Here is a 206,062-nt window from a genome sequence, read left to right on the forward strand (position 1 = left end):
ATCAGTCTCGTCAATTTCACATTCTAAATATCTGCCAAAGTATTTTCTCTTCTCCATTCTCAGCACCAATGACTGCACTGAGCCCTCAGTATTTCTATCTTGACTAACTGATCTTTCCATCTTTCATCTCAATTCTTGCTTACCATTCTTCTCACTGCTGTCAAGTTTATTTTCCTAATATGCAAGTCTGATCATGCCTCACCCAGCTTTAAACCCTTCACTGCTTCCCCATTGTCTACTATATGAAGTCTTAGTTCTTCAGCTGGTCATGCAAGGCCCTTTATTTACCCTGGCTCTCTAACATATTTTCCTACCACTCCCCACCTTGCCTTACAAAAAATGAAGTGCTGATAGTTCAGCTGTGCTATTCCCTCGTGCTATGATTTTTGCACATAGCCTCTTTGTTTGGATTGCTCTGGCAAAGTTGTTCACTTTCAAACCCAGCTCACATGTCACTTCTTTCAGGAACTATGGATAAAGAGCTCAACAATAAATATTGAGCACTACCTATATGCCAGGTGCTTTGCTAGATGCCGGCATAGAAAATGAACAAGATGTGTTCCAAATGTTGCAGCATCAGTTAGCTACTTTCATTTTTTTGTCTCCCTTTAGGTTTAACTGCCTGGAGCAGTATTTTTACTTACATGTTTATTTTCTTTCTTTCATTCTTTTTAAAAAAATATTTTCTTTATTTGACAGAGAGAGAATATAAGTAGAGGGAGCGGTAGGAAGAGGGAGAGGGAGAAGTAGACTCCCTGCTTAGCAGGGAGCCTGATGTGGGGCTCTATCCCAGGACCCTGGGATCATAACCTGAGCTGAAGGCATACGCTTAACAAACTGAGCCATCCAGGTGCCCCTCTTTCTTTCATTCTAGATAAATACACAGTTAGATGTACAAATATCACACTATGCTTAAGAAGAGATGCACCTGCATATATAGACCCAGTATTCAGTAACATTTATGGACAGTTTTAACTAGAAAGTATGATTATAAATGATGAAATCATAAGTTCTGTACTTTGTGGTTAGACTCTGGACCATGAACACAAAGAAACACAGTATGGCTAGGGTAGTAATTAAGGGTGTGCTCTCTGAAGGCAGATTGCCTAAATTTGCATCTCAGCTTTGCTACTTACCAGCTGGGTGACCCTGGATAAGTAACTGGACCTTTGTGCCTCAAGTTCCTCAGCTGTAAAATGGGGACAAAAATAATCCCTGCCTCAATGTTGTTGGGAGAATTATTGAAGTTAATACAATAGTACTGAGAATAGTGCCCTGTACAATATAATTGTTTAATAAATGGTATTTATTGTTACTTTGGGGAAACTTTTGTCTCAGTCACCCTCAGTAGGTCAAGTGACTTTTACTTCTATATTGAGCAATTAAAGAACTTTTTGTTGTTCTGAACCAAATGTATATTCTTATCAAATTTTTACTGAACCAACGGCACATGCTGGCAGAATAACTGGCCCAGGAAAGCTCACAGTAGTGGAATGGAGTTTTACTTCATGGAGAGCTAAATGATCTATGTGGAAACAAACAGCAGTAGCAGATAGAGTCAAATAGCTGCAAATTCAGGTGAAGGCACAGCTAGGTGAGACTGTAGGGTGTAAGAATTGACAGCTGAAGGTCTGGAGTCAGACTGCCTCACTTAGATTCGTGACTCCACCATTTACTCGCTTTGTTCCCTTGGGCAAGTCACTTCTTTATACCTCAGATGCCACATTATTATTAATGGAATTGATAATAGCAGAAAAACAGTCCCTATTAAATGTAGTTATTTTAGAAATGTAATGAGATAATGCATATAAGGTGCTTAGAACATTGCTTGGTACAGAATAAAAGTGGTGAAGAAAAAAGATGCATGCAGTAGGCAGAGAAATATCTGTGTGTTCACTCCAAGAAAAGCAAGAGAGGTAGATGAGCAATGGAATGAGTGATCCTAAGAAAAAATAAGGACATTTAATTCTACTGCACTTGGGATAACTTTTGTAAATGTTATATTTTGTTTCTATAGAAGCCTTCAATATGTCCCCAGTTATGTTGGGTTTAGACCTCCAGAACTTCCCAAAATATGTTCCATGAAGCATCTGCCCAAAGATATGTGTAAGAAAAAGGCTTTGGGGTTGAATAATGCTAAAAAATGCTATATGACTGATTTCCTTAGAAATTTCAAATGTAGGGGCGTCTGGGTAGCTCTGTTGGTTAAGGCTAACTTTGGCTCAGGTCATGATCTCTGGGTCCTGGGATGACGTCCTGCACTGGGCTCCTTGCTCAGCGGGGTGCCAGCTTCTCCCTCTGCCCTTCCCCCCTGCTTGTGCGCCCTTTGCCTGCTTGTGCTCTCTCTCTCTGTTAAATAAATACATAATATCTTAAAAAAAAAGAAACTTCAAATGTATAGTAGCACTCTAAGGGGTTGAGAGATGCTGCAAAAATGTTTCATTGAGTTTAATCCAGCATTTTTTGAATTTGATCACAGAGCTTTTTCTCTATATGGTATTTATTAACATGCCATGGAATAAAAATAGAGAAATGCTGGCTTCCGATGAGTATTAAAAATAACCTTACATCAAAACAAGGGCTGAGAGGCATGGGAGGTAGGTTTTGGAAAGAGAGGACTCATACTTTTTAAGGCTGGGATTGAAAATCTGTCTAGAGTAATTTACAAATCCAGGGGCTATACAATTCCCTCAGGGTCACAAACACTCAGATACATACAGTGTTCCTGGGAACAATGTGCACAGTCTCTGGAGGGCATTGGGTGAACACCCCTCACATTATAACCTGCTTCAGCCGCTTTGCTGAGATCCCACTGTGGAAGGTGTAAAGGCCCCTGAACATGCTGTACCACCTGCCTTTGGCCATGTACTGTCTGAATTTACTTCCTACTTGTTTGAAGAGAAGAGGCTACAAGAAAAACATTAAAAGTGGAGAGGCCCGATTGGGAAACTAGAGGCCAGACTCAGGGGGAAGAGGGGAAATTGGGAGAAGGGACTGGGTTGACCTACAATCAGTTTCCGGACAAGGATGTTCCCCTGGGCGGAAGTGAGATGGGGGACACCAGTAGCTCTAACAAAGAGAACCCTTCACAGCAGAGCAGGTTAGGAGATAATACTTAAGAGAAATAATATTGCCTTCCAAGGGCAGTGATGAGAATGGGAGCTTCCTGAGGGGCAGAAACCCTGTTTAATTCATCTTTATAATTCTTTTCTTGAGGAAAAAGGTGGTGGCTAGGAGGGAAAGCGCAATGAATAACCCCTAATAAGAGAGAGTTAGATAAAATAGCTTGCAATTTACATTGACCAGTGTTTAGATGACTTTCCAAGTAAATGTTGTTGGCTGGTTTCTGAAGGTAGGTGTATTTTGCCCCTTCCCATGGGTTGCTACCAAGAAAAGAGACACTGGATTATATCCTAGTTGGCCTGTTGCAAGGAGACCTAGAATCTCTGACTTGGGAGGGCTGACTCAGGGAGGGGCTGATGAGCCGTCTTCATGCAGGATGGAAATTAAGAACAAGGAATACATCAACACTAACAATGCCTAACTATGAGAGGGGAAAGCAGGACTTTTTTCTTATCTCCAATAATTCATATTTTTCTGACTTTTCTATAATAAGCACCTATGACTTTTATATTTGTGGAAAATTAAATCTATTTCTCTAGTTTATATGTACATCTTTAGTTTCTAGAAAACCCGAGCAGACATGATGGGCAAACTTCATATCGGAGTGTTTTTAGTGGGGAAAAAGTGTTCCAAACATGTTTGAGGGTATGGAAATATAACGTAGGAAACACACCTCAGAAAGTTATATCCACATAATTCTACAAAGAGGGGAAGAAGTTTGCTAGGGATAAGATTTCCCAAGAACCTCTGGGGAAAAATGTTAACGCTGTCTATGTCTATAGGTGGGAGGGTGTGGCGAGAGACGGGGTTCCAGAGGGACGGATTACCTGGCAGCCCGGGGAGCCGGCCGGGGGGGGGAGGTAAGAAAGGTGGCCACGGTCCTCCGGGAAGGGGGGAGGGGGGCGGAGCAGGAAAAGGCGGTGCGCGGGACGGAAGGCGGAGCCGTCGGCGCGCCCAGGTGGGGATGAGCCCGGGCCGTACCTGCTCCAGGACCGCAGCCGGTCTTCCCACCGCCCCGCGCGGAGAGAGGGGAAAGCGGAGGGATTCCTTGGAGAAGTGGTCCGTCCTGGAGCGGCTGCTGTTGCAGAGAGACGCGGTGTCCCCCCGGAGCTCCTGAGCAGGCAGGGGCCAGAGAGCGGCCCGCATGGGCCCGGAGCTGCCTGCGCCTTGGCTCCTGCTCTTCACCTGGCTCCCAGCAGGTGAGCCTTGGGAAAAAGTGGGTCTCACCCTGGGCCCGGGGAGACTGGAAGCCATTGTTGCTAGGCCTTGCACAACTGGTCACAGGCAGGCCAGTGGAGGCCTGGGCCGCGCTCTGGTAGCTCTTGGCACAGGCTCCAGGAGGTGCGGGAACTGGCTCGAGTTTCTGCCTGTGAGAACCTGTTGTTTTCCTCTTTCATTAGCCCGGCCCTTCTGAGACAGGTGCAACTAAGGAAGAAACCCAGAGCCTCTGGGCTTCCCTGCCGCAGTCTTTAGGCACTTCTTGGTCTTGAAAGCTGAGTTGATAAATGTGGAAGCACCACTCTTTTGATCCCTCATTACTTTGCCCTTTCATCTGATATGGTGACAAAAGTGCATTGATGTCCCTCCTGGGGGGTTATAATGTGTCCTTAGAATCATGGGATGTTCGAGATGATTCAGAATCTATTTTACAGGGCTGAACCATGTGTCTCTTTGCTCATTATGTTCAGTGTCATTTTTCTACTTTCTTTGTACCCACCCACTTTCCTAACTTTAACCCTTGCTGAGTTCTCTCCCCATCAGGTGCCCAACCATCCACCCTCTCCTCCCTTCTCTTAACCTTCCCACCCTGTCTGCTTTGGAAAGTATGGTTTTTGTGTCTCAGTATATCTCTTGGGAATGTGACAGGCGTGTGTATCTGCAGGAGTAAAATCAGGTAGGAAAGGACAGCTGAGTGACTGCCTGTGCAGGACTTCCAGCCCTTTTCAATTAGGATGTAGGTGTGACCTTAAAAACAGACCGGTAGGAGTTCCCTTGGAAATAATGCCCTGCTGTATTTCATTTTACCATTCCCCACCCCTTCTTTAGGACTAACTGCCCTCTTACCTCTAAGTCTTCAGTGGGAAGTCTGCTCAGTTTGCTCACAGACTAATGTAAGCCTTGTATTTTTCTGAGGGAAAAGATGTGATATGAAGGTATGGGCAGAATTTCATTTTTACCAGCTTAGGTATACTTAGCTTATAGGACATGAAAACCACTCGGATGTAACTAAATCTCATTAAGACAAGATTCTACAATAGCTTAAGCTTAATGCTGAGAATAAAAAGGATGGAGAATTGCAAAAGGGTGAAAAAATCGGAAAATCAATATTCCCAATATCTTCTGGCTCACACCAGTTTCTGCAGGATATGTGTCCTATCAGTTGTCTGAAGCTGACAAGGATAGATGCTGGACACATGATACACAAGGAAATGGACTAAACCTCACCTAAACTGGAGTGCCGAAATTCTACCAGAACAGTTACCTACTTAGACTGTGACAGCAAAATCCTAAACATCCCAGCTTCTTAGTCCTTTCTCCTTTGCCTTATGTGTTTAGCTCAAATTCCACAGCAGCTAGGGATTCCTGAAGTTGCTTGAGCTGCCTTTTCAAGAAAATGGAGGTCTACTCCCACCTCTATCCTTAGCACCCCATCCCCAGATTAGGACTTTGTAGCCAGCAGTCATCAAGGTCAAAAGAATAAGAAAAGAAGCCTTACAGACAAAAATTTTATTAGGATATAAACCGCAATCCTTAAATCATCAGCATAATGTTCTAAAAGCTTTTATTTTTATGAAGAATATTGAACACTGAACATTTTTCAAATACAGTGATTATGACCAAAGGGTATATTCTTATAGTAAGCAGATTGCTAAATGGACAGGGACTTTTTTTTTTTTAGAAGAAGATTTTATTTATTTATTTGTCAGAGAGAACACAAACAGGGACAGCAGTGTGCAGAGGGAGAAGCAGGCTCCTTGCTGAGCAGGGAGGCAGATGTGGGACTTCACCTAAGGATCCTGGGGTCATGACCTGAGCAGAAGGCGGATACCTAACCGACTGCGCCACCCAGGCATCCCTGGACAGGGACTTGAGAAAGTGGAATTCCAACTGTTCAGGAACCAGCCATGTAGTGTTAATACCAGGATGCTGAAGTGTTGAAACTATACAGACTGCCCTGTTTCCTGCCATTCTTTAACTGGAAACCTACCTGCATGACCCACTTTAGAACCAGAGAATGCCGAATTCAAAAAAAGTCCGAAGTAAACACTTAATCTTACCTTTATATCATAGGTGCAAAATTGACAGACTCCAGCACTTTGAGAGGAAATAACTATTTTAGCAGATATTTTCCCCGAATGTGTGTAGGGCATGCTAAAAAAAAAAAACAAAAAACAAACAAACAAACAAAAACCCTGCATTCAGCTATTTAATGTGCATTTGGATTTTACATCCAGAATGTATGTGTGACTCTGGTCAAGTTACTGAACTGCTGAAAGTCTGCAGTAAACAGGGATGATTATAGTACCTATCTCAAAGTTTTTGTGAGGGTTAAGTGAAATGAAGATTTTAAGGCACTGAAGATAGTGACTGAAACAAAATGAGGTCTTAATGAATGTTAGTCATGGTGATAATAATACTCATGATTTAGACTCAAGGAGGATTTTTTTAGAGCTAACTTTAAAGAAACAATTGAAGTGTCCCCTCGTCCTTCCCCTACAGCTAAGAAACTGTAGTCAAGTCAGACCGACTGTCGGGTTGGAATTCAGATTCTGCCTCTTACTAGCTGTGACTCTGGAGAAATTACTTCAGTTCTCTTCATCTAGAAAACAGGTAGAATTCCCGATGAGCCCCTCACACCTCCCGCCTCTCACCCCCATAAGGCCAACTTATGTTGGGTGGGTTAAGATCAGGCACAGTGTCTACAACATGATCATCACTCAGAAAATACTGGGTCCTGCCTCCCCCACCTCTATTTTTAAACCAAACTTCCTAAAATTATCTAAGATCAAACTGAAAATCAAGTTCTTCTCTCACTTCCAGTATCTGCCAGAGCAATGCTTCTCAAACTTGTTTTCTTTTTATAGTTCTTACCAAGAAAGACAGTTTATGTTGTGACATGTGCACATATATAAGATTTATAAAACAGAAACAAAACTACATGCACACACAAACCCATTACTATGCTGGATGAAAGAATAACAAACTGACAAATAAAATAAAATGTTATTTTAATAACATTTAAATTAGTAGAAAACAGTCCCCAAATTAACATTCAGTAGAAAAGTCCATTAAGTTGATTTTCCCAAGATCTGCTGCAAATTGCATTATGAACTTTGAAAAACCTGAGAGTATGCTCATTTTGGTCCATTGCCCTGTTCTCTCCTGTTTCTAAAGAAGATTGAACCCAAGTTTCTGGTTGGAGTCCAAGTTTCTACAGTTGTAAAGTATGGGCCATTAGAGAAATTATGTCAGATTTGGGTACTGGCTACCTGTTCAGTGTGGCCAGAGGCCCTGACGAAGCTTCTCAGGTCAGGGAGTCCTGGGAAGTTACCACAGTCCCTGTGCTCTGAGCTGTGGACTGATTACTTGTCAGAGTTTTAGTTTGTTGGTTTTTGTACTTCTTCAAAGTTTTTTTTTCCTTTAAAAAGAAACTTCTAGGGGCACCTGGGTGACTCAGTGGGTTAAAGCCTCTGCCTTCAGCTCAGGTCATGATCCCAGGGTCCTGGGATTGAGCCCCGCATCGGGCTCTCTGCTCAGCGGGGAGCTTGCTTCTCCCTCTCTCTCTCTCTGCCTGCCTCTCTGCCTACTTGTGATCTCTCTGTCAAATAAATAAATAAAATCTTTTTTAAAAAAAGAAAGAAACTTCTAGCCCACAAGTGATACTTGCTCCTTGAAACAAAACACTAATATAATTCAAAGTAAGTACCTGCAGCGTTTTGCACTATTGGTCAATGGTTCTGGTTACCTCCATCCAGCCTCAAAGTTTATTCCTGGAATAAAAATTTACTTTTCCGGGGCACCTGGGTGGCTCAGTGGGTTAAAGCCTCTGCCTTCGGCTCAGGTCATGATCCCAGGGTCCTGGGATCGAGCCCCGCATCGGGCTCTCTGCTTAGTGGGGAGCCTGCTTCCTCCTCTCTCTCTGCCTGCCTGCCTCTCTGCCTACTTGTGATGTGTCAAATAAATAAATAAATAAATCTTTAAAAAAAAATTTACTTTTCTGCCCAAATTCTAAAAGGGTGTGTCTCATTGGGACTTCTGTGAATTTCTTTTTTTTTTAAATTACAGAGAGGTGTTAACTTACAGATTCACGCAGCTCTCAACTTATGTTATCATTTTTCAGGCAATCAGCCCACTGACTCCTTAGGGACACATTCTTAGAAAGCATCTTGGCTAGTAATTTTCCCTCGATGGTGGGGGAAAGGTGTGGGATCACACTGAGGACTGAATGACATCTCAGTCGGCAGTATAGTGGGTAGGAAAGTGGAGCTTCTCAGGCTGAGGGGGGTGTGGGTGGTGGATGGGAGCTGCCCACGTGGCTCCTTCCTTGGCTCCATGGAGCCTCTGATGGACCTCCCCAGAGTTCTGGGCTCTGCTGAACTCAAGTACAAATCATGGCCAGTCCCTGTCTGTCTTCCTCTCTGGGCCAGTTTGACAGATAAGGAAATCTGTATCCAGTAAGATCATAAGCCTTAGGTTGACACAGTGCAGTTACTTTGAGAGCTGAGACCAGAACCCTGGCATCCTTGATTGTTTCATACCATGGAGCAAGTTTGTTTTGTCTAATTGCATCCTGGTATGCAGAAATAGAAATAGATTGCCTCCTGGATGTCTAACTAAATGGCATTTATTAAACATCTTGCCCCAACAAAGATGCTCTGGAAATGAGATGCTGGATAATTAATGTACTGTCTACCTGGGTTTCTTTCAGCCCTGTGCTGTATTACATTATGTCCCTAGGGGAGAAATAAAACGGTGTGTTTTAAGAAGTAGGAAGACTTAGATTATGTGTCATCTTTCTCTCATCTATTTTTTTTTTTTTGTACTAAGATTTTTTTATTTATTTGAGAGACAGAGATAACTACAGGGATAGCAAGAGAGGGCAGTAACAGGGAGAAGAGGGAGAAGCAGGGTCCCTGTTGAGCGGGGACCCCGATGTGAGGCTCGATCCCAGGACCATGGGATCAGGACCTGAACGGAAGGCAGATGCTCAACCGACTAAGCCACCCAGGTGCCCCTCATCTTTATTTCTATAGTTTTCAATCTTTAAGTCTTAGGGTAAGGTGGGGTCAGAGGAAAGCAGTTTTGACACTTTCCTCATTTCCCAAACGCTGTTAATCACCATGTGTTGTTTCTTAATCCCAGGATCTGCCGCCTCTTTTCTATTTCAGGTGATAAACCTAACACTAGCCTATTTTAAGGATCTTAAGCATCTGCTTGCCTTGAGGCCTGCTACTGTCTCTGTCTCATTCCAGCCAGCCCTGCCCCAAATGATGGGTTACCTACCTGGGTTCCCCTTTCCCACCTTTACTCTAATCCTCTAAGCACCTCTACTGATCTCCATAGCTTATAAGAGTGGGTTAAACCTCTTTGTTTAGATTTCAAGGCTCACTCATTCTGGCCAAAGGGCAGGCTTCTCCCCAGTGATGTGGGCGCGCTCTGGTACTCCCTCTCCCTTGCAACACAGTTTGTTTGTTTTTTGGTCTGGCCATGCTACCAATGGCTAACTTTATTATTTTCTGTACTTTTAGGGCACTTAACATTTGTTCCAGGCAGTTTAACCTGTTTTGTATGAATTCATTTGTTTTTCCGGTCAGCAAATGTTTAATGCATACCACGTACAAGGCATGCTGGCCAACACTAGCTGTGTGGCCTAAGACCAGTTACTTATACTCCTTGAGGATTTTTCTCATCTATGAGAGGGTAATAAAATAAGGCTATCTCATGGGTGTTTTACAAGGGTTAAATGAGATGCTATGTAAGAAAGCACCCGATACCATGGTTAACAACGTAGCAAGTGCTCAGACTGTCGGTTTCCTTCCCAGGGTAACACCTCATATGCTTAGCACCACCCTGAGCTCACACTATTGAGTAGCACACTGCAGACCTTTGTTCAACATGGAATACATAGACATAATTCCTCCCCTGCCCCAGGCCACTTCTCTTTTTTCCCTTTCCTCCTCTCCTGATTCTCTGGATCCCTTCCTTCTGGTTCACTCTCATGGCCACTCCCTCCTCTGCTTGATTCCTTTCATATTTGCACTGTTATCTAAGGAAATGTAACAAGTACAGATGGCAAATATACTTGGGGAGATAGCTTGCTCAGACATAAACTCTGATAGGATTAAACCTGTGTACTTTTTGTTAACCTGCTTAGTGGAGCATAGGAGCCTGCATCCGTGAAAAACACTCAAGAATGGGATTCCTGGGTGGCTCAGTTGGTTAAGCAGCTGCCTTCAGCTCAGGTCATGATCCCAGCGTCCTGGGATCGAGTCCCACATCGGGCTCCTTGCTTGGCGGGGAGCCTGCTTCTCCCTCTGCCTCTGCCTGCCTCTTTGTCTGCCTGTGCTCGCTTGCTCTCTCTCCCTCTGTCTCTTACAAATAAATAAATAAAATCTTAAAAAAAAAAAAAAACACTCAAGAATGAGACCTTCTCTTAGGAGTTAGCACAAGGCCACCGCCCCTTGCCCGGGAAGACCGAACTCCCCTGCTGCCTGCCACGCCACCCCTCTCCAGGCGGGACCCTTCATATGTAAAGGAGGGGAAATGCCATTCAGTCCCCTGAAAACAGTTCTTAGTTTAAAAAAAAATAAAAATAAAAAGCTCTGTACCTACATTCCTGTGTTGTATGGACAAAATATTCGAGAAACTATAAAACATCCTGCCCAATCTGATATGACAGGGAAGACAGACTGAAAGAAATATACAAAGATATGTATGTGTTTGAAACACATAGCATTTCGTTGTAAAGCATTTAACTCTGTTGTTCGTGTGTTCTCCTTTGACAAGTTATGGAACACATAGCATTTCATTGTAAAGCATTTAACTCTGTTTTTCGTGTGTTCTCCTTTGACAAGTTATTTTCCCACCCTTAAATGACAGGTTTCCCTTCCTCTTTCAGAGCAGACAAACTGAATGGGTTTGCCAGGGGACCAAGTGACACAGCTTTAAAAGTTTTTATGCCAGTTTGCATTTGTATCATTTTAATTCTTTCAAAATCCTTTTTTTTTTTTTTTTTTTCAAAATCCATTTACATGCTGTTCTCAGTTGATGTCAGTGTCTAAAGGTGGGCAAGATAAGTACTAATGATACAAATGATAGCTAATGTTTGTTCAGCGGCTATTGTGTCCCAGGCTAAATGCTAAATGCTAAATGCTGGACATGTATTACCTCATTTAATCCTTTCTACAATGCTGTCAGGGGAGTTTTGTGGGGTTTTTCAGATTTATTTATTTTTCTTTTATCTCTTTCCTATTTATTTATTTATAAATGCTTTGTTTAAATCAATATAATTAACATATACTGTATTACTAGTTTCAGGGGCTGAATTTAGTGTTTCATCAGTTGCATGTAACACCCAGGTCTCATTACATCAAGTGCCCTCTTTAATGCCCATCAGTTACCCCCAGCCCTCCAGCAACCCTCAGTTTGTTCCTTATATTTAAGTGTCTCTTATGGTTTGCCTCCCTTTCTGTTTTCATCTTATTTTATTTTTCCTTTCCTTCCCTTATATTCATCTCTTTTGTTTCTTCAATTCCACATGTGAGTGAAATCATATGGTATTTGTCATTCTCTGATTGACTCATTTCATTTAGCACAATATCCTCTAGTTCTATCCACGTCATTTCAAATGGAAGATTTCCATCTTTTGATGGTTGAGTAATATTCCACTATATATATAGGTCTATATGTATATGGTGTATATATACCACATCTTCTTTATCCATTCATCTGTCAATGGACATCTGGACTCTTTCCACATTTTGGGTATTATGGACATTGCTGCTATAAACATTGAAAGATTTATTTGTTTATTTTAGAGAGAGAGAAAGAAAGAGCACATGCACTTGTGTATGTGAGTGGGAGAAGGGGCAGAGTGAGACAAGTAGACTCCCTGCTGAATGGGGAGCCCAATGCAGGGCTGGATCCCAGGACCCTGAGATCATGACCTGAGCCAAAATCAAGAGTTAGATGCTTAACTGACTGAGCCACCCAGACACCCCTGTCAGGGAAGTACTTTGCATGTAAAGAGGCAACTATAGTTTGGAAATAACTTGTCAGGTCTTTTAGCTGGTGGGGAAGTGGAGGCAGAATGTGAACTTAGGAAGTCAGTCTCTAGAATTAAAGTTTTGAAAAGAAAATGATAGAGCTATTTAGGAAATCGGATGGCAGTTAGCTGAGGGGAAGGAGATGCCACAATATGAAGGAAATTTAAGAATAGAAAGAGGGCACCTGGTTGGCTCAGTCAAGCATCCGACTCTTGATTTCAGTTCAGGTCATGATATCACAGTTGTGAGATCGAGCCCTGAGCTTATGATTCTCTCTTTCTTTTTCCCTCTGCTCTTCCCCCCACCTCAAGAAAAAACAGAAAGAAAATATAAGAATTTGAGAACAGTTTAAAGAGCACAGATCCAAAAAAGGCATCTACCTTTCTGAATCTGTTTCTCTTTTCAGCTCAGATTCTGCTGTTCTTAGTCTCTTCTTGAAAATGTTACCTGCCTAGTAGTGTGCATGCCCGGTGTGGTTAGTTTTACCGAGAAGTCCAAGGCTAAAGGACAAGGATCATAGAGATTTTTTGCCTTTGAGATGGACTGTCCTCCTCCCAATCTGGAAAACCCTCCTGCTTTCTGAGTCTAGCACCAAACTTCCACTTTGAAAGTCAAGCTTGCCTGCGTGGGAGAGAGTAGGTTTACCCAAACCTGCAAAACTCCAGCAAAACCAGATCCTGAAGCTGAGAGGCCTTGGCTTATTATAGTGTCTGAACCTTTGCTCATGTATATCAGCAGGTCTGTTCCCACCCCTTGGGGGCTTGTGAGAATTAGGAACTATGTGTATATGTCACCGGGCACACCGTAGGTGCTGAGATCCAGAGCAACAGCTGAGACAAAGGGAGGGAGGGTTGCTGGTTGCTCCGTACCTTTGTCCTGGGACTCTACCCCACTCTTCTTGTACAAGGCCAGGGGCAGAGGTCTAAGAGCTGAACTGGTTTCTGTGGGGCTGGCAGACCCCAGGAGAACATGTGAATAAGCTCAGTATGGCCCAAATCATGGGAACCTGATATATATCAAGGCTTGAAATTCACATAGGGATGAAATCAAAGAGAGGATGAAAACAGTACCCAGGTGGCAAAGCCTGTGCTGACGTTGGGAAAGGTGAGGGTGTCCCCGCAGGTATGTACTGGCCATAATAAAGGCATTCATGGAAGGGGAGCTGGGGGAGGGCTTAGTGATGAAGGTGATCACCCTTGTCCCCATTCTCCTCCCTCAGAGTGTCAGATTCAGGGATCTTCAAAGCTGCCCCAGAGCAACTCCTTTCTCTGACTCCCCGCAAACTTGCTCTCCCTCCACATGCTCCACCTCTACACACATACTGTTCACAAGCACTCTTTGAATACATTGCTATTTATGTTGAATTACTATTCAGCAAGATAAAGAACATGTCGGTTGTTAGTCCCAGTATCAGAGTGACTGCTGCCAATTGTCGCCTGGCCCATCATTCCGGTTATTTGCAGGCCGATGAGTACCGAACATTTTCCTTTATCCTTTATTTAGAGAATAACCAGGCTGAGTGGAGAGACCACCCATTCCAGGGGTGGAATCTGGACTCTGACCTCCTTAGAAAATGAATGACCACAGACAAGCTATTCATCTTTTCCAGTCTCAGATTTGTGATGGGTGAAATGGCCCTGATTGTCTCCTTCCGGGGGTCAGATTTAGTGTGTAAAAGACAGTATTTGAAAGTACGGTGTGAACATAGGATTTTGTTTAGTGTTTTTATCTCTATTCTAATCTTATTATTTACCGAGCAAAATAAACTAGTGTCAGCAATGCCGTCTTCGTCATTTTCGAAAGCTTACCTATAGTGACTTCTCATCCGTTAAAGCTGTGTTGGGTGAAAACTCCAAGGTCTATTTCAGGCCAGTTCTGGGAAAAAACCAAGGCGGATGGTGAGAGTGGAGAAGCAAAAATAATAAGGCAGATTACAAAACAACCCACGTTAGGCTTGAGATGCTAGTCACTGGCTCTTCCATTCTGATTGGACTAATTTCCAGGAACCTTACAGCTGGTAGAGACAGCAGCTGTTTTCCCCCCAAACTACTGAAGGCTCATTTTCAAAATGATGATCTTTATAACTGGATGAGGAAGTCAACAGTTTTCCTTAAAAACCACCTTTGCCCTATTACTCTACAGAGAAGTCTTCAGTGATTACCCATTAACTAGAAATAGATGCTTCAGTGAGATCTAGACTCCCCACCCCCAGCCACTACCACCAGCCCTGCCTTATTTATCCCTCTGTTTCCCATCAAGCCAGGGGTTGGTTCCCTCCAGGCTCCCCAAGTTACTGCTCCTTCCTGATAAGGGCTTCTGCTCTCTCTTTTCTTCTGTCTTGAAACCATAAGTTTCTCTGCCTTCTTCCCATTTTTCACGTGTAATCTTAATCCTACCTGAGTGGCAGGGCCCAGCTTATATTTCTTTCTTCTGCGAAATCTTCCCCACCCACAGGTCTCCCCAGTATTTCTGCAGACCCTCTCTCCAGCATGCCTGTTACAGGACTTCCTCATTTCAGCCCAGCCCCGGAGACAGTTTGCGTCATTCCTGGGGGTGAGGACCTGTCCTGTTCTTTCTCTGTGGATGTGAGAAAAGTGGGTGCACTTGCGCATCCTAAGTCACAGCTTACTATCTTACGAGGGCTGTGTCCCAAAGGTGAGGCAGGATCCAGAGCCGTGTGGCTCTGGCCTTTGAGCCAGGCCCATCCAGCTGCTTTTTAAGGGGTGAAGATAGGGAATAAATTTTTGTGTTTGTCAGAATAGCTCAGTCAACATGAGGCTTTTCCACCTGAGGGCTCCCTTGGAGAGAACCCCCACTTGAACCCTTTTCTGTTTGGCCTTCATAATAAGAGAAAGGAGGGAAAGAGACTCAGACTCAGATGCTAACACTAATACAGCAGTGTATGGGCCAGGCACCATGCCAAATGCCAGAAGTGAATTATCTCATCGCATTCTTTCACAGACCTGATGAGGTTAGTACTATTATAATCTGCAGTCATAGCTGGGGGAAAAAAACAAACTCAGAGTAAATAGCTTATACCATGTCCAAATAAATAGTGAAGTTTTATTTGAATCCAATTGTATCGGAGTCCAAATCCTGTTTGTTTTTAATTTAGTCCACACTAGTGGTTCCCAAAGCTTGGTACCCAGAGCAGTTAATATCAGCATCTCCTGGAAACTTGTTAGAATTATAAGTTCTGGGGCCCTACCCAACTGCTCCTCAATCAGAAACTCCTCCTGAAAGTGATCTGGGCCGTTACAAGTCCTCTTGGTGGCGCATGCTCAAGTTTGAGTACTGTTATTCTGCACTAAGCCTCCCATGAGGAGATCCCCACTAACTTGGCCTAGAGACCATCTTGACATAGGAACATTCTAAGGTGTTCTATGTGGACCTGCGACCGTGCCAAAGTCCCACCTGACTTTCTGTGCCTCCAGGTTCCTCATCAAGGCAGACCTGGAGCTGTGTGTTTGTAGCCTTGGAGGCTGGGGAGAGGGAGTCTTAAAAAAGAGAAAAGAAAAATCTTAATTACTTCAAGTCTTTCTTAGTAAAATTTGTCCCAGTCTGATCATTTGTATTTATTTTATATTCATGTTGATCACCTGTACTGCCAGTGTCTACCGTTAATGTATTCTTGTCATTCGTTCCGTTATTTATTCAACAAATGTTTGTTGGGTGCCACGGAGGTGACAGGTACAGTGTGAGGTTGTGCTGTAACAGCACGTCAGAGGCAGAACCAGCCGGCCTTCTCAGAGCCTGCAGTTAACTGGCCCTCACCAAGGCATGTGCAACGTGCTGCCTGGAGGGGAGGAGGCACCTTGGGAAAGCACAGGAGACCCTTCTCCCAGATTTGCAGTTAGGGAAGGTTTCTGGAGGAGGTGAGGGTGCTGCTGAAGACCTGAGGAATACATAGGAATTAGCCTCCTGAAGGGAAGGGAGCGGTGGCTGGTGCTCTGGGAAGGTGCTCCAACCAAGAAGTCCACATGTGGGAAGACTTGGGGAAGACTGTGATCCTGGCATGGCGAGGAATGAAGCCAGTTCAGCGTGGCTGACACCGTGAGTGTAAAGTGGGCTTGGAAGGGAGATGAGGCAGCAGGAAACGCTGAAGGCAGATACCTGACAGGCTTTGGAGGATTGTTGAACTTCCCTGGGGAAGTGGGGAAACATTTTAAAAGAAAGTAACATGAGCAAATACGTACATGTACTGGTGAGCTCACCCTAGTACTATGTGACCTTCCTTTTATGTAGTTTCTTTCTTGTTGGATGTGTTGACACTATCAATGGATCAGAGATCCGTTGTCATTCATGCCCACTCTTCATCTTCCCCATCTACCCCAGGTGTCTGCGTGGTCTCTGCCTCCCTCCCACTCTGTCTGCCATCTCCCAGCTAGGCAGCCAGTGTGTTTGCTTATTTGCATTGCTTTTATTACCCCATGAACAGAAGTAGGTCACCTCCCAAAGACATAGAGTACCTTCAGCATTGTCTCCTGCTCTTGGCTGCAGGGTGCCTGTCCTTGCTGGTGACGGTCCAGCACACAGAGCGCTATGTCACCCTGTTTGCCTCCATCGTCCTCAAGTGTGACTACACTACTTCTGCCCAGCTCCAGGATGTCGTGGTCACGTGGCGCTTCAAGTCCTTCTGCAAGGACCCCATCTTTGACTACTATTCTGCATGTGAGTCCCTCACCCTTCTACCCATGTACCTCTGTGAAGCATGGCCATTAGGGCATAGGAATTATTTAGGATGGCAAATCCTTGTGAGAGGGAGCCACAAAGGCCACTTAATGCAGTCCCCTCCTTTTATAGATAAATAAACAGCCCAGGTGAAGTAACTTATTTAAGGTCACATACTATTTTATTTTAAGATTTATGCCCTACCTTGTTCTAAAAAAGATATGGGCAGCTCAGACATTAAGTTTTTAAAAGGCAGTGCCAGTCCTACGTCTTGTTTTGTTCCTGGTTGCTTGCGAGCACACTGAGATGAGTACACAGTCTGCCTCCATTCCCCTTACCACCTGAGAATGTGGACAAGAAGCCTCCTACATCCCCTGGGACCCTAAGGAGTGGCCCTCTGTGAACCTCCCTCCCACTGCCACACTCACTTTTGTGGCCAGCCTTCCTAGTGGCCGAGGAAACTCCCCTAGTGAGTGAGAGCATACTGCCTCTAGGGAACACATTCTCAGCGCTACCCTCCCCCACCCCTCCCACCACACTTAGCCAATCCTACCTCTCAATAGTAGCCACCCCACTCATGTCAGCTCTCCTCCCTGGAACCAAAGCTCTTTCTAGCTGTCTACCTCTGCCTCTCTCAAGGAACAAAGGAACCCAGATCATGACCATCAGCCCTGGACATTTAACCTTGTAGAAATTTTGAGAGTACAAGTAGACACTGTCTTTGTAGGAAGGAAGTGAGCTTCCTGAAGTGAGAAAAAAGGGGAGAGCCATCAGCTTTTCCTCTTTTAGCCCTGACTAATGTCTTAAAGTATGAATCTTGATACCTGAATGTTCTGCGAGTTACCAACAAGTCACCCATAGAATCTGGCAGTTGTCCCCAAAACATACATCTCTGAATCAAGGCATAATTTCTAGGGGGTTACTCTTCAAATAAAGTCGGAAGGGAGGAGAGACCAGGACAGCAGGCATTTGCCACCAGCAGATGTATTAAAAGGGCAGGTAGATGAACCCCATTGAAACAGAATCTGGGGTGACCAAAAATGAAGCAAAGGTAGATGGAATAGGAGACAGGGGCATGGAGCCAGGATTTGGAAATGATGGCCTTTTAGGGGGTCTGGATCTTGCTTCTCAAAGGTTCATTTTGGGGCGCCTGGGTGGCTCAGTGGGTTAAGCCGCTGCCTTCGGCTCGGGTCATGATCTCAGGGTCCTGGGATCGAGTCCCGCATCGGGCTCTCTGCTCGGCAGGGAGCCTGCTTCCTTCTCTCTCTCTCTCTCTGCCTGCCTCTCCATCTACTTGTGATTTCTCTCTGTCAAATGAATAAATAAAATCTTTAAAAAAAAAAAAAAAGGTTCATTTTGTCACCTGAGAGTTCATAAGAAATGCAGACTCTCAGAGCTCCACTCCAGACCCTCAGTACCAGAATCTTCATGTTTAGGAGGAGTAGACAAATGAGCTCAGTATAAAAATGAGAAGCTTCGCTGCTCTAGGGAACAGTAAGGGCTCCTTTCCTCCTGGGAATTCCCCAGTACTGTGTGACTTGACTGTCCTCTTTCCTCAGCATACCAGGCAGCTTTATCCCTGGGCCAGGACCCATCCAATGACTGCAATGACAGCCAGCGTGAGGTGCGCATCGTGGCTCAGCGGAGGGGGCAGAATGAGCCCGTGCTGGGGGTGGATTACCGGCAGCGCAAGATCACCATTCAGAACCGTGAGTGCAGGGGAGGCGGTGGCATCTAGGGCTGCCTGGAGGTGCAGATACTGGGCCTGGCTGGCTGAGTCATTGTGGGGATTTCCCTCTTTTCTTTCTCTTTCTTTCTTTCTTTCTTTCTTTTGTTTGTTTGCTTTGTTTCTTTGTTTGTTTGTTTGAGGAAAGTGCCAGATATATAGAAGGCTGTTACCACCATCTGAAGTCACTCCCCTGAAAAACTGGTCTCTGGATGATATATCCTACAGCTTTGGCTAAGAGTCTGGGAGTGGGTGGTTTCTTTTGCTTTTTCATGGCTGAGGTGTGGCTCAGGCTTGTTTGCTCCCTCCCATAAACTGCTCTCAGGGCCTGCATGAACGCCGGGCCCCCTGAGTTTCCCTCTGGCCACTCCTCTTGTACATGTCTAAGGGGCTTCCAAGCAGATGGCCGCCTGGAAACCATCATGGCCCATTGGTAGAGGAAAGAACATTAGCCTTCGAATCCAAAGACCTGGCCACGTCTCTGCCTGCTTCCACCTGCTAAGTTCATGGACCTGTAACAGACATTTTCTCTGGCCCCTGTTACCTCAACTGAAAGCAGGTCTCTGTACACTGAAGTAAATATCAAATGTGATATCTAAGAGCTATGTGTAAAGCATATTTATTCTTTGTGCTTAGTACAGGGACTGGTAGTTAGAGCCCTCAGTCTGTAGTCAGACTGGGTGTGGGTCCCCATCTGCACTAACAGGGTATGTGAACTTGGGCAAGTCCCTTCAATTTTCTTTTAACCTCAGCGTCTACAAAATTGGACATGCTTTAGTACTATCCATCTCCAGGAGAGTTGTCAGGATTAAGTGAGATGATATGCATAAAACACTTAGCAAATATTAACTGTGCAGTGAACTTTAGTTATGATCACGGAGAATACTTTTGGATGGATGGGCTAGTGCCCCACATTCCTGTCTTGAAATCTAGGATTGCCAAATTGGGTTATTGGCAGAATTCAGAGCCTGTTTCAATGAGCTTCACAGGCAGTGTAAAATAAATATTTGCTGGTTAAAAGGGAAAAAAGAAGGGAGAATACATGAAGCAAGTCACTCAGGGTACCTGTAACAACAATGTGAAGAAATCAGTGAACGCTCTATGACCATTTAAATGAAGATCATTTAAAGGGAGCCAATTTAACATTTTCTTCCAAAATTGTGTATAATACTTTGGCTGTAATATTTAAGTCTGATTCTTTTACTTGCAATCCCTGATTTCCCCAAGCCAGCCCTTAAACTCTTGGCCTTAGGTACATCTGTCCTTTTCTGGTCTCTAGGTTCTTCCTTAAAGATTCAGGATGGTTCTCTTTTTCCTAGAGCCTGCAGAATTAGCCCTCATCTGACTCCAAAACTTAAAGTCTCTTTAATTGGCAAGTCTCCTTTATAGTTTTTGAAGGATGAAAGTTCCCACAGGTGACAGTCCCCACTAATTTTTTTTCTGATTTTGAGTAATACTATCCACTATCTCTAATCCCAGTCACCTTTGGATCAAACTCTGCTTCTCCCTTATACCAGTGGGAAAGCAGTATTTCCCCTTGGTTTTTATTTCTGCCTCCATAGTTGTCATGATTTCCTGGAGCCCTTGTTTTCTGTCACTTTATGCCTGTGTGTACATCATTTGAGATGACCATGTCAAGTCAGTTCTTGGATTATTTAAAATATTAACATATCTGAATGTCTCCATTATTGTGACATCCCTAGAAAAATCTTTATGTCTCTAATAAAAATTGGAGCAGATTTTTAATGCTGAGTAACACTGAGAGGGAATTTCCTCTGAAGCATTTTTACCATTCTTCCAAGTCTGGAGTAAGCTTATTTCTGGGAAAGGTAGTTTGTCTGGAAAATCATGGGTAGGAAAAAAAATCGTAGATATTGACGTAGAAAGAGGAGGAAACAGAAGTTGAAGTTAGCTCCAGTGGTGCATGACCTTGCATTTTTGTTTCATTTCCTCAATCAATATTTTTTGATGAACAGATAATGAAGAATTACAGATGGGACTGCCAAGTAAGCAGGAGCAAGTCTATAATGCTAAGGGTTTTTAAAAAGGAATTCGAAGATGTCCCCTGGCACTTTACCATGGAGGATGCCCTGATGCATGACTGGACTTTAAGCCCTTTTAGGATGGAAATGAGTCTTGTTCCTCTGCAGATCTGTCATAGAGCTGGACCCACACAAGGTCTTCAATGACGATTTGTAGCGTTTACTAAACTTGAACATACCATTCGTCTATCATAATGAGGTAGCCCAACGCATGGTGCTCATGAAAACTGAAAATCCTTTGTTGAACATTGAGTCACCTACCCCTAAAATATTGGCATTTTATCCTTCCTTATTCAACTTCATCTCATAACCTGTCCCTCCAAGATCCAGAGGGATCTGTTCACAGCCGGTGAGGGACCCAGGCTGTGGAGTTCTCCACACACTTTGGAAAGGACATTAGAACTTCGTAGTTAAGAGCACCAGGGTTGCAGCAGAGATATGGATTGGAACCTACCTCTGCTACTCGTTAATTCTCTGTTGTTAGGCCAGTTTCTTAGCCTCCTGAAGTCTTGGTTTCCTCATCTGAAATGAAGCTAATAAGCATACTTACTGTGTCAGGATGGTATCGAGTTTGATTGTGAGTAAGCCAAAGCCCAAAGTATTAGTGACTTAAACAGTAGAGAAGTTTATTTCTTCTCATGTATAAATTTGGAAGTAGATAGTCCAAAATTAGTGTGGTGGCTCTGTTCCGTTAAGACCTCAGGGATAGGCCCAAGCTGCAGCTCCCCAAGAAAGTCTTTTTCTTCCTCATGGTCCAAAATTGCAAGCCATCACATTTGCTTTCCAGATAACAGAGTAAAAGAAAAGAAGAGAAAGAAGAAAATGTTCCCAAACTGTTTTAGGAGAGTTGCTGGAAGCCATCATGTGACACTTCTGCTTGCATTCTGTCCACCACAATGGAGTTGCGTGTCCATGTCCACCTCTAAGAGAAGGTAGAAAATAGTAACTTTATCCTGGATGGTCACATCCATGAACAAAAGTTACATGACTGTGAGAGAAAGTTATAATGTGTACCTCACTCACTCAAAGAGCTGTGGTGGAAATGAAATGAGGTGATGTCCAAAATCCATTCATGGTACCTGGTAGGACTCACTGAATTGTCAGTTGTACCATCATTTTACTGTGTGGAGAAAGAGGAGGGTCTCAATAAAAGGACTTGAGGCCTACCCCTGCACTACGAGGGGCCCTCTTAGAGTGTGGAAGGACGGTGCTGGGTCTTTAAAAGCTATAGTTCAGAAACCCAGGCCCTCTCCTTTAACCCCTGGCACTTTCTCCCTCCCTTCCTGCAGGAGCAGATCTGGTGATTAATGAAGTGATGTGGTGGGACCATGGAGTGTATTATTGCGCCATTGAGGCTCCCGGGGACACATCAGGAGACCCAGATAAGGAGGTGAAGCTCATTGTCCTGCGTAAGTGCTGCTGGAGCTTTCTCTTAGCCACCCCATCACTGTGACACTTTCACATGCAGAAAAAAGAACAGAAGCAAGCAAGCCCAGGTTATTGTTGGATTGCAGCCTCCAAAGTTCCCTTACAGCAGCTAAACCTTTTTTTTTTTTTTTTTTTTGCCAGTATTTTGATTGAATGTAATCTGTAGGTCAAGAGCTGTATTTATTAGACCTCTAGAACATTAGACCTGGAAGCTCTCACCGGCATGTTTACTTAGCTTGCTGTTGGTGTCTCCCCTGCAGACTGGCTGACAGTGATCTTCATCATTCTGGGAGCCCTCCTTCTGCTCCTGCTAGTCGGGGTGTGCTGGTGCCAGTGCTGTCCTCAGTATTGCTGCTGCTACATCCGCTGCCCCTGCTGCCCTGCCCGCTGCTGCTGCCCTGAGGAAGGTGAGAGGGGATGGACGAGCCATGGGAGGGGTGATGCTGCAGACTGCTTTCTCAAATACATCAGCCTCACACACCAGGCCAACACCTTGGGTCCTTCCAGGTTCTCCTCCATGCCCTTCTCCCATCACAGGTGCAGAGGTCTTTGATCTCAGCCCAGAAAATGATGCTCCAGGAAGTTGTAGATCCAAGGGGGAAGATTTCTGCCTGTCTGCATCCTAGCCTGTCTAAGGTCTCCTTCCAGTTGTTCTGCCTACTGATGGCATTTTCTCAGTGGCCCTGATAAACCTGTGCTTCAGTATTTGCTCCTAGTACTCACCTTGCTTTGAAAGGGAGTGGCTGGAGTGGGTGGTTTGAATGTCGTAGGGAGAGAGGAGGCCACCCCTTAGAGTTGGCTTGAAGAGAACAGATAGAGGAGAGAAGTACTAAAGCAGTGGTTCTTAAACTTAAGAATCACCTAGGGCTTGGTAAAACTTTGTTCCTGGCTCTACCTCCAGAGTTTCTCATTTAACTGGTTTTGGATAGGCCTGAGAATTTGTATTCTCAAAAAGTTCTCAAGTGATGTGATGCTGCTGATCTGTGGGCCACACTTTGAGAACCTGTTTTTAGATGAAGGAAGGAGGTTTAGAGGAAGAAGAGACAGAGCAGAAAGTCTTGCTTTTAATGTGCTCTTTCTTTTGGTTGGCTGAAATTTGAAATTTTAGAACAGAATTATGTCATGTCCTAAAATATGTGGCTGTGGAATGCCAATCTTTTTTGTAAAAACTTATTCTATAAAATTCTTTTCTTAGTAAATAGGTGGCATGGGATCAACTGCTTTAAATGGAGGGAGTTTTATGTCCTTAAAACCTTTTTCCCTAATATAAGTATTACATTGTAGAAAACTTGAGAATTTCAGGAAAATGTAAAGACTAATCTGAGCACTCAGAGATAATCGCTTTTATCTCTCTTATCAGTCTGGTTCATTTGAACAGGAATTTTTTAAAAGAAGAGATAAGGAATTGCTTCTTAAGAAAGAAACAAAACTTAATCCACAATGTCAAGAAGGTCAGTAGCCTGCATCTGGTTTTAGGCTTGTGTTCCAGGCTGTCTTACAGGAAAAGAGAACTAAATTATTGGATGTCTGCCATGTATTGGCCCTTCGCATATATTTCCCTAGATGAATCCTCGCAACCCTAGAAGGCTATATCATCTCTACTGAACAGATGAGGGGACTGAAGGTCCAGAGTGGTCACAGCTAAATGGTAGCAGTGGCAGTATGGTGTTGAATCCAGGTTCACCTGACTTATGAGTGCCTGAATCTCACACAGTAGAGGCTGCCACAGCCTCTACATGGAGACTACAATTGGCTTGGCAGTGATACCAATGGCTTCCTTAAAGAGAGGGAAAATAGCAGAGAACTCAATATTGGGCCGTGGAACCCCTTACCTTTCAGGAGCCTGTGGGAGAGATGCCATGGAGAAGTCACTGTCACTGGAGTAGTAATACACAAAAAGAGATGGGAAAATCACTCCCAAGATGCCTTCTTAGAATCCCTAGGTCTGTGGGCACTAAAAACAGGCAGGGCTAAGAACAAGGCCAACACAAATGATAAATGTATCCACTGTTTCAGTAAGCTGATAACAGGTTCTGGTGGGAGAGTGGTTTCTTCTAAGTTTTTAGAGTTCATTTAGAAGAACTGATAACAAAGAAATGCAGGCCACAAGTAAAGATCCCTGGACTTGAGCAAATGAGGTCACTTTCAGAGTGAGTCATTACGGCAGACTGTCCTGAGAATTTTGATGACAAGAGGAGAGTACATGGAGGAGGCAGAAGTTGTTAAGGAGAGGTCTTGGATGAGGAAAGAGGTGTGTATGATTGTTGGTTGTTATAAGATAACCCCAAGCATATTTGTAGGCAGAGAACCAAGGACAGTAGGAAATGACTAAACTGAAGCTTTATGAAGTGAGACAATCACTGAGCAGGTGGAACAGGTGGGAGTGACATCAGGCATATGGAGAAAGGACTACATTTAGAAAGGATAGGTAGGGCAGTCTGACCTCTGGAGAGAGAGAGAGAGAGAGTCATTAAAATGTGAGGGATGGTCCAAGTATAAGGGAAGCTGAGGGATCTCATACCAGCCTGTCTCGATTTCAGCAACTCAGAATTCTAGAGGCAGAAGGGAGCTTGAGAATGGCACTGGTGCTTCTTAACCTTCTCTGACCACAGTCCACCTCCCTAACTTGGTCCCACTTTCCAGTGAGTTAATAGAGGACCAGCGAGGAGAAAAATGAGAATGACAACAAATTTTAGTAACCCTTGGTAATTCACTTAGTGCTGGTAAATGACCCACAGTAGATCTTAAAGATGAAAGTTATTGAAACTGAATCCTAGATCAGTTGCTGGCCATCCTTCCCACAGAACCTCAAGACATACCCTGTGGTAGGCCACAGGGCACTCTGGGAATCTCTGATCTGTGCCACCCACCTTCCCATCCCCCTCACAACTGAGGGAAGTAAGGCCTAGAGAGACTTCAGCACAATCACACACAGCTTATTGGTGGCAGATCCTGGACTCTCAATTCCATGCCCAGGGCTGGTTCCTCTTTCTCAAATAAGATGATGTCATCAACTGAGAGTTCATGGGGAGGGGAAGACATGAGAAGAGGGGAATGTTTAAACTGCTCTCACGGAGGGAAGTGGACTTGATAGATCAGTCAAAGGAAGCCATGTTGGGGAGTGCTGTTTGAGTGAGGTCAGTTGCCTGGCTGTGCTGTCAGCACTGGCAGCACGGGGCCGGAAGTGAAAGCTGAAATGGTAAGAGTTCAAGCACATGGGATTCTAGGAAGCTCCTAATGGTGTCGCTGAAATGACTAGCCAGTCAAGTTAGAGGGGGCTGGTAGTATGGGAAAAAGTGAAAGGACTGTGTGATCATGGGTTGAAAGAGGGTAAAGAGTGAGTTCTGTAAGAGTGAAGAGGGGCTGGGAAGGGCTAGGAAGTCCAGAAGGAAAGCTTCAGACACCATGGGTGATGCTGGCTGCAGGGAAGGAGAGGTGCTGGTCTCTGGAGGAGGGGGATGTGCTGTGCCATTTCTCTCACAAAAGAGATGTCTTAAAAGAATATTCCCTGGGTTTTCCTCAGAAATGAAGATAAATAGGCCTTTGGTGGTCTGGTCTCCAAATGTGTACTTTTATTTCCTGTGGGGTCTAAGGCAAAATAAGGGACCTGTTGTAACTATTTATTATGACAGTGAGAGCCACCGTCTCTTGGTTGTCTGTCATCTATTAGGCACGTCACGTGTTTTGCTTCATTTAACATCTGCAACTTTATGAACTAGGTGTTTCTTTCCTTAGCTCACAGAGGAGGAGCCTGGGACCAGAGACTCTAGAAATTTACTCAAAACCACACAGCTGGTACATGCTGGGATTCATGCTAAAGTCCATCTGACCCTCAAAGCTTGTATTTAAGGAAACTTAACCCTGAGGACCACAGTTCTCAAAAGGATGTTAAGAACTCTCAATACTCAACTCCAGTTGGGCTTCCTGCAGTAGCATTAAGGAGCTTTTTAACAACTTGCACTTGCTTTGCACTAGACTGAAGGAGAGTATCTGGGAGTGGGATCTAAGAATCTGTATTTTTAACTAATGCCTTAGCATGATCAAGGCAGACTTTACTCCACTGAGGTTCATAGATAACTAATTAGGAGTCTTTTGAGGCTTAGCTACTTTCTCCATGTCTCTTCTTTTATTGCCTGATTCCCCATTAGGTGAACAGCAGAAAATCCTGACATCCCCATGGAACAAGAGGGCCAGGGAGAAGCTCAGAGACTATGTTTTCCACTCAAAAGTTCTATTACAACAGGGAAAGGTGGGGCCCTGGGAAAAAGGGTGTGGCAGCTAAGAAGAGAGCAGGTGGGTTAATCTTTGGAGTATGGAAAATTTTACAGGAAAGCTTATGGAGGATCTGCAAGGGTCTTTATGGAGCTGTCTGTCTGTGCAGAGGATCCTGTTAGTTAAAAAGCGTCATTCAGGGAACAACGTATAAGCCCAACTTTCTCTTTGTGAACTGTGGAATTGGGGGAGTAGGAGAAGGAAGTGGCCAGGATTCAGTTAGAGGGCTAGGGAGTAGGTAGGGTTGTTCCCAACAGAGTCAGATGCCCCAGGCCTTAGAGGCAGAAACTAGTCTGGAGTGGGTTTTGAAGTGTGCAGCTGATTTGGAGAGAAATAAAGCAAGGAGGTGCCACTGTGGAAATTGTGTTTTGTTTCATCACAGAAATAAAGGAGAGTGGGGACTCAGTGATTTGGCAGAAAGAAGACAGGCTTGGGCATCGGAGAGGCACCTCTATCATCACCAACTATGGGACTTTGAACTGGGAAGTCAACCTCTATGCATCCAGCTTCTTCATCTAATTCCCACATAAGACATTGCTCTGAGGATTAGTTAGCTTATTTAAAATGACTGGCACATGTGTAGTAAGCCAGGCATTATGTGTGCAGAGGGTGGCCCAGGAAGGGAGCTGGGGGAGGCACTGGTTAGCAAGAGGGAGAGGAAAGTGCTGTGCACGTGGAATGTCTGGAGTGCTGCCACCTGAAGGTGTGGCCGCTGGGGGAGCTGCTCCAAGTCTGCATCTGCTTTTCTCCAGCCAAGGCTGTGATGCACTGTCCCAGCTGCAGCTCTGGACATTTTTGAGGGCTCAGCAGCAACCACGTTTTGTGCTGGAAGTGTGTTTCACACTGGAGCCACCGGGTCCAGATGGCCACTCAGCTGTTGGCCTCAGAAAATCCCTGACCCTGTGCAGCAGGGGCCAGAATGCCTGTCTTCTGCCCCTCTTACTGTGCCAAGAGGAAGCCCCAGGCAGAGCCCTACTGCTTTAGAGGTGGCCATGAGGCTTGAGGAACACAAGAAGAGGTGAAAGTGTCAAGCCGGGGGCCCGAGGCAGGCACTTCCTGCCCTGAAACACACAAGTACATTTCCTGCATGCATGGATAGACAGAGACCTTGGGAGACAGTTACCTCAGAACAGAAATTCATGAACAAAACCAACTAAATGCTTTTGTTTTTAATTTGCACTCACGGGGTGGAGGGGAGGGAACTGTGGGCTTCACACTAGCTGCACCTGGGGTACTGGAGTGACGTCTATGGGTTCTTTGTACTGCTTTTTTATATGATTTTTTTTGCCCTGAAATGCTCCCTTCTTTACCTTCACTGCATCCCTTAGAGGTATCTCCCACTTAGGGAAAACCCAACACTTTCTGAGATAAGGAGAAGAGTAGTAGATCCACTGGGATCTACTTCAGCTTTTTGCATCTCTTGCCTCCTTCCTACTAGTTCTTCCCTGCAAGGTCTAGAACACCAGCTAGAAGGTTCTTCAGAGTCCTTCCCTCTACCAGTAATTCTGCCCATTGACCTCAACACCTACATCCTTTTTTGGTTTTTTGTTTTCCTTTTTCCACCTTGAGCAGGCAGACCTGAGGTTCCCTGGCAGCCCTGGCCTCACAGCCCCCTCGAAGTCCTTTGTGTCTGCATCTTCTGTATTTGGTCTGTGGCTGAAGGCCTTGTTGGCCCAGGACCTGGGATTTCACATATTGCTCATATCCATGTATCTCCCTACATCTTAGGGGAACCTGGGAATGGCAGGATGATGCAATGTTTTCAAGACTGGGAAGTCAGATATTATATGTATACTTTCCTGGAGTACATTTCCAGCCCCTTGCCAGATAACCAATGGGTTACTGCTCCTTTAACTCTGACTCCTATACAAGATAGGTTAGAAACTGGCCTCTTAGCAAGGCTGCTGGGTAGAAAGAAGTGAAGTGGGAGCTGTGGGACTTGTCCTGGCTGAGGGTCTGCATTTCTCCTTTTTCCCCTGCAGCCCTGGCCCGCCACCGCTACCTGAAGCAGGCTCAGGCCCTAGGCCCTCAGATGATGGAAAAACCCCCATACTGGGGGGCGGACAGGAGCTCCCAGGTTTCATCTTATCCAATGAACCCGCTGCTGCAGCGAGGTAAACCTTGCCCAAGATTTGGGATGGAAGGGGGCAGAGGGCAAGGGTAGGCACTGGGTCTACATTGGGACCCTCATGACCAATATGGCGGGTGTCTGGGATTGAGGATGGGGTCGGGATAGATGCAAGCTGATTAATGTGGCATTCTGGTGCCCTGGTTCTGAGGAGTATGTTTTGGGCCAGCAGTTCTGCATGTTCTTATCCTTGTTTCTATTCAGATTTGTCCCTGCGATCCAGCCTCCCACCGATGCCAATGACCCAGACCACCGCTCACACTCCCATTGCAAATGGTGTCTTAGAGTATTTGGAGAAAGAGCTGCGGAACTTCAACCCAGCCCAGCCTCTGCCCCATGACCTCAAAGCCATATCTGGCCAAGCCTGCAGCATGCTGTCCTCTCTGGGCTCTGAGGTTGTGGAGCGCAGAATCATCCACCTGCCCCCACTGATCAGAGACCTGCCGTCCTCAAGGAGGACCAGCAACTCCTCCCACCAGCAATGGCTTACCCCAATTCCCCCTGGACCCTGGGATCCAAAGGAGGGGAGAAGGCAGCCCCACTATTCTGATTTCCACCAGGAGCTTCAGGACCAGGAGCCTAAGCGCTGGGCATTGGAGGCACGGGAGCTGAACCGACTTCGGAGGGGAAGACACCACCGCTCTGGGGTGCATGGGTCCCCTTTGCCCTGGTCAGACAGGGACAGCCTCAGCGACGGCCCCTCATCAAGGGAGGCCCATTGGCGGCCCGACCACCCACCTCTCCGGAGCCGGTACCCAGACGGACCCCGCAGGCCCAGACCCCGGGAGAATGCACAGAGGCACCGGAGGCGCAGACACCGTAGCTACTCCCCTCCCTTGCCTTCTGGCCTCAGTTCCTGGAGCTCTGAGGAGGATGAGCAGGAGAGGCACCCCCAGAGCTGGGGAACCCACCGCCACCACAGCTCACACTCCTCTAACTGGCCTGAGGAGAAGCCACCCAGCTACCGCTCACTGGATGTTATGCCAGGCAAGAATGGCAGGAAAAAAGGGAGTGTGGAGAGGCGCTCGGTGAGCCTGGGGCATCTTGCTGCGGGTGGGGTGTGGGCAGAGCGGGGCTTGGCCACAGCTGACACAGGCCACCCCGCCTGCCCCTGATGAGGGTACCTCGTCCTTGAGCTTGCCCTGTAGGCATGGTGAGACCTCTTGTCAGAGCTAGAAGGGATCTGTGCCATCCAGTGGGCAGAGGAGGGCTCCATGCTTGATGCTTAAAAAGGGCCTTCTCATCCTCAGACCAGCCCTCCTCACAGTCTCGTGAGGCAGGGTTCCCCCATTTCACAGATGAAGAAACAAGGCCCAGAATAATTCAGCGCCCCTGAGTAGTGGAGCTAAGACTTAAATGCAGGTTTCGTGGCTAAGACTTTACTTCCTGTCATAGCTGCCTGTCTTTACTTAGCAACCCTATTTCCATACCCCAAATTAGACCACGCAGCCTGACAGAGGACGTTTGTGCCACTTCTGGGGATAGCAAGTCAGTGTGCAAGGCCTTGTATTCGAGGATGAGGTCCGGTGAGACCCCCTGGAAAGAATCCTTAAACTGATTAAACAAACAAGCAAATAAAAAACAACTTATATCCCAAATACGAGTTAAAACTTTAGGGTTCTGGAATAGGCAAGGTGCCAGTGAGTGCCAGTCATAGCTTACTAACCTAAAAGGGGTGCAAAGAGGGATCATAGGCATTTTAAGCCTTCATTTTTTTTGAAAGATGTGACCTAAAACATTTATTTTATAATTGATATACTAAAACAATGTGTTCCCTTATGTCACTTTGCAAAATTATGCTTCCATGGCTCAAAAATATTCATGAACTGCCTTCAGAGTTAACTTAAATGAAAACCTATTTCTCTATCTGACCAAAATCCTTTTCTACTTTGCTTCCTTTGAGATAAAAGGATATGTAGTAGGTTCTGAAGGAAGTTCTCAGAGTAGAGAATACTATAGGAAGAATTTTAGTCTCCCACACACTTCCAAGGATGTCTGGAAATGCAAGATTTAAACCAATCCCAGGCATGGAGTGTGCAAAGAAACAGGCACCTTATAGGAGCTATAGTGCTAGCCTTTCTAGATAAGAGCCATGGTGAAAGAGTAATTCATGAGGAAGGTAGCAAAGTTCTGTAGGTAGTTCTAAAATAATGACAGTTCTCATAGATGTCCCAGGAAAGAGGCAAAGGCCAGTAACAATGAAATTTAGTAGTATCCTTACTAAGTGGTACCTAACTATGGCCATTGATGCCATATTCCATTTAACCCTCACAGCATCCTGTGAGGTTTATACTCTTGTCTTCATTTTTATAGTGGATACAATTCTTTCTTCCATGTTATCAATAAGAAAATTACATCCTGGAAGAACACCTTGAACCAGTTAAAGCCAGGACAACTGCTGCTACTTTATTCAGAGAGTGACTAGACTGTCTCTTATCTTCATTTTAACAGAAAAAAATGTAATTTCAAAGGCAGTTTTTGGCCCCAAATCCAAACCCTATCTTTGAAGTTTTTCTTAACTTTCTTCTCTTTAAGTGAAATTATGTGGTTTCTTATAAGTGAGAGTAGGGTGAAAGGAACACTTGCTATGTTCCAGATATTGGGGTAAGCCTTTTCCAAAATTATTTATTTAATCTTTGCAACAATGTGTGAAGCTCAGTGACATTGGAGATCATGCTCGACGTCACATAGCAAATAGGCAGTGAAGCCAGAATGTGAACATGGGTGGCCTGCTGACTCTCAAGCCTGTACCTTTTCAGTAACTTTATGCAACCTCATTTGAAAGAAACAAGAACATTTCGGGCAGTGGTGTTTTCCTGTTATATTTCTTCCTGGTAACTTTATTTCTTCTTCATTTTCTAAAAGTCTCACAGCTTCCTTTATCATTAAGATGTACACACCACTAATTCTACCACAAGCAAACCAAATTTTCTGTTGTAAAGTTGCTCACAAGATGCAAAGATTTTGCTCAGGATCATTTTGAAGGCCTTCATTGTTTTGGATTTCTCTGAGCTTGTCTCCCAAAGAGTTATCACTTTATCACATTGAACTGTTTACTCATATTCTGAATGAGTACAGGCCAAGGGCTATGGCTGGCTTTAGAAGATTGGTTGGTTTGAAGAGCACAGTGTTTTGTTTATAGTCTGAATTTTGAATGCCTTCAGTGAAGCAAAAGCCTCCAGGGCCAAAGTCTTACTCTTTGCTGCTCTCCTTGGTGGGGCTGGATGCTTCCCATACACTTTTCTCCCTCCCCCTCCCCCCATACACTTTTCTAACCACTGAAGCCTTCAGGAGCTTGCTGCTAACTTCAGAACTTATAATACAATTGGGCCACTAGATGGCAATCTTTGATTATGTATAAATAACGAAGCTTGCGGTTGCTCCCTGAGTTAATAAATGTATCACTATTTTTTAAAATCAATTTTTCAGCAGTTACAGCTTCACCATAACTTTTAACAAAATGCTTATTAAAAATACTTTATTAAATATCCAGAGCAGTATGCATTAATCAAAAAACCTCTTGGCTTACATGGAACCTTCTCTCTGAAGGATAATGTTTAGCAAGTAGATACTGAGGAACAAGGGCTTCCATCCAAAAAGGTAAGAGAACTATTCTCTGCACAGTGCACATGAGAAAATGGGAGTTATGTCGAGGAATCTCCCATTTGACTACAGAATCAGGATTCCAGCAGAGATCTGACCTCAGGTCTGGTGTTTTTTTCACTTCATCAAAGGCTACATCCTCAGAAATACAGGAAACTGTAATGTCAAGTTTTAAACTCCTGTGGTTTCAGACTGGGTTGCTCCTGTGTTCCTGGCCTCCTTCAAATGGATTATCTTTCTTTCTAATCTTGCCCTACGAGAAAGGGCTTCCCAAGGCATTTCTGGTTTGTTACAAAATTGCCCTATACTCTCCTCTTCTAATACAAAAGAAAACTCCTGCATTCCTTCTTCTCCAAGTTAAACTCAAACTTTCAAAAGAGAATCCAAGATTCTTTTTTTTTTTTTTTTTCATTTTTCTTGACTTGATTTAATAAAAAATTTTTTTACTCAGTATACTTAATCCTCTCCTTTTAATACAATATCTATTCCTTGATCATGTCTAGGTTTCTCTTCAGCAAGGCCTGCCCAAGTTTCTTTTGTCCCATTTCATTGCTTTTCTTTGTATCAGAGAATATTCATCCCATTGCATTTTGATTAGAAGCCACGCTCCCTAAAACTCATTTTCCTGATAAAATGGAAACAATTTTTTTATAGTAACATGAATGTATATACATATACAATGCATTTAACGATAGGTTTTGGGACAGATACCTTGTTTTGCCATTTCAAATAGGATAAGAAAGGTCACATTCATGGACTATAGCTATAGATATTCAAAACTTAGGAATGATCCCCAATAATACATAGTTAGAGAAATATGAGAAACATAGAAACATAGACATTGTCCTTGCCCTGATAGAAAAGTTGAAAAAGCCAAAGGATCAAGCTGAAGAAAAGTCACTGAGTTTGGTCAGAAAGAGATAATGATATTTTAAAAATAACTTGAGAGAAATACTAAGGTATAAAGCTCAACTTTTTAGAAAAGGGCCAAAAAGGAATGGTTCAAGAGAATATGAATAGGAAAAGAAGAACTGGGCCATGTCTTCATGAACAAATGGTAGGGAGATGGGCTGACGAATGGACAGGGTCCTTTTTTCAGTCTAAGGGAGATCTGAAGGTGTTAAAGTCATCAGGAGGCAAAGTGAATGAGACTGTAAGAAATTTTTAAACATTAAAGGTATTTGAGGAACGCTCCAGGAAGTTATGAAAGAAAAGAAACCTAAGCCTGGGGAAGAGACTGGCTTCATGAGGAGTCAAGAAGTATTTTTTAGGTTCAGTTATGTTATCCCACAACTCACCTAGGATTTGCACCAGGATCAAGTGAACCTTGTATGTTGTATGCACAGACAATAGATTCCCCAGCTGACTGGATTCTTTTGTGTTCTATTCCCCAGGAGAGAGACAGCTCCCATAGTGGAAGGAGTGTGGTCATTTAGTCACCTGGCACAGCGCTACATCTTTGGCTACTCCTCAGCTCTCACATGTCATCAACATCACCCAGATTTCCAGCTGACTTGGGAGGGACACTGCAAGTCTCTATCTTGCAGATTCTGAGAACAAAATAGAAAAATATTAAAAACTAGAGTTTGAGGAATTAATGACTGTAGTGTTAGCCTTGGCTCACACTCTGCACATTTAGAGTATCTGACTTGTAATGGACTCTAACTGGTTTGTGATCTTTCAGGAAATTAGTAGCCCAAGGCTTCAACTAGGTTACAGAGCTCAGAACTATGGCCATTCTCAAAGTGAGAACTCAGGAATCTTTAAGAGGAAATCAAACATGTTTCAGGTATAGGAAATTTATTGAATATGGAAATTTCCACAGAAACTTGTCTGTATCTCTATAACATACCTCCATTTTAGGAGTCCACCTTTCTACACCCCATGCCCAGTCCTGAGTGTTCCTGAGGGTCAAGTCAGAGATGGAACAGGAAATACTCTCATGGGTTATTTAGGCAAGTATGGAAGATCACTAAGAAGCAGTTATACACCAAACTTATCTCTATCCCTTATTTTCTCCTCCCCCTCCTCCTTTTTTTTTTTTTTTTTTTTTTTGGCCTCCATCATCTAATTTATATATCCTTACATATTATGTATCCACTAAAATCACTATACATTCTTCTTGGGAACAACATAATATACAAGTAAATTAGAAAGAAAATATACTGACCTAAGGATTCTGTCCCAAATTAATACTTACTTTGATACACTTGACTGAACTGAGTTTTCTTCCCTACTAAAGCTCAGAGAAGAGCCAGCTTGGCTTTTCTTGGATAGTTTGGAGTTACCTTGGACTTGGATAGTTTGGAGTCACCTTTCTCCTGGCACCGCCCAGCCTTGTAGAGTTGAGATTTTCCAAGCAGAAGCATCGAGGTAGGTCTGGCCACTGAGAGAACCCCAGGAGGAGAGGACTATGCCCTCTCTATAGTAAGCTCTACTACTCCCTCCCATTTTCCCCAATCCCTTCGTTGGTTTCATGAATCCATCTGTGCTTTATGTAGAGATGCTCCTTGAGAAGATTGGAAGGAGATGGTCTGAAAGGAGGGGTGTGTGTGTGTGTGTGTGTGTGTGCGTGCGCGCATGCTCCTCAACAGTATCTTTATGTATATGGCCTTATTCTCAATTTAGATTCTATTGTGTTGACACATTCGTTTTTTCCCCCCAGCCTCATTAATTATATCCAGAGAAAATAGATTAAATGCGTGCATGAGGCAAAGATTACTTTCAGATTTTTGATGTCTATAATGTAACTGGGTCTAAAATAGCAAAACAGAAACAAAAATAAAAAATTTTAACAGATAAAGAAGACATAAAATTCAGTAGGCAAGGGTCTTCTGGTCCGGACAAGATGGTATAGACTTTTTCCTTGCTCCTTCCCACTAAGCATAAACCCTGGAAATGGCATGAGAAACAGGCAAAGGAGAACTCTAAAGGATGCTAAGAAAGCGGCAAGGTGGTTTGGGAACTCAGGGTGTGAGGCATAACACAGAGGCAGGGTATCTTGAATCTCCCATCCAAAAAAGAGAGACACCCAGAGCTGGCATTTCCCAACTTCCCACCTAACAAAAGAAGGTAATAGCTCATTCCTCCCCCCTGGATTTAGTGGGAGTCGCTCTGACAACCTCGGGCAATGGGGACCATCTAGGAACCCTGCCAAAAATAAGTGACCAGGGGAAGTACGCTCCTTCCCTGTTAGGCCAGAGACTCTTCCATGGAGAAGTACTATGGTGAGTAGGAAGAACCAGTAAGAGGCTCAGATAAAGTGAGTAACCCAGCTGAGAAAGCTCTTTGTTCCCATGGACCAGAGACTTTCTTCCACTGCCCAGAGATAGTAGTGCTGACTACAAAACCAGGAAAAAGGAATGACACAGCTAACAGCCTGAGCCTGGAAGCCACTTTGTTTCCATGAAACTGATACTCTCCTCCCTGGCCCAGATTAACTAGGGTAGCAGGGGAACACCAAGAGAAAGATTTCTACATACTCCTCACCAAGAGATATCTAGCAACCTAGCCAGGGAAAATTCTGTCTGTAACCTCAGGCAGCACTGACAGAGACCAGAGTGATCCTTAGCAGCACCATGTACATCAAATAGACCAACATAACATCACAAATGTTCTGAATCATTAAACTGCCATTGGAATCATGGCCTGCAAAAGTAGGTGACAACTTGTATGTTGAACCTAATAGGTTCAACATAAATAAAATAAAATAAAAAATAAATAAAATAAAATATTAAAATAGGACCCAGAGTATCCTAACATAATAGACAAAATGACCAAGATACAAACCAAGAACCAAGAAAATCACAACTTGAATGAAAAATGAAATCACCTGATGCCAACCTGATTTGAATCAGATGTTGGAATCATCTGATAAGAATTTGAAGGCAGGGGCGCCTGGGTGGCTCAGTGGGTTAAGCCGCTGCCTTCGGCTCGGGTCATGATCCCAGGGTCCTGGGATCGAGTCCCGCATCGGGCTCTCTGCTCAGCAGGGAGCCTGCTTCCCTCTCTCTCTCTCTGCCTGCCTCTCTGTCTACTTGTAATCTCTGTCTGTCAAATAAACAAATAAAATCTTAAAAAAAAAAAAGAATTTGAGGCAGATATTATAAAAATGCTACAACAATCAATTACAATTCTCTTAAGAAAAAGAAAATCTCAAAAAAGAAATAATAATTGTGCAAAAAAGAAAAGGGAATTATAAAACTGAAAAATACAAAGCTCAGAAATTAAAAACTCACAAGATGAGCTCAACAGAAGAGTGGAAATGGGAGGCTACAATCAGTGAACATGAGGACAGAACAACAGAATTCACTCAATTTGAACAACAGAAAAGAAACTGGAAAAAATGAACAGAGTCTCAGAGACCTGTAAAACTACAACAGAATATCTAATATCATTGGAGTCCCAGAAAGTAGAGGAGAAAAGTAGGGATGAATGAGTATTTGAAGAAATAATGGCTGGGAACTTCCTGTATTTGATGAAAGACACCAACTTAGAGATTGAATGAACCTAAAAGCTAAATGAACCCAAACAGGATAAACCTAAAGGATCCATGACAAGATACATCATAATTAAACTTTTTTTTAAAGATTTTATTTATTTATTTGACAGAGAGAGATCACAAGTAGGCAGAGAGGCAGGCAGACAGAGAGAGGAGGAAGCAGGCTCCCTGCTGAGCAGAGAGCCCAACACGAGACTCGATCCCAGGACCCTGAGATCATGACCTGAACCGAAGGCAGCAGCTTAACCCACTGAGCCACCCAGGCACCCCCATAATTAAACTTTTAAAAAAGGACAAAAACTCTTGAAAGGAGCCAGAGAGAAACAAGGCTTTCGCTGTAGGAAACACCAATTTAAGTGGATTTGTTATGTAAAACCATGAATAAGGAAAGGGCAGAATGTGTTTTGTTTTTTAATTTAATTCAATTTTATTTTATTTTATTTTGGGGGGATCGTAAGTCAACATTTTAATTTTTTTTATTTTTTTTTAATTAATTTATTTTCAGCATAACAGTATTCATTATTTTTTCACCATACCCAGTGCTGGGTTAACCACAGTTCTCTATCTGGAAAAGCTATTTTTCAGGAATGAAGGGAAAATAAAGACATTCATAGATGAGTGAAAGTTAAGATTCTGTGACTAGCAGACCTACTGTGAAAAGACTGAATTTCTCCAAGCAGAAAGGAAATGATAAAAGAAGGAAATCAAGAAGAAACAATAGAAAGAACAGAAATATGAGTCCATACAATAGTACATTTCCTTATGAGTTTTATAAACAGATTGAAATAAAAATTATAATACGAATACTCAAAACAATGATATTTAAAGGTGGGAAAGGTAAAGAGACCTAAATGGAAGTGAAGTTTCTATACTTCATCTGAAGTCGTAAATGTTGATACCAGGACATCATTATAATTAGCACCCACAGCAACCACCATAAACATTATACAGAAAGAAAAACTCAAAAATATTACTCAGCCATCAGAAAGGATGAATACCTACCATTTATATCAACATGATGGAACTGGAAGGATTATGCTAAGTGAAATAAGTCAAGCAAAGACAATTATTATATGGTTTCAATCATATGAGGAACAGAAGGACTAGCTTGGAGCACCATAGGGGAAGGGAAGGAAAACTGAATGGGAAGAAATGAGAGGGAGACAAACCATGGGACAAACCAGGAAACAAACTAAGTGTTATAGAAGAGAAACAAATGTAGAAGAATTGAAATCATACAAAATGTGTGCTCTGACTATAATAGAATCAAACTGGAAATCTATAACAAAGACAACAGGAAACTCTTGAAACACTTGGAAACTAAGCAAACACACTTCTAAATTATGGACAAAAAGGAAGTCTCAAAGAGAATTTTAAAAGTACATAGAACTAAATAAAAATGAAAACACAACATATCAAAATATGTAGTATCTAGCTAAATCAGTACTCAGAGGGAAATTTATAACACTAAATGTTTACATTTAAAATGGGGAAAGATGTCAATTTCTGTAATCTAAGTTCTTAATTCAATAAACTAGAGAAAGGAGCAAAACAAACCCAGAGTAAACAAAGATATGAACTAATATAAGAACAGAAAATAAAACTGCAAATAGAAAACATTACCAAATAACTCAAGAAACAAGAAGCTTGTTCTTCAAAAATATCAATAAAATTGATAAACCTCCATTAAGACTGACAAAAACAAAATCCTTACTATCAATAATCAGGATGAAATAGGAAATCTCATTCCAGATACTGCAGCCAGTATAAAGTAAATACAAAAGTATAAAATAAATAATGAACATAAATAATTATCATATAGTTATTAAGCAATAATTATAAATAAAATGACAGTACTACCTATAACTTTATGCTCATAAGTATGGTGGCTTAGAAGAAATGAAATAATTCCCTGAGAACCACAAACAGCCAAAATTCAACTAAGATGTAATTAATCATTTCCAAAGTTCTATAGCCATTAAGGAAATTGAATTTTTTTGGCTTTAAGATTCTTTTATATTCAATTTGTTCTACTTTCACATCATGTCCGGTTTACTGATACAGGTAAGTGACAGCTGTAGAAGCCTGGATATCTCTCAACACAAATGAAGGAATAATGTTTGTTTTCAAAACATTATATGCTCCGATGGAGGAACCTGGGTTAATGTAAAAATTTTTTAATGCTCATATGCTTCAAATTTGTGCATATGAGATAAGAGTGTCACATCAAACTACCTCTGTAACAGGGCTTAAGCTGGCTATATCTCCCATGGAATAACCTGATGCCCATATTTTCCCGTAGAAAATATGCCCATGAAGCAAACCGATTTTTGAACTGCCCAGCAGTTACAACTTTCTGTTCTAGATAATTCAGATTCTCATCAAAGTCTCTTCTTACAATCTGAGTATCACGGGCCAAAGTCTTGAGATAGTCGTAGCTGGTTTTGGTCCAAAGTTTCCAGCACAGAGAATGTTGAATCTTTCCTGGCATCAGCAGTTTTTTTAGCTGGCAAACTAATATGGGGTAGGCAGGTCTCTTTTTACCAACACCAACATCCTGTCACTGGGCTCCACTCAGTCACCACAAGTGCTGCCACCTCAGGAAACTGGATTTTTAATTAAAAGCTCTCTGAAATGAAATCTCCAGACCAAGTCAGTCTTACTAGAGAAGTCTAGCACAACTTTACAAGTATAATTAACACTAACTTTATACAATTTCTTCCAGAAGAGGAGGACATACTCCCTGCTCATTTAAGGAAGACAGCACAAAGTCATTGCAAGTCATTACAAAAAAACAGAAAACTATGAACAAACATCCTTCCTGAACTTAGATGTAAAAATCCTTAACAGAATATTACCAAATATTTAAACATACAAAAATAATTATACACCATGAACAAGTGGGAGTCGGTCCTTATACATAAGCCTGTTCCCAGCATAGTAAAAACATTCTTGAAAGATGAAATTGGAGGACTAACTTATTCTTTCCAATTTTAAAAATGTACTATAAAGCTATAATAGTTAAGAGAGTGTGGTACTGACATAGTATAGACATATTGATCAGTGGAACAGAATTAAGAGTCCAGAAATAAATCTTTACATTTATGGTAAATTGATATTTTACAAAGCTTTTAAGGCAATTCTGTGAGGGAAGGATTATCTTTTCTACATATGATGCTAGGTCATTTAGATAGCCACATGTAAAAAGATGGATTTAGAACCATCATACACATGTAAATAATTAATTCAAAATGGGACGCCTGGGTGGCTCAGTTGGTTAAGCGGCTGCCTTCGGCTCAGGTCATGATCCCGGCGTCCTGGGATCGAGTCCCGCATCGGGCTCCTTGCTCGGCAGGGAGCCTGCTTCTTCCTCTGCCTCTTCCTTGCCATTCTGTCTGCCTGTGCTTGCTCGCTCTCCCTCTCTCTCTCTCTCTGACAAATAAATAAATAAAATCTTTTAAAAAAAATAATTAATTCAAAATGGATAACAGTCTAAATGTAAGAGTTAAAACTGTAAAACATTTAGAGAAAAAGAGAGAAGAAAACCTTTATGTCCTTGGATTAAGTGAAGAGTTCTTAGTATGACACCAATAGCATAATCCTTAAAAGAAAATAATTATAAGTTGGACTTCATCAAAATTTAAGTTTTGTACTTCAAAAGACACCATTAAGGAAACAGAAATACAAACCACAAACTTAGAGAATGTATTCACAAATCCTTGATAAAAATACTTCTAACCATAATCTATAAAGAAATCTTACAGCTAATAAGACAAATGACAAAATTTTTAAAAATAGACAACGTTTGAATAGAGATTTCACAAAGGAAAACATAAAAATGGTTAATGAGCACATGAAAAGATGTTCTAAATAATATTACTATCATTACTATCATAATAATACTATCACTACAAATTAAAACCACAGTGAGACACCACTTCATACCCACTAGAATGAGAATAAGGAAAGAGACAATAGTAAGTGGTAGCATAAATGTGGAAAAATGGAAACCTTCATAGTTGCTGATGGAAATGTGAAATGATGGGGCTGCTTTGAAAGACTTTTGGCAATTAAAAATGCATATGAGACATAAATTTACCACATAACCCAGAAATTCCACTCTGTTATTACCCAAGAGAATTGGGGCTGCTTTGAAAGACTTTTGGCAATTAAAAATGCATATTAGACATAAATTTACCACATAACCCAGAAATTCCACTCTGTTATTACCCAAGAGAATTTATCTACATAAAAATATATATAAATGTTCATAGAAGCCTTATTTATAATAACAAAAAAAAGTAGAAAAAATCCAGATTTCCATCAACTGGTGAACAGATGAACAAATTGTGATATAGCTATACAATGGAATTCTATTCAGTAATAAAGAAAAACAAAATACTGATGAATACTACAACATGGATGAACTTCAAAAATGTTAAGTGAGGGGCACCTGGGTGGCTCAGTGGGTTAAGCCACTGCCTTCGGCTCAGGTCATGATCTCAGGGTCCTGGGATCGAGTCCCACATCGGGCTCTCTGCTCAGCAGGGAGCCTGCTTCCTCCTCTCTCTCTCTGCCTGCCTCTCTGCCTACTTGTGATCTCTCTCTGTCAAATAAATAAATAAAATCTAAAAAAAAAAAAAATGTTAAGTGAAAGAAGCCAGATACAAAAGACCACATATTATATGATTCCTATTTATATGAAATGCCAGAAAAGGCAAATCTGTACAGATAGTAAGTTAGTGGTTGCCTAGGCCTGGGCTTGGAACAGGCATTGACTGCAAATGGACAGGAGGTTTCTTTCTGGGGTGACAGAAATGTTCTAAAATTGGATTGTGGTGATGGTTGTTGCACAATTTTGTAAACTTACTAAAAATCATGAAATTGTATGCTTATAATGTGTGAATTCTATGATATATACTATATCTTAATAAAAATCTTAACTATAGTAGGTCAAACATCATTACAAAATGTGTTTTCTGATATACAATGAGTGATAGAGACCCTTATAAAATGTGTTCATATAAATGATAATATTAATTTAAAAATTTTTTCTTTTCTAACAGAAAAAGGGAAATTGAAACAAAACTGGAAGAATTGTTAAACTTCAAATATTTCATTTGAAGAGATTTTATTTTTGAAAAGAGCCCTCCTGGATTTTGAAAAAAGACAAAGGAAAATGTCGAGCAGTTGGAAATCATTGTGCTTTAAAACCCCAGGTTTTGAAAGCCCTATCAGATTATGAAAAAAGACAAAGGAAAATGTTGAGTAGTTGGAGTCATTGTGCTTTAAAACCCCAGGTTTCAAATGCTAGCCACTATCACATTCCCTGTAATCTCTGCTCACCTCTTGATTTAGTTTTGTTGTCAAAGTAAACAAAGTTCCCACTTATATTTATTTTTAAAAACCTAAAGAAGATATAATTTTTATTCAGTTATTTTTCAACTCCTACTAAAAGGATACAAAGAAACAGGCATCTTAAAAATCAAAACCAGTTCTCGTCTCAATTCTGTTGAGTAAAATGTTATGCTTCTTGGGAGTAATTTCATGGAGGGCAAAGTTCATTTTAAGTTCAGCTACATCAAGATATGAAATAGCCATAAGAGACTCTTAATCACAGGAAACAAACCGAGGTCTGCTGAGGGGAAGGATAGGGTGACTGGGTTATGGACATTGGGGAGGGTATGTGCTATGGTGAGTGCTGTGAATTGTGCAAGACTGATGAATCACAGACCTGTAAGCCTGAAGCAAATAATATATTATATGTTAATTTAAAAAAAAAAAGATATGGGGGCGCCTGGGTGGCTCAGTGGGTTGAGCCTCTGCCTTAGGCTCAGGTCATGATCCCAGGGGCCTGGGATCGAGTTCCGCATGGGGCTCTCTGCTCAGCAGGGAGCCTGCTTCTCCTCATCTCTCTCTCTGTCTGTCTCTCTGTCTATTTGTGATCTCTCTCTCTGTCAAATAAATAAATAAAATCTTAAAAAAAAAAAAAGATATGAACGAGCCAGTCTTTCCCTCCTCACCATCTCTACCTACTGCTCAAGCTCTCCTTCTAATAAATAAATAAAATCTTTTAAAAAAAGGAACCTCAAATTTACATATTTTATTTCTTATAGATGAAATACATTAGTTTGTTTAGATAAATGTATGTTTTATCATTTTAATATTTATTTTACAATCATAATTCTCTTAGTTAGTATTGGTTTTTTATTTAATGCAGGTTCTCCATTCCCAAGTTATTTTTATTCATCTTTTCTTAACAGGACTTCATCATTGCATAGCTTTTGCAAGAGATTCTCATAAAGGCAATTTTACTTGAGTTTGTTCATGTTTTTTTTTTTTTTAAAGATTTTATTTGTTTATTTGACAGACCGAGATTACAAGTAGACAGAGAGGCAGGCAGAGAGAGAGAGAGGGAAGCAGGCTCCCTGCTGAGCAGAGAGCCCGATGCGGGACTCGATCCCAGGACCCTGGGATCATGACCTGAGCCGAAGGCAGCGGCTTAACCCACTGAGCCACCCAGGCGCCCCGAGTTTGTTCATGTTTATAAAAGCTGTCAGGCCCCTACAATTTCAAACACATCTTGATATAATTTTTTCTTTAGAATACTGTAGCAGTTGCCCCATTATCATTTGGTATTGAATTCTGATGTGGAAAAGACTGAAGATGGTCTGTGGGAAAATTTTTTCTCTCCTCTGTAGATCAGTGACTCTTAACATATATATAAATATATATTTATATATATAAATACCCATATCATGTTGATTAGCATCAACATGATATGGGTATTTGTTAAAATGCAAATTACCCAACCCCATTTTATGGCTACTGAATAAGGAACTTTGGTATAGAGTCCAGAAATGTTTTAAAAAACCATCCAGCTGTTTCTCATGCCTACTAATGTTTGAGAACTATTTCTTTTTTTCTGCCTGGATACTTGAAGATATCTTACCTTGAAATCAATGACCTACTCCACTAATCCAGGATATTTTAGAATTGAGAGTTCTCTGTCAAAATTTCCTGAATTCCTTTCAGTGTGCACTCTGACTGATCAAGGATACAAAGCAAACAAATTAATCACTTGGCTGCTATGACTGAATGACTATACATCTCAGGTTAGTTTTAATTTATGCCTATTGTCCCAGTGTAGGGCCTCCTTTCATTTTCAAGACTGTCCTAGTTTGGATGATAGATTATATGGTCATCCTCTTTATGACCAGTGAACCCAGTGGCTTGCAACATATCTATGATCAAATGCGTTATGATCTCTGGGGAAGCTCTGAGAAGAGATTCAGCATAAAGGCCCATAGTTTTGGAGTAAAAAGCTCTTGGCTTGCTACAGTGGAGACTGAATCCATTTGACTATGGATCACTGTTGCCACACATGAATTGAGTGTTTTATCTACCAACCCATAGAATCAGCCATTTCCAGCAATACTCCTTTATCATGTGGTACATTTGGGACTGGGCTTGAGAAATTGTAAATTGGATGAGCTGGTAGCTCTTAATCCTGGTGTGTCTATTCCCATTACGCTGCTATCCTGCTCTCATTCTTGACTTTAGCCACATGCAATGCTCTTGATGGCCACAAAAAAATCTGAGTCTATTTTGCAGAGGGTTTTGCATGACAGTTGGTGATGACTTCTGCAATGCAGCAGAAGTCAATACAGTCCCACCAAGTTTGTGACCCTGCAAAAAAAGAAAGGTAACTCCATCCAGTGGGCAGAACCCTAAACATGACATCTCATTGCTCATTTAGTCCACAGGAAATCTGGCCTAAAGAGAAGCTCTATAGTAATACATGTCTAGAAAGCTAATGATTTGGCAGCACAGTCAGGGACATGAAAGGAACAATATGAGAATTGAGGGTGCCTGGGTGGCTCAGTTGGTTAAGTGTCTGCCTTCTGCTCATGTCATGATCCCAGGGTCCTCCTGGACTTTTCAAGGCATCTGCTTCTCCCTCTGATCCTCCCCCAATGTGTTCTCTCAACCTCTCACTCACTCTCTCTCAAATAAATAAATAAAATCTTTAGAGAATTGATACCAAGTTGGTCTGGAGAAAAAGGTATGCAAAGGGATCTCTCAGAATGAATTCAGAGGATTAGAATGTTTGTGTCCTATATAAATGCCCACCAAAGGGCCTTTACTCCATAGATTTTCTTTGCCTAGGTAAACATGATGAACTCCCTATTTCAGCACTAGGGACCCTATAATCAATTATTTAATTCCAAATATTCCTGTGAATCGAACCATTATGACTGTCCCACCAGCACTTCTGTCTACTAAAGTAACCAGTCCAAGTTGTTCTTCTGATAATTTGGCGCTGCTTACTAGTCTCTGCCACCCTGAGATATCATATTCCTTATTGAAATCATAGAACCCATTTCAATATCAGTATTTGCCACCTTTGTCTCTGACCTACAGAAGCCAGCCACTATGGTGCTTTTCAGATATCTTGGTACTCTCTTCATTAATGCATTTCTTAATGTTATTGTGACTGGCATGTCCTTAGGACTGGGATGGCTGAGTTGGTAGTACATGAGAGATCCACTCTAACATACTTATCTCCCTAAATCTCTCTTTTTTTTTTTCTTTTAAAGATTCATTCATTTACCTCAGAGAGGGAGAGAGAGAGAGAGAGAACATGTGAGTGAGAAGGGGAGAAGGGGCCGATGAAGGAGAGAATCTCCAGCAGACTCCTCACTGCCAGGGAGCCTGAGGCTGAGCTCCATCCCATGACTCTGAGACCATGACCTAAGCTGAAACCAACTGACAGAGCCACCCAGGAACCCCACTCTCTAAATCTTTTTATTCCTTCTTCTATAGAGGATTTCTGGCATTTCAACTGAGCATAAGCCAGGAATGAATCCAATTTTCTGCCTACCAAAAACAAAAAGAGAAAATAAAACTAATATTACACTTTAAGTTAACTAACTGGAAGTAAAATAAAAACTTGGAAAAAGAAATTAAATTTATGGTAAAAGTAAAACAGAAAAACTTATCAAAAACAGACCAACTACTTTGAGGCTAAAGAGGATAATAATTAAAAAAGGAAGTTGGATTCATAAAAATATTGTTATTAAACATGTTATAATAAACAAGAAATGATATAATAATAAGAAAAAGCTGCCCCCAAAACACTGAAAATGCATGGTTGGAGAATTATAATTAGTACCCATATAACTGTCCTTAGAAAGGCATAATCCAGCTGAAACATTGTAGTCCCTATGAAAAATGTACACTAAAGAAGACTCAACAGAATTTCTACAATTTATACATATTCTTGTTTTCCAGAACTATGCTTACCACATTTAATTTGGTTTCCAAAGATCTATTAGTATGAAGAAAGGGGGTTTTGGGTTAGTAGATAAAATACTGTAATTATCAGAAAGATGTATTTCTTCTCTGTATTAATAAAATGTCATTTGTTTCCTACCACCTGGACTGAAAAATTTACTATGGTCTTATCAAACCTGGATAGCAGAGAGGTCAGGCCCTATACCAGATTGCACCATAAATACCAATTCTTGAGGTCCTAGTGGATAGTACAATTATGTTGCTCTTGAAGAAACCTGAAATACCATTTCTGTTATTCTGCAATTTTACCCCTGAATCAATCCCTAAAAATGTGGAGTCATTGGTTCTAAATGGCAAGTAAAGTGATTCCCATATAACTCTACATAATCCCAGAAACTAATTCAGTTACACATTTATGCTTTTAATGGCCATTTAGAGATGCCAGGCCTTCTTCAGGAATACTACACAATGTTTACAGAGTTTAGTAACTGATGGGAAGATATAGAGTCTCGGGGGACTTGCTCTTTAATGTACTGGAATATCCAGTCCTAAAACTGCCTCTATCATGAGAGAAAAGTGGAGGACCTCTGCTCAGATAGGATGCTCCTTCCCTTCCCTAACAAGTAGGAGAAAAAAATGCCTTAGGATGGGTGATAACCAAGACCAAATCCCAGAAATGGGGTCTGGGAAGAGTCCAGGGAGCCATTAGAGCTTTGTCTTCTTGGTCTCCAGGTTGATCATATTCCCTTGGGTATAGGGAATCTGCTTATCTGCTGGCTCCTGTAAATCCTCTGGCTTTATAGGAACATAATTGTAGCCCATGATGGAGAAGATCAGGCAGACCACCAGCAGGAGACAGGAAAACAAAATGAATTCAGCCCACTGCAGGAAGAAATAAATATAAGAGAAGAATATGAAGAAACTTTAAACGGATCTTCATAGGATGAGGACTATGGAACAAACTGACTCAGGGTCACCAATGTAGGCAGAGGTTTGTTAAAAGAAGAATGGATTCACTGGCCTCTCCTCATATGGTCTATGGCAGCCATTATTGCCACTCTTACATGTCCATTCTCCTGGCAAAGTCTGTTTATATCTTAACCATCTTACACGCAGCACTGAGTGAAGAATGTGGGCGGCAAAGGGATGGAGGAAGAGGGAGGAAAGAAACTTGGAGGGAAAATCTTGGGTAAACACAAACTCCTGCTTCATCAGATCCATACCTGTACCAGGCCACTGAACTGTGCCACAACAAGCACGATGATATTCCCAACTGCGACTGTCAACAACCAGGCTGCCTGGAGTACAGATTTCATACTAGTGGGAGCCTAAAGAGGACACAGGTTTGTGAGTAAACAAACTCCCCAAAACCACCCTATGACTCAAGCATCTATCTAGAAAACTTTTCCCACTAAAGTTTCTAAATTTGAACTCCTCCTCCTCCAACTTTAGCTATCATGTTGATTTAAGGGGTGATAATAATGTGAACGGTAATAAAAAGATGGAGCTCTTAATTGAATACTTCAATTCATTATTTCATATAATCTTCATTATACGCTAAGAGATAAATTCTATCAGTATTCTTACTTTACACATAAAGAAAAATAGCATTAGAGAGATAATTAACTTGCTCAAGCTTTACACAATAATTTATACAATCAAAATTTGAACATGGGCAATTTGACTCCTTATTCTTTTTTTCTTTTACATTTTTTAAAAATTTTATTTATTTTTTTAAAATTTCTTTTCAGCGTAACAGTATTCATTGTTTTTGCACCACACCCAGTGCTCCATGCAATACATGCCCTCCCCAATACCCATCACCTGGTTCCTCCAACCTCCCACCCCCGGCCCCTTCAAAACCCTCAGATTGTTTTTCAGAATCCATAGTCTCTCATGGTTCACCTCCCCTTCCAATTTCCCTCAACTCCCTTCTCCTCTCCATCTCCCCTTGTCCTCCATGCTATTTGTTATGCTCCACAAATAAGTGAAACCATATGATAATTGATAATTGACTCTCTCTGCAGCCCTTATTCTTAAAGTACCCTTTCCTAGATTCCAAACAGCATCAGTTACTATGCTGCACTGCTATGATCCTGGGAGTCTAAGGCCAAAAAAATATAGAGGTCTTGGCCAGGATCACATACTTTTTAAAGCAGTATTATGATTAAAATTCATCCTTCTCCAAGCAATATATCTGCCTCCACTTTTTACTTGCAAAAACCAACCTGAGAATAGGAAAACTCAAGTCCTGTGACAGAGAACATGACCTCCCCAGCTGTAACCAGGGCATACTGTGGTAGCTGCCATGCAATGGAGAGTTTGGTGGTAGGCATGTCTTCCATCTTCCAGGCCTGAGGATCCTGACTGGTGCGCTTAGTGAGGAAAAGAAGAAAAGGGTTCATCAGCAGTCTCAAGTAAATATTTCTGATCTACAGCATTCTATGATCTTATACCCATCCCTTTGTATTTTCATCCTTTAAGAGACTCAGCAAATCCTATAAATTTCAGTTTTTTTAAATTCCTTTTGGTAACACAGCGCTCACTTATCTGGGTTTAGTCAGTCAGATACCATTATTGACAGGGTCCCTAAATGGCAGAATATTTTGATATTGGTGTTTGGATTTCCACCTTTTGACCTATAGGTACTCTGATCCTGGCCAACATTTTAAATATAAAATGGCATCTGAATTATACAAACACAATGAATTTTCAGAAAGCACATTCCTTTTTTTTTTTTTTTTTTAAGATTTCTTTTATTTATTTGACCGAAAGGAACACAGTGAGAGAGGGAGTACAAGCAGGGGGAGTGGGAGAGGGAGAAGCAGGCTTCCTGCTGAGCAGGGAGCCCAATGTGGGGCTGGATTCCAGGATCTGAGCTGAAGGCAGATGCTTCACAACTGAGCTACCCAGGCACCCCCAGAAAGATTTTTCTTGAGAAAAGTTTAATTCCTTGTCTAGTTTTCTATGTTAAGTAGAAAGTGTTTTTAACATTTTCCATTATTTTATTAAAATTACTTTTATCAAAATGAATTATTTTTTTGGTAAACATTACATTAAAGATTTGTTGATCAATTTTGAGAAATCTGTATCAAATACTGTCTGCTATTTTAAATTCTATTTACTGGCCATCATTTCTGAACTCAAATCTTACACATTTAAATTATGTCAAAAAGGCAATTTTTTTAATTTTTTATTTTTTATAAACATATATTTTTATCCCCAGGGATACAGGTCTGTGAATCACCAGGTTTACACACTTCACAGCACTCACCAAAGCACATACCCTCCCCAATGTCCATAATCCCACCCCCTTCTCCCAAACCCCCTCCCCCCAGCAACCCTCAGTTTGTTTTGTGAGATTAAGAGTCACTTATGGTTTGTCTCCCTCCCAATCCCATCTTGTTTCATTTATTCTTCTCCTACCCACTTAAGCCTCCATGTTGCATCACCACTTCCTCATATCAGGGAGATCATATGATAATTGTCTTTCTCTGCTTGACTTATTTCGCTAAGCATGATACGCTCTAGTTCCATCCATGTTGTCGCAAATGGCAAGATTTCATTTCTTTTGATGGCTGCATAGTATTCCATTGTGTATATATACCACACCTTCTTGATCCATTCATCTGTTGATGGACATCTAGGTTCTTTCCATAGTTTGGCTATTGTGGACATTGCTGCTATAAACATTCGGGTGCATGTGCCCCTTTGGATCACTACATTTGTATCTTTAGGGTAAATACCCAATAGTGCAATTGCTGGGTCATAGGGCAGTTTTTTGGTAGAATTTTAGTCAAAAAGAACTCTTTCAGGGTCAATATTTTTGTTACTAATCTTACCAAATATACATGACTATTTAATCTTTATTTCTTTGTCTAGAAGTACTTTTACTATGCAGGTTTCTAGTTATGGTTAGTTTTATTTTATATAGGTTATGTCTACTAATATGTGTTATGAACTGGATAAAAATTCTAAAATTGTATGTATTTCTTAAAGTGAAACCATTATTAGTTAATGGGTGTAATATCTAAAATATAATATGATTAAAACGGCAGTTAAAACATCAAGATCAAAAGTCTTGAAATCAAACGTCTATAGTATCCAAATGTCCTTGATTCTCTGTGTCATAGGGCCATTGGGTTCAAAATAGTTGATTTATCAGTTGATATTGTGAACAATACACGGGCATATGTTTGCATTTTCTTAGGCTAAGGGAAGACCATGACCCGAGCTTCTAAATCAAGATCACATACTCAAATAGCCATAGACATATAATTAAGTAAATGAAGCAGGCTGAGTGGGAATGATGGGAGCTGTGGTGAAGTGGATAGCACAGGCCCCATCTAAAGTGTAAAGTCAGTACAGCCCCAGCCAACTCACATGGTAATACTTGTTATTAAATCTTCTGGTTTTGTTTTTAAGAAATGTTAAGAATCTAGATTCTTAGGTGATATCTCCTGAATTTTAAGTATTGTCAATTACTAATGATTATCATTACTTTTGTCAGTAGTGTGCAGGCCGAACAAAACAGGACTATGGAAAAAACTGGGCCCCCGGGATCCAAGTTATGATCTCTACTCCAAATGATTATTAGATCCACGCATTCAGAAACAATATATAAGACTTCAATCTTGAGTAGCACACAAAAGACAGAACAAATGATTAGTGGGATAACACCAGAAATTCAAGTGTTATGGGTTGCATTGTGTCCCCTTAAAACTCATATGTTGAGACAAGATGGCGGGGAAGTAGGAGGAGGAGCCCTTTCAATCTGTACCCTAAAGTGAGCTGATTACCTTCCAAAGAACTCTGATCACCCAAGAAATCAGCCTGAGATCAGAATTATACACGTCTGGATCTCTACCGGAACAGAAGACGCCAGTGAGCAGGTAAAGTGGAGTGGGAAAGTCGGACTGATATCGGAAGATAAACAAAAAGGGGAGGGAGCCACCAGAGGTGACCCATTGGAAAGTAATATCCCAATACGAGAGTGCCCTGTATCTGGGGACCAGCATTAACTTGGGAGTCCGGTAGGAAGCACTCAAAAAGAGCAAAGGATTACCAGGGGGGAAATTGTGGGAATCGGGGTGTTAGGGACAGGGGCTTAAGTCCCCAGACCCAGGACAGCCACCCCTGGCACAGAGCCAGAGAGAGTGCAGCAGAGAAACCAGGTATTGGTCCCTGAGCCACCAGCACGCCTGAGAGCTTGTGGGGCCCGGCTCCCATGAGGGGCTGGGAGCCTCACCAGTCAACGGCAGCACAGCCTTTCTGCAGTCCCCATGCGAGTGCCCTGCCCTGCCATCAGAGTCCGAATCGTGCCCCACGCCCTCCCCTGAGAGAGGTGTGCACAGGTGCCACTCCGGTGCTCTCAGACCCGGAAAGACCAGGCACTCCCAGCCCAGGCCAGCAGGAAAATCTCAGTGTGCGATCACTGCTTGGAACCTCTCTGGCAGTCTGGAGCTGCCCAGACCTCTGCCATGGTTTTGGGTACAAGCAAAAAATCCTGAGTCCTGCTCCGCCAGCGGCCAAGGGGAGATTAATTTGGACTCTGCAGCCAGACTGAGACTTCTCTCTGAGAAAGAGGTCAGGGTGCAGTTAGATTTCCTCTAAACCTACAAAAACCATCAAAAGCGGTCAAGGCGAGAGAGAAAAACAAAAGTGAACAAACATAAAAACCTCCAGAGAACAAAAGCCTGACAAAACCGGTTTCCTCAGAGCCCACCCCCTTGAGGGGGGTGGGAGGACTTAACTAAGAGAACATCATTGACTGAAAACCCACGTGGCAGTCCCCTCCCCCAGAAAACCAACCAGGAAAGGGAGAAAAAAAAAAAAAAAAAAGACCACAAGAGAGCAACCACGACTACTTCATAGGACAACTTTTATTTTTAATTCATTCCCACTATTCTGGCTCATTTTTTTCTATATAGATAATTTTTTAATTATCACAGTGAGATGTCCAGTACATCAAATTCCATAATAACCTTCTAACCTGAACTTTTTGATACATACACCTGTGTTTTCCTTTTGCATTTCTATTTTTTAAATTTCTTTTTTTTTTTAAATTTTAGTTTAGTTTAGTCTAGTTTATTCCTTTTTTTATTTTTACTTTCTAATATTCATATAGAGTTAAACTTCAAGGTAATCCCCTTTCCCCAATCAATGCTACCCCTATAGGTAAACCAGTTTTAATCCCTCTTTATCTTAGGAAAGTTGAGTCCTTTAACAAACATATCAAGATACATCCAGGATGAATCAAAACAACCTTCCTCACCCACACTGAGAATTTATAACCACCCTCCCATCTTTTTCTTCCACCAGCATTTCTGTGTTTTTGTGTTTGTCCTGATAGTATATAAATCTTACACTTGGGGTTCTTTTTGACGAGGTTCTTCCTTTATTTGCTTATATATATATATTTTTTTCTCTTGTCATATACTTTTATCAGTCTTTTTGTTTGTCTGTTTTTGTTTACATACTTCATAAATCTTACCTTGGGGCCCATTTGGGCTGAACCTTCTCTTTTATCTTCCCTTTCTTTCCTGTCTCTCTCTCTTTTTTTCTTTTCCTTTTCTTTTTTCTCTCATTTGGGTGGGGAATCCTGATTGCTCAGAAGCATTCCAGGGTGCACCTTGACTGCACCACGGTCAATACATCCAGCTACATCCGTTCAACCATCTCTCACCAAAATGACTAGGAGGAGGAATGTCCAACAGAAGAAAAATACAGAGGAAAGCCCACTTTCTGCAACAGAGCTAATGGCTATCAACATTGACAATATGTCAGAAAGAGAATTCAGGCTAACAATTATCCAGGCAATAGCTAGTTGGAGAAAGCCATGGATGACCAAACGGAATTGATTAGGGTCGAACTGAAATTGACAAGAGATCATGTTTTCAATGTTAGGGAAGAGCTGAAAGCTACCAGGTATGAGCTTCACAATGATCTCAATGAGTTCCAATCTAATCTAAACTCTCTCAAAGCTAGGGTAACTGAGACAGAAGATAGAATTAGTGATCTGGAGGACAAACAGATAGAAAGAAAGGATCAGGAGGAAGCTTGGAACAAACAGCTTAGAAGCCACGAAAACAGAATCAGGGAAATAAATGATGCCATGAAACGTTCCAATGTCAGAATTATTGGAATCCCTGAGGGGGAGGAGAAAGAAAGAAGTCTAGAAGATATGGTGGAACAAGTTCTTCATGAAAATTTTCCCAATTTTGCAAATGGAAACAGTGTTCATGTATTAGAGGCCGAACGGCCTCCACCCAAGATTATAGATTCCAGAAAAATATCAAAGCACCGGATAGTCAAATTGAGGAATCATAATTGTAGATATAATCTCTTGAAAGCCGCTAGGACAAAAAGGATCCTTACTTACAGAGGAAAGCCCATCAGAATAATGTCAGACCTGTCCACAGAGACCTGGCAAGCCAGAAAGGGCTGGCAAGATATATTCAGGGCACTAAATGAGAAGAACATGCAGCCAAGAATACTTTATCCAGCAAGGCTGACATTCAAAATGGATGGAGAGATAAAGAGTTTCCAAGACCGACAAGGCTTAAAAGACTATGCAACCACCAAGCTGACACTGCAGGAAATATTAAGGGGGGTTCTATAAAAGAGGAAAAATCCTAAGAATAGCATTGAACAGAAATATAGAGACAATCTACAGAAAGAAAGAGTTCAAAGGTAACACGATGTCAATAAAAACGTATCTATCAATAATCACTCTCAAAGTGAATGGCCTAAATGTGCCCATAAAATGGCACAGGGTTGCAGATTGGATAAAACAACAGGACCTATCCATATGTTGTCTACAAGAAACCCATTTTGAACCTAAAGATACACCCAGACTGAAAGTGAAAGGATGGAGAAGCATCTTTCATGCCAATGCACCTCAAAAGAAGGCCAGGGTAATGATTCTCATATCAGATAAATTAGATTTTAAACTAAAGACTGTAGTCAGAGATACAGAAGGACACTACATCATTCTTAAAGAGACTATCCACCAAGATGATCTAACAATTGTAAATATCTATGTCCCTAATATGGGAGCAGTCAATTACATAAGAAAACTGTTAATCAAGATAAAGAGTCATATTGATATGAATACACTAATAGTAGGAGATCTTAACGCGCCTCTCTCAGAAATAGACAGATCATCGAAGCAGAAAATCAATAAAGAAACAAGAGCATTGAATGACACATTGGACCAGATAGACCTCACAAATATATACAGAACATTCCACCCTAAAACAACAGAATACTCATTCTTCTCAAGTGCACATGGAACCTTCTCAAGAATAGACCACATACTGGGTCATAAATCAGGACTCAACCGATACCAAAAGACTGAGATTATTCCCTGCACACTCTCAGATCACAATGCTTTGAAACTGGAGCTCAATCACAAGGAAAAGTTTGGAAGGAACTCAAACACCTGGAAGCTAAAGACCACCTTAATTAAGAATGCTTGGATCAACCAGTAGATCAAAGAAGAACTGAACAATTCATGGAAACCAATGAGAAGAAGACACTTCGGTCCAAAACCTATGGGATACAGCAAAGGCGGTCCTAAGGAGGAAATGCATAGCCATCCAAGCCTCCCTCAAAAAAATTGAAAAATCCAGAATACACCAGCTGACTCTACATCTTAAAGAACTGGAGAATCAACAACAAATCAAACCAACTCCATACATAAGAAGAGAAATAATCAAGATTAGAGCTGAGATCAATGAGGTAGAAACCAGAGATACAGTAGAATGTATCAATGAAACTAGAAGCTGGTTTTTTGAAAGAATCGATAAGATCGATAAACCATTGGCCACACTAATCCAAAAGAAAAGAGAGAAAGCCCAAATTCATAGAATTATAAATGAAAAGGGAGAGATCAAAACTAACACCGAGGAAGTAGAAACAATCATCAGAAGTTATTATCAACAGTTATATGCCAATAAGCTAAGCAACCAAATGAAATGGATACATTCCTGGAAAACTATAAACTCCCAAAATTGAACCAGGAAGAAACTGACAACCTGTTCAAGCAGTGATCAAAAACCTCCCAAAAAACAAGAGCCCAGGACCTGATGGATTCCCTGGGGAATTCTACCAAACTTTCAAAGAAGAAATAACACCTATTCTCCTGAAGCCGTTTCAAAAACTTGAAGCAGAAGGAAAATTTCCAGACTCTTTCTATGAAGCCAGCATTACCTTGATCCCCTAACCAGGCAAAGACCCTACCAAAAAGGAGAATTGCAGACCAATATCCCTGATGAATATGGATGCTAAGATTCTCAACAAGATCCTAGCAAACAGGATCCAACAGCACATTAAAAAGATTATCCACCATGACCAGGTGGGATTCATTCCTGGGCTACAAGGATGGTTTAACATTCGCAAATCAATCAATGTGATAGAACAAATCAATAAGAAAATAGAGAAGAGCCACATGGTCCCTCAACTGAAGCAGAAAAAGCATTTGACAAAATCCAGCATCCATTCCTGATTAAAATGCTTCAAAGTATAGGAATAGAGGGAACATTCCTGAACTTCATAAAATCTATCTATGAAAGACCCACAGCAAATATCATCCTCAATGGGAAAAAGCTTGCAGCCTTCCTGTTGAGATCAGGAACACGACAAGGATGCCCACTCTCACCACTCTTGTTCAACATAGTATTAGAAGTCCTAGCAACAGCAATCAGACAACAAAGAGAAATAAAATGTATCCAAATTGGCAATGAAGAAGTCAAACTCTCTCTCTTCACAGATGACATGATTCTTTATATGGAAAACCCAAAAGACTCCACCCCCAAACTACTATAACTCATACAACAATTCAGCAACGTGGCAGGATACAAAGTCAATGTACAGAAATCAGTGGCTTTCTTATACACTAATAATGAAAATACAGAAAGGGAAATTAGAGAATCGATTCCATTTACTATAGCACGAAGAACCATAAGATATTTGGGAATAAACCTAACCAAAGAGGTAAAGGATCTGTACTCAAACTACAGAACACTCATCAAAGAAACTGAAGAAGACACAAAAAGATGGAAGACCATTCCATGCTCTTGGATCGGAAGAATAAACATTGTTAAAATGTCTATACTGCCTAGAACAATCTATACTTTTAATGCCATTCCGATCAAAATTCCACCCGTATTCTTCAAAGAGCTGGAGCAAATAATCCCCAAAATCTCTATGGTATCAAAAGAGACCCCAAATCGCTAAGGAAATGTTGAAAAACAAAAATAAAACTGGGGGCATCACGTTACCTGATTTCAAGCTTTACTAGAAAGCTGTGATCACTAAGACAGCATGGTACTGGCATAAAAACAGACACTTAGACCAGTGGAACAGAGTAGAGAGCCCAGACATGGACCCTCAACTCTATGGTCAAATAATCTTCGACAAAACAGGAAAAAATATGTAGTGGAAAAAAGACAGTCTCTTCATTAAATGATGCTGGGAAAACTGGACAGCTATATGTAGAAGAATGAAACTCGACCATTCTCTTACACTGTACACAAAGATAAACTTGAAATGGATAAAAGACCTCAACGTGAGACAGGAATCCATCAGTACCCTAGAGGAGAACACAGGTGGTAACCTCTTTGATATCAGCCACAGCAACTTCTTTCAAGATAAGTCTCCGAAGGCAAAGGAAACAAAAGCAAAGATGAACTTTTGGGACTTCATCAAGATCAAAAGCTTCTGCACAGCAAAGGAAACAGTCAACAAAACAAAGAGGCAACCCACGGAATGGGAGAAGATATTTGCAAATGACAGTACAGACAAAAGATTGATATCCAGGATCTATAAAGAACTCCTCAAACTCAACACACACAAAACAGACAATCATATAAAAAAAATGGGCAGAAGATAAGAACAGACACTTCTACAACGAAGACATACAAATGACTATCAGACACATGAAAAAATGGTCATCATCATTAGCTATCAGGGAGATTCAAATTAAAACCACATTGAGATACCACCTTACACCAGTTAGAATGGCCAAAATTAACAGGAGAGGAAACAACATGTGTTGGAGAGGATGTGGAGAAAGGGGAATCCTCCTACACTGTTGGCAGGAATGCAGGTTGGTGCAGCCACTTTGGAGAACAATGTGGAGATTCCTTAAGAAATTAAAAATAGAGCTTCCCTATGACCTTCAATTGCACTACTGGGTATTTACCCCAAAGATACAGATGCAGTGAAAAGAAGGGCCATCTGTACCCCAATGTTTATAGCAGCAATGGCCACGGTCACCAAACTGGAAAAAACCAAGATGCCCTTCAACGGACGAATGGATAAGGAAGATGTGGTCCATATACACTATGGAGTATTATGCCTCCATCTTTTGTAGCAACATGGACGGGACTGGAAGAGATCATGCTGAGTGAAATAAGTCAAGCAGAGAGAGTCAATTATCATATGGTTTCACTTATTTGTGGAGCATAACAAATAGGATGGAGGACAAGGGGAGATGGAGAGGAGAAGGGAGTTGAGGGAAATTGGAAGGGGAGGTGAACCATGAGAGACTATGGATTCTGAAAATCAATCTGAGGGTTTTGAAGGGGGAGGGGGTGGGAGGTTGGGGGAACCAGGTGGTGGGTATTAGAGAGGGCACATATTGCATGGAGCACTGGGTGTGGTGCAAAAACAATGAATACTGTTACACTGAAAAAAATAAATTAATTTAAAAAAAAAAGAAACTCATATGTTGAAGTCCTAACCCTAATTGAGTCCTAACCGAGAATGTGACCTTAGTTGGATATAGAGCTGTTGCAAATATAATTAGTTGTATTAAAATGGGGGCATAAGGGTGGGCTCTAACCCAATATAACCAGTATCTTGGTGAAAAAAGAAGAAAATTGGACTCAGACAAGCATATAAGAAGAATTCTATATGAAGATGAACGCAGAGATTGGGGTGATTCTTCTACATAACAAGGAATACCAAATGTTACCAGAAAACTAGAAAACTAGAAGTAAGGGAAAAGCATGGAAAATATTCTTCACAGCCCTCAGAAGGACCAACACATTGGTCTTGGACTCCTTGCTTTCATGACTGTAAAACAATAAACTCCTATATTTAAGCCACTCTACTTCTGGAACCTGGTTACAGCAGCCCTGGAAAACTATCACTAGGTTGTTTTATCATCTGGACATTAATTAAGGTAACATACCATATCAGTAGGATAAAGGACAAAAACCACATAAGTCTCTCAATAGACATAGACAAGCACTTAACAAAACTCAACCCCTTTTCATGGTAAAAAACAAACAAACAAAAACCTCAACAAGCTAAGAATAGAAGGAAACAACCTACTAACTGACTATGGGCATTAAGGAGGGCATGTGATATAACGAGCACTGGGTGTTATATGCAATTGATAAATAATTGAACTCTACATCTGAAATTAATGATATACTACATGTTAATTAATTGAATTTAAATAAAGTAAGAAAAACAATAAATGGTATCTATGAAAAACCTATAGCTAACATACATAATGATAAAAAACTGATTACTTTTCCCCCAGGAGAGTGTCTGTTCTCACTACTTCTAGTCCACATTATTCTAGAGCTTCAAATCCTGGCAATGAGTCAAGAAAAAGAGATAAAAGGCATCCATATTGAAAAGGAAGAAGTAAAGCTATCTCTACATAGATGACATAGTCTTGTATAAAAAGCCCTAAGGGATCCACTAGAAAAACTATTAAAACTAATAAATGAATTCAGTAAGGTTGCAGGATAAAAGATCAACATACAAAATCAATTGGTTTTTCTACACGCTTGCAGTGAACAATCTGAAATTGAAATTAGAAGAATAACTCCATTAACAACAGTATCGTGGGGCGCCTGGGTGGCTCAGTTGGTTAAGTGTTCAACTCTCAATTTCGGCTCAGGTCATGATCTCAGGGTTGTGAGATCCAGCCCCAATACGACTCTGCATTGGGCTGGGCATGGAGCCTGTTTAAGATTCTTTCTCTCTCTCTTTCTTTCCCTGCCCCTCCCAACTGCTCTCTCTCTCTAAAACCAAAACAACCAAAACCCCCAATAGCGTCACAAAGAATAAATACTTACAAATATCCTTATGCCCCTCCCACTGCTCTCTCTCTCTAAAACAAAAACAACCAAAAAAATCCCAATAGCATCATAAAGAGTAAAATGCTTATGAACAAATTTAACAAAGTAAATGTAAAGCCTATACTCTAGAAACTACACTGTTGAAAATGTTAGATGTTAAGGAAGATCTAAAAAAATGGAAAGAGATCTCATGTTCACTGATCAGAAGACTTAATATTGTTAAGATAGCAATATTCCTCAAAATCACCTACAGATTAAATGCAATCCCTATCCAAATCCCAGCTAGCTTCTGAATCTAAACTGATCCAAAAATTTATATGGAAATCCCTGGGGGGCGGACCAGAATAGCCAAACCAATTTTATAAAGTTGGATGACCTATACTTTATGATTTTAAAATTTTCTACAAAGTAACAACAATCAAAACAGTGTGGTACTGGCACAAGTACAAACGTATAGATCAATGGAATAGAACTGAGAATATAGAAATAAGCCCTCACATCTATGGTCAACTGATTTTTTTTTTAAGATTTTATTTATTTATTTGACAGAGAGAAAGATCACAAGTAGGCAGAGAGGCAGGCAGAGAGAGGGGGAAGCAGGCTCCCCGCCAAGCAGAGAGCCACACGCCGGACTCGATCCCAGGACCCTGAGACCATGACCCCAGCCGAAGGCAGCGGCCCAACCCACCAAGCCACCCAGGTGCCCCTGGTCAACTGATTTTTGACAAGAGTACCGAGGCCATTTAATGGGAGAAGAACAGACTTTTCAACAAATTGTGCTGGGACAACTGAATATTCACAAAGAACGAATAAAGTTAACCTCCTAATTCTTGCCACATGCAAAAATTAACTCAAAATGGATTAAAGATCTAAATATAAGAGCTAAAACTATAAAACTCTTAGAAGAAAACATAGGCAGGGGTGCCTGGATGGCTCAGTGGGTTGGGCCTCTGCCTTCAGCTCAGATCATGATCTCAGGGTCCTGGGATCAAGCGCATCGGGCTCTCTGCTCAGCACGGAGCCTGCTTCCTCCTCTCTCTCTGCCTGCCTCTCTGTCTACTTGTGATCTCTCTGTCAAATAAATGAATAAAATCTTTAAAAAAAAGAAAGAAGAAGAAAACATAGGCATAAATCCTCATGACTTTGGATTATGCAATGGTTTCTTTGATATGACTTCAAAAGCATAAAGAAACCAAAGAAAAAGAGTAAACTGAACATCATAAAAATTAAAAATTCTTGTTCTTCAATGGACAACATCAAGAAAGTTAAAAAACATACTCAACAGGGAAATATTTTTAAATCGTATATTTGATAACAGACATATCTAAAATATATAAAGAATGCTTACAACTCAATAATAAAGACCCCAATTAGAAATTTGACAAAGGATCTGAATAGACATTTCTCCAAAGCAGGTATGCAAATCTCCAATAAGCTCATGAAAAGATGCTCAACAACAGTAGCCATTAATAAAATACATATCAATACTACAATGAGATACCATTTCATACCTATGATAGCCTACTAGGATGGCTATAAAAAAAAACAAACAGAAAGACAAGTATTGGTAAAGATGTGGAAAAATTGCAACCCTCATATACTATTGGTGAAAATGTAAAATGGAATTCATTTTGGAAAAGTTCCCAGTGGTTCCTCAAATGTTTAAACATAGAACTACTATGTGACCCAGCAATTCCACTCCCAGATATATACCCAAGAGATGTGAAAATATATGGCCACACAAAAAGTTGTATATGATGTTCCTAACAACATTATTTATAATAGTGAAAAGGTAGGAAAAACCCAAATGTCCATTAACTGATGAATTGACAAATTGAAATGTGTTACATCTATACAGTGGAATATTATTTGGTAATAACAAGAAATGAAGCACTGATACATGTCTCAATATGAATGAACCCTGAAAAACATGCCAAATGAAAGAATCCAGACACAAAGGGCCACATATTATATCATTCTATATTTCTATTAGATGCATGCTACCAATGTTATCTCTTGTAACATCCCTTCTAGAGACCTTAGTAGGTTTTCTAAAGTCATGATAGAACCTATCACTTTACACTAGAAATAAGTATGTGATCGCAGGATAAATGCAGATCCAGACATAGACATATAGATACAAATATAAATACAGTTATATGGAAGGAGAGAGTGGCGGTGGCCATGAGCTACTTACATTAATAATAACAAACAGATAACCTGCACCAGGGTCTAGTAGACCCATATTCAGTGAAAAGTTCTTATCTTCTGTTCTACAATGCACCGCAGGGTATCTGAAACAGGATAGTTTTAGTTAGAACAAACACCACAGCCTAGAAAAGCACTCCCATTTCCAGGGGAAAGACTGATCTCATCTCTCGGGCTGAGTCGAGCAGAAAAGCCACCATTTCTTTTGAAGGCAAGTCTCTAGGAGTGAAATATTTCTGTACCAGGTTTTTCAGCCACTGATCTGAGCTCTTCATTCCTACCAGGTATTTTTTTTTTTTTTTAACTTTACAGCTAAATAAAGAAAGCACAAACATCTCCTTTTGTGGATTTCAGGGCCTAAGTTTTCTCACTGAATTCTTGTGAATTTTTCTCCTCCAAATCTTATGAATTAGTGGAATAGTGTAAAACAGTGAACCTGAGTATACTCAAAATTAGCTGAGATATACCCAATCCCCTCACCTATATGCAAAGAAATCATTAAAAAAACAGCTGTTGATAAGAATAAAATGTTCACAAGGGTAATGCTCTTACTCTCCACTTTGTAGAGTTGTGTAAGCAGACACACCGTAGTCTTCACCAACAGTGAGGGAGATATCTGTACCCAGGGAGATGTTGACCTCTTTACGTAAAGTATTAATAAACCTAAGGGTAGAGACATTGTTACACATCAGACAAACCCTCACAAACAGGGACACCTGTTTACCACTATGTTTCCAGTGCCTAGAACAGTTTTTGGCAGACAAAGGTCCATGTTATATATTATTATTATATATATTATTATATATTATTAGATGGATAAATAAATGAACTCACATGTAAGAAATAATCAATAGTCTTAGTTATCCTTAACTTTATCGTTCCTGAGGTATTAGTTTTCCATCTGTCACACTCTTACATCATCTCTAGCTGGGATGGACACAATCATGATCACCTATGGCAGTCTGAGTTGCCTCATTAATCCAGTTTAGGCACATCCAATTTCTTTCCCTCTTATAATGGTGGGATTCATCAGTTGAGACTCCACTAAGAAAAATTAGTGGATATATGTACACTAGAATATATATATATATATATTCTAGTGTACATATATCCACTAATATATATACATATATATATGTATGTGTGTGTATATATATATATATATATATGTATGTATATATATACACATATATATGGCAGTCTGAGTTGCCTCATTAATCCAGTTTAGGCACATCCAATTTCTTTCCCTCTTATAATGGTGGGATTCATCAGTTGAGACTCCACTAAGAAAAATTAGTGGATATATGTACACTAGAATATATATATATATATACATACATATATGTATGTATGTATATATATACACATATATATTTTTTTCCGGTATTTATGTAAAACTGATACTGTATCTTCTTATAAATGAAGTCTGATTTGACTATACAAAACTCGGACTCCCAGGCATTAGTAGGTTGAGTTTTCATTTTGGAATCTGCAGACAATCCTGAACCCTTCCAGAATGATCTTTTTAGTGTCCTGAACCTGGATTCCTAAACTGTTTCCTCAGTATGGGTTTTGGTATTTTGATGGCTTTTGTACTAATCTCTGGCCCACCAGGTAAGAAGGGCAGTTTCCTCTAGAGCATCTATGGTGATTCCTGCACTGATCTAGAAATTTCCTTTTACCCCTTCTGGAGGTTCCTATGGTTCTCTCACCCAGGGAAGTCCTAGCCTCACTATCATCTTACTTATTTTGAGTTGTTTACTTTTTATAAAACATATTCAAAAGGAAATTATTATGACAGTTCCACCCTTCAGCAAAGTTCAGACATTTCATTACAAGTTCTCCTCTAAAGTGCTAGTCTCAACAGCAGCCACCTAATCTTGATGGACATAGGCATGTGCATCTGTCTATTTCATGCCTGATTTCCTGCTGCAGAGAGCAGGTGACCTCTTGGATACTCCATTTCTGTAACTTTCATTGGCTGTCTGACATGACTTTGGGGCTTATCTGGATTCAAAAACAAGTCTTTTGACTCCAAAGGTATTACCTTTACTCCACCATGGTGCCTCTACAGGCTTATAATAAAACTATACTTTGCTTTAAAAATACAATAACAATAAGAGATATTCAACTACCAACCATGAAAAGAGGATTATTTGCTCACTCCTGAATTTTTTCCCAGTGATCACAGAGATGAAAGTACTTAATTATTTTCCTGAGAGCAAAATAAGTGGATAAAATTCAACAGAAAGGGATGTATGCACCAGAGTACAGGGGGCACATACAGATACAGGGTCATTTTTTAAATACCATATGGGAAAGCAAGCTTATCTGCCTCTTATTGTTCTAGAAGATGCCTTTGAGACCAATGCCCTTGATATTATAGGAGAGAGAATCCATGTACAAGACAAGTAAAATGTGAGGCTGCTTTATCTGAAGCCCCACAGATCAGAAGAGATCAAGAATCAACACAGAGGGGCTTTGGGTCTCCTTGACAACCAAACCTTACAGCTGTCATCCCATTGGTTGTTTTGTTTTCTTCAACCTTCACCTATAATAGAGGAAAGTAAAAATCAGTTACAGCTGACAACAAGAAACTGATAATCAGAAAATCTAATCATAAGACTTATCTTCGGTAATACTTATCTTTTTTTTTTTTAATATAATTTTTTATTTTTTCTAAACATATATTTTTATCCCCAGGGGTACAGGTCTGCGAATCACCAGGTTTACACACTTCACAGCACTCACCAAAACACATACCCTCCCCAATGTCCATAATACCACCCCCTTCTCCCAAACCCCCTCCCCCCAGCAACCCTCAGTTTGTTTTGTGAGATTAAGAGTCACTTATGGTTTGTCTCCCTCCCAATCCCATCTTCTTTCATTTATTCTTCTCGTACCCACTTAAGCCTCCATGTTGCATCACCACTTCCTCATATCAGGGAGATCATATGATAGTTGTCTTTCTCCGCTTGACTTATTTCGCTAAGCATGATACGCTCTAGTTCCATCCATGTTGTCGCAAATGGCAAGATTTCATTTCTTTTGATGGCTGCATAGTATTCCATTGTGTATTCCATTCCACATCTTCTTGATCCATTCATCTGTTGATGGACATCTAGGTTCTTTCCATAGTTTGGCTATTGTGGACATTGCTGCTATAAACATTCGGGTGCACGTGCCCCTTTGGATCACTACGTTTGTATCTTTAGGGTAAATACCCAATAGTGCAATTGCTGGGTCATAGGGCAGTTCTATTTTCAACATTTTGAGGAACCTCCATGCTGTTTTCCAGAGAGGTTGCACCAGCTTGCATTCCCACCAACAGTGTAGGAGGGTTCCCCTTTCTCCGCATCCTCGCCAGCATCTGTCATTTCCTGACTTGTTGATTTTAGCCATTCTGACTGGTGTGAGGTGATATCGCATTGTGGTTTTGATTTGTATTTCCCTGATGCTGAGTGATATGGAGCACTTTTTCATGTGTCTGTTGGCCATCTGGATGTCTTCTTTGCAGAAATGTCTGTTCATGTCCTCTGCCCATTTCTTGATTGGATTATTTGTTCTTTGGGTGTTGAGTTTGCTAAGTTCTTTATAGATTCTGGACACTAGTCCTTTATCTGATATGTCATTTGCAAATATCTTCTCCCATTCTGTCAGTTGTCTTTTGATTTTGTTAACTGTTTCCTTTGCTGTGCAAAAGCTTTTGATCTTGATGAAATCCCAATAGTTCATTTTTGCCCTTGCTTCCCTTGCCTTTTGTGTTGTTCCTAGGAAGATGTTGCTGCGGCTGAGGTCGAAGAGGTTGCTGCCTGTGTTCTCCTCAAGGATTTTGATGGATTCCTTTCGCACATTGAGGTCCTTCATCCATTTTGAGTCTATTTTTGTGTGTGGTGTAAGGAAATGGTCCAATTTCATTTTTCTGCATGTGGCTGTCCAATTTTCCCAGCACCATTTATTGAAGAGGCTGTCTTTTTTCCATTGGACATTCTTTCCTGCTTTGTCGAAGATGAGTTGACCATAGAGTTGAGAGTCTATTTCTGGGCTCTCTATTCTGTTCCATTGATCTATGGGTCTGTTTTTGTGCCAGTACCATGCTGTCTTGATGATGACAGCTTTGTAATAGAGCTTGAAGTCCGGGATTGTGATGCCACCAACGTTGGCTTTCTTTTTCAATATCCCTTTAGCTATTCGAGGTCTTTTCTGGTTCCATATAAATTTTAGAATTATTTGTTCCATTTCTTTGAAAAAGATGGATGGTACTTTGATAGGAATTGCATTAAATGTGTAGATTGCTTTAGGTAACATAGACATTTTCACAATATTTATTCTTCCAATCCAGGAGCATGGAACATTTTTCCATTTCTTTGTGTCTTCCTCAATTTCTTTCATGAGTACTTTATAGTTTTCTGAGTATAGATTCTGTGTCTCTTTGGTTAGGTTTATTCCTAGGTATCTTATGGTTTTGGGTGCAATTGTAAATGGGATTGACTCCTTAATTTCCCTTTCTTCTGTCTTGCTGTTGGTGTAGAGAAATGCAACTGATTTCTGTGCATTGATTTTATATCCTGACACTTTACTGAATTCCTGTATAAGTTCTAGCAGTTTTGGAGTGGAGTCTTTTGGGTTTTCCACATATAGTATCATATCATCTGCGAAGAGTGATAATTTGACTTCTTCTTTGCCGATTTGGATGCCTTTAATTTCCTTTTGTTGTCTGATTGCTGAGGCTAGGACCTCTAGTACTATGTTGAATAGCAGTGGTGATAATGGACATCCCTGCCGTGTTCCTGACCTTAGCGGAAAAGCTTTCAGTTTTTCTCCATTGAGAATGATATTTGCGGTGGGTTTTTCATAGATAGCTTTGATGATATTGAGGTATGTGCCCTCTATCCCTACACTTTGAAGAGTTTTGATCAGGAAGGGATGCTGTACTTTGTCAAATGCTTTTTCAGCATCTATTGAGAGTATCATATGGTTCTTGTTCTTACTTTTATTGATGTGTTGTATCACATTGACTGATTTGCGGATGTTGAACCAACCTTGCAGCCCTGGAATAAATCCCACTTGGTCGTGGTGAATAATCTTTTTAATGTACTATTGAATCCTATTGGCTAGTATTTTGTTGAGTATTTTCGCATCTGTGTTCATCAAGGATATTGGTCTATAGCTCTCTTTTTTGGTGGGATCCTTGCCTGGTTTTGGGATCAAGGTGATGCTGGTAATACTTATCTTTGATGAGCTGGTTAAAATACACTCTGATAACAATTTGGAACCTAAGCTACTCCTCAACTTACCATCATGCTGGAAATGTTTTTTCCATCTTCTAGAATGATCAGACTGTACCAGTTCTTCTCCTCCATAGAATGCTTAGTGTAGACAGACAGATTGTGATATTTTAGGTAGAAGTGGAAATCCTGGCTTTTTGTCTTCAGGTGGAGCTGGGCATAGTGTGGCATCTTCTATAGAATGAAGAAACTGTCATATTCACTTTCTACCCTATCATAGGCATCAATATCTCACAACATCCCAGGGTGGGTGAGCTCATCAAATACTTTCAACTTTGCCCTTTAACCTAGTAATTCTATCTTTAGGAATATGCCATATTAGAGTAATTAGAGACATGCATAAGGATTTACGAATAAGGATGTTCTTTGTAGAATTATGTATATTATTTTTTTTAAAGATTTTATTTATTTATTTGACAGAGAGAGATCACAAGTAGGCAGAGAAGCAAGCAGAGAGAGAGAGAGGAGGAAGCAGGCTCCCCGCCGAGCAGAGAGCCCAATGCAGGACTCTATCCCAGGACCCTGAGATCATGACAGAGGCTTAACCCACTGAGTCACCCAGGCACCCCAGAATTATGTATATTAATAATAAAAACTTAAACGCCTATAAGGAAATACTTCAATAAACTATGATATATCTATAAAATGGAATATCATGTGTCCATTAAAATAATATTCTCAAATTATCTAAGGATACAGAAGGATGCTTATGAGATGATTAATGTTAATAAAAAAATCAAAGTTCAGTACTATAGAGTTTGACTACCTTTTAGAAATTAGTTTATCTGTGTATACCAATATGCTGATTGCTATAATTGTGATGCAATTATAGGTGGTTTTTATGTCTTTCTATATACCCTCCAGTTTTCAATAATAGATGTATATTAATTTCATTATTAAAAAGTAATATTTTAAAATAAATATTTCAGAGGCACCTGGGTGGTGCAATCGGTTAAGCAACTGATTCTTGCTTTCAGCTCAGGTTGTGACCTCAGGGTTGTGAGATTGAGCCCCACATCAGGGTCTGCACTCAGCATGGAGTCTGTTTGAGATTCTCTCTCTCTCTTCCTCTGCCCCTCCCACTCATGCTCTTGCTCTCTAAAATAAATAAATAAATCTTTAAAAACTATAAATATTTCACAACGTGTACAGTACTAATGGTGAAAATAAGCGAGCCAAATCCTTCCAGAGGATGTGATGTTAGGAGACAGTTTGAAATAACAGTACAAATTACAACCTACTGAGACCGTACAGTGTCCCTGACACTATGCTAAGTGCTTCACATATAATACTTATCCTTACAACAGCTCATGGCATAAAAATTATTGCCATTTTATAGGTACTGAAACTGAGGTTTAGAGATAAAATAACTTGTTCAGGGTCTTATAGCTAGGGAATGGTAGAACCAGGAATTGGACTGGGGATAGTTTGCCTCTACAAGTGCATGCTTCTAACTACAATATTATGCTGTCACCTTGTTGCATAATCTGAATGTGTTTCTAATTTATTCAAGTCCATATCTTACCTGAAAGGATTTAATGGACTCTTCCAACAGAGTATTGTTTTCATCTCCCAGTACTGTCACCTTCACCTCATCATCCGCCAGATTCAAGGCTTGCAGGAAAATCTTTTGGGAACCGGGCTGCGGTGGGGTCATTCTCTTAGGACAGAGAACACAGGTCAGAATTACCAACAACCCTCGGAGGGAGTTCTCAGTCCTACCTCTGACGTCCTAGTCCGTCCAGTCAGGAGGATGCAGTTTTCTCCCTCTGGAGGGCATTTGGCTTAGAGAACTCTGAAGGCAGTCTGGAGGGGAGAAACACCAGCTCAGTGCAGAGAGCACTGATGCTACATGACAGACTCCATGCTTTTTGACTCAGTTGTGACCTCATAAGTCATCCCCCAATAATGACTATTTGATCTGCCAACTATTCAAAAGCCTGTCTTTCCAAACAGACAAGAAGATAGCTTGGATATTAGTGTTTGGGAATTCCTTGACAGTATACTCTGGATCACTCAGGTGGGAGGTGGTCCTTGTTTTGCATTGCTCTTCTACCCGTATCTACTCATTTACCACAGATAGTTATGATGCATCTTGTCTAAAACAGGTTCTGTGCTAGGTCCCAGGCACAGAACTGAACAAGTCAGAAGAGTGAACAATGATATGTTTGACTCAGTTTGACTCCTCATGGAGCTTAAGATTTATTGAACTCACATCAATTTTTATCTCCACAGCTGCTGCAACTGCAAATGCCAGGCTTGCTAGGATCATACCAACAGCCATTTTCCTAAGCGATCTGCAGAAGGAAGGGATAGACAATTACATGGAAACTTTAGACTCAAAAGGCTAAAATTGAAACCCTCTCAGCCTACCATTAAAGACCTTTCCTGATTTGGTCTCAGCTACTTCTCCCCTTCACACAGCTTTCTTCCTCTACTCATCACACTGAATAGTTTTCTATTCAACCCATTTCCTCACCTCAACTTTTGTTTATGATGATCTTTCTATCCATTATGTCATCATACCAAAAAATAGTAGTAACACATCCAAATTTATTGGACATTTACCATATGCCAAGCACGATACATTATTATCCCATTTTCTTTTCCTCCACAAGTCTTTCTTGACTCTAGCAGTAAGAAGGACTCTCTTTTTTCTCCATAACTCCCTGGCATTTTGCTTCCCTTCTTACTGAACTTAATATATTTCACGTTGGGTAATAATTATCCTTGCATGTGTTCTACCTCCCTTACTAAACAGGGAACTCTTTCAGCATTCATTTGTGCTGTTATATTTGCATGGCATTCGTGCTAAACTCAGTAATATCTGCTCAACTAATGAGTAAATGACAAAAGGCCATTTGAATATTATAATGTCATCATCAAAAAGAAAATGCCATTAAATCAGGAATAGAGGAGACTTGAAATCCTCCTCTGTCAAATTTACAAAAAATAACACTTCTTTTTAAGTTTTTATTTATATTCCCATTAATTAACATAGTGTAATATTAGTTTCAGGTGTATACTGAATCACATTATAGTGATTCAACAGTTCCATACGACATCTGGTGCTTCTATTTAGAATGGGAGAAAAGCAGTAATTAGGGACAACCTATTTCTGCTCTTACCAGGTCCCTGCTTTGTTTCATATGGACAATAAAAGATTTAAAGGGATTAATTATCATCACAGGATTTAGACTTCTTTGAAGAGGCAACATTCAAGAACAAAGCAACAAGTTGCTTTAGGAGCCTATTCTCACACAATTTTGACTTTCTGTGAAGCTTAGATCTACCCCTTCAACATCATGCAGTTAAGTGTGCAGGAATGGCTTAGACTCTCTATAATGAAAATTAGCTAGATCTAATTCCCATCCTCCAGTACCAATAGGCATTTAGTTTAACTTGGGTACACAGAAACAGAAAAATAATATGCCAAAACAAATCATACTAAGTATAAAGTACTGACATTGAATCTTTTTTTAAGCTGAGCAAATATTAAGTCAGTCTGAGCAATAAAGGCATGGTGAGCACTTACGAGAAATTAATTCCACATTTGGAAACCAGACGATAAATGACAAGGTCAAACAATGGGATGAAGATAAGAACCAGGAGGGGATTTAGTACCTGTAATACCATGGTAAAAAGAATAGTTAAAAGTGTTCTTCTGTCTTGAGTGTAAGTGTTCTCATTTGCTTGTGTGCACTCTCCCTAACATCCAAACATATTTTCGTCATACTAAGTACAGAATGATTCCACATCTCTCAGTCCCGTTACACCAAGGACTCTGATTTCTCCTGCATAGCACCTCAGCTTCTGAACATCCTACAGAATCAGTTTCACTCTGAAACTGTTTTTCTGTCAATCAGTTAGGATTTCTTCCCTATCATTTTCACTTATTTTCGCCTGTTCAGCTGAAGGGAAAATGTCATGGAGAAAAGAAGAGAAGGAAGTCTTGGGGATTAAACAAGGGTTAAAAAAAGAAATGGGAGTCACCGATAAACTGAGATTCTGACTTTGTTACTCACACAACAATGCCTTATACTTTCTTGAACAATATTTCCAAGGTACTACCTTAACAGGGAAAAATATCTTATGCTTATACATCTCCTGTGAGCTCAAAATTCACCCTCCTTGGAGCTGGGCAGGAGCTGCTTACTTAAAAGAGGATGTGAAAGAGAAGTGTGAGGCTTAAGGAGAGTATTTTCATCCTTATCCTTAACCCTCCTCAACATATAAGGAAACAAATGTCCAGTTACAGTTGGTAATCCCATTACTTCAGATAGAAGTATGGATGAGGAAAGCCATAAATCCCTAGGAGTATACAGAAATCTCTTACCTGCATCTGGTCTGGCTGAAGCACAAAAAAACCCTGAAACATAATAACAAATTACATTTATACAGTGACAAAAGACAAGAAAAGTTTATATCAAAAATACTGTTAATTATCTGCCATGAGGGTGCAGCCTGCTTGAGATTCTCTTTCTCCTTTTCCCTCTGCCCCCCCCCCCACTGTGTTCTCTCAAAACAGAAAATATTTTAATTAGCAGGTGAGACACAAAAGATAAAATCTACCAGTCATTGGTTCAGGGCCACAGGGTGCTTTTACGGGTAATTTGGGGAAACAGACTGGGAATGGCTTCAGGCTATGTTTACTGAAGGCAGGTAGGCCTAAAGGAGAATATTCTTTTTCTTGAGAGAATAGGGTCAATGTGTTTTTGTTAATTTCAGTCACTGCCATTGTAGGAGGTAATGTGCAGCATAAGACATCATGGTTAGGGTGAAGACTTCCACTTACACATAGTGTTTCCAGAGTTGTTCTAGAGGGGTCAATAACAGAACAACCACAGTGAATCCTGGGCAATAAGAGAAGGGAGGGGCACCTGGGTGGCTCAGTGGGTCAAAGCCTCTGCCTTCTGTTCAGGCCATGGTCCCAGGGTCCTAGGATCCAGCCCTGCATTGGGCTCTCTGCTCAGCATGGAGCCTGCTTCCTCCTCTCTCTCTGCCTGCCTCTCCTGCCTACTTGTGATCTCTGTCTGTCAAGTAAATAGATAAAATCTTTTTAAAAAGAGAGAGAGAGAGAGAGAGAAAGGGAAAAAGTAACTTGAGTTTGACAGGCTCCAAACAGATTGGTTAATGAAATCCTAGCATCATTCTCTCCTGCCTCCTTTACCACGGAGATGGTAGAAAAACATTATAATTAAGTAGAACAATTGAGAACACAGATGAAACTTTGAGCTGGCCAAAGAATGGAGAATAGAAAAACAGAAAATAATGTTTACAACTTTCTTATTCCTTATCTATGTACAAAATACTGCACTTCCAAGTCCTCCACATGATCTCAGCCCAGATGCCGGGCTACATGTGCAGTAGCACCAGTCAAACCTGAGCCTGCTGTGCCCCAGGAAGGCTGATAGGGGAGCAAACAACCTCTATCCCACAACTGGATCACTTCATTGACTATCTTCTCAGTACTACCCTGTACACACTGAAACCTTTCCATCCTTATATTCCTGATATCTAAAAATAATATTCTGGGTTTTTTTTTAAAGATTTTATTTATTTGTCAGAGAGAGAGCGAGAGCACGCGAGCACAAGCACAAGCAGGCAGAGTGGCAGGCAGTGGAGAGAGAAGCAGGCTCCCTGCTGAGCAAGGAGCCTGATGCGGGACTCGATCCCTAGACTCTGGGATCATGACCTGAGCAAAGGCAGCGGCTTAACCAACTGAGCTACCCAGGCACTCCCCAATAATATTCTGTTTTTTATTTCTAGAGTAGCTTTTTAAAATTTTGCGTACTCAGTACCTTCATGTTAAAGACAACTCTCTTCTGATCTTAAGTCTGTTTTCAGGCAAAAAACCCAAAGAAATCATTTTCCTTAAAAAAGGAAATTTATGTATTATGAAGAAAAGAATAGATTTCTCTGGAAAATCTTTTTCTCACCAAATTCCCATTCATCCTGGTGGCTTGCAAGGTCCATCGTGAGCCCTAGGGCAGACAGAAGTGATTATGAGAAATCTCTTTCTTGTGGGAGGAAAGGGGCTGGAAGAAGGGGTAGCTTTCAAAAGAACTATTCTTACCTGCTGATCCAAAAGAGCCCAGAACATGGGCAATGGGATATAAAGGAATAGTACCCTGGTCAGTGCCTTCACATCCATAATGAGCTGCTTCTGCAAGAAAGGGGAAGAAGGAACAGTCTGCATTGCTAAATTTGGTTGTCTTGCTTACAGTAAAAATGTGCCAGAACGGTAAGAGGAGAGGCCAAATGCAGCAAGAGGGAATCAGTCTGGACTTAGGAAGATCTCCATGGAGGCATATTTCCTCAGTTCCAACTTACAGGGTATTTCTCAGCTGCCCAGTCCAGCCAGTGTTGTCGCTTTGGAATGTCCCCAGAGCGGTTGTTGAAACGGTTAGAAATAGCAAACTAGGGCAGAGCATAGATATCACGTGAGAGACAAAAAGAAACCATTCCAATTCATTATCCCTTCCTCAGACATACATACTTTAAGTGACTTACTTCCACCCTTTGCTTTCATCAGACATTGAATTTCAGAATATTTCCAATATAATTTTATCTATCCCTATATCCTGTTGGCAACATATATAATGTATACACATTTCAGATGATTTTTGCCAATTTAAAAAATGGCAACATCATCATCATTATTATTATTATTATTATTATTTTACTTAATGGTTGAGTAGAGGTACAGAGGAAAATGGATTAATCTCAGCCTGCCAAAGGCACAGAGGTAAAACAGCAGTCATTGGGGAAAATAAATACCTGTGTTTAAAGGCCTTTAAGCTCAGCATATAATTTTTTTCCATTGATTGAAAAAGGCAGGTAAACAAGTCAGACTTACCCAGATACATTTGGCAACTTGAGTTACTATGTTTCCTTCAGGAGGTGGTTTTCTGTATATTTTGCTTCCCATTGAAAACACAACTGCAGTTAATACACAAACAAGGTTCTTAGCTTCTCATTCAGCACATTCAGTATGTCAATGCTAAGGATAGGCTGCTGACGTGTAGGAGTGTCTGGCAAATCTTTTAAAGGGAGGGTTCTGACTTAAACTTCCCAACTTTCAGAATTATATAAATTATGGGACCCAAGAGAAGAATAAAGTTGTCAGTTGTTAAGAGAAGGAATCTGTTGAGACTTCCCTGTATCACAGAAAGGGAAGTCATCTCTGGATTCTCTCTTCTTTCGCCATCTCTACATCTGATATTTTATCAAGTTTTCATTTAGACTCTTTCTTCAATGTATTTCCCATCTGCCCTTCTTTTACTTTACTATTGCTACAATTCTTGTTTAGGGCCTCACAACCTCTGCCCTGGATTATTAAAATGTCTAGCAAGTACTTTTTCAATCCCTAGTATCTTCCTTCTCTTATCTGATGCCAAATTAAAACCTTCTTACCAGGACCTACCTAAAAAGTCCAAACTCCTGGCAGGAAAGGCCTTCCCAAATTCATATTATCCTGATGATGATTATTATTATCATTAACCATCTTTAAAGGTTTATTATTATATGTAAAGCATTAAGTCTTTTATATATATTAACTGATTTCATCTGAAAAAATAGGTACTACTCTCTACATTTTATTGAGGAAATTGAAGATAAAAGAAATTAAGCAATTTGTGTAGATCACATAGCTAGAAAATGCCAGAAATTGCATTTTTGACCTGAGGTCTGTTTGGCTCAGAAATCTACCCATTTAAACACCATAAAAAATCTCATTCACTCATTCTTGCACTAAACACTGTGCTAGACACTATTGAGACTGATGATATAAGAAAGATGTGGCCCCGTGGAGCTCACCTAAAGCTACTCCTTCCCATTTTATGTTTCATTATTTTCCACTAGGTCTCTACATTCTAACCACTGATCATCATTCCTACAAAAAATTCTATTCTGTACCATTAATATACTTGAGCTCATTCTCTTTTCCTTACCCCATATTCTTTAATCACATCCCAACAACTAATTATAAGTAGATTTTATTTTCATATTTTTCTTTCTATTTTCTAAATTACCAGCATTAGTTGATATTATTTTTATAATTATGGAATAGTAAATATTATTTTTTTCAAATTTATTAACTAACATCAGCAGGAAGACTATCGTAGTATGATTCCAGATGTACTTCCCTCCTTAATGGATTTCCCAACTCCAGCAAGATGTCCCTCGAGTAGATCTTCTACCAAAGATGTCTTGTCAGTGACAAGTAAGACCTTCCAGCATCTTTGCACACCAGAATGCCTGAATCCTCTTACTTTTCCTTACCTTAACTTTCTAAATTCTCTATTCCACTCATATTCACATCACCACGTTTTCTTTATTCATCCTCTCAGTGTCTCCAAAACTTCTCCAAATAGCACCTTTTACCTACCACAGTCTTCTTATTGCTGACAGAAAAGAAATTGTTGGATGCCAATCTTGGGAGACAAGTGGGCAGATAAAGAGGTATCTAGACAAGAGGAAGATTTTGGAGAGGAAATAGGTTGGCCCTAAAACTAAGAATGACCTAGAAATCTCAATAGTGGAGGGGACAGTGGAAGTGGTAAAAGGAAGGCCAGGTGATGAACTGGATAAGACCACACTTAAATGTCAAGGCCACTCAACTAAAAAAGAGGAATGGGAACCTTAGGTTTCCCTACTAGTTCTTCCTTGCTGTAGAGGATATTGCTTCCTACTTCACAAAGAAAACAGAAGCTGTCAAATAGAAATTGTCTCAACTTCCTGCCACCAAATCTATTAAATCCCGTATCCACACCTATCCTCTCCTCCCTCCAGTTAGCTGAAGGCAATGTTCTTCCTCTGCACAAAGGTAATTCTGCCATTTGTGCTTTCATACTGATTATACTGTCTCTTCCTTGCATCTTCAACCTCTTTCTCTACTAGAGCCTTCCCAATAATATTCAAGCATGTCTGCCATCCTCTCTTGACTCCATGTCACATTCAGCTATACATACCATTTTCCCTTTTTCTCACCTCTTAGTCATTTCCTATTCTACTCTAATCAGTCTTGAATCTTCGCCAATCTACCATAACTGACATTCTCCGAATCAATGACCTTCTTATTGCTCTATTCAATGGGCATTTTTCTCCCTGATCTTACTTTCTGACTCAGTAACATTTGTTACTCTGAACAATGCCCTTAGAACTACCAATTTGGCCATTCCTTCTTTGTCTGGTTTGTGGGCTTTTCCCCTTTGCCTATCTTTTCTTTTTAGTAGGCTCAGTGCCCAGCGTGGAGCCCAACATGGGGCCTGACCTCATGACCCTGAGATAAAGACCTGAGCTGAGATCAAGGGTTGGATGCTTACCTGACTAAGCCACCCAGGCACCCCCTTCTTTACATATCTTTTTAATGCTGGTATTCCTCAGGGTTCTATTCTAGCCCTCTTTTTACTCTCATTATATTTTAGTTATTTCATCTATTTTCATGACTTAATTGCTTTCCATATACTAATAGCTATTTCATCTATTTTCATGACTTAATTGCTTTCCATATACTAATAGCTCCAGATCTTTATCTACAGCCCAAATACTTACTCTGAGCTTGAAGCCTGTATTTCCAAATAACTGTTTGATAACTCCAATTAGATGTTTTAAAGACATCTAATATGTAACATGTCCAAAACTAAATTCATTAGGATGATGAGCCCACTATTTACCTAGTTGTTCAAGTCAGAATGCTACATTCAATGTTGACTTATTTTCTCAATCACATCACTTATCCAATCATATCAAGTTTTTTCAACTCTACCAGGGCTGAGACTAGTCTGAGCTGAGTGAGGCACTCATCCTGAGCACAAAATTTTAAAGAATGCTAAAAATTCGGTAATCAGGATAAATAATACCCTTGCCTCACCCTTAACCCATTCTTTCTCTACATTAGAGAGACAACAATGAAAAGTAAAAATCTAACAATCAGCCCTCTGTTCAGAATCCTTTTGTATCTCCCTACTCCAGCTAAAGTTCTAATTCGTTTATGACTTAAAAGTCCCTTGATTATCTGATTTCTGTCATTTTCTGCTTTTTATCTTTCTCATTTATACCTGGGGCAACCTGAATTCCTTTAAGGCCTTCAGATATGTCATAATTATTGTCTCATCTCCTTGATTTACAGATATCTGTCGTCTTTGATTAATTGCTGCTAATACTTTAGATCTCACCTCAGATACCACTTCTCTCTCTCTTTTTAAAAGATTTACTTATTTATTTGACAGAGAGATGGAGAGAGAGCACAAGTAAGCAGAGTGGCAGGCAGAGGAAGAGGAAGAAGCAGTTTCCCCACTGAGCAGGGAGCCTGAGCTGGGCTCCATTCTAGGACCCCAGGATCATGACCCAAGCTGAAGGCAGCCACTTAACTGACTGAGCCATCCAGGTGTACCTAGGCAAAACTTTTCTGATCTTCACTGTTTTAGTCAGACATCTCCTCTATGTACTCCCATAGCTTTCTCTGTACTTCCCCAGTTGTGACATTGATCATACGATATTGTAAATTCCTTTTTACTATGTCTCTTTTTTCCTGCTGGACGATGTAAGTTTTTTGACTATGTGGCTCTCTAATTCACCAATGTGACCCAATAGCTAGCACAGGATTTGACACATGAATGTTCATTAAATAAATGTGTGTTGATCAATGAATGAAAAACATAGATAAATAAGATAAATTATTGTGAAATGCCAGAGTATTATTATTTATTGGTACCCAGAAAACTGAAGCAACTAATAATGACATCTAACACTTATTTAACATTTCATAATTTATAAAACATTTCACTTACAGCACCTCTTTTGATCTTCATAATTACTCCAATATGTTAATATTATTGTTGTGCCACGATCCAGAGGAAACATAGCACTAATAAGTACAAAACCAGAACAATATTTGGAAAAGTGTTCATCTTCAATGGAAGGAGACATGGAATGTATTAACACAGCTCTCCTGGAATAACACATAAACTAACTTGGAATTGGAATTAGAATCTGACTGTTACTATTAACCACCTTCTGATAGAAAATAGTCAGGACTGAGCATTGAATCTCTGGCTTCTTTCTTCCTCTATTGAGTTCTTTATGTGTTTGGACTGGATACGTTCCAGGGGGGTGTCACCCAAAGTTTCAGAGTGAGAACAGGTTTCCAGGTCAATGATTAAGAACAATCACATCCAAGTTTCCCCTTAAACTACGAAAACTAAACAACACACACATCCTCTTTCCTCTTCCATTACTGTGTTGTCACTGGTAAACAGAACATACTTGACCTAAGCTGCATTGGTTTCCACTTACTTATCCAACTCCCCTTATTCTCTTTGATTGAGAGAAAACTCCTTGGGAGCACTGAAGAGCAGGGCAACAAAACAGCTAAACCTAGATGCTACTTTAGAAGAATTAAAAATGTCTTCCAATTACCAGATAAATAACTGTCAAATGAAGTAAGCTAGTTTGAGAGAAAGGATTAATTATCTTCCTTACTTCCTTACATATTTTAGTGTAGAGCAGTGGATCTCAGCCTTGACTACACATTAGAATCACTTAGATATTTTTAAAAAATTATAGATACCTAGGCCCCATCCTGCCGAGATACTGACTTAATTGCTTCCATATGGAGCCGAGGGATCAGTCTAGGAAAGGTCTTAGTTGTGTAACGTTGAGTATGCTTTTCTTTGCTTGTCTCTTTTTTCTCTTTTCTTTCCCATTCTTTTCCTTCCCCTTCCTTCTTTCCTTCCTTCCTTCCTTTGGTTTCTGATTTCATTCAGTTAATTTATCTCCAATGTCTAGAGAAAATTTCTACAATAACACTTACCTAATAGGGTTATGGTGAGGATTGAAATAAATGGCTTAGATGATGTTTTTAATGTAACAGGCATCAGTGGTTATTCATCTCCCCTGTCCCAGTGCACTTACCAAGAGCTATCACCATAAGTAATCCTGGAACTCCAAAAGCCAATGCATAGCAGTCTTCCCCAAAACACTGCACATCTCCTAAAAACAAAATCAAAAACAACAACCAAAAAACCAGGAGCCCTGAATCTTGGGTCTTTAATGTTTGATATTCTATTCTGCAAGCTCAGGTTTGTAAAATCATAGATATAGCTATCTTCTTTCCTCCCAACACCTAATTCATAATCCTCCTTTTGGGCCAGACAAATCAAGATATTAAAAAATTGTCTCGGTTTTTAAGTCCTTGTAAAAGGAGAGGATGGTCATCAGGAAACCTTGAAAAGGTTTTTGACTGGACAAAGGAAACCCTTAGACAAGGGCCCTCAGAAAAGATCCTAACCTCTCAGCATGGGTGTGATAAATGTAGAAATCAGGCTTCCTGCATTGATGGAGAGGTAGAAGACAGAGAAGTATCTAGTCCGTTCCTCTGCCTGAAAACAAAACACAGGACAAATCATCAGTGCAATGTACCTCCTAGCTTCAGATCCACCCTATGTTCAGACTAAGCTGGAGGTACATACAAAGAAACAGATTCAGACATTGCCTCCATATCTGAAAATAATATTAGATACTTTAACAAATAACCCAAACATTTACCCATCTTTCAAACTCCAGTACCAACATCTTTAACATTCTTATATCCCTACTAGGCAAAATGGTCATCTTATACACTAAGCCACTTGTGTACTATACGTGTTTATTCTAATATTAATTTCTTTGCATTAAATATCTATTTCTTTCCAGCAGGCTAAGAGTTCCTTTAGAGCAGAAATCATATCTTACTCATTTCTGAAATCCCTACTCCTCAGCACAGCACCTGACATATATTATACTCAACATGTTTATTGACTGAATTAATTAAGTGAATGACTGACTGAGTTAAATAGTAAACATTGTAGAATGTGTAGTAGAAATGGCACTAGAACAGTGGATTAAACTGTTGATTAAATAAGGTAGCTCACTTACGTGAATTCTACCAGAAAGTATAAAAGGAAACCCTGGGTTTAAAAGTGGTTAGTGGAAACTTGGAGGGGGGTTTGTCTTATTATTGAGATATCTTTGTGGAGCAGTTACCAAATGAAGCAACTTTAAGATAAAGTTGCTGATGCTTTAATTCATTTGTCTCATTCTGGCACCACAGGTCTTTTCCTGACACAACAGCATAATCTGTCCTTCCTTATTTACTATTCACAGGGTCTTTGCTTCCTCCTCTTGTCCCCTTTTCAACCTATTCCACTCACCTATTTGTACAGTTCATTGTGCATAGAATCCCAAAGGCTGCCAAAGGTTGGTATTTCTCCAAAGTCAGCAAGCAATTATGATCTATGGTACCCCAGACAGATAAAGAATATAAAATAATAACTCAGATGGCCTGAAGGGTAGGAGAAACACAAGAAGCAGGGCACAGAGAAAGAACAGAGAGAGAAAAACCAGAAACATGAGAAATAGCTATAGATGAGGAAATAATACATGAAGATAGGCAAAAAAGAAAACTGAGAGCAAAAGACAGAAAGCCAGAAATGTCACCTACTCAAGAACAGACTCTTTTCCTTGCTTACTTGTCACAGCTTCCTCATATGGGCCCATTTTTAGCTTATTCATACTGCCCCTCACCCCCAATTAATAGGGGGAGAGTATGTAGGAAAGATGGAATGATATCCAGACAAGTTCATCTATAAAATCTCATTCTGTTTTATTCTGAACGATCATTTTCCCCTTTCACAGGATCTCAGCCAGAGATGCTTAAATCATCTCTACACTGCTCATCACCCCTTATTCTCGAAGCACCTACCAAGTTTCTTTTGAAACACCTCAAGTGAGGATAAGCTCACTACTTCAAACTCTATTTGAAGTTTTTCCTTCCATTGAGCAAAAAACTTCTTTTAGCTTTCACCTACTAGTTCTGGTTTAATTACTGACAGCTTTCCAATATCTAGACAGCTATAATATTCTCTTTAATTTGTATCTTATACAGGCTGAATTCTCCAATTCCTTCAACCTTTTTTCATAAGATGTGTTTTAGTCCATTCACCACCTTTGTTACTTTCCTTTGCATGTTTCTCTTTATTAATGACCAGTACCCAGCACTGAACAGAACTCCTGACCTGTGGATTACTTTAATCTTAGCAAATAGCTACCTGCCAGGTACATTTTTAATGTCTGCTCTACATTCTTGAAATTACAGAAATAACAGGATTCTTACATGCTTTTCTTCAAACTGGTCTCCACCAAAAGCTGCCACACAGGGTTTAATACCTCCTGTCCCCAAAGCTATGAGACTCAGGCCAACCAATGATAGGACTCTGTAATGGAGAGGGAAGGATACTAACCATACTGATGCTAAACACAACTGCAGAAATTAGATATAGATATCAGGAGAAAAAAATGTGCATAATGTCAAAGAAACCCCCTTCATATTTCTTCACATTTCTGTGGGCACTTTCCATCTTCCTTCACTCCTCAAAGAAACCCAGGGACACTTACCAATCCTTATGACTGTTGAGCCTCTGCCAGAAAGTATACATTGCATGGAAAAGTTTTGTACCTGATAGTCCATTTACCTTTTGTGTGTAATAGGGAGAAGCAGATAATGAAGGAACTTCAAAGTTAAATCACTGGTTCTCAATCTTGTCTTAATTTAAGGGATAAACCAATAGAAGGACCTTACAACCACCTATCACACATACCCTTACTAACCAGAAAGCAAAATGGCAAAATTCATTATAATTAATAGAAAATTTGTCATTCATTTTTGACGGGCACTGACAAGGAGGCATCTAATATTTATTAAAATTGAAAATTCTTAACTCATTGGATAAATACTGTGTAGCCCCATTATAAACATGAATATATATGATCTACATCTTGAACAACTGTAATCCTCTCTATTTAGCAAATTAACTATCAGAATGTATCAAATGCCTCTGGCAAAATAAACATCAATAACTTAAGAGGGACAGAGCAACTGGAATATATGGAACCACACATAAATGGAAATAATCCAAGCTTTGAATAGGACTTTTACAATGTGTTACAGGGAAATATTATGTACCTTTTTAAATCCTAGCAAAGTACAGATGCATGGGTAGGTGAATAGATGAGAAAATATGGGGGACATGAGGTTTTAATAATTGTCTTCAAGCATACGATGAATTTTTATGAAAAGGATACTAGCCAGGCATTCTATAAGTCTCCAAGTGTTTAAAAAAAGCAAATGAGGACAGATAAAGTAGGAAAGAGTTCAACTGGTGATAAAATACTTTTTTTTTTCAACCACTTTGGTAATAAAACAACAGGTTGGAAAATAAAGGGACGTCTCTGGTAAGGAAATAGAAAATCACCTGTAATGAATGTGTGAGACATTTACCTGTCTAAAAGAAGGACAGTGGTTCAGTTTATTTCATGATTCTACTCACGTGTGTACCATTTGTCCCCCTATTATTGGTAAGGCACCCAAGGACTTGACCACATGACCAAGCACATACACCAAGGAGAGATAGATGATTGTCCTGTTGAGAGAGTTAAATCAGTCAGTCTATAAACAGTTAAGAAATGGGCAGAAGACATGAGTAGACACTTTTGCAAAGAAGACATCCAGACATATGAAAAGATGGTCAACATCACTTATCATCAGGGAAATACAAATCAAAACCACAATGATATACCATTTCACACCTGTCAGAATGGCTAAAATTATCAACACAAGCAACAACAGGTGCTGGTGAGGATGTGGGAACCCTCTTACACTGTTAGTGGGAATGAAAACTGGTGTAGCTACTCTGGAGAACAGTATGGAGGTTCCTCAAAAAGTTAAAAATAGAATGATCCTATGATCCAGCAATTGTACCACTAGGTATTTACCCAAAGGATAAAAAAAATACAGATTCAAAGGGGTTAGAAATATCAACAATAGCCAAACTATGGAGAGAACCCAAATGTCCATCAACTGATGTACAGAAAAAGAAGATGTGGTATGTGTTATATAATAGAATATTACTCAACCATCAAAAAGAATGAAATCTTGTAATTTGCAGTGAGTTGGATGGGGTGAGAGTGTATTATGCTAAGCGAAATAAGTCAGTCAAAGAGAGACAAATACCGTATGATTTCACTCCTGTGTGGAATTTAAGAAACAAAACAGATGAACATATGGGAGGGGGGTAAAAGGAGAGAGGGAAATAAACCACAAGAGACTCTTTTATTTTTTTTTTAATTTTTTAAAAATTTTTTTATAAACATATATTTTTATCCCCAGGGGTACAGGTCTGTGAATCACCAGGTTTACACACTTCACAGCACTCACCAAAGCACATACCCTCCCCAATGTCCATAACCCCACCCCCCTTCTCCCAACCCCCCTCCCCCCAGCAACCCTCAGTTTGCTTCCACAAGAGACTCTTAATGATAGAAAACAAACTGAGGGTTGATGGAGGGATGTGGGTGGGGAATAGGTTAGAGGGGTCATGAGTATTGAAGAAGGTACTTGTGATGAGCACTGGATGTTGTATGTAATTGATGAATCACTGAATTCTACTCCTGAACCCAATACTACATTTTATGTCAACTAACTAAAATTTAAATAAAAATTTAAAAAAGAAGAATTGAGAAGCTTGAGTAACAGTCTCAGAGTTCATACTGTTCTCAGTGCTAGGATAAATGGTACAGGAGGAGGAAGGAGTGGAGCAGGAAAGAACTGCCTGAGAAATGTACATAGAAATAGTAATGGTGAATGAACTCTTTACCTTTGTGGTGTTAGAGGTAATAGACTTTCCATTCAAGCTCCTTTCTCATATGTGACCTGTCCTTTCCCCTCACTCACCGTATATACAAACAGAGCACCCACAGGATGGATCTGCAGCAAGTGATTTTTTTGTTTTTTAAACTAGGAGAACCAGGACAACAGGATACTTTGACCCGGGGTGTTTTTATCAAAGAATGTCTTTGACTCTAGAAATCAATAGGAGTCAAGAAAAACTCCAGGTAAACAGGAAGAAGGGACGGCTAACACAAAGAACGTTCTTTAAACCCAACCACTGGCATATACAGAAAGATAAAGGGCTCTCAGTTTTCAGCTTGGCCACTTGAACACTTGGGTTAATTGTAATCCCCACCACAGGTACCTCAGGTTCAAGTTACCAAGGGGAACAAGGACTCAGGGACTATGAATAGACTGCCCAGTGATAAAGATCATGCAGTTGGTAGGGACTTCTTGTTGTGTTATTTTTTCCAAGAAATCTGAATGACAATAGGAAGTGGAACAGTGAGGAATTCCAGAAAGAAGGTATGTAGAGATTTACACACTGAAATATGGTACACCATGCAATATATTTCTTATATGCATTACTATACCAGCATTCTCTTTGTACATAAGTAGAATATTAGTACTAGAAGGAACCTTGGAAATTATAGGGTTTACATCTGTGATTTTAAAGCGTTATATGCTGGAATATAAAGAATGAAATGAAGGTATCAGAAAGAGGCTAGAGATGCCAGCAGTCTCAGGTTGTGGATTTCTCATTCTAAATGCCTAATCTCTCTAGGATGGCTTTCCAGGGAAGGGACCTTAGGGGGTTCATAAGGGCAAGTAAGGTATAAGAGATTGGGTGACTAATCCATAGCATTAATTGCCGTGGGCAGAGGGGGCAGGCTTTCTCAAAAGGCCTTGTAGCATCTTCTAGAGGAAGTTTTCTTTGTTGGAATAAAAAGAATAGGTAGAAAGGGAATAAAAAGGGACTAAAAAGACCCACTATTATGAACCCAAAAGAGATGATCTCTGCTGGATAGTTAAAGAGAAAAAAACAAAAGGAGTGTGAGCTGATGTAATATAATAGAGTCTGTGCAGGGAGATTAGAACAATATCAGACTGTTGGACTAAATGGATGAAGAAAGTACAAATGGTTTAGAAAGAAAATAAGCAACCGTTTAGGCAGAAGGCTCAGGGAATTAGTCTAGGATATGAAGACTATACGAGAGGAAGCTCATGGCAGGAAACTTTAACAAAGAGAAAGAAGTCAAAATAGATTTGGGCATTCTGCATTTGGAAGGGGGTCACTGAAATCCTAGCCATAGGAAACAGAACTTTTCTGGAGAGACTTGATCTGGAGAGACTGATCTTCCATCTATAAATGAGGAAGGTAAAATTCAGAGAGGTCAAAGGACATTCCTAAAGTGACATTCTTGGAGTGCCTGGATGTCCAGGTCGGTTGAATGTCTGACTCTTGATTTTGGCTCAGGTCATAATATTGAAGTTGAGAGACTGATCTCTTTGAAGGTCCATGCTGAATGTGGAGTCTGCTTAGGGATTCTTTCTCTCTTCTCCCTCTGCCTCTCCTTGCTCTCATGCTCACTTTTGCTCTCTCTTTCTCTTTCTTAAAAAGGGAAAAAAATAAATAAATAAGTGACATTCTAATCAATTAATATTAGGGTTAGGTCTAGAATTTCTATGTCTTACTTATAGCCCAGTGTTTCTTTAGTTTTACCATATACAGGTTAATGTGGAAAAGAGGAAGAAGTTTTAGGTTTTATTTCACCACCAAAGCCATTGTTAATTAGAGCTTAGGAACTGAGAAGGAATATGTGTAGTGACGGCAGAGAAAGAGACCTAGCATTAAGAAGTTCAGCTCTGATGAAACAAAAAAGATAGGAGACAGAAAGGACATGATCTAGACCTACTCAGAGAAAGAGTAAGGAGAAGTGTAGAGATGATATCCAAAGCATATTTGGCAATAAACAAATTTAAGAGAGTGATTGTAAGCCTGAACTGATAGGCATGGGTCACAGGGTATAAAAACCACACTAGGGACCATGACTAAAAATGTTTGGTTCTCTTTAAAAGCAACTTGACATAAAAAATAGTGTTCTAACATGCAATTAAGCCTCTCAGTAGATGTTTATAGACATCATGAAAAGCCATATCTGTGCTTTAAATTTAGAGGAAGTAATTTTAAAAATAGCCCAGTGAGGGGTATTAAAGAGGGCATGTATGCGGAGAAAGGGGAACCCTCCTCCACTGTTGGTGGGAATGCAAGCTGGTGCAGCCACTCTGGAAAACAGCATGGAGGTTCCTCAAAATGTTGAAAATAGAACTGCCCTATGACCCAGCAATTGCACTATTGGGTATTTACCCTAAAGATACAAACGTAGTGATCCAAAGGGGCACGTGCACCGAATGTTTATAGCAGCAACGTCCACAATAGCCAAACTATGGAAAGAACCTAGATGTCCATCAACAGATGAATGGATCAAGAAGATGTGGTATATATACACAATGGAATACTATGCAGCCATCAAAAGAAATGAAATCTTGCCATTTGCGACAACATGGATGGAACTAGAGCGTATCATGCTTAGCGAAATAAGTCAAGCAGAGAAAGACAACTATCATATGATCTCCCTGATATGAGGAAGTGGTGATGCAACATGGAGGCTTAAGTGGGTAGGAGAAGAATAAATGAAACAAGATGGGATTGGGAGGGAGACAAACCATAAGTGACTCTTAATCTCACAAAACAAACTGAGGGTTGCTGGGGGGAGGGGGTTTGGGAGAAGGGGGTGGGATTATGGACATTGGGGAGGGTATGTGCTTTGGTGAGTGCTGTGAAGTGTGTAAACCTGGTGATTCACAGACCTGTATCCCTGGGGATAAAAATATATGTTTATAAAAAATAAAAAATTAATAAAGACTAAAAAAAAAAGAGGACATGTATTGCATGGAGCACTGGGTGTTAGAAACAAACAATGAATCATGGAACAGTAATTCAAATCTAATGATGTACTGTATGGTGACTAACATAACATAATAAAAAATAAATGAAAGTACTATGTCATGTTTGAGAGTCTTTTATTCTGTAAGTATTTATTTATTGAATAAAGACCATGGTTTATACTTTTTATTTTGCATATAGTGTCAACCTCCTATCTGGAGGGACTTGGTGACCAATACTACATAAGCAGCAAAAATAAATCTTAAACATCTTCCTACCATCCTTCTCTTAAGTCAAGAAACTGTGTTTACTACCATGCTATGGTTGTAGCTATCTATTAGATGCTGATTAAACACTGTAGGACAATGAATATATACAGGCCAAGTGAGGTATAAACCAATGTTTACTAAATATGATTCCCTAGAACACCACATCCACAAATTATTCTGAAAAAATATTCCATGGTCAAATAAGTTTGGGAATCACTACATACCATAACCTTCTCTTGGAGGCTGTACAGTATTTATTACCATGTTAAAGGCTATAAGAAGTCTTGCAGTAAAAAAATAAAATAAAATAAAATAAAAACAAAAAACTTTTTAACTTAGTTTAACCTAGGCATTTTCCAAACTTATTGGACCATGAGAACTTTATCTTTCTTTATTACACTCATTGTATCCTATCAACCAATTTCCAAAAAATGCACTCTGAGAAATATTAATTAAAACAAATCCATAGATGATAAGACTATGGAAAATAACTTGGTGATGGATAGCCAAGATCCATCTCTAACCTATGAGGATAATGTTATAGGAGACAACAAAAACATTATCCTATGAATGTCTCTTACTGCTATTTTCAGAGGCTTAAAAGATATGGAACTGAATAGACCATTAGTCTAACTCGTGAAAATATTTATTATATTCTTTTTTTTTTTTTAAAGATTTTATTTATTTATTTGTCAGAGAGAGAGAGAGAGGAGCGAGAGGGAGCACAAGCAGACAGAGTGGTAGGCAGAGGGAGAAGCAGGCTCCCGGCCGAGCAAGGAGCCCGATGCGGGACTCGATCCCAGGACGCTGGGATCATGACCTGAGCCGAAGGCAGCCGCTCAACCAGCTGAGCCACCCAGGCGTCCCAATATTTATTATATTCTTAAGAAGGAAACCACAGAGATAAGGGAAAAGAAACAGTAAAACAGTTGAGAAGAGGGACTCATAAGAATATACTAAAGATGATTCAGCCAGAGAAGAGATGGACAGTATATGAAATAACTACATTGAGGTCTCTAAAATTATAAATTTTCGGCTGGGTAGCAATCCTTATTGTCCCTAAGATCAGAACAAGAATTGGTCTTAAAATACAGAATGGAAGATTAAAATTAGATTGAGGGAAAAAAAAATTCCTGACTAGAAAGGATGTAAACAATTAGAAAAACTGACAATGAAGAGAAATAGTCTTTCTGTGTTGTCAGTCTTAGAGAGATGCTTATTTGTCATGAATGACCTAACTATCTTCTTGGCTTGGAACCAAGAGGCTAGAAGTGACAAAATCTCAGCACAATTAGGCTGTGACGTGGTGATGTGATCTCCCATTTTCCTTACTTGAATTTTCCCAGCCATGAGTCAGCAATGGCTGCTCCCAGGATGGGAGTGAAATAACAGAGGCTGCTGAAGGCATGGTATATAGATGTGGAGGTGTCCTCGCTCCAGTGCAGGAAATACAGGAAATACAGGGTCAGCACAGCTGAGGTTGAAAAGGGAAAACAAAACAAGATAAATGCATTAAAGTGATTTATGGAGAAGTACATTTTATCTCTGGTCTCTGAAGGTGATCTTGACCTTCAACTCTCTTATTGGTGAAGTGACTGAGGGGTGACTGCCAGGTAGTAGAAGCAAGAGCCATGGCAACTGTGGGTGTGGGGCTATGCTTAGTGTACAATTGCAATATTCCTCCCTTCAGTCCATGCGCTTACATAGCAGCAAAGATCATATGGTGCTTCCAATGTCTCTACCTTCTCCCTCCCAACAATTTAGTTCATATCTGAGAAACAGATATGAAAATGGAAGTTGTCATACTTTTATTCTTACAGACTGTGTTCTGGTTTCTTGGCTTGTATGAGTTGCTAGATGAAATCCCATGAGGTATTTATTGGCAGTGTTGGCTAAAGGGAAAGACCAATTTGGATAAAGGCAGAAAGTGTGGAAAAGAGAAATAAGGGCATAAAGAAGACCAGGTTGTTCCAAATATGAGGATGAGTGGGGAAAAAGAAAGACCTTAGGACACAAAATTACCTTTCATGCCATAATAGGAAAAGCGCTCACAGAATTCATTCACCACAATGAAGGCAATGCTCAGTGGATAGTTGGAGCCACAGATTTTCTATGAAACAAAAAGACAATGGTTCAAGCATGAACTTCCCCCCTCCACCATTTAAATCAGTAGATTGTTCTATAACAGAAAAATATGTTTATTTTAAATCACTGTGATAGGTAAAGTGAAGCAATGGCTCCTACTCTTCATGAAACAGCTATTATCACAGTGAAAGACCTGCAGTGCTGATAGAAGTTATTTGGAATATTACTTCACTTCTCATTACTCAGACATTCCTTGATCTCAGGCACCAGGACCTCCTTATCTTCCTACAACTCTTTACTGAAAAGCCTGGGGTTCTGAGCAGGAGAATAATCATACTTATTTCTAAGAACAGAACAAAGAATTAGACGGTGGAGCACTTGATGCCCAAGCAGTTACATTTAGAGGTCAATAATTTCCTTAGCTGCACTGTTCAAACTAACCTCTTTTGTCCCCACCTGCCATATTCATCATGCCAGGAGGAATCCTGACAATATGATGGCTTCCCATTCAGAGCCTGCAGGAGCCAGGCTCAGAGCCCAACCGAAAGGAATCTGATTGATCACCTTAAACTTGGGCAGAGAGCTCTTAAATCTTCTAACATTAAATGTTCATTCTTCCTGTAAAAGACATTCTATAACATTTTCTTGTTAATCCTATTAGACATTAAAAGAACTATGCTATTACATGTACCATATCAGTCAGTATAAAGGGACTGCCATGTTTATTTCAAATCCCTACCTATTATGATAGCCCAACTAACATGAGAGGGGATGGAGATAACTGTACTTGGGACAGTCAAATCTCATCGTGAAATTTTATCACCTCTTATTTCCTAAGAAATACGTGCATCTTTTTAAACAGACTGAAATTGTTTAGGACCAGAAGATATATAATTAACTAAATAAATAAAGTCATAAGTTAATGATTTTATTTTTTACCCATATGGATAGATATGAAGAACCCTCCTAAATATTAATATATGTTAATATATTAACTTACTTGAAAGACACAATAAACTGGCTTCTTACCTTCCCAGCTCACATCTTGAGAATTATGCAACCTGGAGTTTAGTTAACACACTTTACCAGCTATGTACTATTGGTTTTGGTTGTGTTAATCTACTGACCCTGGGCATGCCACTGCACCTGTCTTTATGTTCAATCCTCTTATTCCAAAGAAATGAGAAAACTACCACCTCTTGGCCCATAGAGAAAACTCCATAAATATTGGCTATTATTCCTATACCCTTTCCACTTTTAAGATTTTGATATAAAGATTTAATGAGATGATAGATTTGGAAGTGTTTAACAAGTATGTAATACAAACATCATTATTCTTTGATTCTCTGTCCTGTCTTCCAATGTAAACTGGCACACATCATAAAAGAGACTGGATCTATTCCAAAACTTTCCTTGGTGTCTGGCATAAGATTCTGAATACAGGGGGGAGCTAAGGGCTGAGTTTTTATATTGGTTTAGAAAGAACAATCACACACAGTTCTCCAGGCAAGAATGCTTGCCAAGTTTCCCTGGATATTCAAATTGCTTCTTTTTTCACCCCAGAGAAACTCAGAATATGCAATGAGATACAGCAAAGTCCTGGAACCCAGCTGAAGAACTCCTAACTACCTCTTCCTGATGCTTCTTCTCCTAAGTAAAGGAAACTTCTGTTTAAATTTGGTTTTCAGGTTAATTCTAAGTCCAAGTGAGAATAGTTTTTAATACCCTAATACAGCTCAGCCTGTCACTCCAGAGGCCAAGTAGAACCAAAAGAGCAATTCTGTTCCTGTCAGAAGGAGACTGGAATTTGGGGACTCACCGGAGTTGGCTTCTTTGGAAGGCTGAGAAGTCGAGGTGGTACCTCTTCAGTGGAGACAGGTGAAAAAAGAGTTTCCTTGGACTCATTTTTCTGGAAAGGATTCATAGCTGGTTTCTTACTCTCACTCTCCTCAAGCATTTGGCTTCGGTAGGCAGTTGGGACAGCTGCCAGCCTACTGTAAAAACGGGCACTGGGAGTGGACTAGGTTTAACCCTCTGTGTGTCAGCTTTTAGCAGCTGCCTGACCCAAAGCAAAGCACAAAGCTATGGGAAAAGAAAGGGTTAGGTCTCAAAGACTAGTCAGAATAATGATTAAGTAAAAGGTTAAGCATGAGGAAGTAAGAGTAACATATCACAAGATGGGGCAAGACAGTGCTGGAGAATTACAGAAGAGTACAAAATAGCTGAGAATACAACGCCTCAAGTATAGATTTAAAAACTGATTTCAGGAAAAAAACCTGATTTCAGAGTCACAGGAGCAGCCATTTATTGAACATCTATTATGACCAACAAAAATGTATATATAATACATACATATTATATATATTTATATACACACACACACACACACACACACATACACATATATATAATACCTACCTATCTACATTCTAATTCTTAGCACAATCCCCATTTTGTGTAGGAACTAATATCTTAAGAGGCTGAGCAATTTGTCTAAAGTTACGTGGACAGCAAGTGGCAAGTCTGGAATTTTAACTGCCGTGATTGATGGAAGATTTGTATCAGTAATGCCTATGGTCATTATTCAGGAATGGAGGGTATGCAAATGGGAATGTAGGAATATAGAGGAATTGAAATGCATTGAAGAGGGAAAGTTATCACAAAATTGAATGTGCAAAGATAGAATAGATGTTGATTTTGGTTTTCAACATAATAAAGTTCAATTAGAAATAGCCTATAAACAGTTAAAGAGGTGGAGCTAAAGAAAATGAGAAAAAAGGTTTGAAGATGTACATTTGAGAATCATTCTTCTTTGCTAAATTCATTCCTTGTGTTTTCATCACTTCAAGATGAATCCGTAATTTAATTGATAAATAAAATTCAATTTGAGCAAAAATTATGAACTACTTTCTTTTTTAGAAAAATATTTTATTTATTGAGAGAGAGAGAGAGTATGCATGCACATGAGTGGGGCAGGGAGGGGCCGAGGGAGAGGAAATCTCAAGATTTCCTGCTGAGCACGGAGCCCTATGCAGGGCTCCATCCCATGACCCTGAGATCATGACCTGAGCCAAAATCAAGAGTTGAATGCTTAACCAGTGGAGCCATCCATGAACTAGTTACTTTCTAGATACTATCACAAACATATTTTCATTAATACTTAGTAAATGAACTCCCAAATTACTCCAGAATATAATATTTAGCCTTTATCAGAGGAGGAATAAAAACGGGTATTATGATGATAGATGCATTTAATACAGTAAGTTGATAGAAAAGAACAAGAGTATGATGCCTTTCCGGTTGTCAGTGAATAGAAAAATGAAAACAAATGCCAGAGAGCTATAAGAAAAATGAGGGTTAAACTAACAAGGGGATCATAAAACAGGAGAATTATTTTATTTGAGAATATGAGAGAGAACCTATAAATTTATGCCTTGAAAAATTCTTAAACTACTTATTTAACTTGTTGATGAATAAGGCCAGAACAAACTTTACCTCAGACTTTGACCTTGTCTTCTCACTCCTCATTGCCCCTCTCTTCTGCCAAGCTTTAACCAAAGAAGAGTCCAGCTTCATTTTTGACTGTGGCATTAATGATTAAGCTGTAGTTATTCTTTCCAAAGGTATTATTCCTTCTGACTTAGTGTGGTTATAACTTTAAATGCAAAAACAAATAAATAGTCATGATTTACTAATCAAATTAACCTCAAGATGCCTTGAAGATCTAATTATATCAATGGTTCCCCCTGCTCTGGCCTATACTTCTAGAATAGCATTTGACCTGGCAAAGCACCTGTAGATACAGTGCACCTGTAGAGGCATTGCACCAATTCCTTTGCACTCAAAGGTACCCCTAATACCAAACTTCAGAGTATTGGCATGGGTTCATTGGTACTCTTTTAGATGAAATTCTTGTTTTGATTATGGCAGTATAATGCTAGCATTCATAGAATCAAATAATATCAGAGATGGAGGGAATCTTAATCTTGTCCTATGTAAACTAAACTTCCCTGATGGTGAGAGTGACATAGGGTAATTCATTCACATATATATATCTATTAATTTATATATATGTTTTTATATATTCCAGAACAATTCATATATATATATATACACACACACACACACACATATGTATGAATGTAGGCATATGTACATACACACGTGTACATACACATATTCACACACAGATTTGCAGGCCTTTTTCTTGAAAATAACTTATTCAATAGATTTAAGTAGTGATCCAAGAACCTCTGTTTTTAAGAAGCACCTCTAGTGATTCTTATGACAGGAATTTAGGGAGCACTGGTTTGAAATCCCTCTGCTAGTCTAGCTTACAGAATACTACAGGAGAGCTCAAAGTTCAGAAGGGGCAGAGCAAGGACTAGAACTCTAACCTGCCATGGCCTATTCTAGAGCTCTATCATACACCAAGATGTCTCTTACATGCTATCATTTTTGCTAAGTTGAAATCAGATAGAAGAATAAAAGGGAAGAAATCAAAGAGAAAAGCAACTCCTGGACAGAAATGAGTACAAACTCTTCAGAGACAAAAGGGGTAATAAAAGTGGAAGAATCTAAAATATCAATAATAAGAGTAAGAAATATTTATGGCCTCAGTGAGTGTATCAGCAGATTGATACTTTACACTCATATTCAGAAAGGAGACTAAGGCTCTAAAATGATAGATACTAATATAGTCAGAGAGAAGAGAAAAAAGAAATTAAAAGAAAACATGTTTAATAAGGTATATGAATATAGAATAAGCACACAAGGGGCACCTGAATAGCTCAGTCAGTTAAGCATCTGCCTTTGGCTCAGGTCATGATCCCAGAGTCCTGGAATCAAGCCCTGTATCACGCTCCCTGCTCAGTGGGGAGTCTATTTCTCCTTCTCCCTCTGCCCCTCCACCCGCTTGTGCTCTCTCTCCGAAATAAATATATACAATCTTAAAAAAAAAAAAAAAAAAAAGAATCAGCATGCAAAAATAAGTTGTACTTAAATATGACCAAAAACAGAAAAGAAAAGGGAATTTTAAAAGTGATACCAGCTATAATTGCATAAAAATACCTAGGAATAAATCTAATAAAAGATAGCCAAGACCTCAACATTAAAACTATAAAATATTATTGAAAGTAATTAAAGATCTAAATAAATGAAGAGACATACCATGCTCATGATTTAGAAATTTTTTATTATAAAGTTGTAAATCTTCCAAATCAACCTGTTGTTTTAATACAAACTCCTAGTAGGTTTTGTGAGTGTAGAAAATGACAAGATGATTTTTAAAATTCATATGGGGATGCATAAGCCAAGAATAGCAAAGGCAATCTTGAAGAACAATAGTGAATGACTACTCAGTATAAGACTTATTATAAAATATTGTAATTAGGGGCGCCTAGGTGGCTCAGTGGGTTAAGCCTCTGCCTTCGGCTCAGGTCATGATCTCAGGATCCTGGGATCGAGTCCCACATCAGGCTCTCTGCTCAGCAGGGAGCTTGCTTCCTCCTCTCTCTCTCTCTGCCTGCCTCTCTGCCTACTTGTGATCTCTGTCAAATAAATAAATAAAATCTTAAAAAAAAACTATTGTAATTATAACAGTGGAATCAACACAACACTAGGCAACAAATGGAATAAAAAGGACTTTAGAGATATACACACTGCCAAGGTATCATTAATGGCAAAGTTGACTCTGTAGTGCAGCGGGGGAAATAATGGTGCTTTCAATAAACACCATCTGTATATCCACATGGAAAAAATAATTTTGACCCTTATCTTATACCATATGTAAAAAATAATTCTATATAGATTGTGATATGTTTTTTTAAAGCAATTTTTTTTTAAGATTTTAGTTACTTATTTGACAGACAGAGGTCACAAGTAGGCAGAGAGGCAGGCAGAGAGAGAGAGGAGGAAGCAGGTTCCCTGCTGAGCAGAGAGCCCGATGTAGGACTCGATCCCAGGATCCTGAGATCATGACCTGAGCCAAAGGCAGAGGCTTTAACCCACTGAGCCACCCAGGGACCCCTGTGATCTGTTTTTTTAAAAATAAAGCTTTTAGAGAAAAACATCTTTATGTTCCCTGTACAGATATATTCTAAGATTTTTCAAATAAGACATAAAATATGACTACCATAAAAGAAAAACAATTGATATTTTGGACTATATTGGATATTGGATTTTGGATTATAAAATTATTATAAATTTATAGTATTACAAAATTAAGAACTTTTGTTCACCAAAATACATGTTAAGAGTGAAAAGACAACTTACAGAATGGGAGAAAATATTCATATATCTGTCAAAGGCTTTGTGTCCAGACTACATAAACAACTCCAAAAAATCAGTACCAAAAAGATGCATGTCCAGGTTGTTTAGTTTCCTATTATAAATGACACTATCATAATAACTTTGTATATAAGTCAAATATATCTGATGGATAAATACCTAGAAGTGAGATTGCTAAGACAAAGTATGTCTTTATAATTTGTAGAACTGCTTATTTATTTCCTTTCCTCATTTTCTTAGTGAGTTGTTTCTTCCCTTCCTGTAAGTTTATAAAATCTATATTATTGATATTAATGCTGTCATTGTCTGCATTGCAAATATTGTTTTCTATTGACCTTGTATTTGGACTTTTAAAATTAAATATAACTTAATATGCACAAATCTTAAGTGTAAAACTCCATTTTTTTTGTATTTGTGTAACATATAACCATCACCCAGATAAAATTTTTTAAAAAAATGTATTTCTAGTACCGCTGTGCTGAAAGTTCTTCAGAGAATAATCCTTGCTGCTTCCCTCTGTCTCCCAAACTGTCCTCCCCCAAGTTAATCACTTTTCTGACTTCTATCACCACAGATTTGTTTTGTTTTGAATTTCATATAAATGGAACAATACTGTTTATATTCCTTGTGTTTGATTTTTTTTGCTCAACACCATGTCTGTAAGACTCAACCATTTTGTTGTCTGTAACAAGATTTCTTTTTCCCGTTGTTCAGTAGCATTCACTTTTCTAATATGACACAATTTATTTCCCCATTCTTTTGCTGATGGACATTTGGGTTGTTTCCAGTTTTAGGGTTTTTTATTGTCAACTTGGTTTAAGCTAGGAACTGTTTCTAAGAATCATCTTCTCTGGTTGGGTCTAGGCCAGAAAAACTTGAGTGAGATTTAAAAGTGGAAGTGAAGCAGTATGTATTACTTGGAGCAGTCAAAGACTGGGCAGAGGTAATGGTTAAACACCTTGAACCATATGATAATTATCATATGGTTTCACTTATTTGTGGAACATAACAAATATCATGGAAGACAAGGGGTGTTAGAGAGGAAAAGGGAGTTGGGGTAAATTGGAAGGGGAGGTGAATCATGAGAGACTATGGACTCTGAAAAACAATCTGAGGGGTTTGAAGTGGCGGGAGGGTGGAAGGTTGGGGTACCAAGTGGTGGGTATTATAGAGGGCACGGACTGCATGGAGCACTGGGTGTGGTGAAAAAATAATGAATACTGTTTTTCTGAAAATAAATAAATTAATAAAAAAATAAAAATAAAATAAAAAAACAAAAACAAACCAAAAAAACCTTGAACCACAAAGGCTTTGTCTTTTGCTGATGGAACTGTGTGTGTAGGGGAGTGAGTTCAAAGTTCAGGCTATTTCCAAGTCTTCCCAGATTTTACTTTTTATCAGGCTTTTTCCCTGCGCACAAGCACATAGCTCCAGGGTTAGTTAGTTAGGAATGTATGAATAAACTTGGGGCATCTCTGATTCCTGCTGTGCATATGCACAGCCTTAGTTAGAATGTCATCTCCCCAGTAAGGATTGCAACCTCAGGCTGCTAGGGCTAAGCTCTTGCCTCTTCTCCACTGGCCAGCATCTGAGAGGTCACTTCCATGTAAAATGTTGCAGGGCATGAATGTCACCTACTCTTACAAACTGAGTGAGACTCCTTCATGAAGGTAGGGTAGGAGAGCTATCAACCTTTCTAGAACACACTTTTTATGATATTTTTTCCATTTCTGAGTTCTTAATTTTGACTCATCTCTTACTAAACTGGAAATTACTGAAGTAATTATTACAGGAATGGAATGTGAAAGATATAATTCCTGAATTCTGACATGTCTAAGAATGTCTTCTTACCAAACTATGGATGACTATTAACGTATACACAATAGGTCACACTCATATCCTTGTGCAAATGCAGCTTTCCTAACTTTAGTGCTTTAGTACAGTCTTATGCAATGATTCAAACCCATTGATTTTTGTTCCTTTGTAGCCAACTTACTTTTCCCACTTGCAAGCATATATCATTTTCATTTTCATCAAACCATTCAGAACAGGCAAAATAAAATGATATTGTGCTTATGTCAACTAACCTTATTATAGTAATCGTTTCATAATAATTATGTGGATCAAATCATCACACTGTACATCTTAAATTTATACATACAAATTTAAATTTGACATATGACTATGTCAATTACATTTCAATAAAGTTGGGGAAAAAGATAATAGCTTGTCATCATGTCAGGATCATCAGATGATTCTGGCAGAGAACCTCATATCTGGTAATCTGTCTCATCCATAGCTCCCTGCATTTCAGTGTCTGAAAAAACATCAAATGAGGAGGTACAGAGGCATGGAAAATATTATTTCATTCCTCTCTAAACCACTTATATTTATCCTTAAAGGGCATAGAGAATGATACTCTAGGTATTCAGACCATAAAAAAGAACATGTCTTTAAGAACATGTTTCATTTATGGGGTAAATAATAAGGAGGAGAAAGGAGGAGGTGTTTTGACTGCAAAAGGTATAGTTTGAGAATATAATGTTATATAGCTGGCATTATCAACTCAGACCACCATGTACTCATTCCTGGTACAGTAATCACTAATCAAAGAAATCTCAGCATAATAAGTTTCAGTAAAAACCATTATAATTTGTATTACTATGTTAAAATGATAAGCATGTTTTATTAGCTACATTAAATATTTGAGCTTGTTTTAGTTAAGTAATAAATGACATAGCTGTGGTTCTCAGATAATGGTTGATGAATAAAATAGATATAAAAATGAAGTTAAAAATAGATTAGCTAAGGGTAGGCCAAAGAGAGGAAGGGAGAGAGAATAAAGAGAGATTAAAACCAAAACTTAAAGATTAAAAAAAAAACACAGAAATTCCTATGGTAAAAGGCAATTATGACAAAATTTTTTATTGATCTTCAACTGCCGAAACTTGGAAACAGCCAAAATTCTTTCAGCAGGTTAGAGAATAAGTAAACTTTGGTACATTCAGACAATGTAATGCTATTCAGTGACAAAATGGAATGAGCTATGAAGCCATGTAAAGACATGGAGGAAGCTTAAATGCATATTTAAGTAAAAGAATTCAGTCTGAAAAGGCAGCGTACAGTATGATTCTAACTATATGACATGCTATAAAAGGCAAAACCAAGGAGACAGTAAAACATCAGTGGCTGCCAGTGGTTGGGGTGGGGAAGGAGGAATAAATGAATAGACAGAGCAAAGGATTTTCAGGGCTGTGAAACTATTCTGTATGATATTACAGAGGTGGATACACATCACTATATATATGTCAAAACCCACAAATTGTATAATACAAAGAGCGAACTCTAATGCAAATATGGACTTTAGGTGATGACGTGTCAATGTAAGATTCATCGGTTGTAAAAATGTACCACTCTGGTGCAGATGTTTATAGCGGGTGAGGTTGTGAGAGGAGGGGAACAGGGAGTATATGAGAATTTTCTGTAATTTCTGCTCAATTTCGCTATGAACCAAAAACTGCTTTAGAAAATGCAGTTTATTAAAAAGAAAAAGGGAACTTAAAGAAGGAAAAAAGAACTTGCTGCTGGTCAGTGGCTGTCAACTATAATCTAATATTTATCATTTTCTCCATATTCAAAAATACTGTAGATATAAATATTAATTATCTACTTAACACAATTAATTGCTTATTTTTTCTCAGAAGCAAAATATTAAAATGACAAAAATATTATAAGATATACAAGAACAGTTTTTTCATTAAAATGATTATCTAGCTTTACTTTTACCCTAAATTATAGCTTAATTTTATCAAGAATTAAAGTATTCTTAACCAAAATTTAAGGACTATCAGATATAAAAGGCTCAGAGATATAATTAAAACCATGGGAATTTATTATAAATCAATTGTTTTGACATTTCACAATTGTAAGACATCAGTATTTTAAAACAGAGTATTAAACTTGTACTCTAGAACACTTGATCTGCCACTTGTTAACTAACAACCTGTGGGCAAGTTACCTAATGTCTGTTTTCTCATCTGTACAGCCTAATAAAGAGGAAGCACATGAAAATGCTAGTATTTAAAAAAGGTCAAAAATATAACATCAGCCAAATTAAATTTCTCTAATCATCAAATGTTAAGATACATTTTCTTCAGTATTAGGAATCTTTATTCTTAATATAAAATAAATATCACATCTTACAAATTTTATATTTATAGCTGAATGTTTCTTCAGTCATCACTGTCACTTCCTGATTCACTCAGCTGCAAATCATTTCCTAAAATTAAAAAAAAAATCAAAACTGTAGTAATTAAATATTTTACATTTTCATATTCAATGTATTTACTTCTGGATAACATAAATATCTTGCAAAATATAACACCATGGGTGAACCATTTAGCCACCATTTTGTCACTAATAACTAGATTGCTTATCCTATAATTTAGTCATATCATTAGTAATTCCAAAAATTAATACTGCGTGTAAAGAAAACATACACCATCAATCTTCAGCATAGTTTTATCACCTGGCATCTTTTTTAGTCTTCTTTCACACACCAACACCACCTTCCTTTGTTACTCCCACTGATTTAATTACATCAGGTAATGAAAATAAAATGTAGTTTAGATGATCAGCCTAAATCATTTTGAAGAGTGTAAAAATGTTATACAATTTTGTACTTAAAATTCAGTCAAAATATTAAATAGTATATGTTATGAATAACTCATCATTGGTTCTGTTTATTTATTTATTTATTTATTTAAAATTTATTTTCAGCGTAACAGTATTCATTGTTTTTGTACCACACCCAGTGCTCCATGCAATCTGTGCCCTCTCCAATACCCACTACCTGGTTCCCCCAACCTCCCATCTCCCGCCCCTTCAAAACCCTCAGATTGTTTTTCAGAGTCCATAGTCTCTCATGGTTCACCTCCCCTTCCAATTTCCCTCAATTCCCTTCTCCTCTCTAACTGGTCCATATACACTATGGAGTATTATGCCTCCATCAGAAAGGAAGAATACCCACCTTTTGTAGCAACATGGATGGGACTGGAAGAGACTATGCTGAGTGAAATAAGTCAAGCGGAGAGAGTCAATTATCATATGGTTTCACTTATTTGTGGAGCATCATTGGTTCTGTTTATAATTCAATGATGTGCTTATAGCAATGGAATTTAATTCCAGTGGGGAGAGAGAGAATAAACAAAGAAATATATAATATGATGCCAAGTAGGGATAAATACTATGAAAAATGAAGATAGGTATGAGAAAAGTGGTGAGAAGTGGTATTTTAGACAGGATAGTTGATAAAGCCTCCTTGAAGGGTGGCATTTGAATAGAGATCCAACCGTAGAGAGAAAGTCCTATTAATGTGGATGGAGGGCAGATACTTTCCAGGCTCAGGGAACAGCACATACAAATGCCCTAAGGCAGAAGCATGCTTGCTGTGTTCTCTGACATCAAGAAGGCCCTGCAGCCAGAGTGGAATGAATGAGGAAGAGATGATAGGAAATGAGGTCAGAAAGATATCCAGATATCAGAAGACTGGTTTATAGGTTATGATAAAAACTTTGGATTTTGTTTGAAATGTAATGGGAATTCATCAGAAAATTTTAAGTAAGCAACGGACTTGAAATGTTGTTTAACAAATGGCATGGAGGACAAGGGGAGTTAGAGAGGAGAAGGGAGTTGGGGGAAATTGGAAGGGGAGGTGAACCACGAGAGACTATGGACTCTGAAAAACAATCTGAGGGTTTTGAAGGGGTGGGGGGCGGGAGGTTGGGGGAACCATGTGGTGGGTATGAGAGAGGGCACGGATTGCATGGAGTACTGGGTGTGGTGCAAAAGCAATGAATACTGTTATGCTGAAAATAAATAAATAAAATAAATTTTTTTTTTTTAAAAAAGAATATCTTATTTAAAAAAAAGAAAGAAAGAAATGTTTCACAGTGAATATGGGGGCGCCTGGGTGGCTCAGTCATTAAGCGTCTGTCTTGGGCTCAGTTCATGATCCCTGGGTCCTGGGATCCAGCCCCACATCAGGGTCCGTGCTCCATGGGAAGCCTGTTCTCCCTCTCCTACTCCCCCTGCTTGTGTTCCTTCTCTTGCTGTCTCTCATTGTCAAATAAATAAAATATAAAAAAAAAAAACAGTGAGCACGCTATAATGGTATATATATACTATAATAAACTATAATCGTATTGCAGCTTCTCACATAAATAATACAGGCTTTGACTCAGGTGGCTCAGGTGGTGCTAAGCAGTTAGGTTTATAGTATAAGGCAGAACTCACAGGACTATCAAAAGTACTGGATATAGGCATGAGAGAAAAAGAAAAGTGAAGAAAGACCCCAAGCATTTCTGATCTAAACAACTAGATGGTGGTATCATTTACTGTGATAAGAAATGCCAGGGGAACAAGAGTTGTGAGAAAAATCAAGAAAAAAAAAGTTCGATTTTCAACATGACACATTTGAGATACACTGTAAATATTCAAATAAATATGTTGTAGGCAATTGGATATACAAGCCTGGAGCTCTAGGTAGAGGTTACTCCTGGAAATAAAGATTTGGGGGTCACTAACTGCAGGGGTTTCTTTGAACACATGGAACTGGATAATACCATTTGAGTACTAAATTAAAATGGTAAAAACATTCTCATATTTTTAAACTACTCCAAAATCAACAAAAAGCTGGCATAATTTGAAGCTCATACCCAATTTAAGAGGAGTGGTTTCTAGGCCATAAATAAGCTGTTGTAAGAGAGCTCAGTCCACTGCATGAACTCCAGAACTATTACATTATTCAATAAAGAAATTTGTTAAAGCTTCTTTTGTGTATCTGGTTCCCAAGACCATTTTATACTTTTCAAGGATTAAGTTTCCATTTATTACACAACTATTCTATGGCATAAGAATGTTCAACTTGATACAATGTCATAATAAGTTTCTTAGGTCAAACCCAAATGTTCCAAGTTCCACTTCTGTTAATAGACTTCATGTTGTACAGATCATATGCATATATTACCATGCTGTTGAAATGTTTGGTTGATTTTGAAGGTATCAGATTAGCCTGTGAACACGACATGCTGGTAAAGGAAACACATTTCCAATCGAAATGGTAATTGTGACTTGGAAAAAAGAGTTTACCCATAGCAAATGCACACAGACTCCTAAGCCAATGGTTTTCAATGAGAAAAATACTGTTCCATTAGAGATGTTACAGAAATTTATATGAAGTGTTGCTTGTCCAGATGATTTGCAGATTGCTAGTGGCATTTCGTGGGAGGGAATTTAGGAATGGCAAATGTCTTACAATGAATGGACCAGTCTTGCACAATAACGAAGTCTATTACATTCTGCAGAACTTTTGAAAGTCCAGTATTATATTCATGTACGTGGAAGACTTGTTTGTAATCGTAAGGTGGAATCTAATTTCAGTTTTATAAACTAAAGAATTCTTTTACACAGATTTAAAATTCGCTGAAATTTACAAGGATGGAACTATCATGTAAACTGAAAGAATACTTTGTTTTTTCCAGAACTTTTACAAAGATTTTCTTTATTAAATTGTTTTGGAAAACATATTAGTGATATCAATGCTTCTCTAATCCCTATTTCAACAAATTAAATAGAAAAATTGTTGACATTATGAATGGTATGTTGTCTTGCTTTTCTTCTAAATTGATTCATTAAAGATTTCAAGCTATACTACAAAGCTGGTAGTAATCAAAACGGTATGGTACAGGCACAAAAATAGACATACAGATCAACTGGACAGAACAGATGGCCCAGAAATAAACCACATTTATATGGTCAATTAATCTATAACAAAAGAGTCAAGAATGTATAATAAATGGTGCTGAGAAAATTGGGAAAATATATGCAAGAGAATGAAACTGGACCACTGTCTAACATCATACAAAAAAATAAACTCAAAATGGATTAAGACCTAAATGGGAGACTTAAAACCATACAAATCCTAGGAAAGAGCATAGGCAATAATTTCACTGACATCAGCTATTGCGACATTTTTCTAGATACGTCTCCTAAAGCAAGAGAAACAAAAACAAAACTAAACTATTGGGACTACATCAAAATAAAAAGCTTTTGCCCAATAAAGGACCCATCAACGAAACAAAAAGATAACCTACTGAATGGGGGAAGATACTTGCAAATGATATATTCAATAAGGAGTAAACATCTAAAATATATAAAGAATTTTTATGACTCATTACCAAAAACCAAACCATTACATTAAAAAATGGGCAGAGCCAGTAGAGGCAGGAGCTGCTTACACCAAATCCTGCTTCCCTCTACGTGCCAAGTGCATATTTACTGGGGCAGGACTGACTCTGAGCTGGCAGAGTGGGCCTCTCCCCCAGAAGACCAGCACAGGCAGCACTCTGCATGCACAAGTCTACTGATTATACAGGGCTTCAAAGCATCATCTTTAGTTCTGATGGGAATAGGACCAAGCTGTAATTTTTTTTTTCTTCCTTCTCCCTCCCTCCCCCCACCCCCCACCTTTGGAATCAGGCTTATAGTTTTTGTCTGTTAGTTTGTCTTTTTATTTCCTTTTCTCTTTTTCTGGATCAGGCTCCCTTTTTTATGTTTCTTATTCTTTTTTCCCCCCTTTCTTTTTCTTTGGAATCAGGCTTATAGTCTTCTGTTTGTCTCTTTGGGGTTTTTTGTTGTCATTGCTGCTTTTCCTTTTCTCTCTCTCTCTTTCTTTGTTTTTGAATCAGGATTTATTTTTAATTTTTTTTCCTCTTTTTTTTCCAGACTTATTTTAACAAACAAAGCACACCTGGTTAAAGGTCCAAAGACTACCTACTGCAAGCAAGGAGGAACCCTGCAGAGGACTGATCTGTGGGAAAGAGCAGCCAAAATGCAACAGCAGAGTGCACACAGCATACACTAGAAACACTTCCTGAAGTGCCAGCCCTTGGACAGTGTATGACTCTTTTTTAATATAGCATTACTCTCAGGTACAGGAAACATAACAAGCTTTCATAACTCACAAAAGACAGAAACTGAGCCAAAATAACAAGACAGAGAAATTTTCCCCAAAAGAAAGGTCAGGAAGATACGACAACCAGGGACTTGCTCAAGGCAGATATAAGCGATATATCTAAACAAGAATTTAAATCAACAGTTATAAGATTACCAGCTAGACTTGAAAAAAGCATAGAAGACACCAAAGAGACCCTTGCTGCACAGATAAAAGGACCTAAGGCTAGCTGGGCTGAAATTAAAAATGCTATAACTGAGATACAAAACAGGCTAAATATAATCACAGTGAAGATGGCAGAAACAGGAATGAATAGGTGATACAGAAGATAAAGTTAAAGAAAATAATGAAGCGGGGAAAAAGAGGAAAATAAACTATTAGATTATGAAGGAAGACTTAGGGAACCCAGTGATTCCATAAATTGAAAAAATATCTGCATCATAGGAGTCCCAGAAAAAGAAAAGTGGGAAAAGGGGGCAGAAGTTTATTTGAACAAATTACAGCTGGGAACTTAACTAATCTAGGGGAAGGAAACAGGCATTCTAGTCCAAGTGGCACAGAGAACTTCCCTCAAAAATCAACAAAAACAGGTCAACACCAAAACATATTATAGTGAAACCTGCAAAATACAAAGATAAAGAGAGAATTCTGAAAACAGCTCAGGAGAGAAGGTCCTTAGCCTATAAGGGTAGACACATAAGGTTAGCAGCAGACTTGTCCACAGACACCCGGCAGGCTACAAAGGATGGCATGATATATTCAACTTACTAAATGGTAAAAATAGGAGGCTGGAAATACTTTGTCTAGCAAGACTGTCATTCAGAATAGAAGGAGAGATAAAAAGTTTCTAAAACAAGCAAAAAATAAAGGAGTTTGTGAAAACTAAACCAGCTCTGCAAGAAATTAAAGGGGACTCTTTGAACAGGAAAGTGACACAGAAAGCAATAAACACTAGAAAGAAACAGAAACAACCTATGGGAACAGCAACTTTATAGTTAATATAATGACATTAAATTCATCTTTCAATAGTTATTCTGAATGTAAATGGACTAAATGCTCCAATCAAAAGATACAGGGAAGCAGAATTGATTTAAAAAAAAAAAAGTCCCATTGATAATGCTGCTTACAAGAAATTCATTTTAAACCCAAAGACACCTCTAGACTGAAAGTGAGGGGATGGAGAACCATTTATCATGCTAAAGGACATCAAAAGAAAGCAGGAGTAGCCATACTTATTTCAGACAAACTAGATTTTAAACCAAAGACTGTAGTAAGAGATGAAAAAGGACACTATATCATAATAAAGGGGTCTAGCCAACAAGAAGCTCTAATAATTGTAAATATTTATGCCCCTAACTTGGAAGCAGCCAAAAATATAAACCAATTAAAACAAACTTAAAGAAAATCATTGATAATAACACAATAATGGTACAGGACTTTAACTTCCCACTCACAGCAATGGACAGATCATGTAAGCTGGGCTTTGAATGACACACTGGACCAGAGTGACTTAAGTTATATTCAGAGCTTCTCATTCTAAAGCAGCAGAATATACATTCAAGTATATATGGTATATTCTCCAGAATAGATTACATAGTGGGTCATAAATCAGGCCTCAAGTAGTACAAAAAGATTAAGATCATACCATTCAAATTTTCAGACCATAATTCTACGAAATTTGAAGTCAACCACAAGAAAAAATTTGGAAAGAACACAAATACATGGAGGTTAAAGAACACCCTACTAAAAAATGAATGGGTTAACCAGGAAATTAAAGAAGAATTGAAAAAAAATACATGGAAGCAAATGAAAATGAAAAGACAAGAGTATAAAATCTTTGGGATGAAGCAAAGGCAGTCATAAAAGGGAAGTACATAACAATACAAGCCTTCCTCAAGAACCTAATCTTACACCTAAAGGAGTTAGAAAAAGAACAGCAAATAAAGCTTAATCCAGCAGGAGAAGGGAAATAATGAAGATCAGAGCAGAAATAAATGATACAGAAACCAAAAATATAGAACAGGTCAATGAGACTAGGATCTGGTTCTTTGAAAGAATGAACAAAATTGATATCCCCCTAGCCAGACTTATCAAAAAGAGAAAGGACCCAAATAAATAAAATCACTAATGAAGGCAAAGAGATCACAACCAACACTGAAGAAATACAAAAAACTATAAAGAGAATATTATGAGCAATTATATGTCAACAAATTAGGCAATCTGGAAAAAATGGATAAATTCCTAGAAACATATAAACTACCAAAACTGAAGCAAGAAGAAATAGAAAATTTGAACAGACCCATAACCAGCTAAGAAATTGAATCAGTAATCAAAATCTCCCAACAAATAAGAGTCCAGGGCAGATAGCTTCCCAGGGGAATTCTGCCAAACATTTGAAGAATCAATACTTATTCTTAAACTGTTCCAAAAAATAGAAATGGAAACAAAACTTCCAAACTCATTCTATGAGGCCAACATTATCTTGATTCCAAAACCAAACAAAGACCCCACTACAAAGGAGAATTACAGACCAATATCTCTGATAAACATGGATGTAAATATTCTCAAGTTACTAGCTAATCAGATCCAATAGAACATTATAAGAACTATTCACCATGACCAAGTGGGATTTATTCCTGGGCTGCAGGGGTGGTTCAATATCTGTAAATGAATCATCATGATACACCACATTAATAAAAGAAAGCATAAGAACCATATGGCCCTCTCAAATAGATACAGAAACAGCATTTGACAAAATACATCATCCTCTCTTGATAAAAACCCTGAAGAAGGGATGCCCGGGTGGCTTAGCCGGTTAAGCATTTGCCTTCAGCTCAGATCATGATCCCAGTGTCCTGGGATTGAGTCCCACATCAGGCCTCTTGCTCAGCAAGGAGTCTGCTTCTCCCTCTGCCTGCCTCTCCCCCTGCTTGTGCTATATCACTCTCTCTTTCTGGCAAGTAAATAAATACAATCTTTTAAAAAAAAACCCTGAAGAAAGTAGGGATAGAAGGAACATACCTCAACACTGTAAAGGCCATATAAGAAAGAGCCACAGCTATTATTGTGCTCAGTGAAGAAAAACTGAGAGCTTTCCCCCTAAGGTCAGGACTTAGGGGAAACAAAAAGAAATAAAAGGCATCTGAATCAGCAAGGAAGAATTTAAACTTTCATTCTTCATAGACCACATGATACTCTATGTAGAAAACCCAAAAGACTCCACCAAAAATTGCTAGAACTGATACAGGAATTCAGCAAAGTCACAGGGTATAAAATCAACACACAGAAGCCTAGTGCATTTCTATACATCAATAATGAAGCAGCAGAAACAGAAATCAAGGACTCAATACCATTTACAATTGCACCTAAAACCGTAAGATACCTAGGAATGAACCTAACCTAAGAGGTAAAAGATCTGTACTCTGAAAACTACAGAACACCTACAAAAGAAACTGAGGAAGACACAAAGAAGCGTAAAAACATTCCACACGCATGGATTGGAAGAACAAATATTGTTAAAATATCTCTACTTCCCCAAACAATCTACACATTCAATACAATCCCTATCAAAATAACATGAGCATTTTTCTTCTCAGAACTAGAACAGACAATTCTAAAATTTGTACAGAACCAAAAAAGACCCTGAATAGCTAAAGTAAGTTGAAAAATAATAGCTTGTTTCCCTCTCTCCTTTTTTTCTTTTCCCCCTTCCTGTATGTTTATCTGTTTTCTTTCTTAAATTCCACATATGACTGAGATTGTACAGTATTTTTCTTTAAACAAGCCACAAGTGACTCTTAATGACAGAGAACAAACAGGGTTGATGAAGAGAAGTGGGTGGGGGATGGGCTAGATGGGTGATAGGTATTAAAGAGGGCACTTGATGTGATGAGCACAGAGTGTTGCATGTAAGTGATGAATCACTGATTCTACTCCTGAGATCAATATTATGCCATATGTTAACTAACAAAATTTAAATTAAAAAAAAAAAAAGGAAGAAAAAGAAGAGCAAAGTGGTAGACATCACATTTCTGACTTGAAACTGTATTACAAAGCTATAATCATCAAAACAGTATGGCACTGGGTGTGGTGCAAAAACAACGAATACTGTTATGCTGGAAAAAAAAAAAAAAGAAAAGAAAAGAAAAACCAGTATGGCACTGGCACAAAAACAGACACATAGATCAATGGAACAGAGTAGAGGATCCAAAAATGGACCCACAACTATATGGTCAATGAATCTTTGACAAAGCAGGAAAGAATATGCAATGGAAAAAAAGACATTCTCTTTAAATAGTGTTAGGAAAATGGACAGCCACACACAGAAGAATGAAACTGGACCACTTTCTTACACCATACACAAAAATAAATTCTAAAGGGATTAAGGACCTAAATGTGAGACAGGAATCCATCAAAATCCTAGAGAAGAACATAGGCAGCAACCTCTTTCATCCCAGCTGCAACAACTTTTTACTAGACACATGTCTGGAGGCAAGGGAAACAAAATAAAAAATTAACTACTGGGACTTCATCAAGATAAAAAAAACTTCTGCACAGCAAACGGAACAATCAACAAAACTGAAAGACAGTGTATGGAATGGGAGAAGATATTTGCAAATGACATCTTTTTTTTTTTTTTTTAAAGATTTATTTATTTATTTATTTGACAGAGAGAAATCACAAGTAGGCAGAGAGGCAGGCAGAGAGAGAGAGGAGGAAGCAGGCTCCCTGCTGAGCAGAGAGCCCGACGCGGGACTCAATCCCAGGACCCTGAGATCATGACCTGAGCCAAAGGCAGTGGCTTAACCACTGAGCCACCCAGGCGCCCCTGCAAATGACATCTTGTATAAAGAACTTATAAAACTCAATATCCCAAAAATAAAAAAAAATTCAGTTAAGAAATGGGCAGAAGACATGAACAGATATTTCTCCAAAGAAGATACACAAATGGCTAAAAAACTGATGAAAAAACGCTCAACACTCATCAGGGAAATACAGATTAAAAACACAATGAGATACAACCTCACACCTGTCAGAATGGCTGAAGTTAACAACACAAGAAACAACAGATGTGGAGAAAAGAGAAGCCTCTTACATTGTTGGTGGGAGTACAAACTGATGCAGCCACTCTGGAAAACAGTATGGAGGTTCTTCAAAAAGTTAAAAATATAACCCAGCAATTGCACTAGTAGGTATTTACCCAAAGGATACAAAAATAGTGGTTTGAAGGGGCACATGAACCCCAATGTGTACAGCATAACTATCCACATAGCCAAAATATGGAAAGAGCCCCAATGTCCATACACAGCATATTGCATATGATGAGTGGATGAAGAAGATGTGGTATCCAGACACAATAAAATATTACCCACCAAAAAGAATAAAATCTTGCCATTTGCAATGAGTTGGATGGAGCTAGAGAATATTATGCTAAGCAAAATAAGTCAGTCAGAAAAAGACAAACACCATATGGTTTAATTCATATGTGGAATTTAAGAAACAAAACAAGGAAAAATAAAGTAAGATAAAGACAGGGAGGCAAACCATAAGAGACCTTTATATATAGACAACAAACTGAAGTTTGCTGTAGGGAAAGTGGGTTGGGGAATGGGGTAAGTGGGTGATGGGCATTAAGTAGGTCACTTGATGTAATGAGCACTGGGTGTCATATGCAACTGATGAATCACTAAATTATACCCTTGAAGCTAATACTACACTATATGTGAACTGACTTGAATTTAAGTAAAATCTTGAAAGAAAAAAAAACAAATGGGTAGAAGATCCAAACAGACATTTTTCCAAATAAGTCATACAGATGGTCAAAAGACACATGAAAAGATGCTCAAAATCACTCATCATCAGGGAAATGCAAATCAAAACCAAAATGAGATATTACCTTACACCTGTCAGAATGGCTAAAATCAGAAAGACAATAAATAACAAGTGTTGGTGGGGATGAGAAGGAAAAGTAACCCTTATACACTGTTGGTAGGAATGTAAATTGGAGCATCGAGTGGAAAACAGTATGTAGGTTCCTCAAAAAAATTAAAAATAGAAATATTATATGATCCAATAATTCCATCCCTGGGTATTCACTCAAAGAAAATGTAAACCCTATTTCAAAGAGATATACATACCCCTATGTTTATCATAGCATTATTTACAACATCCCAGATATGGAAGCAACCTGAGACTCAGAAGGATAAAGAATATGTGTTATGCATCTACAATGAAATATTATACAGTCATAAAAAAGGATGAGATCATTCCATTTGTGATGACACGGATGAACCTAGAAGGTATTATGCTAAGTGAAAGAAGACTGAGAAAGACAATAACCATACAATTTCACTTATATGTGGAATGTAAAAAAAATGAACAAAAAGCAGAACCAGACCTATAAGTCCAGAGAACTGATCATTGTCAGAGAGGAGGAGAAACAAGGACAGGCAAAATGGGTGCAGGTGAGTGGGAGATACAGGCTTGCAGTTGAGGAATGAACAAGTCACAGGAATAAATTAGGTACAGCATAAGGAATATAGCCAATGATATTATAATTGCATAGTAACAGACAGTAGCTAAACTTGAGGTGAACACAGCATATTGCATAAACTTGTGGAATCACTATGTTGAAATGTAACATTTTTGTGTCAACTACACTCGAATAAAACAATTTTTAATAAACAAATTTATTATTTAAAGTACATAAACATATGGCTGCTTCATTGTGTTCTGGTATAACCATGCTTGAATATTTATAAGGTGGAATACATATTACTTTACTATAAGTTATTTTAATTTTGTCTTAATATTAAGTTATTTTCAAAGATGTATGTACCTAGGTGATACTAAGTTATGAAATTCACTTCAAGATAGTTAAAGGGGACTTTAAAATATCTTTTATAAAAGATGGTATTGGGTCTGATAAGGTTAAAAAATGAGATCATTATTATAACAGTAAGAGGATTTATTTCCCTTTTTAGGAATATTTAATTTAGATAGAATATATCAGAAAAAGAAATTCACCGCTTTTTAAGAGAAATCCCTAATGGTTACTACTAGTATAACAAATCACTACTGGCTTTTGCATATAATTCTTGCATCTACAATTATTTTATTATTCCTATAGTTTGTTGATTCTCCTGAATTTTTTTTGTAGACAATTACATTTTCTTTCTTGTTTTCAATTCTTATATCTTATCTCTTGTTTTATTGCTTTTGTTAGAACATTCAGTACAATGTATGAATGAATAGAATAGAATGTATTAGTGAATAGAAATCATGGTATCAGTCTTCGTTGTCTTCTTCCTAACTTGGGAATGTATGTAGAATCTAAATTACCATGTCAGCAATAGTTTTGTTTTTTGTAATTAACTTTTATGAAGTTAAAGAAATTTTCCTATATTAGGCCTTTGGTAAAAGTTTTAAAACTAATAAATACTAAGTTTTGTTAAAATCAAATTTGCTAAAATGATCATATGACTTCATTCCTATAATCTCTTAATGTGGTGAATTATATTGCTAACAATTCAGATATTGAACATTTCTTACATTTCTGTGATAACCCTTATTTGGTCATGACTTAGCTATCTTGTTTGAAGTGCATGGGTTATTCAATTTTCTAATGTCTTCTTTAGCAATTTTGTAACTGTGTTCTTTTTTTTTTAAGATTTTATTAATTTATTTGAAAGGGGGGGCACATGAACAAGGGTGAGGGAAAGGCAGAAGAAAAGAGAGGGGGAGAAGCCGACTCCCTGCTAAGCAAGGAGCCCAACACAGGGCTCGATTCCAGGACTCTGGCATCATGACCTGAGCCGACGGCAGCCACTTAACTGACTGAGCCACCTATGTGTCACTCAATTTTTTTTTTAAAGAACATTTTTGAGACTATAAATTTCCCTGTAAATATCATTTTGGTTGCATCCTCAAATTACTGAGGTGTTATTTTTGATATTACTTAATTGTGAATATTTTATAATTTCCTTATAGTTTCCTTTTAACGTGTAAATTATTAGGCATGTGTTTTGAAGTTTGCAAGCATGTATTTTAAAATAATTTTTGTTGTTTATGTTAGCATTGTATTATAATCCTATAATATGATCAATAAAATGTGAATTCTTAGAAATAATTTTATTTCCTTTTTTCTCAATAGGAAGAAATTTCTAAAATGTTTTACATATGCCTTAAAAGAATGTCTGCTTCACACTTTGGATTGTAGAATTCTATTTACTATTAGAATAGGTATGTTAATTATGTAGTTCAAGGCTTTTATACCCTTATTAAATTTTGTCTACTTGGTTACAGATGGATTAAATATTCCATTATGACAGAGACTTGTAAATAACTCCTTCATCTATCAATTTTTATCTCATATATATATATATATATACACACACACACATACATATAGCTACACATTTTAATATATATGCACATAAATGGTGAAGATATATAATTATGGGCATATAAATTTGTAATTCTTTATCCTCCTGGTGAATGGGAACTTTTGTCATTATTGGGCCATTCAAGAAATCAGACTCTCCAATTTTACCTCTTAGGGTAGGAAGATTAGCACTAACAACATTAGTAACTAGAAGTTCAAAAGACCTTTCCTGGTCCCTATTTAATTCATAGTTTTACTTCCTCTGCCACGCAGACTTGGCTCCTTCCTTCTTTAGTTCTGTTATTTGGCTAGAGCTAGAGTCAATCCTTCCTAGCTGCTTTCTCTGTTATTATTAACATAGTGAGATCAGCTTTAAATAAACAGAAAGTCCCATTCTCCCCCAAAGAGTATTAACCTGTCTGCTTTTATTTAAAAGCATTTATTGAGCATCTACTATGTATCAGGGACTGTGCTAAACATATTTGGTGTCTTCCTGGAGCTTATACTTTAGAAAAAAGTAAATCACACTAAAGATAAACCTTTATAATGATGACATTTGATATAAACAAGATATTGCTCTGAAGTTCTACAAAAGGGGGGATTTGATTTTGTCAGGAAGGTGTCCTTGATAAAGTATGCCTTGAATTGTAATTTAAAGGAGAAAAAGCTAACTACATGAAAGGAAGGAAGTGTTTCTTCCTGAATAAATAGCAGTGTATAAGGGCTCTGAGGTGGGTGAAAGTGTTTGAGTACCATGGTAAAAATTAGGTAAACATTGCTAGAACAGAAAGAGCAAGATCATTATAGTAAGATGTTTTGTCTCTGTCATAAAAAAAATTACACATGACCCTTGAACAATGTGAGGGGGATTTAGGGGAGCAGACCTTCTGTGGTAAAAGATTTGTCTAAAACTTTGACCCCACAAAAACTTAACTACTAATAACCTACTGTTGACGAGAGGCCTTACTGATAAGAGAAACAGTCAATTAACACATATTTTACATGTTATATGTATTACATATACATGTTCTTAATAACATTAAGAAAATAGTAAGGAAAAGAAAATACACTTGTAGTACTAAAAAGTCTATTGAAAAAAAAATCCATGTATAAGTGGATATGTACCATTTAAACATGTATTGCTTGAGGGCCAACTGTACTAGCTATTGAAAAGTTTAAAGCAGGAGGGGTGAAAATTTATATTTTAATTATGAAAAGATCAAAATGGCAGCAATGTACATAGTGGAGCAAAAAAGGGCTTGATTAGATAAGGGGTAAACCAGTTAGAAAGTTACTGCAGAGTTAAAAGCAAGGAATAAAAGCAAGTGGAGCTAGATTGATAGTGGAGATGCAGAGAAGTAGATGAATTTGAGAAACAGTAAGGAGGTAAAATAAACAGGACTTGATGAAGGACTGACTACACTATAAAAAGGGATTGGAAGTAAATCCTTGCATATAATTAGGCTTCTAGATTATATCATTAGATGCATCCTGCCTTTCACTAAGAGGAAACACAGTAAGCTAATGATTATGAGCTGGTTTTGGATAAGGCGAATTTGGGATGCCCTTACTAAAAGATGGTGCTGGACCTACCGGCTTCCAGAGCTCAAAGTCTGGGTCAGAGATGCAAATTTACAAGTACTAATTACATCAGAAAGATGGAGGCGATTATCAAGGGAAAGAATGTAGAGTAAAAAGAAAAAAGACCTAGAATTAAGGCTTGAGAACTCCAGCTTCTAATGACTAAGTAAGATTCTAAATTGGCAAAGGAGAAAGAGAAATGTATCTAGAGAGATGGGAGAAAAACCAGTAAGACATTACGTCACAGAGTGAAAAGAAGAGGAATGACTCAATAAAAAGTTAATGGTTAATCATAGTATCAAATGAATAAAATAAGAGTTTTTTTCTCTTAACCAAAATTTTAGATCATAATCACTATGGCTCCACTGTAAATTCTTACTTTTTCAATTACTCATGTTTATATATACTTACTTAAAGTATTCATCAGAAGGCCACTATTGTCATGAAGTCTATTCTGGCCAGCATTCATATCAGAAATCCTGCCATGTGGAATGGCAGACATGGCAGGATGTCCTGAGATATAATTCCCTGACTCAGAAGGAGAGGATGTACACTGTTCATCATCTGAGTCACTGGAACTATCCTCACTACTCGAAGATGATGAATTTTTGGAATCCGATGAACTATCACAACTACTCATTTGGTCCATTAGACTAGCTTCTGCCTTCAGTTCTGAAAATAAAACAGAAATTAATAGATAGGTTAAGTAAATAATATTAAACATAAATATTAAATAAGTAACATAAAATTTGAGTGTGTTAGCTTCTAAGAAACTGTTGATGAGGAATAGATGAAGTTAAATAAACATTTACAGCATTTTAAGCATTTTATTTAGAAAGCTCCTCTACCATTAAAAACACAGGCATTTCACTCAGCAAAAGAAACCAAGCAGACAGAGTCAATTGTCATATGTTCTAACTCACTTGTGGAGTATAAGGAATAACACAGAGGATACTGGGAGATGGAGAGGAGAAGTGAGTTGGGGGAAATAGGAGGGGGAGACAATCCATGAGAGACTGTGGACTCTGAGAAACAAACTGAGGGTTTTGGAGGAGGAAAGGGTGAGGGGTGGGGTAAGCCTGGTGGTGGGTATTACGGAGGGCACGTATTACATGGAGCACTGGGTGTGATGCATAAAGAATGAATTTTAGAACACTGAAAAAAAGTTAAATTAAAAAAAAGACATAGACAATGCCAAATCTAAATGCTACACTTATACCATTATACTTAATTAAATATATTTGTAATTTAAGTAAAGAATGTGAAAAATTAAAACTATAAAAATTAAAATCTATTTTGGCAGAAACTACCCTCCAAATCCTCTTACTCTCCCAATGTGTATAAGGGAACAGTACATACAGATGGATTTCTTTTTTTTTCCTAGCTGCTCTGACCTATAGTTGACAAAACTGTATATTCAAAGTGTATGACAGGCTCCCCAGCCCCAGTGTAAAAAGCAGTTTGGCCTGAGAAAACACTTTGCCTTGAACTAAGAATCTGGATGTTCAGTGTGAGCAATTGGGTGATGCTGAGTGGAGAGAGCTCCTGCCTCTGATCCAACAGTTCAAGGTGGTCAGGCTGGATGACAGGGGTCTCACAAAGCTGTGTTGCAAGGATGTCAGCTGTGCTCTCTGGGCCAATCCCTCCCTGACTGAGCTTAGGCTGTGCACCAAAAGAGCTGGGTGATGCTGGTATGCACCTCGTGCTCCAGGGTCCGTAGAGCCCCACCTGCAAGATGCAGAATTGCTGCCTGATGGAGGCTGCCTGTGGGGTCCTGTCCTGCGTGCAGCACTTGGTGCCCATCCTTCACAAACTGCACTTCACTGATAATTTGTTGGCGGATGCAGGCCTGTAGCTGTTCCGCAAAGGTCTCTTGGACTCCCAGTGTTGCTGTGAGATCCTTCAGCTAGAGTACTACAGCCTGATAGCTGCTAGTTTTGAGCCCCTAGCTGTGGTGTTCAAAGGCCAAGCAGCATTCTAAGGAGTTCATGGTGAGCAACGATGACATCTGTGAGGCTGTCGTCTGAGCGCTATACAACGGCCCAGTGGACTCTACCTGCCACCAGTTTGAGATGCTCGAGCTGGAGAACTGTGGCCTCATATGGGCCAATGGGAAGAACCTGTGTGGTATTGTGACCTCCAAGGACTCACTGCAGGCGCTGGACCTGGGTGACAAGCAGGGTGACCTAGGCATTGCTGAGCTATGCCCCAGAATGCTACACCATAGATCCTGACTCAGGGCCCAGTGGCTCTGGGACTGTGAGCTCACCATCAGGGGTTGTAGAGACCTGTGCCATGTCCTTAGGGCCAAGGATAGCCTGAAGAGTTGAGCCTGGTGGGCAAAGTCCTGCAGCTTACAGCCGCCTGCTGCCACCACTTCAGCATGACTTTGACCCAAAACAGTTCTGGTGATGCTGCCAATGAGCAACAACCTGGGGGATTCTGGAGTTCAGGAACTCTGCAATGGTCTGGGCCATTTCCGCACCACACTGTGAGTCCCCTGGCTCAGGGAATGCGACACGATAGACAGTGGCTGTCAAAGCCTGGCCTTGCTCCTGCTGGCCATCCACAGCCTGCACAAGCAGCACTTCAGGCAATAATGACATGCTCTGGAATAATACGACATCTACTGGATGGAGACAGGATTGCCTGCAGGTCGGGGAAGGGCTCAAGCTGAGCCTGAGGCCCATCTCCTGAGTAGCCTCCAGCCCCAGCTTCTGAAACCTGCTCTTCTGACAGGCCCTACCTGGGACCCCACAGGGGACTGGCTTCTCCCAGGGGCTTTTACTCTGGTGTCCTAGCTTTGACTGAAGAAAAACACTAAAATCAACTGATTTCTATGAGAAAATTTTAGACATAATTATTAAAGCACTTTTTTGGGGCAAGAGGAAAAAAACCAAATGTACAACTTAATGCTTTGATGGACATTATTCATCACCTCATAGCTTCCATTTGTGTGTGTGTGTGAGAGAGAGAGAGAGAGAGAGTGTGTGTGTGTGTGTGTGTGTGTGTGTGATGGGAACTCGTAAGATCTGCTCTCTTAGAAAATTTAGACACTTGGGACGCCTGGGTGGCTCAGTTGATTAAGCGGCTGCCTTCGGCTCAGGTCATGATCCTAGCATCCTGGGATTGAGTCCCACATCAGGCTCCTTGCTTGGCGGGGAGCCTGCTTCTCCCTCTGCCTCTGCCTGCCACTCTGTCTGCCTGTGCTTGCTCGCTCTCTCTCCCTGACAAATAAATAAATAAAATCTTTAAAAAAAAAAAAGAAAAAAAAAGAAAATTTAGACACCATACTACTGGCATAAAAATAGACACATAGATCAATAGAACAGAATAGAAAACCCAGAAATAAACTCACAACTTTGACAAGGCAGGAGAGAATATCCAGTGGGAAAAAGTCTCTTCAACAAATAGCGGTGGGGAAATTGGGCAGCAACATGCAAAAGGATGAAACTGGACCACTCTCTTACACCATACACAAAAATAAATGTAAAATGGATTAAAGACCTAACTGTGAGACATGAAACCATTAAAATCCAAGAGGAAAACACGGGTAGTAACCTCTTTGACATCAGCCACAGTAACTGCTTACTAGATATGTCTCATGAGGCAAGGAAACAAAAGCAAAATTAAACTATTAGGACTTCATCAAAATAAAGAGCTTCCGTACAGCAAAGAGAAGAACAAAACTAAAAGGCAACCTTCAGAATGGGAGAAGATATTTGCAAATGGCATATTTGACAAGGGGTAGGTATAAAAAATATATATTAAAAAACTTATCAAACTTGACACAAAAAACCACAAATAATCTGATTAAATAATGGGCAGAAGACATGAATAGACATTTTTCCAATGAAGACAGATGGCTAATAGTCACATGTTATGGAAACAGCCCAAATGTCCATCGGCTGATGAATGGATAAAGAATATGTGAGATTTGTATATATATACATTATATACATAAACTTTATATATAAATATATATTTTATATATACACACATAAATACCTCCAATGGAATATTACTCAGCCATAAAAAAGAATGAAATCTTGTCATTTGTAACAACATAGATAGAGCTAGAGAGTATTATGCTAAGTGAAATAAGTCAGTCAGAGAGACAAATACCACAGGATTTCACTCATGTGGAATTTAAGAAACGAACAAATGAACATAGGGGGAAAAAAGAGAGGCAAACCAAGAAACCTACACTTAACTGTACAAAACAAACTGAGGGTTGCTGGATGGGAGACTGCAGGAGATGGGGTAAATAGGTGATGGGGACTAAGGAATGCACATGTTGTGATGAACAATGGGTGTTGTAGGTGAGTGTTGAATCACTAAATTGTATATCTGAAACTAATATTACACTGTTAACTAACTAGAATTTAAATAAAATCATTAAAAAATTTAGAGGTGGTGGGTATTAAGGAGGGCACATATTATATAGAGCACTGGGTGTTATATACAAACAATGCATAATGAAACACTACATCAAAAACTAATGATGTATGTGGAGAATGGGGAACCCTCCTACACTGCTGGTGGGAATGCAAGCTGGTGCAACCACTCTGGAAAACAGCATGGAGGTTCCTCAAAAAGATGAAAATAGAGCGACCCTATGACCCAGCAATCGCACTACTGGGTATTTACCCTAAAGATACAAACGTAGTGATCTGAAGGGGCACGTGCACCGAATGTTTATAGCGGCAATGTCCACAATAGCCAAACTATGGAAAGAACCTAGATGTCCATCAACAGGTGAATGGATAAAGAAGAGATGGTATATATATACATAATGGAATACTATGCAGCCATCAAAAGAAATGAAATCTTGCCTTTTGTGACCACATGGATGGAACTAGAGTGTATTATGCTTAGCGAAATAAGCCAATTAGAGAAAGACAGTTATGATATGATCTCCCTGATATGAGGAAGTTGAGAGGCAACATGGGGGGTTGGGGGGTAGGAAAAGAATAAATGAAACAAGATGGGATTGGGAGGAAGACAAACCATAAGAGACTCTTAATCTCACAAAACAAACTGAGGGTTGTGGGGGGAGAGGGGCAGGGAGATGGTTATGGACATTGGGGAGGGTATGTGCTATGAAGTGTGTAAACCTGGCGATTCACAGACTAGTACCCTGGGGCTAATAATGCGTTATATGTTAATAAAAAAAAAAAAAAGAAAGAAAAATATAAAGATTTCTAAACAGGGGGAAAAAAACTAATGACGTATTGTATGGTGACTAATATAACACAATAAAAAAAATTTAGACACCATAGCGTATATTAGATCCCCAGAACTTATTCATCTTATTACTCAAAGTTTTTACCCTTTGACCAATATCTCCTCTTTTCCCTACCCCTACAGTCCCTGGCAACCACTCTCCTATATGGTATCTATGAGTGTAACTTTTTTAGATTGCTTCCACATGTGATCAAATAATATTTACCTTTCTCTGTGTAGGTTATTTCACTTATTTCTCTTTCCGATAGTTTGTTAGTATATGGAAATGTAACTGGTTTTTGTATATTGATTTTGTATCCTGCAACTTTACTGAATTCACTTATTCTAACAGTTTTTTGGTGGAGTCTTTAGGGTTTTTTAGGCATAAGCTCATGTCATCTGTAGAAACAAATTTATTTCCTCTTTCCAATTTAGATCAATTTCTTTCTTTTTCTTGCCCAATTGCTCTGGCTAGGATTTTAGTACTATGCAGTGTCTTGTCTTTTTTTTTTTTTTTTTTGCTTTTTGATTTCTTTTTTTTAAATTATGTTAGTCATCATATAGTACATCATTAGTTTTTGACGTAGTGTTTCATGGTTCACTGTTTACATATAACACCCAGTGCTCTATGCAATACATGCCCTCCTTAATATGCATCACTGGACTCAACCTATCACCCACCCCAGAACCCTGAGTTTGATTCCCGGAGTCCATAGTCTCTCATGGTTTGTCTCCCCCTGTGATTTTCCCCACTCACTGCAAGTTGGTACAGCCACTTTGGAAAACAATGTGGAGGTTCCTTATAAAGTTAAAAATAAAGCTACCCTATGACCAAGCAATTGTACACTGGGTATTTACCCCAAAGATTAAAAAAAAAGGGGGTCATATATACCCCAATGTTCATAGCAGCAATGTCCACAATAGCCAAACTGTGGAAGGAGCCAAAATACCTTTCTCTAGGTGAATGAATGAAGATGAGAGTGTCTTGTCTTATTCCTGATCTTAGAAGAAAACTTTCAGCTTTTCGCTGTTGAGTATGATAGCTGCGGGCTTCTCATATATGGCCTTTATTATGTAGATCTATATTTATTCTGTATCTAATTCATTGAGAGTTTTTAAGGTGAAAGTGTTGAATTTTGTCAAGTGCTTTTTCTGTATCTACTGAGATATGATTTTCAGAGAAAATCATTCTGTTAACATGATATATCACATCTATTGATTTGCATATGTTGCAATATCCTTGCATCCCCAGCATAAATCCCATTTGATGATGGTGTATGAACCATTTAACATACTATTGAACCTGGTTTGCTAGTATTTTGTTGAGGACTTTTCCACCTACGTTCATCTGGGATATTGGTCTATAATTTTTTTAGTGTCCTCTGGCTTTTGGTATCAGAGTAATACTGGATTTGTAAAATTAATTTGAAAGTGTTTCCTCCTCTTCATTTTGCTGGAATAGCTTGAGAAGATCTGGCATTAATTCTTCTTTAAACATTTGGTAGATTTCACCAGTAAAGCCATCTATATGGACGTGGGCTTTTCTTTGCTAGGAGATTTTTTGATTACTGATTTAATCTCCTTATTTATTGTTGGTCTGTTCAGATTTTCTCTTTCTTCATGATTCAGTCTTGGTAGGTTGTCTCTTTCTAGGAATTTATCCATTTGTTCTAGGTTATACAACTTGTTGGTATATAATCTTTCAGTCTCTTGTGAATGTATTTCTGTACTATCAGTTATAATGTCTCTCATTGCTCTTTTTTTCTTCATTAGTTAAAAGCTGGTTAATCTTTTTAAAAAACCAAATCAGCTTCATTCATCTTTTCTATTGTTTTTGTAGTCTATTTCTCTTATTTCAATTCTGAATAATCTTTGTTATTTCCTTCCTTACACTGAATTTTGGTTAGCTTGCTCTTTTTATAGTCCCTTGAAGTTATAAAGTTAGGTTATTTGAGATCTTAATTTTTTCTTAATGTAGGCATTTATTCCTATAAATTTCTTTCTTGAAGAGCTTTTGCTGTATCCTATAAGTTCTGGTATATTGCCCTTCCATTTCATATATTTCAAGATTTTTAAAATTTTAATTTTTTCAGTGTTCTAAGATTCACTGTTTATGCACCACACCCAGTGGTCTGTGCAATACGTGCCCTCCATAATACCCACAACCAGGCTCACCCATCCACCCACACCCCTCCCCTCCAAAACCCTCAGTTTGTTTCTTAAAGTCCACAGTCTCTTATGGTTTGTCTCCCCCTCCGATTTCCCCTAATTCACTTTTCCTTTAAAATTTCCCTTCCAATTTCTTCTTCAATCCATTGGTTGTTCAGGTGCATGTTGTTTAATTTCCACAAATTTGTGAATTTCCCCATTTCTTCCATTGTTGATACTAATTTCAAACCACTGTGGTTGGAAAAGATACTTAATATGATTTCAGTCTCCTTAAACTCATTAAGACTTGCTTTGTGACCTAACATATGTTGTATCATGGAGAATGTTCAGCATATATTTGAGAGGAATGTGTATTCTGCTGCTATTGGATAGCATGTTTTATACAAATATGTTAGGTCTATCTGGTCTAAAGTCTAGTTCAAATCCAGTATTTTCTTATTGATTTTCTTGATGTCTTGATGATATATCTATTGTTGAATGATATGTTGATGATATATCTATTGTTGAAAGTGAGGGTATTGAAGTCCCCTACTATTTTTGCATTGCTAGCTCTATTTCTTCCCAGATCTATAAATGTGTAATATTATTAGGGTGCTCCAATATTGGATGCATGGATGCATATACATTTTCAACCGTTATATCCTCTTGATGAAATGATCCCTTTATCATTATCTAATGACCTTCTTTGTCTCTTGTGTTTCCATGACTGAAATCTTAATAACTTCTTACAAGGGGCATTATACACATTTAGATTTTACCTCTTTCAATATCATCCATGGGAGATGCTGGGGACATTTTGTCTTCAGATGGAGAATGTTTCACAAGATTGGGAGTCCTAGCTGAATTTCGCATTTGTTGCTGCTGTTGTTCTATACGATACTGAATTTTACTACTTCCTTCAACTCTGGAATAAAGAATATCAAAGCTCAATACAAGGATGATAGAAATTTAACAACTGCAACTTACAAAGTTACTAGAATTAACCACTTATTCTTTTCCCTAAATATCCTTAAAATGACATTCAAAAATTAAAACATTAGTTTAGTTCATTATTTAACAACTATCTATTGGGCCCTGCTGTATGCATGATATATACACAGATCCAGTGGGGGATACAAATGTAAATAAAAAAACAAGATTACTACTCAAAATTGAAAAAATAAGATGTATACAAATTACAAAGATAAACAGAAGTTATACATAAGTGTATAACAAATACAACATATCCCCTAAATTCTAAAATTATCATTTCTGTTAAAATCAATTCACTCTCACATTTTTCATTCCCAACTTTAAGACATGTTACTAAAGGAGATTCATACACTTTCTTTTGAATATTTTTAAGAGAAAAGTATATAATACAGTTATGCTTGACTTCTCTATCTTCCATTTCCAGTCACCAAATCCTATCAGTTATACCTTCACAGAGTATTTAGAACCTCACTATTCTCTTCATTCCTACTTCCAAAAATCATGGTTTATGTATTTTTCTGTTTGCCACATTGTTTCATTCTACCCAACTTGTTTCATGGATTAATGTTTCAAAAAAATGTAAGCAAGTCAATCTCCTTATACCGGGGCACAGAAACAAATGTCTGCTCTATTCAAACAGGTCTTATTCACTGGCTCCAAATAAGTCAGATAGATATATTCCTGCCTTCAAGCTTTGCCTACAACTTCCTGTTCTCTCTAATCAATTAAATATTTTCTACTAATAAAAATTACTAATAAAAATTACTGGGGCAAGGAGGGGATAATAAAAATAGAGCTTTCTAGGGTCCTTCTTTGATCTGAAGTTGGATTTGGGAACTCATATTTAATAAGCACCCATATTAATTCTTATCATAAAGTATGTTTGGAGGGGGAAGTCCCAAATCTTTTTTCTTTTTTTAAAAAGTTTTTATTTAAATTCTAGTTAGTTAACATACAGTATAATATTAGTTACAGGTGTAGAATTTAGTGATTCACCACTTATATTCAACATCCAGTGCTTATCACAAGTGCCCTCCTTAATTCCTAACACCCATTTAATCCTTCCTTCCACCCACCTCCTGTGTGGTAACCATCAGTTTGTTCTCTATGGTTAAGGGTATGTTTCTTGGTTGTCCCTCTCTCTTTTTTTCACCTATAATTGTTTTGTTTCTTAAATTTCACATATGAATGAAAGCATACATTATTTGTCTCTCTCTGACTATTTCACTTAGGATAACACTCTCCAGCTCCATCCAGGTCGCTGCAAATGGCAAGACTTCATTCTTTTTTATGGCTGGGTAATATTCCATTGTGTATGTACATATACCACATCTTCTTTATCTATTCATCAACTGGTGGACATTTGGGCTGTTTTCATATTTTGGCTATTTGTTGATAATGCTGCTATAAACATCAGGGTGCATGTATCCCTTCGAATTCTTAACCTCTCAAGACATCAGTAAGGACTCCCTAAATGCTCGAATAAATGATAACTTCTCCATTCCCTTAAGTCCTAGAACAATTTTTGTCTATGCTATTTTTATGGCTTTTAGTGTAGGTCCCTTATATTGCATGATAATGCACCACATGTTTACAAACAAGAATATGAGATGGCTATATTCTTACTGACTTTTTAAATAGAATTATCTGTTAATCCAGTTAAAATGCAGACATTTTGAGGTTAGTATTTGTATAAGATATTGTTCTTTTCTTAGTGCCTTACATGTTCTAGGTGCTTAATAAATTTTTACTAGTGAAGATGAAATTATTTTGCAAAGTGTATAATGGTTCTTTTAAGTCCAATTCTATGAAAACACTTAAAATAAAATAAATGTAGACCTCCATATACAGAAAACATTCAGAAACAAAAAAGCTTTTATATGTCATAGAAGAAGGGGTAAAAGTCTTTGGCTAAGGATCTCTACCAAATTTAAACTTGGAAAAAGATTAAAACATTTCTGTATCATGCAGAAATAATCCTTGCATAATAATGTACTTGGTCCAATCATTTCTTTCATTGACATTTTCTTAGCAATTTATTTGTTGATAAAGTAATTTATTTCATTAACCACATACCTTGTTTTTTTTACAGTGATGTTACTGCTGAGTTTTTCTAGTCGACATTCTCCAGTGTCATGGTTAATAATTAAAATGCATTCTTTTAAGTAAGGTTTCTTTGAACCTTTGAAAACAGTTACTGGTGGAGTTGAACCCTGTTTAAAAAGTTAATTATCATTACTTGAAATTTATCATAGAAATTCAGTTGGGAGAGCCTTTTAAATCTTCTGTGTTTCTCAATCTATGTTATACCTCAAGTCCATCTAACTTTCTAAGTCCATTAGTTGGACAACAAGGATTCATAGTAAAAAAAGACAGAGATGAAACAAAGCTGAGGTCTCAAACCTGCTATCACCGAGGAAAGGAAATAGAGGAAGTACTTGCCCTAAGTCATTAAAGATTTGTTTCATTGGTCTACAACAGGCAATTGGGATTCAATTTTAATGCAACCAATACTTTTTACAGATAAAGGAACAGAAGCCATGAATCGTATTTCCTATCCATTCCTTCTTCCTGTATAAGCTTAGTTTTTCAAATATGGTATTTTCTTAAAATGGCACTTACCTACGCAGGTTACCTGTTAGGCTAAACCTCACTATTAATTTTAGCATCATTAATTGAGACAACTGGATACACTTCATGATGCAATATAAAAGTAAACAGTATCACCTATAAAGTATTCTTGCCTAAACACACACACACACACACACACACAATCTCTCATTAAACCTTTAGATATAACTATCAATTTACAGCAAATATGAGGAATAGGGGAAGAAATGAGTAGGATACCCCTAAACAGCAATTCAAGGACTCAAATTACAGTTAATAAGAGATTTGTGCAATGTTCTTCTTTATAATATTTGTATTCCTACTTAGGATAGATCTTAAAATTATAATACATTATTGCACGTTGAGTTCCTGAACATTAAAGGACTGGATTATGATTTCTTTTCTTGCTCCTAGCACCTGAAGTACCAAGCCCTTCACAAATACTAAATGGATACTGAATATGAACAATCTGAACATTTTGATCCGAAGTAACAAGTTAAATAAAATTTTCATAGTCTCTATACCTGTCTTCCACACTTTGAACAAGCTTTTAAAAAGCAAAGCTTTTTTATTAAATTGAGCACTATTCCTATCTTAAACTTTAATTACTGCCTATTCCCTTATTCTATACCCCAAGAAAGGAGTATTAAAGTATTAAATTACCAAGAAACTCCCAAGCATATGAGTTGTCTTTGCCTCTAAATTAACTATTTTCAGCAAATGAAATTTAAATCAGAGGCAGCCTGAAAGATAAGGACTCAGCCACCACAGAACTGGGGGTGGGGGGCTTCAGGAAAAGGAAACAGCAAGTGCAAAAGATCTGAGGCCAGAAAGATGAAGGGAGAGCAAAGGGCTTGTGGGAAAGGAAGATGAGCTTGGGCAGATGGATAAGTGTTAGATCCTGCAGGGTCTTGCTGGCTCTGGGGAGGGTTTGAGATTTTTTTTTTTTTTTCTGTAAGTCATAAGAAGCATTTGCAGAAGAATGACCATTCATTCATTCATTCATTTATAGCATGCAAGAGCACACACAAGCAGCGGGAGGGGCAAAGGGAGAAGAAGAAAGGGAATCCTAAGCAGGCTTCATGCCCAGCATGGAGCCCAGCGTGGGACTGGATCTCAGGACCCTGAGATCATGACCTAAGCCAAAAATCAAAAGTCTGATGCTCAACCAAATGAACCACCCAGGTGTCCTCAGAATTAACCTTTTAAAAAGACTGCCTTGTATAAATATATGTGAACATCTACAGAGTACTAGACACTGTTCCAAATGTTCTATATTTACAACATTAAACTCATTCACTCCTCAAAAACGAACCAACAAACAAAAAAATTACTGAATACATCCAATCATCTCCATATTTACTATTACCCAACTTCATAATGCAACCATCATCTCACCTCAGTTCCTATTCTCCTCCCTACTGTCGTTTCAATTTTGTCCCCCATCTGCTGACAGGGAAATCTGATCATGCCTGACTATGAATACCAGGACAGGAAATTAATCAGTAATGAAAGGGAAAAGTACAATTGTACTCCCAAATAGGAGAAGGGAAAAAGAAAGAAGAGATGCTTAATGAAACTAATTTAAAAAATGAGGGAAAAACTAAAATAACTAATAAACATACCAAAGATGATAGATGTAAAAATCAGGCACATCAGCTTTGAACTAAATGTGGATAGAATTCTTTTAATAAAAACAGGAAGTGTCAAACTAGGTTTAAAAATGAAACAGAATAGGACACCTGGGTGGCTCAGTCTGTTGAGCACCTGACTCTTGGTTTTGGCTAAAGTCATGACCTCAGGTCATGATCTCAGGACTGTGAGATTGAGCCCCGCTTCATGCTCCATGCTTAGTGTGGAGTCTTCTTGGGATTCTCTCTCTCCTTCCCCTTCTACCCCTACCCCTACTCATGTGCTCTTTCTGTCTTTCTCAAAAATAAATTCATAAAAAAAGAAACAATATTCTGTTAACAAAAGATATATTTAAAACAAAATGTCAGCTGAATTAAAAAAAAACAGACAGAGATTCCATGAACATGCAAATCAAAAGAAAGGGTGCAATATTACTATGAGACAAGGTACTAAGATTAAAATCACAAAAACAGGATTAAAAAATATATATGGTAAAAGATACAATTCATTAAAAAACATAATTACAATAAGATGTGAAAATAGAACCAGTCTTAAAATAAGCTGAGGTCCCAAGAATGTGGTGGGCTAATTTCTCATTTGAGCTAAATACTCGGTGGACAGAATCAAACAGTTCATCCTGGAAGGGACATTGCCAAAGAGGGTGGCTTAGAGTGGGATAGTAGCACATCTGACATATAGAATTTCCACAAGTCAACATTTGGGGGCTAACGTCAAAAGCAGCCATTAGAGATGCATTTCCTGCATAACAGGAAGGGTAGTTTGGAAGTTTGAAGTGGACTATTTCAATGAGTCCCACAAAAGTACTCCTCAAGATAGAGATAACACTAAAGAATGTCACATTTGGACAGCACCAAAGACAAATCATTATAGTTAGGTCTTTTCCCCTCAAGATTTAACATTTTGAAAGTTTATAATAGCCAAATATAGAGAATTATTTGTAAGGAAGAGAGATTTGTAAATGCCCAATATTAATCAGCTTAATAGTCTTCATTTTTATTAGGTTCTTCTACTTGGCATTAACAAAGGAAATCCAGAGGAATGAAAATAAGAAAATCTACCTTATGAAGGAATGGCCAGAAACTGAAGGTACTCTTGAAAGTATAGTATAATGAAAGTTCCATTTTATAGAATGACTTCTACCTTCTAGTCATTTTTACCCAAATGATGAAAGCAAGTTCATAGAGAAAATAGAGAATCTAAATACCCCGACCAACATTCATTACATTTCCATAAACTTAAGAAGAACTCTGAAGAAATATTAAACCTCCTACTTGTTTAACAAAATTCTTAAGGGAAGAAAGCCACAAAGTGTTTTTGAGAATGTAATTTCTACTCTTATTCACAATTGTTCTAGGACTGTATGGTCAGCAGAAAAAAATATTTGCTTTCTACAGGTGGTAATTTTAACTATTTTATTTCAGCTGTCTAAAAGGGCTATAGAATAAACTTAAAATTCTTTCGCATTACACATTAAACACTTTTTTATTTGATTCCTAAATGCCTTTCCATATCCCACTATGTTCCTAGTGGACTCCTTCTGATCTAGCCAGAGTGGCTTATATGTAGTTCTTCAAACATAACAGACTTTTTTGTTGCCTTGTCTTAACCCATGTCTTTTTCTTTTCTCTGCCTAAAATGTCTTCCCTCTTTCCTTTACCTGGGTAACTTCCACTCTTCTTCAAGACAGGAAACCCTGGCATCTCTTCTTCCTCTGCTGAGTTTTCTTCTGCACTTCTGTAATATTCTGTATATACCTCTGTGACAGTCCTTACATTTCAATATTTTAAGCAGTTATTTCCTGTCTTTCTCATTAAATGGTAATATTTTCCAGGACACTGACCATGTCTAGTTTTCTGCTGTTCCCAATAGCTACTTAGCACAGGTGTTGCCATACAGAAGGTATGTGCAAATATGGCCCTTCTGCCCTCTGTTTCTTTCTCATGCATACATACATGGACACAAATATTGAGACATATTCTTTTTGGATATATCTCTGGTGGACTGGTGAGGGGTATTACTTCTTCCCAAATTATTTCTTTGCTCTTTTAGAAATTTACAGTGTGAAGGTTTGAAAACTTCTCTCTATATTTGTCATTCTCTAAAGAGATATCTCAATTGAGATCATAACCAAAAACATGGTGGATGGTAACTCTTGCTTAAAGAAGGATATATGTGAATGAGAAAGTTTCATTAATAAATGTAAGAACCCCCACCTGCTTGTAAGAGCAAAGCAGTGCAAGGAATGGGGATGGAAGAATTGTTAATTTGAGGGAAAAAAATCTACATGGCAAAGTTAAAGTTTTTTTTTTCCACAAACCAATCATCACTGATCAATAATCCTATAACCTGAGACCAGGCTAGTGCTACCAGTTATCAACTTAAAGTTTTTCAATAACTTTTAGAATTAAGGGGATAGTTTAGGTTTTTCTTTAATAAACATCATAAAGCAAAATGGCCTTTGACTTACTGGTACAAAATTTCCGAACTATTTAGAGATGCCAGCTTTTCATAACAGAATAAGGCAAAAGTTTATTCATCCACATATCACACTGAATTGGTTGTTCATTTCCTTCAGTTTGTAAGGGAGCAAATGAGAAGTCTTTCCACAAATTTAATTAACCTTAGGAATTCTTTCAAAGGCAGCAACTGATACAGTCTGACATAACAGTGGGGTCTCAATAAATAGTGTTGGCTGATAAAAAATAAGAAGCCTAGAAGACTAGAGGATAGAGAGCTTGCTCGCTCTACCTCCAATCACAACAAATCATCTCATAAATGCAAACAAGAATGTCGATGAATTAGCACAAAATAATTTCTGTTAAAAAATTCAACAGAACAGAGAAAAAATCTCAGTCCAGTGCTTTCTCTGTAGGTTAAAATATAAAGTTACAGTCTTCGTGTTCTCTGAGAATAGCTCAAGTCAGTATAAAAGAAAAAAAGAAACAAGTTGAATGCAAAGACATTTCTAACTCAAAAGCTGAGAAAACTAGAGCAACACTTAATTTGTCTATTTATGTAAATAGTATTTGAAACATCTGGAAATTTTTTAAATGGACAAAACTTTGGCTAAAGCCTCCTTGACCTAGTGTCTTTTTTTCCTAACCCATTCCCCAAACTATTGCTAAAACCACTCTAAAAGCAAAAATCTAATCATGTTACTACTCTCCTCAGAAACCTCTAATGGTATTCTAATACCTATGGAATAAAGCCTAAATTCTACATTAGAAGATGATAAATTTTTCACCATCTGATCCCAATTCATCTTTCCAGAGACTACTTCTATCAATCATTTTTCAAAATTCTGTTATTTATTTACTACATTAATTCATTTATTCCACAAACTTCTTGTTCTTTCTCTATTAGAGCCATTTACATACTGTTCTTCTGCCTAGAATAGTCTACTCCCTTTCTGCCTGATGAAATTCTACTTGTCCTTCAAGGCTCAGCTCAAACAGCATCTGCCTTGTGAAGCCTTTTAAGATTCTACCAAGCAGAGTATTTCAATCAACGGATGTACTAACACAGAATTTTGTACATGCTCTAATATATACCATTAGACATCTGTGTGTCCTGCTATAACAGATTAGGACAAGAAGGCTGGGAACATGCTATTATTCCTAGTTTAGAGTACAAAATCTGGTTCATAATACTAGTTTAATAAGTATATGTTTAGACCTCTAAGTGTTTCAGATCATTTGAAATGATAGTTCCTGAAACTTATTAAATAGATCAAAGTATTTTTAAAAAGTATTTTCAGATTGCTTTACCTAAAATGGCTTAAAAAAAGTTTTTTTTGTTTTTGTTTTTTGTTTTTTTGCTTTGGTGTATTTGTTAATTACTTCAACTACCACTGCATGAACTGTGCAATTATTTTCATTTGAATTTAGTAAAAATCCTGCAAAAAGATACTTTCAGTCTGAATATATACAAATACTCACTTCTATATTGGGCAGAGTTATTGTCACCTGTTCACCTTTGCCGACTTCAAGCTCACCTTCACAGGAAGTATCAATAGAAGCAGGTTTGAAGTCATCTAAAAATAGAGACAGATATGGATTTTTACAAAATGGAACAATAGCTGGGTACCTGGATATTAAAAATATGAACATGTTTCATTGATAAGTCACTTTGCAACAGCCAGTAATTAAAATGGTTTTAGAAGAGTCTTCATATTACATATAAAATCGAATCTACTTTATTTCCATATGTATAATTCTGAGAAACAGCTAAATTCTAAAATAGTATTCCTCAAACCATGCTTCCTCTGAATCCTGTTTAGGTCAAGATAAACTAAACTAAGATGTTCTACTGGTAAAAAATACATAACGTCAGTGTTTTCACAATTTGGTTAAAAACTAGTACCAGTAGAATGTTTTCAATTTTCAGGCTTTTACTCCTGTAATTTTTCTTAAGCCATCTTGGGTGTCTGTTATCACTTGTCTTCTGTCCCAGCAGAATACATAATTAATGAATACATGGAAAACACATACTCATGGGAAAACTTAAGGAAAAGCAATCATTGAGCTAACAGTTTGAGTTTTTCATGAATCCTACCATTAAAGGATATGTAAATTTAACCAAATCTTCAGAAGAATTTAAAATGGGTTTTCATTTTGAATTAAATCATAATTCAAATGTTATTAAAATATATTATTCAGAAGGAATTTAAAGTGCTCAGATATTTCATATACTGAACAAGTTTATAAAACTCTAAGATATGGGAGCAACTTAAAAATAATTCACATGAATTCATATAAATGACTGATAATTCTAATATAGGACTCCTCGGGTAACATATATTTTTTCCAGGTTAACTCTTTATTAAAGGATACATGCAAGCTAGAACATGAGTCATAAGCTTGACGAATTTTCACAAAGTGACACATATGTAATCAGCAACAAGATCAAGAAGCAGAACATTATCAATCCCTAAAAGGCCTACCCCAATTACCCTTACCTCAAGAGACAGATCTTTATATTAACAGGGAAGCCAAAGACAAAAAGTTTAAATCCAAAGTACTGAACATTTATTAGAATTTAGGGAACTATAATAGGTAGATCTTGGGAAAAGAGAATATTCCAGTGTTCATCAAATTATCTTCTTTCAATAAACAAAAGCTGGTCCTGCTTCCCAATGGTAATTATAATCGCTAATATTTATGGAACACTTACTTCCTGCCAGGCATCTTGCTTAACACTTCATATTTCATTATTACAACGACTCTAAGAAATAAAATCCATTCTTTTTTTTTTTTTTAAAGATTTTATTTATTTATTTGACAGAGAGAAATTACAAGTACACTGAGAGGCAGGCAGAGAGAGAGAAGGAAGCAGACTCCCTGCTGAGCAGAGAGCCCGATGTGGGACTCGATCCCAGGACCCTGAGATCATGACCTGAGCCGAAGGCAGCGGCTTAACCCACTGAGCCACCCAGGCGCCCATGAAATCCATTCTTAACTTCCCTAAGCACATATGAATATAAACAATTCACACGAAATGTTCTTTATAATGTGGTTTATTCTTTATGCTGCCTTATTAAAAACTGAATACATGCAATATCTCTTAAAACCTTGATGCTTATTTCTAGATTTTAAGAAACAGATAAAAAATAAAATAAGCAACATAGAAAATGTGAAAGAATTTGATTTACAGTGTATCCTTAAGTAGTACCACTGAGGATAAAGACTGAAAATAAGTTGGGTAGTTAGTAGCAGTAAGGTAATGAGAAAGTTAAAAAATAATTTAGGTGTTAAGTTTTTGGTGCTTAAAAGAAGTTCTAGAGAAATAAGTGTTAGTGTTAATTGATTAAAAGGCAATAATATTTAAGAAAACAAATTTGAACTGAGCCTTTAGTATCACAGGAATAAAGAAAAAGTAGAAAGCAGAAGGCAGGAAAATATAAGAGAATAAACAAAGATACAAAAGTAAATATTAGTAACAGCTATTACTTATATATTATTTTAAAAATTTCCCTAAATACTTTTATCTCAAACATTCACAAAAATTCTTAAAGTAGGGGCACCTGGGTGGCTCAGTGGGTTAAGCCTCTGTCTTTGGCTCAGGTCGTGAACTCAGAGTCCTGGGATCAAGCCCCACATCAGGCTCTCTGCTCGGCGGGGAGCCTGCTTCCCTTCCTCTCTCTCTGCCTGCCTCTCTGCCTACTTGTGATCTCTCTCTCTGTCCAATAAATGAATAAAATCTTTTTTAAAAAAAAAAGAATCTGTATTTAAAAAAAAAAATTCTTAAAGTAGTGAATATCCCTCTTACAGAGAAGGCAGAGGATGGTGGGAGAAATTAAGTCCCTTGCCCAAGATCATAAAATTCATATTTGCTAAAGCTAGAATAAGGAACCATAAATTTAGTAGAATAAAAAGGTAAGAGGTTAATCAACAACCTTTGATATCAGCCTTATTTTTTTTTTAATATTTTATTTACTTACTAGAGAGAGAGAAAGAGAGAGCACGCACATGAGTGCACACACAGGAGGGGGAGCAGGTGCAGGGAGAGAGAGAAGGAGACTTCCCACTCAGTGGGGAGCCACACATGGGGCTCCATCCCAGGACCCCGGGATCATGACCTGACCCGAAGGCAGACACTTAACCAACTGAGCCACCCATGTGCCCCTGATTATTGATATCAACGTTTATGGAGAAAGAAGGTAAGCGCAATTTCAGCTAGTACATATCATTTGAAACCTTAAAGTGAAAACTTCATTTTGTAAGGATGTATACAGAATATATGAAGTAAATACCACTTAAATATTTTTTTTAAGATTTTTATTTATTTATTTGGCGGACAGATCACAAGTAGGCAGAGAGGCAGGCAGAGAGAGAGGAGGAAGCAGGCTCCCCATTGAGAGAGAGCCCAATACAGGGCTCGATCCCAGGACCCTGGGATCATGACCTGAGCCGAAGGCAGAGGCTTTAACCCACTGAGCCACCCAGGTGCCCCTAAAATATTTTTGATATAAGTAATTTATCATCATGGCCTATAGGGGTACCCAGTAAAAGCCTTTGTCTTAAAGTGTTCACAACCTTCTAATTTTAACTCTCCTTCAAGGTTCTGCTCACCAGTGTATGTATTCCTGTAAATGTTCCTCTATCTTCTTCATCACTCACATCTAATCACTATGTCTTTTTCCATAATATCTTTCAGAGCCATCTCCTTCTATTATTGCTGAGGGCAAACTAGTTTTCAATCAACAAAAAGCTAAACTATTAAAGTACCTATAGCTTGCCCATCTGTTTTTCTGTTTTTGGTCTTAGAATGTGAATCTTGTGGTGGGTATTAAGGAGGGCATGTACTGGAACACTGAAAAAAATAAAATAAAATTACGATGTTTAAAAAAAAAAAAAAAAGAAGAATGTGAGTCTTATTTCAAAGTCTCCTCTTCCCTAAAGTAGTCGCTGGGTGGAGCCCTTTCCTTACTCTCCAAAATATTCTTTTGGGGGGGGGGGGGCACGTCCACTTCTTAGCCTTTACCATACCACTCATCAAAACCTAACATAAATGACATGGCATTATTTACCTCTTCCTGTACATGTCCTTTTGGACTGTAATTATTTTAAAGCATAATGCCTCATACTTTTAATTCCTCCTGAAATATGGCTCCTAGCATAATGTCTTTAATATAATGGGATCATATGAGCTCTTTATAATTGACTCTGGTTGATATATTTATCCTTCTCTGAACTACCTACAAGCTTAGTTTAAGCATAAACTTATTTCAGCTAAATTATGTGCAAAAGGCTTGTTTTCTAATTGTTTCCTGAGGATCAGAGTCATCTGTACTTCAAGACTCTCATTTCTTTTGGGTAGATACTGCCATATTCCTTTTGTACTTTTCACTAGTACATTTCTGTTCTCATAGAGGGCACCCAAACTTAATATTTGACAAAAAAGAATTCTCTGTGATATATAAGTAAAACAAAAATGACACCTTAGAGCAAAACCATGGTTCTCTGATCGCCCATATTTTTCTGACAGTGACACAAAGGACAATACTGGGAGATATGACTGCATTTAACTACAGCTAAATAATGCTTTAGAGAAGAGGCCAGAAAGGTAAGCCAAGGCAGTGAAGCAGACCACTGGGGAATCGTAGTGCATAAACCCAATATCAAGAAGACAATCAGCTGTGCCAAGAGGAATACATGTTTGGTGTGGCCAGGTTATCTCTAATTTTTGAAAGAGAAGCTGGTAATCAATCTCTGTATAAAATATCTTGATATTTTATTTACAACAAATTTATGTTTAAACAACAACTGTGTGGGTGAAACAAAGAATCTCTACTGTCAAATTCAGCCAATAGGCTGTTAATCTATAATCTCTGTTATAGTGTTCAAATACTGATTCTTTTTCTTTATAATATATCACCACTTTTTTAAAGATTTTATTTACTTATTTGACAGAGAGAGAGAAAGACAGTGAGAGAGGAACACAAGCAAGGGAAGTGAAAGAGGGAGAAGTGGGACCCCCCTGCAGAGCCGGGAGCCTGATGTGGGGCTCCACGCTGATCCCAGGATCCTGGGATCATGACCTGAGCTGGAGGCAGACACTTAACAACTGAGCCACCCAGGTGCCCCAATATATCATTACTTTTGATCTTCACAACAACTCTTTGAAGATTCTCACCCACATTTTACCAATAGGGAACTCCTCTAAAGTAATGAAGCCAGTAAAAAATCAAGCCAGGAAATCAAGCCACCTACTCCATCCACTCATAAAATAGAGCTTTTTTGACTTATATTCAGTTCTTAACTTTTGCATGTATTGGGGGGGTTGTTAGGAGGTGAGGAATAGTCATAAGTCCCTTTGGAAATCTGATGAAAATTATAGATCAGCTATAGATCTTCTCCACAGGAAAAAATATGCATGTGTGAACATACATATCAAGTACTGTAATTTCAAGAGATTCACAAGTCCTTGAAGTTTAAATGTCTATGGGACAACTACAAGAGACAGAAATGTATTCAAAATAGCTGTAGCTTTACTTAATGATAAGGATGAACTTATAAACAATAAATCAAAACTATTCTGAACCTATTTATATATATATATTTTTAAGATTTTACTTGTTTATTTGACAGAGAGAGACACAGCGAGAGAGGGAGCACAAGCAGGGGGAGTGGAAGAGGGAGAAGCAGGCTTCCCTCTGAGCAGGGAGCCCAATGTGGGGCTTGATCCCATGACCCTGGGATCATGAACTGAGCCAAAGGCATCTGTCCGCTTAACAACGGAGCCACCCAGGTGTCCCCCTATTTATATTTCTAATTATTTGCTGTTTGAATAAGTTTTACTTTTTATTACTTTCTATATTAAGATTGTCTTTTATTTACTTTCAAACAAGTTTTTTTAAGTATACAACTTTTGAGTTTCAAGTGAACAAAGTATAGACCTAGAATTATAGAATTTGTTGAGTAATCTCTTGTTTTCCATGTGCTTCCAAATGCCAAATGTATTTTCAAAGCTGCTATAATTCCAGACTACACAGTTTCTTTCTTTCAGTTCTTCTTAGTTTGGAAAACTCACCACTAATTTTACTATTTATTTATTCTCTGTAGATTTCCTTCATCTATGTTATTTCTTCTTTTTTTTATATAAGATTTATCTATTTTAGAGAGAGAGAGTGAGAGGGTGCAGGAGGAGGGATAGGGGAAGGGGTGGAGGAAGAAGGAGTAGAGGGAGAGAGAAAATCTCTTGATTTCATGATGGGCTTGATTTCATGATTCTGAGATCATGACCTGAGCCAAAATCAAGAGCCTGACGCGTCACCAACTGAGCCACCCAGGTGCCCCTATTATTTTTTTCTTTATAGTGCAATTACTTATATTATGCATAGAGTAGAAAAACATTTCCTGCTTTGAACTTAATGCTTTTTCAGTCAATGCTGATCACTTTTGTGACTATTTCAGCTGTAGTGTCACATAATGTCTTTATCTCCATAAAAGAATTACGATTACTATCATAAATTTACTTCCTGGAATAAGAACTAATTCAACTAACTCCAAAACCCATACCCTTTCCAATATACAACATTGATCAGAGAACATTCATTGTAAATATCATTTTAATCCCATTTTCATTAGTGTACTTTCTAATGTTTGCTCACACCAAAACTTAATCACTTCTTGGGGAGTAGTCTACTTGAAGCCTCAGACGATCTTCCTGTAGTCGCTGCCCATGAGTTCATCATTTCGTGTCAGCAAAAAGTAGTGTCATTTACACACTTGGGAATTTCAATGTCTAGTTCCTTCTCTAGGTATAAATTGTAAAATTAGCATGAGCCCAAATTCAAAAGTTATTCTAGTGTGTGCTGTTATTCAAACTCTCCCACACAGTGTAGTATCTGTTGCTAAACATTTAGCTTATCATTTACAGACCATCCCATGTCTTCCCTACCACATGCCAGACTGTATTCTTGATAGGTTTTATTGCTAAGCCCTGGTAAATGCTTTTTTAAGTCTAAATTAATTATATTCATCGGCATTCCTCATACACACATGGATATAACCCTTCAAGCATAATAGTGACTACTTTATTCTCTACCAAGCACCAACTACTGTGCTAGGTTGTTTATGCAATTTTATTTAATCCTTAAAAAATCTCTGAAATGTAGATATTATTGTTACCATTTTTGTACAAGAAAACTGAGGCTGAGGGTTTAGAGCCTGTTCCAAAAGTTACATTACATACATAGGTGGTGGAGGCCAGAATTCATGTCCAGTTTTGTACAAGGCCTCAGCACATTAGAAGGCATAATTACCCCTGTACATAAACATAGAATATTATTTTCTCCCAGATTATACTGAGTCAGTCTAGTGTTTGTTATAAATTAGGTCCACCTGAACGAAAGTAAGATTTCCTGTTCTATAGTTTCTGTCCCTTACTCTGAGTCTTTAAGAGTGAGGATCATATGGTAAATGAACCTATCCTCAAGGATAATGATTGTTTTTGTTCAAATAAATCTAGAAAGATTCTGCCCGCATCAACAAGAATAAAACTGAGGCTAAAACCTTTCTTATGTCTTCCACAGCACTAAGTATATTCAAACATATGGGTTTATTGTGATTGTTATTCCTATGGTTCTTTTGTCTATTTTTGTTGTTGTTTTTTTTTTTCATTTTTGTAGCTAGATCAACTGATTCTTGAGCTCTAAAGGCACAATTCCAGCATGCTGAAGCACCTGCAAGGAGCTTTTCAAAGGCTATTTTATATTCTCTTCATTTAGGATTCATGTCCTTAAAAGAGAATATATACCCAAGTTATATGAAAATATAACAATCAAACAAATGAATAAACTTTCATAATCTTAAACTTTATGATTTGAAAAATTATTAAAAGGGCTACTGCAAATCTGAGAAAGAAGAGGAGAGAGGAGATACTATTTGCAACAAAGGGATGGAGAAACCAGGTAAAAGCTATATCATACTTTTGGAAAATGGGACTGAAAGAGAGAAACTGCATAGCCGCACCAACTGTCTCACTGTGGTTAATTTTAGATGACAAATATGGCAAAGCAGAAAAAACAAAGGATCGGGTGCCTGGGTGGCTCAGTCTGTTAGGCAGTCAAGTCTTGATCTCAGGGTTGTAGGGGAAAAAAACGAAAACAAAATAAAAGGACCCTGTTGAAGATCATCTGTTAACAATTATCTACCCTGTTTATTCTACCAACTGGATGTTAATTTTGCTTAACAAAACCCTTTTATAAAATGCAAATATATCCTTGGAAAGTTAAACCTATTGGTCTTTATACTTTTACCCTGAGTTACTATAATTAGATTGTCAATAATCTAACTATAAACTTTCAGAGTCTGTTGAGTTTTAAATTGGGTATTTTGATTTAAGCATGGAGCAGTTCAGATTAAAAACCATGAAGATCTCTGATAGTCTAAGCACTGACAAAGGTAGAATGATGAGACACTCAGGAAGAACAAGGCAGGAAAAAGGAAGTGAAAAAATACCTACTTTACAATTTTGCCACATAAAAATAAGAGGTTATGATTCAAAGATCTTAAAGTTTCCTTTCTGCTCTATAATTCTGAGGGCTACTATGCAAAGAATGAAATGTTTTACATACCAAATCATAGTATGCTATATTTTCCTTTTTGGAATCTATACCATCCAACATTAAAATAAAAGCTCCTTTTTCTAACTCAAAATAACAGAGGGTAATTTATCAAAACTAGTTCCAGAGGACAATTAAAGGACTTCAAAAGGAGAAATCGAAGGTCAGTAAATAACTTTCTAAAAAAATGAATAACACATCCTCCAGTATTTTGATAATCAGTATTTGATCATTATCTGAACGAAATTACGGGTCAAAGAGATACAGATTACTGGAACGCTTCAGAATATCTACCCAGGGGGCGCCTGGGTGGCTCAGTGGTTTAAGCCTCTGCCTTCGGCTCAGGTCATGATCTCAGGGTCCTGGGATCGAGTCCCGCATCGGGCTCTCTGCTCAGCAGGGAGCCTGCTTCCCTCTCTCTCTCTTTGCCTGCCTCTCCATCTACTTGTGATTTCTCTCTGTCAAATAAATAAATAAAATCTTAAAAAAAAAAAAAAAGAATATCTACCCAGGAACACATTGAAACAAGAACTCTAAACAGCTAGAGGCAGAAAAAGTGAAGAAAAGAGGGAATGTTTCCCTACCAGCCTCGAGGCATTCCTTTCCTCCGCATAATAATAGTTCGGTACTTTGCACCCTTCCATCTGTCACCTTACTATTTCCCCGTCCATCGCTGCATCATCTACCAGTCACGTCTGTCTCCACAGTCACCCCTGTAGGTCTCCCCCACAAAGTTTCCCTTTCTGCTTCTTGGTCTCACTCGAATCTCTCTACCCAGGGTTTACCCACACCTGCTCAACTCCGGCTCCTTCCACGAAACCCCTGAGACTCCAGGCAGAGCAACGGAGAGCGCTGGACACCCCATTCTCCAGCAGACTAAGGGGATCTGTGGGAACACAACTCAGAGGTTTGTGCCTCCACACCCCCATATCCAGAGTTCCCTCTTACTCACAGCGTCCTCACTCACAGCGTACGGTGTGGAAGGCGCAGCGCGGCTGCTTCTCAAAACTCTCGCCTAACTTGAGAACACGCTCGCGACGGTCCATGTGCGAGAGTCCCGCTGCTCCATTCATCATTTTTCTCTGGCTGCGACTTTGCCTTGGCCACCTGCGCTGCCTCCCGTCTGCCACCTCATCCTGAAGCAGCTGCACTTGCACTAGCGGGGGCAGCCAGCAGACTCCGCCCCGCGCCTGACGCGCGCAGCCCCCTGGGCTCCTCTCGCGAGCTGACTGGCTGCTCGGAGGGAACGCCCCGCCCCCTCGCTCCGAGGATCCCGGTCCCGCCTCCAGGTCCTTTCCCGCGTTGCGACGCACGCCGCCGCGACAAGGCCGCGCTTCTGAGGTGATTGGTGGGAGCAGGGGCTCCTGGAGGAGAACGCGAAGAGAGGATGAGGTAACTCACCTCAGGTGGCGACTGGGGAAGAAGAGAATCTTGAGGTGCCGGGAAGCCAAGGCCACAGGGTTTCGGGGCCAAGCGTCCGGGCACATAGCCGCTCGTAGCGGGAGGATTTGCGCCCTTTCTGTGGAGATCTGTAGTAGAAACTGAGGCCCGGGGAGGGGCGAGAGCGGGGCTCAAGGCCCGGTGTCTTGCCCAAGGCCTGGTACCGCCGAGGCTGGGTCTAGAATCCGGAGCGAAGGAGCTCGCGGCCTCGGAGTCTCGGACCTTGGACCTCACTGGAGGCGACGCCGTTACCTGGGCAATCGCCTTAGGATCTTTTCCAGGGAAGTTCCCGGTGGTGTTGGGACAGTGGACGGGAAGGAAGGGGAGGAAAGATTCGGAGTTAGAAATTACAGATTTCGGATCAGTTGCAACCAGATTGCATTAGGTAGCCTTCTTTTATTTATTTCCTTCACAGTGATTCTTGGAGGCAGTAACAGGCACGGGCAGGAAGACGAAATTCCCAAAGGATCAAGGCCCAAGTTCCTGCTGTGGCAAAGGGTAATAGCATTAATAATAATTGAAAAATAATTGTCTTTTTTTTTTTTTTCCTGTTTAAAGTTAACGAGTTTCATGGTAAAGATGAGGGAAGTGTTTTATTAGAGGAGAATCATCCAACAAAAGTTTACAGATGGTTGTCGCAACCGGTGGTTGTTTTTCAGGGTAAGTATGTAATCAAACTCTACTCCCATGCTTTCTTAGCCAAATTTGGCTATTTATTGTTTTAGCCAAGTACATGCATATGTCTCCCTTACTGTATCTGCTTGTTTAAATTCTGCTTTTTAAATAAGTATTAAGATTGTTTAGTGTGGTAATTAAATGCTCAGGTTCTGGAGCCAGAATTTTTGTATTTCAACCCCAGCTTCCTACTTTACAGTGTGACTTCATGCAAACTAAAATATGCTCTTCATTAAAATGGGGGGGGGGGGTAATAGTGCTTACTCCTTAGAATTGTTGAGAGGATTAATTGAATTAATACATGAAAGGATTTAAAACAATTCTCAGCACATAGTAAAATCTCTCCAAATGGTTGTCATTATTGATGTATAACTCCACTGTGTGGCAATATTTTAGAACCACCCTTGGTTTCTGCTTTCTTTTCTAAATCTTGAATTATTCTAAAAAGTAGGAATTGCTGTTTTGTTTACAGATAAGAAAACTGGTTGAGAGAAACCCACTCCTCTGACTCTGTGGTTTGTTTTCTTATCATCTCTGTCATCTATTTGGCACTTAAAGTATTTCACATAATTAAGTATTTTATTTTGCACATGTGTATAAACATGCATGTATACTTTTTCTTTCCCAACCAGAACATGAACAATAGGGACTCTGTCCCATATAAAATTTTTATGACTGATGCATCTAACATAGTGCCCTACACACGTGTTTGGTGATAATAATGTTTCAGTGGTGTTGTATTATGTTAACTAGAGGGGAACAACAGTGTTTTAAGCCTATTTTACTTAAAAAAGACTTTCATTTAGAAATTTGAGGTTTACATATTGTAATAAAAAAGAAAGCAGAGAGTCAAGAAATTGAAATACTACCTTACACCAGTTAGAATGGCAAAAATTTACAAGGCAGGAAGCAACAAATGTTGGAGAGAATATGGAGAAAGGGGAACCCTCTTAAACATTTGCTGGGAATGCAAGTTGGTAGAGCCACTTTGGAAAACAGTATGGAGGTTCCTCAAAAAGTTTAAAGTAGAGCTACCGTATGACCCAGCAATTGCACTACAGGGTATTTACCCCAAAGATACAGTTTTGGTGAAAAGAAGGGGCATATGCACCCCCAATGTTTGTAGCAGCAATGTCCTCAATAGCCAAACTGTGCAAGGAGCCAAGATGCCCTTCCACAGGCAAATGGCTAAAGAAGATGTCCATATATACAATGGAATATTATTCAGCCATCAGAAAGGATAAATACCCACTATTTGCATCGACATGGATGAAACTGGAGGGGATTATGCTAAGTGAAATAAGTAAAGCGGCGAAGGTCAATCATGTGGTTTCACTTGTGGAGCATAAGGAATAGCGTGGAGGAAATTAGGAGAGGGAAGGGAAAAATGAAGGGGCGTGGTGAAATTAGCGGGGGAAACAAACCATGAGAGACTATGGACTACTGGAAACTGAGGGTTTCAGAGGAGAGAAGAGTGGGGAAATGGGATAGCCTGGTGATGGGTATTAAGGGGGGGCACGTATTCCATGGAGCCGTGGGTGTTATATACAATCATGGAACACTACATCAAAAACTAATGATGTACTGTATGGTGACTAACACAACATAATAAAAAAAAAAGTGAGTTTTGAAATGCCTGTAGAGCATGGGGCATTGGGTGTTATATACAAACAATGAATCATGAACACTATGTCAAAAACTAATGATGTCCTCTATGGTGACTAACATAACAGAATATAAAAAAAAAAAGTAAATTTTGAAATGCCCAAAATTTGTATTTTTATTCCCTGCTTCAGTTTATATTTATTAACTACCTACCAGGTATAGGTTAAGGCACTGGTCTAGCCTCTGGGTAAATGACAGTGAATCAAGAGATAAGAAGGCAGCAACCAAGGGTGGTATGAGTTTTACTGACATGAAACCTACTGGTGTGAATTTTCACCAAACATGCATTAAAATGAACCAGGTTGTACCAGCCCTGGAATTAAAAAAAAAAAAAAAAATTAGATTAATGAATTAAATAGAGTTCAAAAATGTAGCCAAGTGACATTTCAGGTTGCTTTGTTTATATCATTCATGACATATTACTTCAGAAATTTATGATAGCTGTATGCGTTTGTTCTTTTCTACAAATCTATAACCTCATCTAACTTAAAAAATATAGTTAGGTTTCTGTCATACACCATTCACGAATAAGTGTGTATTGAAAATATAAAGATATAAGTGAATGAAGATAGCACTAAAACTAACCATAAAAACACCAGAAAAAATTAAGAGACTGTATTTTAGATTTTAAGGTAGGGAGAACTTTTCTAAGAATGTCACCAAAGTAGATGTCATATACTAGAAGATTGTTACACTTGAGTACATGGAAATTGTAAAACTGTGATAGAGACACTATATTTAAACTTAATAAATGACAATGAGAAATTGTTTACAGCCAATATAAAAGGTAAAATGTTCAGATCCATAACAAAAGCTGAAAGCTTCTACAGAAGAAACCAATATATAAATTGTTGAAAGATATGAATAGAAAATATATAAAAGAAGCAGACAGTGAACATGAGATGTGCCTAATTTGTCTAATAATCAAAGCAATACAAATTAAAACAAGATGATGCCATTTTTCATTTAGCAGAAATGTAAAAGATAACAGTTTGTATTAAGGAAGGCTTAGTAAAATGAGCACCCTCATGTGTTGCTAGTGGAAATACAAATTGGAACACCCATTTGAACACCCATGTGGTTTAAATAATATTTTGATGCACTCTTACAAAGGAAGCATAGCATAATGCAGCCACTGGAAAGAGTGAGATAACTGTATCTACTCTCTTGGAAAGTTGTATGTCTACTATGCACCAGGAGTGACACCAGGAGCTGTGGTGGGCTTTCTTTGAAATATTTTCAGAAATTTTTTTTTAAAATTTTATTTACCAAAATTTTTTTGTGATTTATGTTTTACTTAAAGGAGTAACATCTCGATGCTTGTATTATATCTAAGTCTTAGGTATAAAGTGGTGCCAGTGGTGAAGAATAATAGCTAAAAGTGAGTGAGTTAGAAGTGTCATTTGGGAATACATTTTGTGTTTTTTACTGTTTTACATGGAAGGGAAGATAATTAACATTGTAGCTAAAACCATAGACTTTGAAGTCAGACTGATCTGGATTTGAATACCTACTCCATCATATGCTGGTGGAATTATGGTAAGTTTCTTCTTGAAGCTTTATTTTTCATATCTGTAAAATGCGATGATTACAGGCTCTACCTCATACTCCTGTTATGAAGATTTAATAAGATGACGTATATAAAAGCATTTAGCCCTGTACTTAATTCATGTAAGTAAATATAAGTAAAGATTGTACTTTTCATTAAATAATGATATCTTTGAGCTTTGAATGCCTTAAAATTTTTTTGTAAAGTTTTAATGAATTGGGATGCATTTTTTATTTAATTTTAAGATAATTTTATTTATTATGCTATTTGTAAACAAGCTTTTGTTATCCTGTAATTACATTTCGTTTCTGAGTTGTGTGTTGGGGATCCCCAAGACCAACCCTAGATTCAGTGCTTCACTGGGAAGGCTCAGAGCTCTTAGGATATAGTCATATTTGTGGCTGTGATTTATCACAGTGAAAGGATATAAAGCAAAATTAACAAAAAGAAAAGGCAAATGGAACAAAATCCTGATGAAGGTGCAAACTTCCAAGAATCCTCTCCCAGTGTATTACATAGGACACACTTAATTCTTCCTATAATGAATTCTGACATTTTGAAGTGTTGTCTACCAGAGAACCTCAGTAGAGACTCAGTCACAAAGGTCTTTATTGAAAGATGGTCATGTGGGTATCCTCTATTCCCAACTACTAGAATTTCAAACTTCTGGAAGGAAAGCAGACATTCTGCATAAGCCACATTATTTACACAAACACTTCAGGCACAATGAGCCACTCTTAATAGGGAATGATGGAAACCCTTCCAAAATCCAAGTTCCTAGGCACCAACCAGGGGCCAATCTTGTTTCAGGCCTATGTTAGCTCTTTTCTGTACTTAGTGTTTCTTTTGTGATAAAGTAATCTCTATTAGAGGATTGCTGTGCAGATTAGAAAGAGTGAATATGGAGCATCTAGCACTATTTATGACTTCTAGTGCATGATAAATCATATGTGCTGTAGCTGTCACAGTAAATTATAGGAGTCTGTAGCTCTTTTAGATATATTTTAGTTAGAAAAACCAGAGCCTTCTATAAGAAAGAAATTGAAAAATATACCCTTCACTTCCCAAAGCAAGCAAACTTAAAGTTTTATTTATATTGAAACTGTTTTTCAGACATTATTTAGGGAGCAAATGTTTTAGTGCTGTTTAACCTTTATCTTTCTGATTCTGTTAAAATATAGGTGATATAAGAAATGAAGCCAACAGGTACAGACCCAAGGATCTTATCTCTAGCTGCCGAAGTTGCAAAAAGTCCTGAGCAGAATGTCCCTGTTATACTGTTGAAGTTAAAAGGTAAGAAAATCTTGGGGCCCCTGGGTGGTGCAGTCAGCTGAGCATCTGACTCTTTGTTTCAACTTGAGTCATGATCTCAGGGTTATGAAATCAAGCCCTGCATTTGGTTCTGCAGTCAGCCCAGAGTATACTTAAGACTCTTTTTCTGTCTCCCGCTGCTCCTCCCACCCCCCCAAAATAAATAAATCTTAAAAAAAAAAAATATTTAAGAAAATCTTTTTGTGATTGGCTAACATTTTTTAAGTAATAGAATAATTCCATCATGGGTATAGTTTTGGCATTTGTTTCTAACTTGCTTAGAGAAATTTTAACTTTGTGATAAAGCAGTGATTTTGTTTTCTTTTTAAAAGTGTTTTTAGTTGTTATTCAAACTAAAAAAAAAAAGCTCTTGGATTTATTGAGCAAAAATAAGTATATCCTATTTGCTTTTGCCTTAGAAATAATAAACAACACACCTTTAGGAAGCTCAGAGTTGAAGAAAATCAAACAAGATATATATTGTTATGATCTCATTCAGTATTGCCTTTTGGTGCTCAGTCAAGATTGTTCTCGAATCCAGGGAGGTTGGACTACAATTTCTCAGCTTACACAGATATTAAGGTACAGTGAAGCAATAAGTCCACTTGTTCCTGAGGGATGTAGTAGTAGATTCTTATTTATAACATTTGCTTCTTTTTACTCATCTGGTTAATAAGCACTGGCAACTTTCTTTGTGGTAAATATGGTTGTACTTTTCCTTCATACCATATATTATTATTTTTAACTATATTTGTGAATATTTCACTGTCTAAAATTTTGCTGCATATGTCCTATGAAGATGATAATCATGTCTTTTGCTTACCACTGAGTCTCAAGTACCTAACAGACTCTTTATTGATTAAAGAATATATGAAGAAATGAAGATACTAAGGCCCCGACTCTAAATAGAGATGAGATGGCAGTTATGTGACTTTATCATACAAGGCTGAATGAAAGAGGTGTGAAATGAAAGATAAAATACTATAGGAGAACAGATGTAGAAACTAGTTGTTCCATGCTATATTGATTTAGTTATCTTAATTGTGTATTTCATTAGGTAACCAAAATTCTGTGAATAAAATTCAGAAGCAGCATGTACTGACCTACTGCCATGCTAGAAATTGAGAGAAAAGATCAAAATCATTTATTTTTTTAAAAAGGCAAAAAAATAAACCAGTTGTTCTCAGGGCCTAAGCTACTTCCCAATTAAGTCACTAAAAACATGCATGCATTACTAACTGATCTTACCTTTCAAAACTGCTATTCCTAATTTGTTTCTACGTAAAGGCCAGATTCAAGATGTATAGTTAGAAAAAACAATTAACAAATGTACATAATGTTCTTTCCTTATACTTTAATTTTCAAGATTATTTCCTTAGTAAATAAAGCTTTTGTTTTGATTAGATATTTTGGCTCATGAAAATATTAAGGCTCTATGGGGTGGAATCCAAATATTAAGAAATCCCTGTGTTTGTGAATGTACAAAAAACAATTTTTATTTATTAATGTTCACAATCAAAATAGACACTCAAAATAGAAAGAGAAACAGATCTATGTTAGCATTTGGCCATTACTTTAGGACTGGTGTACAAAAAAAAAAGCAAATTGAGCATTCATTCACCAGTTAAGTTTTTAGCATACTCATGGGTAGTCACTATTGTTTATCAGTGTCTTCACATTATGTTGAAAAGTGTCTGATAGCAATATTTACTAATTAGAAACCATTCTTGGGTTAGGGACTCTTGTTAATAGTAGTCTACACAAATAATTTTTATTATTGAGGGTTGAGTATACCCCTCTTATATCCAGGGACTGACCTTTCTGAGCAGTTTCGGGAGGATTCATTTCTCTAAATGACTTTCTCTCCTTTATTAACACAAACTTAGTCACAGATTTGTGCTCTTATTTCAGCCATTGCTGTGTGGGCTTGGAGCCAGGAGAAGATGCAGAGGAATTTTACAATGAATTACTCCCATCAGCTGCAGAAAATTTTCTGGTTTTGGGGAGACGATTGCAAACATGTTTCATCAATGCGGCTAAGGTATATGTGTTTATTTAGTGTTTTAATAGCCAAAATTCTTGAGAAGATGTTCCACATTGTTTTTCAAATGTGCAGTACTTGACTGAAAGTACAATTAGAGCAGTGGATTCAAACATTTTTAAAATTGTAACAAAAAATAATCTCTAGGTGTGAAATTTTAAAATGTTGGCTGAAGCATACTGTAAGACTTTGAAGGATTTGCCTTGCTGCTTAACTTTAAGCAGCACCTATAGATATTTATTTCCATAGCATTTTCCTAAAACATATATTTTACTTTAATTAAGAGTGGAGGAAAGTATTGTTCTGTGGCCCAGCACTTTCCTAATAGCTTCTGTGGCAAGAACAATAAAGGTGAACTTTTTCTATTTGATCTTTCAGATCTTTTTTTTCTTTTTTAATTTTTAAGATTTTTTAAATTTATTTGACTTAGAGAGAGAGAGAAAAGTCACAAGTAGGCAGAGAGAGAGGGGGAAGCAGGTTCCCTGCTGTGCAGGGAGCCAAATGTGAGGCTCAGTCCCAGGACCCCGGGATCAAGACCTGAGCTGAAGGCAGAGGATTAACCCACTGAGCCACCCAGGTGCCCCTGATCTTTCAGATCTTCTGCAGTTGAAATATTTCAACCCAAACATAGGGCTTGTTTAATCCAACAAGCTTTTTTTGGGTGGATTATGCTAAATGCTATATGTACTATCTTTTTTTTTTTTTTTTAACTGTCAGTTACTTAGAAGTAAGTTGCTTAATTTCCAAATATTTGAGAATTTTTTTAAAAGTTTTTATTTAAATTCAGCTAGTTAGCATGCAGTGTAATATTAGTTTCAGGTTTACAATTTAGTGATTGTACACTTCATACAGCACTTGGTGCTCATGACAAGTGCATTTCCCCATCACCTATTTAGCCCATCTGCCCACCCACCTCCCCTCTGGTAACCATCAGTTTGTTCTCTATAGTTAAAGAGTCTTTCTTGGTTTTCCTCCTTTTTCCCCCTGTGCTGGTTTGTTCTGTTTCTTAAATTCCACATTTGAATGAATTTTATTGATGTTTTATTGTTACCAGTTTCAACCTTAATTCTTTGTGGTCAGATAACATACTCTGTATCATTTCAATCCTTTGAAATTTTTTCTGACTTGTTTTATGGCCCTTTTATCTTGGTGAATGTTTCATTATAAGCTGTCTTTGCTTTGTACAGTGCCACCTTAATTGAAATTCATTCATACTAGAAACATGTAAAGATTTTGATATGCTCAAAAAGTTCATTTAACATGGTACCATGCAAAAAGCAAGGACTGCCTCTATACTTGAATGTGAACTCTGCATTTGTTGTGTGGAATGTTCTGTGAATGTCAGCTCAATTTGATTATAGGACCTATAGGAATCACAAGTTTATAAGGCTGAAACTCTTTTATCTTGTAGTAGTTCTTGGCTATATATACATTTGGGCCTACTGCTATATTAAAGGTTGAGCAGATTCACAACTTTCATGAATTATGAAGAGAAATAACTAAGTCATCATAAGATATTAAATTCCAGTTGAGGTGCTTTAAGTAGATAAGGAATAGACACAGTCTTGTACTTCATGCCTAGGCTAGTAAAGTAGACCAGATCTTAAGATATTTCTTACAGAAAACCTGAGATGTGTCTTCCAATTAAAAAAAAAATTAAATTATGAGTGAAATTGAATGAGACAATATGGATAAGATAGTGGTTTCAGTATAAGAAACAAGGCAGAAGATCATAGGGGAAGAGAGGAAAAAAATGAAACAAATCAAAACCAGAGAGGGAGACAAACCATAAGAGACATTTAATCTCAGGAAACAAACTGAGGGTTGCTGGAATGGAGGGGGGTGGGAAGGATGGGATGACTGGGTGATGGACATTGGGGAGGGTATGTGTATTGTGTAAGACTGGTAAATCATAGGCCTGTACCCTTGAAACAATACATTTTATGTTAATAATAAAATATATATATATATATATATATATACCACAAAGAAATTGGGAAAAAAAAATATTGTAGGTAGGGAATTAAACTTAGTAGTAGAGTATAGGCTTTCTATGTAATAGCTCACAAATTCTTCCAGCATCTCCATTGGCATTTTGAGGGATGTTAGCATTAAATAAATTTTACACATTTCTAGATTTAATTAATTCAAGTTAATTAAAGTGGCACATGGGAATTTGTGTTACTACTCTACCATAACACAAATTTTATAAATTAAGAAACTAAACACTATAAAATCATGAATAGCTAAGATCTGGGAACCAGGTCCTCTGACTCCCCAGAGACAAGTTTCTCTTTTTTTTTTAAATAAAGCAATTACAGAAAAGTAAATTGGGTTTGTGTGTGTGTATTAAGGGTGAAGAAAAAGATGAATTACTACACTCATTCCAAATTGTGACTGATTCTCTCTTCTGGCTCTTGGGAAGCCATGTTCAACTCATCCACAATGGTAAGAGATAAAGATTTTTGAGGTAACTGATAGTCATTGTAAAGTACCTGCTAACAACTTGATTTTTTTTCTCAAAATAAATACATCTATTAACTTTACAAATAACCACAGTTAAACAAAACTACATTGAAATAACTGCACATGCAAAAAAATAAAAGCCCATTTGGAAATTCCAGCTTTAAATAGCCAGCATTGACAATGTGAATATTAAAGAGAAAATTGCTTAAATATAATTTTCTCCTTAGCTTTTTCTATTTAGCAAATCCAAGATAAGGATTAATGATAATCTTAGCAATTTAGGGAAAATTTTTTCAAAATTCTAAAGATTACACCTGTTTTTTAGGTTTACTGTGAGAGAAATCTGTACAGAGGAGATATGACTTAATTCGTAGTCTATTCATGTAAGAGTAAGCTTTTATATATTGAAATTTTTACTGACCTTGAAAGTTATTTTACAGGATATTTCTGCACTTACATTGAGAAATATAAATATACCTTAGTTTTTTTTTTTTTTTAAGATTTTATTTATTTATTTGAGAGTGTGCACAAGAGATGGGGAAGGGGCAGAGGGAGAGGCAGAAGCAGACTCCCCACTAACTGGGGAGCCTGACCCTGGGCTTTATCCCAGGACCCCGAGATCATGACCTGAGTCCAATGCAGACTTTTAACCAACTGAGACACCCAGGCGTCCTGTGCATTAGTTTTATAGCTTTTAGTTTATAGTTTTATAGTTCTCTGTGGATTCTTAAGAACACAGTCCTGGTCCTTGTGCCTCACTTCATTTCCCATCTTCTAAAGGCAACCTCTTCAATTAGTATAACTAATACTTTGGGTAGTTATATCCATTTTTTAAATTATGTTAGTCACTATATAGTACCTCATTAGTTTTTTGTTTTGTTTTCTTTTTAAAGATTTTATTTATTTATTTGACAGAGAGATTACAAGTAGGTGGAGAGGCAGGCAGAGAGAGAGAGGGGGAAGCAGGCTCCCCGCTGAGCAGAGAGCCCAATGCGGGGCTCAATCCCAGGACCCTGAGATCATGACCCAAGCTAAAGGCAGAGGCTTAACCCACTGAGCCACCCAGGTGCCCCACCTCTTTAGTTTTGGGGGTTTTTTTTGGGAGCTTTTTTGTTTGTTTGTTTTTTGGGGTTTTTTTTTTTTTTTCAGCATAACAGTATTCATTATTTTTGCACCACACCCAGTGCTCCATGCAATTCGTGCCCTCTCTAATACCCACCACCTGGTACCTCATTAGGTTTTGATGTAGTGTTCCATGATTCATTATTTGAGTTCTATCCATTTGAAGATAATGCAGAAACCAAGTCCGATGATTCCCCAAAGAACAGTGTCTCTGTCTCTGTCTCTCTCTCTCAATACTTAGGTACTTCCTTTTCTTTTAAAGCTTTGCCTTTTAGTTTCCCCTTATGAAACAAATAAAGTTCCCAATTTAAACAACTTTTATCAAAAACATGAATTACTTAGTTTTACTATAGTATAACGTAAAAGACCTAGTAAAAAGAGAGACAGCAAGAGAGAGAACACCTGAATACAACTTTTTAAATAAGCCAGTTTTTTTTTTGTTTTTGTTTTTTTTAAATAATAGCTATAACAAAATGACAGTGTTCTTCAGGTCAGTCTGTAGGTTTAAAATATCAGTAATGTATTAAAACCAAATGGTTGTGAAATTCATTTACAAAATTGGGGTCTCCAGTAACCTTTCTCTCTAAAAAGAATCAGCTTTTTGGAGAAAAGGCTGACTCTTATGTCTGGGGTAAAAAATATGCAAGGTAACCCTGAAGTATTTTTAATGCCAGATAAAAAGGATGCAATCAGAGTTTATTAGGAGTCTGTGAAAAGAACTGAGGAGCCAAAATAAGGAGGTTTCTATTAGCCAAAAATGGGAAATTTGAAACAGTAATAGGATAATAACTGCTGAGGATTGAAACACATCAAATATAGTGAGTCTATTAAAAAAATTATCATTAGAGAACCAATTCATTTTGAAAACTGGTAAATGAAGAATCCATTTATCTGGCCCTTTCTTATGTATCAACGAGGAGAAATTTCTCTTTATAGAAGTATGCCAGCTAATAGGTGAGAAAGGAAAGGTAGAATATGACCAGTGTACAACTATTAATGAATGAACAAATTTAGGAGTTAATCATCCATCACTGTCAAAATTTCAGAAGTACCTCCTAATGGCTCATCATAACCTCACATATGAAATGTAGATGTCAAAAATTCAAACCTGCATCATTTTCATCCCCCAGTTCCAATTACCAATTTATAGAAGGTCAGGGAAACATTAAATTACACCCCACAGATGTAATTAACAAAACTAGCTTGTGGGAAGCTTAAAGGACAATTGACATAGTTTTGTCACTAAATAAAACCTAAGGGGAAAAAAATGGTAGGGGGGAATCCATAGATTAAATTTGAAAGATAACCAATTACAATGTATAATATGTGCAATGGGTAGATCTTATTTGGATCTTGATTCAGACAAATTTAAAAATCTGTATAATATTTGGAAATTGGAGCTCTGACTGAATATTTGATAAAATTAAGGAATCATGATTATATAGGTTAGATAATGGTTATATTTTAAAATAATTCATATCTTTTGGGAATATATATTGAAATACTTGTGAATGAAATAAGTTGGTATCTTGGATTTGCTTCAAAATAAAATGGGAGGCTAGATATGAATGGGCTAGGAGACATAAGATTGGCCATAAGTTGATCACTGATAAGGTTGAATGACCGGTACATGCAGAGTCATGATATTATTCTGTCTTGTGTAGGCTTGAAGCTTTCATTATAAAAAGCTTAAATGGGCAAAAGTATCAGTTTTTTGGGGGAGACCAAATAGCTATTTGAAACTTAATGAAACAACTACACTTGAGAAACAAAATAAGGGCTCCAAGTATAAGTTTTATTGAGTTTTTATTTATATTATTATATAAATTATATTTGTATATATTATTTATAATAATATAAAGCAAACATTGTAAAAATAAAATGGAATGACTGTTTATTAAATTATTGTAGCATAACTTTTTTAATATAGAAAAAAGATATATATATACTACATACTACATGAGTTCAGTGAATTCAGAGTTAAAAAAGTTATGAATAAAACATCTTTAAGTAGACAAAAATGAAATAATATACTTTTCCCAGTTATAAAAAAGAATGTTTTTACTATTGAAGTAATAGAAAATAAGAAACCATAGAAATATTTAGTAGTAGTGGAATTGATTTTTTTGAAGTTGTTAAATGTTACAAAAATGATCTTTAGTAAAATATTAAATTTTGGACTCTGTAAATAGGAAAGTAATTAATATGTGAAAGAAATCAAATATGTTCTCTCAGGAGAGAAAAAGGAAAATAGTAAAGTTTCATGGAAGCTTGGATGGTATTTACAGGTATGCCTTGTCTGCATACCTGATCCTACTTTATTTTTTTTTTTTAAAGATTTTATTTATTTATTTGTCAGAGAGAGAGAGAGCGAGAGCGAGCACAGGCAGACAGAGTGGCAGGAAGAGTCAGAGGGAGAACCAGGCTCCCTGCGGAGCAAGGAGTCCGATGTGGGACTCGATCCCAGGACACTGGGACTGGGACTCGATCCCAGGACGCTGGAATCACGACCTGAGCCAAAGGCAGCTGCTTAACCAACTGAGCCACCCAGGCATCCCACCTGATCCTACTTTAATTAAAATTCTGATCAATTAATGGAGAAGGGAATAGAAACTGACATTTACTGGGAATCTACCCTGTTCTAGGGCATTCTGCAATAGTCTGTGAGAGAGCTATTCTAGCTTTACAGATGAAGAAATACATGTTCTGAGAGGTTAAACAACTTGAATAAGCATCCAGTGTCAGGTCTTCATAACTGGCTGTTCAGAACCTAAAAATTATAAACCAGTAAAAACAAGTGTTGTTTTGTAAGTAATAATTTCATTATTATTTAAGACAAAATATTATCAAACATGGTACATTGTATAAAATAATTCAATATTTTATGGATGTAAGCCACTGTTTACAGTCATATGTATTATTTCCATTCCTTCATACTTTCTCTTCTTCATAGGAAACTTCATTTTATTCACTGAAATTTAATGCTAGAAAGAGATTCAAATTTAGGATATGTTTTATTTTGTTTCTTATTTAATGGGAGATTACAGTAGAGTCTTAGCTTAGTATTTTTGGATGCTTTCTATTTATACCTTTCATAAAATGGAATGACTTATTTATGGTTACTTAAACGGCCCATCTTAAAATCTTCTTTATTGTAAAGTATACAAAAGCAGGAATGTTAGCAGATGATCATGCTTTGATCTGGTTTTAAAAAGACAAATGAACCCCAATTGTATCATAGAATCTTTTAATTTTAATTTTTTTTCTCTTTTAGTACTACAAAGTGATCATTTCTTGCACTTACTTCAAACTGACAATGTTCAAATAGGATCTACAGTCATGACTCTGCTCCAGAGCATACTACAGATCAACAGGTGATTTGGTTTTACAAAGTATTTATCAAAGTATTTATAATTTTTAACTTTTGGTCCAGAAGCATTACCAGTTTTATTCCAGTTTTGCTGAAATCATCAATTACATATGATTTGTACAAGTTACTTCAAGAGCCCTGTTATTACCACTGTCTTTTAGAAAAGAATATAAAATACCACCAAAGCCTGGAAGTTTATTGTTGAATTGGTGTCTCAGAGCTTAAGAAGATTTTAGACCAATCTCAGACTTAGAGAAGAAATATGGTGATCTCTGAAGAAAAATATTAGGATCACAATAAAAAATGCTTAATCATATATTTATTTAGCAAATTGCAAACTTACTGTTACACCAGGTGCTTCAGAATGGCATAAAAGAACTAATGGGCAATGTTTTCCAGCTTAAAATGGAAAAAAGAGTATGCACAGTTGTAATAATTGACTCTTCCAGTTCCATATGGATTTATTATGCATCTGTTATGTGCCAAATGGTATGTCTCTCATTGGGTTCCCAAAGTTGATTAAGATATAAAACTTGCCTTCAAGTAGCTTACAGTGTAGTGGAAGAGACCAGCCCATGAACATAATTATATTATAACATACTAAGTTGAAAGTATAAAAGTATGCACAAGTGTTAGAGGAGCTTCTATCACAAGCTGAAGGGTGATGTTCCCAGAAGAAGGTAACACCTAAGGTGAAACTTCAAGGTTGAAAAATTAGCCAGAGAGGAAGAAGAGAAAGCAGTATTTCTAGGCAGAGGTAACAATATAAGCAAATGCACAGAGATAAGAAACAACATGCTGAAGATAAAAAGTGAGTACAATTCATCATTGCTGGTATTTAAAGTTTGGCATGTGGAGGTGGCTGCAAAGTTCTGCAGACTTAAGTCATGAAGAGTTTATATACTGTCTTAAGGAAATTAAATCTTATCCTGTAAGTAATGGGATCATTAAAAGATTTTTAAAGTAAATAAAAATAAGTATATTTTATTACTTACATTACTCAGGTTACTGTGTGGAGGAAGAATTTAAAGGGGACAAAACTTTAGACAAGGCAATTAGAGGAAGCAGCTACAGTAATCTAAGTGAAGCGATAAAATCTTGGCCTTTTGCACTGGTACGAAATAGATTTTAAAGGAAATGGATCTTAAAAACTAATGAATTAAAATCATCAAGATTTCACTTCCACTTGTGACTGAGATGGAATAATAAAAATGGATTTACCCTACTACCTAAGAAAACAAACAACAGGCAAATTACAAAATAATAGATTGTTTTTGTTTGTTTGTTTTTGTTTTTTTAGTATTTCATGTTTTTTTATTTTCCGAAGAAATAAAACAGATAGTGGTTTTCAGATTTCTTTTAATTAGCAAAAAACAAGTACTAATGTAGATATTTCATAGAAGTCAAGTGGTATAATGCAAACTTTTGAAAAGCACAGGATACCTGTATTCGAAAAAAAAAAAGTATCACATCATTACCCTCAGCTTCCACTTTAGGAAACTAAGAAGAGGGAATTAAATTCCCTCTTAAAACTCACCTGGCTGGCTCAGTTGGTGGAGTATGTGCGGCTCTTGACCTTAGGGTTGTGAGTTCGAGCCCCATATTGGAGTTAGAGATTACTTATAAAATAAAATATTAAAATAGAAGAAAGAAATTTCTAAAGATCAAAACAGAAATCAGTAAAATAGTGAAAACAATGAAAATCAATGAACCCTTAAGCTGGTTCTTTGAGAAAGTCAGTGAAATTAAAAAATGTGTAACAGAAAATTGATCGGGGGTAAAAAGAAGAGAATACAACCTATCAATGTCAGGAATTAGGAGACAACACAATAAAGTCAATAGATATTAAAAAATATTAGAAGGAAATAATGTGAACAACTTTATGCTTGTTAAGGTAAGATGGACAAGTTCTTTGAAACACTCAGACTACCAAATTTAAGAGGAACAGAAGAAAAAAAAAAAGCAGCAGCAGCAGCAGTAGGTAATCTGAATAGCCTATAACTATGGAGAAAATGAATTTGTAGCTAAAACACTTCCCACAAAGAAAACTTCATAATTAGACAGCTTTTTCACTGGTAAATTCTACTAAACAAATTCTTCCAGAAAAATTGAAGAGAAGGAAATACTTCCCAACTCATAATGAGGTCAGCATTACTTGATAACAAACCAAAGACATAATATATTAAAACCTAGCAGTATATTAAAAAGTTAATACATTTTAGTGCCTGGGTGGCTCAGTCAGTTAAGCATCTGACTTTGACTCAGGTAATGATTCCAGGGGCCTGGAACTGAGACTCAAAACAGACTCTCTGCTCAGCCAGGAGTCTGTTCTCCTTCTGCCCCTCCCCCTGGTCATGCTTCCCCCCTCAAATAAGTAAATAAAATCTTTTTAAAAAAAGGTTAATGTATTTTGAATAAGTTGCCTTTATCCCAGGAATTCAGGGCTGGTATAACATTCTGAAGTCAAGAAATGTAATTCATATTAATAAAACAAAAAGGGGAAAACATATTATATTAATAGATACAGAAAAGCATTTGAAAAATCCATTATCCATTCCTGATTTTTCAAAAAGAAAAACTTTCAGCATAGTGCTAGTAGAAGATAGAACAATTATTAGCCTGTTGAAAGGCATCTAGGAAAAACCTACTTAATGGTAAAGTGCTAAATGCTTTCCTTATATGACTATGGACAAGACAAGGATCTGCACTCCAATCACTTCTATTCAACATCACATTGGAGTTTCTAGCCTGTACAGTCAAGAAGAAAAAGAAAAGGTGTTTGTAAAGACAGGAAGAAACAAAGCTCTCTATTTGGAGACGACATTGTCATCTCTGTAGAAAAACCAACAAAATGTTCAAGGAATAGTACTACTAAAACTAATAAGTGAGTATAGCAAGGGTTGTAGGATATAAAATCCATATAAAAATATAAATTGAAGTTTTATGTCAGAAATTGAAATTTTAAGATAATTCAACTTAAAATAGCATAAAAATATGAAATATGTAGGGTTAAATCTGACAAAAGATGGCAAAGACCTGTTCACTTAAAACTATAAGATGCTGCTGAGAGGAATTAAAGAATATGTAAGTAAATGGAAAGATATACCATGTTGCTAGATGAGTGGTACATTATTAAGATCTCCGTTCTCTCTAAATTGATATATATTTTAAATACAGTCCCACTCAAAATCTCATTTCTGTAGAACTTGACATACTGATTTTATATGAAAATCAAAGGGCCTAGAATATAAAATAGTCTAACTTTGAACATGAAAAAAGTTGGAGAGCTAACACTACCCAATTTTAAGACTTTATAAAGCCAATATAATTAGGACAATGAGGGATGCTTGGGTGGCTCAGTCCATTAAGCATCTGTCTTTGGCTCAGGTCATGATCCCAGGGTCCTGGGATGGAGTTCTGCATTGGTCTCCTTGCTCAGCAGGGAGTCTGTTTCTTCCTCTGCCTGTCTTTTCCCTTGCTTGTGTGCTCTCTCTCTGACAAATAAATAAATAAAATCTTAATTAAGACAATGAGTTGTTGATGCAAAAATATGCAAATATATCTATAGAGCAGAATAGAAACCAGAAATAGACTTGCACATATATGAAGAACTGATTTTTAAGATGTGTAAATGTCATTCAGTGGGAAAAGGATAGTCTTTTTAAGAATGATGTAACAGTTGTCTATCAATATTTAAAGAAAAGAGGGGCCCCTGGGTGGCTCAGTGGGTTAAGCCTCTGCCTTCGGCTCAGGTCATGATCTCAGGGTTCTAGGATCAAGCCCCACATTGGGCTCTCTGTTCAGCAGGGAGCCTGCTTCCCCCTCTCTCTCTGCCTGCCTCTCTGCCTACTTGTGATCTCTGTCAAATAAATAAATAAAATCTTTTAAAAATATATTTAAAGAAAAGAATGTTGATCTATACTTACTAACAATAAAAAATTAATTCAAAATGGATAATAGACTTAAATGTAAAATATAAATTATAAAACTTATGAAGAAAAATAGTAGAAAGCCATTATTATTTTGGATTGCATAAACTTTGTTAAATTCTTAGATATGACACCAAAAGTAAAATCCATGAAAGAAGAAATTGATTAGACTTCATCAAAATTTTAAGCCTGCTCTTCAAAAGACACTTTAAGAAGTGAAAAAGACAAAACACAATGGCAGAAAATATTTGGAAAGCATATAGCTCAAGTGTTTTTATCTGGAATATAAAAAAACTCAAAATTTTTTAAAAAGCCTTGTGAAAAAAAAGCAAAAGATTTGAACTTCATGAGTGGCAAATAAGCACACAGAAAGGGATGCCTGGGTGGATTTGTCAGTTAAGTGTCTATCTTCAGCTCTGGTCATGATTCCAGGGTCCTGAGATCAAGTCCCACATCAGGCTCCTTGCTTGGCAGGAAGCCTGCTTCTCCCTCTGCCTCTGTCTGCCACTCCCCCTGCTCATGCTCTCTTTCTCTGACAAATAAATACATAAAATCTTAAAACACGCGCACACACACACACACACAAAGATGTTCAGCAACACTAGTCGTTAGGGTGATACCACTATACGCTTGGGATTTTGTTGTTGTTGGGGGTTTTTGTTTTTTGTTTTAAGATTTTATTTATTTACTTGAGAGAGAGAGAGAATGAGAGAGCATGAGAGGAGGGAGGTCAGTGGGAGAAGCGGACTCCCTGCCAAGCAGGGAGCCCAATGTGGGACTCCATCCCGGGACTCCAGGATCAGGACCTGAGCCAAAGGCAACACTCAGCCAACTGAGCCATCTAGGTGCCCACCACTCTACGCTTGTTAAACAGCTAAAATTTAATACATTGACCCAAGTGTTGACAAGAATATGGAGGAATCAAGTGCTGCTAGTGGGAGTGATAAAATTTTGGAAGGTAGTTTGACATTTTCTTATAAGCGTGTATCTACCATATTATCTATTCCACTTCTAGGTATTTGCTGGAGAAAAATGAAACCATATGTCCATACAAAGACTTGTATACAAATGTTAATAGTTTTATCTATAATAGCCAATGACTAGAAACAACTCCATTGTCCATTAGGGGTGAACGAACTATATGGTATATCCATACAAAGGCTACTACTCAGCAGGAAAAAAAAGGAATGAACTATTCACTCATTCATGTTCATAACATGTGACAGTACAGGTGAATATCAAAATAATTGTGCTGAGTGAAAGAAGTCAGGCAAAAAAAATACATACTGTATGATTCCATTTGTATAAAGTTCTAGAAAATGTGAACTAATTTATAGTGTCAGAAAGTAGATCAATTGCAAAAAATTTTTATTCAGCTCAGCTATTAATGAAGGAACCAGTAATATGTTTATATAGGTTCAAAGGAGAATTTGAGGAGGGGAGATTTATAGAGTGGTTTGTCAAAGGAATGTAGAAATGAATTTGCTAATAGCTAAAAAAACAATAAATAGTAACCTTTACAGTTAACTTTTTCTACTGGCTAAAATCGATTTGTATTATTGAGTGAGACTCTATTTGCATTGCTCTCAGAAAAGAATCATTGTTATTTGTTTTCTATAAGCCAACCTTCCTTACTGGGGGACTGGGGGTGGGGGGGGTGAGTAAAAGACATGCAGTGATTTCTTTTGACTATTTCTAAGTTCCAGATAAGTTTTCATATCATTGATAACACAAGGTGTTAGTTGTTAGTATAATGAAGAAAATACCTAAGGAAAGGTAAATTCCTTCTATGTTAAGTCCATGATAATTGAATATCTGTGGAATTTTTGTCTTCATACATCATTAAGCAATGGACCATGTACTGTTTTGTGATTTTCCTCTTATTGTTGAAGTTTTTGAATCATTATTTAACATTTTGTACATTTATCTTTCCTCTGCAATTTGACTGCAGGTTTTTCATAGGATAGGGCATTTAGCTGCTTTGTATTCTGTTTTACCTAGCATAGTGCCTTAGACACAGTAGAAATTCAATAAATAGTAATTGGTTTAATGTGATGTGTCCTTGGAACTAAGCTATATCTTTAAAAAATGCGTTATCTTCTTGCATGCTGGCACAGTTAAGCATCAAGTTGCTAGAATTTTTATGTTTAATTTTTTATGTTACCTCTGCATCCATCATTAATGGTATATTCCTTCTTTTTATTTTGTCTGTTAGTGGTGACCTACTCCGAATAGAAGGAAAAACTCTGCATTCAATTTTAGATGAAGTTGTTTTTAAGCTTTTGTCAACTCCTAGCCCAGTCATAAGAAGTACTGCTACAAAGCTCTTATTGCTGATGACTGAATCCCATCAGGAAATTTTGATTTTACTGAGATTAAGTGCCTGCTACAAAGGTAGTGCATATATTCTTTCTTTCCTGTAGATTCTCAAAAAGAAATAATGGTTTCTGGAACCATTATTTCTGTTCTATGGAAAACAAAATTCCAATTTTTTTTTAAGGTTTTTATTTTTATTCCAGTTGTTAACAGGCAGTGTAATATTAATTTAAGGAACATGATTTAGTGGTCAAATAGTGATGGGGATTCTTCATCTCCAGAATCAAATGTGTATACTTACTAACACCAGACCACATTATGTGGAAATTTTTAAAGATTAGAACATTACATTTAGGACCCAACTACATGGGCCTTCAAAACATGCTTGAAGATTTGGAAGGCACTATTTATTTATTTATTTATTTATTTGAAATTTAAATTAAAAAAAAATTTTTTTAAAGATTTTATTTATTTATTTGACAGAGATCACAAGTAGGCAAAGAGGCCAGGCAGAGAGAGAGGAGGAAGCAGGCTCCCCACTGAGCAGAGAGCCCAATGCAGGGCTCGATCCCAGGACCCTGGGATCATGACCTGAGCCAAAGGCAGAGGTTTTAATCCACCGAGCCACCCAGGCGCCCCTGGAAGGCACTATTTAGTAACTTACCTTGTATCAGTCATTACTTTGAACATTATAATTATGTTATGTTATAGGAATAGAGAGGGAAAGAAGGTGGGACTAATAGAATTATTTGATATTGTGTCAGATACATATTTTTAAATTCCATAGTTAGATTTCTTCTATAGAAATATGAATGTCCAACAGACTTCATTATAAAGGAATTTCACCTGAACAGTTCTTCTCCCTTTCTTTTCTCAATAGAACTTACTCAATTTCTTCAAGATATTTTACAGAATAGGGTGCCTGGGTGGCTCAGTGGGTTAAGCCGCTGCCTTCAGCTCAGGTCATGATCTCAGGGTCCTGGGATCGAGTCCTGCATCGGGCTCTCTGCTCAGCAGAGAGCCTGCTTCCTCCTCTCTCTCTCTCTGCCTGCCTCTCTGCCTACTTGTGATCTCTCTCTGTCAAATAAATAAATTAAAAAATCTTTAAAAAAAAAAAAGATATTTTACAGAATATGAGAACTTGAGTTTTAAAGAGAGTATAAAGACATGGACAGATCCATATAGTGGCTTCCCCAATTACACACTCCAGGGGCATTTTACTTTATTTATATTGAATATATACATTTTAATACATTATTCCAATGTGCTTATAAATAGTACTTTATATCTTATACTACTACTGTGTTTTATTTTGTGATGAAAATGCGGTATTTGTGGCACTTCTCCTATAATAATTGCTTAGTAACCTATTGATTTGCCCCAAATTACATATAATACTATATTTTTATTTAGCAATAATTTTAAGAATGACTAATAATAACCTGTTTAAATGCTTCCACAGTGTAGGCATTTGCTCAGTATGTTATTATCTTTTAAAAAATGTTTCAGTTTAAGATATTTATTTTCAAACAGGAAAAAAATTATCTCCACTCTTTGACTTAAAACAGTGATTCCAGGGGTGCCGGGGTGGCTCAGTCATTGAGCCTCTGACTTTGGCTCAGGTCATGATCCCAGGGTCCTGGGGTCAAGCCCTGCCTCAGGCTCTCTACTCAGCGGGAAACCTGCTTCTACCTCTCCTGCTCCCCCTGATTCTGTTCCCTCTCTCACTGTCTCTATCTCTCTGTCAAATGAATAAATAGAATCTTAAAAAAAAAAAAAAAAAAAGAATCTTTAAAAAAAACACAAATGGTTCCACTTACCTTTTTTTAATTTAAAGATGCTGAATAGGTTTTTGCCTCAGATCCTACATGTGGGCACATAAAAACTCTTAGGATGGAGAAATATCCTAAAGACCTCAATCTAGAAGTCTTTGAGAAAAGGAAAGTCATGTGATTAATTTTGCTATAATATTCATTTGTTTCTAAATCAGACTTTATAACCTCTAATTAATACTGATTAGATAACAAATCATATTTTATTATTAACTGTTATACCTTTGTTACTCCATTTCAGGACTCAGAAGTCTTCTAAATAAATATGAACCTGGGACAGAGTTCAGTCAAGAACTTGGACAGCTCATTGACCTTTTAACCCCTAAGGTCTATCAGGAAGTAGAAGAACAGGTAATAAATTATAAAAATAATTTGCATATATGCTAACATTTCAGTAAACATTTTAGTTTGAAAATACTGGAGACTGGTAGCCTCTTGAATCTTTTATTTGCTGTCTCTTCCTCTTTCTTTATTTATCTCCCCTCAACATTCAGACCAGTCATAGTTTGATCGGGGAAGGGGTTTTTATAGAACCAAGTTTTTAACCGTAGAGCCCTTTTTTCCATCCTGTTCAGAGTTCTTCATCCCCTTGAATGCTTGAATAAGTGAGACCCAGCATGAGAAGTCAAACAAAGAGGGTGAAGCATTAAATAAGCAGAGCTATAAAATCCTGATAAAAGGAGTAGAAGGGATATTAAGGAGAATTCAGAGCTAATCAAACTATCTTTAACCCATTGAGCCACCCAGGTGCCCCTAATCAAACTATCTTGAATACATTTTTAGATACTGTCTGAGAGCCTAATGTATCTCCTTTGGGAGATCAAGTTTAATATTCTTAGACATTACCTGTCCTAGACCTATGAAATTGTTGCCTCTTGCCCAGTTTATTAGAGATAGAGATTAATACTTGTGCATTATTTTAAGTTGATATTTTAGGTTGTTGACTTCTAAAAAAGACTTTCATGGAGATGCCTCTAAATTAATTCTGGCCTTTAATTTCAGAAACTACATCAAGCAGCTTGCTTGATTCAAGCTTATTGGAAGGGTTTCCAAACTAGAAAGAGATTAAAGAAGCTTCCATCTGCTGTGATTACTTTGCAGAGGAGTTTCAGGTAAAAAGTTTTGGTGAAAGGAATCATGATCTCAGAGTATAGCTGTATCTTATTATAGTATTACAGAGTAAAAACTTAGGATGTTTTTTCCCCCCAATTTTCTAATATGTTTCTCTTAATCTTTTTTTAATTGAAGTGTAGTTCACATACAATATTATGTGTCAGTTGTAAAACAGTGATTCAACATTTATATACATTGTGAAATGACTATCACATCAGGATAAGTCTAGTTATCAACTGTCAGCACACAAATATATTACAGTATTTTTTACTCTATTCCCTATGCTTTGCTTTACATCCTGTGACTTAACTTATTTCACAACTGGAAGTTTGTACTTCTTTTCACCTATTTTATTCACACCCCTACTCCTCTCCCCTCTAGCAACCATGAGCAGGAGGGGCAGAGGAAGAGGGATGTCAAGCAGATTCCATGTTGAGTGTGGAGCCTGATGCAGGGCTCAATCTCATAACCGTGAGATCACGACCTGAACCAAAACCAAGAGTCAGAAGCTTAACCAACTGCACCACCCACATCCCCCTTTGTTTCTCCATATAAATGTAGAATCATATGGCATTTGGTTTTCTCTGATTTAATTTCACTTAGCATAATTCCTTCTAGGTCCATCCATGTTACCACAAATGGTAAGATTTCATTCTTTTTTTATGGCTGAGTAACATTCCATTTTATTTATATACTACATATTCTTTATCCATCTATTGATGGACACTTAGGTTGCTTTCATATCTTGGCTATTATAAATAATGCTGGAGTGGAGATGGTGTGCATATATCTTTTTGAATTAGTATTTTCATTTTCTTTGGATAAATATACATAAATGGATTTGCTGGATTGTAAGGTATTTCTATTTTTAATTTTTTTAGGAACTTCCACTCTGTTTTCCATAGTGGCTACACCAAATTACATTTTCACCAGCATTGAACTTGGGTTGCCTTTTTTTTTCACATCCTTGCCAAAGTTTTTTTTTTCTTGTCTTTTTATATTAGCTGTTCTGACAGGTGTGAGGTGGTAACTCATTGTGGTTTTGATTTGCATTTCCCTTGATGATGAGAGATGTTGAACATTTTTTTCATCTGTCTGTTGGCCAGCTGTATATGCTCCTTGGAAAAATGTGTATTCAGGTTCTCTACCCATTTTTTAATTGAACTGTTTGTGGATCATCTTTGGTGTTGAGTTCTAAGAGTTCTATATATTTTGGATATTAACCTCTTAAGGGAGATAGCATTTGCAGATATCTTTCCTATTCTGTAGCTTGCCTTTTTGTTTTGTGGATATTATATTACTGTGTATAAAAGCTTTTTAGTTTGACATACACCTGGTAGTTTATTTTTGCTTTTGTTGTCATGTCTGAGGAGACAGATCCAAAAAGTCTTGCTAAGACTGATATCTAAGTTTACTGCCAGTAAACTGCTAATTTTGTTTTAGGAGTTTTGGGGTTTCATGTCTTACATTTAGGTCTTTAATCCATTTGGAGTTTATTTTTGTGTATAAAAAGTGGTCCAGTTTATTCATTTGCATGTCCAATTTTCCCAACATCATTTGTTGAAGAGACTATCATTGTATATTCTTGCCTCCTTTGTCATAGATTATTGAACATATGTAGATATATTTCTGGGCTTTATATTCTGTTCCACTGGTCTAAATATATTTGAGCCAACACCATACTGTTTGGATTATTATAGTTTTATAGTATAGTTTGAAATCTGGGAATGTGATACCTCCAGCTTTGTTCTTTCTCAAGATTGGTTTGGCTATTCAAAGTCTTATGTGGTTCCATACAAGTTTTAGGATTCCTTTGTACTAGTTCTATTAAAAACGCCAATGTAGATTGAGACTACATTGAATCTGTAGGTTACTTTGAGTAGTATGGATATTTTAACAATATTAAATCTTCAAATCCATGAGCACAGTATATCTTTTCACTTATTTGTGTCATCTTTGATTTCTTTCATCAGTGTCTCAAAGTTTTCAGAGTACAGGTCTTTCACTTCCTTGGTTAAATATATTCCTGTATTTTATTCTCTTGGTATGATTGTAAATGGGATTGTTTTCTTAATTTCTCTTTCTGCTACTTCATTATTAGTATATAGAAATACCAACAGATTTCTATCAATTTTATATCCTGCAAATTTACTGAAATCATTTATTCTAATAGCTTTTTGGTAGAATCTTTAGGTTTTTCTAACTGGGTGTTATATGCAACTGATGAATTATTGAACATTTCATCTGAAACTGATGATGTACTATATGTTGGCTAATTGAATTTGAATTTAAATTTTAAAAACTTCAGGGTTTTCTATATATAGTATTATATTATGAGGAAACGGTGATAGTTTACTTCTTCCTTTCCATTTTAGATGCCTCTTATTTCTTTTTCTTATTTAATTGCTGTGACTAGGATTTCCAGAACCATATTGAATAAACTGGCAAGAGTGGACATCAGTGTTTTGTTCCTGATCATGGAGGAGAAACTCTCAGTTTTTCACCATTGAATATGATGTTAGCTATGGGTTTGTCAGATATACCCTGTATTATTTTGAGATATCTTCCACCTATACATACTTTATTGAGAGTTTTTTACCATAAATGACTGTTGAATTTTGCCATTTGCTTTTATTTGTGAATATTGAACCATCCTTGCATCCCTGGAATAAATCCCACTTGATCGTGGGATATGATTCTTTTAATGTATTGTTGAATTCATTTTGCTAGTATTCTGTTGAGGAATTTTGCATCTATGTTTATCAGGGTTATTGGCCTGTATTTTCTTTTTTTTGTAGTGTTTTTGTTTTTGATACCAAAGTAATGCTGACCTTGTAGAATGAATTTGGAAGTATTTCTTTCTCTTAAATTTTTTAGAGTAGTTTGAGAAGAGTAGGTATTAACTCTAAATGTTTGGTAGAATTCACGTGGGAACCCACTGATCCTGGACTTTTGTTTGTCAAGAGCTTTTTAATTACTCATTCAATATAATTATTAGTAATTGGTGTGTTAAGATTTTGTTTCTTCCTGACTCATTCTTGTAAGATTGCATATTTCATTTCTTCTAGGTTGTCCAATTTGTTGGCATATAATTTTTCATAGTAGTCTCTTATAATCCTATGTATTTCTGTGGTGTTAGTTTTAACCTCTCTTTCATCTCTAATTTTATTTATTTAGGCGTCTCTCTTTTTTTCCTTGATGAATTTGGCTAAAGGTTGATTAATTTAGTTTATATTTTCAGAGAAGCAGTTTTTAGTTTCATTGATCTTTTCTATTTTTTTTACTCTTTTATTTATTTCAGCTCTTGTCTTTAGAATATTTTCTTCGATTAACTGTGGGCTTTGTTTTTCTTTTTCTAATTCTTTTAGATATAAGATTACATGATTGTACATTTTTCTTATTTTTTGAGGTAGGCATATATTGCTCTAAACTTTCTTCTTGGAACTGCTTTTGCTGCATCCCATAGATTTTGGAATGTTCTGTTTCCATTTTTATTTGTGTTAATTTTTAATTTACTCTTTGATTTCTTTGTTGACCCACTGGTTATTTTATAGCATGTTGTTTAGCCTCCATATGTTTGTGTTTTTTCTGTTGTGTTTTTTTTTCTTATAATTGACTTCTATTTTTTTACCAGTGTAGTTGGAAAGATGTTTGATACGGTTTCAGTCTTAAATTTATTGAGATTTGTTTTGTGGTCTAACATGTGAGCTATTCTCAAGAATATTCCATGTGCAATTGAAAATAATATGTAGTTTGCTGTTTGGGGATGGAATGATCTGTATATATGTTAAATCCCTCTGGTCTAATGTGTTGTTTAAGTTCACTTTTTCCTTATTGATTTTCTGTCTGGATGATCTATTCATTGGCATAAGTGGGTTATTGATGTCCCTGCTCTTGCATTACTGTCATTTACTCCCTTTACATTTATTAGGGATATATACTTGCTTTATATATTTCGTTGCTTCTACATTGGGTGCTTATATGTATTTACAACTGTTATTTCCTCTTGTATTGATTTCTTCATCATTATGTAATGCCCTTATTTGTCACATTATGGGCTTTCACATAAAGTTTATTTTGTCTGATATATGTATTGCTACTCCACCTTTCTTTTCACTTCATTTGCATGGAGTATCTTTTTTCCATCCCTTTATTTTCAGCTTGTGTGTATCTTTAGGTCTGAAGTGAGTCTCATGGGCAGCATGTAGATGGGTGTTGGCTTTTTATCCATTCTGTTCTCTGTCTTTTTTTGAGCATTTAGTCCATTTACATTTCATGTATTTATGACAGGTAGGTACTTATTGCCATTTTGTTACTATTTCCTAGTTTTTATAGTTCTGTTTTTTCTTTTTTCTGTGATTTGATGACTTTCCTTACTGTTATGGTTGGCTGTCTTTTTATTTGTTGTGTACCTATTACAGATTTTGGGTTTGTGGTTACCATGAAGTTCCTATATAACACTCTAATTATGGTGGTCTATATTAAGTTAATGGTCAACTTGAGTTTGAATACATTCTAAAACACTCCCTATCACCATGGGGTTTTTTTTGTTTTTGATGTCATATTTTGTGTGCCCCATAACTAATTATTGTAGGTACAGTTCACTTCATTGCTTTTTATTTTTAAGATTATTTATTTGACAGAGAGAGTGAGTGAGAGAGAGAGAACACAAGCAGGGGGAGTGGGATAGAGAGGAGCAGGCTTCCCACGCAGCGGGGAGCCTGATGTGGGGCTCGATCCCAGGACCCTGGGATCATGACCTGCGCCGAAGGCAGATGCTTAATGACTGAGCCACCCAGGCATCCCTGCTTTTGTCTTCTAACCTTCATACTAGCTTTATTTTTTTTTTTAAGATTTTATTTATTTATTTGACAGAGATTACAAGTAGGCAGAGAGGCAGGCAGAGAGAGAGGAGGGGAAACAGGCTCCCTGCTGAGCAGAGATCCCAATGCAGGGCTGGATCCCAGGACCCTGGGTTCATGACCTGAGCTGAAGGCAGAGGCTTTAACCCACTGAGCCACCCAGGCGTCCCTCAGCTACTATTTCTTCAGATAAGTTTTCTACCCCTTGCTCTGACCCTACTCCTTCTGAGACCCGTAATATACAAATGTTAGTACACTTGATGTTGTCCCAGAAGTCCTTTAAATTATTCTAATTTTTTCAAGTTCTTCATTCATTTTGCTATTAAGCTTGGGTAATTTCCACTACACAGTCTTCCAGATTGCTGATTGGTTCTTCTGCATTACCTAATCTGCCTTTGATTTCCTTCTAGTTTACTTTTCATTTCATTTATTGTATTCTTTAGCTCTAATTGGTTCTGTTTTTTTTTATTTTATTTGTCTTTGTAGAAGTTCTGTGTTTATCCATTCTTATCCCAAGTTTAGTGAGCATTTTTATGACCATTACATTGACTTCTTTATATGTTAGATTGTTCATCTCCATTTCATATGGTTCTTCTAAAGAGTTTTCTTTTTCTTTCATTTGGGCCATATTCCTCTGTATCCTCATTTGTCTGACTTACTGTATTTGCTTCTATGTATTAAGTCGATCAATTCCTGGTCTTGAAAGGGTAGCCTTATATAGAAGGCACTCTAGAAGGCCCAGAAGCACAGTCCTCATCAGGTCACCAGAACCAGGTTTTGCAGGGATATTCCCTTTATGGGTTCCATTCTCTCACCTTTTATGATTGGGCTACAACTCTTGTGGGCACATTGGCAGGTGGGGCTGCCTGCAGCTCCCCCTGCCAGCCAATTTGGATGGGTGCTGATCTAGGCCAGTGCTTCTACTGAATGCAGTGAATGTCAGAAATGGAACATACCATACTACCATTCCCAGAGAAAGTCCCTATAGATCCTGGCCCTCCAGCACACAGCCTAAAATCAGTCCGTAAATTTCCTTTACATATGGCTAGGGACTTTTTAAAATGCTGCTTTTGTGCTGGTTCTCAGAGCAATTAAGTTTGAGCCTGGGACCTTTTAAGAACAGAGTCTTGATTTCCTATAGCCTACCTACTGTCCCAGAATTAAGCCCCACTGATTTTCAAAGCTGGACATTATGGGCACTTCTTCAGGTGCATGTCCTAGGGCAGGGTTGTCTGATGTGGAGTTTGTGTCTGTGGTATCTCTCCCCAGAGGTTTAACAATTGAACCACCCAGGTGCTCCCCCCTCTTTTTTTTTTTCCAGTTTTACTAATAACTTTACTTAAATAAGACATAGAAACTTCTGTACTGAGAAAATATAAAACAAAAGCCACACATTTCCTTGTGTAAAGCTATATTTTATGGTAACTGGAATAGTTAGAACACAGTTTGTCATTTATTTATTTGAAGTGGACCAAAAATGAAATACTAAAGACATTGCCCAATTTTTTATATGACTGACCCATCCAGATTCTTAGAGCAATGAAAAGAATAAAACACACACATATACACACACATGCACACAAATAAATGACTTAGCTCCTCGCCATTTAGGATGAAATAGAGCTGTCTCAGAGGTGATTTTTTTCATGCAGCCTTAAACTTAAAGCTAAATTTTCGTTCACAAAGTGAAACTTGCATATTTCAGAAGTCAGTTTTTTAAGAGAACTAAAACTAGTCTTTTAATAACTGTAATAACTGCAGCTGTATTTTTCAGTTATAAAAATATTTTAAGGGGCTCCTGGGTGGCTCAGTGGGTTAAAGCTTCTGCCTTTGGCTCAGGTCACAATCCCAGAGTCTTTGGGATCGAGCCCCAAGTCGGGATCTCTGCTCAGCAGGGAGCCTGCTTCCTCCTTTCTCTCTGCCTGCCTGTCTGCCTACTTGTGATCTCTGTCTGTCAAATAAATAAATAAAAGCTTTAAAAAATATATTTTAGGGGCACCTGGGTGGCTCAGTGGGTTGATGCCTCTGCCTTCAGCTCAGGTCATGATCCCAAGGTCCTGGGATCGAGCCCCGAGTCAGGCTCTCTGCTCTGTGGGGAGCCTGTTTCCTTCTCTCTCTGCCTGCCTCTCTGCCTACTTGTGATCTGTCAAATAAATAAATAAAATATTTTTTAAAAAAAATTTAATATGGTAAACTAAAATTTAGATTTAAGTCATTGATGAGTTTCCTTTAGAGAAGTTAGATTATTAATATGGGGCATGAGTTTTGTTGTTTTGTTTTGTTTTTTAAAACAAGCGTTTTTAAGATATATTTCAATTGCCTAATATATGCCAGAGGCAATGCTGGGTATTGGGAGAGTTAGAAAGACTAAATTTTGTATCCTCCCTCACCAACTTTGGGCTGAATGACTGGGGACAAGATGCCTAACTTCTCTGTGCCTTAAATTTCCCATCTATTTAATGGGGATAATTGTCTGTGTTCCTCCCAAGATTAAAATAATATAAAGGGTTTTGGGGTTTTTTTTAGCATATTACCTGGAACTTAGAAAAGATGACAGTGGGGAAAATGCATCTGGCAAGTTTTTTGCCTTTGAGGGTTTACAAATCTAGTTAGACAAATAGATACGTTAAATAAATTGTACTTGTGAGAGGCAGTTATAATCCATTACAGCATTGCTCAAAGTTCACTGTGTATCCTACAATGTATTTATTTAAAAACATTTTTAAAAGGATTTCTTGGTCAAATAAATTTGGGAAATGATGAATACTTAGAGAGTCACAATGTATATTATTCTTTTAAAAAATCTGAGATGTTCTTTGTATAGCCCTGCCTTCTGTGGTGAAGGTAGAGGGTTTATTACTTAACGGATTCTACTTGCTTTCATTCTCCGCTGTCATCTTTACATTTAAAGGTACCCCTGTACCATGGATTCAGACATTTAATGTTTAGTCTCACTATAGTTGTCAAATTTGCCAGTCTGCTTTGTCTTGTAATATTAAAATCTGTATTTAAAAGTATCCCAGGATTATAGATTTTTGTCCACTTAGAAGTATATCTATGGAGTCTAATTAATGTTCCACTATTTTAAAATAGAAATTCTATTACTTTATGTAACAAAATCAGTCCAGTTATAAATATTTCCATTAAAATTATTTTCCATTAATTTTTTAAAAGATTTTATTTATTTATTTGATAGACAGAGATCACAAATAGGCAGAGAGAGGGGGGGAAAGCAGACTCCCTGCTGAGCAGAGACCCAGATGCAGGGCTCAATCCCACAACCCTGAGCTAAAGGCAGAGGCTTAAACCCACTGAGGCACCCAGGTGCCGCTTCCATTAAATTTTAACTGTGAAGCCAAAATTATTTAAATATCACATTATAATTAGTTTGTTTTTTCCAGGATTTTGAGTTTGAAGTTTTAGGGCAGATTGAAGTATAGATTTAGCTTTGGGTTCTCTTTATTAATTCATTAGTTTTTTTAATTTCAAGTTTGCTCAGGCTTTACCACCTTTTCTAGTTGAAATAGTTTATGCAAATTTTTCTTGTTTCCTTTATAACTTGGCTTTCTGCAAAGGTTATTTCTGTCTTTTTGTGGTCAGGTCGTTATCTCAGAGTAATTTTTCCCTCCCCTGTTTTTTTTGGGGGGGGGCGGTGTGGGTAGGAACTACCCACCACTCATAATTATGGGCCCAGGTTCTTCAGAGCTTTTTAAATTCCAGCAAGAGGCACTCTTATATAGTCACACCTTTACTAATGCACTTTTTGGGGGGTTTCTTTTTTTATTTTTTATGATGCTTAAGATGCCTTTTGAGCTGCCTTTTTTTTTTTTAACCCAAAGTATGGTTACATTAGTTTCAGGTATACAGCATAATGATTCGATGATTTTATACTTATGCTATGCTCACCACAAATATAGCTACTTTACTGTCGCTATGTAATGAATGCTATTACAATACTGTATTCCCTGTGCTACACCTTTCATTCCCCATTACTTGCTCATGATATAACTAGAAGTCTGTACTTTCCACTCCCTTTCACCCATTTTGCCCATCTTCTCACCACTCGGGGGGGTTCTTTTTTACTGAATCATTTTTTTATGGTCAGAAACTTTATTTTCTGGTATGTGCCAACCGAGGTCTAACAGCTATACCAATTACCTTTGGGAAACCTCACAACTACCTCCCTTTATCATAGGGCTGATATTTTGGTGTCTTAATTGTACTTGTTTCATTTTGTAGGGGCAGAAAAAAATTTTCCCTCTACCATATTTTAGGTTCACTCCCTGGAAATTAGACTGACAAAAAAAAGGGGGAAAAACAATTAACAAAACACAAATGGTTTATTAATGTGTGCAGTGCACATGATGCAGAAGAAACCTCACACAATGAGTACCTCAAATGACTAGACAGAACTTGGGCTTTTATAGCATCTTAACAAAGAATAATACATTTGTAAAGAAGTGACAGATAAAAAGAAAAGGATTTTTGACTTCCAAAGTCAGGAAATGATGGAAAGTAAATATATTTGGGAAACTAATGAGATTTGTGAGTTATTTGTCTAGGTCCATCTTGGCACCAGCTTTCCATCTTCTTCATGGCCTTGAGAAGGGGGATTTATGGCAGTCTTCATTTCTGAGACATTTCTGCTCTTGTCCAATAAGGACAGCTCTGGAAAGGCTCTTTCTACATTTGGATACTCATTTGCCTCCAGCTCAAATTAATCTTTATGCCAGAGTGACATATTCTGTTACACTTCAGCTTCTCCTTGAAATTGAGCTTCTGAAGGGCAGGCTATGTTTCTTCTCTGTTTCCCTGAGTCACAGTACTAAGCAGGCAACAGTCACTCAGATAAATGTTTGTTGAATTAATGAATAGAGGCTGTCAACTCTTTTGGTAGTCAATTCATATGGTACTTCCCCAGTTCATACTTACTATTCTCCAACAAAGGAATTCCTAGAGACTTTCTGATGTCTTGGTAGTAGATAGTTTTGTCAACTCCCTCTTTGATGGTAAAGATTCATCTGATCACTCATTTCCTTTTCTGAAATGCTCACAGATGCTAGATGGTCAAATGCCTAGTATTTCTTAGAAAGAGACCATTTAATGAATGCTCTTTTAATTTTGTAGTGATTAAAGAAACTCTTTAACTAGAACTACAGAATACCTAACTACTAAAATATTCCTAAATGGGGGGGAAACATTCTAATTCAAAATCACATTAATTCCTAATAAATGTTTTCAAACATGAGATTAAAGCATGTGACTCCAGGAAGACACATATTTATAATTTATAGTCCTTTCAATCTCTGAATCTCACTTTTCTACTGTATTTCTGTTTGCATTTTACTTCTGCCTACATGCTCTATAGTCCTTTAATTTTTGCCATATTTTATAGCCTGCATTTTTTCCCAGACCCAGTTTTCTGATAGATTGTGTCTTAGCAATACACTTTCAATGATTACTATGTTTCTTATGTTAATTGTAAATTTAAAATAATGATAATGCAATATTAGACATTATAATCTATAACCAATTAGGTAATTTAAAAGGAAATTTTGTTTTAGGGCAACTGTTCTGTTTTACCCTCTGTAGGTAGGTAAAGGTTAAAACATCCTAATCTATGTGCTCTATACAACTCAGAATTTTGCAAGGAAAGTTCTATAGGAGAGGTAGGTTTCCATCAGCCTTCTTTGAGAATATAAAGGCCCCTTACTTCATTTCCAACTCTTTGGAAGAGGAAGAGAAACTTAGAAACTATATGGCTAGCCCTATATCCTCTCTAGAACCTCTTCTCCTTTTGTCACACATACATTTTGAGGTCTTCTCTACCTTTCTGTAATGGGGTAAGAAAGATATTTTCTATAACTGTACCGTTTTGAAGTCTACCTATCTGCAAAGATATGGCCAAGTTCCTCATTTGTTGGCAATTTAATTCTGGGTAAAGGAATCTGAGAGCAAATGCTCTTGAGTGAGACACAAGCAAATTAAGTCTATAGAACTAAAATAAATAATATATTCTTCTCTTTTCTTCTTATCCTTTTTGGTTTCTTTTTCTGTGGGTATCTGAAAGCATTTTGAGTATATTCACTATAGACTAATACTTGTGATTTCCTTACATAGTAATATAGGAAGTAGGTAGAAATGGCTAAGGAGAAATTTTTGTTGAATAAGAGTAGGTAATATACAAATGCCATAAATTTTCATAATTAGTTCTAATTATGAAATAATTAATAGTTATTAATGTAACTATAACTGAGAAATAGGTAGACATGAAGAAGAAAGAAATCATTCATAATCATTCTATGCAACAAAAATCACTTGAAATTTTATTATTTTTGACCATTTATTTTTTTATGTACATGATACGTATTTTAACACACTTTGGATATCTTCTATATCCTGATTTTATTGTCACTTGATATTAGATTTGGGTATTTTCCCAGTTTGCTAAATATTTTTTGAAATTTTTATTTTTTATGGTTCATAGAATCCTGTCCAGTGAATGAATCAATAATTTATTTATCCATTTCCCTATTGTGGGGCATACAGTTTGTTTTCAGCTTGTTACTGTTGTAACAAGTCTACATGTATATAGTTACTAGTGAGGTTAAACGTCTTTTCATATACTTCTTGAGTGGGTATGTCATTTATGAAAAAATTGTGTATAAGGTACTTAATGCTTCTATCACAGATCTAAACGAACCAAGATGTTACTCAAGATAAATAAGCAGAAAGAAGAAGAGCACCGCAGATTACAGTTGCAGCTTCAAAGACAGAGAGCCATGAGATTGTCCCGAGAATTACGGCTGCGTATGCTTGAAATAGTTCATCCAGGTGAGTGGCAATGTCAATTTTAGAAGTGTAAAAATGCTTAAAGTATTTTAATGAACCAGATTTCCCACTACCTGATGGTTGTTTGTTTTTTGTTTTTTTTTTAATTTGGGCCTTTTCCCTGTTTCTCCCTTCTCAGGTAAATGTTATTAAATCTCGAGTCAAAAAAAAAAGTTATTATTTTTTTTTATTAAGGCCTATTAAGTTGATGATGAGCAGTCTTTCCACGAGTTTTCTAATCTTTCAGATAAATTAGTAAAACATAGAAATACATGCTTTCAGAAACATAAAGAATCCCTGTGATCTTAAGGAATTAGAATATTGCTACATTCTGGAATCAGATCTGTACTGATACCCCAGTATAAACCTTGTGACATCTTGCTACTTTTGATACACTAAACTGAAATTAATATTATAGTCTAGGAATCTGAATGGTTTGAAGATTTTTCTTTTTGTTCTTTCCCTTCCCCTCCTATCACCCATCCTCAGTGTTCTTACCTAACCTCTTATTTCTTTTTTTCCCTTAAATATAGATGTTTCTCAGGGTTCCATCTTGACCTCTCTCATGTTACTCTTCCTCTGGTATCCTATCCATAACTTAGCTTCACCTACCAACTGAGTGCTTAACACACTCAAATCTTGTTTGCATCCTCACCTTCCCAAGCTCTAAACCAGCACTTCCTTTTTTTTTTTTTTTTAAGATTTTATTTATTTATTTGAGAGAGAGAAAGTACACATTAGCATACTAGTAGAAGGGAGGGGCAGAGGAAGAGGGAGAAGCAGACTGCCTGGTGAGCAGGGAGGCCAATATGGGGCTGTCTCCCAAGACCCTGGGATCATGACCTCAGCCAAAGGCAGACACTTAACCAACTGAACCACCTAGGCGCCCCTAAACCAGCACTTTTTACAAAATGAAATGTTTTTTATCCGCACTGTCAAATATGGTTCCTACTGGCTAGACATGACTGGCTAGTACTTGAAATGTGGCTCGTACACACAAGCGCATGAGTTTTTAATTTTACTTTATTTAAATTAAAGTAACCATTTGTAGTTAGTGTTTACTATTGGATAGCTTTACTTAGATATCCACAGGCATCCCCCAAACTAGGCATTACCCACCCACCCCCCATTTCCTCTCCCTGAATTTCCCATCTCAGGTAGTAGCACTAGCAATATACTCAGTTTCCCATCTGTGAGACATCCTAGAATTTTCTCTCTCACATTCAGTACCTCCCAGAAAGTAAAAAGAAAGTCACCTGTAGTCATCTGTAGACATAAGAGAAATTTGGAAGTACACAGTAGTTAACATACATGTATCTTATCTTTCCCTCTGGTGGTATGGATTGAATTCCTAACCATGTGCTTATGATTCTTTTTTCTGAATATTCTTGCTATTGGATTTTTAACCCTTTCTCATTCCTTTGCCACAAAAATTATATGAATCTTTTCTCCAAAGAACGTGCATAATCTGGGAAAGCTTTTGGAGCTTTTTGTTTCTGCTATCTTAGAACCATTGTAAAATAATAAACTTGGGGAAATTAATGAACAGTATTTAAAGAAACAAATAAAAAGATCAAAAGATTATTGTTATTATCATTATCCTGCTTCCAGAACTTGAAAAAGCATAGCAGTTGAGTATGTTGTAATAGTGTCTGTCATCTCTTTAGGTCAGGTGGAAAAATATAATCGGGAAATAGAAGAGAAATCAGCATTGATTATCCAGAAACACTGGAGAGGGTACAGGGAAAGGAAAAATTTTCGCCAACAGAGGCCATCTCTCACGGAGTATAAAGCAGCTGTCATACTTCAGAGAGCAGTGAGTCTAATGTAGTAAAAAGATTACTGGATTAGAAGGCAAAAATATGGATTCAAACCTGACTTTGTATATACCTGCTGTAAAGTTGTGGTCTAATCACTTAGGTTTTCTGAGTCTTAGTTTCTTTCTCTGTAAAAGAACCTCCTTACCACCGGACTAACTGATTTAGATACTCAGTCCTGTACATCATTTATCATAGTACAGTGTTATTTGTTAATTTTTTTTTCTTTCTTTCTTGGGCTGTGACTGCCTCAGGGATAAGGAACTAGTCTAACCTAATGCTGTCAGCTCTCATCGTGTGCTTGTTGTATGATTGGATGTTTACCCTACCTTTTTACTCTGTTATGTAAATGTCATGACCCAATTTATGGAAAAGTACTTTGTAAATTGCAAAGCCCGTACCTGGATCACTATAATTCTTGAATTATAGAGTGGTGTTCTTAATAATTTTTCTGGGATTTAGTAATATTTATTGCCTTGTAAAAGCTTAGCACACAAGGCTACTAATTTCATTTAATGACCATCTGCTATTCCCTTATTCCTATTAACTTTCATATTAGGATTTCAGGTCCTATAGCATTTTAAGTCATTTATTGTTGAACTTTGAATTAATTTCAGTTTTTCACAATGATAGATTTTGAATAGTCTCTTTGTTAATTCTGTGATTAACATTTTACGAAGATTATTAAAAGCCATTCAAAATATAGGATAGAGTAAATACTACAGGAATAGGAAGAGATTTGTCTGCTTCATTCTTCTTCCTTATGCTTTTTCTGGTAATGTCAGTCTATATGTGCAACATACAGTCCTGTACCATCATCAAGCCACAGCTATACCTGCATTTTACCTTCAGTTAAACAGGGCCATCTAAGGATTAACCCATGGATACCAGTGTTGGACATACTTCTTTTAGAGGAACCCTTGGGTCCTTTCTAATGCCTTTATCTCATGGCTACGTTTGTTTTGTTGTTGTTGTTGTTGTTGTTGTTTTTAAATTTTTTATTTCTTTTCAGTGTAACAGTATTCATTGTTTTTGTACCACACCCAGTGCTCCATGCAATCCGTGCCCTCCCTAATACCCACCACCTGGTTCCCCCAACCTCCCACCTCCCCCGCCCCTTCAAAACCTTCAAGTTGTTATTCAGAGTTCATGGCTACGTTTCTTAGATTGGAATTACTATCTTGCCTATTTAGATATGCTCAAAATTTTATGAAAAGGTCCTCTACTCTCAAGTGAGATACCCCAGTTTGTCCACCATTCCTTAAACAAGCACAGAGGTCATTGTAGGAGGATATTTTAAGGCCATGAAGGCAAAGTTTTTTTTTGGCTTTCACACTTTTCTTTGGCATAAGAGGAAAAAGATTAGTCACATCTGTCTCATCTCTCTCCTACCCGAAAGGAAAATGGGTCTCCATTTTAAGTACCAAAAGGGATGGGTCAAGGTCATGTTTTTAGTCTTTGCAACTCACTGCTAAAAATAATGGTGAAGTCAAAGCAAAGCTAGCCAAAAATAGAAAGGTAAGAAGAAGATTCCTTTCAAAGAGGGAAAAGAGAAAGAAAAATTGATGAAGTATAGAGAGGGAAGAAAAATGAAAATAGTAGAAAATATTGGAATGAGGCAATCAGTGGTCAGTAAATGACACATTTTGCTACATTTGAAGCATCCTTTTCTAAGACATACTATAGACCTGCATACAGACTGTGTCCAATACAGTACCCACTAACTGTATGTGACTACTTGAATACTTGACAAAACTAGTCAAAATTGAAATGTGCTGTAAGTGTGAAATGCCCACCACATTTTGAAGACTTAATATGGGAGTATGGAATACTTTATTATTAATTTTTACATTGAATACATGGTGAATGATTTACATGTATTTACATATATTGTGTTTTAATATATTTACCTAACCCAGTATATGCAAAAATATTAATTTCACCTGTTTTTGCCTTTTTTATATGGCTACTAGGAAATTTAAAATTACACATATAACTTCCATTATATTTCTTTTTTGCACTGCAGTTGATCTTGGTGAGAAAGAAAAAGGAATAATTCATTAGTTTCACTGAAAGTAGTAGGAATATCATTTCATTGAACTTGCCCCTTAGAAGGAACTGGTTTTTATTATTATTGGCAGGAAACTGGAACTGGAACAAAGACGAAAACTGTTGTTTACCTTTCTCCCTCCCTTATTTTGTGCAAAAGCCGAGGCTTTTTTTTCTCTTGTAGCTAGAAATTGAAAAAAAAAAAACCTGTGTAAACTTGCTAATTTCAAATTATACATCCTTAGCATAGACAACTTGGAGTTCTCTTTAGTAGCATAGTGTTGAAATTAGATTTGAAGAATTGGCTGCATTTTCCCTTTTAATGCTTCAGGATTTTCTTCTCTTGCTTTCTCATCTCTTAAGGTCAGAGGGAAGGTGATTGTTGCTGGTGTCCGGTCTCTAGGGCCAGAATGATGGCAATTCTTGCTACTTGATTATAGCAGAAAAGTATTATTGCATTATTATACATATCCATCATAGACCACAAAAACACTTAGTAAAACAAACCATTAACAGTTAAGAAAATAAAAAACGGGGAGAGGAATATAATTTTAGAGACTTCTGAAATGACAAAGAATGAAGAAAAGGCCCAGGTGGGCTTTTTTGATACAGCGACAAAGATTCCTCTGTTCTGGTACTTTAATTCTGAAGTTCCTAGCATAGCATGATAAGCCAAAGGTGGTGCTAAAAACAGGAGGTAGAGGAGAGAGAAAGAGAAGCAAGGAAGAAGAATCAAGTAAAGGGAAGAATGCAAGGAAAGGAGAGGGTCTCTCAACAGGAAGATGCAAGCACAGTTGAAGTCTTTAGTAACATACTAAAATAGGGGTATTAGGGAAATTTTATAAACTGAGTGAGAAGACCTCCAGCCCTGTTATTCCGCCCCCCCTGGCCCCATAGGTCCCAGTGTGCTGTCAGCTAGGCTTATCTCCTGCAAACTGTAGGTTGAGAGTATTTTCTTTGAGAAATCTGAGAAGAATGTTACAAGTACACTCACAATGGGGTACTTCAAAGAAACAATTCAGTTCAATAGTTCTGTGTTGAAGTATTGTAGAAAAACCTTACCTACCTGCCCAGGATTTCTAAATACCTTAGAGCTTTTAAATATTAGCTCAAAGTATCATTGGATATCTGAGAAAAGCTGAGCCCAGAAGAAACAGAATAAAACTACTTGGTGGAAATAGAAACATGGCAGGGATGAGAAAACTTTTTATAAAATCTATTATTTCCTTGAGGGAAGGTGGATAATAAAATCTATTATCCTAAGAGAGGATAATGCATGAAACAAAATCAAGATGCTATATAAAAGGGAACAAATAGAATAAGCATTGGCAGAAGAAAAAAATGAAAGACGTAATAAAAGAATGAGGGGGGAAAAGTTTGGGAAATCCAGAGAGCAGGGCAAAAAGAAAAGATAACCAGTCCAGTTATTTGAGACAAGGGACATTCAAACATTTGAGACAGGGACAGAAAAAAACCTGAGAGGAAATCAAATAATCCAGGATTTCCCAGAACTGAATGTTATGAGTTTTAGGTTAAAAGGACTGGCTAAATGTTGAATGTAAGGATAGAAACACACCCACATTTTATTTTACATTACTATGAAATACACTGGTGACACATATACTTCTCAGTAGCAATACTGGAATCTAAAATGTATTGGGGTAAGGCTGTTACATATTTGAGGGAAAATGATTTCCAACTAGAATTCTACATGCAGCCACACCATTGGTTTAAGGTAAGGGTAGACTAAAGACATTTTCATGCATCACAAAGTCTTTAAAAAGAAAAAGTAACCTAAGAAAAAAGGACAGTGTGGAATATAGGAAAATGCAAAGGAAAGATGAAAAGTAGTCACCTAAATGCTGGTGAATAGGGATCTCAGGATGATACCTATGCATCAGGCATAAAGAAGAGTCAGTCCAGGGACACCTGGGTGGCTCAGTGGGTTAAAGACTCTGCCTTCGGCTCAGGTCATGATCCCAGGGTCCTGGGATAAATAAAATATTTTAAAAAATAAATAAATAAATAAAATATTTAAAAAAAAAAGAAGAAGAAGAAGAAGAGTCAGTCCAGATTTGAGCAGGCCAGAATGCTCCAGAAGATGTATGTCTAAGAAAAATTTGATAGAATGCCTGATGTATTTTAATGTATTAAGCATTAGGATAGTTTAGATACAGAAGTGATAAGTGCATAGAAAAGTAAGCACAGGAAAACAACAGTCTTAGAGAAAATAAAAAATGTGCAAGAAAGGAAATGTAAATCATATGCTATATCCTGTAAATCAAAATTGAATGGCTTGTATATAGTCATAATTATGAAACACTGAACATTGATTTAACTAAATTTGTAATAATATTGGATGTTTGGGGATACTGAAAGTATGTGGGAGGGCATATAGTGAAAGAGTCTTGTCTAACTTTCTTCATATAAGAAAGTCAATAGATAATACATATACCTGAAAAATGACAGAAAAGTAGATGGACAGAAACATCAAAAGAAAAACCTGAAAGAGTTAAAGTATTTGTCTTTGAGGGAGGGGTCAGAGAACTCTGGGGTTTTTTTGGTAATACTTAAAAAACTGACATTTTATTTAAAAAAATTTTTTTTAAGATTTTACATATTTATTTGACAGAGAGAGAGAGACAGCGAGAGAGACAGCAGGGGGAGTGGGAGAGGGAGAAGCAGGCTTCCCGCTGAACAGGGAGCCTGATGTGGGACTCAATCCCAGGACCTTGGAATCATGACCTGAGTCGAAGGCAGCCGCTCAACCGACTGAGCCACCCAGGGGCCCCAAAAAACTGACACTTTAAACAATAGAATTACATCAATGAATTTTTTCTGGAAAGCGCTGTATAGTAAAATATTTTACACTTTGTGAGCCATGTAGTCTATTGAAACTCTTCAGCTTTGTGGTTGTAGCACAAAGGAAACTAGGCAATACACAAGTGTGAAACATTAATATGTTATTTGTAGACACTGAATTTTGAATTTCATATAATTTTCACATATCACAGTATATTCCTTTTTGAACTTTTTAACCATATAAAAGTACAAAATCATTCTTAACACTCAAGCCATATAAAAATAGGCAGCAGGTTGAATTTGGTTGTGTACCATAATTTTCCAACCTCTTCCTTAAAGTGATGTGAAATATGACTTTGATGAAAATAAAAATTATAAGGAAGGGAGAAGAGTAAAAAACAATTGGCAGAATAATTTCAAATTTTCTCCAAATCTTGCCTGTTTCAAGACTTCTTTTATTAGGAGTTCTTTCTGAAAGACATGAGGAAGAACTATCAGAAACTACATTCATCAGTTGCCCATACTTTACAATTTTATAATATCTTCTCATTTACTAAGTTTTTTCTTAACATACTGTCCCTTGGATCCTCACACTTTTCTAATCTAAGTAGAATTGCAGTTTGTGTTTTCTCTAGACATAGGAATCCATCCCGTGGAGATAAGTGACTCAATCAAAATCATACACAGTTTATAAGAGACGAATATTGAGACAAGAACTTATTTCCAGTTTTTTTCTCTTTATTGCTTACTATACTATGCCCCAAATCATACAGTTTATAAGGAATTAGAATTGAGAGAACTCACTTCCTATTTTTTCCCTCTTTTTTTGCTTTCCATACAAACAATACATGAATATATCCTAGTAAAATATTAAAACACTACAAAAGAATATCATCAAAAAGTCATTGTCCTCCTTCACTCCTGTCGCAGTCCCATCCTTCTCCCTATGCACACTCAGAGTTAACAACTGTTATAATGTTGTTGCTATGTTGTAGAAGAAAATAGTTCTGTTAGCCAGGAATGAAAAATCACAAAACCTTTTGCCCCAGACTCTTAAATTCCTAGAGAAGTGTCGTAAGAAAAAGAAGCTATTTGCTCCCTGGCAAGGACTTCAAGATCTCACTGATGCACGCAGAGTTGAACTGAAGCAAAAAGTGGATGACTATCTCAGAAGACATCCGGTATGTAGGCTTCTGTGCCATGATATCAGTATTATATTTTTCTAGTGCACGATATTCATGTGTTTGTGTGTTTCTGTTGATATAAAGTAATACAGTGGATTTACCATAGAGTTAAGAGATTTGGAATCTTTTATAATTTTATGGGCCATAGTATAGTCAATAGGGAAGGAGAATGCTTCAAATTGGTTATTTCCTACAGTGTATCAGCAAGACATGGTCATTGCTTTTTTCCAATAGTATGTAAAACTACTGACTGTTTTGAAGCTTCCATAACAAGTATACATAGCTTCCAATCAGTATATATTCATTGTTAATGTGTATACCCAAACACATGAAATGTATATGTGGGAATTGACATCTGCTATTAATGAAACCATTAGTGAAACCCCAATAGCTAATATTATAAAACATTTGACTATTTGCTTCTTATGATTTTATCACTGTAAAACTGCTAACACCTTTCTCCCAATAGAAATGTCGTCTTTTACTTTCTATGATCACAGTACTTACAGATCAGGTATTATTTGCTTCTCCCTTCTGAGTCCTTTTTTTTTTTTTTTTTTTTTTAAGATTTATTCACCTGTGTAATAGAGTGCACGCAGGGTATTGGGGTGTGGGCAGAGGGGGAGGGAGAGAAGCAGATTCCTTGCTGAGTGCAGAGCCCTACATGGGCTTGATCTCACAACCCTGAGATCATGACCTGAGCCAAAATCAAGAGTCAGATGCATAACCAACTGTACCACTCAGGCACTCCTCCCTTCTGAGTTTTTTATCTTATGCTCCTAAATGTCTTTGAAGATCATTTTCCTTTCTGCTTTTAGCGTAACCTGTCATTAATTTTAATAACCTGTATTTCTTCCAGTTATCTCCACTTTTCTTTTGATGCTTTTTCCACACTTCCACACCTCAATAATTTTATGGGTAAAGTTGGGAGTTTATACATTTCAGCCATTTAGAATTCTTACTGCCCTCATTTGAACTAACCACTCATAAAAGTGCCATTTGGTATTTTTCACATCCATTTTCTTGTACTTCTACTATTTGTCTCTGGGTTCTCTCTCTGCCTCCTCCCTGGCCCTGCCTCCCCACATATACACTTTCTCTCTGACTCTGTCTCCAAAATCTGAAGGTTCTGGGTGACTAATGTTGGAGTTTAAGAGTAATGTTAGGTAGTCCTATAAATCACTGTTTCATTCTTGCAGCGCTCCCAAAACTAGAGAGATTTATGCAAACAAACAACCCCCCCAAAACCCCGAAAAAAACCTTATATATAGCTGAACATGTGTCTGATAGATAAGCAATGGAACACAGAGCAGAATTGAACAAGGTCCAATTGAAGAGGCCTGAATAAGGCCTCCTATGTTTCCCTTGTGCTAATCTGAATTTAAGAACCCATAAACTAATGTAAGCCTGTGAAGAATAAGATGACAAGCTTGCCCTTTTAAGTCCGACCCTCTGTGGTTACCACATAGAGATAGACTAGAAAAAAGTTCTGATTTCTACTTCTAGCCAAGATGGAGTTAACAGACACTGAATTTTACTTCCTGCCTGAAACAACTGGGGGAAAAAAAGATAAAATACATGAAACTATGGTTTTTAAGACCATGGAAATCAGACAATGAAAGTTAGTAATTCCTGAGAGGAAAGATGGAGTAAAGGGGGCTGGATTTAGGATTTCTGCCTGAAACAACTGGAAAACAAAAAAGATGAAATATATGAAACAACAACTTTTAAGACCATGGACATCAAACAAAGAAGGTTAGTAATTCTTGAGAGGGAACAAAGTGTTCCCTATAATGGCCCTCACTTATTGCCCTGAGAGAGTTTCTAGGTCACAGCACAAGAAGGAGGGAAGGGGAGGAGACCTTTGGGATCCCTGTGCTAAGGATATAGAACTGAGAATCTGAGAACAGGGCACTAGATTTCATAGGACAGAGTACAGAGTGAAAAGATCTACAAAGAGCACCCCAGATATCTGCAGAATATTCCCCTTGAATATATTTCAGGAGTCTGATTAGCACATGTGTATAAGAAAACTATCTAAAACCAAGGGAACAGTCATTTTCAAAGATAAGAGGGAACAATGCCTGGTATTCAACACAGGTCCAAGAATAGCATATGCTCCCATCACACAGACTGGAAAAACTTAATTCACAGGGCATCAGAAGAGTACCTAGGAAGATCTTGCCTTAGTAGTAGAAAGTCAGTAGTGTGGACTGATGCATTCTGCTTAAACAAATCATAAATGTAAGAGCCAAAAAGATTTTTTAAATTATGTAATTTAACCACATCCCAGAAAAAGACTCAGCAAGGTAAAAGTTACTGTGTCTTGCAGCCAATTAAAGACTAACAGGCATATATAGAGGCAGGAAGACATGATCCATGATGAGGGAAGCTACTTAAACCAATCTGGAGACTACACAAATGTTAGAATTACAGAGAAGGACATTGTTCTTATATTCAAGTTTTAAGTAGGGATGTGGAAGATTACAAAAATACCCAAATCAGAATATCAAATCAAATCAAATACCCAAATCAAACTTCCAGAAATTAAAATTTCAGTGTTTGATACAAAAAATGCACTAGATCATTAGTAGCATATTAGATATTGATGAATAAAATATTAATACAGTCAAAGGTATAGTAGTATATATTATATAAAATGAGACACAAAGAGAAAAAAAAATTTTAATTGAAAAGAACATTTGTGATCTATGAGACTTCAAGTGGCCAAATAAATGAATAATTGGAGTTTCTGAAGAAGATGGGGAGAAGAAATAATGCCCCCAAACTTTCCAAACTATAAATTTACCCCCAAGTCCAATGAAGGCATAGGCACATGAAAAAAACCGTATGCCAAGGCATATGATAATCAGAGTCCTCAAATCAGTAATAAAGTAAAAATATTAAAAATAGAAAAAACAAAAACATTATGTAAAGACAGAGATAGAAATGATAAATTTCTTAGGAGGAACAGTGCAAGTATGAAGACATCTTTAAAATTTTGAAAGGAAAAAATCTATCAATGCAGAGTGCATTACCTTGAAAAATTATTTTACAACAAAGACAAAATAACTTTTTTGGACAAACAAATGATGAACTACTATGTCACCAGCATATTCAAACTATCAAAAATATTATATCCTTTAACTTATTAAAGGATTTAAGATTTTTCTCAAAAATGATACTAGGAAAATGATGCCACAGGATGTCCCAAATTAAGAACACTAGATATGGTAACAACATGGGTAAATATATGGCTTTTTCCTCATCATTTAAATCTTTATAAAATATAACTGATTCTTTAAACCAAAATATCATCAAGTGTTCTGTAATGCATATAGAGAGTAAATATTTCCAGTTTTGTAGATGTTACAACCTTTATTGCAATCACTCATCTCTGTAGCTGTAGCTTAAAGAGTTAGAGAATGTGTAAACAAATACGTGTGGCTGTATTTCAGTTAAACTTCATTTTCTTTTTTTTATAAAGATTTTATTTATTATTTATTTGACAGAGATCGTAAGTAGGCAGAGAGGCAGGCAGAGAGAGAGGAAGGGAAGCAGGCTTCCCACTGAGCAGAGAGCCCGATGTGGGGCTCGATCCCAGGATTCCAGGATCATGACCTGAGCCAAAGGCAGAGGCTTTAACCCACTGAGCCACCCAGGCGCCCCTAAACTTCATTTTCAAAAATAGTTGATTTTGGTTTGGTCCTTGTTGGAAACAAAAATAATAGCAATTTTTAATGGTGTTTGTAACATATAAAAATACAAACTTCATTTTCAAAAATAGTTGGTTTTAGTTTGGTTGTTGTTGGAAACAAAAATAGTAGCAATGTTTAATGGTGTTTGTAACATATTTAGCTACAATAGTATAAAAGCCAGAGGGAGAGAAATTAGATGTGTACTATAGAAACATTTTTTTCTATATATGAAGTGAGATGATACTACTTGAAAATAGATTGATAAGTTAAAAATGTGTACTATGAATCCTAAAGCTACCAATATAATTAAAAAACAAAAAAGTTACAGGTAATAAAACTATAAATGAGATGAAATTGAATAATAAAATATAATTGATTAATCAAAGAGAAGGCAGAAAAGAGGAAATCTAAGGAAAGTGATGGGGAAAATGAAAAACAAATATGACCATTGATAGGACCATTATCAATAATTATAATAAATGTAAGTGGTCTGAATACCCCCAATTAAAAAGCAGAGATTGTCAGATTAAATAAAAAAGTTAAGACTTGATTATGTGTTGACTACAAGAAGCACACTTTAAATATGAAGAAATATAAAGAGTAGAACAAAATGTACAAACATAAGTGAAAAGAATTCTGGAATGACTATTTTAATATCAAAGTAGATGTCAGACCACTATTAGCAGACTGTTACCAGAAGTAGAGAAAACAATTTCTGATAAACGATAAAGAGTTCAATCAAAAGGACATAATCGTAAATGTTTATGCACCTAATAACAGAACTTTAAAATACATGAAGACAACATGGATGAACCTCGAAGGCATTATGCTAAGGGAAATAAACCAGACACAAAAGAACAAATATTGTATGATTCTACTTAGATGAGGTACCTAGAATAGAAACTGAAAACAGAATGGTGGTTTTCAGGAGCTTGGGGTGGGAGAATGGGGAGTTAGTGTTTAAATGGTATGGAGCTTCAGTTTGGAAAGATGAAAAATTTTTGGAGATGATCATTGTAATGGTTGCACACAATGTGAATGTATTTAATGTCACTGAACCATACACTTAAGAATGGTTAACATGACAAATTGTATATATATTTTGTCACAATGAAATACATGAAGCAACAATTGATAGAATTATGATAAAAGAGAAAACACAGTTATAGTTGGAGATTCCAATACCCATCTCTCAACAGCTTATGCAATAAGTAGGCAGAAAAGCAACAAGAATGTAATAGACTTGCACGACACTATTAAACATCTTGACCAGACTGACATTTTTAGAACTCTCCATGGAATGACAACAAAATAAGCATTTTTCTCATGTGCACACAGAATATTTATCAAGGTAGACCATGTTCAGTGCTATAAAACAAGTCAATAAACTAAAAAAAGACTGATATCGTACAAATAAGTTCTCTGACCGTAATGAAATTAAGTTTGAGATTAATTACAGAAAGATCTCTAGATATATCGTCCCCAAATATTTGGAAACTAAACAGCATACTTCTAAATAACTAAAGGATCAAAGAAGAAATAAAAGGAGAAATTAAAAAGTATTTCAAACTGAATAGAAGCACATTTCAGAACTTGTGGATTTCCCTAAAGCAGTATTTGGAGGGAAATTTATGTTGCTGAACATCTATATTAAAAGAAGGCTCAAATCAAAGACCTCAGGTGATAAGTAATTAGTAAAAGAACAAGTTAAACCCAAAGTAAATAGAAGAAAGGAAATAATAAAGATTAGAGTAAAATTAACAAAATAGGAAATAAAGACAATAGAAAAAAATTAGTAAAACTTAGCTATTTAAGAGGATCAATAAAATTGATAAACCTGTAGCCAGACTAATCAGGAGAAAGAAGAGATACAAACTATCACTGTCAGGGATAAGAATGGTGACTTCCTTGTAGACACTACAGATGTTCAAGGATAAATAAGGGAATATTATAATAACTTTATATGCCAATAAAATTGATACATTTCATGAAATAAATTCCTTTAAAGATAGAATTACCTAAGCTTACCCAAGAAAAAAGAGATAAAATGAATAGCCCTGTATCTACAAAGGTAACAAATTGTTAAAAACCTCTCCTCAGGAAAAACTCCAGGACTAGATTGCTTCTATGGTGAATTTAAGGAGGAAATAATGCCAATTTTATATAAAATCTATCAAATTGAAAGAGAGGAAATACTTCTCAGCTCATTTCATAAGACCAGCCTTACTCTGACACCATAACCAGAAACATGACAAGCAAAGAATTTCAGAATAATATTTTTCATGCATAGATGAAAGAATTTTAAACAAAATTACAGTAGGTTGAATTAGTAATATATTAAAAAGTTAATACATCATGGGTTTATCTCAGGGATACAGAACTATTTTAACCTTTGAAAATCAATTAATGTAATTCACCATATTAACAGACTAAGAAAAACAATATCATGTAAATACATGCAAATCTCAGCAAAGTAGGAATAGAAGGAAACTTCCTCCATGTCAAAAAAATATCTACAGCTGACAATGATGAAAGACTGGATGCTTCTTTCCTAAAATCGGGAACAAGACAGGATATCATCCAGTACAATCAAAATCCCAGCAGGTTTTTTTTTTTTCCCTGTCTTTTTTTATTATTATTAACATATAATGTATTACATATTTCAGGGGTACAGGTCTGTGGTTTATCACTCTTACACAACACAGAGCACTCACTATTACCCTCCCCAGTGTCTATCACCCAGCCACCCCACCCTTTCCCCCCTCCTCCACTCCAGCAACCCTCAGTTCATTTCCTGAGATTAAGAGTCTCTTATGCTTTGTCTTCCTTTCTGGTTTTGTCTTATTTCATCTTTTTCTCATTTCCCCTATGATCCTCTGCCTTGTTTCTCAAATTCCACATATCAGTGAGATCACATGATAATTGTCTTTCTCTGATTGATTTATTTTGCTTAGCATAATACCCTCTGTTCCATCCATGTCATTGCAAATGGCAAGGTTTCATTTTTTGATGGCTGCATAATAATCAGTTGTATATATGTACACCACATCTTCTTTATCCATTCATCTGTTGAGGGACATATGGGTTCTTTCCATAGTTTGGCTATTGTGGACATTGCCGCTATAAACATTGGGTTGCAGGTGCCCCTTTGGATTACTACATTTATATCTTTGGGGTAAATACCCAGCAGTTTGTTTTTTGTTCTGTTTTGTTTTGTTTTGTTTTAGTAGAAATTGACACAGTATAAAATTTGTATGGAAATGCAAAGGACCTAGAAAAGGCAAAATAATTACAAAAAAGAACAAAATTGAAGGCTACCGCTACCTGATTTCATTAGCTAAACAGCTATAGTAGGCAAAACAGTGATGCTGATGTGAAGATTTAAAAAAATATATCAATGAAACAAAATCCAATCCACAACGCAGAGTACTGACCACTATACAATCACGGCCACAAAATCCAATCCAAATGTAAACCCACATACATGGCCAACTGATTATTGACAGAGGTACACAGTTAATGTGTGGAGAAACTGGATATCCATATGTTAAAAAAAATGAACTTGGATCTCCATATTGCATTATATATAAAACTTAAAATGGATCATGGACTTCAATGGCAAATCTAAAATTATATAAAACTTTTAGAAGAAAACATTAGAGAAACATCATGACCTTTGATTGGGCAGAAATAAAATGCAACAATAGCATAATCTATAAATTTTAGAAGAAAACATTAGAGAAACATTATGGCCTTTGGGCAGAAATTAAATATAACAATAGCATAATCTATAAATGAAAATTGATAAATTGGATTTCATCAAAATTTTAAACTTCAAAAGACACTGTACTACAATTTAAAGAAATATTGGGGAAAATATATTTGCCAAGCATGTATCTAGTAAAGAACTAGAATCCAGAATATAGAACACATTCTCAAAACTCAGCAATAAGAAAATAAAGCAAAGCAATTTTTTTAATGAGTAAAAGATTTGAACAGATGCTTCACTGAAAGATGTGGCAAGTACGTGAAAAGATACATCATTGGTCAATAAAGGAAATAAAAACTTAAACCACAGTAAGAACCTTCTCCAGCTGTTAAGATGTCTAAAAAGTTGGCCATATCAAAGGTTGGCAAGTGTGTGGAGAAACTATAGTTCTCTTATATACTGCTCATGGGAATGTAAAATAGTGCAACCCCTTTGGAAACAGTTTGACAGCTTCTTAAAAAGTTAAGCATATATCTGTCATGTGTTTCAGCTATCCCAGTCTTAAGTATTTATCCGAAATACATGTCCATCTAAGCATTTGTACATGAATGCTAGCCAAAAGCTAGAAATAACCCAAGCATCCATCAAAAGATAGATAAGTTGTGGTATATCCGTGCAATGGAATACTAACCCACATTATAAAGGAATGAATCACTGATAAACACAGCAACATAGATGAATCTCAAGGTAATTATGCTACATGAAAGAAACCAGGCAATATATACTTGCATTATTCAATTTATATGAACTATAAGAATGTAAACTAATCTATAGAGTAACAGAAAGTCAGTGGTGGTTTGGACATGGGAGAATGAGGACTGAAGGATTATAAAAGGGCAGTGAGACTTCTGGTGGTGGTAGATGTTCATTATCCTGATTGTGGCAATTGCACAAATGTTTTCATAGGTCAAAGCTTATCAAGTTGTACAGTTTTGATAATTATAGTTTATTCTGTTTCAGTTTTACCTCAATAAAGCTATATGTTAAAATTTTTTATTTAACCTAAATGTGGGGAGAAGGGCCTTTTCCCCAACAAATGGATCATTGGTTTCTAAGGTCTATAGAGAAGATGGTATTGCTTTAGAAATGTTAGAGTTATAAGTCTAATCCCTTTTATAAAAATAACATACTCAGGCCACACACATGTACATCAAGAAATTCTGAATCAGTAAGTTTGGTGTGGTCTCATGTTCTGTTCTTTGAATTTATTTATTTTAATTGTAAAATATATAAAACATAAAAATTACTATTTTAATCATTTTAAGTATGTAGTTCACTGGAATTTAATTCATTTACATTGGTGTGCAACCATCACCACCATTCATCTTCAAAACGTTTTTCACTTTGCAAAACTGAAATTCATACCCATTAACCACTAATTTCCCATTCTTCCCGCCCATCAACTCTAGGAAACTGCTGTTCTCCTTTCTGTATTTATAAATTAGACTATGCTGAGTATCTCATATGAGTGAAATCAGACATTATTTATCCTTTTATGACTGACTTATTTCATTTAGTCTGATGTCCTCAAGGTTCATCCACATCGTATGTTAGAATTTTTTAAGTTTGGATAATAACTCCATTGTAAGTATATACACCATTTTGTTTATCCATTCATCTACTGATGGACACTTGGGTTGCTTCCACCTTTTGGCTGTTGTGAATAATATTGCCTTGAATATGGATATACAAATATCTATTCATGTCACTGTTCAAATTTTGGGGGCCATATACCAAGAAGTGGAATTGCTAAATCATATAGTAATTCTATTTCCGGTTTTTTGAGGAGCCTCCATACTATTTTCCAAAGCACGGAACCACTTTACTTTCCCACAAGCAGCACACAGGGGTTCTAATTTCTCCGCCTCCTTGCCTTTTGTTATTTTCACATCCTAAGGGGTGTGTAGTGTTGTATCATTGTGAATGGATTTGTATTTCCCTAATGATTAGTGATTTTGAGCATCTGTTATTAGCCTTTTGAGTATCTTCTTTTTTAATTTACATTCAACCTAGTTTACATATAGTATATTACCTTCTTCGGAGAAATGTCCATTAAAGTTCCTTTTTTTTAAATCAGGTTGTTTGGGTTTTTTGATTACTGAGTTTTAGGAGCTATCTATATATTCTGGATATTAATCTTTTTCAGATATGGGATTTGCAAAGATTTTCTCCCATTGTGTGTTATCCTTTTACTCTGTTCACAGTATCCTTTTTTTTTTTTTCACAGTATCCTTTGCTGCACAGAATTTTTTAAATTTTTAATGTAGTTCAATTTGTCTGTTTTCCTTTTGTTGTATCTGTGCCTTCATTGTCATATTCAAGAAATGGCCAAACCTATTGTCATGAAGCTTTTCTCTTATCTTTTCTTCTAAGAGTTTTATAGTTTTATCTTTTACATTTAGGTCTTTGAGCTCTCTCTTTTTTAAATGCATTATTTATGATTTTGATGCATTCTCCTGTTTAAAAAAGAAGTACTGCTTTAGTCATACTCAGGTGCTGCTGTTTAAGATTCTGTGGCTGAAAAGTAAGATGTTAGCTGGAATGGGACTCCATCCCAGACCAGAGCCATGGAATATTTGAGAAGCTGTGATGTCAGAAGCTTTATCAGTTTCAGAGTTAAAATTTTCTTATTTTTGTCTAAATTAATTTCCCATTAAAGTAACTGTGTGGCCAAAGGACTATGGTCCTTTGGCTATTCTGTCCCTTGTTCTCTGAAACCAGAAGCAATCATAACATTATGGTTTAAATAAGTTCAGGAGTGGGGGTGAGATAAAAAGTAACATAGCCTGTCAGGTGGGTTCTGAAACAAGAGATTGGCCTTGTTACTCCTGTTCCAGGCCAGTATCTTTACTGAACCATTTGTAGCTTTCACTATGATCTCTAAGTCTTAACTCTTCTCCCAGAATTCCAATGTGTGAGGAGGTGAGGTGTAGGATCATACCAGGAAGAAACTACCCCCTGAATTTTCATGTAAATCTGCTTTTAAAAGGCTATTTAATGCTTGCACAAGAGTACAATGTAGAAATCAATTGTGGGATTCAATGGATAGGGTGAGAGACAGCTAAGCATTCTTGGATCTCAACTAAATAGTTGGGCAAAACATATGTGTGCTTGTGTGCTCTGTGATAATTTTTTTGTCTTTGTTCCCAGAGCTCTCAGATGTCAGATGTGACCAGCAGAGAGCTCCATTCCCAAGCTCAAGAACAACTGCAACACTACCTTATGGGCAGGGCCCTAGAAGAGAGAGCCCAGCAGCACAGGGAGGCTCTGATGGCTCAGATCAGCACCAACATTGAACAGTTAATGAGTATGTGCTCATTCCATTTTTGTTTCCTAAAATGAACAACCTGTGGAAGATTTTGTGGCATCCAAAATCTTCAGAAGGAAAATATCATTTAATGGTTTATTAGCCGATCTCTTGTCTTCAGAAATTTCTAGATCCAGAACGCAGATTTTCAAATAACCTTTCAAATTTTCAAATAACCTCAGATTTCATAACCTTTTGACTGCTTCTCCCAGCCTTGCTGTCCTTCATAGGTATCAACTCAGACAACAGTAAAGATGTTGAGCCCTATTAGCCAGATTCTGTTGTGTAGTCTTAAAAGCTTTTGATCATATTTTAGAAGTAGATGATGACAGTAGTTACTGTGCCATTTTATAATTTTCGCAAAAGTTAATCTGCTCCTCACAACCACAGGTGCATTTAGGGAGAGATCTCATCCATGAAGCCACAGTGCTTCAGTCCACCTGTGAAACACTTTTAGTATATATGGAGGCGAGAAGGCCAGAGTCCTCTATTTAGTAATGGTACTAAATAATGGTAATTTCAAATTTTGTATTTTTCAGTAGATAGGTGGCTGTAACTGAGCTTCCCATATATGCAGTGGGGTTCTGCTATATGTTAGAAATTCATGTTCTTTAAATTATCTGAAAAAAAAACTACATATTTTTAAATTTTCTTTTAAGCACATTATGGGGGGTGCACAGTTGCTGCCAGCCACACCTACAACTTGTGAATAGTCAAATGCTATCTATAGCTAGCAATGATAATAGATTCTGAGTTGAAACCCTGTCCCTGCCTACTATAGCAGAGTTCCAGTTCTATAGTTTCCTACATGTATGGTACAGAGCTCTTCTACTCACCTTTTTATTTTCTGTTCACTACAGAGGCACCAAGTCTGAAGGAAGCAGAAGGGAAAGAACCTGAGCTCTTCCTCAGTAGATCCAGGCCTGTGGCAGCCAAGGCCAAGCAGGCCCATCTCACCACTCTGAAGCATATACAAGCACCTTGGTGGAAGAAGCTTGGGGAAGAAGCAGGAGATGCGATTGATGTCCCAAAGGATGAGTTTAGTATAGAATTAGGAACTTTATTCATTGGTGGAACCAAACCCCCTTAGGGAGCTACCCAGAGAAATGACACAAATCCTTTATCACAGGAGATTATATTGGTTCTGCCTCTGGCATACTAATAGACTAGAACTATCCTAACTCGTGGTTTTCCAGAGAATCCTCTCCAAATAAGATTTGCAGGCAGTAAGCAAAGAGTTGTCTTCTACCACTATTTCAGTTCTCTTTTCCTTTTTCTACATGACCATTCCTGGCCACACATACAAATTAGTGTGGCTTTTATTGTGGAACTAACCTCAGCGTGGCATTCTGTTGCTTATATGAAATGGGGTATTTGTTTTGTTTTTGCTGTTTTCCTACTAAAGTTGTTTTCTAAATAAATATTTTCAAACAATTATTTTCAAAAACTTGTCAGGGTTACTTCAACTTTTCATATTTGTTACTGGAATTCATATTGTTCTACTAATATAAGAAGGGTTCTCTGGGCCTTTATTAAGGGGAGAGAAGGAAAAGAAGGGTACTTCACTATTTCCCATCAAACAGTGGTTGAACTCATTGTATATCTTCTTATTTATAAAAGAACTACATTTTTTTAAAAACCTAGGATTCAGCACAAGAAAAAAGTCCTTCTTGGGGCGCCTGGGTGGCTCAGTGGGTTAAGCCGCTGCCTTTGGCTCAGGTCATGATCTCAGGGTCCTGGGATCGAGGCCCGCATCGGGCTCTCTGCTCAGCAGGGAGCCTGCTTCCTTCTCTCTCTCTCTCTCTCTGCCTGCCTCTCAGTGTACTTGTAATTTCTCTCTGTCAAATAAATAAATAAAATCTTTAAAAAAAAAAAAAAAAGAAAAAAGTCCTTCAGATAAAATTCTGTTAACTGTGAGAATTATATAACTCATTGGTTCCCTTTGTTTTATCTCCTATAAATCTCAAAGCTAAATATAATGCTTAAGTTCTGTTATGATCCTAGGTACCTACATACTTATTTCGTTCCAACCTAATACTTTCTGATTTTTCCTTTTTATCTTTAATTTTTTTTTTAAGATTTTATTTATTTATTTGACAGAGAGAGAGATAGCAAGAGAGGGAACACAAGCAGGAGAAGCAAGAGAGGAAGAAATAGGCTTCCTAATGAGCAGGGAGCCCAATTCTGGGCTCAATCCCAGGACCGTGGGATCATGAGTCAAGCCAAAGGCAGATGCTTAACCAAGTGAGCCACCCAGGTGTTCCATCTTTAATTGTGTTTTAATACCAAAAGTTGCTGCCTTTTTTTTTTTTTTTTCAGAAGCTACTTTTATTTGTGTTTGTAACAATGTGGATTTTAAGTTAAATACAATTAACAAATCATGGACTCAATACCATAAGGAACCTGGAGGGTACTTTTTTTAATAAATGAGTGAAAGTACCAGTATTTCTGGATGGAAAGACCAAGTAGTATAATGTCCAGTCCTTCAAAATTAAGTTTAGTAAAATTCTAGTTAGTATCCTAATGTAGTTATTATTAATAGCTGGGAAAGAAATGTCTATAATTCATCTCTGATAATCAGATGGAAGTTCTGGTTTCACTGAGAATGTAGAAAGCTATGTGACAATGTTGTTCCCATGTTAAAAAAAAATGCCAGATAATCTACAAAAATAATTTTTCCTCAGCCTGTCTCATAGTTGAGGCCTCAAAACAGCCAAGTAAATTGAGATGGAACTCAGTATCTGTGAAATGAAATCTTTTTTTTTTTTTTAAGATTTTATTTATTTATTTGTCAGAGAGAGCATAAGCAAGGGAGCAGCAGGCGGAGGAAGAAGAAAAAGCAGGCTCCTCACTGAGCAAGGAGCTCGATGTGGGACTTGATCCCATGACCCTGGGATCATGACCTGAGTCACTCAGATGTCTCAGCTATTTCATCTTTAGTAGAGCACAGGAGACAAAGGTAGCTGGATAAGAAACCAATTAAGCAGGGTAGCGGGGCTGAAGAGACACCATTTGAGGTGCTGGCAAATGTGATAGGCTGGTACTGGGTGACATGATCGAAGTCCTGCCTGCTTTCCCAAACCCTTCTCTTAAAAGCCTTAGGCCCCTAGAGCAGGGCAGTAAGCCCTCTTAACCTCAAGGCCCAGAGAAAATTACACTGCATTTAAGGAAGAAAGAGAAATAAAAACTGTCTGTTTCTGATCATGGAATAGGAAACACTCTAGCCACAGACATGCTACAGGAGGGATGGAAACAAAATTCCTCTCCTGAAAGAGTGACAAGAAATCATCACAGTCCCAGAAATCCTACACAATAAAAAGCAGATGTCTGCTAATGCTGGGGAGGAAACTTGCCTGCCAAAGACCACCACAGATAATGACTGCCATGGGGTAGAATAGGAATCCTGACAAAGCCCCACCTTCAATCACAGGAAGAAGAAATCTGCTTAAGATTTAAGCTAGATCAAGACAATACAATGCCCATGTCCCAAAAATTAGCCTAGCACCAAATAGTAAGTGTTTATTATTGGGTAATAAGAATGGCAGTTTATCACCAGCATGGAGAGAAACCTCTGTGGCAAAGGCATACAGGGATAGCTAAAAGTAGAGGGCGGAGTTAGAACACTGAAAAACCTTCAAGCTTCCCAGATCCCACTCTAAACACAAGGTAACAGCAATTTAAAAAATAATTAAATAGTTAAACAAAAATATTTTAAAAAGCAATTTAAAAATAATTTTAAGTCTGTGGTATATTGAAGATTTAAAAAAAAAAAAAAGGCAGCAACTTGTTCTTGGCTAAGTTCCTCAGTAAAGTCTGAGATCAATAAGTATCTCCCATGTGCCCCAGAGTGTTTTTCAAAGGCTGTTTCTATGCTATATCCCCATGGGCTATAACATAGCCCCCATGGGGACTCAGCTTTCTATCACCCTCTGGGCTCTCCCAGAAGGGAGCTGATTTCTTAATGGTCCAGGCTTTATGTCTCCCTGGTTGTAAGAACTCATGAAATTCAGCCTTTCTAATTTTTAAAGCCAAGTGCTATGAGGATTTTCTTCCTTGCGCAGACTCCTCGGTGTGATAGTCTGTTTTTTACCTTCTGTGTACCCATAGTTCCCTTCCTCCTGTGGTGGACCCACTGGGTTTAGCTCTCCACCATAACTCCACCCTTCCTACCCACTTTGATGTGGCCTCTTCTCTATATTTAGTTGTGGAGTTTGTTCTGCCAGCCTTTGGGTTATTTTCTGGGTTATTTACATTAATATGAATAGTATTACTTAGTTGTATTTGTGGGACAAGGCAAGTTTAGGGTCCTCCTACTCCACCATCTTCCTCAGAAGTCTAATATTCTGAGTTCTTACAGTGGTTTCATTAAATAGGGTGATTGTCTGAATCATTGACCAGGTGACTGAAATTCATCTCCAGCCCTCCCTCACCTCCTAAAAGGTTGGGAGGTCAGGCTGATATGTGGCTCAAAGCCTCAACCCTCTAATCACATAGTTGATCTTTCTAACATGATTTGCCCCCTATTCTGAGTCTTTAGCATAAACTCATGTGTGGTCCAGTGGCCTAACAGAAAACAAAATGCTTCTATCACTCAGGAAATTCCAAGGGTTTAGAAGCCCCACCCCACAACATGGGGCAAAGAGTAAACAAATTCCTCATTATAAAACATCCCCACACTTACTGTCTGATCTAAGAAGAGTTGTACTCTTATCCAGGCATAAGTAGTATCTACCTTAGTCTTTTCTATTTTATGCATGTCTGACATTAAATCAAAAATTGGGGCACACAAAAAAACTAGGGTAGAAAATAACCTTTTTATAAGAGATAAAGATTCAGAGATGACTTAAACATTGGAAATCACAGACCTCAAAAACTACTGTTAATATGTTAAAAGATATAACTCAAAAGTTGACAATATCCATAGATGGGGAGATTCACAGAGTTAGAAATGATTTTAAAAAGAAAGATCAGTGAAATGCTAGAAAAAGGACAGTATTAGCAGTTAAGAATTCCTTTGAGAAGTTCATTAGCAGACCAGAACTGAGCAAAGAAAAGAGGAATTTGACAATGGATCAATAGTAAATTTCCAAACAGAAACAAGACAAAAGAAAAAGAATAAAGAAGGGGTTGGGGAAAGAAGAGAAGAGAGCCTTCAAGAAACGTGAAACAATATCAAATACTATGACATAGATAACTAGAGTACCAGGAATAAAGAGAAATAAGGCAGAAATAGTTGAAGTAAAAATGGCCAAGAATTTTTTTCAAATTAATGAAACTACAGATCCAATCCCAGAGAACTCAAGCAGGATAAATAACAGGAAATTATATAACAATTTTAAAACACACTTCACATTGCTTCAAATCAAAAATAAAGAGAAAATCATGAAAACAGAAAAAAAAATACAGAAGAAAGAAAAATGATGTGCCAAGGAACAAATTTAAGACTGTCAAAAACTTATCAAAAATCGTGTAAGCCAGAATATAATGGAATAACATCTTTAGAATGCTGAAAGAAAAAATTATCAACTGAGGATTCCATATACATCAAGAATATCTTTCAAAAACTGAAGGCAAAGTAAAGATTTTTCTTTCCAGAAAAACAAAGCTGATTATATTCATTGGCACTGGACCTATACTATAAGAAATGCTAAAGGAAGTTCTTCAGACAGAAAGAATAAGATATAAAATAGAAATTAGATCTCAAAGAAATAAAGAATGAGGAAAATAGTAAAAATAAAAGTAAAATATAAAATGTTTAATCAAAGTAAAATTGTCAAATTAGTAACAATGTATTTTTTAAAGATTTTTTTTATTTTATTTGAAAGAAATAGCAAGAGTGGGGAGGGCAGGGGCAGAGGGAGAAGCAGACTTCTGGCTGAGCAGGGAGCCTGACCTGGGGCTTGATCCCATGGACCCCAGGATCAAAAGCTAACCCAGGCGCCCCAGTAACAGTGTATGCAGAGGCCAAGAAAAACAAGGCTGTACCCACCTCGAGTCTAGCCCTGACATAAGTACAGCCATCTTGACAAAGCAAAAGCTGGCACCTTGCACCCCCTCTCTACCCGCTCCCCTCCCCTCGGTAGTATATGTGAACAAATAGTTAACTTGTAGAAATCACAATCCTGCAAGACAGGAGTCTTCCTCAGTTTACAAATGTCCCAGTGCTAAATCTCACTAACAAGGACGCTTGATAGGAGGAATGTGACATTCCACCAGGAAACTCCCATCTGTCTTCATGTTAGTGCCTCATTAGAGGGAAAAATGGCGTTGGCTTGATAATAACCAGGCCTCCAATATCTTGACAGTCTTCTTTACCCTGATAGCCCTTCTGAATATCCCCTTTGTCCTCACCCACCGCTGAGTCCACCCCTACTCTGCCTTTAAAAACTGTAATCTAGTTTGGGTCCAAGTCCGTACTCCACTGCATCGGGTATACGTGGGCCCAAGCTTAAGCATGTCACCTCTAGGTCCAAGTTCCTACTCTACTGTGTCGCGTCACTTGGGCCTGAGCTTAAGCTTGTCAAATAAACCCTTGTGTGATTACATTGATGTTAGCTCCTTGGTGGTCTCTCAGATGTGAAAACTCGGGCATAACATGTATTTGTGTTGTAACTTATGTGGAAGTAAATTGTGGGATAGTAGTAGGCCAAAAAAAGTTGAAGGAAATAGAATTGTTAAGGTTTTAAAATTATACATGAAGAGAGATAATATTATTTTTAGGTTGACTATGATAAGTTGTGTTTATGCACTGCAAACCCTAAAGCAGCTACAGGAACAATAAAAGAAGAGGTATAACTTATAAGATAGGGCAGTTAAAATAGAATCATTAAATAACTAGCAAAGTAATAGATTTAAACCTAACTATATCAATAATATACTAAATGTAAATAAATCATCTAGATTTTGACTTTGAGAATTTTTACCAAAAGTGTAGGTGGGAGATGAGAAATGTTTTTTAAACCTGTCTTGGCCCCTCTAAACTCCCTTTAAATTATGCTTATAAACTGGCATATTCTTTCCTTAGTTCATTATTTTCTTATATCCTAACTTCGTAGGTTATTTTTTCCTGAAAGTCTTATTTAGGTGAATTCATTTATCTAAATTCAAAAGTTTGTCAGATAAATTTTCACTCTACCAAATTTTTGCAGGTGATAGGTTTATAAATAAATAATTTTACTACTATATAATATAAGTTGCCAGTTTTCCAGTCTCCTTGCAATTTTTCCAGCCTATCACTGCTGCCTGGTCACAAAGCTAGTGCCACATATTGTTGGTTTTTCTCATGGCAGTATCCCATATCTAGCTATCAATTTCAATGTCATTCATTACTATATCACAAACTACTCCAAAACTTAGTAATTTAAAGTAACAACCATTCCATCCAAGATCAAATGCTATATTGACTCCCCCCACCTAAAATCTGCATTTGAATAAAATCCTTAGGTAATTCATATTTATGTTAAATTTTAAGAAGTGCTGACCTAGGCTGCTTTTAAAAATTCAATTGTTGTGGCCCACCTCTAATTTAATTACCCTAGGGTGAGTACCAACCATCAGCGTTTTTAAAAAGCCCTTCAAGTGATTCTAATTTGCAGCCAGGGTTGAGAAACTACTACTTGTTGAGTTTTGGTATACAAAGAAGAATATCCACAATATGCTGAAAGGCTATTTAAAATGTTCCTCTATTTTCTAATGACCTGAGGCAGTATTTTCTTCAAATGCTTTGAACAAAACAGCATATGACAACAGATTGAATACAGAAGCAGATATAAGAATCCAATTTCTTCTCTTAAGCCAAATTTTAAAGAGCTTTGCAAAAATGTAAAAAAGTACCCCTCTTTTCTTCAAAACTTTCATTGGGAAAACATACTTATATTCATAAAAATATTTTTATGTTAACAAAAGTATTTATTATTATACTTTTAAAAGCATCATTAAATACATACTTTAATATTTTATTTAATGATATTGATATTTATATTAATAATATTTAATAATAATTGTTTATTCTTTTTATTATGTTTTGATACTAATATGGTAAACATCAGGAGAAATAAATAGTAGTTTGCTGGAGCCTTCTCTTACTGGTTTTTACCGAAGCTGATTATTAAGTTTTCAGGAATCTTATTAACTAATTGTACCATAAGAATAAATTATATAGCGAAGATTCAAAGATGTTGGAGTAGTAAGCACCTGGAATCTGTCCACTCACCTAGACAAAAATTACACTGGCATAATATGTGTCATGTAACTGTCTTGGAACTCCTGAGTCTATGCAAGTTTCTTAACTTCTAGGAGGAGGTCTGGAAGATAAATTGCAGTAAATTTTAGTCAATTTCAGCTCTAAGTACAAGGAGCAGCTTCCTTTCCCTCCACTTCCGCTCCCCACCCTGACACCCTGGCACTCTGGTAGGTGGCTTTACATGTTTCTGGAGCAGGTTGCATACAATTAGTCTGAGTCAGGGTGAGCAAGAAGGACCCTGTCCTCCAAATACTGGTGATCTGTGCTTTGGTCAATAATTGCTGCAGAGGTGCAGACAAAAAACAGAATGGTCATTGTTGTTGCACTTACTCCCATTGTTGCAAGTCACTCCCCCTCTGGTTGAAGTGACTTACCGGGGACTTAAAGGGTTGGCACCCCTTTTTACCCTCCTCTTATTTTTTCTTTTTCTCCTTTTGGAAGCTGGACATTAAAAACGAGGACATTCAAAAGCCAACTATGCATGAAAATGGCCCATCCACTTTATGGAAACCCTCTTGAGAGCTTATAGAATGATGCCTCGTATATTTTTTTTAGTCTCTCAACTATGCATTATGCACTTTGAAGTGCTCAATTAGTAACTGTTAAATAATGGAGTTCTCAGCATTTGGCTAAATGTCTATTACATCAGATGTTTAACCCTAAGATGCAGCTGTTTATTCAATGAATATCTTTAAGCATTTATGATATAAAAGAGGATGTGCTAAGTACAAAAGACAGGTACAGTATCTGGTAATGGAGCTTGTGTAGAGATAACATTAAACAAGTAAATGATTTAAAGTATGAGGATGATCATTTTGCAGGGAGTGATGTGAACCTGAGATCACTAACTTCATCTTCGAGATGACCAGAAGAAGCCCCTTGAAGTGAACTGAAGAATGAACTGACTAGTTGGAGTAGAAATGCAGTATTCTAGGTAGGGGGAATATAAAAATACCAAGTATCCAACCAACTTATTATGAAGGAGGCACTCAGTAACAATTTGTTGAGTCTAGATTTATTTAGCACACATTAGGAGATCCAAGTTAAGTACTCTGGGTGTTCATGTAATACAGTCTCAAGAATAAACAATAAGCAGAATAGAAAGATTAATAAAAATTAAATTAAATTAAAACTAAAGTAATAAATATAGAATGAGTAAGTTAGTTTCATAGAATGCCCACACAACACATAGAAGAGAGTTGGGGCAAGCTCTCTCTAGAATGTGCAACTCTCAGCACTACACAGGCATAAAGAGGAAGTCAGTATCTTAATGGAAAAGAGTCTCTCAGGGAACAGAGACTCAACACCTGTGTCCCCATGGGAGTCCTGTGAGATGTCTTATTATTGCATCTATAAATTATGCAGCCAAATCCTGCATTCATATTAATCAGTCTGTATTTCTTTTGTCCATTGGCCTAATTAAAATGTGTGCAAGGAAAGTGAATGAGAAGGTTGGTAATCTTGAGGGCTGAGAGAAATAAGGCAGAAGACAGAGGCTAGGGCTACATTTCTTTTAGGGATCAGAAGGGAAGCTGTTAATTGCTGTTTATATAAAACTTCTTAATAATTTGATTTGGGTTCCAGACTGAATACACATTCCTGAACAGGGTGCTTAGTACTGTTAAGTAATAAATGGATGAAATCCATGAATTGTTAAGAAATCGCCTGGGTGGCTCAGTGGGTTAAGCCGCTGCCTTCGGCTTGGGTCGTGATCTCGGGGTCCTGGATCAGGCTCTCTGCTCGGCGGGGAGCCTGCTTCCTCCTCTCTCTCTCTCTGCCTGCCTCTCTGCCTACTTGTGATCTCTCTCTGTCAAATAAATTAAAAAAAAAAGAAAAGAAAAGAAAAGAAATCTGATAAAAAATCAAGGGGGAGTTTATTGAGTAGGACATACCTAGGACAATTTAGAGATAATTAAGAGGTCCATAAATTTTCTTATGATATTGCTGTATATGAAAAGCTTCACATTAATTAGTTATATCTGCAACGGTGGGGTGACTTTGTTAATCTTGGTGATGTTTTAGTGATAGAGTCCTTGGAAGTACCTAGGAAACGTGTCAGAGATATCAGTTTGATATGTAACTCGAGTTCCAGTGACCTCTTTGTGTTAACATAATTCATTAAGTATAGCTGTATCCTGAGGAAATTTTATAGTATTGGGGGGCTCTCCAAAAGAGGACCCTACGACATCCACTAAAATACATGATAAGATCCTTCAAACCGATGACCTGGAGAAGTCCACGTCACAAAGCTTGCTTAGAGACCTGAAATGTATTCCTAGATCCTAGATCAAAAATAAGCCACATCCGTTCCTGCCTGGCACATGGTCTGTACTTAGGAAATATTTGTTGAATGAGTGTTGAATAAGAGCTTTGTGGTTACACCTCCTGGGAATTTTCCACACTTGATTTCAGATTCCTCATGCCCTTGGCTCTAGGTGGAGAAAAAAGTCACCATTTCCCCCCCATATGACTTCCTCAAATATTTGTAAATGCTCAATAACAATTCATACAGAAATGTTATCTGACTTCTTGTGGCATGAATGCTGCTCCTCCTCCACAAAATACCTGACTTCATACCTTGGAGAGAACAAGCCCATGTTGAGCCATTCCCCACCCTTTGCTTACCAGGTCTTTCAAGGTTTTCTGCCTGGCACCACATATTCCCTGAAGTGCCCAGTCTGCTGATTCGGTGGGGGAATACTCTTAAAATACTCAATTCTTCAGGAGCCTGGACTATTCAGGCCTTTGAGTCAAATAGCTCTAGTATCTCTAGATCCTACCGACACAATGGAAGTTTTAATAGTGATTACTTCCTCAGCTGCCCAAAGAGCAGCTTCCAGCCAGACTGTGGCTGGGAGACAACCTTTCCATCTCCAGGGTAAGGATGGTTGGTCTCTTTATCTCTTCTGCTCTTCCATGTGCCAGAGTTCCTGCAGGGTTCTTGCTTATTCCTGCCCACATTTAGGCAAACTGGGACTGGTTGAAGATGTTTAGCTAGAGCTGAAAGATAGACATTGGGACCTTAACCTTTGTAGGAAAAGAAACTGGCAAGCTTCTGCATCCCTCAGGCATCTCTGGTGTCTCTGAGAAGACTAGAATGAGGAACACCAGCACATTCTATACTTATAACCCTTCCAAGACTCAACCATCCATCCTTCTTCCCCATCTCAGAGCTCATCCAACAGGAGGAAGGAGGCACCTGCAGCTCCACACATAGAACAGGTCCCAAATCTCAATCTCTTCCATCCTCAAAGATAGATGAGGGGCGCCTGGGTGGCTCAGTGGGTTAAGGCCTCTGCTTTGGGCTCAGGTCATGGTCTCAGGGTCCTGGGATTGAGCCCCGCATCGGGCTCTCTGCTTCAACGGAGAGCCTGCTTCCTCCTCTCTCTCTCTGCCTGCATCTCTCCTGCTTGTGATCTCTGTCTGTCAAATAAATAAATAAAAATTTTTTTTTTTTAAAAAAAGATAGATGATATGCAAGATTGACCTGTGGAGACCAAAGCCTGGAGTAGGAAGAGAAAATCAAGTTTTAAGGAGTACAGATGATGAAACAAAAGTCATCAGATCTGTTCTCAGTTTTCCTAAAGCCAGCTCTCCCCAGGGTCTGGTGCCTTGTCAAGAGTGCCAACATTCCCAGGAGGAAAGTGAGAACAAAAGTCCTGATTCCTATAGAGAGCCATCTCTGGTATCTGTTGCTAGGAATCAATTTGTGTGAAGTTGTGTGAAGAATGACTACTGACAAAGATATAGAAACAAATGATCTGAAATAGATGTCATATCATACTGGCCTCCTCGGGATACCAGAACAGATCCAAAATATTTCACAGAGGAGCAATCCCACTGTCCTCAGCATAGATGGGACACCAGTTCCCATCTGCTACAGGTGCAATCGTCAGGTACACAGGTTCTACTAAAAAAAAAAAAAAGAAGAAGCATGAGCAGGAATACCTGTACTTCCCAGAAGAGACACCCATGACTTTTGATCTATGAGTGCCAAGAAATTCAGAGGAATTATCTTTTCTTGGGTTTTCAGTATGGGTGTTCA

The 206,062-nt window shown here is 37.7% G+C and overlaps 4 protein-coding genes, 1 long non-coding RNA gene and 2 pseudogenes across 17 annotated transcripts; 3 read left to right on the forward strand and 4 right to left on the reverse strand.

The window, feature by feature from the left end:
* The first annotated feature begins 4,045 nt into the window (after positions 1-4,045).
* Positions 4,046-34,926, forward strand: ILDR1 (immunoglobulin like domain containing receptor 1). Of its 4 annotated transcripts, none has more exons than XM_082740604.1 (8): positions 4,046-4,322; positions 16,890-17,060; positions 18,620-18,769; positions 22,118-22,237; positions 22,517-22,663; positions 28,511-28,642; positions 28,861-29,684; positions 33,654-34,926. In XM_082740604.1, the coding sequence occupies exons 1-8, from the start codon at positions 4,268-4,270 to the stop codon at positions 33,693-33,695; spliced, it is 1,641 nt and encodes a 546-aa protein (XP_082596730.1). In that variant the 5' UTR covers positions 4,046-4,267; the 3' UTR covers positions 33,696-34,926. The 4 variants fall into 4 exon arrangements, with proteins under 4 accessions (XP_082596730.1, XP_082596731.1, XP_082596732.1 ...); XM_082740605.1 differs by having other exon boundaries at positions 28,861-29,643; positions 33,654-33,857; XM_082740606.1 differs by lacking the exon at positions 28,511-28,642 and having other exon boundaries at positions 33,654-33,857.
* A 3,153-nt stretch (positions 34,927-38,079) lies between these two features.
* On the reverse strand, positions 38,080-39,320 carry LOC309860580 (vacuolar protein sorting-associated protein 29 pseudogene; annotated as a pseudogene). The gene has a single exon. The product of its transcript is annotated as a vacuolar protein sorting-associated protein 29 pseudogene (transcript).
* A 38-nt stretch (positions 39,321-39,358) lies between these two features.
* On the reverse strand, positions 39,359-41,213 carry LOC309869524. Its single transcript, XR_014314226.1, has 3 exons — positions 40,980-41,213; positions 40,250-40,881; positions 39,359-40,020 (listed from the first exon to the last, which is right to left on the reverse strand). It is a non-coding gene; the product is annotated as an uncharacterized lncRNA (long non-coding RNA).
* A 4,803-nt stretch (positions 41,214-46,016) lies between these two features.
* On the reverse strand, positions 46,017-139,812 carry SLC15A2 (solute carrier family 15 member 2). Of its 2 annotated transcripts, XM_082740348.1 has the most exons (29): positions 139,595-139,812; positions 130,499-130,593; positions 124,374-124,510; positions 122,084-122,229; positions 114,342-114,602; positions 99,157-99,232; positions 92,161-92,213; positions 90,485-90,574; positions 88,603-88,690; positions 87,913-88,054; positions 82,025-82,117; positions 80,812-80,911; positions 78,949-79,039; positions 78,573-78,650; positions 73,516-73,598; positions 72,990-73,076; positions 72,733-72,822; positions 72,596-72,640; positions 70,993-71,025; positions 70,192-70,280; positions 68,872-68,953; positions 68,182-68,316; positions 66,666-66,830; positions 63,873-63,919; positions 61,921-62,031; positions 61,358-61,454; positions 48,286-48,432; positions 47,281-47,385; positions 46,017-46,939 (listed from the first exon to the last, which is right to left on the reverse strand). In XM_082740348.1, exons 6-29 carry the CDS (start codon positions 99,191-99,193, stop codon positions 46,763-46,765), a joined length of 2,265 nt encoding a protein of 754 aa, XP_082596474.1. In that variant the 5' UTR covers positions 99,194-99,232; positions 114,342-114,602; positions 122,084-122,229; positions 124,374-124,510; positions 130,499-130,593; positions 139,595-139,812; the 3' UTR covers positions 46,017-46,762. The 2 variants fall into 2 exon arrangements, 1 of the variants encoding a protein (XP_082596474.1); XR_014314131.1 differs by lacking the exons at positions 92,161-92,213; positions 99,157-99,232; positions 114,342-114,602; ... (2 more) ...; positions 130,499-130,593; positions 139,595-139,812 and having other exon boundaries at positions 68,182-68,462; positions 90,485-90,654.
* Positions 97,853-139,779, reverse strand: EAF2 (ELL associated factor 2). The gene is made up of 6 exons (XM_082740791.1): positions 139,595-139,779; positions 130,499-130,593; positions 124,374-124,510; positions 122,084-122,229; positions 114,342-114,602; positions 97,853-99,232 (listed from the first exon to the last, which is right to left on the reverse strand). The coding sequence occupies exons 1-6, from the start codon at positions 139,701-139,703 to the stop codon at positions 99,186-99,188; spliced, it is 795 nt and encodes a 264-aa protein (XP_082596917.1). The 5' UTR covers positions 139,704-139,779; the 3' UTR covers positions 97,853-99,185.
* Positions 115,357-116,607, forward strand: LOC309842303 (ribonuclease inhibitor pseudogene; annotated as a pseudogene). The gene is made up of 2 exons: positions 115,357-115,377; positions 115,425-116,607. The product of its transcript is annotated as a ribonuclease inhibitor pseudogene (transcript).
* Positions 139,802-195,222, forward strand: IQCB1 (IQ motif containing B1). 7 transcript variants are annotated; one of them, XM_082740533.1, is made up of 17 exons: positions 139,907-140,019; positions 140,626-140,727; positions 141,215-141,254; positions 143,852-143,946; positions 145,138-145,249; positions 145,687-145,849; positions 147,179-147,308; positions 149,663-149,756; positions 154,171-154,270; positions 160,411-160,589; positions 162,585-162,694; positions 163,346-163,455; positions 175,010-175,152; positions 176,817-176,965; positions 182,867-182,998; positions 193,619-193,775; positions 194,636-195,222. In XM_082740533.1, exons 5-17 carry the CDS (start codon positions 145,150-145,152, stop codon positions 194,863-194,865), a joined length of 1,797 nt encoding a protein of 598 aa, XP_082596659.1. In that variant the 5' UTR covers positions 139,907-140,019; positions 140,626-140,727; positions 141,215-141,254; positions 143,852-143,946; positions 145,138-145,149; the 3' UTR covers positions 194,866-195,222. The 7 variants fall into 7 exon arrangements, with proteins under 7 accessions (XP_082596657.1, XP_082596661.1, XP_082596659.1 ...); XM_082740532.1 differs by lacking the exon at positions 141,215-141,254; XM_082740536.1 differs by lacking the exon at positions 141,215-141,254 and having other exon boundaries at positions 139,923-140,019; positions 140,483-140,727.
* Positions 195,223-206,062: the final 10,840 nt, after the last annotated feature.

The sequence above is a fragment of the Mustela nivalis genome, assembly GCF_964662115.1.
Source record: "Mustela nivalis genome assembly, chromosome: 1".
Classification (NCBI taxonomy): domain Eukaryota; kingdom Metazoa; phylum Chordata; class Mammalia; order Carnivora; family Mustelidae; genus Mustela; species Mustela nivalis.

Bases quoted from the DNA above. Each gene is read 5' to 3' on its own strand.
- ILDR1 (XM_082740604.1), top strand. From the start codon at position 4,268: ATGGGCCCGGAGCTGCCTGCGCCTTGGCTCCTGCTCTTCACCTGGCTC. The intron at 4,323-16,889 runs GTGAGCCTTGGG...TCTTGGCTGCAG, and splicing joins CTTCACCTGGCTCCCAGCAG to GGTGCCTGTCCTTGCTGGTG. The intron at 28,643-28,860 runs GTAAACCTTGCC...GTTTCTATTCAG, and splicing joins GAACCCGCTGCTGCAGCGAG to ATTTGTCCCTGCGATCCAGC.
- SLC15A2 (XM_082740348.1), bottom strand. From the start codon at position 99,193: ATGACTGAAGAAACATTCAGCTATAAATATAAAATTT. The intron at 88,691-90,484 runs GTGAGTCCCCAA...TTTGTTTCATAG, and splicing joins TTCCAAAGAAGCCAACTCCG to AAAATCTGTGGCTCCAACTA. The intron at 62,032-63,872 runs GTTTGGTTGTCA...CTCTACCCTTAG, and splicing joins AATGGGATGACAGCTGTAAG to GTTTATTAATACTTTACGTA.
- EAF2 (XM_082740791.1), bottom strand. From the start codon at position 139,703: ATGATGAATGGAGCAGCGGGACTCTCGCACATGGACCGTCGCGAGCGT. The intron at 130,594-139,594 runs GTGAGTGAGGAC...CTCTATTTTTAG, and splicing joins CGCCTTCCACACCGTACGCT to ATGACTTCAAACCTGCTTCT. The intron at 122,230-124,373 runs GTATGTGGTTAA...TCTTTATTCCAG, and splicing joins ATCACTGTAAAAAAAACAAG to AGTTGAAGGAAGTAGTAAAA.
- IQCB1 (XM_082740531.1), top strand. From the start codon at position 145,150: ATGAAGCCAACAGGTACAGACCCAAGGATCTTATCTCTAGCTGCCGAA. The intron at 154,271-160,410 runs GTGATTTGGTTT...TTTGTCTGTTAG, and splicing joins AGCATACTACAGATCAACAG to TGGTGACCTACTCCGAATAG. The intron at 160,590-162,584 runs GTAGTGCATATA...ACTCCATTTCAG, and splicing joins ATTAAGTGCCTGCTACAAAG to GACTCAGAAGTCTTCTAAAT.